This window comes from Mesocricetus auratus, unplaced genomic scaffold (genome assembly GCF_017639785.1).
Source record: "Mesocricetus auratus isolate SY011 unplaced genomic scaffold, BCM_Maur_2.0 Super-Scaffold_6730, whole genome shotgun sequence".
NCBI lineage: Eukaryota > Metazoa > Chordata > Mammalia > Rodentia > Cricetidae > Mesocricetus > Mesocricetus auratus.
Window position 1 is genome coordinate 3,097,047 of NW_024429184.1, and position 284,131 is coordinate 3,381,177.

The following is a 284,131-nucleotide window of genomic DNA, read 5'->3' on the forward strand; positions in this document are numbered from 1 at the left end:
GCAGCAGCCGGCACCGACCGCCCGCCCCATCCAGCGCGCAGAGGCGACCGCAGCGGGACGGTCCCCCGAGCCGACCGTGCGCGCTCTCTCCCGCGCGGCTACTCGCGGCGGGCGCTGGCTGGGCCGACGCGCCCCGCGGGCGGCCGGAGCGCGGCCTCGGCCTCGGCTGGGGCGGGAGCGAGCCCCGGGCCGCAGCCCGTGGGAGGCGGCGCGGCGCGGCGGGCACTGACGGCGTCGCCGGGCGCTCCCGGGCGGCGGCGCAGCGGTAGCGCAGGGGGCGGAGGCAGGGGGCGCCCCCGGCCAGGATGCTGCGGTTCCTGCGCCGGACCTTTGGCCGCCGCTCCATGCAGCGCTACGCGCGGGGCGCGGCGGGGCGCGGGGCCGCCGGGCTGGGGGACGAGCGCGACGGGGGGCCGCGAGGGGGCCCGGCCGCCGCCGCCAGCTCCTCGGTGCTGCCCGCCGCGCCTGGGGGCAGCGTGTTCCCGGCCGGCGGCGGGCCCCTGCTCACCGGCGGCGCGGCTGTGCACATCTCCGCCTCCGGAGCGGCCAAGGCCACTCTCTACTGCCGGGTCTTCCTGCTCGACGGAACCGAAGTGAGCGTGGACCTGCCGGTGAGTGACTCGGCGGGGCACTGGCAGCCTGCACCCCTTGGGGCAGAGCCCTCTGCCTCAGTGTTTACTCCTGTGAAGCTTCCCGGGCCACTCTTCGGGGACCCCTCCCACATCTTCCGCCAGTCCTCCCCAGCATTGAACCCTCCCGGACCACCAAGCTCGCATATGCTGCGGTGGGGGGGGGGGAGGCTTTGGCACCTTGCACCGCAGGGTCGCGTCTTCTTTGGCGCCCGCCTAGGTTCTTGGGCCTCACCCCTACCCCACGGCACACTGTCCCTACGTCCGGCGTACCCTCCCCTTGGCGCAGGTGGCCGGCATTCCCTGCCAATGTTGGCTTTCCGATGCTGGGTTAAATAGATTTTTTTTTTAAAGCGATGCTGGACTGCTCCAGGGTGTCTCGCTTTTGGTGTCGGGCCTTGATGAGACACTGGAGAAGAAACCCTTGCCTGCTGCCCAGAAGGTGCCCCAAGTTTGGGAAGAGGGTTAGGGAACAGTTTTGCCTCTCTGCCCCCTGCCGATCCCCTGTGGATGGCCCCCACCCCTATCCCAGCGAGTCCCCTGGCTCACAACCTCGCAGGGGGTGGAGCGACTTGGGAGGCCACTCTCAGGCCAGGTCAACTTTGAACCGGCAGAGGCCTTGGGGTGCTGGGAGTTGGCCCCAGCCCCCTCTGGACTAATTTACCGACTCCCTCCCACACCTGGCAGTGTGTGTGGGTCGTGCAGGGCATCCCGGGGTGGCAGCGCCGGGCCCTGTGTCCCGGCCACAATACCCACAGGTGGTGGTTGCACCCGGGCCCGGTTCCAGTGGCAAGCTAGGCCAGCACCTGTATCCCCGGCAGGGAGTCCAGCCACTAAAAGAGCCTTTCTGGCCGAAGAGGCCAGTCAGAGCCAATCAAACCGATGCCTAACGGGGCGCCCACTGTACAGTCGGCGCTGCGGCAGACGGTGCCTTTGGGAATCTTTGGGCATGACTGAAACAGACGCCGCAGTAATTGAGCTTTAGATGAGTTACAGATTGTCCGGAGCGTTTAGGCCTTCCTGGACGATAGGATTTTTTTTTTTTTTGGACGTAAAGAGAGATGGGAAAAAATCAGCCTACTTGACCTGGCTCTAATGCTTCTTCGTGTGGGCTTAATTTGGAGACAGTTTCAATTTGTGGCAGTTTAATTTTTGTGGTCCTTGTACTCCACGGGAGAGCATTTTGTCATGAAAATACCTTTGCCGGGCCCTTTCATAGAGGAGGTGCCAACATTCCCCAGCCCAGAGCTGTTGTCTTTTAAAAAGCATTCATGTCCCAGCTCCCCAAGAATGAGGCTCCCCAGCTCTGTCGCAGCCGGGAGAGGCAGCCTGAGATCGGGGAGCCAGGCGAGTTGAGTGGGCAGCTTGGGTTGGGAGAGGATGTGGCGCAGTTTGCATCTGGCAAAGGAATGCTGTCCCTGGGAACTTCTTCGTGCTCCTTGCCGGGTGGTTTTCTCGTCTGTTCCCCAGGGATAATTGGCTTACAAAATGTATTGCTACTGTCAGGTTTGTGCGACAGGCTGTAAGTGGTGTTTCTGAGATGAAAAATTGCAAACGGAGTAAAGTGCCCGTGTACTAAAGAGATCCACACAGGCACAGCAAATGAACAGGTTGGGATGCTGACTTACTGCGGCTGGTGGGGCTGCGGGGGATGGGAACACAGGCGTCCTGAAAGGTTCCCCCCCCCTTTTATAAAAGGACACGGAGGAAGAATTCCTCCATCTCCAGTTTCCTTTTGATGGCAGATATTCCGATGCCTTTTTAAAGACGTGCGATTTAGTGAGCTCCCGAGCTTTATTTATTCATACAGAGGTAAGACTGTGCGACATGTCCGTAGACAAAAAATAAAAAGCCAATGCTGGCTTCATCGTGTTGAGCTTTCAGGGAGAAGAGATGAGGAAAAATCACCAGTGAACATGGTTCATTGATTTAAAGATTTATTAGGTATTAGACTTGTCACTCAGTCCCCTCCACCAGTCTTCCCAGAGCTGAGTGTTAGTTCCTGCCATTAATTCTCCCAGTTGCGAGGTTTAGTGCTGGGCTAAATTCTCAGGCTCCCCTGTGAATTTGTAGCATTTGTGCTGCTCCTTAGACCCCAGTCTACCCAGCTCTACCCAGTCCCCTTTCTGTGCTTCCTTCTAGGCATTTGACCCCCCCCCCTCATGCTTCTTGTGCAGTTTCTGGGTTTTTACTGCTTCCTGGGCTCTGGCCTTGCCTGGCTGCTTGTCACACACAGACAGAATTTACCTTTGACCCGATAGCCCTGAGCTCCCTTCTGTACTGGATCATTTCCAGAGACCTGGGGACCTGGCCAGTCTATGACTCCTTTGTAATTAAAACCCTCGGGTGGCCTTAGCTTCAAGAATTCCTTTGCTCGGTGTACAAAAGTGGTAATGTCTTGTCATAAACCTTTTTATTAGCCCCTCTTAGGACAGACGCATGTGTTCTCAAATGGCCTCAAACACAGTAACACCCTCAGTATGACCAGGCTGTGGCACCTCAGTGCGGTTACTCATCATTTATGGGGTATCTCGAATGTGCTGGGCTTCTTGCTGTAAACACAAAGGTCAGTGAGGTATGGCCTGGAGGCTCTTGGGAGACAACGTTTGGGAAGACAGTTTTGTATTCTGAGTGATGCTAATAGGAGGGACACTCCCTAGTGGAACACTACAGAAGGTTGAGGTGGGGTGTGTGAAGTGTGGGGTCAGATGGACTTCCTGGAAATTTTTTTTGATGCTTAAAACGATAGAATCTTAAATCACGGTCACTTGGCAAAGCCATGGCCCAGTAGTCATAATTAATAAAGGAAGACACTGCCATCATTTTCCTAGTGCGTCCCCTCCAACAGACTTGGAGTTGGGTGGTCTGGTTTGGTTGAATCCGCCAGGCGTCCCTGAATGCTCTGAATCCTTCATGTAGACAGTGCTTTCTCGGTTATGGATAAAACATCGGAACAGGAAGATCTTTTTAAACCCCCCCGCCCCCCACCTATAATGTGCATTCCAAACCAGGCTTGGTGTACAAGTCCAGCTTCCAGGTGGCATTCGGAGAGTGCCGCCACCTAGAGCCATTTCTTTTCAGAAACCTGGCCGTGCCACGGAGGGCACCTCCCTCCTGTTAGTCCAGGCATGTGCAGCCTTCAGGTGTGGTCTGGTCTGAGGGAGCCAGGCACTTTCCTTCTATGAATGTGGCTGCAGATCCCACTGGCTACTGTGCTTGGCAGTGGCACCCACTGTTGATTTGTATTAGCTCTCTGTTGACTAAACCCCTGGCATGGCTTGTGCTTGGGCCTCTTCTGCTCAGCCCCGCCCCTGTTGCCTGCCTCTCCCTCCCTCCCTCCCTCTCTCTCTCTCTCTCTCTCTCTCTCTCTCTCTCTCTCTCTCTCTCTGTGTGTGTGTGTGTGTGTGTGTGTCTGTGCATGCCCGGTGCACACGCTGTCTTCCAGCAGCCCTGTGTGCAAAGCTGTTGGGGCAGTGGCTTGCCCAGCTAGCACTCCCGCCATGCCTTCCAGGGGAAGGGGAAGGGTGGTTGGCCAGTGTAGCATCTGGCACAGCGGCTCTCACTGTATCTGGAACTACTTGGCATGGGCTCACTAGGGTACAGTGTAAACGTGGAGAATTTCAGTGTTGCCTTATAACCTCATAGCTTGACTGTGCCACCTTGGGCAGCTTCAGCTCTGAGCGTTGGTTTCGCTGTTTTGTTTTCTGTTTTGGTTTTTTTTTTAAATGGGAAGGTGAAGTGATTAAAAGCAAATTGCAATGCCTCAGTCAACAGCAAGAAACTGGAGGATTGCTAGAAAGTTACAATTTTATAAACTGCCCATCTTTTTTCTTTGGAATGTGGAGAAGTTGTTTCAAAAATTGTAGTAGGGACTTTAGGGGAAAAAAAAGTGAGCTTTACCAGGCAGGCTTCCCATTGCTTGGCTCTTGTTGAGTGGAATTGGAAGCCGGGTGCTATATGAGGGGTGGGTTTTTTTTTTTTTTTGAGCTTCACTCTGGAAGAGAAAAGAAGCCTCCGTACAGGTTCTTGGGGACGACATCAGATGCCGGATTTCCGAGTTGAAAGCCATCCCCATTCAATGTATGACTGAATTCACAGGGTGTAAAGTGACTTCCCTTTAGTCGCCCCCGAAGAGCTGGAATGGGCTGCTCCGGGAAGGCATAGAGCAAGCTAGGTTGTAGTATGTTGGCGTTATTGCCACTTGTCTCACCCATGCAGAAAGGGGTGAGATGTGTTTCTGACAGTCGGATGTAAGGCAGGGTTTCTCATTCCATGTAAAAATTCTAGCAAAATGAATCTCTAACTTCAACATATGTGAAGGGAAGTTCATCTTGGTCTTATTTATTTATTTATTTTTTCACTTAAGATGGGTTCACTGGGGGCTGGAGAGATGGCTCAGAGGTTAAGAGCACTGGCTGTTCTTCCAGAGGTCCTGAGTTCAATTCCCAGCAACCACATGGTGGCTCACAGCCATCTGTAATGAGATCTGGTGTCGTCTTCTGGCATGCAGACAGACATGGAGGCAGGATGTTGTATTCATAATAAATAAATAAATAAATCTTTAAAAAAAAGATGGGTTCACTGTGTTACCTAGTTCGCCTGCCTCAGCCTTCCTTGGTGCTGGGACTGCAGGTAGTTCATCTGAAGGGAGTGGGCCATGTTTGTGTTCGAGTGCCTACCTTTATTCCTTCCTTCCTTCCTTTCCCCTCCCTGTCTCTCTATCTCTCTGTCTCTGTCTCTCTGTCTCTCTCTCTGTCTCTCTCTCTGTCTCTCTCTCTGTCTCTGTCTCTGTCTCTCTCTCTCTCTCTCTCTCTCTCTCTCTCTCTCTCTCCTCCTCCTCCTCCTCCTCCTCAAATAAAATTTGCAGAGCCCTTGGGGCTGGAGGTGCTTTGGCAGAGGACCCAGGTTTGATTCCCAGTGTCTACCCGGCAGCTCACAAACACCTGTAACTCTGGTTCCAGGGGACCCACAGCACTCAACTTGGCATGCAGGCAAAACACCTATACTAATAAAATTAGAAATTAGGAAAAAAACAAAAACCCTCCGCAAGGGTTTACTGCTAGCATTCCGGGTTCAGTATTTCAGGGAACAGAGAGCTCCTGGCTATTCACAGTCCTCCACGGCAGGTGATGCTGATAGCTGCTGTCCCCTCACACCTCCCAGTACACTCTGACTCTGGTGACAGCCAGGGGCCACTGCACTGTGTATCCGACCCACTCTGGGTGTGCGTGCATGCGTGCGTGCATATGTGCGTGGAGGCTCGGCTGGAGCCTGGGCTTGACGCCAGCTGTGCTGTGGCTATACTACAGGTGAAGGTTGGTGAGGGCATGACTGGGAGAGGGGGCGGGGGTGGGGGTGGAGTGTAGTTTTTTGCTTGCCAGCCACCTGGGCCCTGCCACAGTTGCAATCCCCAAATGAACGCACAGGACGCTATATTATATTAATTATGAAGCTGTTGGCTGTTTGCTTGGTTTCTTACTGGCTAGCTCTGACTTAAGTATTTACCCCATAATTATTAATCTAAGTGTTTCTCTTACCGGAGAAAAGGGGTCTGGACCTCTTACTCCTCTGGCAGCCTACATCGTGACCCTCAGTGTCTCTCTTTCCCAGAATCCTCCTCGACTCCTAGTCCCACCTATCTTGCTTCCCTATTGGCCAACAGGGCTTTATTCAAACCAACCAGACACATTTTTACAGCATGACATCTCCCAACCGGGGGGGGGGGGGGGGCAGTTAACAGGGAGAGTCAGGTCAGTATGTGGGGAAGGGGTTAGACGCCAATGTGGAGCATATGCGGGGGATAGGCCTCCCCTCGCCCTCCAAGTGTGACGAATGAGGTAGCACAAAGGAAGCCCCCAAGGTCTGGCTTGCCCTGGTCCAGGTCTTTTCTTAAAAATAGATGTTGGTGAATGATAGCCCCGTGGTGCTTGCCCATCCTCTGCCACACCTTCAGGGGGGCCCTCTGGGGGAGTCCTTGGTGTCTGTCCACATGGGTCACGAGCTTATGTCGTTTCTGTAGAGGGTGCCTTGATTATGAACAGTGAGTTGAGTTGGGAGGTGAGAGGGATGAGCAGCAGACATCTTTCCTAGTAGGGATGTCACAGAGAATAGATCCCTGAAGCCGGTTCCACAGCGTTAATGTGAGGAAGGGAGGAGGTGTGTCTGGCGAGTTGGGGGAGCTCCCCTGGTCTCTTCCAGGGCCAGTAACATAACCCTCCAGAGGTACAAGGCTCTGAACAAACATTAACTCGCTAAGCGTTTCCATGTGTATAAACTCACTGAATTCTGTCCCTCATTTTGAAATAGCAGGCCATGGGGGTGAGCTTTCCCCTTTCATTCTTGTGTGGAAACTTAGAAAATTTCTATCCTGGTAACCACAGAGATCCTCCTCTGATATGTGTTCTTCCCACTACTGGACCTCTTTGGCTGGCTGGCTGGCTGGCTGGCTGGGTGGCTGGCTGCAGATGTCCCCTTCTGCTACTCTCCTCTATCCAGAGGAAAACCCTCTTCAAGAGGGGTCTACACTCTCTGCCCATCACTCTACTGGATGGCTTTTCTACTGCCGGGATCACCTGCTGATTCATCAGCCCGTTTCCTCAGGCTGGTGTGTAGGTCGAACCCCCTTCTTCCAATCTCACATTTAGACCAGGCTGCCAGCAGAAGGATTAGAAAATATGAAGAATCCAGAGATGTGAAAAGAGATTCTCAGATTTCATGAGAGATTGGAACTGCTGGTGCCAGGGCGCTGTGTCTCCATCTTTTACTCTTTAAGCTATGTATTTACGTGAAAGTGTGTGTCGTTTGGATAATGAGCTTCAGTGGTCCAGTTGGGAAGGCTCTGTTGACCCTGCTCTTACAGTGACACTGTGGGTCATATTCCAGGGACGCACTGCAGCTGTGGTTGGTCCTCTGAACTCACTCACTACCTGGGTGAGAAGTGAGCTGTCTCCCACCCTTCCTCCTATTGGTGGGGTAAAGGTTTTAGTGATACTGTCTCCAGTTCCCGGCCTCAGGGATCAGCTGGGGAGAGGCTGATGGTTACTTTTAATTGTTAACTGACACAATGTAGAACAACTAGGAGGAGCTCTCAGTGAGGGGATTGTCTGGATCAGGCTGGCCTGTGGGCTTGACTGAGGGTTGGATGGGTTGGGGCGGACAGAGACCTTGCTTATGTTAATTGGATGCAGGAAGACTAGCCTAAATGTGGACAGCACCTTTCCCTTGGCTTGAGTCCTGAGTTGTGGAAGAGTAGAGAAGCAGGAGTCGTGCTTGGATCGGATCCGTTCTCTCTGCTCTTGACTGTGTATGCATGGGATGAGTTGCTTCAAGTTCCTATAACCTGGAATTGTGAATTAGAGTAAACCCCTTCTCTTCCTAAGCTGTTTTTTGTTGTTTCTTACCTACTCTCCCCTGTAAGACACAAGGATAACCACGGCCATGCTTCTGTGAGCGTTCTGGATGATAATCCCAGGACCCCTGAGCACAGAGCCAGGCAACAGAAATGAAACTAGGATAGGGAGGTAGCCGTCTTCGCCTGTCAGGAATGCCTGTAAGAGCTCCAGCTGGTCTGTTGGCTGTGGGCTGGAGCCTTGCCTGCACCCCCCTGCACCCGGGTGTCTCTAATCTCTCTATCTTCTGCAGCCTCTGCGCTTCCCCTACAGCTACCTGTACCATCTCACCTGGTTACTTGATTTTAAATGCTCGTTTATGGAAATCATTTTCCAGTGTGCTTCTACTTTTGTAAGGCGAATTTTCTATAGTCAGCAAAGGCCTAAGGAGCTCTTCCATCGTGTTGGGTGGTGGTGGTGGTGCTGTTTCTTGAGTTCCTATTCAGTACCCACATAGGAACCAGCACGAGGGAGGAGCCACTGAAGCTGTGCGGTAGAGTTGGAAAAGCTTTGATGCCCGCAGTGACTGGGGCTGTCCCAGAGGATGTATGGGAGTACAGCTGTTGTATTTCGCCAGAAGGTATCTGGGCAGCAGGTGCAAATTCGTGCAGAATGGGAGGGGGAAGGGAGAACTCACTTGCTCCTTGGGGGGGGGCAGGTATGGAGGACTGCGAACTCTGGATTGTGTCCCTGGGTCTTAAAGGAGTGTGTGAGGGACTTTTAAAGTACACGAGAGCCTGGATCTGTGTTCAGGGCTTCTAGGTTCTGGGATGATCCTTCTGGAAGCTCACAAAGGCTGTCTTCCCCCAGAGTTTTACAGGAGAGTCAGGCTTAGCTGGGAAAGGTCCAGTTTCAGGCACAAGAATGTTTGGAGGAAATGTTGGTCTGAGAACTCTGGCAGCTCACCTGGGCGTGGGATGGGTGAATGGCTCCGAGCCTGTCCCAGTGGTCCACAGATGTGTGGGTAACCTCAGAGTCTCATGTGAAGGCCACTGGGCACCTCCAGAACTTGGGCTCACGTGTTTGGCCGATGGTTGAGTTTCTTAAAGATGCAGTCTTACTCGAATGCCGTTCTTCAACACCTGGGTCAAAAGCGTCTTCATAAAGAAGTGTCTAGTAGAACAACGTTAACACTATCATCAAGAAAACCATTTCCATCTCCCCATCCTGCTGTGTAGCAACTGCTAGGCTGTACTTTGTTCCTTTTTAGTCTTTGTGCTTTTGTATACATGTCGATAAGCATGGCAGGTTTTGTTTTGATTTGTTTTGTAGCCTGGGAGTTGAACCCACGGCCCTGTACATGGCTAGGCAGGTATTCTCCAGCAGCCCTGCCCTTTTCTTAGCAAAATATTTCCCAGCAGTGCAGGTTTCCTGAGCGTCTCACCCTCTGCGTGCTGCTCTGGCTGACTTAGATCCACCCTGCCTCTCCGTGTGTGGCAAGTGAGTAATGTTTGCCTCTGCCTTCTCAGTCTCCGGGGGCTGGAGGTTGATATGCAGAGCATCTGCTCCCGCACCTATTAGGTACTCTGCCTCCCAGGCTCACGGAATTTGTGTTGTTTCTTTAATGGCCTCGTCTGGCAAGGTATTACCTTCTTCCAGGGGGTCTCTGGAGAGCAGATGGCCACAGGCCATGTGCCTGGTAAGCGTGGTCCATCCAGATTCAATCTAGGTTTCCGGACTCCCCTTCCATTGTTTCTCCCAGCTCAGGTGCACAAGCGGAGCTCCTGTTTCCTCACCTGTTCCTGCTTAGCAAACGCCCCTGGCTCTGTCTTGCCACTCTGTCTCTCTAGCTCTGGAGTTTGGGTTCAGCATGCTGCTGCTGAGCAGTTTTTTTTTTTTTCTGGATCTTTCCCTTGGTCCTAGCTGACGGTGTGGTGTGCAGCTTTTCCTTGTTATAGTGAAGGACTGGAAGAGTCCTCGGGGTTCTGTCTTACCATGGGGGCATCCAGAGCTTGGTACCCAAAGCTGAGCTTGGTCCTAGTGTGAGGTCGTCCACCTTGCTGGCCTCTCTGAGTGTACCATCAGCAAGTGCCTGCAGAGGTGACATCCCTGGGCTCTGTGATGGGCTCCGGGATGCTCTTCCATGCCCAGACCCTCAGCTGAATGCTGCCATCGTGACCTTACTTTTGAGAGGCCTGATTGTGCCCATTCACTCTCTGCTTCTTTGTTTTGGCTGCACCTACCCTAAAGTAGAACTTTTCATAAGGTTAACAGAGAGCTAGATGTCTGAACACCTTTTTAAAATGTATAGATAGCCATTATACATCCATCTCTAGAACTTTTTTTAAATCTTCTTAAAATGGAAACCCCAACCCCCCCCAAAAAAATCTGGAAAAAGCCGGGCAGTGGTGGCGGCTCATGCCTTTAATCCCAGCACTCAGGAGGCAGAGGCAGGCGGATCTCTGTGAGTTCAAGACCGGCCTGGTCTACAAGAGCTAGTTCCAGGACAGCCTCCAAAGCCACAGAGAAACCCTGTCTCAAAAACAAAAACAAACAAACAAACAAAAAAAGGAGACTCCAGCCCCATTTGTTTGAACACTGACTCTCCATCCCCCATCCCTCCTCCTCTCCCCTCCTTCCTCTTCTCCCCTACCTGTCCCCCTGCTTACTGGGGCTGTTAGGATGCTAGGAAACCACTTAGCCTAGCAGTAAAAGGCCAGGCTTCCAGGTACATGCTCCACCTCCTTTCGGCTTTTTGTCCATTTGAAGCTGACCGCTCTCCTTTCCCGAGCATAGAACCCTGCGGCATTTGCCCCTCTGTGTAAGGCCTGGCTCATTTAGCAGGGACCCTCCCAGTTGTAGTCTGTCCCCTGCATATTGTCTGTCTATCTTTCCAAATGAGAGAATTTGGTGGGTTTTGGACCTCTCAGTTCTCCCCAGCCAACAGTGCCACGGTCTTTGGAGCTGTAGATGCCCTTAGCGCCTTGTTTTTATTTGGCTTTAATTAACTAACTAACTAGTGTGCGCTTGGGGATGAAAGGGCATGCACACGCCACGGCGCATGCACGTCTGGTGGGCAGAAGACAGCCTGCAGGGATTGCTTCTCCCCTTCTGTCATGTGGGTCCTGGGGAATCAAACTCCGGGTCTTGGGAGATTTGGCATCAGGTGCCTTTGCTGTGCTGTATTCCCCCCCCCCCCCCATTGCTGGGATTTTGGCATCTCCCTGGGGACTTGGTCTGTTCTTGTCATCATCATCTTCTGGCACTGTCTTAGGTCTGGTGGTGGGATCTACTTAGGAAATGAGAGTGGTCAACTGCTTCCTTTCTCCCTTATGGTTTTGTCAGAGTTGCTCAGGACAGGCAAGTCTTCTGCCCAGAATATTAAAAAAGAAAGAAAGAAATATAGCCAGGTGTTGGTGGTGCACGCCTCTAATCCCAGCACTCGGGAGGCAGAGGCAGGCGGATCTCTGTGAGTTCGAGGACAGCCTGGTCTACAGAGCGAGTTCCTGGACAGCCTCTAAAACAATAGAGAAACCCTGTCTCGAAAAACCAAAATATATATAATTATAATTCCAAAGTTGTTTTTTTTTTCCATTAAGACAGGGGTCTCACTCTAGCCCGGGATTGACCTGGAGCTCACCATGTAGCCCTAGCCTCCCCCATGCTAGGATTATAGGTATGAGGCACCATGCCTGGTCGGACATTCCGTATTGGGAAGGATCCCAATAGACACAATACAGTGAAGACCCTTGTACTACCACCCAGCTTCAGCGCAGACCAGCCCCGGGTGCACGTGGCTCAGACATGCTCTTCCGGCTGCCTTCCTTCTCTCCCTCCTGAAGCTCACCTTTCATCCTTCTTTTTGTTTAAGGACTTTCGCTAAGCAGCACATTGTTAGTTTCTTGTGCTCTGAGCTGAGGTGGTTATTCACTTAGCCTAGCGCATGAGACCCGTCCGTGATCACGACGAGGTACCTGGAGTGCCGACTGCTCTACAGTTACTCTGTTGCATAACTACAATGGGATCTGTTTATCCTTTGGAGGCGCTGGGGTGTTTTCAGTGTAGAGCTGTACAGGGGAAAAAACAGCACAACACTTGTCAGAACTTCTTGACTCCCTTACCCAGGTGCGCATGCGCAAATGTTTCTTCCCAGAGGCATGCCTAGTGGGGAGAGTGGGCTGGACCTCTTTTTTTGTTTGTTTTTGTTTTTTGAGACAGGGTTTCTCTGTGGCTTTGGAGGCTGTCCTGGAACTCACTATGTAGACCAGGCTGGGCTCGAACTCACAGAGATCCACCTTTGGCTGGATCTCTTAATACTGTGTCAAATTGTCTCCGAGCATTCCAAGAGCATCTAAAGGCATCTGTGACAGTTCTTCCCTATTGTCAGGCATTCTGCAGCTGTTTTATGTCTGCAGTCTAGGGGGAGTGACAGCAACGTTCAAGGTCTTCCTTTGGTAGGGATTGAACCAGGTCCTCAGGAATGCTGGCCAGGTAGCCTGCTTCTGAGCCGGGCCCCTGACCTCCACCCCTGGGCCTTCACTTTCCCCCAGCTATTGGTGGGATTGAGTTTCAAATGTTTGTTCATCAGCTGGAGTCCTGCGGGAATGCCCCGCCTCCGTGATTCCTGCCAGCTGTGGGCTATCAGTGTTCTTTCCCGTTGTGTTGTGGTCTTGCACCTTCGCACCTGCTCCGTAGTAAGCTTGTCCTCTAATCCCCTCCCTCAGACAACACACCTTCACAGGCTTCCTTGGCAGCCTCTCCTCACAGAGGAGGAGTTGTTACTGTTTGATTCAACTGTCACTCAGAATGAGCTCTATTAGGAGCTGCTGGGGGCTTTGGGTGCACAGTGGCAAGGGTGAGTCATGGCTTTATCCTGCGTGCGTGCGTGCATGCGTGTGTGTGTGTGTGTGTGTGTGTGTATGTATGTATGTGTGTGTGTGTGCACATGAGTGCACCTGCACATGGAGGCCAGAGGACCATTAAAGGTGCTATTTCTCACATGCCCTCCCTTTTGTTCTTTAAAAAAAAATATTATCCCCCTCCCCCTCCTCCTTTTCCCTCGTGTGTATACCTGTGAATGCACATGGCATAGTAAGTGTGTGGTGTATGGAGGTCAGAGGACATCTTTGTGGAGTCAGTTCTCCCTTTCTACCTTTACGTGGTCTCTGGGGAATCAAACTTGCAAGCAGGTCCCTAGCTTGTATAGCAAGCACCTTTACACAACTGGTCAGTCTCAGGCCACACCTGGTTTTTTTTTTTTGACAGTCTTTTTATTGGCCTAGATTCTGTTAACCTGGCTGTCCAGGGAGCCCCCAGGACTCATTCTTGGCTTTTTGTTCATGGGTTCTGGAGATTTAGTTTAGATCCTCATGCTTTTAATGTGCGCACCTTGCTGACTGACCTGTCACCCCGGAAGTGTATAATGGACTCTTAAGTGTGTGTTATGAGAATTCGGTCTTCGCCCAGGCATACTGTTACTTGTTTATACCTGCTTCTCCAGCCATCTCCAGTGACTCTAAAATAAGCTTCACGTACGCCATTTCCAGTGTATTCGGTGTCTCCGGAAGAGAAGGCTATACTTTACAATGTATCCAACGAACATCTCAATGTAACAGTTGCTTTTTAGTGCCGACTGTCAATATAGTTTACAATGTATCCAACGAACATCTCAATGTAACAGTTGCTTTTTAGTGCCGTGTATTTAGGGACTGTCAATATAGTTTACAATGTATCCAACGAACATCTCAATGTAACAGTTGCTTTTTAGTGTCCTGTATTTAGGGACTGTCAAATGTCAAGACTTTGTGTTTTGTTGACAAGTCTCCTTGAGGCAGTTGTCTGGACTTCTCTCCTCTTTCAGTTTTCGTTGTTTTAGCATGTATCTGTTGAAGAAGCTGAGACATCTGTCCCGTGTGTGTCCCTTGTTTTCTGGATTTTGCTACATTTGGTCACCCTGGCAACTGGTTGGATTTGAAACACCTAACCGAGGTCTTACACGGGTGGATGGAGATAGGTAATTACACCTGATGTAGATGCTCAGTGGGCAGGCCTAAGGTAGGACTTCAGGGTGAGAGAAGACTCCTGGATCCATGGAAAATACCACCAAGGAACTTTGGGCCCTGAAGCAAGCGATCAGCTTTCCTGGTGGCTGGAACAGCATATATGCAAAAGCTTTGAGGCTTGAAAGAACACGCCCTGCTCCCTACCCTGTGTCTGCCAGTAAACTTAACCGTATCCTACTCATCTTGCCTCATGGAAGAGGTCCAGATTCCTCTCAGTAGATGTGAGGAAGGAATGCTCTCTTCTGTCTACTTTCTGTCTCATCACCAGCTCTTTGATACAAGACGCTTCTTTATCCCATTCCCTCCAGTTGGGGTACCCTTTACCCCGACAGGAGGCCCCCCTGCAAGCCCTCTCCACCTCCCTCAGCTGGATATGCCAGCGTGTTTCCGGGGGAACTCAGAGCGAAAGAATACTCCGGAGAGAACAAAGCCAGCTAACTATGGGACAGTTGCAATAGATGAGGGTTAGGCTTCATGGAACCATTGGCGACCACTTGGTCCAAAGCCTGGTTCTGGGGTTGGGTTCACTTCTCCAACCACCTGGGAATGCTCACTGCCCTCTGCAGCCCATGATGAGAATGTCAACAGAGCAGCTTCTGGTGAGTCCCTCAGATTTTCTCGGTGACACCCACTCACTTAGCCGGCTTTATTCTCTCCTAGGCTCTGCCGTCAGCCTCTTCTAAAGCAGGCAGGGTTCTTCCCAGCCATGCAAGAGTTCTCTGGCCTATGATATGGACAGGGGCTTTCTCCAGGCGCCTGATATTGTAAAGGCCCAGGAGGGTTAGTTATTAACCTGCCATGCACTCTCAGATGCCCATCCCTGGCGTTTCATCGGCCGCAAGCTTTTATTGCTGCTGACCTGAGCAACCTGCTCTGTATCTGTTAGTCAGCACCAGTGCCTCTTTGATGCCAGCCAGGGTGCCAGGTCAGAGTGCAGGGAGGGGCCCAGGCTGGCTTGGGACTGGGGTCTAGGTCAAGCTTCTGAGCCATCAGTGGCAGATCCAGTAGGATGAGGAGACTGTGGGATCAGGAGGGTCTTCATGGGAACAGGAGGAATCTAAGATTTGGAAGTGTTTTCCCAGGATGCACTACTATTCAAGAGCTAGAGATTTATTTAGGTCTGAATCGGGAAAGCCTCAGCATTGTGGAGAAGGGCAAGGCCCTTTGCCCCCTCTTATTTATTATTATTATTATTTTTGAGACAGGGTTTCTCTCTCTGTATTGTTTTGGAGGCTATTTTGAAACTCACTCTGTAGACCAGGCCAGCCTCGAACTCACAGAAATCTGCCTGCCTCTGCCTCCTGTGTGCTGGGATTAAAGGCGTGTGCCACCACCGCCCGGCGGCTCCCCCTTATTTTAATGCAGAGCAAAACGAGTTGGTAGCCTTAGCCAGGTGTGTGGGTGTTTGCCCGTGATCTCAGCCCTCAGGAGGCTGAGGCAGGAGGGTCATTACATATCCTAGGGTAGCCTGGATGACATCATGAGACCTCCGTCTCTAAAAGCAACACTATCTAAAGTAAAATCCGTAGTCCCTTCATTAAAGAAACTGCTAAAGGAAAATGGAAAACGTGTGTGGTGTGTGGTGTGTGGTGTGTGTGTGTGTGTGTGGTGCCCGTGCAGGTCAGAGGACAGCCTGGGGTACTGGTCCATGCCTTTCACCTTGTTTGAAGCAGGCACTCTTTACTGTGGGTCCGTCAGGCTAGCTGGCCTGTGAGCTTCCAGGGATTCTGGCTGTCTCTGTGGGAGTGCTGAAATAGTAGACGTGTACTCTTCTGCCTCTGGCCTTTTAATGTGTATTCTGAGTATCTGAACTCGGGTCCTGACACTTGCACAGTTAGAACATTACCCACCGAGCCCTCTCCCTGCCCTTGTGTTCTCTTTTAAAAGAAAAAAGGATTGGGTGAGCTAGAATTGCTGTAAGGTGCCATTTGGTTTATTCACTGACAGAGAGATGAGCCTTTTCCCCATTCAGGAGCTGCGCAGATGGCTAGTGTATTCCATTTACCAAAGAGACCTGCTCTGTTTTAGCTATTTCATTTATCAAAAGAAACAAGCCGCAGAGCCCCTCGCTTATGTAAGACCTTCTGTGGGGATGGCAGATGCTCAGAAACGGGGCTCCAGGAGCTCATGTAGGGCAGGGTCCGGGATTGTCCTTGACATGCTTTAAACATTAGCCCTGCCCCTCCTAAAAAGGAGACTGGATGACTTGCCTTGATGTCCTAGGTGAACCTGCTACAGGCTTGTTCCCCGCCCAGACTCCAGGACTCTGGGTTCCTCACTGAAAGGGTGAAGCTCAGTGGTGGGTCTCCCCTTCCCAGTTGTCACAGACTTCAAATGGTCTGGGCTCTTGGGTCATCTCTGTACAGTGTGGAAGCCTTTGGAGCATCGTGGCCTCAGTCCTTGCTTTTACTGGGGCCGATGGGCTATATTGATGTTGCTTAAAAATGTATGTATTTATTATCTGTGTGTGGGTATTTTGCCTACGTTCTGTGTCTGTGCATGATGGGCCTGCCTGGTGCCTGTGGAGAGGCCAGAAGGTGTGGAACCCTCTGGGACTGGAGTTACATACAGACAGTAGTGAGCTGCCATGTGGGTGCTGGGAATTGAACCTGGGCTCTCTGGAAGAGCTACCAGCGGCTCTAACCACTGAGCCACCCCTCCAGGCCCTGTGATTTTTAAAAGTTTTCTTACATTCTAAGAGGCTCCTGGGGGGAGCTCCTTGGAGTCCACATTCTGGGACACACCCCAGGTTCTTGATAACCCACCAGGGTTACTGGGCGTGGGTGGGACAGCATGCTGTCCTCAGAATGTTCCAAGGCTTCCGGGCAATTTCTTGGGCATTGTTAAAATGGAGAACTAGTGTTTGACAACGTCCACCTCCCTTACAGTTGTGGGGTGTGTGTGTGTGTGTGTGTGTGTGTGTGTCAGGCTCTTGCCTTTCCTAGTTTTGTTTGGTGCTGCGGTAACTCTGGCAGAGTTGTGGATGCTCTGATTTTAGGGTGCACTCCACGGTAAGAATTTGGCACCATTTACCCCCCTTCCCCCCAAACACATCGAGAACCAGCAGAACCAGACTGGAACCATTTTCCCATGTAACATCAGCAGCCCCACGGTCTCTGTGACTGTCACATGCAGCCATAAAGCGAGTCTCCATTTCTCACCCAGCCTGGTTGTTCACCCTCCTTTGGTTGTCTACCGGGTTTTTGTTTGTTTGCTTTTCTTTTTGACAGGGTTTTGCTATGTGGTTTAAGGCTGGCCTGGAATGAACTGTGTGTCTCAGGCTGGCCCTGAACTCATGGCAGTCTTCCTGCCTCAGCCTCCTGGGTGCTGGGAATCGGGTGTGTATCCCCACGACTGGTACTGACTTCTTTCCAGTTGACTCCGGGCCCAGCTGAGGTGCTGCTGTGTTGGTGGAGCCTGTCACTTGTCATCACCTCATGCTGTCACCCTTTCCTGCCTGCGAACTCCGCGGGACAGGACGGCTTTCGCTCCAGACAGGCCTAACACTTTTCTTACGATAGCTGTTCTTCATGTAGTAATTAGGAATAACACATAGCGTCACTGGCCTTTTATTTTTGCAAATGGTTTTTCAATTGTGGTAAAACTGGCATGGCAAACAGTTTGCTGTGAATGATGAATGACGCCTGTTATACTCGGTGTTGTGCACCTTGTACCCATTTAAGCAGGCACTCCCCGCTGCTCCTTTGCTCTAGGCAGCCTAATCTTTGCTTTGTGGGTTTGCTGACACCGGGCATAGTCAAGTAGAATCCTACAGTGGGTAGCAGTTTCTGCCTGCCTGCCTTGAGTTAGCATAACGTCTTTAAGGTGCACCGGCCATTTTCCTTGCTCAACCCCTCCCTCACTCTTTTCTTTTTCTGGCTTAGCATAGTCCTGTGCCACAGATCATCTCACTGGCACCCTTACTGCTAAGCGACTCCTAGAACGTGCACACACAGCACATAGTAGGTAAGGGTCCCCCGGTCCCTCACCCATCTGCTGGCATCTCCTCCTAACCTGGACCCTTTGAGCCTGTGCTGGCTTTGGTGCTGTAAGCTCAGCCTTTGAAGTTGAAGGGTAAGAAGGAAACTCTGAGAGAGAGACTCTCTGTAGCCTACCTGTGGCCTGTGAGATGCAGCTCTGGGTGCAGAGGACTGTTGGTTCAAGTTCTTGTCTTCATCGGAATGGGTCGGGTTTGTTATAAGCCCCCCCCCCAAATGTTTGTTGTTGCTGAGCGTTGAGCTGTGCGCATAGTGTGGTGAGCCAACCCGGTTTGGGAGAGCATCTGGAGTGTGTTGAAAATGAGCGATTGGGGGGGGCTCCTGAGAGGCAGAGGCTAACCCCCCAATAGAGGATGTCTCCTGAAAGCCGTGTTTGCTCTGTACCGGCGGATCTCCAGGCAGTGGGCGCATCCACTCTGGAGTCCCTCCGTGCCCTCTGGGGCTTCGTGGGGCAGTGGACCCCTGTTTTGTGGGATGAGGCAGCAGAGGCGTCAAGCATCGAAGGTTCTCATCTGGGACCCCGCCTCTAGAACGGCATGGCACACACCCAGGAGCCCCGGCTCCAGATTTTTGTGCTTCGTCTTTTCCTATTGCCTTTAAAATTCCAGCGGGGAGTTTGGTGAGGTAACCCAGTCTGTAAGGCAGTGGTTTCAACCTGTGGGTTGTGACCCCACCCCTAGGAGGGGTCGCATAGCAGATATTTATATTAGGGTTCATAACCGTAGCAAAATTAGAGCTACGGAGCAGCGATGAAAATAGTTTTATGGCTGGGGTATCACCACAGCATGAGGAACTGTATTAAAGGGGCCACAGTGTTAAGAAAGTTGAGAAAGAGGAAACGGGGAAGGGCTATGAAGGGAGATCAGGGAGAGTGATGTATGGCTGGGGAGAGATGAAGGGGAGAGATGGTCTACCAAGACATATTTGTTAAAGAAATTCTGTAATGTTGGGGCTAGAGAGATGGCTCAGCTGTTGTTCTCCCAGAGGACCCAGGCTCTGTTCCCACCCAGCACCCACATCATGGTGGCTCACATCCGTCTGTAACTCTAGCACTGCTGACCTCAGTGGGTTCCGGGCATGTACTTGGCGCACATGCATGCATGCATGCAGGCAGGTGAAATGCTCATGCACATACAACAAGTAATTCTAAAGTATTAAAAAAAATGCCATCATTGTGTCTCATACTCTGTGTGCTGATTTTAAAGTCGTGAAACAAAGTTGGGGAAGTGTTTTCGGAAGACACCTGGTGTCACAGTCTGGTCTCCACTCCCTACATTTCCTACACACACCTACACACACACACACACACACACACACACACACACGGCCACCCCTTCACCCCCTTAGACCACGGGAACGGAACACTCTGGCTGCTTAATAGAAAAAGGAGGAAAACACTGTTTCCTATTAAAAGAGATGTTTATCCCATCATGACAGTTCTGTGCTTTTAAGTCAAGAGGGAGAACTTTTTCCCTCAGGACCACAAAAAAAAAAAATGCAACCAGTCGTCCTGTTTATATCTTTAAGAAGTTAACTCATGGCAGCACACGCTGTCTGTCTTCTTGTATCTTTGGAAGGGCTGAGGGAGTCTGGTTATTGTCACGGGGAAGGGACCCTTAGCGTGTCTCTAGTGATGCGAGAGTCCAGAGTGGCCCTGTAGAGAAAGACACCAGGTTTGCATGGCTCACAGCAGGACAGAGGGTTGGCCTGGAGGCTGTGAGTTTCTAGGATCTTCCTATGTTCTTGCAGCCTTCCTCATGAGAATCCAGTGAGGCACAGGGCACTCGCTGTTACTCCCGTTTGGCCGAGGAGGTTGCTGTCTTGAGCTGAATCAAGCCCCTTCCTCCTCCTGTCTTACATTCACACACTGACATTCTAGTCCTTATTCCCTAGGGGATGAGGTCTTTAAGGAGGTCAGTTAGTTAAAATGGGGGTGTGGACACAGTCCTCGGTCTACCGTGACTGTTGTCCTCATTCAAAGAGGGGATCAGGACACAGACACGCGGGGATTACTATACGAGCATTTAGGAAGGGGGTGGGCTTCTGTAAGCCAAGACAAGAGGCCCTGAAACTAGCCCTGTCTCCATCTCGAGTAGGGAGGAGTCACACATCTGTTGTTATCGCCACAAATCCATGGTATTCTGTTCTGACAGCTTGAACACACCAACCCAGAGGCTGAGACCTGTGTTCTGTCACTCTTTTGACTTGTCAGCTGGTTCTCTGCTGCGTCACCATTGCTTTTCCAGTGACCACAGGGTGGAATGGGATGACGAGTACTGTCCCTGCTGGACAAACGAAGCCTTGCGGAATTCACTGGAAGATGAAGAGGCTTTGGTTGGAGATAATTTCCAGGGGGAGGTGACAGAGCCGACGGTGTGGGAACCACCTCTCTCAGGAGAGCGTGTAGCAGGGGCTTCTGGACTCCTGAGGCTGGAGAGACCGGAAGGGACAGCAGTGACCGTGGGGTGTTCCAGAGCACAGCGTTGGGGGTTAGGAGCTTCAGGGTTCTAGGAAGCTGGCAATCACAGTTGAGCTGAACCCCAGTTGTCAGTGAGTCTGGGTGCCGGGCCTGGGCAGAAGAGTGGGTGCTTAGGGGTTATGACCTTGGGAGCCAGAGAGTTCGGTGGCTGGAGTTGGGGGTGGAACTTAGAGCAAAGGAGAGATGTCACTCCATGGTTTTTGTGCATGGTAAGTTGCTGAGATTGAGAGCCCAGAGAGGGAACACCTCAATGAAGGGTGTGTGGGTGTGTGGTTACACACACACACATATTAATTTAAGGTGCCACAAACCCTGGGTTTATTCCTGGTTGGTTTACATGAGGCCAGCACAAGGGGCCAATAGGACAGACTCCCCCTAAGGAGAGAGACCCAGGACGATTTGAATGGAACCTGTGGCCAGGAGGACCAGTGGAGGAAATGAAAAACAGCACAGCCATAGTCGATACTGTGAGACACTTGCTCCCTGCCAGGCGCCAGATAGCTGCCTCAGGTGAACTCTGAGCCCAGAGTACCTGAGCTCAGGTGGAGCCGTCATTGTCACCAACTGGCCCAGGTGATCAAAGAGAGGCAGTTTCTATGCTCTGCTCTGTTGCCTCAAACATGGACGTTGTCAACACTGTCCAGAGAGAGAGAGAGAGAGAGAGAGAGAGAGAAAGAGAAGAAAGAAAACCAGACAGATACTTCCTGAGTGGTATTGTGTGCATAGAATCAAGCCAGGTACCAAACCGAGTCGAGGCTAACTGTGAGGTGTGTCTTTTCCCCCAAGTGACTTTCAATTTATGAGAAACAGTGACTTCTACAATTGTAGCAAACACCTTCTACAATTGTAGCAAACGCTTTGGGCTTTATATGGTTTTTACCTGTGAATTGGCTCAGACAGAGCATCAGAGGGAAAGACACTGTAACAGTCCCACCTTGCTCTTCTGAGGGTGGCAGGAGTCAGTTTTGTCAGAGCACTGGGACAGATGCTCATGGCTGCTGCAGGTGCAGGAGCTGGAGTCTGTGATGTAGACATAGGGAAGACATCTCGCTCTAGTGGTTCATTAAGAACCGTGCTTCTAAGCCCCAGCAGGGATTAATCCTACCTGAAACATGGAGTTCAAAGCCTTACAGGTATTTATAGAGGTTAGAACAAGGAAGGTGATAGGGATTTGTTGATGCTAGCCTGGCTTAAACGCAATCTTGCCTTCCTTCCTTCTTTCTTTCTTTCTTTCTTTCTTTCTTTCTTTCTTTCTTTCTTTCTTTCTTTCTTTCTTTCTTTCTTTCAAAGACGTGTAGCCAGGCGGTGGTGGCAAATGCCTTTAATCTCAGTACTTGGGAGTCAGAGGCAGGCCAGCCTGGTCTACAAAGCTACACAGAGAAATCTTGTCTAGAAAAACGGAGAAAAAAAAAAAAGAAAAGACATGTTTCATTTTGTTGCCCAGGCTGAGCCCAAGTGGTCTTCCTGCTGCAGCCTGTGTGCCTGGTGAACGCCACTGTGCCTAGCTCAAAATGAATTTGAAAACTGAATTTGGTATTCATAACCATTGTACTGAGTGAAGTTGACCTTACTGGAAAGCGCCGCTTATGATTCCGTTTATGTGCGGTTCTGAATGGACAGGCTCATCTGTGGAGGAAGCAAATCAGAATAGCTGTTGCCTCTGGGTGGATCAGGGAGTGAGGGTTACACAGATGTTTCCATTTGTCAGACAGCTCAGATGTGTGCACTTCTATAGAAACACTGCTCAGTGCCTGTCCCAAAAAAGAAATGTTTAAAAAAAAATCAATGGCGGGCCAGGGGAGGAAAAGATGGCGTGGAATGGTACAGCCAATGGACAGGTGTTTGCTATTCCATTGACCTCTTGTCTGACATTGTCCGAGACATAAATTTTTTTTAGTGCCGTAAACAGGCAGTTTATTGGGAAAGGGAAAAACGCAGCATCCCCAGGGGTGGCCGTGGGCTAGTGGGCAGGGAATGCCAACACAGAAAAGTCAGTGGGCAGCACTCTCTCTAGAAGGAAGCAGCATATCCAGTCCTCTGTGGGTTCCTTCCTGGAAACCTGCCTGCTGTCCCCAGAGAAGGTCACAGGGATCATCCCAGTCTGCCTGGCGATAGATAGTTTGCTTGCTTTCAGCTTTCCTGGGCGCACTGTGAACTTTGGTTTCTTCCCTCTGTCACCTGCCACTGCCCGGTCCTCTTTCTGTCCCTTTGATCAGGAAACAGACCCTCCCCTTCCGTTTTGACTTTGACCACTGCCGCCACCCATCATCATCTCTTTCTCCTTATCTCCTCCCTGCTCTCTGGTTCCAGGTCTCTCTGTTCTGCAGGCGAGCACACAAAGGTGGACTCACCGAGGATCTCATTTCTCTTCCTCTTAGGGTTGTAAAGTGTCACCTGTGCCTTTTGTTCAAGGATGCGGGCTGGGCTGGAAATCCAAGGGTGCTCTCTCTGCCCTCCGGTGAAAGATAACCGCCCTGGGATCCCATGGATACTCATTTCAAAACAAATACAGTGACTCTGTGGTGAAGGGAGGGAGGGGTGGGACCCCAGAGGCACACGGAAGCCTCCTGGCAGGTTGAAGTTAAGTTGGGGAGGGTTTTGGTTCCTGTCCTAGAGGGTGAACTACCCACCCGGGGCGCTCACACTGATGAAGGTTCTGAATGTAGGTGCGCATATTCTGTGCACGCCACACTTCAGTGTTTTCAGAAAAGTCAGCTAGAGGTCTAAGCAAAGTTTTTTTTTTTGTTGTTGTTGTTTTTGGTTTTTGGTTTTTCGAGACAGGGTTTCTCTGTGGCTTTGGAGGCTGTCCTGGAACTTGCTCTGTAGACCAGGCTGGCCTCGAACTCACAGAGATCCACCTGCTTCTGCCTCCCAAGTGCTGGCATTAAAGGCGTGCGCCACCAACGCCCGGCGAGGTCTAAGCAAAGTTTAAAGCACAACAACAACAACAACAAAAAGCCTACCCATTTTATATAAAAATTCTTATTTCTAGATTTTTCTTTAGATGCTGGGAAAATGTGACAGGCAGTGTGGCAGTTGCTTAGGTCTGCGTGGTGACACCCCCTCCCCCCCAATCCCTTATTATGGTGACTTTCCGTCTCTTTACCATCCACTGTAAGTTGTTCAGGATGTGTGGCCAGCCTTATTATTGATGGTTTCCCTCCCAACCCCCTGAATTCTCGAGGCTTCTTAGAAGGCATGGGGGTTGGGGGTGGTTCACGTCTGGTTCTGTGCCAGGGCCTTGGGGCCCCATGCCATTCCAGGTCTGTTCCACCCCAACTGGTGGAAGTTGAGGTTAGTTTATGACCAACCCAGGCAGTTACTATATTTGTTCTTATGCGTTTAGCTCTGTCAATAATTTCCAACATGTGCATTCTATTTTAAAGTTACATTTCACAAATAGTCCTAGTTCAGGCTCGTGCCCTGCCTGGCATTCCATTGTCCCTTACCAAAAAATGCATATGTAATTGGGATGTGCCCCCCCCCAATGGCTGGCCAAGACTGACTTTGTATGGTGAACTTACAGCCGAGATTTTAATCAAGCTGCTCACGTTAATTGTGAACTGCGTGCCTCGGGGAGACATTTTGGTGCCCTCCTTGGAGACCCAGACCTGAGTGGAGACTGTGAATCTCACGCCTTCCTTTTCTCCACGTGGCCGCGTGACTCTCTGTGCTCTGTCTGCCACTGAGCTGCACCACCTCTGCCTTCTCACAGACGGGCAGTACCTTTTGCTCTTTTTTGTTTGTTTTTGTTGAAACAAGCTGTCCCCCGTGTATCCCTGGCTGGCCTGAAACTTGCTATGTAGACCAAATGGATTCACAGAGATCCTCCAGTTCATGCCTGCCGAGTGCTGGGGTTAAAGCTGTGTGCCCCTGAATCTGGCTCCTTTTTTTTTTTTTTTTTTTTTTTTTTTTTTGAGGTAGGGTTTCTCTGCGTAGTCCTGGTTGTCCTAGAATGCGCTCTGTAGCTCGGGCTGGCCTCGGACTCACAGAGATCCACCTGCTTCTGTCTCTCTGAGCGCTGGGATTATGCCTGCGTGCGTGCATGTGCGCACGCGCCAACGCTGCGTGACTTTTTTTTTTAGTTTTTAAAGCATTATTTATTGTTATAAGTATGCACATTTGACTGCTTGTATGTAAGTATACCACGTGCATGACTGGTGACATTTGAGGCCTGAGGTAGTGGGTGTAGGTCCTCTGGAACCGGAGTCACAGGTAGATGTCAGCCGCTGTATGGGTGCTGGGAACTGAATTTGGGTCCCTCTGCTAGAGTACCAAGAGTTCTTAACAGCTGAGCCACCTCTGGTCCCTGCATTAAACAGAGCAACAGAAGCAAAAACTCCAAACTACAGATTCACCACCACCCACCCAAGAAAGGAAGGAAGGAAGGAAGGAAGGAAGGAAGGAAGGAAGGAAGGAAGGAAGGAAAGAAAGATGAAAAGTCACCTATAAAAGCAGCTTCATGGTCTCTCTTTTCCATCTTCCTCTCTCGGGCTGGGTGGCCGCTGTCACCATGAAGGGTCGGGCTGTGCAGTTTCAGCGGGTACAAGATCTACCCAGGGTACGGGCGGCGCTACGCCAGGACCCACGGGAAGGTTTTCCAGCTACTTGATGCGAAATGCGAGTCCGCATTCCTTTCCAGAAGGAATCCTCGGCAGATAAACCGGACTGTCCTCTGTAGAAGAAAACACACACACAAAAGGACCGTCGGAAGAAATTCGAAAGAAAAGAACTCGTCGGGCAGTCAGATTCCAGTGTGCTGTCACTGGTGCAGCCCCTTACTGATGCCATGGCCAAGAGGAGTCCGAAACCAGACGTCAGGAAAGCTCAGCGAGAGCAGGCTACCTGTGCTGCCAAAGAAGCAAACAAGGCTAAGCAGGCATCCAAGCAGACAGCAATGGCTGCTGCCAGGGCCCCTACAGAAGCAGCACCGAAACAAAAAGACTGTGAAGCCTGTGAACGTCTCTGCTCCCCGAGTTGGTGGAAAACACTAACTTGGTAGATCAGAGTTTCAAATAAAGTTCTATCTAACGCTTAAAGAAAACAAAAACAAAAACAGGGCTGGAGAGATGGCTCAGAGGTTAAGAGCACTGACTGCTCTTCCAGAGGACCCGAGTTCAATTCCCAGCAACCCCATGGTGGCTCACAACCATCTGTAATGACATATGGCGCCCTCTTCTGCCATGCAGATATGAATGCAGGCAGAATACTGTATATATAATAAATAAAGCTTAGAAAAACAAATAAAATAAAAAACAGCTTCATGTTGCATGTGCCCCCCTTGGGTGAATGGGTAGGGACGCCCCTGTTAGTTTTAGGTCCATTTTTAACAAGTCAAGCTCACCACAGATGGTGTTAAATGAAAAGAACTCATGGACTTTCCACCCATTAACCTTTTTGAAACGTTTACACACACATTCCGTGCTGAGTAAACCACTCTAGAGTCTGTGTATAATAATTGGTGTGAGCCGGGCGTTGGTGGCGCACGCCTCTAATCCCAGCACTCGGGAGGCAGAGGCAGGCGCATCTCTGTGAGTTCCAGGACAGCCTCCAAAACAACACAGAGAAACCCTGTCTTGAAAAACCAGGGGGGAAAAAATTGGTGTGATCCAGGAAGTACTAAACACAGGCTAGTTTGACCACCGCGTCTCTTAGTCTCTTTTCTAGAATGTCAGAGGCCCAAGGAGCATGTGTCCCTTGCAGGCCTGCCCCCCCACCCCCCTCTTCCACAAGATACCCCAAGGTCCACCCGATGTTTGGCTGTTTCCATCAGTTGCTGGGTGAAGCCTCTTGATAACAATTGGGTGAGGCAGTGCTCCATGAGTATAGCAGAAGACCACTAGGAGTCGCTTCATTGACTTTATTTGGTTCTATACTAGGTCCCTGGGCCGTCCACCCTCTGGGTCCTGGCCCTCCAGGCTCTTATAAAGTAAGGGTCTCAAGTTGGATCGGTCATCGGTTGGCCAGCCCCATTAATTCCTGTGCCACCTTTGTCCCAGCCTATCTTGTAGGCAGGGCCAAATGTAGACCAGATGTTACGTGGCTGGGCTGGTGTCCTAGTCCCCTCCACTAGGAAGTCTTGTCTGGTTACAGGAGATGACCAGTTCAGGTTACATATCCACTAGCCGACTAGGGCAGCCGTACAGTGTGCCCACCTCCTGGGAACTCTTCAGCCACAGGAGTCCACCCTCTTACAATTCTGGGGCCCTGGAGTTAAGACCTTGCGGGTCGGCAGCTTTGGCTTCAGAAGCTACTCTCCCTCGTTGGGAATGGCTACCCCCGGCTGCCCGTCTTTCCCTGGGTTGTGTATGTCCGTCCCTGTGAGTGTCTGGGTGTGTGTCCCGTCTGTCCAGCCCTGTCCTCTCTTCTCTCCTCTTCCATGGGTGAACTCACAGCGTACGTGTGGGAGGTCGGAGGACGATGTGAGGAGTCAGCTCTCCCCTTCTACCATGTGGGCTCGGGGGGACTGGACTCAGGTCGCCTGGTTTGGTAGCAAGGACCGCCGCCCGTTGAGCCGTCCCACCAGCCCACCCCCTCTTTCTACAGACACACCAGTCAGGTGGAGTAGGGCTCCTCCTGATAGCCTTCTTCTAAAACTTGGCTTCTTTCAACACCCTGCTTCCAAACACCTCGACACCCCGAGATCAAGGCTTCAGCACTGAGAATTCAACGGGGGGGGAAGTACGTCGTGCAGTCTGACCAAAGGCGCTGCTCAGTCGCCTAACTCAAGACGCGTGTCTCCACCCTCTGCTGATAGGCGTGCTACCAAGGCTGAGGCTGCTGCCATTACTAGGTGTGTCCTGTGGGTAAACTCTGGGCGAGGCCCTGCTAAATTAATCACCTGGCTTCATACGGTTGTTAGAAACATCTTTACTGGCTAGGGAACTCTTGGACATCAGACCCCACCCAAGCTGAACCAGAGTCAGGACTCAAAACCCAAGCCTGGTTGCCCCGTGTTACTACGTGTGCAGTCAGATCCGAAAATCTTCCTTCACAGTTAAAAAGTTGTGATTGGATTCAGGGGTGGGGGTTCCGGTGGGACTGGGCTTAGGGAGGGCTGGGTGTGGGGTGGCATTATTCTAGACAGGGTCTCTCACTGAACCTTAAACTCAACAATTTCCGTAGGCTGCCCAGTGAGCTCCGGGACCTGCCTGGCTCTAATCCACATTCCACACCCTGACCCCAGTGCTAGAGTGTGTGGATGTACCACCATGCCTGGCTTCTCTCTCTCTGTCTCTCTCTCTGTCTCTGTCTCTCTCTATGTCTCTGTCTCTGTCTCTCTCTCTCTCTCTCTCAGTGTGGGTTCTGGACACCTAATCCCAGGTCTGTGTGCTTGCAAGACAGGTACTTTACTGGTCAAATCATCTCCAGAGCCCTCACAGCGCATTCTATTAGGCCTGAGTTGCAGGACAGTTTGGGGAGACATCTACATCCACCAAAATCTGTTCTTTCCGCTCAACGTTTCTTGGCTGGCTTCGGTGGGATATGCTACATATTTATTGATGTGGGGATATTTGCTTGCACAATAGCCTGGGGAGGGAGGCGTCTGCAATCTGGCAGCAAAAAGTATGTCTACATTTTATTCCAGGGACTGCCCCTCTCCTAGAAGCTTGTTCCTCTCCCCCCCCACCCCCAAAAGGATATCCATCATTTTAATTGCATGTTACTCTTTCTTTGGGCACAAGTTTATTTCGTTTTGCTTTTGCTTTTTCCTGTGGTGGTCGGTTGGGTGCCTCCCCTTGCCCCGCCCCCTGCTTGGCAGAGAGAGGGGGAGAGAGAAAGGGGGGGATAGTTTTCTAAATGGATCACTTCTTATAGTGATAGGGTTTTTAGCACCTAAGTATCTGGTTTTCCAGTGTTCTATATGTTAGGCTCTTAACCTTTTGGGAGCAGAAGGCGAAGTGTGCCCCTTGTCTGGCTGGCCTAGGTAGCACGGTGCAGACTGTTCAAGACCCATTGTAAGACAGGCTGTTGGTGTTCACAGAAGGCCTGCCTTCTATTCTTGGCCCAAAGTAGCCTCCTGAAAACTGTAACCTACGTACCTCATGCTTTGTTTGTCCCATCTGTCAAGTGCAAGTTTCTAGATCACGCCTGGGTTCTTAACCTGGGAACTTGGCTGCTGGACCCAGGCCCGGCTACTGGGGCCTCCAAAGCTGTCCTCATTGGGAGCTTGTCTGACTGGGCTGCATGAAGGAGGGTTGTACTTTAGTTCTGGGGTGTTTTGTTTGTTTGGTTTTTGTTTTTCGAGACAGGGTTTCCTTGTGGCTTTGGAGGCTGTCCTGGAACTCACTTTATAGACCAGGCTGGCCTCAAACTCACAGAGATCCGCCTGCCTCTGCCTCCCTCCCGAGTGCTGGGATTAAAGGCGTGCGCCACCACCAACTCCCGACTCTAGGATATTTTAAAGCTATCTCATAATTTGTTTAGCCGCTAACTTCTTAATTGGTCACTTCTAACAAATATGTATATGCGTTAGGTGTATCCATATGTCATTATCACGTTCATTACAAAATGGTGATTTCTCAATGTCACGCACAAATGTCTGGTTTGTCTACAAGAACCTTCTGTTTTTTTTTTCCTCACTTGATTGAGAAGCCACTGTAGGTGTGTTTGGTAGATCTCTCTGTCAGCTGGTGTACCCCTTCTGCGCTTGCATTCCAACGTATCAAGCCCCTTTCCTGGAGCTGGCTAACTCAGAGAGTTAAGCATCTCCTCCTAAACAGTTAGTGGCCTTCCAGCCTGGTCTACAGAGTGAATTCCAGGACAGGCTTCAAAGCTACACAGAGAAACCCCATCTTGAAAACCACCTAAAAAAAAAAGAGAGAGAATAAGGAATAAGTTTGTTTATCCTGCTCTCCTTTGTTTCCAAGCAGGTGATACTCAAGTTAACATCACCGTATGGTGTTTCTTGAGAAACTTGGCTTCAATTTGAAAAAAAGTTGATACGTATGAAATCTTTTCTGTACACACATATGCTGCACACACATGCCCTGTCTGTGTCTGTGTCTGTGTCTGTGTCTGTGTCTTATCCTGCTTATCTGTTCTTACACAATAAACTTCTCAGAGTGCTCTGGGCCTTAAGTGGCCATTTCTTAGTGGATCTTTTTTGTGGATTATGTTGGTCAAGAATTGAAGCTGAGGCCAGACTCCTTTAATCCCAGCACTCGGGGGAGCAGAGGCAGGCGGATCTCTGTGAGTTCGAGGCCAGCCTGGTCTACAGAGTGAGTTCCAGGACAGCCTCCAAAGCTACACAGAGAAACCCTGTCTCGAAAAACAAACAAACAAAAACAAAACAAAAAAGAATGAGTGTCTTGACCATGGATGAATGACTGAATGAAAAATATTACATGTGCATACCTGTGCCCACATTTATACATACTATTACATAACATTAATCCCAGCACTCGGGAGGCAGAGGCAGGTGGATCTCTGTGAGTTCGAGGCCAGCCTGGTCTACAGAGCGAGTTCTAGGACAGCCTCCAAAAAAATACAGAGAAACTCTGTCTCAAAAAAACCAAAAAAAATAAAAAAAGAAAAAAGAAAAAAAAAAGAAAGAAAAAGAAGAAAAGAATTGAACTTGAGCTCAGCTGGTGTTGTCTTCTGCCCTTGGGGGTATCTGCTGAGGTTCCCCAGAGATGCTCAGTTGAATGACCAGGGTGGGGTGGAACCCTCATGTGTTTGGGTGACGGGAAGGCTGGCCCAGCTGGGGTAGTTTGAAGGCATGATAAAGGAAGTCCATGAATGCCCAAATAAAAGAATAATGGATATTTATTTGGGGGACACTCACACAGTGAAGATAAATTCTGCACCTGGAGGCACAGGATGCAGGATGCTCAGACTACAACAAGAGAGAGAGAGAGAGAGAGAGAGAGAGAGAGAGAGAGAGAGAGAGAGACAGAGAGAGAGACAGAGAGAGAGACAGAGAGAGAGAGAGAGAGAGAGAGAGAGAGAGAGAGAGAGAGAGAGAGACCCCCTCCTCTTCCTTATAAGGGATCACATCAAACACCAAAGCCATACCCTAAGGCCAGCACCTCAAATCTGTTGTCCAGAAACAAGATGCCACTATAATAGTTGCTGGTGAGCATGGCAGCCTCAGAGTAGGTAGGTAGACTTTTTACATGCTGGATGGCCCTTCCTCCAGAGCAAGCAGCCCCGAGGGGCTGCTATGCCAGTTTCTTCCAGAGTCAAGGGAAGGGAAAGGCCCTCTCTTCTCCTCCCTCTCCCTCTCCCTCTCCCTCTCCCCTTCCCTTTTCAAGTCCCCATATACTCTGTTCATCTTATTGTAGCTGTTGTTGATGTTTTGAGACAGGGTCCCTCTGGGCTGGTCCAGGCTGGTCTCAAACTCCCACTGTTACTGTTTCCAGCCTTCGGAGTGCTGGGTCTACAAGCACTGTCACACCTGCTTCTTGCTTGTGTTTTTGTTTTGGGGAATGGCATTGTGGCCTAAAACTAGGGACAGTTTTCCGGTCTCACCCTTTCTATGTTCTGACTTTTGCCTGTCTTTTGGCAGGAGACAGAAACCACTGTGTGGGAGGCATCGGCCTCCAAGGCCACCCGGCACATCTCCCGTCCCTGTCCCACCTGCTAGGGTACTTAGAGAGATTTTTGGGACAGAAGCACTATGACACAGTGTCCGGCAAATGGGATGCCCCCAGGCCATGGCGTTAGGGAGGTCTCTGTCAGTGGGGTAGTGTATCAGGCAGTGAGGAGTCCACAACAGCATGCATGAAGATCCTTCTGGAGAGTTGGAAATGTGTTTGAAGTGTTGCAGGGCATCTCCCCTCCCCAAAAATGAGCTTTGTGGTTCTTTTTTTTACCCTTTTCCAGCACCTTGAGTAATAATAAGTGGGAGGCCCCTCCCTTAGACTCTAACTCAGGAGTTGTATCTAGCGTCTCTGGGTGGAAGCATAGGCTGTCAGATGTGGAGCTCACCAGCAGGCGTTATATATCCTCACTGGAGTGAGAGAAGGCTCAAGGGGTCTGAAGTGTGGCTCAGCGGAGAACATTCGCCTTGAGTATGTGAGACCCTCGGTTTGATCCTCGACACCCTTCCACCCCCCACCCCCAAGGAAGTAAGCATAGGATCCAGGCCAGTAGAACCCTGTGGTCCTCCCTGCATCCTGCGAGGGAGGGGCAAAGGGAAGAGCCTAGGGCACTGAATCTCTGCCCAGATCTAAACACAGCTTGGCCCAAAGACAGCTTATCACCGGGAACAGGCTGGTCAATAGCTGATCGATAATACAACACAGAGCCTCCATGCTCTCTATTGATCTCTCCATTAGTTGACGCTAGGCATGGCTGTGACTCTGGGGTGGGACAGCTCTCAGGCCTTTCCCAGACTCCCTAGCTCATCCAGGGCCCTCGCAGTGGCCCAAGAGGGTCACGTGGACTTAGCAGCCACACCCCTTCCACTGACTGGCCAGCTGAGATGTAAAGCCTGCTTTTAAAAGCGTTCTCGCTTCCTTGTTTTCAAAATTAAGAGCAGTTGGTAATGTTGCTTCCTCTGATTTCCGAGAGATTGACAGCAGCCAGGCAAATCAGGAAATTAATCACATGCGCTCCGCTTTACCAGAATTCAATTTCTGGGAGCCGCCCGGACTGCTGCTGCTCAGTTCCCTACAGCGTCTCGGCTTCTGTGTCAGTGTGTGAGCACAGAACCCACTTTCCACACTGCTGTGACTTCCCAGCTGGCCAAAGGCGAGCTGCCTCTCCTACCCTGAGATCTGCAGGTAGCGTTTGGTATTCATGTGTCAAATTGGGCTCAAGAAGAATTTCTGGATCTCTTCTTTTTCTCTACTTAAAAAAAAGAAGACCACCACCACCAACAACAACAAAACTACCTTCCCTCCCTCCCTGCTTTTCCTCCATCCTTCACCTCCCTCTCCTTCCCCCTCCCCAAAGCAAGGTCTGACCATGTAGCTCTGGCTGGCCTGGAACTTGCTGTGTAGACCAGACTGGTTTTAAACTCACAGAGATTCATATCTTCCTTTGCCTCTCAAGTGCTGGGATTAAAGGCAGTTGTCACCATGCCCAGTGCTCCCGTCCTTTTTAAGACAGTCTTACTGTGTAGCCCAGATTGGCCCCAAGCGTGTGACCATCCTATGTAGGCCCCCTGTGTACTGGGATTAAAGGCATGCACTACCATTCTCATTGATAAATATTTCTTGTTTGCAGGACACTTAGCATGCATTCAGAGCCAAGGTGAATGTGGTGGGCTGGGAAGCCATGGGGTAAGACAGAAAGAACTCTGCACTAAAAGACAGGAAGCCTGGGGGTTCCAAGGCTTGTTTTGCCAGTTATACATTGTATAATCTGGCCATGTGACTTGTGTAAGGCCTAGTCTCCTTTTCTGAGGGAAGAGGCATTATTTTGAGATAGGGTGGCCTTGAACTTGGGAACTTCCTGTCTCAGCCTTCTAAGTGCAGTGATTACAAGTGTACATCCCTCAATGGCTTACAGTTCAGTTTTTAGTCACCAAATCTTGCTAATGGCTGAAATAGTGATTTTCTTCTTTTTTAAATAAAGATTTTTTATTTTATGTGTTTTCTTGCTTGTGTGTGTGCACATACACACCACATAGGCACACACGAACACACAGACACCATACATATACACATACCACACACATGCACACAGGCACACACAGACAAACATACCACACAGACACACAGACACACACACCACAGGCACACACAGACAAACATATCACATAGACACACAGATACACACCCACCACAAGCTCACACACACATACCACACACATGCACACACACAGACACACACACACATGTGCGCACACACACACAGACATACACATACATATGAACACACAGATAATACACATACACATGAACACACACGGGCACACAGACACCACACACATATACACACACTCACCCCCCCACACACACACATACACAGGTACCATGTGCCAGCTTGGTGCTTGCAGAGGCCAGAAGAGGACATTGTATTTCCTGGAACTTGTGGATGCTGGGAACTGAATCTGGGTTCTCTCTGCAAGAGCAGCCAGTGTCTTAATCTCTGAGCCATCTGTCTAGTTGCTGACGTGGTATTTCTGTTTGATAATTTCAGTCGTTTGTGTTTACGACAGCCTTGTCTTCTTTGTGTATGATGGCTTTGCTGTATTGACAGTGGGGGCTTTTCTAGTCATTATATGTTACTACCACAAAATACTCAAAAGTAATTACTTGCAGGAGAGGAAGCTTTATTCGGGCCCATGTTTGTACAGGTTACAGTCCAAGACCAGCTGGTCCCATTGCTTTGAGCCTGTAGTAAGCAGGTGCGTATCATGCATGGTAGGATCAGGTGGCGGGGAAAAAATCATTTATACCACGAGGCAGAAAACAGAAAACAGATGGGAGTGGGGTGGGGTTCTGTAAACTCCTTCAAGGGCACATCCCCAGTGACCCGAGGACTCCTGACTAGCCGGCACCCCCCCCAAAAAAAACCCCTGAAGGTAAACTTCTAACAGTGTCACTCTGGGAGCCAAGTCCTTAACACATGGGGGAACATGTGTTTGGGGGACATGCCTAGGCCTCTTGTTGTGCGTGTGTCTCTAACAGAGGGCCAGTTTCCTACAAAGGTTCGTATAAACGGGCAGGTTGGGGCTCATTGGTGGTAGAACATGTCTATTAGGTCAGACCCTGGGGCCAGGCACCACACTGAAGAGGAAAATGGGGAGTGGATATCCTGAAGAGACATTCTGGCCTCTCCTTTTGCTCATAAGACTATTGAAACAACGATTCATAGGAGTTAAAATTTCCTCCAGGGACCTCACACTGGGAGAAGGAAAAATGTTGAAGCCAGTGCCAGCCAGGGGAGCAGCTTGAGTCTAACCCAGAAGACATTTCATACCTCTCTGACAACGGCTGGCGGGAGAGACTGGGACCCCCCCCCCCTTGACCAGGACAGCTTGACTGTATGTCATTCTTACCTCCCTACCCTATTTAAACCTAAGCCTTATGCCAGGACCCTGAAGATGGGCTCGGGATGGAGGTGGGCGGTGTCACTGGTGCGCTCTGTTCTGATTAGCAGCGTGGCCACAATGAGGAACTCTCCTTTCTGAGTTGAGATGGTTAGGGTCACTTGGTGTGTGTGTGTGTGTGTGTGTGTGTGTGTGTGTGTGTGTGTGTGTGTGTGTGTGTGTGTGTGTGTGTGTGTCTCACAGAGAGCTAGTTTCTTACTCTAGCAGCTCTGCCCACAGAAGGCAGGAAGGAAAGACAAGCAAAAAGAGAAAGAAAACTGGCAAGTAAGGCAGTTTTGAGAGAGCTAGTGAGTAATCATGAAAGTAATACCTCTCAGAAACTATGGGCTCTAGCCCTGAGGCAGGGGCCGTCTGAGAACTACCCGCTCTGATGCCAGCTACGAGATCCCAGGTAGGGCTCTGAGACTGGCACATTAGAAAAGGAAACTGATCTTAGAGATCAAGGTAGGTTTTCAAAAATCCTACACGGGACTAACCTCAGTCCTTCTTTTGGTGGGATTAGTAGACCCCAGATACCTTGTGCTTCGGTAAGCATTTGACTAAAAGCACATGGCGGTATGCCTGCATCCTGGGGGGAAGGGGAGGGAGGCTTGGGTGAATCCTGTTCTGTTGGGGGAGAGGCACCAGCTGACGTGCATGCCCACCTGCTTTCCCGCTGATACAACCAAGCCGTTGAGCGAGATTGACAGAGCAGATGAGAGCATTACGGTCTTCTCGAGAGTGACAGAAGTCACGCTCCGTTTGCGGGAGGGAGTGGTAGAGCTGGGTTCCTGATGCGGCGTGTGACCCTGCAGAGGCACAGGGCGCAGGCCTTTGCAGAACCGGGTTGGAAGCCCCTCACCACATGGGTGCCCTTAATGAGGCACTGAGGGTCCAGTGCTCCAGGACTCCTCCACTCAGGCCTGCCTTTGGCATGTTGTAAAAATGAGATGGAGAACTGAGAGATGGGACGACAGGCCTGAACTCTTACAGTACTTAACGTAGAACTGATCTCAGGCCAATTTAAGGGTGAGGAAACTTAATGGTAGCAGATTCGAAAACAACAACAACAACAAAAACCCAGCTGTTCATAGGTTCAGGGATCATGAGCGTGGAGGCTGGGATCAGGGCTGGGGTGCAGCTAGTATAACACTTGTTTTGTTTGTTCAGGACCCTGGGTTTGTGATCCCCAGCACTGCAAAATCATATTTCAAACCTCTCATCTTGCCGTTTTGTTTTTAAACGCTTGCACGGGAATCCAAACTTTGTATATTTTGTGACACATGCCTGCAGTCTTGTCACTAGCGAGTGGAGGCGGGAGCACCATAGTCCCAGCCAGAACTCCATAGTACCGCCTCATCTAAATAAAGTAAAATAAAGCCCCTGACTGTTCTGGAACTGGCTGTGGAGACCAGGCTGGCCTCAGACTCTGAGATTCCCCCCTGTGCCTCTGCCTCCCGAGGGTTGGGATTAAAAGCGGTGGAATATGATTTATAAAATGTGGTGTCACGTGTGTTAGAGAAGATAGGGGGGTCTGTGTGTGGGGGGAGGGGGGTGATGCTTGTACTAGAGTTTTGCTCTCAGGTCCCAGGCGGCGATAGAAAATTCCTAACACAATCAGAATGGGGAGGTCAGACCCCTGAAACAGTGGTCGTTTGAAAGCTTTTGTGGGGACTGAGAATTTTCCATAGTCTACATCAGCGCTAATGCTTGTTTGTGTCAGCCTGCAAATCTCAGATGGCAAATGATGAACGGGGAAGGGTGCTGGCCCCAGGGTCTGACTCGATGTAGGTGAGGAGGATGGGAATGGGGTAGGAGGAGAGCTCCTAAGGCAAAGGAAGAACTCAAGTCCAGCTCTGCAGGTAGGGGCTGCTGTGGAAAGTGGCATGGACGTCGTTCTTGGAGGGTATCGGGCTTTAGAACCAGACTGGAATTCAGGGTGCTTGAAAGGCCCTAGGGTGGGGCAGAACTTGTTAGAATTTGTGCAAGGATGGTTTTGCAAAGCCCCTGTTCAGGCTGGAGGGTGCCCACACTTAGCCTCCCCGGTGGGTGCTTCGGAGCAGGGAAGGATGTCTTGAATAGCAGCTTCTATCCGAGGGGCAGAGAAAAGGTGCCGGGACCACCCGGGACTATTGCCGTCGTCTGGGAACAAGGTGATGTGCTCTGGCCTGTGCTGGAGAAGGAAGGTGGGCACACGGGCACGTACCATGCGATGGGTGGGGAGCAGGGACTCTTCCCTGGTTGCTTTCGTTGTTCAGGCCCCTTGCTTTTCCAGTTGAGCTCCCCGCGAGAACGTGCACACTCATTCGCCGAGCGGTCGGCACACAGCTCAGCTGGCTTTGAAATCTACCCCGGGAGCCTGACATTTTCTGTTTTGGAGACTGAGATCTGGACGGGGGGGGTCCCCTCATCTTTTTCTCTACAGCTAGGTTTGACCTGTCTATGTTACAGCTGGGGACAGGTTGCAAGTCAGACAACGCCAGTGGTATCTTATCTAAGGTCACGAACTTCCTTTACTTAGGGCGTGCAGTGAAGACATCAAGCCGTCCAGCAGTCTCCCTTATCAGAAGCAGGGCCGGGAACCAGTGAGTCAGCTTGGTAGCCTCCTGGCTGGCTAGCAGAGGCTCTCCCTTTCCCTGGTAGCTGTCTGTCTGCCTGCCCACCCCGACTTCGGTTGGCAACTGCGGGGCTCTTATGCAGCTTTTAATGAGCTTGTTATTTTCAGCTCCTATCAAATCAGAGGGAGCAGCTACAAAGAGGCTCACTGATCAAAGCTGCTGGTCCTTGGGGGGAAGAAACGATAATGTCGATATGGGAGGCATAAGAATTAGGGCTGTGAGAACTCAAGGCAGAACTTACTGGAGCCTGATGTATTGGGAGAGGACTCGGCATATAAGTCTGTTGGCAGGCAAGGGCATCACTGCGTTCTAGAGCCGCTGGCCAGGCCGCCTCAGAGGGCAGGGAGTACGTGCTGTGTGTGTGTGTGTGTGTGTGTGTGTGTGTGCGTGCGTGCGTGTGCTAAGCTGCTTTGCACAACTTGCTTCTCAGCAAGTGCTCATTTACCCAGGGCTTCCTGCGGTGAGCAGGGAAGAGCTGTCCCGGTGTCATACTGTTTATTTAGGCTTTGAGAGGAAGTTCCATTTTTGTTTCTTATTGTTTGTGTATGTGCGTGCCTGAGTGTAGGTTTGCACATGTGAGTGCATTACCGGTGGAGGCCAGAAGAGGGTGTTGGACCTCCAGGAGCTGGAGTTGCAGGCATGTGTAGGCATCCCAACATAGGCGCTGGGAACAAACTTGTGTCCTCTGGAAGAGCAGCAAATGCTCTTAAATTTGCTGAGCCATCTCTTTAGTTCAGGTTTAAATTTTTTTTTTAATTTTTGTTTTGTGACGTCTTACTATGTAGTCCTTGCAGGTGCGGAACTTAAGCTGTAGACCAGGCCTGTCCACAGATCTACCAACCTCTGACACACAGATATTGGAATTAATGTCATTCGCCACCGTGCAGGGCTTTTTTGTTTTGTTTTGTTTTTTGAGATATGAGCTCATGTAGCCGTGTCTAGCCTAGAACTCACAGCAGACAGAGCATGGCTCTGTCACCCAAGGTTAGGATACAGATTTGCACCACCACAGTCTCTAACTTTCTAACCCCCCCTCCCCCACTACATCTCTAGGACTTGGAAAGGTGGTCAGAAGTTGATGAACGGATCAGCAAAATGCTTGTTAAATGACTGAACGACTAAATCTGGCACAGATGGGGGAGACCTGGTTTATTTTAAAGCACCAAGGATGACTTCCACAGTAACTTATCTCCTATGGTAACCATTAGACAGCACTTCACATAATTGCGACAAAATTGTGTTTAGGTAAATGGCCTTGCAATCGCCGTTGGTTCCCTAGGTGCTGGTTCTCGGAACACAGAATTGGGAAATGTTGCAGTGAGCGTATTCTCGTGTTTAGATGTGCCTGTTGCGTGTGATACACCGACAGTCTGTGGTTGGTGCCGTAGCGCAAGCCCATCCCCTGCCATTTCCTTGACCCCGGACCCCCACCATACAGCTCCCTGGTTATCTTGCCCGTGCGTTACCTATGTAGGTGCTGATGTGTGGCAGCTAGGCTCTGTGCTTTGGAGGGACAGGGGTGTGGTTACTTGGGCGAGCGTGACTAGGCTCTCTCTTCAGGGAGTTCTCACTTGGAAGGAGGAGTGAGATGGAAGAGGGGGGCATTAGACAGCTGCACCCCACGGCGTTGCACCTACCTGCGGGATTGAGAGGAAGGAGCAATAAACCGTGCTGCTCCATGCGATGAGATGATTGACATTACAGGTCAACGGAGTTATCCGGAGCCTCTAGGGGCCTGACGGCTGGCTTTGCAGCGTAGGAGGGCTGAGAGGCAGTGAGTGGGCTCAAGTATAGTGGCCTCAGCCCCTCCTACCCTCATCCTTCTGGTGACCCTGTGAGAGTCTGCTTTGAGGGTCCCCTCCGACCCGGCCTCTGCTTCACCTCTGCCTGTGAAGCTGCCTGGGAACTCATTGTGCTAGCAGAAGGTCTAGTAGGGGACACAGGTGACTGGTGTTTGCAGATACACAGGAGGCGGGCATGAGCCCACCAAGGGAGGGGTCCGGCAAGACAGGAGGATCGCCTTCCCGTGGAAAGGTTCCCTCCCCGCCTCTGCCCAAAGGATGGAGGGGGAATAGTGTTTGGAATGAAGCAGGGTGGCGGTGTGCACATCATCAGCACATCGTCAGCGAATCCCCTGTGGATGATGAAATCACGTGTCGGAGGGTAAGTCCTTAATCCACGGAGAGAGGCCTGCATGGGTGGGGTGCAGACCGGATTCTGGGGTTGCTCGAGTTTTATGGCTCCGTGTATTTGGGGCACCATGCAGACACCTGCAGGACAAGCTTGGGTTGGGGAGGTAGGGGTCTGGGGGAACCATGAGCTGCTTCACGTCGCAGTGGGGAGTCCATCTGGGCCCCTCCGAGCGCAGTCTCTTGCTTCCTCCCAGCCTAGGCCTTCTGCCGTGGTCCTGCTGCTAAAGCCTTTCTTAACTAGTTCTGTCCCACTAGGAAACTACTTAATGAGGCATTGGCCCCACAGTAACAGGTGTTGCTTGGGGCTGGCTGTACCGGAGAGCAACAGGGAGCACATCCTGAGGATTGGTTGTTACGGGCAAGGAGGCAGAGTGCCAGGGTTGGGGCCCCTCCCCCCCGCCGCCCCCCCTCCGCCCCCAGTCGCATTTGCTGTCTGACAGCTGTCCAAAGGCCAGTTTTAAAGAGGAGCTCAGTAGTTTTCCATTTGAATATGTCTACTTTTGCCTCAGCAGATAACCTGTTTTATAAAGCTGTTCATAATATACAATGCATATGTTTTAGAATCTTATTTATTATTGTGTGTGCCTGGTGCACGGGGCAGGGGCAGGGTGTGTACGTGCCGTGGTGCGTGTGTGGAAGCGAGGGGGGGCGACCCTGTGGGGACGATTCTCTCCTTCCGTCTTCACTTGGGTTCCAGAGGTCTAATGCAGTCGTCAGGCTCGTGTGGCAGGCGCCTTGATCCGCTGAGCCGTCTTGCCAGTCTGACTACGGTGGGTGTAGTCTGAACCGAAGCTCATCTACTTCTTTACACGAGTCTCCCTCTGTCATTGCCCTCGCCGCTGGTGGGGCAGTATCTGTAGTGTTGGCCTGCCGCTGTTCTCTGCCCTCGTGCTTGGGACCTTAGCTGGCTTGCTTTATCCGGTGGGGTGCGCTGTAGAGGCCTTATCTTTTCACATTTAGCCCTCTGCGTCTGCTGTGGCCGTCTTCAGAGGAGCTTTGGCCCAGAAAGGAGAGTGTGCAGCCTGTTGTCTTGGGGGTAGATGCTGAGGATTGGAACCCGGGGCCTTGTGATATTGTTCTTGTCCTCTGTGATGAAGCTTCATCCCCCCCCCCCCGAGTTTTTACTTTGTATGTGCCCTGTAGGTAGAGATGTGCAGATAATGTGTAGTTTGATGAGTTACCAGAATGCTAGCTCCCCGTCTCCTGAGGTAGAACCCTGAGTGCTGGCCGGGCGTGTCCCCCTATCCCCACCCCCCACCCGCCCTTGCACGCCCTTCCCCTCATGAGCAGCAGCTACCCTGACTTTATTGTGGTCACTGTTTCTCACCCGGGAGCGTGCATCCTAGACGGTGTGTGAGTCTGTGTGTCTCTCCTAGGCATTGTGGTTTGACCTTGCCTTTGGGAAGACACGTCTTTTAGATCGTTGAACCTAGGGTTGCCTCTCCCTACCCCAACTCTTCTCCTTCCTATACTAGAAATGGGATAGTTTGCATTATGGGGTGTCTAGAGTATTTTTTTTCCCAAGGCTGGATCTTGTGGAGAGACTGTGAGGCAATTTGCTGACCCCGGAGGCGGGATGTTCTGTCCCAGGGACACTGTGGCCGGTCACTGGATGGGATGGGAGTTGCCATTCTGCTGTCATTCAGACTGCCGGATGTTGATGTTGCGACTTTTCTCTCGTTCCCAATTATTTGGCATGCTGGGGCTCTTCAGTCAAGAAAAGATGTGGTAGTGTGTGTGATGGTACTACTGGAATCCATATGCTGTACATCACCTTCCAAAGTATCCAGAGGCCTTTAGTGGACGCAGAATTCTGCATCTGTCAACGCAGTCACTTGTAGGATGTGTCATTGGTAAAACACCAGCCTGGCCTCAACCCTCAACTCTAAGCTACCACTAACCTAATTTCTGTCCCTGTGGTTTGCCCGCTCTGACCTTTCTTACGAGAGGGTCGTACAGGTTTCACTGCTTTGACTGAGGCAGAGGGTTTCCTGAGTCCACCCCTGTGGTAGCATACATCAGTATCCCAGTCATTTTCATGGTGAAGTAATCGTCCACCAAATGAATAATCTGCATTTTGGTCATCGACGGATGTCCCTTTCAGTCGTCCCTGCCTCTTTGGAGTCATGAATAACGTTGCGAACGTCCACGTGCAACACTTCCGTGAGCGTGCATTTTTATTTCCCTTGGATATGTACCTCGAGATGGAATTGCAAGCCGGGCGCTAATCTGAACTGCAACCGTTTTGGGAGCTGGTGGAGTGTTCTTCAGTGTGCTTGCGGCCTGTCACTCCGTCAGCAGTCTGTGAGGAGGAGTCCAGTGTGTCCAGCACTTGTGGTTAGGTCTTTTCTCTCCGGGCCATCTGAGCGGGCATGGGGTGGGGTCTGGTTGTTGCCACGGTTTTGCCTGTCCTCGTGACTGCTGGTGCTGCTCACCTTCCCAGGTGTCTACCCAACCCTTCTAGCCTGTCTTCAGAGAGCTGTATGCACCCACCTGCTGGCTCTCAATTGGACGCTTGCCTTTTCCTCATCGAATTGTAATAGTTCTTTTCATTTATTCTCTGTCAGACATGTCAGCCCTTTCCCGACCCTGACTGGAATGAAACTACTAAACACAGTTGCATCAGTACTGGGCGTGTATAGACTCTTCTATACGTTCTCTGCATTAGGTCATTCCCTAGTCAGCACAGTAAAGCAAGAAACAGCTCTTCACACGACATCTGTGGTGTCATGGGCTCTCTGGAGGACTGAAGTCACAAGAGAGGCCACGCATAGCTCACTTGCCGTGTGTATGAGGGATTTGAGCATCTGTGCCTTTGGGTCCTTCTTGAGTGGCGCTGGAGTGATGACTATGCATATCATGTACAAACGTCCCTGTGTTCGGGACTGCCTTTGCACGCTTTGGGCGTCTCAATGCCCTTGAAGCACGGACGCCTCATTCTTGCGCGCGCACACGGCTTGTGGTCCTCTGGTTGCTCGGCTCACTGCTGATGCCTTCTCTCGTCAACCACCGCCTGACCCATGCTCACGCAGGGCCTATGGACCATCAGCAGTTTTCACGGTTCTCTCTCTTCCGTCTGAGTGAACGTGTGTGCTCGCTGCCGCCTCCTCTTCCCTCCAGGGAAGGGTCCGGCGATGCCGGCTGCTGCTTTCCCGTCGATCGCCGGTGTTTGTGATAAGGAGTGGGTTCTCCCGTCGTTGTATGACGTTGCTGTTTGTTTTCTCCGTCAGTGTTTTTCTTTGGTGCCCCGTTTAAATGCACTTGCTGTGGTGTGGATTTTATCAGAGACACGTGCCTGCCTTCTGCCTCGATGAGTACTAATAAGCCTCCTCGTTAGTCGGAGGTCTGAGTCTTCTTGCCGTAGCTTTCTGTTTGAGATCTCCTCTGTCTTCCTAAACAGAGGCTGGGAAAGCATCTGCCCCCAGCCTGTTTGGAGATGTGCCTGTCTCTAGGTAGCAGGTGGGGCTGCTGCATCCGATTCTCTTCTTGTGTTTGGGCTCCTTCTGTGAACCACACAGAACCTGGCCTTTGGGTTTGAGTCTTAGCTGGACGGCTGTGCACTGTGGCAGAGCTGCTGTTTTCCCCGGGCTTTGGTTTGATAGCCCTGTCAAACGAGGAGGCTGGCCAAGGCATTGGACAAGAACTAGCAGAGTTGCTAAGGTGGCCTGACTTGACAGCCAGCCCAGGTGTGGCTGTGCTGGAGCTGAGCTCATCACACCTCTTTGCAGGGTGCCTGGTCTGGGAAAAGCTTGGGATGATCACGATGATCATGTGAAGTCTTTCATCCAGAAAGCTGCCTCCTTGTAAGGAGAGAAGGGAGAGGGATGCCAGTGTTCAGCTGGGTCTTTGACCTCGTAGGAGTGCATGCATGGCGTTTGAGTATCTGTAATTACAAATCCTTACCTCACTTAAATTAGACTAATTAAAGATGTACAGATTTGTGTGCATGCATGCAATTTATAGAGCGGGAAAGGGCTTTTAAAAATAATTTGCTTTGCCGGGCAGTGGTGGCACATGCCTTTAATCCCAGCACTCGGGAGGCAGAGGCAGGCGGATCTCTGTGAGTTCGAGGCCAGGCTGGACCGACAGCCTCCACTACAGAGAAACCCTGTCTCGTAAAAAACCAAAATAATAATAATAATAATAATAATAATAATAATAATAATAATAATAATAATAATTTGCTTCTTATCCATCTATCATACCCTTCATTTTCATGTCCCTGTTTGTCTTCCAGAAACATGCCAAAGGCCAGGATTTGTTCGACCAGATTGTGTACCACTTGGACCTGGTGGAAACAGATTATTTTGGTCTGCAGTTCCTCGACTCCGCCCAGGTCACGGTATGTCTTGCTGTGGTTCATCTATCAAGAACGATGGGCTCTTCGAGCTAATTGCAGTGCCACAGACGCCACACACTGATGGGGGGAAAGAGCAAAATTGAGATATTGTGCCAGTGATGAGCTTGGCAGGTGGTGCTGGTGCCTGACTGGAGTGCATACAGGGTGCTTGTCAGCGCCTCCCACCCTTGGGGTTGAGGTAGCCGCTGACCAGAGAGGGCTCTGTGCACAGAATGCCCTCTGGAAGCCTGGCTGATGTGGGGTGGAAGAGGAAACCACTTTGACATCTTTTCAGCGGTGGGTCGAGAGGATCCATCACCTTCTTGCAGAACCTAGGCGGGAAGACAGCACGTGCTGAGCGGGAGTTGGGGGGCGGCGCCCGCAGGGGATAGCCAGACAGGCCTTCGCTCTGGGAGGCGGTGGGAAGTCAGAGTGGACTCACCCACTACTCATCCTCTGGAGACAGGTGCTAGAGTGAGAACCCCCCCCCAAAAGCTCAGTGCCGTTCTTTCTCTTCCAGTTAATTATTTATTTAAAAGCTATGTGTTTTGCGTCGTGTGGGTGGTTTGTTTTGTTTTGTTTTGTTTTGTTTTTTGGCCTGTGTGTATGTCTGTGTAGCCTATGTGTGTGGTGCCCAAGGCCGGAGAAGGTGTTGGATCCCCCAGGGCTGGAGTTACGCAGTCCATGAGTAACCATGGAGGTGCTGGGAGTGGGACCCAGGTCCTCTGAGAGAGCAGCCACGGCTGCTGACCACTGAGCCACCCGTCCAGCCCATGTACTTCCCTCTCTAAGAGCCCTTCGTGTCACCCAAACGTCTCTCCATCCTGCCTCAGGCAGATGGTTCTTTTCCATAGGAGATCTACAGCCCTGGGGCTGGAATGGGTTCTGGACCCTGCTCCTGCTTCTGACCCATCCGGTGGGTGGCCTTCAGATAGGCTGCCTTTTCTCGCTTGGCTTCGGTCCCCTCACCTGTCAAGTGAAGTTTGTGTCCCCAAACCTAGCGTCCTCAGTCTTTACGGTCAGGGCCTAACCTACAGATGCATCTGCCCCAGGGCCTCCTTCAGCTAGGAAGCCGTTAGCTTTGTCTTTAGGACCAAGGGCCTGTGGCTTTCCGTCATGCCCTCGTGCCCAGGTGACCCCTCTGTAGCCATTTAGCTTCCTGGAAAGCTTTGGCCGGGACTCTCACGAAAGACTTTGCTCTGCAGACGTGAGAGACTTCCTGCGAGGCGGGTGTGGGGTCCCCATCTGCTTTCAAGCCCAAGGGTGTGTGTGTGTGTGTGTGTGTGTGAGGCGTGTGCCGCTGCCTGCAGGGCCCCCCCCCCATGGTCTCCAGCCTGCGTCTGTGCCATTCCACTGGGCCCCTCCCCCCGCCCCCTCCCCCCACCCACCCTGGTGATATGTCTCCCTCTGCTTAAACTTCCGGGCGTCCCTCTAGAGCATCTCCACAGACCAGCTCATGGCTCTTGAAGCAGGTCCTTAGCTCTCTTGGGTGTTTTTCCTCTATGTAAACCTCCAAAGCTTATTTGCCTTCTCTGAAACCTTATTATCTGTCCTTCCGCTTGGCATTCGTAGGCAGAAACAAATGGGGGCTGAGGGTGTGGCTCCGCAGTTCAGAACACCTCCTGCTCTTTCAGAGGGCCAGGTTGGGTCCCAGCCCCCACATCGGCGGAGGTTCATGACCCCTTGCACCTGCAAGTTCTAGAACATCCTCTTCCGGTCTGTGGTACGCCCACCCTGGGTTACCTCACGGGGCACACACAGCATATGCAGTCGCTCACTATTCGTAGAAGGAAAGCCCTTCTGACTGCCTCCTGAGACGCCACGGTGTCCTCTTCTTTACTTGGGAGGAGAGACATTGTTGTTCTTTTCATGTGGTAGGAAGCGTTTAAATCTCGGTGGATCACTTAGCCGCACAACTCAGGCTCCGACTGAAGATGTGCATTGCATGTATATGATGTTCCTGTGCTGGTACACTGTGCCCTTGAGCCCCTGGTGTTCCTGTCTGCACAGCGTGTGCGTGTGCACGTGTGTGTGTGTGTGTGTGTGTGTGTGTGTGATAATAATATGTACAGGGCAAGAGCTCAGGTGTCATGGAGGAGAAAAGGTCTAAACATCTTCTGGAACATGGCTGTGGGTCTCTGGCTTGGCCTATTTCATGTTGTAGACCCAGGGCACTTTACAAAGGAAACAGGCTTATTTATCATGAAGTTTGAAACACTGAAAGTCCAATAGGGGTGCCTGTATCTGCTTTGCTGGCTTCTGAGACAGGCCACAATACGTCAGGAAACCAGAAAGGGAAGCGGTTGTACGCCGAAGAGGACCTGGGTACGGGGTGGTCTTGCTTTGGTTTTAAAGACACAGAATTGATTCAGTCCCCAGGAACTCTTAACCCTGGTGAAGGTGGGACTCTGTAACCTAATTTCTACCCACCAGATGCCTCCCCTTAAAGGTTCTAGTACCTCAGTACCACCCTGCAGACCAGCCCCCAGCACCCAAGCCTTGGGAGCAAGCCTTATCCAGACAGACCATAGCAGCCTCTTCTCTCCAAATGGGTAGGGTTGGGGACACAAAGCCATCAAGGTGAATGCACTGAGTGATTTCCAAAGGTCTTTAGAGAGAGTTCTGAGATGACCGCTGGGCATTACTGATGTTCACGGAGTCTGGGCGGTGGCCAGATGCCATGGTGTTTCTGGGAGGGAAGGGAGGGAGCAATAGATGGGGCACTGGGAGGAGTGATTCATTGGAGAGGGCATATTGCCCTCAATTCAAGGCTCCCTCAGATATTCCCAGCCCCCAGCATAAGCACCCAAGGGCTGGCAGTGGCCAGGCTTTGGGCACAGTTCTGTGTATACCAAGCTTATCTCCCCAGCTCCTTGAAAAGAGCCAAGCCTGGTTTCCATGGTACCCTGCCCAACCCTGAAGCAACTGTCAAATCCTGTTGGCATCACCTATTTTTAGCAGTTGCTGGGACCTCCTGTCTCCCTTTCCCGTGTCACATAGGAAGGCCACCCAGGGACCCACTCTGCCGATCCACACTTGGGATCAGCTTAGAGCAGAGGGTAGCAGTGTGGGATTATGTAACAAAGCTTTCTACAGAGAGCCGGGGCCTCTGGCCTGTGCTCCTGGTCTTTCTGCTACCTGGTCATGGCAGCTGCTGTTGACTGAGTTCCCACTCTGATCTAGCATTAAGCTAAAGGCTTGCATGACTTGTGCTCAGCATTCACCATCCATCTATGAAGCTGGCCACAAAGTTTACAGGGGGATGAATCTGAGGCTCAGAGAAACTGGAAACGGTGTAGAAATAGAGTAAGGACAAAACCAGGATCCAAAATTTGGATTTTACTCCAAAGTCCAGTACTTTCCACTGGACTATATAAACATTTGTTCATCACACAGTAAATATACAAATGTGCATGCATACACACACACGCACACAAGCACACACACATACACACACACGCGCACGCACGCAAGCATGCATGCACTCACAATGCACAAACGGAAAGAGAACATTTGCCAACCTTGACTTAGGGCATACCAGGGCCAAGCTCTTTGGTTGCAGACACTAGTAAGACATGGTACGTGCCTGGTGCATCCTGGTCAGGGAGACAGATAGGTGTTTCCCATGGAGTACAGTGTGGTCAGTCCTCCAGCAGGAGGTGGCTAGGCTCACAGTGGAGAGAGAGTGCTTGAGTGTCAGATAAAGCAAGAGGAGGGAAGGGCACTGATGTCTCAACAGAACAGGAGAGGCGTTTTCCAAGCAGAGGGTGGGCAGGGATTTAGGACAGCAGTCTCCACAGGAGATGCCTTCCTTCCCATCCAAGGGGCATGTGTTACACAGGACATGCGTGGCCCTGAAGTCTCCTTCACTGGCCCCTTCCCAACAGGAATAGGGGTTTATTAATGGCAGTAGGTTTTGCAGCACGAGATCCAGGAAAGACGATTTTGGCCTTTCCTTCAAGACAGTCCACGTGTTGTTCCCCCCCACCCCCAATGGCTTTGTGATCTGGCTGGCGAGAGGCAGGTCTGTGCGGCAGTCAATGCACCGTTGTGGGGGCTGCTGGAGATGCTGCAGGTGCCCCTGGCTTCCTGCTGCCTGTGTCCCAGAAGGTCATTACATGTCCTTGTGCCGACACGGCTGCGTCTCGTGACACTTTGGAGCAGGGCTGGGGCTGTAGCCCAGGGGCAAAGAATTTGCCCCGCATGTGCAAGGCCCTTGGGTTTGAGCCCTGCTGTTGCAGAAAGTCAGAGAGAGCCTCCTCCTTCCCCCTGTTGAAACGGGCTGGTCCCACAGATGCGCTGAGGGCCGGCACACATGAGAAAGATAAGGAGCAAAGGAGAGACTGGCGGCCGCATAACACAAGGGTGCAAGTCGGGAAAGAGACTTTGGTCTTTTGCCTCCTTCTGTGGTGGGACGGAGAAGCATCATAGGGGCTGAGGAAGCACGGCAGGCTTCCGGTAGCCCGTCCCCGAGTATCAGCAGCGAGGGGCAAGTACACACGTGCAGAGAGCGGTACTTAGTGGCGTGCCGCTGGGGAGAGACTCAGGTGCAAGGAAAACCTCAGGTCACCCCTGTGAGTTTGATGGGCTCCTTTCTGGATGAAGAGGGAGGGTGGCTGGCGGGAGGGTGGCCCGAGGGAGGGTGGCTGGCGGGAGGGTGGCCCTTCCTGCCTCCCGCGTGGAGGCAGAGATGGTGCATTAGCACCAACTTGGAATGCGATGATGGATCTTGAGTTGGGAACACGGACGCCAGCAACAGTGAGTTTGAATCCCACTGTAGCCTCTTCATTCCCCCTTCCTCAGCCTCGCATCAGGTTTGGACAGTGAGTTCCAAGGGTGCTTTCCCTGCCTTCTCTCTTCATCCTGCGGATGTGATTTCCTCTTGAAATCCCCGCTGGCTGCAATATCAAGGATACTCCTTATAAGCCAACGGAATTTCTAGCTACTAGACCGTGAGTCTCCCTGCTCAGCCTTCATGGCGGGGGGTACTAGACCATGAGTCCCAGCACTCAATCCTCATGGCAAGGCCCCCGTGAACAGGGATTTTAGACTCCCTTTAACTAACCTCTGAGCCTCAGTACTTAACACGAGGGCTCGGACCATTAAATTCTACAGCCGGCCTATGCCGGCCGTATTTCCAGGATTGATGCTCTAGGAGAACAGATGGGCTCTGCCAGGATCACATCCCACATCTCGATTTATGGGAAGGCTTTGCCAGATGGACTAGCATGACGGATTCAGACGAGAAATCACCTTGCTAGCACCCGCTAGAGAGTTGAGTTCAATGTCTTGCCATCTGAACCCAGAGATGCATCAGTCTGCCTGCGATGACTGGTTTAATGGTCTGTGGAGGAGCTCAGGGGCTTCACTGATGAGTGGTCTGCTTTATTTAGCTTAAGGTACAGGTGAGCACTCCTGACAGGACCTGCTTGCTTCTGGGTACGGCTTTCAAGCTGACTCGGGATACGGTTTTCATTTATAAATGCCAGGTCTGGCTTTTGTTGCCCTGTTGTCCTAAATCCCTGCCCACCCTCTGCTTGGAAAACGCCTCTCCTGTTCTGTTGAGACATCAGTGTCCATTCCTCCTCTTGCTTTATCTGATACTCAGGTACTCTCTCTCCTGTGAGCCTAGCCACCTCCTGCTGGAGGACTGACCACACTGTACTCCATGGGAAACACCTATCTGTCTCCCTGACCAGGATGCACCAGGCACGTACCATGTCTTACTAGTGTCTGCAACCAAAGAGCCCATCACATTCCAGATGATGCTCAGCACCATCTCTACCTACATGCGCGCGCGGTGGGGGGGGGTCACCCCTCTTCATCCAGAATGGAGCCCTGGTATTGCCCTGTGGTATCCACAGGGCATGGGGTTCTTGGGGGGGACATAGTACCCATGGTGAGCAGCTGGTAAGCCTCTGCAGCTGCAAAGAAAGCCGGGTCATTTTGAGCTGGTCGGACATGAAATAAACTTTATCATCTCTGTTTCAGGATCATGAACGGGTTTCTTGTTGCCTGTGATGGAACCACCAACCCCTGTTCTGAAACCGCCCCCCCGCCTCCCCATGGGTTTTCAGAACAGTGATGCCATTTTCGATTCCTTTCTTGACTTCAAAAGCCCCAAAGAATTTGTGGCCTCTGTCTTGGCAAGTCCTGCTTCAGGTACAAGGAAGGAGTAAGCCCCATAATGATAGATAGATAGATAGACAGACAGACAGACAGATAGATGATAGATAGACAGACAGACAGATAGATGAGAGATAGATGAGAGATAGATGAGAGATAGATGAGAGATGATAGATAGATAGATAGATAGATAGATAGATAGATAGATAGATAGATAGAGGGAGCCCCCTTAGCAGTGTGGCCCCAGGGGGAGTTGGCTGCCCCCATAAGAGCGTCTGGTGTCCGTATGCCCTTATGTTAACCCCAGCTGTGGGCATTTGGCCATTTCACCTCTTGGACCAGCCCAAAAAACCCTGGAATTGCTTGAGGTTTTATAGCGCTCACGCGGCGTCTTCCTGTGGGGGAGTACGTGGAAGACCGAGTAGTAAATATTGGACAGACACACCAGGCGCATCTGTGAAATGGGTGCTTTGCGAGTGTGCGACTCCAGGGTACCAACTTCTTTAATTTAGTTCTTCCAGGCTTGTAATGTTGCAATCAGTTTCCTTCAGACCAAGGGAACCACACAAATTGGGCCTGGGTGGAGGTGAGAGTTCTTAACAGTGGAGGGAGAGGGAAGGTGGTTTTGAGCTTCGTCTACTCGGAATGATGGCAAGGAGATCTGAAAGAGGCAAGCAGAGGGAAGCTGAGTGTCTGGAGCTGCATAGACTAAAAGGCTGGGCTGCAGGAGAACCTTCTGTGCCTGGGGATGGTGAATTCACTTAAGTACAGGTTTAGTCATAGACATTAGCGTGGTACTTGGCAGGAGCATAAATATGCTTCTGTCTTCCCTTGTGCCTGTCCTTCCCAGAATGCAATTAGGGATTTTCAGCATGCTTGAGGGCAGTAGTGAGGTCTCATTCTTGCTCTGCAAAATCTCTAGTCTCAAAATTGCCTAGTACAGAGCTGAGGATGTAGCATGGGTGTTAGTGTGCGTACCTAGGATGCAGGAAGCTCTGAGTTGGATGCTCCCTGCCTGGCGGTCTGGCTGTGGTGGGGTGGTAGATGTCTGCATTCCCAGCACGCTGTCAGAAGTTCATGGTCGTCCTCGGCTACATGGGGAGCTTGAGGCCAGCCTGTCTCAGAAAGGAAAGCAAGCATACCTAGTAGGCAAACATTGAATAAATACAAAATGGACAATCAACGCGCCCCCCATAATAATCTCATTACAATAAAAGGCTGTTTAGAAAAGCAAAAGAAAATGACATGCATATTATTACTATCTCTGCCCACACCCCCTCCAGATGCCCAATAAATCTTTCTGGACATATCTTGATAGAAAATAACAGTTTTCTATAGACAGGATCCTACCTGATTTATTTTTCTGCCTTCACATTGTGCTGTGGTTCTATTGTCAGGTCAGTAAATACCAGTCTGCATCCTTTGAAAATGGCATTGCATTATACAGATGAGCCATTTTGAGTCCGTCTTTTGTGGATGGACATTTAGGTCATTGCCAATTCAAAGCCATCAACAATGAGATGTGGCATCCCAGCCATGTGCCTTTGAGATAGGCATCCTGCTGTGGTGATCCGCTTTTATTACCCAGCCTAGGCGGTGTGGAGATGACAAAGGCCGACATCCTCCTCTCCTTAACGCTGCCCGCACGCTTATTGTATTCTAATTCATCTGTTATGTCCTTTTCTTGTGTGTTTCTGCATCCCCCTCCTCCTACACAGTCCTCTCCAGCTTTGTGGTTAGGCATGGAGTACTCTGTGCTCATTCAGCCCCGCCCTTTCTCGTTAATAACGCGCACATGGTGTGGATTGCTTCTGCAAGTCCCTGGCAGTCGGCTGTGTCAGCCTCTGGTTCAGAATGGCTGGAGAGACTCCCGCTCGGCCCGCCTCATCCCAGTTCCTTTTTATAACGGCGAAGTTCCGGTGTGCATTGTGTTTACTTCACGGCGAACGTGTCTAGCGGCTCACACTCTTCGGGAAGCTGGCTTTAGCAGTTAAGAGCACCGACTGACATCCCAGAGGATTTCAAGTCCCCCACCCCACCCACATGACAGGCAGCTCACAGCCATGGGTCACCTAGGTTCTGGGGGGACCCAACGCCCTCTCCTAGCCCCCTTGTGCAACTCGGATGCAGAGCAGCCATGCCTTATGAAATAAAAGTCCTTTTCAAAGTCGTGCTTAGTATTAACCCAGTCCAACAAGGACATGCTGGGTGCCACACCTGGAACCTCCCGCAGGAAGCCCAGGAGCCATCAGCCACACGGCCCAGGGTACAGACAGCCCCCCCCGATTCACCGTAATTTGGCTTTATGATGGTATGAGAAGGATAAGCAGTCAGTAGAGACGACTCAGGTCTTGATATCTGGCCTTTCCTGGTAGTTGACTGTTAGTGCTGTTCTGTCTTGAGATCCCAGGCATAAATGGAATAACACTCCACGGTCCGCTGTGTAGCCAAGCAGGATACACAGGCCAGAGGGATAAAATGTGTTTTGTAACTCACAGGGTTTTCTCTTTAGGATGGATTTATCAGGATGTTACACTTCTGTAGAAGTTACGCCAAGGAGCATATGGCAACAATTTTGATGTAAATGCTTTATATGAGGGGAATGGCTTTGTAACCCTCCTTAGGCAGATAAAACTGAGGTAGGCTTTATGGTCAATGTGAGGAGCAGTTAAAATGCCCTCCCTGGCCGTGGCTGCACCATCTGCCTCTCTTTTTATCAGTGGTGGAGGGCAGGAGTGTAAAAATGTGTCGGGTTCAGGAGCACCCTTTTCCTGATTTCAGAGTTGAGGGAGTCAGAACCACAAGGCTGGGGTGTCGTCTTAGCATGGGTGTTTGCACTCCTGCTAGACTAGTGGAGGCCCAGAGTCACCGGGGAGACCAGCAGTATTATATCGTGAGTAACCTCAGCAAGCCAGAATTTTAAAGGGACTCTGCAGATCGAGTTTTTTAGGGGTTTTAGAGATTTCTGGGCTCTTTTTTAGAAGCTTAGGGGAAGTCTGGCTGTAAGAAAAATGCACTTACATGTACAAGCAAATTATTTGTTTTCTGTTTACATGTGGTTCATGTGTGTATGCATGTTTGCACGTGTGGGGGTTGATAGTACTTTGCCACCTCCTTCATTGAGGCAGGGTCTCCCAATCAAACCCAGAGCTCACTGCTGCTGCTAATCTCATCAGCTAGCTTACTCTGGGAATCCACTCTCTGCCTTCCTAAACTGGAAGTGTACAGGCAGCCGCTACACCTACCTGGCTTTTACATGGGTTCTGGGGATGCAAACTCCTGTCCCTATAGCGAGTGCTTTAAATGTTTGCTTTTATTTTGTGTGTATGGGTGTTTTGCCTGAATATGTATGTCATGCACCATCTGAGTACAGTGCCCACAGAGGGCATAGGAGGGTGTTGAATCCCCCAGAATTGGATTTACGGAAGGTTGGGAGCCACCATGTGGGTGCTGGGAAATCTAACCTGGGTTCTCAGGAAGAACAGCCAATGTTCTTAACTTCTGAGCCACCTCGCCAGGGTGAGCAAAGAATTCTTAATACCACACCTAGCAGTTTGCAGATCTCCAGGGAGGTATTCAAGATCTGACTCAGTCTTGGGTCTTTGTGTGTGTGGAATCGCCTAGGTGTGTAACAGAGAGGAACTCTAGGGACACATACTTAGTTCCTAAAGAAACATATATTTTTTTTTTCCTTTCAGCACTGGCTGGACCATTCAAAACCCATAAAGAAACAGATGAAAGGTAAGGTGGAAACTCCAGTAACTCATGTCTTCTTTTCTTTTCTTCTTTTTTTTTTTTTAAACCTATCAGTCAACTCCTTTGTCAAGATTTTTGAGATCCTTCGATTTGTAAGTAGATCCACCGTTAGATGGATGTTATGACTCCCTTTAAACTGGCCAGAGAGTAGAGCTTTAAAATTGGGTGGGTATTTTGGGTAGCGATCGAGTCCACCTGGGCTCTCATGTCGCACGAGACGCCCCTGCCGGCGGGACTGATGTACTTACTCTTCAGAAGCCTGACACCCACTTTGTTCGCCATTTAAAGCATATCCAGATACGGAGAGGGGGAAGCCGCAAGGCGCCCGCTGTCCCCTCACAGGTGTGGTGACCATATTTCTCTAGGGCTGCTCGCGCTTAGATCGCTTGGAAATTACATTTCCTTAAAAATGCCCTAGGGTGCTTTTGCTGTGTCTTCGCACAGCGGAGTGCTGTGGTGCTTATGCGGCACCTGCTCCCAGCCCACCTTGTGCTTTGTGAAACATGGGTGCCGGTTTGGGGTACCCCATCGGGGATAGCGAAATGTCAGCTCACTCTTTGGCCACCTGGAGACTCTCAGGAATTTGTGCCAGAGTCAAGTTCCCGGCTAAAACCATCCCGGCCAACCTAAAAGTTTGGTTCCATTTTTGTTTTTGTTTTTGTTTTTTGTTTTCTTCAAACCCCACTCGGAATCCTTGCGATGCGTTTCCTTTTGTCTGGCGGGAGGCAAACAGCTCTACCTTTCTGTCTCCGAATGTTTAGTTGGACCTGCCTATGCTTTGCACTTTCGAGTCAAATACTATTCTTCAGAACCAAACAACCTTCGAGAGGAATTTACAAGGTAGGATGGTCGCACACAGACAGTCCTGTCCTGTAGCACCCCCCCAGCCAGAGGTCGGGGGTGGGATGGTGGAGTGGGACGGGAGTAGGGGGGTGAGGGGTGGAGGTGGGGATGGGGGACTCACTTCCTGTTTGGTCCTCTGTATGTCTATGCAGACGCTACTAGCACTTTCTCCAGGCTTCTCTCCTCTGTTGAGAACCTACCAGTATACGCTTAGTTTGATATTTTGTGTAGGAATCAAATTAGATGGATTTTCTTAGACTTTGGGAAAATCACGGGTTCGCCTATGGCATTTTGTCTTTGCCTCCATTGCAAAAACCAAAAGGAGATGTTGGGAGAAGGCTTTTTAGTCAGGAACAGCATTTTTTTTCTTTTCCTTTTTCTTTTTCTTTTTCTTTCTTTCTTTCTTTCTTTTTTTTTTTTTTTTTTTTGGATGTTGCAGAACATTCCGATTGTTCCAATAGAAGGGACCCTTCACTCCATAGAAGCAGAACATTCCGATTGTTCCAATAGAAGGGACCCTTCACTCCATAGAAGCAGAACATTCCGATTGCTGCAGTGAAAGGGACTCTTCACTCCATAGAGTGATGGGCTCCCCCCTCCCCGATCCGTGGCACGCTTTACCTAGTTCTAGACATCACCAGAGTGTCCTTGTCGCTGGGTTTGTGTGTGACACAGTGTAGTGACCTGCCTGCTGATGGGTCGTCTACACTGGTGGCCAGCAACATGTCGAGGACCACCGGAGTGACATTTAGGAAGCTGTCATAGTGCCTATGGCAAGGGCCTTAGGGGCTTTTTTCTGTTGGGTTTCCCTACGAGAATCAGAACTTTTGGCCGCAGGGACACCGTGCTCTTGTTGGTTCGAATACACATGTCAGTGCCCTAAATTTCACAAGGGGAAGCTCAGCTGTAGTTAAGGGACCTGTTGGGAAGCAGAATCTTCTGGAATGAGGTAGAGCCTTCAGCCTCCTTTCCCACTTTGATTTCTGGGCCTTCCAAAGTACGTAGCCATTCTACAGAAAAGGACTGCCCACATGGCTTCCAAGGTTCAACTCATTAAGCAACTTCAGTATTTCTCTCTGGGGGTCTTTGTGAAATGTGTTGTCCCTAGCTGTCATCAAAGCTATTCACTTTTAAGCCAGGTGTGTGAATCAGAAACACTGGGAGGTTTTTGGACAAATAGGATCCCTAGGGACCGCTCTTGAGTGTGGGATTCTGACTCCATAAGCCTGAAGTAGAGTGTGGGAGGCTTTGGTTGGTACAAAGTGGTTCTGATGCCCACATCTTCCTTGAAAGAAAAGACTTTTACTTACAGCTAAGACATTTTTTTTTAGCTTGGTAAGCCCCCTGCTTATGTTTTTTGCTGCTTCTTATTTCTTATTATCCCTGTAATTATCTGTAGTGTAATTATAGGATTATGTGTGTGTGTGTGTGTGTGTGTGTTGCATGGTTTGCGTGTGTGTTTGGTTGGTTTGTTTGTTTTAAAGACAGAGTAGGGAGTTAAACTGCACCAGGAAGAAAAGCCTGGAGTGGTTTCAAGCAGTCTCTGCAGTCAGCTGCAGACTTTTGAGAGAGTTCTGGAATCTGCTAGGTAGAGCTGGCCAGGTGCCAGCTCAGTGGTTTCTTGAATGCATTGCTCGTCTGCGTGTGAGCCCTGTGTGCCTGCTGGGCTAGTTTCTCCTGCACCAAAGCCACCATGCAAGTCACATCAGACCGCTTGGTGTTGCATCCATGCTCCATCCTACAAGTATCTTGCAAACTCCCCACATGAAGCATGCATATATATATCCATCCCCCCCACCCCGTCCAGTGAGACCTGGGATGCCTTTCCTCAGGCTCGGAAGGAGGCTCCTCTCCCCCTTATCTGTTTGAACTCCCTTTGACAGTGCAGAATGCCAGGACCACATCAGGGGGGATTTGCGACGATGACGGGAGGCTGGGGATCTGAGGTGGCTGGGAGAGGCAAGGGTTCCCCTCTGTTGACTTTTGTATATGTTTGTCAGGTACCTGTTTGTTCTACAACTCAGGCATGACATTCTTTCTGGAAAGTAAGTATGCTTTTGTTCTAACTCTTAACCCAGCATAGCGCATAGTACAACTCAGTAATTTACTGTTTTCACTTTTTATCCTTTATCCTTTATCTTCTTTACCAAATTAAAAAAAAAAAGTACAACAGGCCAGGTCAAGCGAGTCAGATACTTGGGCTGCTGTCATTTTTTTTTTGGTACTGTTTTAAAAAACGATTTCTATGTGGCTTGGGGGCGTTCCCAAGAGCATTGAGAGTTTCTTGAGTGATGTGTAGTATTTGGGGACCACTTTCTCCCTGTCACATCTCCACCCCATCCATGTTGGTTTCTGCTGTATTTGCAAGCAGCTCACCCTGTCAGCATGCCTACATGTGCACAAGTATTTGTGCGGTTTCAAGAAACGTCTCACTTACCACCATCGTGGTGAAGCAATGTGCAGAGCCCCCTTTTATCTGACCCTGCTAGGAAGAGCTGTGGGCTTCCCCCTCCTCCTCCTCTCATTACCTTTCCCACCTTAGGATTTAAACTCAAGGCATTGAGCTTGGGCTGGAGAGAGGGCTCAGAGGTTAAGAGCACTGGCTGCTCTTCTGGAGGTCCTGAGTTCAATTCCCAGCAACCACATGGTGGCTCACAACCATCTGTAATGAGATCTGGTGCCCTCTCCTGGCCTGTGGGTATATATGGAAGCAGGGTGTTGTATACATAATAAATAAATAAAATCTTAAAAGAAAGAAAAAAAAAAAGACATTGGGCTTACCATGATGGTTAACAAAGCACATCGTCATGCTATCGCAAGACAACACACGGTTGGTTCCGAGTGAGCATTAGTGGAAAAAGAAGCTGACACACCCAAGCTGTAATGTGGCACGTGCAAACTGCCCTAGCATCTGAGCACATGTGCACAGGTGTACACACACACCACACACTCTTACCAATTTGAATAAATAAATATGCAGAAGATTACATGTGCACAGGTGTACACACACACCACACTTATCAATGTGAATAAATAAATATGCAGAAGATTACATGTGCACAGGTGTACACACACACCACACACTCTTACCAATGTGAATAAATAAATATGCAGAAGATTACATGTGCACAGGTGCACACACACACCACACACTCTTACCAATGTGAATAAATAAATATGCAGAAGATTACATGTGCACAGGTGTACACACACACCACACACTCTTACCAATGTGAATAAATAAATATGCAGAAGATTACATGTGCACAGGTGCACACACACACCACACACTCTTATCGATGTGAATAAATAAATATGCAGAAGATTACATGTGCACAGGTGTACACACACACCACACACTCTTATCAATGTGAATAAATAAATATGCAGAAGATTACATGTGCACAGGTGTACACACACACCACACACACTCTTATCAATGTGAATAAATAAATATGCAGAAGATTACATGTGCACAGGTGTACACACACACCACACACACTCTTATCAATGTGAATAAATAAATATGCAGAAGATTACATGTGCACAGGTGTACACACACACCACACACACTCTTATCAATGTGAATAAATAAATATGCAGAAGATTACATGTGCACAGGTGTATACACACACACCACACACACTCTTATCAATGTGAATAAATAAATATGCAGAAGATTACATGTGCACAGGTGTACACACACACACACACTCTTATCAATGTGAATAAATAAATATGCAGAAGATTACATGTGCACAGGTGTACACACACACCACACACACTCTTATCAATGTGAATAAATAAATATGCAGAAGATTACATGTGCACAGGTGTACACACACACACACTCTTATCAATGTGAATAAATAAATATGCAGAAGATTACATGTGCACAGGTGTACACACACCACACACACTCTTATCAATGTGAATAAATAAATATGCAGAAGATTACATGTGCACAGGTGTACACACACACCACACACACTCTTATCAATGTGAATAAATAAATATGCAGAAGATTACATGTGCACAGGTGTACACACACACCACACACACTCTTATCAATGTGAATAAATAAATATGCAGAAGATTACATGTGCACAGGTGTACACACACACCACACACACTCTTATCAATGTGAATAAATAAATATGCAGAAGATTTTTTAATTGGCTTTCATTTTCTAGTTTTAAGAGTTATTGAATATTTTGTGTTTACATTAAAAACAGCTGAGGCCATATCAAGATTAAGAAGCAGTGTCCTGATGTGTCCAACGGGAGTATATGTTCTGATTTGCTATAATCTGAGGGAAATTTATTGGGCTGTTTCTGCCATTTGTGGTGGTCCACATACCTAATCACAGAGCTGGGAAGGCAGAGGCTGGTGGATCTGAGGGAGTTTGAGGCCGGCCTGGTCTACCTAGTGAGTTCCAGGCCAGCCAGAGCTACTTAGTAAGAGCCTGTGCCAAATAACAAATCCAAATATAAACCAGTTATGTTAATACAAATTTAAATGTAGTAAATAAATAAGATGCAGTTCCCGTGTTTGCAAACTGTTAATAGAAAATGCAGTCTTAAAACTTGCGGTGGCAGGCAGGCAGCAGGATGAGTTGACTGTACACTGTATACACTGACCTTACTCAGCCATGCAGTACATACAGTATCTGGTTGGTGTGTGTGCTGAGTATGTGTGCATTCTTAATCTCTTGTTGGTTCTGTGCTCGTCATACTAAAGACCCTGTCAGCGTAGAACTTGTCTCCAGTTTGGAAAACACTGATGACAGCACTTCACATATGTCTAGTGCCTTGCAGTCAATCTCCATTCCCACCCGACTTGTTATCTAACCGGAACAGTATTCTGAGCCCAGCACTGCCCCCTGTGCTCTGGAAGGCCTTGAGCGGGATGCTGACTATCTTATCCTAGAAAATGAGAAATGGGGTGGAGGGCACTGGCCACACCCATCCTAAGAGTTTACAAACTACACATTAACTGTATAATATTATTTGAGTAGACCTTAAGAACTATGAAGTGCTGTGCCCATGTCCAAAACGACAGTTTTCCTAACTTCGGAATTTGAGTTATGAGTGGCATCACTGGGTCTGCGGTAGCGCTCGCCCTGTGGTTCTGCCTCAGTTGGACCTGTTAGGGTGCTGAGCGCTATCTAGTGGCCCTGGGAACAGTATACACGGTGTCAGTGTGCTTATTTTCCCCGTCCTGACTTTGTTTCCAGGGAGAGTGTGAAGGCAGCTCGAGAAGACTCGCAGACTGTCTCAAGAGAAAGCAAGCCCAAGATAACTAGACGAAAGGGCAGGCTTTCATTGATTGCTAAACATCCTGAGTTCTTTTCAAATTCAGCAGGAGCGATCAATGGTAGACTGTCTGTAGAACGTGTACTTGGACAGCCTTGTCATATGTGGAGAACTGCCCTGGGACATTTGGAGTGCATGCTAGTCAGTTTGTGCTCTAATTTAGCACGGACACCAAAAGTATAAACCACTAGCATCAGAAGTCTTACGTAGACCCTGCTGCCTTTTTTTTTTTTTTTTTTTTTTTTTTGGTTTTTACGAGACAGGGTTTCTCTGTATCGTTTCGGAGGCTGTCGGTCCAGCCCAGCCTCAAACTCACAGAGATCCACCTGCCTCTGCCTCCCGAGTGCTGGGATTAAAGGCGTGCGCCACCAATGCCCGGCCCTGCTGCCTTTTGAAGGGTGTTGTTACTAACATTTGTTACATGGTTCCAAATGTTGCGCTTCTCATCAGTGCTCATTTCCTTTCCTCTTCGTTCTTCTCCCAAGACTGAAGTGCCCCTACGAAACGGCCGTGGAACTAGCTGCTCTCTGTCTGCAAGGTACATTCATCTTTCACGTCGTCAAGTTATGGCTTGCATTTCAGTAAGAGAGGGTCTCCCGGATGCCAGGCCGTAAGTAAGATGATGGGGACCTCGGTCCCCAGAGCTTGCGGTCTGGCGAGGAAAGCGCATGGAGCATGTGGCGGTTTTTCTAACAACAGAGATACACGGGAGGCTTGGGAGAGGGGGCCGAGCGGGAACGTGGAGAGGAAGGCAAGGCGAAAGTGTCGTGGGGAGGGGAGGTCCAGCTCTTTCGAGGCATGCACACGGCACACCGCCTAGTACTTTAAGTCCGGCATGGGGTTTGTATAATAAGGGGCTAACACAGATACGGGGTGGTTGGGTCTTGCGCACCACGTGAAACCAAATGCAGTAGTGTGCACCAGTAATCCCAGCACTTGAAAGGTGGTGGTGATAGGAGAATCAGAAGTTCAAGGTCATCCTTAGCTAGATAGACGTTTGAGGCCAGCCTGGGCTACGTGAGGCCCTGTCTCAGACAAAAACAAAAAGCAGGCAGGCAGTAAAGTCACAGAGATAGTAAACACAGTGCAAAGCTCAAGAAACTGGACTGGTGAATGAATAGCCTTTGGCCCCACTCAGAGAATATGAACTTGGTGGGGTCAGGAGCAGTTTCTTTGCATCCTCTTAGGGAGGCGGACCTGCGCGGTGGGTATTTTGGAAACGCCACACTGGCTAGCTGTGTGGAACCAAGGAACTGGAATGGAGAAGGGTGAGGGCTGTTACCTTAACAAAGACAGTAAGAAACTGAGCAGGGCAGGTGGGTGTGCCCACGGTGAATGCGGCTGTGGGCGGGGCAGGTGGGTGTGTCCACAGTGAATGAGGCCATGGGCGGGGCAGGTGGGCGTGCCCACAGTGAATGCAGCCGTGGGCGGGGCAGGTAGGTGTGCCCACGGTGAATGCGGCCGTGGGCGGGGCAGGTGGGTGTGCCCACAGTGAATGCGGCCATGGGCGGGGCAGATGGGTGTGCCCACAGTGAATGCAGCTGTGGGCGGGGCAGTACCGTGGCTGGGTTCCCCAATGAGCCCTGCTGTGAGGAAAGAGTTGGGAATGACTCAGGCTGCTGCTGAGGGTAGGTGGCGGCCTCCATGAGTGAGCGGTGGAAAAGGTGGCTCCCGTGGAGTGCGTGGCCTGTTAGGACCTCAGCCAAGAGGTGCTGGAGTCACCAGCGTGCCCAGTGGGAACTGGGGTGGGGGCAGCAGGTCCTGCCTGCAGGGCCGTCCGCCTTGGCTGTTCATCTGCGGGAGGTGCTGGTGGGTCTTCATTTGAAATGCACTGGAAGCACTTGCTTAATTGTCCAGCGCCAATTAAGAAAATGGGATTTCATTATCATGAGATTATATCACAGCGCATTTTAATTTAGGGTGCATGCACGCACATGCACGCGTGTTTCTCTCTCGAAAAAGATCAGGGAGCAACTTGGAGAGGTGGGTTCGCTTCTTCCACCACGTGGGCTGGCCGTGGGGCCCCGAATTCGACTCATCAGGCTTCGTGGCAAGCACCTGTGTCTTCTGAGGCATCGCTCCAGGCCTACGTACTATGTTTTTTAGTCCTTGTATGTTGTCACGTTTATAAAGACGTTTTTGTTGGGAACGGGTGTATTCCCACTCCTAAGTACTTCCAGCCCTTAGTCCCTCCCTACAGGCGCTCAGCAGGTGCAGAGGGATGGGCTTGGGGGAACCCTCGGTGTAGACTGAAATCACTGGTGATAATGGTGACAGCAGCGCTATCTGGAGCTGACCCTGTGGGAATACTGGGCCGCCTGCTTCCTCTCCCCGTGTAGTCTGATGCGGCAGGCCTCCTGGGTGAGTGCTGTGGTGTAGGTGGAATTGGAGGACTCGGCAGAGGCTCCTGGCTCCTTGTTTTGGCCAGATGCAATTTTTTTTTTACCAGCATAGACGTTAGCCTTCCGTCTAGACTGGTTCCTGAGCTGCAAGAGGCCTAGTCAACTTGGCAGCCCTGGAGGATCTGTCAGGGTAGTGTTAATGAAGGAGAGCACCCAGGTGCCCTCTGCCCGCATCACGCATGGGGCCATCAATCACTGCCGAAGCTTCCTCCTGGGGCTATTGGCCCAGTGTTTCAAGCCTGCCCTGTTGTCCTGAGTGATTGGAGGAGGAGGCATACCCCTGCCCTCGCTGGTCCAGCTGTAGTGAGACAGACGGAGAGCAGCGTGGAGAAGGATGAACCCAGCCACCCCGTACCTGTAGAATAATTTAAGGCACAGTCATAGGTCAGGCACTAATAAATACTTGAAGACTGATGAGGGGCACACCTGGGGGAGCCCCTACCACATTGCCATCCCATTATCCGTGGTCTCCTGTTTCCCTCCGGAGCCCCACGCTGAGGTTACTCACTTCTCTGTGTGAATAGAATGAAGGGCAGACTTTCCTCTGGTGGTGGAGCCTTTAAGGCACATTTTGCTGTTGTTTTCGCATTGATAGTGCCCCCCCCCTGAGCTGCTGTGGCCTTCCATGGAGGAGGATGTGTTCTTTTGGGGAATACTCTTTGTGGTATGTTTGAAAGCCAACCCAAGTGAAAAGGTTTAAGGATTTTGAGATGGTCTGTTGTATGACAGTATTCCAGTTTTGTCTGGGCAGTAACTCCAACGTGTCAGGTGGAGATCACAGACCTGGAGCAGCTCAGTGATTTGCCCAGGGACACACAGATCGCTACGGCAGGGTTGGAGTTCAGTCTCTCTCCCTTCTTCCGCGACCTTCACGGAGCCAGAGCCTGGCTGCGGAATTGGGAGACTCTCAGAGTTCCAAGTTCATCCGGCGCCTTCTTGGAAGACACTGGTGTCCCAGGTGCTGCACAGGCCAGCTTCGGGACGTCGGGGGCTGAAAGGGACACTGCCCTCTTTCTCATTGGCATCTTTGTCATAATTAATCCTGACAATGTAGGATACCACTAAACACAGGGTCCCATTGAGTCACGTTTGCTGGTGGGTCCCTGGGATAGCCCAGGAATCTCTTTCCAGTCTATACAAAGCTTAGGTCTTGCCAGGACCTCACTCCACGGTGATTTCTAGAACTGAGGTCAGCGGTGGTCTCTGGCTGGGGAGCCCAGCCCACTCCCTTTCTGGCTATACATTGTTTCTAGAACAGAGTTTCCTGAGTGTGCCCTTGCCCGGGGTAAAAAGCTGCAGCATGTCCTGACCCAGACCTCTCCACATCTTGGTCTAAGGGTATGAAGGATGGCAATTCAGGTGGAGAGGTACTTGTCAGGTCACCTCTCTTTATCGTCTTGTAAAGGCAGAGTCTCCTTGAATAGGGTTGTGTTGCCTCCTCTGCGTGAACAAGCACTGTTGTGAGTGTTTTGAGACTAGGTCTCACTGTGTCTCACCCAGACCTTGATCGTGAGAGCCTCCTGCCATAGCTTATCACACTGGCACACCAGACTTGGCCACAAGGACATTTATCCATTCTACAAATCACGTAGAGCCCCTCTCCTGAAAGTTGGGCCATGAGACTCTGGTCCTCGGAAGTCACATGCTGGCCATGTGTGGCCTAATTGGGGTGATAAGATGGTACAGAGCACCTGTCCCTGAGGGAACCCTGGGCATGTGTGACTCCACCCACTGGTAGTGTTGATGTCTGAGATGTCAAGTCAGGTGGGAATTTGTTAGAAGTGCAAATCTGATTGGGTGGGAATTTGTTAGAAGTGCAAATTTGATTGGGTGGGAATTTGTTAGAAGTGCAAATCTGATTGGGTGGGAGTTTGTTGGAAGTGCAAATTTGATTGGGTTGGGAATGCAGAGTGCTTGCCTAGCATGTATGATGTCCTGAGTTTCATACCCAGCCCCACGTAAAATCAGGCATAGTTCTGCACTCAAAAGGTGCGGGTAGGAGGATCAGAAGTAGAAGGTCACCCACAGGTACCTTCAATTCTGGGCCTGGGTCCTTATCAATATCAATAAATCTGGGCTTGGGGCCCAGTGATGTGATGCTTTAATGAGCCCACCAAGCGATGCTTTTGCATTCCAAGTTCAAAAAGTAACTGTTGTGGATCAGGACCTTTCCAAGGAAAGTGCACCAGTCCCCAAGGGTCTTGTGTGAAATGGCAGTGACTGGCCTGTCCCTGGATGGGCGAGCAAGTCTGCGTGGTGGCATCTACACTCGCTAGCCTGAAGCCCACACTTATAGTAACCAGGTTTATAGGGGAAACATGGAGGACTCCCTTTTGTTCTAGAGTCTGCAGGGGCCGGGTGCATTTTCTCATTCACCATCCAGAGGCATAGGGCCACCCACCGTGCCCTTGGGTCCTCTGTTTTGTGGCTTGACAAGAGCCAGAACTGTGCCGCATACATTGGACTTTTTTGCTGGGAAGTTTCCTGCCGCTGCCCCTGTTTTGAGCAGCCCTCTTCCTTCTCCCCTTCTCTGGTCTGCCTGGCTTGCCACACCGGCTCCTGTAGCCTGCTCGGCGCCCTCCCTGCTCCTTTATCCCTCACTCAGATTCTCCATACACCAAGTGCTTGATCCGTCCTGCCCAGCCCTGCAGACTCTAAAGTGCCCCCTCTGACCCGTGCTTCAGGAGAGCCCAAGATGTCCTCATTGGTTGCAATCACCTTTTTTTTTTTTAATTGCCAATTTCCACTTCCCAGGGAAATGTGAGCCAGGCCTCCCCGGGTGGGGGAATCAGTGAGGAGAAAGATAGGAATGACTAAGATGACGGCATACTTCTCTATTGGGGAGGGGGGTTAGGATGACTCCCAGGGATTCTGAGGGAAGCTGGTAAGGAGAGGGCTTTACCGCAGGGGCACCTGTACCTTCCGATAGAGAACGCCCCTGGACTCAGTTGCAGCAATAACCCAAAGCGTCCTCTGTCTTCTGCTTTCCTCCCTTTTGTGGACTGCGCAGCGGAGCTGGGGGAGTGCGAGCTCCCAGAGCACACGCCGGAGCTCGTGTCTGAGTTTCGGTTCATCCCAAATCAGACAGAAGCCATGGAGTTCGATATCTTCCAGAGGTGGAAAGAGTACAGGTACGGCGCTGCACCCCTCTCGTGGTCTCTGCTGCCTCTCTGCTTGTCCTGCGTGCTCATCGGACCCTTCTGAAGACCGTTGCATGGTCTTCCGCGACACAGTGTGCCTTTTGTCTCACGGGGAGGTGCCCCCGCTAATGACCGGGTTGTAACCTCTCTCCTGTGCCGCACACCTGTTTCCCAAAGGCCCGCATGTCACCTCTCTTCTGAGAAGCGTGCAAAGGTCAAGCCACGCGGTTTTCTGTCTCCGGAACACGTAGCTTCTGTCTGGTTTGATTGTTTCCGACTAGTGATACCCCAGGTGTGGATAAAATACCACGCTCCCAAGATCCTGTCCGTCCTGGGCAGTGGTTCTCAACCTTTGTGACCCTTTAATACAGTTACTTCCTCACGTTGTGGTGACTCCCCCCAGCCATAAAATTATTTAGTTGCTGCATCGTAGCTGTAATTTTGTTACTGTTACGATTTATAAATATCTGACATGCAGGATGTCTGCTGTGTGACACCCCCCCCCCCCCCCGCAAAGGGTCCTTGCCCCGCAGGCTGAGGACCATTATTCTAAGAGCAAACGTTTTTAGAAAATATAGGTGGAGCATCCCTACCTCCCAAATTCTGAATCCAAAATGTGAAACTTGAGCACCGGCAGGCTGAAGTCTAATCATAGGAACGATTGTTTAAATACATCTGAAACCAGCTCCAGGACCTCCCAGTTTTATGAGTCACATGAATATGACATGCATCACTTTGATGTTCAGAGTCGGGTCTCACCCTTCAGAGTATCTCATTGTTTTCACGCTAGTGTTTGAACATCTGAAAAAAAAAGGGCCACCGATGCTTCTGGTCTCACACATTCTGGGTCAGGCAGGCATACTTGGCTTGTCGCCCCTATGGTGAGATGATGAGACCATGTGACATACAAGTTTCATTATATGTCTGAGAGCGTGCTGATTACACTGAGGGCCAGCATGGTGTTTATGTCTTCCATGTTTCCCTGCTGCTACCTCCCTAAGCTAACGTGCTAACGTACTTGTTTTTGTTATGCCTGGGCCAATAAGGCAGTTTGCCAGTGATGCGCGCACACACACACACACACACACACACACACACACACACACACACACACACACATTCCTAGTTAGTTACTCTTGGACCTGACTTTGTCTGGCCTTCTATTGTCCCTCCGGCCTTTGGTGACTTTTAAAATTAAAGGTGGCATGGATTTTTTCATCAGATGATAGGGAAATGTGCAGATGTGCAGAGACCGCCCACTCTCCCACACGCAGCCTCCTTTCTCCCAGAGGGAGGCCAGGAAGAACAGTTTTTCCCTTTGCCTTAGACCACACTCTTTTTTTTTTCCTTTTTCTTCTTTTGGTTTTTTGAGACAGGGCTTTTCTGGGTAGCCCCGAATACCCCAAAACTCACTCTTGTAGACCAGGCTGGCCTCGAACTTTAGAGATCTGCCTGCCCCTGCCTCCTCAGTGGTAGGACTGAAGGTGTGCACCCCACCGCTGCCTGGCACCGCCTGGCATACGCCCTTGTTTTCTTCGGTTATCCTAAGAAGCGCCATCCTGTGGTCTTCCTATTCGGGTTAACATGGGGGGGGGGGCTTGGAGATTGCCTCCCATCCTTAAATATACACTTGCGCCCTCCGTTGCTTGTAACAGTTGTGTGACTTTTCCGGAGCACAGTGGGCTCTTCAGACCCTGCGGGTGTGGGGGTGGTGCCCAGTTCACGTGTGTCTCCATTGCTTGTTTCTGTTTCCCCTAAGGGGAAAGAGCCCTGCCCAGGCGGAACTCTCCTATCTCAACAAAGCGAAGTGGCTGGAAATGTATGGGGTGGACATGCATGTCGTCAGGGTAAGGACCCTGTGTGTTTGCGTGGTTTTGTCTTGCTGTTTCTGAAATGAGAAAAAAAAAAGAAAATGCAAATAGTGTGCCAACAAAGTAAACTTTGGTGAGGAAATTGTTTGCGTTCTTCTCTGTGACGACCCTGTTAGAACCCTCTACCGACTGTCACTTCGTTTGTTTGTAGGGAAGAGATGGCTGTGAATATTCTCTTGGACTGACCCCGACAGGCATATTAATCTTTGAAGGAGCTAACAAAATAGGCTTATTCTTTTGGTAATTTAGTTTTGTCTAATATTAAAAATGTCTTTTCCTATTTTGTGTTGGAAAGTCTATGTGATGGATGATTTTTCTGGAGGGGTATTTGCAACACCCAGATTCGCTTTAAAAAAAAAAATCACACCATCCTGTTGTCACTGTGGGTGTGTGGCCGGTGCGCTGAGCCTATAGATGATCATACTTAAATGAATGAGTGATGATTTTTTTTCTTTTCTTTTCTTTTCTTAACCAATCTAAACTCTGATAAGTAGAAAGGAAACTGTCTTGATGTGCAGACAGGCGGTTCGTCTGTAGACGTCTGCCCCCTTTTAAAACTCTCTCTCTCTGACCAGGCCTAAGATCACCAAAATGGACTTTAAAAAGAGCAAGCTGACCCTCATAGTAGTGGAGGATGATGACCAGGTATGCCTTGCTCCCCAGCGCCCCCCCCCCGCCCCGCCCCTTGTCGCCTCCTGCCCGCGTCCCCCTGGCATACGCGCCCACGTCCCCGTGGCGTGCGCCCCCACAAGGACCTTTTGCTTCTTTCTCTCTCAGGGGCGCGAGCAGGAGCACACCTTCGTGTTCAGGCTGGACAGTGCGCGCACCTGCAAACACCTGTGGAAGTGCGCCGTGGAGCACCACGCCTTCTTCCGACTGCGCGCACCCAGCAACAGCAAGTCCGCGCGATCGGACTTCATCCGGCTAGGTTCCCGATTCCGGTTCAGGTTGGCAACTGCTTTATGGCGCCGGCTGTGCGTTTCAGGGAATGGCGACTCCTTTTTTCTTTTTCCTGTGTGCGACTGTAGCAGCGGGTTTGTGTCATTCCGTTGGGTTGTTTGACACCCCCCCCCCCATTTCCTTCTTAAGGCCTGCGGGTTTAAATCCAGTCATAACCTCTTTCCGGCTGATACAATGGAACTGGTTTGGGGTGAAATGCTTGGCGCGTGGGGCGTGGGCGGGGGGGGGGCGACGGTTGTTTGAGATGTTGGCTTTTTTTCTCTGTTTGGAACTGTTTGTGTGTTTTGATACTTGATACTACAAATATTTGAGCTTGGGAGCACCCCCCCCCCCCTTTTGCATTTGGAGGTGAAGTGTGCTCAACATGTAGTAACAAAATTGCCAGGACTATACCTATAGCTAGAATGGTGCTGTCCGGTGCAGTGGCCACTAGCAACTATAGTTGAAAACCGATCGATCCTTGGTGTCAACGGCCTCATTTCCAGTGATCGGTGACCACACGGTGGTAACTGCCCGTGAGTAGGGCGGACACCTCACTGTAGGAGGTTCTGTTGGACGGTGCTGCGCTGGAGCCCACGACCCAATCTTAATCCTGGAGGCAGCCTTGACAAGGCAGATGGAGCGGCCCCTGGTGTACAGACTACACTAGGCTCGAGCTCTCTGCCTGCCGGGTGGGTTAGGAGTGTGTCCCACACACCTGGCCTCGGGGCTTGCGTCTGTTTGTTCCTGTATACGTGTATGTGCGGTGCTGTTTGCATGTCTTCCAGTGGGCACACATGCTTGTGCACATGCGTGATCTCACAGAGGCCCTGAGAGTGACACGTGTCTTCCTCAAAGGCTCTCCATCTCGGTTTTTTTTTTTTTTGAGACTCTGAGTCTCCCTGGTGAACCTGGAGCTCACCCACTGAGCTAGGCCGCTGACCTCCACTTGTCTCCACCCCCACCCCTACCCCCCAGTGCTAGGGTTACAGATTGCAGAACAACCCCCACCCCCACCCCCCTACCCCCACCCCCCCACCCCTGCTGTTGACACGGTGCTGGGAATCTAAACTCGGATCTTCATGCTGTGTCAGGGACTTCACTGCCTAAACATCTTCCCGGCCCTGGTTCTTAAACTTCTCACCATTGCAATGTTTCCTTTTACATGACAGTGGCAAGAGACTGGGTGATGATTAAGGATGAGCGTAGCGTGTGTGTGTGTGTGTGTGTGTGTGTGTGTGTGTGTGTGTCTGCCATCTGTCTGTGTGTCTGTATTTGAATCTGAAGAGAGCCTGAATAAATAGCTTATTCTCACATGTCTTCACTTTTGAGTTTAAGACCAGGGCGTGAAAACTCCTGGGGCATCTACAAAAATGAAAATACGCAGCTTCCTAATCAGTCTGCGGATGTGCGCATCTGGGTGTCAGCCCTTGGAATGTGAATTTCATTTTTCAATTTTATGTATTTATGGTGTATGGATGTTTTGTCTACATGTATGCTTGTGCACCGTGTGAGTGCCTGGTGTCTGAAGAGGCCAGAGAAGGTGTCAGATGTCCTAAGACCAGAGTGACAGACGGTTGTGAGCTGCTCTGTGGGTGCTGGAAATTGAACCTGGGTCCCCTGGAAAAGCAGCCCACACAGAGCCATCTCTCCAGCCTGGAACGCATGTTTTAAATACACTCCTGAGTCTGAGAATCTCGGGTACACGGTAGAGAACTTCACTTGGTTTCGTAACCTCTGCCCACACGTGGCATGTCGCTGAACTCTGTTTAAAATGCCAGCCGTGTCGCTCACTTCAGATTTATGCACCGCAAGCACTTCTGTTTAAAAAGTAGTTTTTGTCTGAAGGTAATTTTTGAATGCTCTAAGGAAGTGGGAAAGAGGACCAAATCCTTGAGGAAAAAGATCACCAGGCCCTTGAAGGATGGGCGTGTCAGCATGGCAGAGGTTCACAGAGGCTGCGGTCGACCCACATCCGCGTGGGTTTGGAGTTGGGCGGGGCGGTCAGTTGAGGAGATTGCCAAAATAAGTAGGCCTTTCCTCTGCTGGGAGGATGCTCCAAGGATTGGCTCAGACCTGGTGACCCTTGTTCCTCAAGGAGAAATGAAGAAGGAGGGGGAGTTTGGAGGTGAGGTCACCCCTGGGAGGAGGCATCTGGAGCAGGTAGCATTTGGCTCCTTTCATCTGAAAAACCGGCCAAGAGCAAAAACGGACACTGGAGCAGCGGTGGGTGGGTCAGCAAAACACAGCTCCCCTCCTGGAAGCTGCAGCTGGCCTCACAGTGGTCGAGTCTGGAAAGCCCTTATGAAGTCAGGAACAGTTACTGTGGTACGTAGCACGGGAAACCAAGGTTCAGTGTAGGGGCCCACTACAACAGCCTCGGAGAAGATGTGAAATGCTAAATATCTCTATGTTGCTCCGTGAAAGGTTATTGTATCTAATCAGTGTTTTCTTCTTTAAGTTGATCCAAGTACTCAGGCCTCCTTGGTTTGAACAACCAAGTGGTTGGTACTTGGCAGGTTTTATCCTTTGGCAGAAAGAGATGCTTGCCCCTGTGCCTGGCTTGACGAAGGAGATTGCATTTCCAAATGCAAGCTTTAAACCACGAGAGTTCAGGCTAAGTTGAAATGCACACTGGAGCTCTTGGAAAATAAAAGTATTCACTTGCAATAGCTGTGGTATGCTGAGGGCTGTTACTGACGTTAATGTGCAACCAAATATTTCCTTCCCAGCGGGCGAACAGAGTACCAAGCTACACACGGCTCCAGATTGCGAAGGACCAGCACCTTCGAGAGGAAGCCGAGCAAACGCTACCCATCCCGGCGACATTCCACCTTCAAAGGTTTACTCGGTGTTCCTTCCTTGCTGCCATTTTTCAGGAGGGCTTTGGTGGGTGGCTTAGCTGGGGAGGCGCTTTTACCGCCATCGCCCTCTGGCGTTTGAAAGCTGTTGGGAAAGAATGGAACTCATGCCCTCCAGTCTTAACCTTTCTCCCACTCAGTGTGCTCCTCTGCCTGCCTCTCTTGTCCGTCTTCCTTCGAATGTGCCTCTCCACTCCTTTTAGGCTTGGACCCCCGACTGTGTCACGTGTGCCCGTAGAAGGTCCTGCATCCATTGCCTCCGCTCCCTTGCCCTCCCTGGTGGGGACATCAGGCACAGGCTCACCAGAATTGTGACCACGGAAGAGTGGGTGCAGAACCTGCGGGCACATAGTTCAGGTGCCCCCGCCCCCCCCCGTGGTCAGTCCAGACACGGCCACCCCTGAATACAGCTGCACCCTGCTGTGCTGCTACCCTCCTGCTCAGAATTTCCCCAGAACCTCGTGTTTCTTACTGACTCCCATCCGCGTGAGGCCTGAGACCACTATGTGCCAGGCAGAGCATGAGGCCCCGCCCCGCCCCCAGCCCCGCCCCTCCCCCCACCCACCCCGCCCCGCCCCCGGGCTCAATTCTGTTTCAGTTAGGTTTCAGAAGCTCCATGTAGCTAATTTCTCTGCACCGGTTGGTCCTCTAGCCAGCACACTCCAGTTAGCACTAAATCGTTTGTCCCTTTTTTTTTTTTTAACAGCAGGGCGGCCGTGGCACCCAGCACTGCCACCTTCCTAAGCCTGTTAGGACTGTTCTGTACTTTTTCCTTGCACCGCCGCCTGGGGCTTAACGGGGCCTCTGTGGAACTCCACTCACGTGCCCTTGCCTTCTAGAACCTCCAAGCTTTGCCTCCCTCTGCCGGTTTCCTGTGTTGCGAGTCAACAGCACAGTCAGCAGGTTTTCAGCTGCTTTAGTGGAGAAAGAAAAAAAAATCAAGAGCCCCCAAAATACAGCCTTAACTTTTAATAAAGACCAGGGAGCCAGGCTGTGGTGGCGCACACACCTTTAACCCCAGCCCTCGGGAGGCAGAGGCAGGCGGATCTCTGTGAGTTCAGTCTACAAGAACGAGTTCCAGGACAGCCGGGGCTGCTATGCAGAGAAAACCCTGTCTCTAAAAAAACCAGACCGACAAACAAACAAACAAAAAGTACAAACAGGGGGGATGGGAGGAGGCGGGGGAGGGAGAGCTACGGATGGGGTATGAAATAAGTGAGAAGTGTTAATGAATAAACAGCAAAGGAAAAGCCACAAACATAAAGAAAGGCCAGGGACGTGTTCAAGAGACTCATGCAGGACCATTGTCCCCACTAACTGAGCCATGCTTGGGTGTGACGGGGTGGGTGGGGTGTATGTTGTCCATTGAGTCACAGGTGTCCAAAGCAGACCAGTCTGGGGAGCAGCTTTCTAAAGACAAAGCGCTGTTTTGATGCAGTTGTAAGCGCGCAGCCCCCCACAAAGGGCACGCTAGCACGAAGAGAGGAAATGCCCATCAGTCCCTTGTAGCTGACCTAGAAGTGGAGCACTTGGCCAGACCCTGCTGCTTCAGACCTCTGCCTCTGAGGACCCTTTTCTCCATTTATTTTACTGACGTGCTTTCCAGCTAGGGGCCTCTAGGATCTTTGTGAAGCTCTGAGCGATTTCCCATGTTGTGCCCTTCTTGAGAGGAAGTAAGGGTCCCTGGGTATTGCCTGGTTGGGAGAGTGCCTGCCTAGCTCCATTGAAACACCCCGGATTTGATCTCTCAGTTCTATAAACCAATAATCTCAGCACAGGGGAGGTAGAGGCCGGAAGGTCAGAGGTTCAGTGTGGTCCTCAGCCGCATTGAATTTGAGGCCGGCCGGAGCAATATAACACCCTGCCCCCCCCCACTCAAAAGAACAGTAGGGGGAGGGGGGCAAGTTGGGGAATACATTATCTCAGGGGTAGCAAGGCTGTGGGTTCCAATTCCCAGCATCACACATAAAGGAAGGAAGTATGGTTGAATGAGGGCAAGCCTCTTATTCAGGCTCTGCCTCTGCCCGTCAAAAGTACCTGCCCCAAGTTCTTTCAGAGATGCCTGCTGGCATTTCATCCTCCATCATGTTATATTGCTTTTCCCGTCCCCACCCATCGCCACCAGCTCCCCAGGAGCAAGCACCGTCCTGCGGTTGTCTCCTGGTGCTTTGTCGGCACACGGGCACACCCAGCCCTGGGAGCCTGCTCTAGAGTTGCCTAGAGAACTTAGGGAGGGGCTGCTCAAATCCTCGGTGGTAGGTAGAGTTCAGGCTGCCTGGTTTGCGGTGAGGACCGTGGTCTGACAGAGAGCTCTGTCCACTCACTCTCGGTCTGTCGTCGTGCAGTGAATGTTTTAAAGTTCTGCATAACTTTCCCTCCCTTTCCTTACAGCAAGCAACCCGGTGATTGCTGCTCAGCTCTGGTAAGTACCACTCACCCCTCCCCCGCCCCCGACTCCTCAGCACAGCTCTCCCCTCTAATTACACGTGTGCTTGCCGTGTTGATTTCTCCTTAATACAATTGAATCCGAGTGACTGGCGTCGATAACTTTTTTTTCCTCCCCCCTTTTTCTGCTGCCTGCCTGTACCATCCTCCCAGCTTTCAAAAAAAAAAAAAAAAGCATATGACAGAATGTTCCAGGACTTTCTTGTTGCAAGACAGCTATTCTGTTTGAGTGGCATAGTTGCTCTGTTTGTTGTCGCAATGGCGAGGTGGCGGCCGCACACGTGCAAGCAGGCAGGTGCAGCGGGCCAGGGAGGGGACCGAGGGCCCCCGCTGCTGCTGAGCGGAAAGGCTCCGCAGCAGCAGCTACAGGTGCTGCTCTGGTCCAGTGACAGACACGGGTGCTGGGAGGCGTTAAACGGGGCTCTGGAAGGTGGAGAGGTGGCCCAGTGGGCAAAGGTGCCTGCTGCGCATGCCTGGAAATCCGCGTGCGAGCCCGTGGAAAGGTGGAAAGAGAGAACCCACTCCGCAGCGCTGTCCCCTGACCCGACCCGCACACACGCACCATGCCATGCCCACGCACCGCGCACACAGACGTACAACGGTAACGAAAGCAAGCAGATGAATAAGCCGCCCCGGGAGTTCCCGCAGGAAAGTAATGTGTACCACCAGACCGAGAATCTCCTGTGGGGGGCTTTGCAAGCGTCTCGTCAGGGGACACACAGGAAATATTTTGAGTTCTGGGCTGTGACATCTCCTTCAGAGCTAGCCGGCGCTGCCCATAGCAGCCCTGAAGCAGCTGTGGACAATATGCAAGGGAATGAGCGTGGCCGCGGTTTAATAAAACTTTATCCGTGAAGTACCGTTCGGCCGCGGTCGGCCCATGGGGCGAGCTAGCTGCCTCTTCCCTAGCTTGACCCTGCCTGTGTCTGGAACTACCTGATGAGCTGTGGAGACGTCATCCCCTTTGGGCAGGACAGCCCCGGGCCACATGATTACTTGTACACGTGTAGGGACTTGGGGGTTCGTTCTTCAAAGCCTCCCTGGTCAGGTTAGCGTGGCCTCCGGGTGAGATCACTGCCCTGCCTGCTCTCTGACCTTCTCCCTCTTGGATCTGAAGCCACCGCTCTTCCTCAGCAAGCATGGCGCGCTAGGATCCACTGTCGTGGGAGTTTAGATAGGCCGTTGGTTCTAAACTGCAGGCTGAGGCCTCAAGGCTGATGGGGCAAAGGCGGTGGCGGCCATTGAGATGGATACAGATGGGCCGCCGCGCTTTGTGAGATCAGATGCCCCGGCTGGCATCCAAGCTCCAGCCTCAGGAGCCCTCTCCGTAACAGCTTTTTTTCAAATGCCTCCTGCAGACTTTACCTTCTGCTTTCTACTTTCCTATGCTTCCTTCTCTCTCTCTCTCTCTCTCTCTCTCTCTCTCTCTCTCTCTCTCTCTCTCTCTCTCTCTCTCTCTCTCTCTCTCTCTCTCTCTCTCTCTCTCTCTCTCTCTCTCTCTCTCTCTCTCTCTCTCTGTCTCTCTCGTTTACAGGCAAGGAGCTTGGACTAGGTCTCAGTGTTCTCCCCAGATAGCTTGTGATTCTTTTTTTACACGTTCTCCTTCCATCCCCAAGAAGCCTGACTTAAAAGCAGACAAAACAGGCAGAAACCAGAGAGCTACTTGCGGATAGGGAAGGGCCAAGGCCCACCTGTTTTCTGGCTTCCTCCCCACTTCAGGAAGCACTGAGATCCTTTCAAGAAAGCTTGGGTTCTGGAGAGCAGATTCAGCATAGCCCCAGGTTCCAGGGTGTGTTTGCAAGGACATGCTGGTCTGGTCATGCTATCTGCCTTCTGCGTCTAGGGAAGGGAGGGAGGACCCTCTTGAACTGCTACCCATTGCCTCCTGTGGTCGGGGAGTACGGGGTATGCACAGTGTTCCCGGGTTGGGTAGTTGTAGGTCTGCAGGTGTGCACTCTGTCTTGGGGGGGGGTCTCTGGCAGTCAGGGTCTCAGCAGGTAGTGGGGCTGAAAACTGGAGGTCTTTTCAGCTTGGGGGGTGGTAAGCTACAGTATTCCTTGCTTTCTTGGGAGATGATTGTTTTGTTTGTTTGTATTTCCCTGATAAAGTGGCATTTCCCTCTTAGAGTGTAGGGGAGATTATATATCGGGAATGAAAACAAACATTAAAAAAAAATCGCCATACACACACACACCAAAAAAAAAGTGTCAGTAAATATACCTTTTAGGAACAAAATGAGCTAATAACCGCTGTTCGCAGCTGTTCAATTGCTCTTCCCAGCCCGTGGGATCCAGGGTGAGAGACCATGGATGGAGTTTAGCTGGGTACCGCAGAGGTACTTCTGGAAAAACCAGCACCTTGTGGAACACTTTACCCACCTGCTGAGATTCAGCCTAAGTGGTCTGGCTCAGAGCCTGGTTTCACAACCAGTCCTCTCTGACTAAATGCAACCCCAGTGTAAGACTCAGAACAAAGATGCCCCCCTCCCCTTGTTAGAGTGGCAATAAACCTTGATTCCAGGCACCCTAGCAACAGTGACTGCCCAGTGATTGTTCTGGGGTTGTGAGGTTTCTGGCAGGCACTGAGCTTGCGTCTTATACAGCAAACGTTTTCTCTCTGTCCTCTCTCTCTCTCTCTCTCTCTCTCTCTCTCTCTCTCTCTCTCTCTCTCTCCCTCCCTCCCTCCCTCCCTCCCTCTTCCCCCCTCTCTGTATGCATGTGTGTATGTGCATACATATGTACATACATTATATATATATGTACATACATACGTATGTTCCACACATATTTATGTGTGCGTATGTGTGTATACATTTGCCAAGCTAGCTCTCACTAAGATTCTAATCCAATTAGATGGCACTTGAGCTCTGAACTTTTCCACAGAGACCCTCTGAGAGCCAGCTAGATTTGGTGGAAAGAAAATAGGTTTGGGGTCTGAGCAGATGTTGAGTCAACCCTGGCTCAGCCATTGACTGGCCAGTGAGTCTTAAGACTCCTAACTCTGTCTGAAGCAACCGTTCCTTTGCCTGTGAATTGAGGTGGATTCAGGTGGTAGGAAACATCACGGGCTTTGTCACCCTGCTGTGTAGGTTAGTAGCAGGGCAGAGGCTTGACTTGAATGAACACTCACCGCCATGTCCAGATCAGCAGCAGTGAGTGTCATCATGTGCCGGGGACTCGTGCGATTCCTACCACGGGCACCGCGGTAGGTGTCTCGAAGAAGCTGCTACCTCTCCCTCCAGCAGCAAGAAGCTCTGTGCCATCACTAGAGATGTATAGCCTACGGGACAATGCCGGGGAGGGCACGGCGTGTGGCAATGGGAACCCAAGGTGCTTGTTTGCACTCCTGAAAGGCAACCCAACCATGTCACAGCTTCACTTAACTGGCGAGGGGAAAGCTGGGGCTTGTGGTTTCCCCGATTATATATATGGGTATATACGTTCATGGAAGCCCTAGCAACCAATGCGCAGCCACTCCTAATGGAGCAGGGAGTTTGTAGGATTGGTTATGGCTGTTAAAATCGGTCCACCATCATGCCTCCTAACAACTGGTAAAATGATGTTTTCTCTTCTTCCTTTTAGCTCTAAAACAAATCCCGACGTCCATAATTACCAGGTGAGATGCTGTGTTCGAGACGTTTCTTTAAAGTTTCTGAATTTTGTGCGATGAACAGTATGTAGTGACATGCACTTGTTGGTTTTTGTTTTTGTTTTGTTTTGTTTTTGTTCGTTCCTCTTATTGTCTTCCAGAAAAATCTGAAGGACAAATCCTCCCACCCTGACCTCTGTTCTCTCTTAGTCATATGAAGTGCCCATTTTTAACCTTGTTAACCTGCAAGTGCCAGGGACATGTAGCGATGTTTCTGTTGGTCAGGCACAGACTCTCAGTGCCACTCACGCGCGGGCTTTTCTGAAAGCATGGTGCCGTGGGTCTGGTGAACGCAAATGCTCGTGTGGGCCTGGTGAACACAGGCCCTTGAGACAGGCATCCGGATGGCAGGTTCCTCCTCTTCTTTGTCGGTCTTCTTGGGCTTGGCTGTGCCTGCTGGGGTGCCAGAGGACCAAGGAGACTTGCAGGAAGGACATTTTGTTTGTTGTTTGCCTTCTTTTGAGACAGGGTCTGGCTCTGGCTGTCCTGGAACTCACTGGTGTAGAGCAGTGGGCCCCAGTCTTTAACTCACTGAGATCCATCCACCTGCCTCTGCCTTCGAGCAGAAACAAGTGGCTGCCTGGGAAGCGAGGCCCAGGGCGTCACCCCAGAGAAAAGCCAACAAAAAACAAAGCAAAACAAACAGAATCTGCTGGGTGTGGTGGTGCACACCTTTAATCCCAGCTTGGAGGCAGAGCGCCCCACGTCTGCTGACTTCTAACTTGGAACCCTAGGATAGTCTTCCGGCCCCCGCCCCCGTTGCTATGACTGAGTACCCATCCCTGTGCACCTTATAAAGTAAAACAAGGTCACTTAATGACTTTGAGAGTTCAAAAGTATAGTACTGGCCTCCAGTCAGCTCTGGTTGAGGGGTTTGAGGTGTAAGTGCAGGGGAGTATGTGTGGAGGAGGAGATTACATGGTGAGTTGGGGACCAGGGAAGGGGGGGAGGAGCATGCCGCTTTTCACAGGAGACTGAACCAGGGTCCCTCTGAAGACCCCCAAAGACCCAGTCACCCCCCCCATAGCATCGCGTTGTTGACCAACCGTGTCCCGGGCAAGCGCCTGAAGCTCACTGTCCTCCCGGTGTCCGTCCCCTGATGTCTGGCTATGGGTGTCACGAGTGACAATGCCATTCCACAGACGATTTCCATCTGAAGCTTTGTTCTAACTGTCCCCTTCCCTGGTCTCTCACTTCTGTGGTTGACCAAGATGCCGGGGGGGTCTGTTACCCTCAAGGAGGTTCCCAGATGGCTTCTGAACGCGCGCATGAAGTCACACTTCTAGCATGCAGAGTGAGGAAGAGGGACTTTGGGAGTTGTTGAAGGGACTTAGAGCCTGCTGGAAGGAAAATCATTTCCCCTGTCATCTTCCTTACAGTCTCGGGCTTCTTATTCACAAACGGCTCTTTTTCTGGTTGTTGTTGTTCAGGGATGTCAGGTGCAACTGGATTGTTGTAGGGAGGGAGGGGGAAATCTGCTGCCGGGCAACCAGGGCCTGGAGGAGAGAGAACGAAAACAAAGGACGAGAAGTCCCCCACCCACCCGCCCACCGTGTCCCTTGCCCTCCTCTGCCTCCCCAGAGCCCGGGCTGTGTCTGTTCAGAGCAGAACCTGCCCGCACCCCAGACGTGGGTCTCTCTCCACGTTGTCACTGGGAGCCCCTTGTACTTGACCAGTCTTAGTGGCCCTGTGGATTGCCCCATCCACGTTTGGATATAAAGTGGCCCTTGTGAGTGGCCCGATGGCATCACGGTGTCGTGCAGGACTGCCGGGAAGGTGGCCTGGCAGCGTTAGCTCCTCCTGCAGAGTCAGCCAGCTGCAGAGGATGGGTGGCCATGTTCTCAGTGAGGACACTTGTCATTTGAGGTGGCACGGTTCTCCATTGTCCCTGGAATTCCAGTAAATTTGTGTGTCACCCCCCCCATTATTGTGACAAGCAAAGAGGTACTCATACATCCCTCATTGTTGACGGAGCGCCTGAGCTCACGTACTTGAGACTGTAGAGCGTGAATTAGTTACCAGAGGGGATATACCAAGGAAGGTTATGGAATCTCCCCCTGTTTTTTTCAAGTCTGTGGACGAGGTCTCTACCTCTTTGGTGAATCTGGGTATATTTTAAAAAACAGAAAAAGACTAGAGGGTCCGTTTGAAGGGTAATCTTTCTTCTTTGTTGGAGACTCAGTGCAGGGAGCCTGGGAGTGACGGGCTTTGGGGAAAATCACCTGAACCCCGTGGGCTTCAGTATCCTCTAAAAGAGACCAGGCCGAGGGAGGAGATGGCACCACGCCAGTGCTCCGATCCTAACCCCTACAGATTCTGCTCCCCACACCATGTCCTCTGGGTGCAGCCTCGGCTGGCTGACAGGCGCTTTGAAGGATGAAAGAAAGGCTACTGGAATACAGAATAGGCAGCAGGAGAGCATCTCTGGGCCAGGGAAATTGGATGAGCAGGGAATTGTTGAGAATTTCTGTAACAGAAAGCAGGCCACTGCTTTATTAGCCACGACAGCAGGGGTAAAGAGGAGGAAGGGAAGGAATAATTAAAAGATTAATGGTGGTGCGATTGCAGTGACTTTCAGGTCAGGGGTGGTCGAGGGGAGGGGTCAAACTTGCCCCATAGCCAGTTTAGCCTGGAGAAGTGGCTTCTGGCAGCGTCCGGGGCTGCTGCCCTCTGCAGGTGAGAAGTGGGATAGCAGCTGACTACCCTGCCAGGCCCATCCTGGCTTCACATGGTCTTCCTTCCTTCCTTCCTTCCTTCCTTCCTTCCTTCCTTCCTTCCTTCCTTCCTTCCTTCCTTCCTTCCTTCCCTCCCTCCCTCCCTCCCTCCCTCCCTCCCTTCCTCCCTTCCTTTTTGGATTTATGGAACTGGCATTACAGACAGCTGTAAGCTGCTATGTGGGGGCTGGGAATTGAACCGGGGTCCTCTGAAGAGCAGCCAGTACTCTTAGCCATGCCCCAGCCCCAAAAATGTGTAGCCCAGGCTGACCTGGAGCCCTTGATCCTCCTGCCTCTGCCTCCTTCAGCAAATTCTGCCAGCATGCGCCACCACAACCGGCTCCTCTCTTCCTATGAACAGCTTCCCACCCTCCTTCCTTCAGTCCACCAGCCTCAGCCTCGTGGAAACAAACGGTCTTCCCGGGGATGCTGCCATTTATACACCCGCCGGGCGCTTTCATTACCCTGCCCTTGTCTGTGTGCCAGCCTAACTCAGCTGTTACTGTCATGTTAAAACCAGCATAGGGGGCTTCCGAAGAGCGAAGCCACCTGCCCCGTTCTTCCTGACTCATGCTTCCTTGGGAGAGAGGTGTTGTCTGACCAGGGCATGCTGGGTAGCCTCCTTGGGAGTCAGATGAGTCCCCTTGCCTCCCAGCCTCTTCTCTGGGGATGCTATTTGGTGAGCCAGACGCTGGGCTCCAGCCCCCACCCCAACTCCCAGCCTTTGTTAGTGGGAGAAACAAGATCGCCCTGGGAAATGCCCAGACGTCCCTTCCCCCCCCCCCAACACACACACACCAGGGCTCCGTTCCACAGCTCTCCTATTCACAGCCCCCTCCCCTCCCCAGGTGGGGGCCGTTGTTAAGAGCAGGCCAGTGACACGGCAGCCATTGAAATCCGAAGGTCACTGAGTAACCAAGTCTGGTGTTCCCTTCGCAGCCTCAGAACCATCCTAACGTTCACCCCAGCCAGCCCCGGTGGCGCCCTCACTCTCCAAACGTCAGGTGAGTTTGTGAGCGTGTGGAGCACTGTTTCAGGAGGGTATCCTGTCCCCTTGCAAGTCCCCCCACGCCCGCCCCCACTCTAGACTGCAGCAGGAACAACTCCCCTTGGGCTGGTATGACCAAGGCAGAAACCAATGCTTTCCAAAGCAAAGGAAGCAAGTGACCGCCAGTCTCTGTGAAATAACAGACTTTAAAAAGAATAATAAACTTTTCTCCTAACCTTAAAATATTTTATTTTGGTTTTTGTACCAGAGACAGTGCTTACGATTCGCAAGTTAACATTTTCTTATTCTGAGAATTTATTTTCTTGGAGTGTGATTAAAGCGTGGAAACTGCGGTCCTTTCTAAAAAAGGGTTTTTAACCCCCTTAGGAATGAAGGCACTGCTTGCTTTGGTGGCAGTGGGCCTTTTTTTCTCCTACTTGGGGCTTATTAAACTTTTTCAGCAAAGGAGAGTCTGAATTTTCAGCCTGTGGTCATTGTCTGAAGACAGCAGCAGGCGGTGAGGACTTGTATAGGAACACGTGACCGTATGCCAGTGAAATGTACTTTACAAAAAAGTGGGGTTCGGCCAGAAGGCCCTCAGTGTCCCCTGACCTGGCACCTGACGTGCTATTTGGAGTCAGGTGACCCCTGGGGGGGGCAGGCATGTCCTTAAGATTTGCCTTTTTGGTGAGTCTTAATTGGCATTTATGTGTCCAGCTATTTCAGAAGCAGGGTTGGTGAATTCAGGTTGACCAAGGGGGAGTTGTGGGCCTTGCTCCTTGAAGGAGCTGGGAGAATCGAATGGTAGGAACAAATGTGCCTTGAGCAAATTAGGTAAACATTTGTCAGGGCCCTTGTAACATAGCAATGCAGCCTAACGCTGTTAACACTTTGATATTCATGTAGCATTTTAGGGCAAGCCGGGTCAGTGGGATGATAATGCTAAATCTTCACATGGTTCAAATGTAGCTTATTTTTCAGACGTGACACGTAGCTGAGGCTTAGAAGGGCCACTGTCCTGTGAACAGTGGTTTAAGCAGACGTCGTATCTAGGATTGCCTGTTTTGTCAGAATGTTTTCCCTCCGTAGCATACATGCCCTAGCCTCGTCTTCACCCAAAGGCAACACTTTCCCTCTGAGGTGACCCTGCTGGTGCCAGGCTTTAGTGTCCCCTGAGAACCATGGGCCAGCTGCGTCCCAGATCCGTAGCTGAACCCAGGTGGCACCCAGTGCTCTCTAGGGTTGCATCCTGAGGAGAGCTCACTGGTCCACATTGGGGCAGATGCCATCCAAAGCCATCACCGTGCGCATGTGGTTTAAGGAGGCTCTCCCCCCTCAGCTAGCTTCCCTTGGACTGTCAGGATTTACTGTGGACCACCCCTTCAAAAAACCGTGACCTGGCCAGAAACCCAGCTTTTATCAGCATCAAAGTTGGCCGGCAACCACCCAGGAGTTTTTTTGTTGGTTTTACGAGACAGGGTTTCTCTGTTTTGGAGGCTGTCGGTCCAGCCTGGCCTCGAACTCACAGAGATCCGCCTGCCTCTGCCTCCCGAGTGCTGGGATTAAAGGCGTGTGCCACCAACACCCGGCTCCACCCAGGAGTTTTTAAAATCCTGACGTCACCCGGCCACTCACGTGCCAGCCACCCCACTCACTCTCTTCCCCCCCCCCACCATTTCCTCTGTGGGTGCGTGGTTGGCCTCGCCCCTTTCTGAATTGTCTTCCATTCTCCCAGTAACCAGCCCATCTGCAAACAAAACAGGCCATCTTTTCAGGATGACAGGCCACTCTGGAAAGCGCCAGCCAGTGGAGATGACGGCCACTTTGACTATGTCCACGACCAGAACCAGAGGAACTTAGGAGGGGCCTACAGTGTCACGTACCGGGACAAACTCATGACAGCACTTTGAGAGACTTGACACGCCTTACTTCCAGTCACCACCACGGTGTCACCGCATTCAGTGAGAAGCATCCTGGTGTCACACGGATGTGCTTGCCCAAGGGTCGTTAACAGCGCTCTTAGCGTCCGTGTCAGCATTTGGAGATGACTGACGTAGATAGTGGACTGCATTCTCAATGAAATGAAGGTAGCTAAAGGCTCAGGAATCATTTTGACATTCTGATTTTAAGACTGAAGTGAAAGTTTCTGTCATTTATGCTATATGTACCTGATAATCTTGTCTAACCAGTGGGGCCACAAAACAAACCAACAAACAGAAAGTTCGGGGAAGTAGCTTGTCACATAGTCCCGTTGTAGGTTTGGAGATTGCCTGGGTCCCGGCCTCCATTGCAGTGTGGCCCTGGCTAGGTTATTCCCCTTTCTTTGGTTTCATTTCCTTCCTGAAAATAATGGACTGGACTAAGGGATCTCCAAGGTCCTCTCTATTCTGTGATTGGTTAAAATTTAACTTCTCATCTGCGCTGAAAACATGCATTCAGACTAACTTCCCATAAAGGCAACCGTAATAACCCCTTCTGTAACAAAAGCTCAATAAAGATTATAGGAACTCATCAGATACGATGTCTATAACAGGGAGACTTGGAAATTTACACTTTTTCAGTGGGTTTGAGCCTAGGTGCTAACCAGCAGCTGCATGGCACATTTCACCAGAGTTGACTTCTCAAACGTAAGTGTGATCTGCCATGCCGTAATGATTGGTGCCGCTAAGCTGTGTGATTTCAGAAGACATCGCTGTGACTACTGTCAGGGTTGAGGCTGCGTTTCACTGAGATTTAACTTCTTCGAGAAGCAGCGTGTGGTCACGATGAAGTGAGGGTAATACTCATGAGAGCCTGCCAGGTTTCTGGAGGCTGTGCCAAAGCCTTCGTTGCACAGAGGGATGCATGTGGCCCCTCCCTTTCTGTAGAAGCCCAAAGCAACGTGTTGTCTTTTAGGGTGAAACTTGTACCAAAATATTTATTTACGCCATTTCAAGTCATGCACCAAACCTCTTTTTTCTTAATAGGCAGCCCCAGGATGCTCTTTCATTTGTGTTTTTTTTTTGTTTGTTTGTTTGCAATTCAGTTAATTTTGTGTCACTTGGATATGTGTGATTATAAATCTGGTTCCTTTTAAACCCTTGGACATGTGTTAACATCTTCTCTTGCTAAAAATCTGGCCTTTTTGGTTCTGCAAAAGTCTCTTGAGGAAGGAGTCCTCTGCACGCTTGCACAGGGGAGTGGACCGCCTTCTCATCAACGCCCCCAGATGCTTGTTTACGGGTGTGTTCCGATCCCCAGGGTATGTGCTGCATCTGAATAAATGTGTTCTGGTCTCTTCATCTTAACGACCAAGCATTTTTTTTTTACAATGTGTCTCCAAGTAATAAAGATTATTCTTTTCTTTTTCCTTTCTTGGACTCCATCTTCATTGCATTGATTCTCTCCCACAGAAGCCTTCCTTGGATGTCACTCATGGTGCCCTTGACCCCGGGGCTGTCTGAAGGAGAACCTTCAGCTAGGTGGTATGGGACGAGACCGTCCCGTGCTGAGGCTGTTCTGGGCACCGTGGCTGAGGTGTTTTCTTCACCTGGGGGCGACTCTGGCAGAGGTTTCCATGCCTGGCCCCAGGTGGTAGCCAGGTATCCCCTGATAACAGTCCCACGGTGAAGGGCGCCTGTCCTCATGGTCGCTTACCTCTTCCCGGCTGTGTCTGTGGCCTCTTAAGGAGATGATTCGGTACCCTCAGTCAGCCTCTCTGTTTAACCAGGCGAGGGGACTTAGTTAGCTGCTTGCACGGGACGTTCTGACTGAGGCAAGGTGGGGGGCCCTTTGTCTTCTGTGCAGTGACTTTGCTCCCGCCACCCCCCCTCCTGTCCCTGTTGGACATCTGTTTCTCTGGGATGTCTTCTCCGCTCGCTCGTATTTCTCCTTCGCCGGTCTGGAACCACCTAGGCCCTGTCACGTTTTATAGCGCCCTTGTGACCCTGGAAGCCATCATCTTCAGCTTAAGACTGTGTGCACGGGCTTCTGCACCGCCCCTTCAACGTGGGCTGTCCCGAGTGTCGTCCAAACTCCCCCTGACCCAAAATAAAAAAAAGTCAAGCTCGTCTTGGGCCGCCTCCCCTGAGATGCACAGCTTCCTCCCCCCAACCCCCAAGTTGTCTTTTGCCGCAGCTCCTCCTTCTCTTGCCTCCTGTATCCAGGCGGTCCGCAGTTCTGCTCCTTCACGACTCCGCCCGCTTTCCCCCTTGCCAGGGGTGCCCTCTCTGATCTCTGCAACCCTTGGCACGCTTACTCTTGTCTTTCCGCGGCCGCATAATCTGACCGCACCGTCAGCTCTGCCTCTGTCTCTTTGCCCTAGCGTATCCCATCCCAGACCCCTCACGTGTCTGGGAGAACAGTCACGCCAAACCGCGTACGCCAGGCCTCATGACTGCGCCTTCGAAGATGCTACTCCTTCCTCCTAGATGTCTGTCACCCCCGGCTCCTGCTTAGCCTCTAAGCCTCCGTGCTCACACGTCATCCCTCCTCGGGGGACTCTCTTGACGGCCCTCCCCACCTCTGCAAATTGGGCTGATTTCTGTGTTCTGTGTTCTGCTATTACCTCCTTCCACCCCCAGACACGCGAACGTTGTACTCACGAGCTTGTGTCGAAACAGCCTCCTCCGTTCATCTCGTCTTGGAGCCTTAGGTCCCTCAGTACGAGCTGTGCCTTTGTTCTCCAGTGCCTGACAGATAGTAGGCGCTCGCCGGATGCCTACTCGGGAGAGTGGATTCATTCCGCAGGGGATTCCCAGCCAGGTAACGGGCAGTGGTGCCATCATCTCCGTTCCTGCCCGGAAGGGTTCTGATATACCACGTCCAGGGCCGCCGTGTCATCTGTGGACCCCACTTCAGGGCAAGCACACTGTTCACCGAGTCCCATCTGAAGCACTGGTGTAATTGTTTGAGCGGGGCGGACGTCTGACGTTGAAAACCCCTTGTAGGTAGATAGTGACCTGCAATCACGTAGAGGGGCTAATGGCCAGTTTCATGCTCCGTGTGTGTCTCTGTGTGTGTGTGTTGCTGTAGTTTATGTTCCTGGTCACCCTGCAAGGTAGTATTGTGTTGTGGCTCAGGACCAGGGTTCAGTCAAGCAGGCCACACAAGAGGTGAGTGCCAGCCTCCGGGCTCTGGCGACTGGTCCCACTGTCATCCATCGCCCTGTCGACCCGCATCCCCGGTGAGGCTGTTAGACACAGCGGAGTTCGCTGCGTTGAAGGTCTAGCTGCTGACTGGACAGCCGCCCTATGCCAACAGCCCCTTTCTCACCATCCATCCCTACCATTAGTGGGCTAGTAACTGTCCACACCCACCAGGGGCTAAAGACTCCATTCATAACCAGGGCCAAAATAACCTCCAGCATCTGCGGGCCCCCCCCCGTTGTCTAGCAACCCTCCCCGTGCCTCATCCCACTCTGGTCCAGCGGCGTATCCATAACTACCACACCCAACTCACTCATCCTTCATCTTCAAAGGAGCAGAGGTGGAACGTCATTTCTAATGGGGCGTCCCTGTGTAGGATGTCCTACACGTTTCTTCCCAATATATACGTGTGTGTGCGTGCGTGTGTGTGTGTGTGCACGCGTGCGTGTGTGTGTACATGCGTGCGTGCGTGTGTGGGCGTGCCTGTGTGTGTACATGCGTGCCTGTGTGTGTACATGCGTGCGTGTGTGTGTGTGTGGTGTGTGCACGCGTGCGTGTGTGTGACCATCGCAGGTGCCAGCGGCATCATACTCGCTGTTCCACAGCTAATTAACTTTCCCTGGTTTTGGGATTGACCTTTGGTGTTTGGTGTCAGTGAGTTGGCGTGGCTCGTGGCTGTAACACATCTTGGAAGCCTGCCGGGTGGTTCCATGCTGCATTCAGAACCATCTCATGCCCTTCAGTGCGTGCCTAGCCGTTCCCAGAGAAGAGGGCGCTCTTTGGCAGCAGAGACGGGATCAGGACAGGGGGGGGGTTAGCAGCAGAGACGGGATCAGGACAGTGGGGGGTTAGCAGCAGAGACGGGATCAGGACAGTGGGGGGGTTAGCAGCAGAGACGGGATCAGGACAGTGGGGGGTTAGCAGCAGAGACGGGATCAGGACGGGGGGGGTTAGCAGCAGAGACGGGATCAGGACGGGGGGGGGTTAGCAGCAGCAGAGACGGGATCAGGACAGTGGGGGGGTTAGCAGCAGAGACGGGATCAGGACAGTGGGGGGTTAGCAGCAGAGACGGGATCAGGACGGGGGGGTTAGCAGCAGAGACGGGATCAGGACAGTGGGGGGGTTAGCAGCAGAGACGGGATCAGGACAGTGGGGGGGTTAGCAGCAGAGACGGGATCAGGACGGGGGGGGGGGTTAGCAGCAGAGACGGGATCAGGACGGGGGGGGGTTAGCAGCAGAGACGGGATCAGGACAGTGGGGGGGGTTAGCAGCAGAGACGGGATCAGGACAGGGTTAGGGTTAGCAGCAGAGACGGGATCAGGACGGGGGGGGGGGTTAGCAGCAGAGACAGGATCAGGACGGGGGGGGGGGGTTGTCCCTTCTGACTCTTTACCCTGTTAAAAGCATCCAGCATCCTTCCGGGTCGGTGACTCCAGCCTCCTGGGTCCAGCTTGAGACACGCAAATGCCAGCGCCTTTTTGGTACACTTGACTTTGCAGGTCCTTAAAAAAAAAACCCGAGTTCATCAAAGAACTCTCTGGACGGCCACATTGATCTTTTCAGATCAATATTTCCCAAACCAGGCTCTGAGTCAATTCCCTGACCGGCCATGTTTCTCAAGTGCCCCAGGTAAATACCACAAATTGGCACAGGGTGTCTGGCTTCTGCTTCTCCCACCAGGAAGCCACGGGCAAACACAAGCTGGGCCTGGAGGGGGGGCGGGGATCTGAGAGAAGCCAACTGTTAGGGAAAACCGACATATTTTAAGAAACCCTGGGGTACCTAAAAAAAGCAAGCACAACCTGAAACGCACTCAGTTGAGCCTGGGCAAAAGAAATCAATAGTTCTGTAAATAGGTCCACCTGTCTCCAAATTAGGAACCCAATGGTAGCTCAGACAGTTCATTTAAAAGCATCGCGTTTTGGGCCTGGAGGGGAGACGGCTCAGCAGTTGAGAGTCCTTGCTGCTTTTTTTCAGAGGACATAGACTTGGTTCCCAGCACTGAGAGCGAGCAGCTCACAACCGGCTTCTGACACCGCGTGCTCCCCTGTCTTCTTCGTGACACCTGCATGCGCATGGCTGCACAACAAAGCCAATCCGAGCTCACACATGTTAAAGCGTTGGGCTCTATCTAAATGGTTGGTGGTGAAACTGTAGGGCTTTTTTTTTTTTTTTAATTTAAGCCAGTCCCTCTACATAGTACTGGAACTCTATAGACCAGACTGGCTTCAAATTTACAGAGCTCCCCCCTGCCCCTGCCTCTGTCCCCCTTATGCTAGTATTAAAGGCGTGCAACGCTGCACTGGGCTTAGGACTTTTACATTTTAACCATCACCACAAAGGAGTGGGGGTAAGCAGGAGTGAGAGCTTCCTTCTCTTGGATAACACCATTTCTTGGTCTGATGCTTTGATTTTTAACCTTCATTGGTGGTGATAGGAGTAGATATAATTTATGTAGACACGACGCTAATGACGCTAAAAAGGAAAACGGATGGATCCCTGGGGTGTGGGTCAGCATTAGAGCACTTGTCTGGTATGGACAAGGCTCTTGGCGGAGTCCTTGGCACTGGAAACAGTAGCTAGGCCTGCCTAGTTAATGTTCATTTCCACTTCCTGGGTGCACGTGGGGGGTTGGGGGTAGAAGAATTTGGATTCTAATTGTTCCTGTTGTGGCTTTCACGTCACCCTCGCCCCCCTCGTCCGTCCAGCCATTTGCTGGCCATTGTTCTGCCTTCCTCCAGAGTCAGAGCGCTAGTCACAGGTGGGCCGTGCGACCATGCCTTTCTAAGGACCTGCCTCTGGGTGAAAGCCCATTCGTGGAAACAGGTGCCAGAGTACAGCCGCCTCGAGCCAGACGAGACACAGACAGGAGGCCCGCAGTGTGGCGTTCGTTCCTTCTCGTGGTTCTGGGGAGACAGGCTCACGGGTCCCTGGTGAGGTAGAATGTGTGGGGACTCTGGGGTCCCTCATGCTGTGAACCACTCAACTTTGTGGCCAGCCAGTGGGACCCTTCCCCAACTTGTCTCATTCTCCTCCCTCCAGAAAGAAGTTAAACAACATCTTTTTATTAAGGAACTTGGAGCTCAGGTGCCTGTTGCATGAACTAGGAGGCCTGAGTTGGGATCCCTGGCAGCCCCACAGGTTCACGGGCTCAAGAATGGTCTATGGTAGCCATACTTTTGGTTTCTAGTGAGTGACTTTATTAAGCATGTAGCAAGCAAAAAGTAAGAGAATAAATAGCAAGCAACAGGTAGGTAGGAAAGCAGATAGAGGGCAAAACAGGAACTCCGATGCTAAAAACATCAAGCAGAAACTGACCAGAGAAGACTCACGGAGGGCACCCAGCTGCAGTTCCTAGTGCAGCGTGCTCCAGTGGGGGCTTCCAGAAAGAACCGGTAAGGGCAGAAGAACAGCATCGTCTCATCACAGGTTTATAAACATCCAGTGAAGCCAACTGGGAAAGCCCCTAAGGCAGCCAGCTGGAGGTCCCAGAACAGGCAGTCCCTGGCAAGGGTCGCCTCCAGATCTAGGTAACATCAAACAGATGCTTGGGGAAGCTAGTTACTGATGGAGCTTTCCCAGGGCGAGCTTCCTACCGCAGAACTCCTGGCTTTTCTTTTTCCACCGTAGGCATTTTTTATATCATGGGGCCAAAAATAGTAACGTCTTTTTGGAAGTGATTTGCCTTCTAGCATTTCTCAAGGACACCGTGCTTTTTTTTTTTTACTCTTGGGACCTTTTTTTTTTTTTTTTTTTCCTGTCCCTGTTAAAAGAGTCGAGGGAGATGCGGCCCATTCCTGGGCAAGGTGCCTCGGAGGAGGACACTTTAAGACCAACATGCTCAGGTCGGGAATGATGGCAGGAGGAACCCCTGTTTCCAGGGCCAGCTTCTTGGTGAACTCAAGTGGCCCATGACAGTTTGTCAGTGTGGCGTACATGGCACCATGTAAAGACCTGAATGTTGTGTCACACGTCTGTAGCTCCAGTGTTGGGGGTCGGGGGGCATGGCAGACACAAACAGGTCTTCGGGGCTCATTGGCCGGTCAGCCAGCTACCTGGTGAGTTCAGGTTTGGCGAGAGACCCTGTCTTACTAAGGTAAAAGACGACGGAGGACCTCAGTCTTTGACCAACACCTTGTACCAAATAATACTATGTCGTTAGGGTGTTGTGTGCAGCGTTTAAGGCTACCTGGTAGCAATTCTCAGTGGGTTTTGAACAGTAGAACACATTGGCAGCCAGTGTAGGCAGGAAAAGGACAAAGGGTAGTGTCTAGCTCAAGAACCGGTGTATCTGTCTCCTGGGCCAATGGGGAGCTGCATGTTCTAAGTTTAGCAGCAGAGAGGGATGCCTGGTTCCCGGGGTGTGGTGGGGGAGATAAAATGGAAGAGGGTTCACAGTGAAGAAAGACAACCTCTCCTTTGAAACAGCCTAAGAGCAGAAATGCCGTGGGGATCTTTTGAGAAGGGATAAAAGGAGACACAGGGATGGTATTTCTGGCTGAGACTCCCAGGGGGTAACGGCCCAGGCAAGGTGTATGACAACAGTGCCGCCCTCTTGTGAATGGCAGAGCTGATAGACGGTGAAGGGTAGCTGAGAATGCATCTGCCGGTCCAGCAGGTCTTGAAAGTTCGGGGAACTGAAGATGTCTGTCTGGTTCCCAAGTCGTCTAATTTAGGGGTGGGATTCATCTCAGAAAAGTAGAGGAAGTGTTGCCCTGTTGGTATACCGGACAGACAGTCACAAGCAAGCTGAGGGAATGGATCAGCTGAAGAGCCTGCCGTGCAACACGACGAGCCGTGTTAGCATCCCAGGTACCCGTGTAAAAGCAGAGTTCCGCGGGGTCTGTCTGTAACCCCAGTGCCGGGGAGCAGGGGCGGGGGGTTCCCTGGAGCAGAGTCACCGTCCGGCCAGCCCGGCTGTATCAGTGAACTCCAGGCTCAGTGAAACACTCAAAAAGAGGGTGGAGAGGAACCGAGGCAGATGCCCAACATTGACCTCTGGGTTTCACATACATGTACACACAGTACACATGCAGGCACACACACATACGCATGTATAAATTTAATAATAAAGGGAGCTGTTGCGCTGTTTTGTTTTTTAAACAGTCAATGTACACAGTGGTTAAAAACTCAAATGGTGGCTGGGGAGATGGTTCCGTGAGTGAAGTGCACGCCCCGTAACCATAAGGACTTCAGTTTTGATCCCCCAGAAATCTGTGAAGTCAAATACAGTAGCACGCACATAATCCCCGTGCTCGCAGGACAAGATGGGAGGCAGAGACAGGAGAATACCAGAAGCTTGCAGACCAAGGAAGCGGTCGCATGTCACAGAAGCAAGTGAGACCCCCATCTCACAGTGGAACGCCTGACACCCGAGGCTGCCCCCTAACCTCCACACGCGTGCCACACAACACTCACGCCTGCACTCAAGACACACGCAGAAAATTTCAAGCCTCAAAAAATATCTACGTCACTCCTTTTGGTTCCCTGGTTCTGAGCTGCAAGCATCGCTGGTATTTCTTGTCAACCTCAAGCCAGTCTTCATGTGAAGAAGCACATGGGTTCACTTACCCAGTCAATACTGGTAGACGTACAAGCCTCATCCACTGTCTGCCATAACTGTCCGCCGTGCTTGGCATTCTGTTTGTGCGCTTGAACAAACGAACCCCGTAGGATAAGTCCCCAGGGAGTACGCCTGCTGAGCCAAGAGGCATGTGCATTATAATCTGAGCATTCTTTATGCTGCCCAAATGCTCAGCATTTTATACACACACACAAACACACACACACACACACACACACACAAGGAGATGTCATGTGTTTGCACCCTGTACACACAGGTATGACGAGGGAAGGACACAGCTCACAGCCTTTGCTGACTTTAACCATTTTTGTTAGTCCAGTGGGTAAAGGGCAGAACTTCCGTCTTTACTGTATTTCTCGGTGAGCAAGGTTGTGCCTGTTTCACTGCTTATAGTATTTATTTTATTGAGGTTTGGTCTTACCGCATAGCCCGTGATAGCCTCAAGCTTCACTGTGTAGCTTAGGCTGGCCTTGAACTTGTGAAGCTGATTTTCTGTGATCCTCTGGATCCTCTGTTCTTCAAGAATGCTCAAGAGATGGCTGGGCAAGCATGAGGAACCTGAGTTTGGCTCCCCAGAATCCATTATGGAAGAAGCCGGGCGTAGTGGCACTTGTTTGTAATCCAAGTGTTGGGCAGGTGAATACACGCAGCCCCCTGAGGCTTGCTGACTCCGTGTGCATGCCTGCAGATGCATTTCTGACTATGAGAAAGAGAAAGCTGGGGTTTGTTGATCGACACCAGACCTTTCTGGAAATTGATTTCAGACACTGAGTTGGACCACCGGCATGCTGCCACCCTGGAGGACTGAACAGGGGGACACAGACAACATAAAAATAGCTGAGATGAGGGAATCGATCTCAAGCATCCGTGCTTCCTTTCCTGCTGGGGGTTCTGTTGAGAGTGTTCCACTCGGGTGTGGTGACCTAACTGTGCATTTGACCGAGGAAGGACCTGCGTACAGTTATGACGACATTTCTGATAGATCCGACCCAAGGTTGCAGGTGCATCCCCAGGCTGTGAGTGGTTTTAATGGAATGAAGACTGCAGCTCTTTAAAAAAAACACAATTGTCGTCTAGGCAACCGACTAAAAGGGGTTAGAATAATTAGAAGGACATCCCCACCCCCCACAGAAACCCACCTAATCACTCCCTGCCTGAAGGGATGGCTCGAACGTCCTTTTTGGTGGCTAAGACCTCATCGGCAAGAGTTGCTGTGCTAATGACCCAGCCAGCCTCCTTCCTGGACTGCACGGTGAACATTGTGCCTGTAATAAAGGCAATTAAGTCCAAAGCTCTGAAACGCAGCCAGTGTCTGGTCTCAGAGGCTATGGATGCTGAGGACAGACGCTTCTAAAGAGCTTATGAGAACTGGAGAAGGGACAGAGACTCCTAATGAACACCAAAGCACATCTATCCTTTCTGTCATCTCAGAAACACCCCCCTCACCACGCCAGGTTTCAGCCCCAGTTCCAACTCACACTAGTACATCTGATAATTACAGTGTCTAAACCCTGCCCCCCGCCCCGCGTGCCCGACCATTATATATTTTATTCATCTAACCTGAGCGTTAATTCAGAGTGAGTCAGGCTTTAATTTCATCCATTTGGTGAACTGGATGTTTTCCGAGGATTGGAAGAATATCACTCTCAGCTCATGGCCCAGTGTCCTGTGGCTCAGGTAGCCAGGATGGTGGGGAATGGCTGTTGAGAAGGCTTTCTACACTCTAGTGACCCAGACAATGATTAGTTGTATTAGGGCCCCTCTTTGAGAGTTGCTGTGTTATGGGGGCTTTTAAAGCAGTCCCTGGGGGCAAGTGCGTTCGTGCGGCTGCCCTCCGAAAGGAATGTTCCACTGAAAGCCAAGCGCAAAGGCAGTTTGAAAGAGGGGGAAAAACTAAAGAAACCAAAAAGGGAAAAAACAGTGTTAGGTGCTTTAGAAATAATGCTGTATGCAGAGCAACTCCCGCTGTAGCCTTTGTTTTAAGGACGAGAAAAGATTGAGTCAACCCTCAGTCATGCCCCCCCCCCCAGCAGAGAAGGAAGTCATGAAAGGACCGTCCCCTGGACTGGATCTGAAATAGCCAATACCTCTAGACTTCCTCACGAAGTCACATGCAGCCCGCCTTAGTGGCTCGTGTGTACTTGCACAGATACACATACGCATGCAAACACACACACTCAGACACACAGACAATAAAAAAAAAGACATCAGGGAGGATAATGCCAGGACAAAATGCATTTTTCTGAGAGAAAAATGTCGAGGACCAAGTGCTTGCACTACTCATTGAAATCACTTGAAATGATGGATGTCATCAATTGAAAGGTGAACGTACCTCTCCTATCCCACCTCACAGGACCTTGGAATCTTCTATGCTGTCCCTGAGATGAGCAGTATTTTTCTCTACAATTTGCAGAAGTAAATTAATGTAGTTACAAGCAACTAGGGAACTCAAAAGCTAAGTGAGGCCTTTACGATAGATACTTGAAAATTACCTAGAGAAAATTAAAATCTAATGCATTGGAACAAGTTCATTGAGCAAGCATTTACCAGACATCTACACTCTCCTTCTGTGCTGTGTTGAAAAAAGACACTATCTTTAAATCTTTAAATTCAGCTAAGATAACTGGCTGAATTAAGAGTCCCCTGCGTAATTTGGAGTCACACATCACCCATGCTAATAGAACTAATTTGGAAAGTTGATTATTTGGAAATTTTCTTGAAATAATTACAATTTGAGAGCCCCCCCCCGCGCTAGTGAGGGGTCTATATAAAGGGATTTTAGCTACATTTAAAAATGTAATGGGAAACTGGGTGTGGTGGCTCACCCCTTTAATTCCAGAATTTGAAAGGCAGAGGCAAATGGACCTCTGTGAGGCCAACCTGATCTATATAGCAAGTTCTACGCAGCTTGGTTTACATAATGAGATTCGTCTCAAAAATAACTAACTAACTAAATAAATAAAAGGTCATAATGATGAGAATGGAGAGGAGGCTCAGTTGTTAATAGCATTGATTGCTCTTGGAGTGGTCCTAAGTTCAGTTCCCAACACCCACATGGTAGCTCACTGTTCTAAGGGTATCCAGCCCTCTATTCCAGACTCAGCAGACACCAGCACACATGATATACATGTAGACAAGTAGTCATACACACACACACACACAAATAAAAAAATTAAATGTAACGTGCGGGAGAGAGGTGCCAGGAATAGAACCCACAGTTTTGTGGACAGTAAACTAACTCTTTCTGTCTCTGTCTCTGTCTCTCTGTCTCTCTGTCTCTGTCTCTCTATCTGTCTCTCTGTCTCTGTCTCTGTCTGTCTCTCTGTCTCTCTCTGTCTCTGTCTCTGTTTCTCTCTGTCTCTCTCTCTTTCCCCACTATGCAAATAGTACAATGTTGCAAATGTGCATTTTGCCACGCCAAAGTATGCTTACTCTGAATTTAGTAAGAACTTTGTAACCCTGTGTTGGTCAGCTTAGTCTCTGCTCAGTTAAAACTGAAATAAGTGACTGGTATCTTGGAACCAAGGTGGCCACCTGTCTCTTCTGCCCTCTTAAGTGGACGCGGCAGTGTGCACACAAGTTCAGGATTTTCCGATGCAGTTGGTGGTATGAAATGCCTAGTAAATGGCCGGGAAGAGGCGTGTCTGAGACCCTGATGAGTGACATGAGTTCCATGAACTCACATCACACAGCAAACCCACAGTGGGGTGCCAGGTCACTCTCCTTTGTTACCCTTAGGCCTCTCTGTCATCCACAAGGCCAGGCAGTGCCACTTACCCCTAAAGAGAGTGTAGCACTTAAGAGTCAAGTTGCCTCTGTCCGAATCCCAGCTCTGATACTCTGTAGCTGTGCTACCATGGCAAAGTTGCATAGTCTTTCTGTTCCTGCTTCCATAACTAGAAAATAAGGATTAAGAGTCTTTTAAGTGATTGTTGGAGGTTAAATAAGTTGGCAAATGGTACGGTGCTGGGCATTCAAAAGGTATTTATTAATTTGGAGGGATCCCTTCATATTTAAGGAGCAGGACCAGTGTCCGACTTTTTGTGAGATGTGCTTCTGACTGACATCTGCCCCATAAATACCGTGCTTGAGTGCGGCACAGTTATGGGTGAGGAGAGTGAACATGGGGTAGGAATGGCATTTCCCAGCATCCGTTCCATTACACGTATAGAAAATGGCGTATTTATAGTACATGCAGGACATGGTAGGTGAGGTAGCTGGAAGCTTGAGACCCCTGGGGGTTCATCCACTTAGCCCAGGGATTAGGAGGATAAATGATTCCACTCACTGCAGCCCTTATGAGACCCGTCCATTGACAGCTCTCCTGAGGTGTCCAGCAGCACCCCCCCTACCCCCTTACCCCCATACCTCTGTGTTGTTCGTTCTGATGTGAGATCTGCAATTGTGCCCACATCAGCTCGGAACTAAAACAGGAACCAGTTTGTCCCAGCCAGGCTTCTCCAGAAAGGGTATAGAGAATTTGTTGCTGTCAGGAGTACTGTGTAGACGCTGACCCTACATGCAGCCCTGGCTGATGGAGACACAGCTGTGAATATAGGTGGGCTGTGTGGTACCCGGATCCAGATGCACTGTGGGGATGGGGCTTGAATAGAGCATGGTCTTTGTGTTTGTCTGAGAGAGCTGTCGGGCTGGCGCAGCACATTTGGTGGGGAGGCTATTAAAAAAAAAAAAGAGCATCTGTTGATTCCCTGGCCTGCATGCTTGTGATAGGAGGGTGCTTGGAAGAAGGAAGAAATGCCACAAGGATTGCCGTTCCTTCTGTCAGCAGGGGAGACGGGTTAGAATGCAGGACAAGGCTCTTGGAAGAAGTCAGTCCTAAAGTCTTGGAATGATTTGCATAAGAGAGTAGGATGGGGATTTAGTCCTCTGTGTATTCCATGCTTTCCCAAAGATGTGTCGAAGAATAGTCTGGGAAGGAATTCTGCTCACACAGGCTGTGAACGTAACCCAGAGAACCTGAAAGGGGAGGGCATCAGTGGCCTCTCAGGTAGACTCGGGATTTGAAAGAGAAAGTAAGAGGTATGTGGCTTCAAACAAAAGATCTTTTGTCTTTTCTTTTCTTTCTTTTTTTTTTTTTTGATGGTTGTCATTTTTATTTGTTTTGTTTTAAAACTGGATCTCGCTGCATACCTCTGACCAGCCTAGAGCTTGCTAGATAGATCAGACTAACCTTAGACTTATGATGATCCTCCTGCCTCAGTCTCTCTAGAGCATACCCCACCATCAGACCTTTAAAGAACTTCATGGCTTCATAGATAATTACTCTGGAGCAAAAAGATGAAGGTTTTCACAGCTGTTCTCGAGGGTGACCTGAAGGGTGAAAAGGGCAGAGCTGCCCGACGTTGGCTTTCCTTTTTTAGTGAGAATGTACTGACAGCCGAAGGTAGGAGAGCAAAGAGAGGGAAATGGAAATGCAAGCCAAAGAAAGAGAATGGCCAGGAAGTGGTTGACTGCTCCGTGATTAGTTTGAATCTTCAAGCTAAAAAAAAATGTCCCCCGGAATACTGGGGAAATCTGCTAAGTCAGTGTCCAGCATCCTCTGAGAAGTCATGGGGCCATGGAGAGATGCTGGAAGAGGAAAAGGGCACTGAGGTGTGGCTTTTTGGAAAATCAATCCCCAAATGAAAAGCTGGATGGTGATGCAATGGGGAGTTTGGATGCCATCTTTTTTTTTTTAACGCTAGCAGAGGGAACGGTGCCGATGGAGGGACCGTGCAGATATCCCGCAAGCGGGCAGCAGTCACTGCTCAAGGTTTTTAGCAACCTTAAAGTGGAAGGAATGAGTCTAACCTGAGGAGTGAGGTTTGGCACAAGCTGCACTTGATGTTGAAACATTAGCCTGTGGACTCCAGAACAGAGACAAGGGTGACAGATGGCCTTCAGCGTCCTCCTGATACATACTATTGACCAACGCAATAAGGCAAGAAAACAAGATATGGAATACTAGACAGGATGAGCACAATTCGCCTGGCTCTTTTAAATTCCAGGTGAATCTCAGCTAATAAGAGAGCCAGGTGAAGAGGCCAGAAGCAGAATATTCTGAACTCAGTAGCTCTGTGTGTGTGTGTGTGTGTGTGTCCCCGTGTATCCATATAGAAAGAGACGGGAAGATGATTCAGTGTGTAAGCATTCACTTGAGTCCATATCCCCAGAATCAATGTAAAAAGCATGACTGCATGTGCCTGTAACCCCAACATTTGAAATGGCAGAGACTGGAGGATCCTAGACCTTGCTGGGCAACCAGCCTAGCTGAAAAAAAAAAAAAAAACAAGCAGAATTCCAGTTCAGTAAGTTGGAGAGTGATGGAGAAGGACACTCACTCTCCAGGCCTGAACTCTACAAGGCTGTGCATGGGTGCATATACCTCACTCTCATGTGCAAAGCATCATACATACAGCACACATGCACGCACGCGCACACACACGCACACACAGGAGTAGAGGGAATGGGAGAGAAGGGACGGGTAGGATAATAGGAGATATAATGACTAATGTTATTTTAAATCGTAATGAAACTGAAAAATAACCTGGGATTGTGGCTAACAGCATTTGTTCTGTACCATAAAGAAAAGAAACAAAACTCTGGCCAAAGACCATTTTGAACCATCTTAATAAGTGGAGAGAAGTATGCGCAGTATGTCTGTGCTCTTCCAAACCAGTCTTAATGCTCCAAACTGGAAAGCCAGTGGGTGTTCTGGGTAACCAACTTCAACTCTGAAACAATACCCGGATGCAAAGCACAGAAGCTAGCCAACTTCTGGTTTGTTTGGTTGTTTTTTTTTTTTTTCCTTTTCAACCAGAATAGACTGACTACAGATGGTAAGGAGAACAAAGAGAAAGAAATTGAAATTCAAGCTAAAGAGAGGGAGCTCTCAGGACGCATTTGACTGCTCTGAAAAAGAACGACGTGAGAAAGGAAGTTAGATTTGGGGTATCACGCACAGTGACACTGAAATAAAAGTTACTGTCCAACCCACCGCTAGTTCAGAGGGAAAGCTTGAGTGACGCCGAGAAGGCAGGTCAACACTGTGGGTTTGGCACGAGCAGCCAGGAAAATGGAGACGAATCTAGGTATTCCCTACGGAGGGAATTTAACACGGGGGACCTGATTATGCAAAGGATGGAGGGGCTGAGGACTCCACTGAATTATCACTGAAGTCACCCCCAAAGTGAGAGTAATTGGAAAGTGCTTACCACCCCAGAACAGAGGGATAAGGGGACAGAGGGAGGTGGGACACAGGGAGGCCAGCCTGGGCGCGGAGCCCTGGGGCACACTCTGTGGAGCCCTGGAGCGCACTCCGTGGAGCGAGGGAAAGTGGGCGGTGAGCCCGCAGTCTCCAGCACAGTAGCTAGCAGAGCAAAGAGGGCACCTCAAGGTCCCAAACTGAGAGCGGATCGTTCCTTTCGGGGGACTGAAGCGGATTCTTCGTATCGGAAAAGTCTGTTGGTTTCCCATCAGTCACCACAAGTTTGCCACCCAAATGGGAGGCATGAAGAGTAACACCAAGGTGCCCAGTATTAAGCCCACACGGAGGCTATGCAGGCTCCCAGCCCAGCACCTAGTATGACATGCCAGTTCCAGGTCTTAGCAGTTGGAGAACCCTCCACCTGGAATGCGTAATGGCCCCTTCCCCTTGTTCACTCATAACCCCCAGGATTCCCTTGCTTCAAGCATCCCTACCCCTCTCCCCCAGGAAGTCTCCTCTAACAATGCCCAGGCTGGACTGAGGTCCCCTCCCTGCCAACCATCCTGCCCGGCACCATGCCAGACACAGGAACTGGCCCTGGACCACCTATTCAGTGCCCTGAGCAACTCTGACCTCCTAAGCTCCAGCCTCCAGCAGAGCAGGGGCGCAAACACGTACGGTGGTTCCTGTGCCTGCGGAGCTTACTGGACAGCTGAGAACGTGAGGGATCTCAGCCAGCCGCTTCCCAGAGGACTTGGGTTTTCCTGATAAGTACAAGGGCAGCCTTAAGTGGAGGCTGAGCAGATGGCGAGGCAGAGCAGATGGGCTGCCCTTTGGACTCCGGGGCCAAAGGCAGGAGGTCTGGCTTCTGTCCCGGACTCCGCTGCTGGTCTCCGGCTGTGTGACCTGCTCACCCCGCTTCCCATGGTGAGCCCATGTGCAAAATGAGCTGGCTGCAGGTTGGAGAGAGGTTTTGGTTCCCTGCCAGCTGCAGGGTTTAGAGATAGGGGACCGTGTCTAGAGGAGGGCTACCGTCGACATTTCTCCAGATCTCCACCTTTGCTGGGATCTGTCTCGTGTGGTGAACAGTTCAGCAAAGTGTGCAGTCAGTTCATTTTGATGAAATTGTATGGCCACCAGCTTCACTATTTTAAGTCTATTTCATTCCTCCCCAAGAAACTGAGTGACAATAGTCTTCCACTCCTGATTTCTCCCACGCTTCCCACTCCTAAATAACCGCTAACACTCCTTCCTCTTTCTTCTCAGCATGGAACCACATATGCGACTTGCAACTTTTGGTGACCTTCCTCTTTCAGATGGCTTAATGTTTCCCAGGCTCATCTACATTGTAACATGGGTGTGTAGTTCACTTCTTTTTCGTGGCTTAGTAAGTTTCCATTGTAGCAATATAGCATATTTTAATTATTTTTCATCAATCGATGAACTTGGTTGCTTGTACCTTTGGGTGATTATGAATAACGCCATTGATGATCACTCGGGTGCAGGTTTTACATGGATCTTCCCTTTCCTTGGATACTTATCATGGTGCGAATTTCTGGATCATACAATAACTGCATCTTTAACTCTCTGAGGGCCCACCAGGTTGTTTTTTTCCAAGCTGAATGAACCATCTTGCGTTCCCTCCAGTAGAATGTAAGGGTTTCCTAGTGATCTTACCACCCAGCCAGAGGTTAAAGCCCGAGAACCAGAGGATATCTGAGGGACTCCATTATAAAAATTGTGATTTCTTATCCCAGCTTAGATCACAGAGCCCATGTCACCCATAACTTGACTGCACTGCAAAGGTTATGGTTGACTTCTCAATAGCTCCCTCACTGGCCCTGTTTTAAGAAGACAACCCTGAATCCAGCCCCCCCAATTTCTTTTCCCTGCCCTGGTAGCAATTCTGGTGGTGGATTCTAGAAGTGCTTGTGACCCCCTTTCCAGAATCTCAAACACCCCATGAACCTCAGTCTCTAATAGCAGTGACCTTGGAGCTAGCCTAGTATCCTGAGTCTTGGCCGGCATCCCTAAGGCTGCTGTGTTGCTGCATACCCTTGGTCCTTTTCCTGTCTGACTTCCTGGGGTCACAAGGCAGGTGCACATCCTCATGGATACCATTCACCCCAAAGTCAATATTAATGTTGCCTCCAAGAATCCTGCACGGCTGACCCATAAGCGCAGGGCCTTGAGAAATCTCCCTAACAGATCTATAAGCCAACAAAACCCGTGTTTGGATCGTCAGGATGGTCCCTGTGTGTGAGCAGACAAGGCTCCCAACTCATTCCACTGTGACACTGTCCTGGAGAGATGTGAACAAATGTCTGCTCACCCAGATAGAGGCCCAACAACAGGCCAAAGTGACAATACCACCGAATTCCAACTTAGCGAACCAATTCATTGGTGTTACTTATAGGAACATGGATGACTCAGAGGCAGCTCACCCCAGCAGGGGTGACAGCTCAGAAAAACTGGAACCCTGGTGCTCTCTGCATGACTTCCAGGAAGCTCAGCAAGTTGGAGTGTCTCCTCTTCTCAACCCTTAATGTTTGTATAACCTTGGGGAGGGAGGAACTTGTGAACCAATTAAGTTTCAGGAACTTCCTGAGGCTGGTAAATTGTTTTCTTCCTGAGTCTTAATATCAGAGGGAATTGCCCCACGGTAAAAGCAGGCATTCTCCCTGACCCTCGGCTGCACCAGATTTCTTGTTCTAGCCCAGGCGGTTTCTCCCACCCTTGCCCACTCTCTTCCTGTTTGTCTTCTACTTCCTCAGCTCCTCCGCTTAGGTAACTGTTAGAGGAAAATCAAGAACACATATTTTACTTGACATGTTATTATGCGATTTCTCACTCCCGGCATCTAGACAGGTTTTATTTTTGTTTGTTTATTTGTTTTCACTGCTTCACTCTTCATTCTGAGTTTCCTTGAAATATTCAAAAAAGAAAGAAAAGAAAAGTGCACCTTTCCACTTGTAAAGACAAGTTCATGATAGCGCTGTGGCCTTCCAAGCCTGGGACGGGCATCACTCGCCAATCCCAGCTCTTTCTCCCTGAGCTCAGAATCCTGCTCACACTCTGCGCAGAGGTGAAGATGGGTCTGGCATCTGAGGTTGTATCTGTTTGCCGCCTTTCAGGAACTCCTCCTCAGAGCTCTCCAGCTCCTCTTCCAGGCCTGACTGACTGTGTGCCAGCCCCTTCTCTTGGCCGTGTTTCCCTGCGGGCGCTCATTCCCACATTTACTGTGGGCACTTGAAGTTCATCAGAGCCTCCCTCCCCCCCACCCCTCTTTTACTGATGGGGTGCCATTTCCTCACACCCTCCCTGTCTCCATGATCTCTTCTTATGTCCAACCGATTGCCCTCTCTTGTCTCTCTGTTCCTTATGACTGGACAACCCCAATGCTACCCACACTCTGAACAGGCCAGAAGTGGTGAGTATTTGGGCAGGAGAAGGCCAGCCGTAGACTGGGAAGCCCTCTCCAGCACCCATAAAGGACATCTGCTCTCAGAGGGCCCCGCGGCACCCCCAGTGGGCAGATATCTTCAATACGCTTGAAGCGTGGGGAAATAATAATATCAGTGGGCTTTGCAGTCCACAGTGTTGTTACCATGGGAAAATAATATCGCAGTCCACAGCGTTGTTTCCGAATCCTAGCGGTACAGGTTCTCAGCTATGGAATTCCAGCAACTGCTACCCAACATGTTCTGTAGAACCGTGGCCAAGGGTCCCCTGCAGGGCAGAGGAGAGATAGGGGGGACTTGGTGTGCTTTTTTTTACTGCCCCCCACTAGTAAGGCGGGTACCCAGAACTGTTTCTAAGGGGAAGAGGTGAGGGCGGAGCTCTCCAGAGGTCAGAACCATGGCCGCCTCCCACTTCCCCCAGGCGCGCACCCTATAGGAGTGCCCTTGAGCGAGTCTCCTCAAGACAGCCAGGGTGGCTGAAGAAACCCGGCAGCTGTACCAGTGGTGACAAGCACACCTGTTCTTCTGGACTCTGCCGTGCCTCTTCTAATGAGTCCATCGCCACCTCCTGCTCCTCCAGTGTTCCCCAAGCTCTGCTCACACTATGAGGAGCATCCCAGAGGGGCAGCTCATACCCTTCCCTGTTGAGTGTACTTTTCCCCCGCCAGTCACCTGGGCCCTGCCACGCTGTCTGAACCCCCAAATAATACACATGACACTCTATATTAATTATGAAGCTGTTGGCCGTTGCTCGGTTTCTTACTGGCTAGCTCTGACTTAAGTATTTAACCCATAATTGTTAACCTAAGTGTTTCTCTTACCAGAGAAAAGGGTCTGGACCTCTTACTCTGGCGGCCTACATGGTGTCTAACTCTGTTTCTCTTTCCCAGAATCCTCCTCGACTCCTAGTCCCACCTATCCTGCTTCCCTATTGGCCGGCAGTGCTTTATCCAACAACCAATAAGAGAGACAGGTTTACAGAATGGCATCTCCCATCACTTCCCCGTGGTCCCTTGCTGCTGATAACCCGCATGCATCACCCTTCAAACTAGTCCAACTTGTAATTTGAAGTGCACTGCCTACCGGCTCCCTCCACACACCCTTCTCTCCATGTACTCGGCCCTTCCTGCTCATATCACCCTGGCCTGCACTGTTTCTCAAGGCTCCTTCCACCCTTCTTTAAATTCCACAGCTGTCTGCCCTCTGCCACAAAATAAAAAAAAACAATAAATGAGCCCTGGTTTAGGTCATGTGACACAGATTAGAGGAAACCCGACTACCTCCATCAGTCAACCATTCGACGCATTTTGTGAAACCTTATAGGAAGAGCTGGCAGTAGGACCAGCTTCAGATATAGCTGGATCTAGGTACGTCAATTATACCACTAAAGTTTCTCCCCGCCCCCCACTCCACCGGCATTTAGCTTCTGCTCATCTTCTCTCCCTCCGCGCTCTAGCCTCTTTTCAGGGACGCGACTACTTTATGTGTGGGAAAGATGGCCACGAGAACCTTTCAGTTTACATCCCGATGGCTGGAACTGACTTGACTTGCTCGTTGTACGCTTTGAACGCGGTGCCCTGGCATGACAGTAATTTATGAACCCACAAAAATGTTTTAGTTTCTCTTACAGTCAGGAAAAAAATATTTAGTTGAAGAAAGTATGATAAGATATTATGTTAATACACTTGCTTTAATGTGAGCACTGCCAAGAAATATACTTTTAAAGGCTTTATGTTTAATTACGTGGGTATGTGTGTGGACTTGTGCCCACGAAGGCGGTGCCTGAGGAGCCCAGAAGAAGGCACTGGGTCTACTGAGCCGGATTAGAGGCAATTCTGAGCCTCCGGAAAGACAGCTGCTCTCCTTTTAGCTTTCAGCTGTTAAAAGTTAGGAACAAGTGAGTGTGTCTGGGTCAAGTCCTTCTAAACAGAGTTGTTGGAGGTTCTGGCTAGCCCTGCTTGAGTTACAGACCGCCCCTGAGAAGAAGTGTAACAGCAGGGACATAAGGAGGACTCTCTGAATGTGGGGCTTGAGAGAGAAGAGGCTCTCTGGTTTATAGCACAGGATCATTTAAGCATTGTTGATTGTTTTTCCTTCTTTTCTCTTGCATTTAGAAGATGCCTTTTTGTGTATATGAGTGTTTTGCCTCTGTGTGTGTGCATGTGTGTGTGCGCGTGTGTGCGCGCGTGTGTGCACGCGCGTGTGCAGGGCTTATAATGGCCAGAAGAGGGCATCAGATCCTCTGGAAATGGAGTTAGAAATGCTTGTGAGCTGCCATGTGGGCGCTAGGAACTGAACCCAGGTCCTCTGCAAGACTAGCCAGTGCTCTCATCTCCAGTCCTGAAAATGGCTGTTTAAAAATGCAAGCTGTTTTATCCCGTTTCAAAGTGGGGACATTCTTAATGTTGAAGATGTCAGATTGCTAATGCATACAAGTTCTCACTTTGTTCATCTTCTTGGCACATGTGTTGGCCCGATGGTCTATCTAGGTAGGGATCTGTTAGTTGAGCCTCGTGGTCTTGGGGTTTAAGGTGCTGGCACAACGCTGTGACGTTCTAAATCCTGACTTTGTCCCCGCCCCAGCTACCCGCTCTCCTCCCCGGCGCTCAGTCCCACAGAAAGGCTGCCTTTCGGCCTCGAGGAGAATGGGGGCACACCATTCGCCCCCAAAGCTTCGGGGAGGCACCACCACCAGCACCAGCACCAGCACCAGCACCACTCCAACTATGGCCTTTCGCTGCCCCTGGAGAATAAGGAGGGGCCATTGAGGTCCCCAAACTCCAGCAAGGCCCTCAACAGTGAGTATGTGGAGGGAGCAGGGTGGACTGGGTTGGGCCAGTGGGGGACGGGAATGGGTGGTGTTGTCTGGGCTATGGGGTTTGGGCAGCTGGACTATAGAGCCTCGTCCCTGGAGGCAGAGTCAACTAGAGTCGGTGGTTTCCTGCTCGCACCTTGTACAGATGGGCACTCCTCCCTGCTTCCTAGCTTAAGACTCCCACCCATGCCGTGCTCGGCGCCTGGTGCTCTGCGCCAGCTCCCGGGCTCCAGAAGCCGAAAAGAGAGAAGGGGTAGGGGGAGTCAGACAGTGGCTGGGTTTCCTACTGGCCCTGATCACAGTAAAATCTCCTCTGCCCTTTTTGTGACACCTGCCTCCAACGGCAAAGTGGTGTCCGGTAGTGGGATTCCCGCCTGGGTCCCGTCACCACTTCAGCCCCCAAACAACACACGAGACACCTATATTAATTATGAAGCTGTTGACCGTTTGCTTGGCTTCCTATCCGCTAGCTCTGACTTTATTATTGACCCCTAACTGCTAATATATATTTTTATAAGGTCTTATCTTACCGAGAACGCCAGACTTAACGTTCTCTCCTCCCAGGACCCCATCGTGACGACCCTCCTCACTACGTTTCCCAGAATCCACCTAGACTCCTAGTCCCACCTATCTTGCTTCCCCATCGGCCAACAGTGCTTTATTGACGTATGCACAGAAGGACTCCCCCATCAGGGTTCTGTGGCGTAGTCCATCCATGTAGATGTTAATAATAAGCAAGCAGTTGGGCCCGTGGTTGGCAATATGACCGATCGGTCTCTGCTAATGCTAGTAAGAATGGGCCTGCATCTTTGTGTGTGGTACTGTTTTCTAGAAACTGGATTTTACTCTCCTTTATCTAGGAATTGGTCTCTGATGGACTGAGGCAAAGAAATAGCTCTTTTCCTCTCTTTCCTTTGCTTTTTCTTACTATGTAGAACCAGGCTGGCCTTACACTCACAGAGATCCGCCTGCCTCTGCCTCCCAAGTGCTGGGATTAAAGGCGTGAGCCCCCACCATACATGGCCCTTACTTTTAATTTTTATTACTATGTTACTGCTTGTCTAAATCTGTGTTTTTTTTAAACTAGCATTCGGCATTGAGTTTCACTGTGACCTTTATCAAATACAGTTTCTATTTGCTGGTCTCTCCACCCCCCGCCCCCTCCTGCCCCTCCCCCAGGAGCCCCTTTTCCACTTTTATGCAACACAGTCCTCTTCCCCGCCCCCCCCCAGCCCTCGGGAGCGCTAAGGCAAGACCTGGGGAGGAGCGTGGGTGCTGACTCTTGTTGTGCAGCCCGGGATGCTCTCGGGGTTTCCTCCCCTCTGAGAACAGAAGAGGGTGTACAGTAAACACCAAGGAACCTTCCAGCCCGATGTGTCATGAGGCTGTGAGCGGTTGAGATAGGCTGAGCTCCTCAGCCCTCATCTTCAGACCACATCTGAGTTTAGCTGAATGGAAGGTGGGAATGCCTGGCCCACTTGGGGGTGAAGAATCCAAGCGCACAGCCCAGGCTGCCCCTTGCCCGCGTCCACCTCATCCCTTTGCATGGAAGCAATGACCATGGCCTCCTAGCAGGATCCCTCCTCCAAAGCAGTCCCCATCTAGAAGCTGCCGATGTCAGCATTAAGTCCTTCCCGTCCTCACTGCCCCGGGAGAAGTCCACGCTTTGAGCATGGTCACTTGCAGACCTCCAAAGCCGCACCCTGCCGCCCCAGCCTCCCCAACTCTCCATGCACTCCAGCTGCGTGGGACTTCTGTCCTTTAACCAAAGCCTGTCCTTTGTGCCTGCTCTTCCCTCTGCCTGCAATGCTTTCTCCTCCGCCCTAGTGAGCCTCTCCATCCCTCAGGAGCCGGCTCACGTGTTGAGCACAGCATCCCCTGCATGCTCCCGCCTCCCGCCGTCGGAACGTGGTGGTGGGCATCTTCTCTCTTGTGCCTATAGCAATGAGGAAAGCTCCTGGAGCTTTTATGTGTACTGTCCCCACCACCACCACTTACACGAGAATCATGCCTTATTTGTTTATTTCAACTCCCCAGATGCCAGTTGCTAACAAGTAATAAAGCACAAGCTTTATTTCATGATGAATATTTAATGCTTAGTGAATGTTTAATGCATTAATGAGTAAATCCAAGCTAGGGGGAGGTGAGTTAGCAAACAGATGCAATATAATACCAAGAGCCAATGGCTTCGATTTCAGAGGCATAGCATGATTCTCCAAGGTGCCTCGTTATGCCTGTCAGCCCGGACACCCATCTTTTCGGCGTGTAAAGGGCCTTTGCACGCTTAGGGCTTTTCATGAGAATAGTCGCACAGCAATCCTGTGAGAGAAGTGATTTCTATTTCCATTTATAAATGGCTCAGCGGCTCAGAGGTCAAACAGCATGCCCAGGGCCTCCAAGCTCCCGTGTGAGGTTGTGAGTCATTGACATCGGGCGTTCTTGCGCCTTGTCAAGCTGGGGGAGCAGAAATGGATCCGGGAGCCAGGCTCCTGCATGTGTCTCTGCCCCCCCTCGTATCTGGCTGCCGTTTCAACCCCCACTGTTTTCTTTTCCATGGCTGTGTCGTAGAACTGAGTCCAGGAGCACCTGCCCTGTACAGCGAAGCAGCTGCCCATCTGAAGAAGCTGGAGCTGGAAACTGTGAAGACTGCCGGACCCTGGCCTGCCCTGCACATCAACATAAACAAGGTGCCAGGCCGGCTCTGTGTAGAGGGCACTGCCCTGCAGTAGGGACCTGAACCTTGGGTGTTCCCATCCCGTGCATGTGTGTGTGTGTGTGTGTGCGTGTGTGTGCGTGTTCCTGTTTGTAAAAGTACACGTGTGTGTGCATGTTCATGTTTGTGCAGGTGTATGTGTGTGTGTACATACTCATGTGTGCATGCACTCATATGCAGGTATGTGTGTGTACATACAAATACTCATGTGTGCATATAATCACATGCAGGTACATGTGTGTGTGTACATACAAATACTCATGTGTGCATATACTCACATGCAAGTACGTGTGTGTGTACGTTCACATACTCGTGTGTGCATGCACTCATATGCAGGTACATGTGTGGTACGTACACATACGTATATGTATGCATACACTCGTGTGGGCAGGTACATGTGTATGTGTGCATGTGTGTGCACACTCACGTGTAGAGGGCAGAGGACAACCTCAGGTTTTGCTCCTCAGGTGCTGCCCACCTTTATTTTGCAGGCACATGACCTCTTACTGGCTCCAAGACTCACCAAGTAGTCTAAGCTGGACTCGCAAGCCCCACCCCTGGGGCACCTACCTGTCTCTGACGCATCAGGCACCAACATGCCCAGCTTTAAAAAAAAAAGATTTTTTAATCTATGTGTATGTGTGTGCCTATGCTGATGTATGCACACATGTGTGTGCCTGTGGAGGCTGGAAGAAGGTGTTAGGTCCCCTAGGACTGGAGTTCCAGAGTTAACGTGGGAACCCAATTTTGATTCTCTGCAAGAGCAGCAAGCTCTCACTGCTGAGCCATCTCTCCAGCTCTGTGCCTGGCCTTTTCCCGTGGGTTCTGGACCATGAACTCAGGTTCTCATGCATGCACAAGTGCCTTACCTACTGCACCAGCCCCCCCCCAAGCTTTCTTGCCCTTCCTGCTTCGTCCGCTTCAGGAGCAGAGCCCCACTTGCCTTTTTGATGGGTGAGCCATGGGCAGCACCAGGTGGCACCCAGCATATCCTGTTCCCTTTGGATAGTTCTGCTGCTCTTTGTGCTTTGTTTTGGTTTGGTTTGGCTTTTTCAAGACAGGGTTTCTCTGTATTGTTTTGGAGCCTGTCCTGGAACTCGCTCTGTAGACCAGGCTGGCCTCGAACTCGCAGAGATCCGCCTGCCTCTGCCTCCCGAGTGCTGGGATTAAAGGCGTGCGCCACCAATGCCCCTTTGTGTTTTAACCCTCTTCCACAGTGCACACAGTCACTGCTTTTGACAGGGAGCCTACCCAGAATTCCACAGCATCTAAACTCATTTGCAAAAGATGTCGCCTGGCAGAGAACTCACAAGCATTCAGTAGTCGGGACATGGAGGAGAGCGCCTGTCTTTTCTCTGACAGCTCAAGCTATTCCTTCCCACCTTTCTGTCCCATTCAGAGAAGCTCACTGTGGGGGCGGGGCTCAGTGGGAGAGCATATGCTTAGCATGCACAAGACCCTGCCTTCCGTCCTCAGCACCAGGGAAAATCTGTAGTAGCGCTACAGGCGCCTAAGCTGCAGGGGTACAGTTATACAGGTGACTCTGACCCTGTCCCCACACAGTGGGAGTGTGCCACTCCATGTGTTTCTTTGATCTTTAATTTTAATTTTAGTATATCTATATTGTGTACATACATGTGTATAAGTGTGCGTGTGTGTGTGTGTGTGTGTGTGTGTGTGTGTGTGTGTGTGTGCAGGCCAGAGAACAACCTTGGGTGGTGGTAATCAGGGCCTATCCAGTTTATTTTGAGGTAGGGCGTCTCCCTGGCCTGACACTTGCCTATTAGACTAGGCTGACTGACAGGCAAACCCCAGGGATCTCCTCGTCTCCACTCACCAGTCCTGGGTGTAACAGCCCCCCCCCATCCCCCACAACTGGCTTACAAAAGGGAAATTTTGAGACAAGTGTATCGTGTTACCAAGGTGTTGACCTTGAACTTGCTCTCTACTCCAGGATGGTCTCGAACCCTGATCCTCCTTTCCTGTGCCTCCCCATTGCTGGTTTTGCAGACATGCACCACCATGTCCAATTTGTGTGGTGTTGGGGGATAACACCCAAGGGTGTGTGCACACCGGGCAAACATTCTACCAAGTGAGCCCCAGCTCCAATCCCGATGTGATTCGTTAGCATTAAGGAAGCATTTCACGGGCCGGCGAGCTCATGGATGTATCGGGTAAAGGCACTTGCACCCAAGCCTGGTGACTTGAGTTCTATCCCTGTAGCTGTGAAAGGAGAGAACTGACTCCCCCAAGTCTCCCACTCTGACCTCTGTACACACAGCTCTGCATATACTCAAGAATAAATAAATACATGTAGTAAAATATTTTATTGTAAAAGAAAACTATTTCTCACACGTGACACCTTCCCAATGACTTGAATGACTTAACTTTTTTCCCCACGTGTAGGATGGAATCACCTCTGGTTCTGCTATGGTTTTTGTAACTTCCTATTTTATTTTTTAACAATTTTAAAAATACTTATTTTTTTATGGACATTGGTGTTTCGCCTATGTATATGCCTGTGTTCAAGACCGTCCGTCAGGTTCCCTGGAACTGGAGTTTCAGATAGTTGTGAGCCACCATGTGGGTGGTGTTGGGAATTGGACCCAGTTCCTCTGGAAGAGTAATCAGTGCTCTTAACTGCTGAGCCAACTCTCCAGCCCCCCAGTAACTTCTTATTCTTTTTTTTTCCCCTTTTTTTGGAGACAGGGTTTCCTTTTTATAGCTCTGGCTGTCCTGGAACTTACTTTGTAGACCAGGCTGGCCTTGAACTCACAGAGATCTGCTTGCCTCTGCCTCCCCACTTGCTGGGGTTAAAGGCGTGCGCCACCACCACCCGGCTTGTAACTTCTCATTTTTAATTAAATGATTTCCCCTACCTATTTCCAAGTGACAGCAGGAATTTCAGTCTCACCAGATCTCCCATGTGTTAATTATTTGTGCCAACAGCTTAAATACACATCTTATTGTTTCCTTGTCCCTAGTGACACCCACAAACAGATGGCCTGTTCCCAGCTAATAACAGCAACACCCCATTGCCATTTATTTGTATGTTTTGAAATCTTGAATGCCACAGTGGACAATATAGTCTCTTTCTGCAGTTCAGAACTGAACATGAAATATGGTGATTCAAAAGCACCAGACAACACAAAAGTGTTGGTGCCGTGCTTGTAATCTCTTGTGTAGCCAGTCACCTCTGTATATATGCAGGCACGTGGGATGCGTGTGTGTATGTGTGAGTGAGTGTGAATGTGAGTGTGAGTGTGTGAGTGTGTGGTGGCCAGCAGACAACCTCTGTGTTGGTCCTCAGGCAGCTAGCTTCCACCTTGGTTGGAGACTGGGTCTCTCGATGACCTGGGACTTCACCACACAGGCCAGGCTAGCTGGTCCTGCAGGCTCCCAGGGATCTGCTGGTTTCCGACCCCTTGTCTCGTCATCGGTGAGATAACAGAATGTCCCCACCCTGCCCAGCTTTTCACATGGCTCCTGGGGATTCAGATTCAGGCCCTCACACTTGCCAGGCCAGTACTTTACGGATGGATCAATCCATCCCCCGCTCCCCCAGCACCAGAGATGCCTTTTAAGAAAAACGGTTCACGCAAAGATGCACAAACTTGGCAGATTTCATGTTGGTCCTCAACGGAGGTGATTCACTTAACCGAGCAGTACCGCTCTCGGCTCTGTCCAGCTGGGGCAGAAGCCAGCTAGCTTGACATGTGTGTCCCAAGCAGCTGTTTAGGTTGGCTAAATTTAAGGGGGAAAAATCCATGCTGAATTCTTTTCTTATTTTAGCAGCATCCTATTATTTTAAGTAGGTCTTCATTGCTGTCTGTGTAACCACTTCCCCGTAAGTCATTGTCAAAACCCTCCAATGGGCTCCTAACTAATTAAATTCCTGTTTGCCAACATGCCACCCTCCCCCCCCAATTAAAATCAACTCCAAATGTACCTATGAAAAATCCATTCAAGTATGAAATAAATATCCTAACGTAGCTGGATTTAATTAAAATAAATTACCCTAAACCCACACTGTAAACCTTCAAGATAATAAGTTATATGTAAGCTACTTATGTCCCTAAAGGAGGACGCTCTATCCCTTGGGGTAGTGAATCCCGTGTCATGTGACATGTCCATAGGCCTGGCACGATAGTTTAGTGTCATTACTGTCCTCACTTCGCAGGCATACCTTGCTGTACTTTATAGAATCTAGCATTTAAAAACAGCCATTCATACTTTTTTTTCTCATTTGAGCATCTTAGAGTTCTTATGCAGGGAGATGGCTGCAGAGAGCTAGGGGAGCTAGCATCTTTGCAAAGTTGAGAGCTCTGGCTTTGGACTTCATCAGAACCTTCGTCCCTGGCCATTGGGCCTTCTGCTTCCCTCTGTACGATCCCAAGCAAGTGGCTGTCCGTGGCCCAGCTTTTGTGTGTGTGTGTGTGTGTGTGTGTGTGTGTGTGTGTATTTGGTTTTTTTTTTTTGTCATCTACAAAACGGGGAACATGTTTTCCATTTTCTCTTCTGATCATGTAAATCTTTCCCTTTTGATGGAGGAGAGCCTGGCATTGAACCTTGTGCCCTACCAGACTGCATAGCCAGCCTCCTGCCAAAGTAGAGACGATGAAGGGACCCCCAAGAGAAGCCAGCAAAAGTGGCTTAGCAAGATAGCTGAGCATGGGAGGCGCTGCTGCCTACATTCAATATCTGTACCCCATGTGGTGGTGGAAGGAGAGACCTGACTCCCCAAAGCTGTCTCTGGCTGCCCCTCACCCCCACACACTAAGTGAATGAATAAAGACTCAAAAAAAAAACATTTAAGAGATGCTTACCTCCAAATAGGATGGACAAATGAGACTCCAGTGAGTCATGCACTTGAAATACGTGGCCAGTGGCTGGCTCATGATACGTTCTTAGTACATATCTGCCACTGACATCTTTCTTTATCATCACCATTATTACCGTCATTATCATCCTTGTGGTCATCACTATCATCACCGTCAATGTCATCGGCGTCATCATCATGGTTGTCACCATCGTGGCCATTACCATGGTTGTCATCATATTCTATTTTGGATGGTACCCTGCAGAGAGACACCACTGAGACTTTATTACATAGTGCCTGCCTTTGTTTGGTACTAAATAGCATTGCTGAAGTCTCTTTTCTCCAAAGCTCTCCTCTTGCTTATTGGAGGTTCCTTTGGCTCCTTCCTGGATTCCATGCCCCATTTCTTTGTTAAATACATTAGCTACCTTCTTGCCCTGTGCTACCTCTATGGATTTCATAATATTCCTACCATGGGTACGAAGGTGACCAATGGTTTTCCGAAGCAAGGGTCTCAGTATATAGCCCAAGGCTCATCTTGAACTCATGCTCTTCCTGTGTCCACCCCCTGAGTCTGGGGTCATAGACAAGTGCCACTATGCCTAACCTCAGTGGGGCTTTTGATTTAGAGAACAGTAGTTTCAGGACTTGAGGAACATTTCCCTCTTGCCTTGGTGTGTGGTAGCTGACCTGCCACCGTACCTCCTGAGACAGCATTAGCAATCATGAGGTCTTGTGCATCTCTTATTAAAATAATACCTCTTTTGATAATAAATGGGTGTCACCATAGTTGTCTGTAGAAGGTATTTGTTGGGCACTGAGTCTGGGTCAAGCATCGTATTGTGCTGAGACATGCAATGACCATGGCCTTCTACAGTATGGTGAACAATTAGATATTATCTCCCCAAAGTGGCACGCATACCATCCAAGATATTTCAGGGCTACTCACAGGGATGAGTAAATTTTATTTTATCACCGTGTAAATAGCATGTCTACCGCAACAATACTTATAAAGCCTTTGATTTAAAAAAAAAACCATTATTCTTTGAGCATGATTCAATTATAAATATAGTCCCAGCTAATCCACCTTAACTGAGTCACATGAACTTTAGGGACATACTCACTTTACGCTTGGGAGATGGCAGAAGTTGTGAGATAAGTAGCAAACAAATTTCTGAAGTCCAGTAATGTGATGCAGGGGCCAGGAGTGTGACTCCACGATAGAGCACGAGGCCCCGGTCGCACCTGCTGCATATAAATTAATTAATGAAGTAACAGAGATCCAGATTTCTAATTGAGAGCCATGGTTTCCAGGAAGATTTACTGAACAAATGCCAGCAAACATTTTGTTGCTCTTTTCCTTGAACCTGCAAATTACAGACCTGTGTCTCACTATCTCAGAGGTAGCAGTTTGAGGGGAAATAGCCCTAGGCTGGGCTGGGCGGAAGATGCTGTGGGCTTGTCCTGTCACTGGTTCTTGCTGCCTGAAACTGTCTTGAACCCTCGCCGTGATGCCTGGTATGCCCATCACCCTGCTCACTATAGACAGTGGGGTAGTGTGTGGGAAGCCAGCAGCACAAATGGAAGTGTGTCGGGACACACACACACACACACACACACACACACACTCAGATCCCTGTGTTATCTGCCGTCATGCTCGCTGGGGGAAAGTTAAGAGTGGGTGTCCTCCTCTGTGTGTTCACAATCTGCCCCCTCTTTGTCTCAGGCGGAGGAAAAGAAAGTCTCGGAGAAGACCCTCCAGACGCCGCTGCTGCCGTCTCCCGTGGCAGATCACGTCAAGTGTAACATTCTGAAAGCACAGCTGGAGAATGCCTCCCGCGTGAACGCCCAGGTACGCGCGGGGTGACTGCTCCTGTGGTTTCAGGTGTCATGTTGTGTGCCCTGGGTGCCACTCAGGAGGGCAGTGACCCAGCACCAGCCGAGGGCCAGTATGGAGACAGGGCCACCTCTTGGTGTGGGAGCCTGGATTTTATTATGTCTTTAGTTTCTCTGTGAGGAGAGGTGCAGGGGCCCATTCCAAGGAGAGCAGGCGGAGGTCAGAGGACCACTTGCGAGAGTCAGTTCTCCTCTTCCACCGCTTGGGTCCCGAGTTTTGAACTCTGGCTGCTGGGCTTTTCACAGCAGTTACTTTTTTACCTGCTGAGCTGTCTCACCGGCTCTAGGAAGCCTGGGTTTTTGTGCAAAGAATTCCCAGCCAGTGTAGTTATTACTTAATGCAAGCAAATGGAAGATGGAGGGATGGGAAACAGCAGTTCTTCATGCTGGTTGCCTAAAGGCCCTCAGCAGAGCTGCACCCCTTCCCCGAGGGCTCAGTCGGTCACTGTGTGGGGGGGGCACTCAGCAGAGCTGCACCCCTTCCCCGAGGGCTCAGTCGGTCACTGTGTGTGGGGGGGCACTCAGCAGAGCTGCACCCCTTCCCCGAGGGCTCAGTCGGTCACTGTGGGGGGGGGCACTCAGCAGAGCTGCACCCCTTCCCCGAGGGCTCAGTCGGTCACTGTGTGGGGGGGGCACTCAGCAGAGCTGCACCCCTTCCCCGAGGGCTCAGTTGGTCACTGTGTGGGGGGGGCCCTCAGCAGAGCTGCACCCCTTCCCCGAGGGCTCAGTCGGTCACTGTGTGGGGGGGGGCCTCAGCAGAGCTGCACCCCTTCCCCGAGGGCTCAGTCGGTCACTGTGTGGGGGGGGGCACTCAGCAGAGCTGCACCCCTTCCCCGAGGGCTCAGTCGGTCACTGTGTGTGGGGGGCACTCAGCAGAGCTGCACCCCTTCCCCGAGGGCTCAGTCGGTCACTGTGTGGGGGGCACTCAGCAGAGCTGCACCCCTTCCCCGAGGGCTCAGTCGGTCACTGTGTGGGGGGGGCACTCAGCAGAGCTGCACCCCTTCCCCGAGGGCTCAGTCGGTCACTGTGGGGGGGGCACTCAGCAGAGCTGCACCCCTTCCCCGAGGGCTCAGTCGGTCACTGTGTGTGTGGCGGGGGAGCTAGTGATCTGCATCTTGTGGAAGCAGCTCTCCGAACTGCACTTTGAGTCACACTGCTCCAAGGTTACATGAGGTAGCTACTTCAGGAAGCGCTTTCCATCCCGACAGCTCGGTGAGCACATGCTCTACGGATGTGCCCAGGGGAATCGTCCCACGCAGGTGAAACTTAAGACTCCTGAGCTCAGGTCCCCGCAGCCGCTCTGGTATCTAACTTTGTGAGCTACTGTGCCGATTCTGTGTCCGTGATGGACAGGGTGACACTGGATCCCCTGGTGCTGCAGTACTGTAACCATGGTTTAGGTGTTCCTGTGGAGGAGTGGGCCACCAGCATTGACGTGACCAGGTTGAGGTAACCCAGAACAAGAAGCCTTGAGTTCCTCCTCTCTAGCATTCCCTCCCCCCCCCCCACCCCGGCTGGCAAAGAAAAATTAGTTTGCTGGTTCTCAGCCCAGATCCAAGAAGGAATGGGTGGATTTGGAGAGGAGAGAATAGTGTAATAAACGCCGTAAACTCATAGCACGGACCACTAACCCCACGGTGACTGCTGATTACACTTTTTCTGCCGCCCTAAATGACGGTTCTAAGGCAGTGGCACTGGCCACAGACAACGTTCAAGGAGAAATCCATTGGCTGTCAGTACACTCCTCCAAGTTGTCCTCTGACCCCTACATGTGAACCATAACATGAACCATACGTTCCTGCGTATCACACACATGTGCACACACATACACAAACACACGCACACAGCAGAGACTATTTTTTAAAAAGCTAAGTTGTCTAAGAGCCCATGAGAACAACATGTCAGAATAGACAGGCCTAAAGAACCTACTATCTGTACTTACGTAAGCACTCAGCAATATCTCCGTTTGCTGTCTACACAGTTAACAGTCTGTATGACTTAAATCCTCCCAGAAAACGCCGTGAGAAACAAGAGCAAGTTTACAAGCTTTCTTCCACTTGGAGGCTGTGATGTAAACAGGAAGCAGGACATGTAGACGTCCTGTTGGAAAGCCAGGTGGTCTGGTGCAGGGATTCTCGACCTTCCTAACACTGAGACCCTTCAATACAGTTCCTCATGGCGTGGTGACCCCCAGCCATGCCGTTGCTTCATAACTGGAATTTTGCTACTCTTATGAATCCTAATGTAAATATCCGTGTTTTCTGATGATCTTTGTTTTCTGATGGTCTTAAGTGACCCCTGTGAAAGATCATTCCGGCCCCTAAGGGGTCACGACCCACAGGTTGAGAATTGCTGACTCTGGTTTGAGCCCTGATCTATTTCTTCGTAATGTTACCTTAAACTTGTTTCTAACTTCTGTGAACCTCAGTTGTTTTGTGTGGAAAGTAGGGACTAGCTGGGTCTGGGGGGACTAGCTGGGTCTGTAGGGGACTATCTGGGTCTGGAAGGGACTAGCTGGGTCTGGAGGGGACTAGCTGGGTCTGTAGGGGACTAGCTGGGTCTGGAGGGGACTAGCTGGGTCTGTAGGGGACTAGCTGGGTCTGGAGGGGACTAGCTGGGTCTGTAGGGGACTAGCTGGGTCTGGAGGGGACTAGCTGGGTCTCGGGGGGACTAGCTGGGTCTGGAGGGGACTAGCTGGGTCTGGAGGGGACTAGCTGGGTCTGTAGGGGACTATCTGGGTCTGGAGGGGACTAGCTGGGTCTCAGGGGGACTAGCTGGGTCTGGAGGGGACTATCTGGGTCTGGAGGGGACTATCTGGGTCTGGAGGTATACATCTATAGTCGTAGTCCCAGGTACAGGGAAGACAGAGACAAGGTCTCTAAAGCCCAGGAGCTAGAGACCAGCTTGGAACAGTGTAGTAAGATTTCTTCTCATGGGGCTGAAGAGACAGCTCAGAGGTTAAAAGCATTTTCTCTCCAAGCTTGAGGACTGGGATTTGTATCCCAGCTTGCATATACATGCCAAGTGTGATCCCGTCCGTGCTTGTAGCCCCAGCACTTACTGGGGTAGACAACACTTACAGGGTTGCTGGGGCTTGCTTGGTGCCAGCCTGGCTGTAAAGCCACTAGCGTGAAGTTCAGCAAGGGACCTTCAGAGGTGGACAGTAACTGAGGAGGGCCCGACTCCTTTCTCTGGCCTCTGCACAGCTGTACACGCTCATGCACATACACCACACGCCAGTACACCTCACACACTCACAAGTCAAAGAAACGCAACCAAAGCAAAGCAAGCTAAAAGCCACCGCCCTGGGCAACCATGAAGGTTAAAGGATACCGTGTAGCTCTGACGCAGCATCTTGCATTATCCTGTGGAGACACAGGTAAGAGCAGCAAACAGACTGACTGCCGTAAGGGGATGGCAGTGACACTCTTTACAGGGTCGTCAGGTTGACCTCTCAACTCAAACTGAGCGGTGGTTTCAGGGCTGTCAGGGTGACTCACGTGCTAAAGCCGCTTGGTGGCAGCCCCGATGACGCTAGCATCTAACGTGGTAGAAGAAGAGCATTAGCTCCTCCCCGCCCCCAAGTTGTCCTTTGGCCTCTGGGTGTGTACCGGGCAGGTGCTAACATGAGCAGACACACGCGCGCACACACACACACACACGTAAGCGTAACAAAAGACATTCTTAAAAACTCAGCTGTTTCAAGTTACAGTCGCAACCGATCGCCGTTACCCGTACCTCCACTGCCGTTTTTCCCCATGCGCCGTTCTGTGCTGTCACCAAGCGAGTGAAACTGGTGTGTGCTTCGTGGCCTACGGAGTTGGCGGTCTGTGTGTCAGGTCGCTCTGCCGTGTTCCGGGGGGGTCTCATGCTGCGCTTAGTCCCCTGTGGAGGATCCAGGTTTCTGCAACGGTAAAGACGCCCTGTGTGTCGAAAGTAATTCATTTTGTAGCGTGTGGGAGAGGAGAGAAGCAGACCCAGAGGGAAGAAAAACCTCACTGCCTGGATAGACAGAGGAAGGGGAGAAAGCAGAGGAGAGGCAGGTGTGAGATCAGGGGCCCCAGCAACGCTGGCCCTGCAGGATGCTTCCTGATGCTCTAGATACGATGCCAGGTCCCACCCCCTAACCCCCACCCCTTCACAGCCGTGTATGAGCCTCTTATAGATTCCAAGAATGCGAGAAAGGAGCCTGCGTTATTTCCTAGTGCCCTAAGGGCATGGACCGCCTTGTAAATGGCTCCCCCCCCCCCCGACCTCCGCAGAACTGGTGTTCTCAGGAACTCTATTGGATCCCTGCCAATAGAGACCCTGGGTTTGTGTGGTTTTGAGAGTTTGTGGCGCAAGGGGGGCTAAGCACCAGTTGCTCCCACCCCTAGGGTCAGTGCAGGGCACAAGTACAGGGAAAGGAAGCCAGTGGTGCTGACTCTGCAAAAGACTCTGTGGGGAGACGGGACTGTATCCACGCGTGGACTGCTGTGCCGCCCTCCAAGCCAGCACCCTGGGCGTTTTTGCTCATCACCTAATCAGAGCAGAGGCTGAGCATGAGGGCTGTGGGCTGGGCATCTCCCCCACTGACTGCCGGTGTACATTACTGTTCGGCTGGCTGTGTGGGTGTCCCTTCCTCCCTTGTCACTCTCAGGGACTCACCAGAGGGAGGAAGATAAGATGTGTACCATAGTCAAATGACACTGTTCCTTCCGGGTTTGTCCCTTGAATGTACAGGGTTCCAAGTTCCTTTTGAAGCTGTGGCTGCCAATGCTACCCCTGCCTGTGTCACCCATTCTTGCTCTCGGGGCTTTTTCCCACACCGTCCCTTTCTCATTCCGGCAGGGACTGACACATAGCAAGTGCCCGGTAAAAGTGTGACCGAAAGGATGGCGGTGGCATTTGAAAGATCACGCGTCTCACTCCTTAGCACGGGTGACCCCTGGGAAACTTTTTTTGTTGCCGTTTGTCGCTTCCTGAGTAAACAGCGAGAGCGTGCTGTTGATGATGGGACACTTGGCAAATTACGTCCACGACTCTTCCCAGCTCCGCAATCCTTTGAATGCGTGAGACTTGAAAGCATTTTTTTTTACACATGCCGAGCTAAGTTAACGTTTGCCTGGCTTGTTTTCTTTAACAGATTGGAAAGGAGGAGTCCACGTTTGTAAATGTCAATAAGAAACCGAATCTTCAGGATACTAATGTAAGGTCTGTTGCTTCTTGTTTGAACGGGGGGGGGTGATGATGATGATACCGTGTCTTCCCATCACGCTCCTGGGGAAACAGGGAGGCAAAAGCAGAGAAGGAAAACAAGGCAGAGGAAATACGGGCCCAAAGGTACCAGTTTAGAGACTTCCTTTAAGCCTGGAGGGCGTTGCTTGGTCCCAGACTGACATTGCTGCCTGCTGTGTTAGCGAAGAACTCAGCCTCCTTGGGTGGTTTCTGCAGAGCTGACCTTGCAGTCCTCCGGGAGAGACGCTTGCTCAGAAAAGCTGTGCCCGGAGAGGGGAGCCATCCTTGGTAACACAGGAAAGAGGACCCTTCTCCTCGCCACTCTTCCCTGAGCCTGTTGTTTCTGTGCTTCCTCATGGACCCACATGGGTTGGTTCACTGATGCCCTCGGCCATGTCTCCCCCATCTCAGTCCTAGTGACGGGTGACCTGTCATCACTTTCTTCATCTGGGGGCTTTCTCCTTCAGGGGGCTCCCTTGGGTGCTCCACAAATGCACAGCAGTCTCTTACTGGGAAAATCCCAGGGCTGGCTGCGGGGAGGCTAACTCAGTAGAGAGCCTGCCTAGCGTGCTGGAGGTCCTGGTTTCCATCCTCAACGACACAGAACAGATGAACAGAACAACATTGGACTCCTGGGCCCCACCCCAGTTCTTGAGATCCATGTGTCGGGGGATGGGAGTAGGAGTGGGGGGGGCAGGAGACAGGGAAAATTTTAGTGAATGCCTGGGAGTCGTGGGGACTTGCGATACTTGATGCTCAAGGCAAAAACTAACATTTCTCTATGTTGTCTTATGACTGTATTCTTATCCAAGTTTTGTCATCCTCCAGGGATACATTCCTTCCTGGACTTTTAGGGGATTTACTTCAGGCTCAGGGGTCAGCTGAGTTGGATAATTCTTTTCTATCATATTCAAGGGCCCGAGTTCCATCCCCTGCACTGGAAAAAGCAAACAAACCAAACAAAAGACTTTTCCCACCCTGTCCACCGTCTTTCCTTCACCTGTCTTCAGGCTTGAAGAACAACATTGTCATCTGTTTCCTACCCAAGCTTGAAACTCAGGAGTCCTCGTCCCCACCCACCCACCTCAGCCCCATGTCCAACTAGTCATCGCGAGGCATCGATTTGAGTTTTGTATTATCTCCAAAGCGTAATCCCTGCCCTTCCCTATAGCAAGCTCTCTTGTCTGACTGTCTTTGGATGCCAGCCCTCCAAATAATGGACTCGAGGACTTATTACTAATTATGAAAGCTTGGCCTTAGCTTAGCTGCTTCCCTGCTAGCTCCTGTAACTCGAATTAACCCATATGTTTATTAACCTGCTTTCTGCCTCGTGGCTTTTACCCCTCTCCCATTCTGTGTGCCCAACTTGTCCCACAGCTTGGTGTCCCCTCTTCCTGTCTTTGCCAGGAAGTCCCGCCTGTCTCTCCTGCCTAGCTTTTTATTGTATAGATCACAGCAACACGTCTTCACACACTCCGCAACACTTCCCTACCCTCGTCGTCTCTTGTTCTAGGTCAGTCATACCCTGGCTGTCTCCCACCAGCGTCCCCTTCATGGCTCTGAGGACATTTTCCGCAGTGCCAACCTGATAAGGCCACTCCTCAGACTGAAACCTTTAGGGACCGCGGCGGCCTTCATAGTGAACTCAGCCTGAGCTTCCTCCTGGCAGGTCCCTCCCTGCTTTCCTTCTGGCCCCTACCCCTTACCCTGCCACTGGCAACTCTTCCGGGTTGGGGAGGTGGGGATGGTGCCCTGCATCCAGCCAGGCCTTGGCTCTGTCTCTTACGTTAGCGGCCTTCCCTGCATCTTGCTGAGAACCCAGGAGATAGGGTCGTTTCAGAGACCGTGCGCAGCTACTCTGCAGTTCTAGCCTAGGGAACCACAAATTCAGCACACTGACTCAAACTCCTTTTTCTTTTTTCCTGTGTTTATTCGATGGTCATTTATCAGGCACTGGCTGCATACTTAATAATAGAAGAGAGAATGGAAGTGTACGGTGTTGCTGGAGTTTCTTGCCAGCGTGGTCCTGCAGCTGATTTGCCCCCAAATAAGCACACAGAGTTGTAGTAATTGTAAAATTGTTGGCTGATAGCTAGGGCTTCTTATTGGCTAGCTCTGTCGTAACTATTAACCTATTTCTATACATCTATGTCTTTCCACGTGGTTGTGGCTTGCTGGAGAATGCCCAGACCTATTACTCCTTTTACCTGGCATCTCCTTGCAGTGTCTCTCTGCCTACCTTTCCCAGAATTCTCCTTGTCTCCTAGTCCCACATGTCTTCCTGCCTCTATTGGGCCAAACAGTGTTTTATTCATCAACCAATAAGAGAAACGTATATACAGAAGGACGTCCCCATCACACAAGTGTCCGTTGATTTGTCAGGGTCCCTTGCTCAGGGCCTCAACTTGTTTCCATGCCTCTTTGGTGTTAGGAGGTAATTACTGTTTTCTTTTTAAATATGAAGTTTAGTTATTACCCTAGGAGTATATTAAAGACTTTTCTTAAAATCACTGTTTGGGGCCTAGGGAGATGGTTTAAATGACTAAAAGGCCACTGTCAAGCCTTACAACCTCAGTTTAATCCTCAGACCCACATGATAGAGGAGGAATAACTCTTACATGCTGTTTGCTCTCCAGCTTCTGAGCGTATATAGGCTTGTACATATGCAGAGAATAAATCAATAAAATATGATAAAAGTCAGTTTTGAAAAGATCTGTTAGGTTGTCATAAATGATTGAGGAAAAGTTAAAAGGGAGCTTGAATGTGCTCTTACTTTTACTTGTGTGTGTGTGTGTGTGTGTGTGTGTGTGCACCTGTGTATAGGTGTCCTGAGAGGCTGGAAGAGATGTCATATCTTCTGGAGGCATTATGGGTCATGAGACACCCAGCAAGGGACGCTGGGAGTCGAACTCAGGTCCTTTGGAAGAGCAGTAAGCATGCTCAACCACTGAGCTGTCTCTTTTTTAAAAAATCTCATATCCATAGTATTAAAATATTTAGAAACAGTCCTAAGGTTCTTCTGGTTATACATTTTCACTTATTATATACTGTGGATATAGTATTTGCTTTTCACTGTAGCTTCCTTGTGTATTACAGTTACAGCCCTTGTGGGGTATTGAACTAAGTATCATGGCTACCAGACATTGGGAGCTAAAGCTGCGTCAGCCACGGGTTTTTCTTCTTCTTCTTCTTCTTCTTCTTCTTCTTCTTCTTCTTCTTCTTCTTCTTCTTCTTCTTCTTCTTCTTCTTCTTCTTCTTCTTCATTTCATAGCAAGACCTGGCTATGAACCAGACGCTCACACTGAGGGAGGGAGCAAGCTTTTGAGACAAGGTGACTTGACTGGGTCCCCACCCAGTTAAATACCGAGTTCCCCGCTTGCTGCAGACTCGCCTCTATCGTTCTTTGCTTGCTAATTTGATTTTGGGCTTTTCTGCATTTGTAATATAAAAATCAGTTATTAAGTAGAACAGAAGAGCCCAGAGCAATAGGATTTCTGGGCCACGAGAGTCAGTAAGCTGTGTATTAACTGAGAAGCAGCCCAGAAGGATGACACAAGAACACTAACCCTTTTGTTGTTGTTTGGTTTTGCTGTGTCTCTAGAAGCCCCATTCCTATACGTGTGGAAACAGCTCAGCCAGCCGTGGAGAAGCCAGAAATCAAGCCTCCCCGAGTGAGGAAGTTAACAAGACAATACAGTTTGTGAGTTCTGCGCTCGTCCACCCTCCCCCATTATACACGGACGTTTAGTGACGACCCTGCCCCAGATGCCCGTCCCCCAGACTCCATCTGATTCCCACTTAGGTTATGATGGCACCCGAGTTTTCTCCATGAAAGCATCACACAGTGGGCACGCTTGTCCTCACTGACCGTGGCATAGGAAACTGTGCCCAGAATTCCAGGGTTGTTACCCCACTCACAGAGGATTGGGAGTCTGGCACAGCCTCTCTGGGCTTCCCTGTTGGGGGTCTCCCACAAGACCACAAGTTGTCTTCCAGGGCCTTGGTCACCTCTAAAGGCTTCTTTATGTGGTTGATATGAGAACCCACAACCAAGGAGGTTGCTGGATCCAGAGAATAAATCAATAAAATATGATAGAAGTCAGCTTTTAAAAGATCCATTAGGTTGTCGTAAATGAGGAAAAGCAGAAGGGAGACCCAATATGTCTTTACTTTTACTTATGTGTATGATTGCGTACACACATGTAAGCTTATAGTCTTGTAAGGTTTCTCTGTCTGAGAGCTTGTGAGAAAGAAAAGCCAGCAAGATATAGGTTAGTCGTGTATCGCCTCATGGCAGAAAAGACGTTGTTTTTGCCATGTTCTGTTTATTGGAAACATGTTGCTAGGCCCAGCTCACGCTCTAGAGGAGGGTTACGTGGGCGAATGATTACTGAGACAGGAACCACCAGAGGCCATAGGAGCAGCTGCCCCCCCCCTCACCCCTTGGCTTGATAGGAAAGAGCTTAGCGTGATCAGGCAACAGAGCCAGAGAGAAGCGTGTATCTACGTGACGTCAGGGCCCACCCGGTTTTCTTCCACTTCATCCAACAAAAATCTCTTGGCTGCTGTTCCAGGCACAGCAAAGTGGCTGTGACAACCCCATCTACCGACTCACCTTGTAGTCTCCAAATGTGCTGGAGGCTGGAGACAGACTTGTGAGTGACAGCCCAAACAAGACGGGTGAGGCCTGTAAGGCCGGCAGGCGGACTCAGCCGCAGGTTGGAATACTGATGACAATGGCTTGCCCACTTTTGGCCCCAGCTGTGACTCAGGCACTGCACCTGGGTGTGACGTTTGCCAGAGAGCTGCAGAGGGATCCCCAGGTGCTATGGGAAAAGTGGGCGGTCTAGGACCTCAAAGGTCTCGGATAGCACTCGGGGCCCATTTGTGGCTCTGAGATTCTAAGAAATGAACACTTGGGACACTTTCTTTCTTTTTTCCGTTTTCATGTATGTAGCATGCACATGTGCCTGTTTGCATGTCTGTGGGCACACGGGTGTGCGTGTGCACCTGTGTGCGTGCACTTAGGGGACAGAGGTTGATATTAGGAATCCACGTTATTCACTGAGGCAAGTCTCTCTGTCAAAGCCAAAGCTCACTGCCATGGTTAGTTGCTAACCGGCATACTCGGGGAGCCCCTGCCTCTGCTTTTGGAGGCTGGAAACATAGGCCAAAAAAAAGAACCAACCACTTGTGTGGGTTCTAGAGATCCAGAATCTGGCCCTCAGTTTAGCGCTACAAATGCTTCCACACTGAGCTCCCTTCAGTCCCTTTTCTCACTTTTTCTGTTACTTTCTTCCATGGTGTTGGAGACCTCGCCAGTGCCAAGCTGGCGCTTACCGCGGAGCGGTATCTCTAGGCCATTTTCCACATTTTGTTTTGTCTCCCTACATTTCCCAGGCAGACTTTGAACCTCTGGTCTTCCTGCCCCGAGTAGCTGGGATTACAGGCCTGTGACACCAGGCCAGACCTCAAGTGCTTTTCCTTCACCTATAAAGTAGCTCATACCCATCTCTGAGGGGTTTCGAGAGAAAACCTGTAGGGATCCAGGAGGCAGAGCAAAGTTGGAGCACAGTGCCAGAGGTGGTCCCCAGAGAGCCAGAGAAGATGTGCCGTTAGCTGCCCATGGGAACGTAAAGGGGGGGGGTCTTAAGAGCGGCCACATGCCTGGTGGTGGTGGTGCACGCCTTTAATCCCAGCATGCAGGAGGCAAAGGCAGGCGGATCTCTGTGAGTTCGAGACCAGCCTGGTCTACAAGAGCTAGTTCCAGGACAGTCTCCAAAGCCACAGAGAAACCCTGTCTCGAAAGAAAAAAAAGAAAGAAAGAAAAGAAAAGAGTGGCCACACCTCACCAGCCCTGATGGGAACTTGGGAGCATGTGGCAGCAATGTTTCTAGGAGAGCCAGAGTGGCTAGAACTCAGGTAATTAACAGCTCTAATGATCTCTGGGGAGCAAATGAAACCACAAAAATCTTCCCCCAGGACAAGGTTGGCAGAGTTTGCCTTTCCTTTTACATTTCAAAATTCAAAATGTTCTTATCACCCATTTGGGATAGGTAATCACATTAAATAATGACTAACTGTTGGTAGCCCGGAAGGAAAGAAAGAAAGCGTCACTTAATCACCAAGTTGGCTGTTGAAAAAAAAAAAAAAGAAGCAAAACAAAAAAAACAAAACCAACCTTTTCACTTCAAGGCAAAGATCTTCTCCACAAAAACTTGTTAAAATGATTTGAAAGCCAGGTGTGGTGGCTCGTGACTGTAATCCTGGTACTTCGGAGGCAGCAGTGGGAGTATTAGGAGTTTGAGCTAGCCTGGGCTGCGCTCATAAAGCAACAGCAATGTTTTATGAATGTATCATGAAATTACCTCAGAAACTGAAGTAATGTTGGAGACCTACTGAATTTTAAGTATATTTCTTTGCTATAAGTTCTAAGACAAAAGCTTACACACACACACACACACACACACACACACACACACACACACGGGTGGGGGGTGCTGGAGAGATGGTTCAGTGATTGAAAGGGCTTGCTACTTTCTCAGTGGACTCCCATTCAGATGTCTCAAAACAGCCCATCATTCCAGCTCCAGGGGGATCTGATGCCCTCTGCTGGCCACTGTGGGTATCTGCATACATGCCGTGCACATACACACAGAAATAAAAATAAGAAATACATCTTTTGGAAAGAATTTGGAGCCTTTCCTATTTTAGGCATTCTGGGTTGGCTCCCTACTATAAGAAATGAGGTGTGCTTCTTTAAAATGGTTTTTTTTACGTTCTGCTTTTAGGGTTAAAATGCTTTTGCATAAGGTTAAAAAAATGTTCACCCTACTCCTCTGTATCACTCTCTGTATGACTTTTGAAAAATAAGATAAAAACTGGGCTAAACCACTGGCCCATTCATTTAAAGTACATACTGTTCTTGCAGAGGGTTGGATACCAGTATCCGTATCATGTAGCTCATAACTGCTTGTGGTTCCAGCTGTCAGGGGATCTGATACTTCAGGCTTCCATGGGCACATGCACATATCCACACACATACACACAAATAAAAACAAATAATAATGGACCCGTTGGGATGTGCCTGAAAAGACGAGTGAGGATTGAGAAAAGAAAGACCAGAAACAGAAGACAGAGTCGGGGGTGGGGGGATCTCGGTGAGTGCTGTAGATGCCCCAAGTTTATTACTCGTAGCCCTTAAAAATACCCCCAAGCAAGAGAGGAGGGCAAAATACTTCCTTACAGAGATACAAGGAGCAAGCAAATGTAATTCCCTCCATAACACTCAGAACATCTAGTAACCACGACCTACGTCAAACAAACATCCTATTATTTGGTCTTGAGGGTCAAGACATCCAGTAGCCACACCTCTGGCCGAACGTCTTGTTGTTTAACCTTGAGGAACAAGAACGGGTTTGCACTCTGTGGCCTTAAGTCAAGATGGAATAGAATCAATAACAATGGGCCCCAACAACTAATAAAAAAATCTTAAAAGAAAAAAAGGGGTGAAAGAGAGGTTTCCTGAGCCTGGTTCCTGCTGCCTCGAAGAAGTGGGGTCTACGGTGCACACCCTCTGCATGTACTTGAATTTACTGTGGCATGAGTGTCCAGCCAAGTGTGTTCTAGCAGATACACAGCTAAGAAAATATGGTATTGCCGTGCAATGGAACACTTCTCGGCATAAAAGGCCAGGCATTTTGACACACGCCACAGTGCTGTTGGACTTTGAGAGCATCACATGCTTCTGTGAGGCTTCAGGAATAGCAAGCTCATGGAGACAGGGACAAGGGGTGGAGCTACGCAGCTGTGAATGTGTGTCACGCCACAGATGTGTTTGCTTGTAAGTGGTTCAATTGATAAATATCATGTTAGGTGTGGTTTGCCACAGTTACACACACACACACACACGCACGCACGCACGCACGCACACACACACACGCTTTTGGTTTTGGATCTTGTAAGCCGCACATTGAGTGGGCGTTGATTTGGAGAGCCGTGTCCTCCTGCTCTGGTCACCCCGCCCCGCCCCGCCCCGCCCCGAACCCCTCACAGCCTGTGTATTATTGTAATGAGCAGAGCTTCATGTGCTTTTAGTAACCGCAGTGATGAAGATGACCTCCCTCCAGACCTGGCCGAGGCAGTGGGAGCCACCACAGTCGCAACCACAAACAACGCGGTGTCGTCGGCCACTCAAGTCTCAGTGCCGCTGGCATCCCCCAAAATCCAGAAAATCACCTCGCCTCAGGAGTCAGAAGTCAAGAGCCCACTGTCCCCAGGGGCCAAGGTATGGGAAAGAGCCTGAGGCATAAGACACACTCAGTAAATGGCAGCCGGAGCATGTAAATTGTGCCTCCTCAGTTGCGTGCATGCATGCAGGCATGTGTTCAAAAACAGTAAAGCCAGACTGATGGATGGGCAGGATCAGAAAGAAGCTCCTGGTCCAGCTCCCCCATGTAGTGAGTGCGAGGCTAACGTGACACCTGTCTTTAAAAAGAGCAAAGCCAGTTCAAAATGATGAGATTAAGGCTGGTTCCAAGGCAAAAGAGTTGATAATTAAAAATAAAAGGAGCAGCTGGGCAGTGATGGGGAGGCAGAGGCAGGTGGATCTCTGTGAGTTCTGAGGCCAGCCTGGTCTATAGAGTGAGTTCCGGGACAGCCAAGGCTACTCAGTAAAACCCTGTCTTAAAAAAATAAGCTAATTAGCCAGGCGTTGGTGGCACACGCCTTTAATCCCAGCACTCTGGAGGCAGAGGCAGGTGGATCTCTGTGAGTTCGAGGCCAGCCTGGTGTACAGAGTGAGTTCCAGGACAGGCTCCAATGCAATTCAGAGAAACCTTGTCTTGGAAAAAAAAAAAGACAAAAAAGCCTAATTAATTAATTAATTTTAAAGAAGAACAAAATATCGGACAACCATTTTATGAGAGACATTTTATGGTATAAAACGAAAGGTATGCACTCTAGGGAATATCTAAGAGGTTCTTGGGGGCAATGTTGTTCTGTATCACTGTGTGGTCCTGGATGGCTTCAGAGCCAGGTACAGAGGCAAACATCTTTAGTCTCAGCACTTGGCGAGCGGAAGCAGGTGGATCCCCACGAGTTAGTTCAAGGCTAACCTGATCACCTTCGTGAGTTCCAGGACAGCCATCCAGGGCTGCATAGTGAGGCACTGTCCTGAAAACAAAGAAACAAACAACAAACAAATAACCTTTCATTTTAAGGGCTGGTAAGATAGCTCAGGAGCTAAAGGTACTTGACACCAAGTCTGGTGATCTGGTGTAAGGAGAGATCTGACTCCCCAAAGTTGTCCTCTTACCTACACACCTGCGCTGTGGCATATGTTCGTGTGTGTGCGCGCGTGCGTGCGCGCGCGCGCGCGCAGTACAACAAACAAATGTAACTTTAAAGATAAAAATTGTTTTAAACCATTTTAACTATCATACAACGTGCACACACACACATGCGTGCACAGTACAACAAACAAATGTAACTTTAAAGATAAAAAATGTTTTAAACCATCTTAACTATCATAAAAGTCAAGAGAAGAGCGGTGCCCCCAGCCCACTCTGTAATGGGCAATCTGGAGAAATAAAAAAACATAGTTGCATTCCTATCCCATACCTTAGGTTGCATAAGGTGTGTTAATAGCCTGAAAATGAGAAGTTTTAGGAAATTGTGAACGCTGGTGATAAGCCTTTTGTGAAATGTTCTCCGTGTGACTCTAATCATCGGTCGCTTGTTGGCGCTTGGTTCAAGGACAGCTGAACCTGTTCCTGTTCAAGTGCATGCTGAGCCAAAGATGGCTGTGGTCCAGGCGACTTCCCAAGAAAAGAAGGGAGCTCCGGTGGACTCCAGCTCCCCAATTCACACGCCAGTGATAGCTCCCCAAAGGGCATCGTCTTCGAAAGCCCATATTCCTTGACCTTCTGCTTCCCCTCCTCCTGAAGATGAGATTGGCACCAGTGCTTGGATGGGCACGGAAACGTCACTGGGCCTGGTGACAGCCTCTGGATCCCTGAGGCTTGTGCTGCCTCCAGGGTCGTGAGTCTTGGTAACACCTAAACAGCAATGTTCCAGGCCCACGTACTGCATAAACGAGTCCCTTTACTCACATGTCTAAAATAGACCCAAGAATGTGACTGGACCCCTCAGTCCTGGCGGGTGCAGACCCAGGCTCTCTGGCATTCTACGGAAGGAATCCTGGCATCTTTGCTGAGTTTTGCTTTGTTTGAGGTAGTTTGGCTTACACATCTGACTGGCTTGGTACTTATCCTGTAGCTCAGGATGGCCTTGAATCCATGGGAAGTCTTCTGCCCTAGCCTCCCAAGTGCTAGGATTAGAGATATGAGCCACCATACCGGCCTCACTACCTGGAATCAGGACTCTTCTTAGTTTGTCAAGTGGGAGACATGTATCCCACAGCTGGTTAAAAACCAGGCTGCAGGATTTGTTACAGGGAAGAGCATGGCTTGGGGAACAACCACACCCTCCCAGAAGCTCCAGGGCTCCCTCTCCTGGCCATCTCTGTTATAGAGCCCTTATATCAAATCCACTGGCTATGGGTCGTGTTTTGCACACCTCAAACGGCCTGGGATCTACCTGTGTAGCTAAGACCCCATAGCAGGGCAAAGCATTGTCCTGGGCAGCCTTCAGAGGCTGCAGTGGCTCCCCTCACGATTCCTCCCTGTGAGTGCTGCTGGTCAATTTCGCCCCCACCCCCCAGGCTGCCGGACTGACTCCCTGAGGAATGGCTTCTTTGTCCTATTTATATATTCTACAGACTGTTGAAAGCATTTCCCCAAAAACCAGTTCTTTAAAAAAAAAAAGACTCTAAGCATCTGAGGAACGTGGTTTGTAGCTTTAAAAGGGCCGGGTCCACACCTTACCCTGTTTCTATCCATGCAGATTTGGGGAAAGTTGGGGTGCAGCCTGGCTGTTTTGTACTCTGCTGAGGGAGGGGCATGTTGCGGGGAGAAGTTGCACACCGAGCCGCTCACCGTTAGAGAGGTGTGGCCTCTTCCCTTTTTGAGAGCCCCATCACCTGCTCTGGGTATCACTAACGGGGGATGTTTCTGCCTGCCTTTGCAGAGCCCCTCTGACCATGGAGGCACCTTTACCTTGGGGCCAGGTGACCTGCTGATGGACTTCACAGAAGCCACTCCTCTGGTAAACTTCTTACTTTTCTAAAAGCAGAAAAGCCACAGGTCCTAGACGCATCCGGCCGTGGGAGGATGGAGAGGTGGGCGCTGCGGCTGGAGGCTCCCACTTACCCTGGAAGCTCTCAACAAGGGTCAGGCACCGGGGCCCCATCAACTTTTGGGGCCCGTGATGAAGGGGTGCTCCTTCTCAGAGGGTGGCTATAGGGGTCCTTCCTGTGTCTGTCTGCTGCCCCTCGAGTGTAACAGGGCTCCCCCATGCTTGGGTCTCAGCTTCCTGGCTTCCCAGGCTCTGCCCTGCATGCCCACCCATCTCTTGCTGTTGCTTTTGGCAATCCATCTGGTCTGAAACGCTGGCTCAAGGCTCCTCTCTGGCTTGCCAGACCCCTTATGCCTCCTACCATCATCTTCACTGCACACGGTTCTTCTGTTAGGGACGGTGGCCCTTGTGGGACTCCAGCAGGTGAGAAACCCTTTTTAGGGGACAGAGCACTAGAGGAGCCAGGCAGGCAAGTTCTCACCCTAGTATCTGGCCACTCTTCACACACACACACACACACACACACACACAATCATTTTGTGTTGTGTTTTTGTGTGTGTGTGTTTTTTTTGAGACAAGGTCTCATGTAGCCCAGGCTGACTTTCAACTTGCTATGTAGCCAGGGATAGCCTTGAACTCCTAATCCTTCTACCTTTAATTCCAGAGTTCTGGAATGCCAGGCGTCTTACTTAGCTAGGGTTTCTGTTGCTGTGAAGGGACACCATGACCACGGCAACTCTTACAAAGGGAAACGTTTCGTTCGGGGGTTGGGGGGCTGGCTTACAGTTTCAGAAGCTTAATCCCTTATCATGGCAGGAAGCATGGCAGCACACAGTCAGACACGGTGCTGGAGAAGGAGCTGAAGGTTCTTACGTCTTGACTCACAGGCAACAGGAAGTGGTCTGAGACACTGGGTGTGGCTTGAGCATATAAGACCTCAAAGCCTGCCTCCCCAGTGACACATTTCCTCCAACAAGACCACATCTATTCCAACAAAGCCACGCCTCCTAATAGTGCTACTCTCTTTTGGGCCATTTTCTGTGAGACCACCACACCACAGGGCCTGGTCTGTTGCAGTGCTGGGGATTGAACCCAGGGTTTCCCGAACACTGTGCAAGCATCTGCCAGATGAACTGCATCTTCAGCTTCTGCTCTCCTTTTAAGAATCTTGCACTGGAGCTGGGCGTTGGTGACGCACGCCTTTAAATCCCAGCACTCGGGAGGTAGAGGCAGGTAGATCTCTGTGAGTTTGAGACCAGCCTGGTCTACAGAGGGAGTTCCAGGACAGCCTCCTAAACAATACAGAGAAACCCTGTCTCAAAAAACAAACAAACAAAACAAAACAAAACAAAAAGAATCTTGCCATTGGATAGAATCCTGTCTTCCCTAAAGCAGGGCTATCAGGACGTCACTGTTTGTCTCAGAAGAAGAAAAGGAGGAAGGGAAAGGGAGGGAAGCACACACAGACACACATGCTCACACACACTCATACTCACTCATACACTCGCACTCACTCTCACTCACACACACATTCACACACTCACATACACACTCACAGAGAGAGAGAGAGAGAGAGAGAGAGAGAGAGAGAGAGAGAGAGAGAGAGGCCGCACATTGAGAGCAGAAGGCAACACCACTATATGTAAAGTATTAGTAGATAATATGAGCAAACTTGGAAGCAGCTTTAGGCTAGGCTCAGTCTGATACCTCAAGAAAGTTGACCATAAATCATGGATCACTTTGGGCTGGGCATTATTCGCCATTTGGGCTGAGATAAAAATATGAATGATGTTAGAACCTAGCCCCTGGGAACTACTTTGCACTTGTTATAGGAAAGCTCCAGGTTCGAGGGCAGCTCAAGGGTGTCCAGGTGGGTAATGGCAAACCACCATGTGAGAACGGTTACAGAAGATGCCCAGGGAGGGGCCCGGAGGAGGTCATCGGGCATCAGCTTGCAGAGAAAGGACTCTTCAGAAGGCTCTTAGGAGAGTCTGGGTAGACACAGTGCTCGTCGTTTCTACGGCCACCTTTTTAGCCTAGCAAGTTGGAGCAGTCTAAGAGCAGCCGAGAGCTGCCAAGGAAGACCCTGCTCAGGGACCATCACAGTGGAGCATACGTCATGGTTCATATGTGGTCTTCTTGAGGAGTTGCCAAGGCCAAAGTACCCTTTTCCCTGCCTTTCCAACAGAGTTGACCACAGCTGATGACCTTTCAGCATGATCTCATCAGCCTTCTGTCCAGATGCAGAAACTCAGTCCTGGCGTAGGCAAACCACACAGGACTACATGGGATCTGGACTTTGGTATCCAGCCCCTCCTCCTATGCTCTCTGCGTTGGATTGGGAAAAAAAAAAAACATCTGGCCTCCTCTTTGGGAGAATTTTGCCACTTTGAGAAGAAGTGATTTCCAGTATGGGGAGGAGAAGAGGGCCGGGCATGGGGGACTCAGAAAGTGACGTCCTGGGTCAGGAGCTGCCGGATACTTCCCAGATGAAGCCTCTTGTCCAGGAGGGCCTTTGGAGATGGAATCCCTGACAGCCACCTGAGAACATCCCGTCCAGCTGCTGGGCAGGTAGCCGGAGAGATCTGGGAATGCGTAGGGTACGTCCTGAAAGCCTATGAAGGAGAACAGAGGAGACAGCTAAGTTCTGAGGACCATGTGGAAGGAAGTACGTGTAGCAGGAATTTGGAGCCAGGGGAAGCTATCCCTCTGAGTCGGGCTGATGGGCAACTTCCAAGCTGTTCAGTTCTGTTGCAGTGGATAAAACCATATGTGTCTTTGTACACTGCTGTCCCCTGTCTGGGACCACTGTATCTCACGGTGTGAAGAGGAGTTTGTTGGACAACTAAAATAGTCTCACCGGAGCATAGCAGCACACACCTGTAATCCCAGCGCTTGGGAGGCCGAGGGAGGAAGATATTGCCATGAATTCCAGGATGACTTGGACTATAGTGTGAGATGCTGCTTTAAAAAGAAAAAGCCTGCACTACTCTATATCAAGAGCCAACATGAATAAAGTATCGCTTTACTAAAGGGCTCGGTAGATCTAAGAACTGTGGTCAATTTATTGACCGTAATTAAGAACTATGGTTCAAGTGCATCATGATGTTTCACAAGAGTAATGGGATTCCTCTCAAAAACTTGTGTCCGTTCATATTAGATACAATTACTTGTGGGATCAAGACATCTTGGCTTGGATGTTGCAGACAGGCGTTGGAAAAGAAACAGCACATAGTAGGGACGCCTAGAGGTGTGCCTGGCGACTGTCCCGTTTCAGGGACTGTCACCCTCCCACACGCCCCTTTTGGAATGCCTGTCTACATCTTTGGACAGCTCTGACTTAGCTGTGAGATGGGGTCCAGGATGCTGCACCGTATGTGCAGCCGAGGTCCTTGGGCCACAGCCACCCAGCGAGGCTCACGGCGACTGCCTGTCCTTGGGGTGTCTTGAGGTCCGAGTATGCAGCATATGTAGGTTCTGCAGAGGATGTGTCTGGGACCGTTCACTGGCACCACAGACTCTGACCTCCCCTTGTCCCGCGTGAGTCTTGTCTCCCTGAGTCGAGAGAATGGAAGGGAGGGAAGGAAGGCTTGGCGACCCGCTTTTCCCTTTGTCTGGTCCCCTTTCATGCCCCCTCCTGTCCCACTCTCCCATTGGACAGTTCAGGAAGGAGTGGACTCGGCACTGGGAGACCAACCCCCCAGGGACCGCTATATGAGCAACTGTGTCCGCTGCGTTGTCCTAGACTTGAGGTTGGGGTGCAGCCACGAAAAGCGCAGCTCCGTGCCTGGCTTGTACCCAGCTGGTCAGTGGGAGAGGAGCTTTGGGGCCACCCCATCCGGTTTTTCCCCTACAGACATAGAAACCAAGGCTCAGAAAGGGATGTGCACTTGTTCAGACTCACATAGCAGGTTGCATCAGGCCTAAGATGAGATAGAACCCAAGCCTTATGGCAGGTGACAGAGTCAGGATGTGTCTCCCCCCCCTGCCCCGCCCACCTGAGTCCCTCTTCCTTGAAGCTTGCCAGAGCCTAGACTTGGGGGAAGCTCTGGGATGGTCTCGAAGCCTCAGCCCAAGCTGGGTCCTGCAGTTCCCTTTCGAGATAGGAATGGAGAAGGTTGTGTCTGCCGTCTAAGAGACTCAGCAAGGGTGAGGCATGCTTATTGGCTGCCAGATCTGAACTCTTGGTCCCTGGTCTCTCTCTCTCTCTCTCTCTCTCTCTCTCTCTCTCTCTCTCTCTCTCTCTCTCTCTCTCTCTCTCTCTCTCTGTCCCTCTCCCTCTCTCTCTCCCTCTCTCTCTCTGGATCTTCCCCTCAAAAGAGGAAGCTACACTTTGCTAGACAAGAATGATAAAATTCTATTCCAACACTCATCACACAGCAGGTGGCCTCCCTCCTGAAGTCACCTTTGAAGCCCAGCCTCTGTCCAGTCTCCTCTCTTTTCCTGACTGAGATATCTGCAGTGCCCTGTAACCCTCAGGCCAGCACTAGAAGGGGACTGGAGAGGGAGAAGAATAGGACCAGATGTTCTGGCATCCATTCAGGAATGTTCCACCGAGATTCTGTGAGGACTAATATCACGTTATGGGCCCAGTGTCTGTGAAGTAGAGTATTTCTAAGTATCCAGATCCAGAAAAAAAGAAAGGAAGAAAGAAAAAGGAGTCAGAGGGGGAGCCGTAGGCACACATAACCCTGCCTCGTATTGGGTCAGCCGGTCCGCCTACCTCCTGCTAGTAAGGGACAAAAATATCTGCCCCCTCTCTGTTCTTGACTCTTGCCCTGCAGGGCTTGGCCCTCTCTGAGTTCTGTATCTTATAAACCACTCAGCCATGAGGCTACAAAGTAGAGCAGTGCACCCTGGAACTTGGCATGTTAGTGAAGTGTGTAGGTGACCAGGAGACATTGGTCTGGTCCGAGGAAGGCCACATGGGATATGGGATCATACCCCGGCTGTATGTCAGGGCTGGGTTTCCAGTTGACTCAACAACTTAGTACTTGTTTGGGGTTCCATTCTTGGCTCCATTCTCCCAGGTAGGCTGAAACTTAACCTCAAGTCCAGGTGTCCATCTGTCTTCCCATGACTTCTTTGCTCCCCAGGTTCCGGGTGGGGGTATAGAGAAGTCTGGTCAGTTCACTGTGTTATCATTTGTAGATATATCTAAGATGCTCTCTGCATGTCCAGTGGGGCTTCTGGAACAAACCGCTGTTTGTTTTCACTTACAGACCATCGTTCTGTCCTGAGGTCATTCTGTCCCGGAACCTGCTGCCTCCGTATCTCTACTTGACTCTGGTCTTCCTTGTTCTTTAATTCCTGATGCAGTAGAGACAGAGCTAGCTCACTGTGGCCTCATTACTCAATATTCTAGACTTTCTTCCTTTCTCTATCTGCCTGACTTTCTCTTCTCTACTCAGACTCCCAGTGTCCTATGAAAAAGAAACACCCACAATCCATTATTATCCATTGATGCCAAGAATCTTCCCATTCTCCCAAAGAGTCACATTTTAGAACTCAAAAGGCTAATTATCTGTACAAAGACATGGTGTAATAAATGCAGAAATTACCCAAGCAAGTCTAGCCAGGAGAAAAAGCAAATTGGCATATAGAAGTATCCTGTTAGAAATGTTATTGATACTTTGTTTCCTGACTATTGAGTAAGAGTCAAGGTTGTGAATTTACTAGCAGTCCAGGAACATTTGTTTGCTTACACCTACTAAGGTGTTTATTTAGGAAGGTCAGGATTATTGGAGTGATTACTAGCATTTACCATAAAAGTCCATCACTGGTCGAAATCTTGAGTCATTTCTAATGATCACCTGTCCATATTCTGACCATTAGATGATACAATGTGTCTTGGTTATTTTGTGACAGATTTTATTTCCTTCACTAAACATATTGAGTTCCCATCTCTATTAGCAGGAGCAAGGGCCCAGGGGCTTACATGGGGAGGATCCCTGGTGTGGCTGGTCCTAGCTGGAGCAGGGACACCCTTGTCGGGTCCAGTCTGTATTAGCCCCACGTTGCAGGGGCCATTTACCATGACTGATGTCTTTGGGGCTGCTGTCGGAACCAGCCAAACAACCCCGGGTCCAACCCTGAGTGGGGGAGTGTGGACGCAGGATAGACTAACTATCCAGTGGTGTCAGAGAAGAGACAGAGACATCTGGTCATATCAGGAGGGCAATCCATTAACGTTGAAGGCACCCAGTTTATTGTTCCATCATCTTAAGTAACCATCCAAAGGTGGGGGCAATGGCAGAAGGCATCTATTGTCATGAATAAAGGATTGATAGCAATTATTTCCCCTAATCCTAGAGAAACTCCTTTACTCAAGCGCTCAGGCACCTCCACACTGGCACATCCCACTAGCCTTCAGGGTGGGTGTAGACTCGCTCTGGCCCAAAGCTATTGCTGTTTAGAATAGGAGCCATTCCCCACCGAGGCTAAGCCATCCAATGGCTATCAGCTGGCATCTAAAAGACAATAGAAATTCTGAGCTGTCTGGAACTCGTGGCTGGGTGGAATATATTTCTAAAATATTATAGAGGGGGCGGACACACCCTGTGGTCATGATGCCTGCCAGGCTCCTGCAGGTATCGTCCTGTAACTTCTTAAGCAGGTAGGATTTCTCCTGAGGACCAAAAAGAACAGGAGGGGGATTTTAAGTAGGCTGGTAAACTTAAACTACAGGTGACTAATGTGGATTCGCTTAGCTCCGAAGAGAGGACTTAGAAACAATCAACAAAGAGTGGGTGGAACCCGGGATTTCGACTCGGCAGAAGAAACAGTTCCTGCGTCTCCCCAAGCGCGCATGTGAAGCAGGGTTGTCGGGGCGGTGATTGCTGTGAAAGCCTCTGGCAGCTGCTCAGCTCTGCAGTTGTCGGAGGGCAGAATCAGAAGGATTTAGAGAAGGAAGGTGGCCTGTAATTTCCTTGATCATTCTTTTTAGTGAGAGCTACCCAGAGGCTGTGTTTTAATCCTCACTGTGGGATGCTGCCAAGTTTCCCCCGAGCTAGATGATGCCTGTTTGTTCTCTGGAGTGAGTGGTCCCTCCCTCAAAATCCCACACTAACCCTATCTTCCTAACCCTGAACATCTGTTTCCATCCTCATCCTCACTCAAACAAGCTCTGTTGCTTTGCTGGGCACATGGCATTCCACAGAGCCCTACCCCTGGGGGGAGGGAGGTGGTGGGAGCGCTGGCATCCCAAAAGTGTGGCACTTTCTTCCCAATGCTTGGTATGTCTTCCATCTGAGCAGAAGTACCCCCCCCCCCTACTTCCAGTAGGAGATGCCTAACCCGGGACTCATCACGGCTGAGAAAGTTGGGAGATCCCTGCCTGAGTTCTGAACCCGCATGGCAGAGAACCAGAAGTATGAGACCGTGAACTCTGGGCTTCTTAGGGGTGTGACTGTTCCTGGGCATCCTCTGCTGGACACTCATCAGCTTCACACCACAGGCAGTGCCCTCCCTTGGCTGAGGGTGGGAAGGCGCTGGGCGTAGAAAGCAAATTGCTCTCAAGTGTGTGGCCAGCCCGCATATCGCTCCCATGCCTGCCATTGCTAACTCATGGTGCTGTTCGTGACTTGGCCTGGGCAATGCTTCAGAACCCTAGTGACACTCTCAGATCGGGGGACTGCGGGTGGGGGACTACCCCCAGTCCTATGCTCCTGACACAAGGAAGACAGTTTGGCTCTGCCATCCCTGGGAAGGGGCTTGGTTTGCCCTTCTGCTCATGGATTGGAGAAGAGAGACAGGGAGGAGGATAATGGCGGGACTGGCAGTTAGCATGCCAGAGGCTCACGTTGTCTAGAGAGCAGCTATGGTGATGCTGGCTCGAGGGTAGTCTGGGTTGCCAGATCTGTCTTGCAGTGTGCTGTCTTTCTCTCCTTCCCCTCCCTTGTCTCCTCTCTCTCTCCTCCCGTCTCACCACCTCTTCCTCCCTGTCTCTCCTCCTCTCCCCGCGAGCAGGCAGAGCCCGCCAGCAGCCCCCACTGTGCCCGCTCTCGCTGCTCTCCTCCACTCTCTCTCCCAATGAAGGAAGAGACCACTGGAGTTTGCATGTATCCTCCAATCAAAACAAGGCTGGTAGGTACCCCTGGCAGGGTGGGGGCCTGCTGGGACGCGCGAGGTGGCAGGAGCCCCAGGTGAGGCAGTAGCTGGATGGATGGATGGATGATGGATGGGTGGATGGATGGATGATGGATAATGGATGGAGATGGAGATGGATGTATGGATGATGGATGGATGGATGGATGATGGATGATGGATAATAGATGGATGGATGGAGATGGATGGATGGGTGGAGATAGATGGATGGATGGAGATGGATGGATGGATGGAGATGGATGGATGGATGATGGATGGATGGATGGATGGATGGATGGATGGATGGATGGATGATGGATGATGGATAATGGATGGATGGATGGAGATGGATGGATGGGTGGGTGAGTGGAGATGGATGGATAGATGGATGATGGATGGATGGAGATAAAGATGGATGGATGGATGGGTGGGTGGGTGGAGATGGATGGATGGATGGATGATGGATGGATGTACAGAGGCGCCAGACCTCTCAGGAGCCCTGCTATTGGGGTACTCTTATCCCTGGATGGATGGGGGAGTTTGGGGATCTGGCTGGGATTGGCCAAACCAAGACACATTCCCTACTCCTACCCCCCTTCCTCCATAGCTCTCAAGAACCAAGAGCCATTTGCTTTCTCATTAAAGCTAATGAGAAAAAGATACTTAGCTAGAAAGGAATACACACTCCGGTTAGTCACCTTCCTGGGGTCCTAAGTGTCTGTCCTGTGGCAAATAAAGTTTAAATTCATCCTCCCCCCTTTTATTTACTGACATCATGACACACCAGGAGCGCTACACGATGACCTGGAAGGAACCATCTTACCCATAACTGAGCATATCTTTAACCTCTGTCTGTTTTCCTCCGTTTAGTCACGCTCATTCATAAAGTCACCCGTTAAGTAGCCGTCACCACGCTGTCTCCTGTTTTCCTCCTTTCCTGTAACGCTGTTTCTGTCTTGCTGTCGTCCTCCATGGCCATTCATAATCCGTCAGGCAAAGGTTCATCGTGGGCCTCAGCCCCTCGTGTTAGGAGTTTGTCACTGTTCCAGGGGACATGAAGCATTTCTGTGTCTGGGGTTTCGTCTCCTTAGTCTAGACCCTTCTGCGTGATGTAGGATGACTTCTGCCTTTGCTTCCTTCTGAAATGGAATGTTCCACAAGGATGCAGTGGGCTCTGCCGTGCCAGTGAGCACTTTGGAGGGTATCGTGGGAATGTAGCTTCTCACACGGCAATGTGGAGCCGCTGTTTGAAGCTGCCAGCGACCACGTTTCATTAATAGCTGTAAGGAAGCACTTTCCTGCCTGCCCTGGTTGGCCTGAGAACTTACCTGCAGGTTTCCTTTTTGCTGTGGTATTTGTTTCCAGACGCCGTGCCAGCCTGTTAGGCCAGGCAGAGAGAATGGGAGAATGTACTGCGCGGTTTTGGCTCAAGAGTCTTTGGGAGCTTGGGGCTCTTTCTGGGAATTTAGGGATATTTATCTGAACAGATTGGACTGAAAGGAAAGTTGGGTCAGGGTAAACATCATCACTTGAATATTGCCAAGGTACTGTTAGCCCCATATTGACTGACACCTGCTCTGCCTGTTCAGAAAACGGCTCCTGGTTTGAGTCTGTGGTGTCCCTGTGCCTCCCCTCCCTTTAGAACAGTGTGAAAGTTCCACAGTGCTGTCCTAGAGTCCACAGGCAAGATCAAGCTGCTGCCCCTGGGCAGGGATGGCCTCTGCCTTGTCAACAGCCCCTGCCTGCACAGGAGGGGTGTCTGTGGGCTACAGACAAAGCTTGTACCAAAGTCACCAGGCCTCTGGCTCTCCTGGTGTATGCTGGTTCAAAGAAATAATTTTCCAAGGCCTCCAAGAAGCCAAAGACAGAACGAGCAAAAGGAAGCAAAGAGAGGCCGCCCTTACCTGCTGGCCGGCGCATTGGCCTCCTGAAACTACTGTCTGTATGTCACCATCGCTCACTTCCAAGTACATTGCCTTCTGTCCCCAAGGGCCATAGCGGCAAGATATTTTGCACGGCTGTGTGCTCTTTCCAGGGGTTCTGCTGCTCAAGCTGTACAGGGGTTGAACCATGCAAGGCATTTGTCAGGGGCTGCCTTCTGGTTTAATTGACCCGCTAGCCTTAAGATATGCTGTGTCCCCAACAGACCAGAAGCCTCTTGTCATGTCCCACAACTGTGGCAAAGCCCTCAGAGGCCTCCCCAGGTACATTAGGGATGGCATCCTCATCTACCTTGAGCGTAGCCTTTTCTGGAGCAGGCTTGGGGCACAGGCCCGAAAGTCCCCGTAAAGGGAGTTAGTTCTAGGAAAGGCAAACAGGCCTTATCCTGTAAACCCAGGCAGAGAGGCCCGCCTCCTCCGCCGCAGACAGACGAAGGCTCCTAAACTTCCCAGGATCCTTCCTCTCAGTTCTAAAGGTGTACTGCTAAAGACTTCAGAAAGTTTTGTGGCATAAAGGTAACCATCTTCTCTCTCTTTTTTTTTTTTTTAAGATAAAAACATTCCCGGCAGAACCAGTGTTGAACCCGTTTCCTGATCCCTTCGCCACAGGGCCACAGTTCATTGTGAGTAGCCTCAGATGGTAAGGCCACATGGTAAGCCTTCGCTTTCCCATGGAGAAGGCTGTGGGGGGAAGAGGTACTGTGATCTGGGTCTGTTTTACTCTACGCAGGTGAGATTCACAGAAAATTGAGCATATTAAGAATCTTCAGGCCGGGTGTTGGTGGCCCATGGCACACCTTTAATCCCAGCACTCGGGAGGCAGAGGCAGGCAGATCTCTGTGAGTTCGAGGCCAGCCTGGTCTACAGAGCGAGTTCCAGGACAGCTTCCAAAACAATACAGAGAAACCCTGTCTCCCCCCACCCAAAAAAAGACTCTTCAGTAGCATTTACTGTATTTATTGAACAATGGCCATCTCCCTCTCCTTCCAACAGTGCTTTCTGTGAGAAAGAAAGACCCAGTATTTTCAATATTTCCTTTCCACTGCACCCCTGGTGCATTCGGTACTCATGAAATTCGCTGGGTGTCTGGGTAGTTTTAAAGATTCAATGAGGCTTAGGCCTCCTTTTTTTTTTTCTTCAGTGTGGGTGTATGTGTGGTGTGTGGACACTTACTTGTGTGCAGGTGCACATGAGTGCATGTTGGTGTGGAGACCAGAGGTTGATGTTAGGGGTCTTTTTTTTTTTTTTGATAATTACCCACATCATTTACCGAGGCAAAGACTTGCCAAACCCACAATGCACCAGTAATTCCCCTAGTCTAGCTGGCCAACTGGCCCCAAGGGTCCCTGCCTTTGCCTTTAGAGCTAGGATTACTAGGCAGGGCCACCATGATGGTCCAGTCCAGCTCTTCTGTGGGTGCTGGGGCTCCGAACTCCAGTCTCCACGCTTACATGGCAAATGCCCTGTCCCCCGAACCGTTTCTCCAGATCGCTTGGGCTTTTTAAAAATTGCATTTTTGTCTTAAAAAGGCTCGTACGAGCATATATTGTACGTCGAGTGCACTCCCCTCCCTGTTCCCACTAACCGTCTGTATTCCCTCAGTTTCCACAAGTACTTTTAGGGTACTAGTCTGGGGTCCAGGCTAGCCTCTGCCTCCTAAGTGCCAGGACTAAAGGCATGTGCCGCCATGGCCCAGCCACGTTTTTTTTTTATTTTCATGTAACATCATGTTTCCACATCCATCTACTTTAGAGCATGAGTCTGTGTTCCTTTTCCTTTTTGTGGAGAGTAATATTCTGCAGGGTGTTTTTTTTTGGGTTTTTTTTTTTTTGTTTTTTACTGCAGTCTGTTTATCCGTGGGGATCTGGGTGGTACCCACTCCTGGCAGTTGGAAATGGTGCTGTCATGTGTGCTTGTTTTTAACACCTGGTGTCACTTGTCTTTTGAGTTGGATCTGCATCTTGATAATGGTGTGTGGCCTTGGGTAAGTCATTTTACCACATAGACCATCTGCTGTCATGGCTGTGTGTATGCGCACGTGCATGCGTTTGTGTGCATGTATGCAGTAAGTATGTGTGTGTATGTGTGTGTGAGAGAGAGAGACAGACAGAGACAGAGAAAGCACTTTATCATTCCTGTGGTGCCATCTGCCTTGTTCTTGACCCAGGGTCTCTCATAGACCCAGGGATTACTGGCTTACCTATGCTGACTGGTCGCTAAGCTGAGGGAATCCTCCTGCCTCCACCTCCCCGGCACTGGGATCACAAGCACGCACAGCCACCTATGCCCTACTTAACATAGGTTCTGAGGACAGAACTTGTTTGTAGCAAGCGCTTTACCTACTGAGCCATCTCCCAGGAACGGTGATAAGAAATAGCCAGTTGAAACATGCATCAGAAGGGACTGAGATCCAAATGTCCTTTTTGTAATACAGATCTCTCTTAAATGTCTGTGATGACTGCTGACTTCCCAGGCCGCAGAGATGGGTGATACAAAGACCTGGACCATGCTTAAGTCCTGACCTTGGTCTCCTCATGACCACTTCTTTCCCTGTCTTCATGAGACAGCTTATTTAAATTCGGAAAATGTGTTTAGACACCTTTGAGATGTATTTATTCTGCTTTATGTGCATGAGCATTTCACATGCGTGTACAGATGTGTACCATGTGTGCCTGGTGCCCATAGAGGTAAGAAGAGGGCATTGGATCCCCCTGGAACTGGAGTTACAGATGATTGTGAGCCACCATATGGGTGCTGGGAGCCAAACCCAGGTGTTCTGTGAGAACAGCAAGTACTCTTCGCTGCTGAGCCATCTCTCCTTTTCAAACATTTTGAATGTCATGTCTCCTTCCTCCCCAGAATGACAGCAATGATTACTTCCACCCTTCTTTTTTAGATGCCCAATCCGTTCTTTCCTGGGAGTTTCTGCAGAATCGCATTTTATAGTGGGCCGCTACCTATAACAGAAGTGAGAGACTTCAGTCCTCCCCCACTTCCTCTCCCTGTCAGCCCCTCCCGGCGGTCAGTTGTGATCTCTGAACTCACGTGGTCCATGAGACTCTCAAAGGTTTCTGTCTTCCCTGGAGGATCCCCAAGGGGCCTGAGGTAGCTGATGGTTGCTACCTAAGGAGACTTCAGCCCACGGCATGAGAGGGGGAGCAGTGGTTATTTTAGGTTTCACAGGATGAACAGACGTAAGAAGGTTGTTGGCCACCTCTATGCGGAGGGAAACTAGATGTCTAGAACATTTATTTTTGGGTCAAGAGCTACCTGGGCTATGCCAAGATGCCTGCTACTTTTGTCCTGGTGCTTGTACAGCCAACCTACCCTGCAGGTTTTGCTGGGATCTCTGCTCCAGTTCCTTCAGTTGGCCAGAATGGGGGAACTCTGGTCTCCTTCCCAGCCTTGGCAGTGATGGGAAACACCCAGGGAAGCCCTTCTTGAAAGCTGGGAGCGCAGATGGCACTGGAAGCCAATGTCTGCAGTCACGCTAGGACTTTTAAGAACCGGGCAAGAGCGTCTCGAAGGCAGCTGGAGTGTGGAGAGTGGGGACAGCAGGAACTGGAGTCCTGAGGAGGGACAGGCCACCACACTTTCAAGGGACAGCAAAGGAGGCCAGGGAACTGGAATACAGAGAGCAGGAGCCTGGGGTGTGAGAGGAGAAGGAGGAACAAACGCCATAGGAACCAAGCCAAGCCTGGCCCTTTCCCAACAGCGATAGGAAGCCTTTGGAAGGCGTTAGAACGGGGCAGTGATGGGGCAGCTGTTTTTAGAAAGTGGCTTTGTGGGAGGACATTTGGGTCCAGACAGAACAGGTTTAGAACAATAGCCTAGAAATAAATCTAGGTCAGTAGCTTAAGAGAGAGAGCCTACAGAGCGCTTGCCCCTGAGTGATTTTGATGGGAGGATCAGGGAGAAGTATACAGTTGGGGAGACATTTAGGAGGCTGGCATGACACTAGATAGCAGGGGGAGGGACAAATGTGGTTGCCGGATTTCTGCCGTCCAGAACATAGACAGACAGTGAGTCCGTGTGCTGAGATTCCTGTCACTGTGGGGAAGTCCTGAGGAAAACAACTTGAGAGGGAAAAGAGTCACTGGGGCTCACTGCTCCCGAGGTCTCAACCAAAGACCGGCTGACTCCCGAGGTCTCAACCAAAGACTGGCTGACTCCCGAGGTCTCAACCAAAGACTGGCTGACTCCCGAGGTCTCAACCAAAGACTGGCTGACTCCCGAGGTCTCAACCAAAGACCCACTAACTCCCGAGGTCTCAACCAAAGACCGGCTGACTCCCGAGGTCTCAACCAAAGACCAGCTGACTTCACTGCCTTTTTTTCCTGATACAGTGCAGAGACAGAGACAGCGTAGTGCAAAGGCGTGGCAGAGGAAAACTGCCCCTGTGGCAGCCAGAAGCAGGTAGTGACCAAGGAAGGGTCCCCGGGCATAAGACATACCTGCCAAAGCAACACCTCCAGTGTCCCACTTCCTCCCGCTAGCCCCCACTTCCCAATAGCCCACTCAGCGATGGGATTTTTAACAGATTGGGGCCTCCTCTCATGTCACAGTCACCTGTCTTTATATATGGGGACCAAGCCTTTTAATACGGGAGCCATTCTGGCGAGCCTTCCACGTCAAAATCGTGAGAGCTAAGTGCCCGGGAGAAGCCTATGAGAAAGGACAAACCTGCATGATGTGCTGGCCTTTGAAAGGCTTGGCTGTGAACGAGGAAGCTCCTGCTGGAGAGTAACTCTGGGGTGGGGAGTAGACGAGAGTGAGGACAGGTGGAATAGACATCTGGTTGGCACGGAAGAGAAACTCATATCCCCGGGGTTCTAATTTTCTCATCCCCCATAGAAGGTCATTTCTTCTATCCAAGGGCAAGACGCTTAAACACTCGACAAGCCTCCAGAACGGTCCTGGTTGGAGCCACAAGGCCTCTAACCGTGTTCTAAAAGACCCTGCACAAAGTCAAGCTGGCCATCGGTCCGGTCCCTGTTTGGCCCTGAGTTTTCTTAGTTGATTCTAAAAAGAGAATGTTGGTCCATATCAACCAGGCGACTGCTGCTTTCAAGCCATGGTATTAGATTTCCATACCCATAGCCTCAAGTACTCCCTGTAGACTCCACAGGTCCTCCCAGCGAGATCACTGTCTGAATCCGGCCCTCGTGCCTCTTCCTGGAACCTGCCTGTGTTCTTCTGTTGCCCTGCTTACTTCTGCTGCAAGTGGACAAGTGGATACATTTTATTCGCGGTGCCATGTAACATATTTTAAAAGATACGGGTTAGGGCTCAACAAGAAAATGCATTGCTTCTTCAAGATGGCTCTTGAGTGCAGATAGCGTCACTCTCCACCCCATACATGGGTACACACCCATGATGAGTGTCATGACCGCTGACACAGTTGGTGTTTTTTTTCCCCCCTGGGACCTCAGCCCTTTATATCCACCCGTGCCCTTGCACCATCGGTGCAAATGTGGCCTCAGAAGCCCACCTGTCACCCACTCGTGGAAGCCGCGCAACCTCCCATCAGCCAGATGCTACACACCTTGCAGGCCAGGCTTTTAAACAACACGTACGTAAGTAAATGGCCTTCCCTGAGCACGCAGCCCGTCTCTCATAGGCACGCTGAAGACTCTCTGCTCTGCATCGCCCAGGCTTAGGGACCAGCCGCCTGCCGTGTGGAGCCCCCACCAGCCGGCAGGGGCAGAAAGGAAACAGGAAGCCAGCCACACGCACACTTGGTCCTCCGGTTTTTCTGTGGAAGGAAAACACAGCACCAGTCCCTATTTCACGGAACGAAGCAAGGCACCCAGTTAACCCCGAACTCAAGAGAGAGAGAGGGGCGGTGAGGTCTGATACGACTGTTGTACCCGGAAAGTGGTGAGCCAGAGTGACCTGATGAGCAGCAGTCACATGCACGCACGCAGTTCTCTGTAGCAAACCTCGCACGTTAGGCAAGCGTCGGCGCGCCTGCGAACTTGGCACACCAGCATGTAGAGCTGCTTCTCCAGAGTGACGCTTCGACGGAGACCCGGCAGTAGCTTCTCCTGGGTGTTTCTCTGCTTCAGACAAGTTAGCCTCTCCCTTCTAGGGGCAGATGTAAGACACAAACAGGGCTTTGTGCTTTAAAAGAAGGCAATTGATTATGCACTCGAAGATCCAAGCCTCTTTTAAAAAGATGGTGGTAAATTTCTTCAAAGTCAGAGCCAGGAACCACCATTTAAAAAAAAAGTCAAGTATGTATACATGCACACGTTTAATCTTTTTGATAATACCATATATATATATAGTATTGTTGAAAGAATTTTTTAAAAAAGATATATATATATACATAGTATTGTTGAAAGAATTAAAAAAAAAAAGAAAAGAGGGTCTGGAAAGATAACTCTGGTTAAGAACACTGACCTGGGTTTGGTCCTTGCACTGACATGGTGACTCACAGCCGTCTGTAACTCCAGTTCCATAGGATCCAACACTGATCTCCTGGGTACCGTCTGTGCACGTACATCCATAGAAGCAAAGCACATATGCACATAAAAGAATCAAAAAAAATCTTTAAGGATATGAAGCAAAAACTAAGCATGATAAACTACTGATGACTAGTATATTAATGACAACAATAAGGGATTATAAAATTTCTTCATTTACATTATTTTGTTGTTGTTTATTTTGGTTTTAGTTTTATTGAGAGTCTCACTATGTAGTCCACACCCCCACCACCCTCAGCCTCCCGACAGCTGCTGCTTTTCTTATGCTAGTAATAAGCGTATTTTGCTTTGTAATGAGAATGGCAACCGACTTCCCTTTCTGGACCAGGCAGTGTGCTGTGGGTCAGTGGTTCTGGAAACGCTGTGTATCAGAACCATCTGGAAGTCTTGTGACAGCCTGCCATGTTGGGCTGTCTGGCACCAGCATCTTGAGTGGAGCCTGAGCGTTTTAACCAAATATCAAACTAATAATAGCGTTGCTGGTCTGGGGGACCATACTCTAGATGCACTGTGGCGCCGTCTCAGTGAAGGAAAGCATTAATGCACTCACAAACTCTGCCTCTGAACACTGTTAGTGTGCCTGTCTGTGTTATGTATCTATGTGGATATGAGTAATTGTGTGCAAATGTGTATGCCTGCGCATGTGTGCATGTAGGAGTGTAAAGGCCAGAGATCAACATCGGGCGTCTTTCTTAATCCCTTTCTACCATTTGTTTTTAAGACTTATTTTACTTCTGTTTATATGTGTACGTGTGTGTGACTGCATGAGTGTATGCCATTCACATGTGGGTGTTTGCAGAGGCAAGAATAGTAGTGCCCACAGAGGCCAGATGATGGATCAGATACCCTAGGACTGGAGTTTCCAGCCACATGCCATAGATGCTGGGGAATGAACTCAGGTCCTCTGGATGAACATCAAGCCCTTTGAACCACTAAGGCCCACATCTCCGGATCCCTCCACCTCATTTTTTTGAGGCTTAGTCTCTCCCTGAGAACCTATAACAGGTCCTAAGGGGTCCTCTCGTCTCTGCCTTTCCAGTGTCGGGATGTGTGCTCCTGGGTCTGGCTTTGCACATGGGTGCTAGGGATCTGAACTGAGTCCCACGCACTTGTGTGTGGCAAGCACTTTTCTGACACAGCCATCACCCCTGAGTAATGTTCTTAATTATTTCTTGGAGCCTTCGAGATGACTCAGTACGTAAAGGAGCTAATGACCTAAGTTTGTTCAACTCCTGGGATCCACATGGTAGAAGAGCACTGTCTCCTACAAGTTGCCCACTGGCCTCCACATGCATGCCATGTCACACCACACACACACTCACCACACACTCACACACACACACACACACACACAGTCATTTTTTAAATTCTTTTATTTTCCCCTTTGGTTTGGTTTTTTTGAGACAGGGTTTCTCTTTGTAGCTTTGGAGTCTGTCCTGGAACTCACAGAGTTCTGCCTGCCTCTGCCTCCAGAGTGCTGAGATTAAAGGCATGCGCCACAACCTCCGGGCCCATTTTTTAAATTCTTAAAACTAACAAATAATTTCTTACTGGGTGACCTTAATCGGAGGACTTAAACTCTCTGAGGTTTCCTTTTCTTTCCCATAAAAGCAGTTCTAAGGTGTAGATTTTTTTCATCTTTGAATCTTATGAAGTCAGATGTCTGTTTTCATGCTCATGTGTCTATGTGAGTTCATGTGCACTGTGTGCATGCAGTGCCCACTGAGGCCAGAAGAGGGTATCAGATCCCCTGGAAACTGGAGCTACTGGTGGTTGTTAGTCACCGCCTTGGTGCTGGGAACTGAACCCGGGTCCTCCACTAGGGGGCAGCAAGTGTTCTTAACCACTAAGCCATCACTGTGACCCTGAAATCACATTTACTACAAAAATATAACACAACAATGTCCGAGTGCCGTGGTTTGCTTTCCCCGTGATACATGCAGGAATGATGGCATCTTCCAAAGGGTAGTTTCTAAGATGCGGTGATAGATGGTCTCTGTCTTCACAGGCTGTCAGGAGATAATGAGTGGAGGGTGCTTAGCACAGCATCTGACAAAGAGTAAGGCCGTCTAAGATGACTTGAAAATGTGTGATGACTTCAGCTGTCGCTAAAGTAACAGGCGCCGCACAGTGAAGCCCGGAGAGCAGCAGACAGCGTGAGGGCTGACCTGGAGACTGATCCTCCCTGTCTGTTTCCTCTCCAGGCAGACTTTAGAGAGAACAAACTGAAGTGCTGTCCTGGCCAGTCGTCCCCGTTGATTCCAACAGTGACCCTGCGGCCCCTGACGGAGACGGTGTCCACAGTGCAGACCATCTACACCTCCCGGAAGCCTGTCTCTCTGGCAGCCAGGTGAGTCACACAAGTTGGCACCTACAGGTATCCCCTGGGTAACGGGGAGCCCAGACCTGGACTCTAGCTCACCTTGTGTGGGACTCAGAGCCTCGTTCATTCTTTTCTTCCTAGTGTGCTTGAATGTGTGGGGTGTGTGTACGTACATGTTCACGTGAGTGCATGTGTGCACACGTATGTGAGAGTGCACGTGTGTGTGTGTGTGTGTGTGTGTGTGTGTGTGTGTGTGTAGGCCAAAGGTCACCATTGGGTGGTATCGAGATCAGTTGCTTTCCATCTTATTTTTTGGGGACAGAGTCTCTCATTAAAACTAAAGTTCATGAATTCGTTTAGGCTGGCTGGCCAATGATCTTTAGGGATCTGCTTGTCTCTACTTCCCCAGCCTGAGATTACAGATGCACACACATCACCAAGCCAGGCTTTACTTGGTTGCTGGGGAGCTGAACTCAGGTCCTCACTCACCCTGCCAAGGCAAGCACTTCACTGACTGAGCCAACTTCCTAGCCCCTCCCATCCATTCCTCCATCCACTTGGCCCATAAGGAAAGGTCTCCAAGTGGTACGCTGTGTTCTAGGTGCTACGACTGGACAGTGAACCAAACAGATAAAGTCCTACCCTTCTGGAGCTTGCAGTTTTATACATGAGGGGGTAAGGGAAGCAGACAACCGTGTGTGTGTGTGTGTGTGTGTGTGCACGCGCCCACACGCGCGTGTGAACTCGGGGACAAGGAGTGAATTGAGACGGTGAAAGGCATTGGGACAGGTTGGGATGACAGTCTCAAATTGACACTTGGAGGCGGTGGGGAGCAGCTTGCAGATAGTTGGGGAAGAGTAAGCTTGGCAGAGAGACTGGGTTCCCAGACTTGGTCACACCTGGCATGACGAAGAGAGATTAGGAGCCAGTGTGGTCATGAGAAAAGCTTAGATTCATTCTGCTGTGACTTGAAGAGATGAAAGTAACTCGGGAGACAGGGGAAGAAAGAACGGAGGAAAAGGGGAATTGACACAAAGTAGCCTCTTGGCTCTGGAGAACTGAGGAGTCAGAGACTCGGGGCATCAGTGAGCAGAGAGACCTGTAGATATTAGAGAGAGACAGCCTTGTCTTTTCTGGGAACAGGCAGGGGGTTCCCACATGTTTGTGCTCCCTTTGTGATCTGTATTTCCAGCCATGGGGGCAAGCAAGTATTTTTAGCCTTAAAGTCAGGGAAAGACTAGGCAAATCTGGGTCAAGCCGACCCTTTATTATTAGTTCTGGATAACACACATCTTAAATGATCAGTATGGAGAGCAGAACATTTGCTGACCCAAAGATAGGGCCGCAAAGGAGACAGAGATAACGAGCCTTCCTACCCGTGACAGGTCCCATCACGTGCCTTCATGACCGAGTGAAGCCAGTGTTTCCACACAAAAGGAGTGTGCATGTGTGCGTGCGTGTGCATGGGTGTATGTGTGGGCATGTGCATGTGTGTGCCACGCACACATGCATATGCATGGGAAGGTGTGAGTATGTGCACATGTGTGTGTGGAAGTCACTGGACAAGTTCAGTTGTCATCCTCAGGAACGTTATCCACCCCTTCAAGACGAGGCCTCTCGCTGACCTGGTGCTCACTCATAATTAGGCCAGGCTGGCTGGCTAGCAAGCTCCAGGGATCATGCTGTCCCTACCTCCTCAGTGCCATGTGCCACATCTGCCATTTTTACTTGGGGATGGGACTAGGGTCATTGCGTTCACACAGTGACATGAGACAGACACTTCACACACACACACACACACACACACACACACACACACACACACACACAGCCCCAAACGGGTCCTCTTGTCCTTGAAAGGTAGCCTACGCTACCGCCATCACCATAGCCCACTTGTCAGATACGTTATCCGCAGTCAAGGTGGAGGGACACTGGTAAATATCGCTCAGCGATGGGACCTCCAAAATCAAGTCTCTAAACAACCAAGAGCTCGTGAGGCTAGAAGGTTGATCTAGGGTTTTCCTTGGTAAGTTACAGGGTCGATGACAGCAACCCACTAATGCTGTATGATGGGGAAGTCCTGTGCATATGTCAATAAAGCACTGTTGGCCGATAGGGAAGCAAGATAGGTGGGGCTAGGAGTCGAGGAGGATTCTGGGAAAGAGGAACACAGGGAGTCACAATGCAGCCTCCAGAGGAGTAAAAGGTCCAGATCCTTTCTCCGGTAAGAGAAATACTCAGATTAACAATTATGGGGTAAATACTTAAGTCAGAGATAGCCAGTAAGAAACCCAGCAAATGGCCAACAGCTTCATAATTAATATAGCCTCCTGTGTGTTCATTTGGGACTGATGCGGCTCTGGAACCAGGCTGGCGGGAAGGCTTCACTCAACAGCTGTACATTGGGGCCAGATTGTGTGGGGCCTTGTTGACCATGGTAGAGTGAGATTATTGTTATTAAACTCCCTGAGTGAAATTACTGAAGTTACTCTTTGCCTTTACGAATACACATTTTAGTGACTAACGGGATGGCTCAGCAGCTGACAGTGCTTGCTGTCCTGTCACAGAACCCGAGTTCTGTTCTTAGCACTCACCCTGGGTGGCTCACAACCACCTTTAACCCCCAGCTCCAGGGGATCTAATACCTTCTACTGGCCTCCTTGGACACTTGTACACATGTGGCATGCACACACACGACACACACACACAGACACACACATACACTCAAAAATAAATCTTTAAAAAGCATATACCTTGCAGGTCCCATGCAGTGAGGTACACCTGTAGTTCCAGCTACTTGGGAGTCAGAGCTGGGGGAATTGTCGGAGGCTACAAGTTTGAGACTAGCCTAGGCAACCCTGTCTTTTTGTTGTTGTTTCCAGATGGGATTTCTTTGTGTAGCCTTGGCTGTCCTCGAGCTCGAGCTGTACACCAGACTGGCCTCGAACTCACAGAGATCCTCCTGAGTTAAAGGCATGCACCCTCACTGCCCAACTGGTAGCCCCATCTTAAAAGGGGGAGCAAGAGAGATGCAGAGAGGGAGAAATACTCATCACTTTGAAGAGGTAGATAACTAGACCACACACCGAGGGCTGGGAAGCAAATCTGTGGCAGAATGTTTGTCTAAGAGGTATGAGACCCTGGGCTCCCACCAAGCAAAGCACACACCACACACACACACACACACACACACACACACACACACCACTTTTACACAACTTCCCCTATATTTATTTAAAAACAGTAGAATCAAGATCTATAGGTGGCTTAGTTACTTTTCAGTTGCTGTGATAAAACACCACGGCTGAAGGAAGAGAGAGTTTGTTTTGGCTGACGGTTCCAGAGGGATAAGAGTCCTCGTGGCAGGGCAGAGACAGGGCAGCAAACAACCAGCACATCAGCAGAAGCGGGACTTGGAGAGCTCACATCTTTGTCTTGAACTGTGAGCCCGAAGCTGAGAGAGTGAACGGACGGTAGCAGGCAGGCAAGCTTAGCCGACGCCAGGCATCCCTGCATAGCCTAAGGAGGAAAGTCTAATGATGTCTGTAAGACAGCGTTGAGGTCCTGCACACGCCTGCAGATCTTGAGTCTTTATCTTGCCACCTGATCCTTTGCTGTTCTCTCAGTGCAGAGACGCTCCGGCAAGAACTGGAGAGAGAGAAGATGATGAAAAGACTGTTGATGACCGAGCTGTGAAACTCTGCCCTTGCTGCCTGGAGATGGCAGGGTGCCTTCGTCCGCTTCCTTTCCTCGGGCTCAGTGTGCTCGCTGCGGCACAGTGGACAGCCGTGCGCTCTGTGCGCCCAGGTCTCCAGCGTAGCGGAAGCCAGATTCCGGCTTGACCTCGATAGAAAAGTTATTTTATGTCTCCTGAGCACAAGAGGGTTTTTTTTTTTTCTGCTGCTCAGCACAGGGGAGACAAGGTTTGGTAGACAAGGTTTGGTAGGAAGTTTCTAGAAGGAAGGGAATTTCTGTTCGGGCGGCACCTGTGTGTGTCTGTTAGTAACCCCAGGGGCTAACGCAGCACAGAATCCTCGGCACATGTGTGACTTTTTATGATCGAAACTTGTACCAAGCTTTGGCTGTTTGTTAAATGGATCGTTTTTAATGAGAGAATAATTCTTTACAGCTGGTTTTTCCATTTACACTGATAAATACGCAGATCTTATAAAAAATCATTTATTTTTATCCAGACATGAATAGATGGATGGGAAAAAAAGGGTTACATATTACTATAACTGAAAATACTTCAGCTTAACCTGAAATACAACTGAATGTGTGAACTCGTTGGATACAACATAACCTGAGGAAAAACGAATTTATCTTTGAGCCCCATGTAGAAAATTCTAAGTTACATCATCTAAAAATCTGGACAAGGTCAAGATGGTTCAGTATCAGGGAGACTCATTTGGCTTTCCCATAAATGCAAATTATTTCTAAATTCTATCCACTCTAACCATGTTGACAGAACCTTGCCCAGAAGAAACTTAACTCCCTTTTTATATAGTTTCAAGAAATGCATTTTTAATTTTTTATTGTTCACTTGAATACCTTTGCAGGAATTAAGGAGGCCCTACCCACAGCTTCCTGCTTCTCATTGGTACGCTCCGTTTTTACATGGCTGTGCTCATCGAAGACATTCCTTTTGTTATCTTTCTACCTAACACATCTCCTTATTAAACAGATCCTATTCTCACTAATTTAAATGTCTTTATATCCATGGTTAGCCTCACCTCTCCCCATTATTAAATATTTCAGTCACATGCAAATTTTCACTCTTATAAATAGTGCTGCTATGAATGTCTTTGTAAAAAAATATACGTAAATAAATAAATATATATATATATAATCCTTCTCTTGGATTGTTCCCTTTGGAACATCTCCAGAGAGGGATTACAAGGTCAGAGAGCATGAAGTATTTTATAGCTCTTGTTTTATATTGCCAGATTGCTTTCTAGAAAGATCCAGTCTTTGGATTGGAAGGACCTTAAAGGTCGTCTCACTTAAACTTTCCCTCCTCTGAATGCTTGAATCCCCTCTACAATTTATGATGCCACCAGCAATGTGTAAGCATTTCTATTTACCAGTAGCTCCGCCAGTGCTGGGTTTTGCCACTCTAATTTATTTTTGCTAGTTTCATAGACGTGTATAGCTATTCCTGAGAAGCTGTCTTATTTGAACTGCTGGCAAAGCTGAACACTTCTGTGTGATGAGCTACTAGCTGCTTTTCCTTGTGTGTAAACTGTCCACCTCCGTTTCTTATGACTGCTTGTTCAATGGGCCTGACCTTGTATCTTTGTATCAGAACTGTATTTTTATGTTGTATTGGAGTTTGCTCTCTCCCTATCCCTACAACTGAATGGTGCCAACAATTTGATACTAATGACTATAAAAATTGCCTCATTGACTAGCTTTGACGCAAACGAGGTATGTGAACAGGTGTTCAGATGACCAAGGGGTAGCTCCTTTAAGTACTGACTCTTTACAATTTTAATATTTTTTTGGAGGGAATTCTTTCTAAGATGAATGGCACATTTCCCTTCCTAAGTGCACAAAGTATCCTGGAGGGGTCTTCAGCTCCTTCCTCGTGACTCCTGGCTGTCAGTACACACAGCAGCCCCTTCTGTACCTTGATGATGGTACAAAAGAGGTCACCAGGAGCTATCAATATGTGTAGGACTTGGTGTGGCCTATATAGGCTATGACCCTCTTCTCACTGATGGCTCTCTATTGCCGTCTGCTCTGTCAGTGCAGCTGTCGAAAGCAAGCGTAGTTTTGGGTGGGATGGCTGTTCTCCATCACGGGCACGTGACACAAACCAGGTTCTCTATAGAACCTGGGGTTGTCACCTCCTGCAGCCTCTTCTCCTTTGCTGCTTTCTGAGGTGCGCACTCCTCCCCACCTTGCTCTCTGATGGAAACTTCCAGAACACAGTAGAAGGTTTCTGGCGAGGTCAGGACACACGTATTCCCTATATACATGGTTTGCTTTGTTTCTAAGGAGGGGTGCATGGAGGTTTTTGGCTGTTGTTCTCAGGAGACTTACAGGGTCCTGCATTGACTCCCAACTTCTCCTGGGTTCACAGGTGTCTCAGTGGGTTGACACCACTGCAAGTCTGAGCGCAGTGTGTTGGTTGTTATTGTGTATGGAGACCCAGTACCGCTGGTAGTTTACTCCAACCAGTAAAGTCCAGACGAGTGCACTGCTGCAGTGGCCATTGTCTTTTGCTACTTCAGTGTATGGTGGGTGCCTGGCATTGGGACCTGAGGCTGTGAAGTTGCCCTGAGACAACTCACAATGACTATAAGGAGCTGTGCAGCTGCTTTTACCCCTTTCTGTCTACTTAAGACCCGAACAACAGCACTGGAAGATCATAGGATACCCACTGTGGATTCAAGAGGGGACAGGAGAGTCCGCTAACATAATCATTCCAGGGCTGGGGCTCCACACTGTGGCCTCTAGATGCCTAGTTGGGAAGGTATGGTGAGTCACTGCAGAGATCTGGCAGCCCTCTATGCACAGAGTTGGTGGATTTTGGACAAGCACAGATTTTTGGGTGTGAAAAAGGAAGTCACTTAGCACTCAGAAATTCCCACCAGTATATACCTGGAATTTGATTTCCCAACGAGCACAGGGAAATTCTGATGCCATTGTTATGCTTCACCATTTCAAAGATCGCAGACCTTTAAAGTCCTTGAATAAAACTCACCATTTTGATCAGTTTGATGTGTACAGCTCAGTGTCTCCATGATGCTGGGCAAACGTCAGCATCTGACCCTGACTCAGCCTCTGCCCCTCCCCTGGCAACCGCTAACCACCTCCTGCCTGGTCTGTGGGTTTCTGCCAATGAATTTGCTTATAGAATCCTATAGTCTGTGGGCTTTTGTAATCAGCTGCTTTCGTTTAAACCATGTTCTCAAGGTTCACCTATGTTATACCATGTATCAGAGCTTCATTCTGTCTTTGTGAACCGATAATCGAGTGTCTGGAGATGCCAAGCTTTGTTTATCTATTTGCTCAATTGAATAGATATTTGGGTTGGGTTGCTCCTAATTTGTGGCTATTATGAATGACGATTTTATGAACATTCATGCACCAGCTTTTGTCTGAACATATGTTTTGGGCTCTCTTGGAATTGCCAGATCATATGGCAACTCTATGTTTAACTTTGTGAGGGGCTTCCAAGATGACAGCTTTTATATCTTATGCAATCCAAAGTGAAAAATGACATACACCAGGCAGTCAGAGACAGGCCACATCTGTTCCTGGTCGGATACTGAGTGGTAGCACTAATTTGGAGATGTTTTTTATAAGAGGGAGGGGGGGAAATGGTCATTTTGCGAAACTATTTTGATGAGAAGAGAAATAAAGGTTCTGTCTGTCTTTTTAAAATGAAAATGGAATGCCTATCCATTTAAAAGTGGCTAACAGGGGCTGGGAAATGGGCTAACGGGTTATATATTTGCTGCATGAACATGAGGTTTGGACCCTGGGCCACCTGCATAAAAGCCTGGCACATCGGCTTTGTCCATAACCCCGGTTTTGGGGCGGGGAGCAGAGAAAGGTGGATCCCAGGGATCCAGGCTCCGGAGATTGCTCAGTCAGTAAAGTGGTGGCCAGGAAAGCATGAGCACCTCAGTTCAAACCCCTGGCACCCACATAAAAAGCAGCACTTGGCAGCAAGTCTCTATAATACCAGTGCTGGGAAGACAGAAGGATCCCAAGTTCACTGGCCAGCCTTTCAGTGAAAGACACTGGCAGGATTAAATATTTAAATTCTAGTTGGACAAGCTGACCTGTCAACTATATCAGATAGTAAACAGCTGGCCTTTTGGAATTACCAAGGTCCCTTTCCTTCCAACAGCAGCTCCCATGTCTCCCAGCCACTGGGCAAAAAAAAAAAAAAAAAAGGTTGAAATGACTGATTTCTCTGTATTTCCTAATTTTGTGCAATGTCATGGCACTGGTGACATTGAGCCCTGCAAACCTTTCCCTGCAGGGTCTTGTTTAATATGCATCACATCATGGGAATTATTGATCACCAGTCATTACCCAGGCAGTCTGACTTCCAGGTCTACATTTGAAATCTGTGTCTCTGCCTCAGTAGCAATTTCCTTACTTCATACAATAATTATTGTAACAGCCATAGCTGTCCTGACACTCGTTCTGTAGACCAGGCTGGCCTCAAACTCAGAGATCCACCTGCTTCTGCTTTGCCAGTGCTGGAATTAAAGGCGAGGACCACCACTGCCTGGGTACAAAATAGATAGATAGATAGATAGATAGATAGATAGATAGATAGATAGATAGATAGACACAGACAGAGACAGACAGAGAGAGAGAGAGAGAGAGAGAGAGAGAGAGAGAGAGAGAGAGAGAGAGAGAGAGAGAGAAAACCTGAAGAATCCCTTCCACGTCACCATCCCAACAGGTTAAGTAAGTAAATGAATGCCCAGCTAAATAAATAACGCAAGTGTCAGTGGTGCGGACACACGAGAAGACATGGAGAATTTAGTGTACCACACATGGCTGATTTGCTTGACATCTGCACACCTTGCTCCTGGGGGAAAAAAGGGGGGGGATAAACCCCGTTAACCTAATTTCAAAAGCTCAGGTTTTACTCCAGCGCCCATGGCTTTTGCCGAGGCCTTAGTGACGCTTTCCTGGCTGTCTCTGACTTCTATTTGGCTGTGTAGTGGTATTTCGTGGTTTTTCATCTTCCTTCATGTTCCTGAGAAACTTAAGAGTTTAGTGGTTGTTTTCCTCGAACGAGAAGTTGCAGGAACAAGGTGTTGGTCGGGTCAGTCCTTCTAATAAGATGTGGTGGAGACTGAATGCTGGGGGGAAGGGGGAGGGTTAAAGAGCAAATCGCGCTCTGTGTGTCTGGAGTGGGGCCTAAAGAGATGCTTGCAAGCTCCCAGGTGGTTCTGGTGCTATAATAGGTCGGCGGGCCACACTGAGAACCTAGGGACCAGGAGGTCAAATCTGCAGGGGTCCTGGGCGGTGGGGAGAAAGGGAGGAGCTAAGCTGGGAAGCAGCGTCGGGGGAGGAGGAGAGGGGGCGATGCCGAGAGGACTGGGGCAAGCTGCGGGGCTGGAGCGAGGATGCGCAGAGCGAGGCAGGGAGGCGGCGGGTGCGGGGCGCTCGGCGGCTGCGCGGCGCGTGCTGGCGGCGCCTCGGTCCCGGCCCGCGCCCGCGGCGCCCCCGCTGCGGCCGGAGCGGCCTGGCTGCGGGATCTGTGCGCAGCGATGGCGGGACAGCCCCGGCAGCGCCCGGCCTGGGCTCCGCTGCTCCTGCGGTTGCTGCTGGCGGGGATCGCTGCCTGCGCTGCCAGCCCCGCGGACGACGGCGCGGGCCCCGGTGGCCGGGGACCCCGGGGGCGCGCGCGAGGGGACGCGGGCGCCGACGAGGCAGTGCCGCGCCACGACTCCTCCTACGGCACCTTCGCGGGCGAGTTCTACGACCTGCGCTACCTGTCGGAGGAGGGTGAGGCTGCCGGAGGGTGAGGGGCGACCTGGGGGACCGAGGAGTGCGGGAGGGGTCCGCAAGGATGTCGGTGCTGGCTGAGGAGCCGAGCTGATGTGCACAGCGGAGGCGAAGCTGGGGAGCCGTGTGCTCAGACCCCGCCTGCAGGAGGGAAGTCTGGAGGAGCTGTCAGCGCCCGCTCCCCTCTTTTACACGTGGGGAGACCAGGGCCGGGAGACTCGGACTCAAGTCCTGCGAAGCTGTGAACAGGAGGTGCTACGCCTGTGCTCTCCCGGTTCTCAGCGTCTGGCCTCCTCCATCCTCCCTGCCGCGGAGGAGGCGCCATCTGGCCTGGGGTACCCGAGCCCAGCGCAGCAGGCAAGAAGCAGAAAGCCCAACTTAAATTGACCCGTTGCCCAGTTACCTCCCGGTCTGTAGGTCGGTCGGTGTGTATTGACCTAAATTTTGCAGGTACTGGTGCCCCATCTTTCTGTTGCTCTCACTGCCCAGGCGCCAAAGCTGGGTCACAGCTCTCTCCTCAGTCCAACCCACGTCTGCTGCCACCACACTTATGGTCTCCTAGTGTGAGCCACCATTGTTGGGACCATCTGGGCCCAGAGACTGGGGTTTCTTAGCCAGCTTCCCTGAAGAGCTGTTTCAAAGAGTACAAAAGGCAAACCCATCCTGACAAAAGGATTGGGAACTGGTCTCTTACTTCCACGGCTTTGGGGAGAGTGATTTTTTTCCCTTTACTTTTGCAAAGAGGAGCCTAGAAGCAAGCTGGGGGTTGAAATGAGGATATCTTTTCGTGGGTGTATGTCTTAATTAGGATGAGGCTCAGCTACATGCAGCATTGAAATGTTAAAATCTTCGGTGAGGTAGAATTTTCTCTCTCATACATGGAAATCTAGAAGCCCACAATCCAGAAATGGCATGAAAAGTCCCCAATCTTCAGGGACCCCGGAGTTGGATCTTGTACTCAGGAGTAATTCTTAGCTTGAACCCTACTCATTACCTTCCCATTCCAGACGGCAAGAAAGACAACATGGGTAAGGAATGCTGACTGCCTACTTACTAAGGACTCTACTCCTATAGAAGTTCTGTCTACCGATTTTAGTTCCTTAGTCATTTGGTCACACATAGCCTTAAAGGAGTCTGGGGAGGGTAACCTTTTAGCTAGAAAAGACACACTATGTCCACTTCAAAAACATAGTTATTACATTAAGGAAGGTGGGGGAAAATGGATCGAGGAAATATATTTATTAGATGCAGATGGTTGAAACACCCCCCAACACACACACACACACACACACACACACACACACACACACACTTAGTGACCTGGAGTCTGGCTATTCAGTTGTTGGTGAGGCAGCTCTGTTCCGAGTTGTCACTCAAGGACCTATGTTCCTTCCATCTTCTTGCTCTACCGTCCTTTAAGACCTTGTCCTCATCTCTGTAGTAGAAGATTGGCGGCTTTGTTCAACACTGAGGGGAGAGTGCCGGAGGGATGGCTCAGTAGGCAGTGCACTTGCTGCACAAATGTGAGGTACCTGAGTTCAGAGAGTCAGACCCCATGTAACCTTACATGCGGTAGCTCATCTGCTCCTAGGGAGAGATGGGAAATGCATCAGTAAAATCCCTGGAAGCTTGTGGGCCAGCTAGTACGCAGCAGCAAACAATAAAAGACCCTATCTCAGGATCTCCACATGCACAATGTGGCATATGGCCATAAACGTGCATATACACACACACACACACACACACACACACACGCACGCACACACACACGCACGCACACACACGCACGCACACACGCACACACACACGCACACACGCACACACACACACACACGCACGCACGCACGCACGCACTCAGAAAAGTGAGGGAAAGGAAAAGAAAAGTAGTTTAGAATAAGTAATTATCTTTTTAGCTACTGTGTAAATCACTGATTCTCACAGTCTTTGGCGGCTACAAGTGTAATTAAGTAACAACCTAGCTGCAAGGGAGGCGGGGCAGTCCTGAGCCCTGGACAATGGGGCAAAGGATGGGGAAACAACAAGCAAAAAGACAGAACGGCTCACTCTGGGAAAGGACAAATACTCCTAAGCATATTTTTCTGAAAACATGTAGTGCATATTTATTCTGTACATAACCAGCCTATAGTCCAAAACGACTTAAAGGTGGCATGTGAACGCCTATGTTCTCATTTAACTGATGAAGAACAAGGCAGACTCTGCGTCCATTTGTAACACGGAGAGAATGAACTGTCAGTCGCATAATCTGGTTTATGAAGGCCAACATCAGGTGGACGGTAGCTACCAAGAAAAACTTCACAGTCACTCTGAGAAGTCGGCTTCCAGCTCAGAACACGAATGTTACAGACAACAGGAGAATATAAAACGTTGGATTATGGGTCACTACTCTATTCTGGGGATCCTTCAAGGGAGAAGAGCAACAAGAAATGGAGTGTTGCTTTAGCGTTAGACTTTCAGTGAAGCCTTCTGTTCCCTTCTGCTGTCAACTGGCCAGGACCAGGGGTGGTGAGTCTGGGGACAGGAGTAGCTGCCTCCCCTTTGACGGATAGGGAAAAGAGTCGTTCATGGTTGGTTATCTGCAAATGATCATACCATCGCCAGAGCATGCCAACCCCTGAGCCACTCACCACTGAATTCAAGACCAGATTTTCCTGTTGTGGGAAAGAGCTGGGTAGGAAGCAGGGAGCTGGGCAGAAGCATGGGTTAGACCATCTTTCCTCAGCCTGCATCCCTCTTGTGTCAGTGGGATGCTGTGTGTAACTATGTAGCCAATCTCTCTGTGAGTCTGGAAATTCTTTAAAGCCACCACCAATACATGGCTAATTCTTCTCTGTGTCCTTTGTGGACAAAGTCTTCCAAGAACATTTACGGGGGCATCTTTCAGACATTTATTCATTTATTTCTCTGAGTGTTCACATTCATCTTCATGTGTGTGGAGGCCATAGGACAATCTTAGGTGTTGTTGACATCATCCACCTCTATCTGTCTGTCTATCATCCATCCATCCATCCATCCATCCATCCATCTGTCAAGACAGGATCCCTCACTGGCCTGCAGCTCGTCCATCCCTAAGATCTCAGGGATCTGCCTGCCTCTGCTCCTCAGTATGAGTGAGGTTATAAACACATGTTGCCAACAAGCTCTGATATTTCCATGTGAGCTCTGGGGATCAAACGCAAGTCCTCATGCTTTGGTGGCAAGTACTTCACCAACGGCCTTGTCTCCCCAGCCTTCACTGTCTTTTAATAAGTTCCTGCTGTGTGCCTAAGGGACTTTACCTATATTAATTTTCATCTGTGCGGTGCTCCTGTGAGTTAGATGCTACTGTTTCCCCACACTTGGAGAGTTAAGGGAAATGACTCACTTTAAAAAAAATAATCTTGGCTAAACTCACACAGCTAGAAAGTAGCAGGAACTGTTGGATCTGTGGGTGGATTCTGTGGCGTAGGTGGTGCCAGGTGTCCAGCCTGCCTGAATGAAGGCCCAAATTTGCAAGCGCTAGGAATGGACTTGGACAGGAAGGAATGATGGGCTTTGAGAAGGCCCTTGAGATGCGGGGTTTCGGGGTGATAGTTAGAAGTTGCATGGTCTTTTACCCTGGTGTAGGACTTGACAACCCACCACTCTCTCTCTCTAAACATCTCTGACAATCTACCCACCCCTCTCTCAACATCTGTCCATTATATGACTGGCTGATCAGTAGATGTGACAGTTCAGGCAGCCTCAGAAGGAGGCTGCTGCTGTGGTTACCAGCTGTAAAGCTGAATCGTATGGCCAGCTGACCTGTGGTTTAAACTTCGCGGAATCAAGGGCAATAAACAGCAAAGCCGAAGCCGCTAACCACTCAGGAGAGTGCGGCAAAATGGGCTCAAGGAATCACAGGAAAAAAGACACACAGTCTACAGATTAGATCAGAAATGGAAACCACGGCATCTCAAGCAACAACTGAGGGGCCAGAGCTCCGTGACAAGGAGCTTGCTCAGCTCGTGTGTGGCTGCGGGTTCAGCCTCCAGCGCTGAAAAAAATTAAAAAATGAAACCAGAAAAATAAAAATGAGAAAGCCAACTTCATATAGGAATATCTTGACAGATTGAAATGGTAAAATAGAAAAAGTTGCTGTAATTAGTCTCTCAAGCGGAGTTACTAGGAAAATTGAGTCCATGTAAGAAGGAAGGAGGAGAATTTTTGCAATTTTTAAAAAACGCCAATGTATCCAGGCGGTGGTGGTGCACACCTTCAACCCCAGCACTTGGGAGGCAGAGGCAGGTGGCTCTCTGTGAGTTCAAGGCCAGCCTGGTCTACAAGAGCTAGTTCCAGTACAGCCAGAGCTGTTACACAGAGAAACTCTGTCTTGAAGAATCAAAAAACAAAACAAAAAAACAAAAAAACCCACAAAAACAAAAACCCAAAAACAAAAATACCCAACTCCAATGTCGTGTTATTCATTTAGGTTTTGTATATATATCCATGTCTCTGTGTGTGTGCAGATGTGTGTTTATGTGTGTGTGTGTGTACATACATGCACATGCCATGACCAGAGGTCAACCTTGGGTGTTGTTCCTCAGGAGTCACCCACCTTATGTTTTAGTTTTGCTTTGTGTGTATGTGTCTGGAGAGATTTATGTATGGAGAGGCTACAAGAAGACGGTAGGTGTTATGCCTGATCATCCCCTGCCTTGTCCCCTTGAGGATGGAGAGCTAGGAGGGTAGCCAGTAAATCCAGTGCCCCGTTGCTGGGTTACAAGCATGCACAGCCTCACTTGTCCTCTTACATGGCTGCTGGGGTTTACCTCAGGTCCTTCCTCAGGCTTGCACAGCAATTGCCTTTACTTGCTGAGCTGTCTTCCCAGCCCCACATTGTTGGTTTTTTGATGTTGTTTTGTTTGTTTTGTTTTTTTTTAAGACAAGCTTTCTCACAGGGATGTGGGACCATCCAATTAGGCTAATCTGGGTGGCCAGCAAGCTACAGGGATCTACCTGTCCCCATCTTCCCAATGCTGGGATTACAAGCATACACCATGACTCCCAGCTTTATAACATGGATGTTGGGGGTCAAACTCAGGTCCTTAGTTTACTGACTGGGCCCCTTTCCCCAGTTCCTGATTTAGGATTTTATTTTAGAAAAAAAAATAATAAAACATTGAAATGATGTAGGGAGAGATCTTAACCCCACTTCTGACGCCAGATAAAGAGGAATATTAAGCTACACAAAGTATTCAGGGAAGGGATGTCATATGATCCTTTACTAGGGAGATGTCACTTACATGAGAACCTGAGGTCAGCGCTCTGCTGGTCTCCGAGACTCCACCAGAACCCCAAGAGAGGGCATGTCTCCTTCCCCCCCCCCTCTTATCTCCCATCCCTACCATGTACCTGTGACCACACCCAAATGAGCGTGGTCAGCGGTACAGGTAGGTAAGATCTCTCCCTACAAAACGAAAAGTGGGAGAAAGGAAATAAGACAAGCAAACAAACTGATGAAAACGAGGAAACAGACATGGCTAATTATAAGAGGCAAGAGAGTCATATCTAGATGGTTCAACCCGTGTGTCTCAAGACTGAGGAGGACAGGTCAGTATACACAGACAGTATACACAGAGAGATAGAATTCAGGGAAGGCAAAGAGGTACATGCAAATGAAAAGTCTACTGATATATATATATATATACATATATATGTGTGTGTGTATGTGTATACTATATATATATACATATATATGTGTGTGTAGTTTCCATATATATATATATATATGGCAAATAACAAGTGAAGAAGTTGTGCAGTGTTGATGAGGATGTAAAATGTTACAGCTCTTTGGAAACATATCCATACAAGGCCTTCCACACAGCCGCATGGTTCACAATAGTCCCAAAGTGGGAACAACCCAAAAGCCTACCAGCTGATGAACAGATAAACAATAATGTCTGCCCATACAATGGGGATGGTATGCTGTCATAAAAAGGAATAAAGTTTTAATGCACGCTGCCTGATAATAGATGATCCTTGAAAACATTCTGCTAAATGAAAGGAACCAGACACCAAAGGCCACATCTGGGTGCGATAACAATGGAAGCAGATAAAACTGGTTAATAAGAAGTTGGTTCCAGGCTGGAGAGATGGCTCAGAGCTTGAGAACACTGCCTGGTCTTCCAGAGGTCCTGAGTTCAATTCCCAGCAACCACATGGTGGATCACAATCATCTCTAGTAAGATGTGGCGACCTCTTCTGGCCTGCAGGAATAGATTCAGAGAGAACATTGTATACATAATAAGTAAATCTAGAAGAAGAGGAAGAAGAAGAAGCAGCAGAAGCAGTTGGTTTTTCCAGTACTTGGGAAGTTGAGGCAGGAGGATTGTAAATTTGAAGTCAGACTCCACATATAAAATAGACGCAATACAGGAAGACACATGACGTTGGCCTCTGGCTTGCACATTTACAGTCCTCCAACTAAGAAGCTCTGGGCTCTGTGAAAGGCTCACTCTAAACATATCCATACTTAAAAGTGTGTGGCTCTGGAGAGGTAGCTCAGCAGTTAAGAGCATTGCCTGCTCTTCCAGAGGACCTGAGTTCGATTCCCAGCACCCACATGGTGGCTCACAACCATCTGTAACTCCAGATCTCTTCTGGCTTCCACAGGCGAGGCATTGCACAGGATACACAGACATGCATGGGGACAGAACACCTTTACTTCCCTTATGTATGTACAAAAAAAGGTTAATTTTTAAAACGAATATAGTGTGTGTGTGCATAATTGGGATGTGTGTGAGAACAGATGTGCCGTGGTACATGTGTGGAAGTCAGAGGACAGTCTAAGGGGTCAGTTTCCTCTTTCCATCTTACACGGGTTACACGGATCAAACTCAGGTTACACAAAAAGGCACCTTCAGTCATTAAGCCTCTCACCAGCGCCCTTAACATAATCCAGAGGGCAGGAAAAGGAAGATAACCCCTACTCATTTGGTGTGACAGAAAAAGATACTACCGCAGAATTTTGATCATGTACATAAACACATGTTGGCATTAGACTGGTGAGATGTCTCACCAGGTAAAGGCACCTGCTACTGAGCCTTACAACCCCAGTTTGATACCAAGAGCTGACTCCCAGAGGTTTCCCTCTGATCTCCACAGGGGCATGGTGGTGTGTGTGTGTGTGTGTGTGTGTGTGTGTGTGTGTGTGTGTGTGTGTGTTCATGCACCTCTTTAAGGCACGCTATGGCATAGTTCTAAAGTGTGTCCACAGGGCTTATGCAGCTATTACCACAGCCATACTACTTAGGATACTTTGATAACCCTGAAAAGAAACCATGTTTCCCTAGAGCCAACCCCATACAGGTGTTTCGTGTTTTCCCTTGTCTCAGCTCTCGGCAACCACGAACAGAGCCTTCTGTTTCAGTATTTGTCTATTGCACACATTTCATGTACAGAGGATGACTCACTACCTGGACCTTATCATTTTGTTATGTATCTGGACTTTTTAGGAAAGCGTTTAGAAGGTTAAAATAGCTCAGGAACCCAAAGCCCTTCCTCACCAGCAACAGTGAGCCAGAGAATGTAAAACAAAGCAAGATAACAGCTCAAAGTAGCAACAGAGCTCTACAAATGTCTGATTTTATCTATATAGAGAAAAAATTTGGACTATTAAGAAATATAAGGAATATGAATAAACAGATAAATCATGACCTTGGAAAGAATAGCCTGATGTTATGAATATGCCAGTTCTCCACCCATTCATAATTTATCTCAAATTTAAGACAACTCCAGACAGAAGTCTGGTGCAATTCTGGAAGGGGGACTTCACAGAAGGCGTCTATACTTTGTATGGAAGACTCAAATCTCACCAATTGATGAGATAGCTTTTCCTTGCTGTGTAATTAAGATATATTACAAAGTGAGATAATTAAAATAGCATCATCCTAGCTTACAAACAAACAAAAAACAAAACAGAAAATCTAGAATAGACCCAGTTTCATGAAACAACTGATGACTTGGAAAGGAGTTTGAGAAGTATTTTGAATCCCCACTGATGCAATTAAGCCAAATTAATAAGACCGGGCTTAAGAGACAGAGCAAAGCAACTTCTGGTGACTTGAGAAAGGCAGGAGAGAAATCACTTGGCAGGTCTAAGGACTGGGTCTTAAATACTCTGTAGGCAGTAGGCTCCTTCTTGAGCTTTGGGGCAGGAGCTGTCTCTTGGTGGGCTTTCTGAGAAGGGGCCAGGTTTGGAATGCGGGAGAGCGAGGCTGAAGTGGAGTTCCCAGCTAAACAGAGTTATCATGAATTACTAGAAAAAGCATGAATTGTTTCACAAATTATGTTGAGAAAAAAATTAATTCAACTTAAGTAGAGCTGAACATGATGCCACATAACTTTGATCTTAGTACTCTGAAGGTAGAAGCAGGTGGGTCTCTGAGTTCAGGTCAGGTCAGCTAATATCAGAAAGAAAGAAAGAAAGGAAGGAAGGAAGGAAGGAAGGAAGGAAGGAAGAAAGAAAGAAAGAAGAAACCCAAACAAATCAATAAGTAGAAAAATACAATCTGCTTCTTACCTCACATTAGATAATAAGTAAATTCCCAGTGGGTCAAAGCTCTCCCTGTGCTATTGATACAGTGCTGCAACATTAGTAAGTCCACAAGAGAGGAGGTCTCATGCTGATGGGGTAGGAAACTTTAAAACCCTGAAAAGCACAGGGTGGTGGTTCACACCTTTAATCTCAGCACTTGGGAGGCAGAGGCTGCTGAGCCTGGTCTACAGAGTGAGTTCCAGGACAACCAGACTTACACAGAGAAACTCTGTCTTGAAGAGAGAGAGAGACAGAGACAGAGACAGGGAGAAAGAGAGACACACACAGAGAGAAGCAAAAACCAAAAGAAGAGAAATACTTAGGTTAACCTCATCAATGTTAAATATTTGGGTCTAAAAAAGAAAAGAGCATCTTAAAAAAAAACAAATAAATAGAAAAACAAAATTGGTAGGAAGGTAGTAAGAAAAAAATAGCAACATCTGAAATCAACAATTTTACGAAATATATACAACCTTCTGTGAAAAGGCTTGAATTCCAAATAATGAAGAAAACAAAGGTTACAGAAATAGACGTCACAGAAACAGGAACCCAAGTGCTTAATACAGATATAAAGAGACATTTGTGTCTATGAGTGCTTAGGGAAAATCCAAATTAAAATAATAATGACATCACGTCGAGCTGGGGAGAAACTGGGACAGTCAATCATGTGGTGTCCAGGGGATTGCAAGCCAGCGATGTTCGGAATAGTAATCTGCTCAAACTTTGCATAGTCAGAGAGGCAGTCTGGCCGTGCTTCTCCTGGGTTACACAATAAAAATGTCCTAAATAAAACAAAAAACCCACAGGAAATGTGGGTAAAGACACGGTCATGTTTTCACAGTTGGTAAAAGCAAGCAGGGAGAGGTGTGTCATTCCCTTTTCTGTGTCTACCAGAAACCATGTAAGGGTGGGAAGATTTTATTAAGTTTATGGCTTCAACCCATCATGGGGGGGGGAGTAGATCTGGTGGGGCAGCTTGACTCATGGCATCCGGGGTGGCAGAGTCTGTTCATATCCCGGTGAACCCAGAAGTAGAGGAGGGAGGACTCTTCAAAGGCCGGTTCCTGGTGACCAGCTAGGCCTCACTGCCCTGAAGGTCCCACAGCCTCCAGAAACAGCGCCCACCAGCGGGAACCAGGTGTTCAACAACAGCCAGGAAAAGAGCCTGAGGGGACATTCAAATATAAGCCACACCAGGAGACAATTTACATGACCCAACCTGGGAGGACTTTTAGGCAAATGGGTTTCTATGCATCTTATCTCTTAGCACAAACCCAGGTGTTCCCCTAAGGGGCTCATGATGAGCAAAGCACCTAACTACTGGAAGCCCAAGGTTCTAGAGCAGTGGTTCGAAACCTTCCTGATGCTGGGACCCCCTTCATACAGTTGTGGTGACCTTCAGCCATAAAATTATTTTCACTGCTACTCTGTAACTGTAAGTTTGCTACTGTTGTGAATTCTGATGGTCTTGGGTGACCTCCGTTTGACCCCCCAAAGGGGTTGTGACCTGGGTGTCTTTTCCAGGAACCAGGGACAAAGCTCAAATTGTTTGGGTTTTTTTTTTTTGACAATTACAAAGCAATAAAACAAACAAATAAATAGAAGTAACTAGATCTAGTGGTATAATCCGGTGGTGAAATATATGCCAGTTAATTCAATCCACAAAACTCGGGGCAGAGGCCTGACATTTAAATGGAGTGTAAGCACAGCTCACAGAACACAAATTCTTATTTTGTTTTATTTTAAAACATCCAAAATGACAGAAAATCAGTGTTAGCAAAGGCTTGCCAGCATAGTGAACTAGTTCAGAACATTTGCATAAGCTCTGTCCTAAAACTTGCTTTTGTTGGCTGTTTTAGAAACCCATATTTCTTAAAAACAAACAGCAAACAAATAATGCTACCCAAGGGTTAAGTTTATAACATTTCAGTAGCCGTAATGACCTAGGTAGGGATAATGACAGCTGGTATTAATTGACCTGGAATTCTATCACAGTCAATAGTACTCCGGGAATGACTAAAGATTCTGTGATTGAAAAATGGAAGAGGAAGCTGGGTGTTCGCCCATGCACGTCTTTGATCCCAGCACTCGGGAGGCAGAGGCAGGTGGATAGGCTCCAAAGCCACAGAGAAACCCTGTCTTGAGCAAAAAGAAAAAAGAAAAAAAAAGAAAGAAAGAAAATGGAAGAGGAAATCTGGGCGTGGTGCTCAGTGATAGAGTTTTTCCAGCTTTTGTGAAGTCCCCAGTTTAATTCTACACACACACATACACACACACACATACACACACACACACACACATTGAGAGATCAAAGGAAGAAGATGCAGAACTTGAGTGAGAAGTAACATTGAAGAGACTGTCATCTTTAGAATCTTAGTGACATATGAGGAAATAGTCATTGCACCCCTGGATGAATGTTCTGGGGGGAAATAGCCTTGGAACTTCATGACAAATAATAGTAAGGGTGTTAAGTGAAGATACTTAATATAATCTGTAGCATTGATAAACTGCTCAATAAATACAAAGAAAATAAGCCTGTCCAAGGCAGGATGTGGTCAATAGTAGTGAAAATAATGTAGGTTTTGGCACAAAATAGGATAAATCTAGAAGTAAAGCATTCGACCCAGTTCTTTAGGAGTGATAAAAAAAGAGGGCTGTTGTTTGATCCAGTGCTCAGACTCTGGTAATAGAGACAGACTTGTGCCAGGAAAGCATAGCCGGGGATGTTTGTGAAAAAGTATAAAGTTAGTGTAACTAAATAAAACTGAACAAACGTACCACAAATAAAACAGACATGGTTTACACTACCTTGGTCTATCTGTGGAAGCTTGCATCTCATCAATGACTATCATTTACTCCGTGTCCAGTGCCAAACATCGTGCTGGGCAGAGAACCCAGGATGAGGCCCACGTGGCTCCTGCGTGCATGTAAAAATGGTTTCCCCTGTAAGCTGGAGGCCACTGAGGCCTTACTCTCCAGTGTTGCCTAAATGCATTATGGTGTAAGTAATCTCAAGTGGACAATGCTAGAAACTATGCCTGGGAAGGACTTAGCATTCGGGTGAGTGGCAGTTCAGAGAGATAAAATGGAAATACCTGTTCTGTGTATGAGTTGAATCGCCCTAGTGCCCAAGTTAGAAGATGGGCCTCTGTGAACTGTCTTTCTTCCAGAATGTATGCACTGTACTCACGTTGAGATCTTGTAACTCCTAGGGGAACAGTGGCAAGCAGTGGTTATGTGAAACAAGGTCCCCCACTTAAGGCACCTGGCTGCTTGCTTGAACATGAAATAAGAGCACACTCATTCCCCCGATCCCGCCTAAGGGGAAGTAAAAAGGTCCCTCAGAAAGGGGATACTCCAACTTCACTAGAGATCTTTGTTAAGTCCCCAAACATCGATAACAGTCGGTGCATTTAGGATTCTCAGTGTAAAGGCTGCTGCCGGATTTCTGTAACCACTGTTTATTTTCACTGCCCAGGCTACCCTTTTCCCACTGCTCCTCCCGTGGACCCATTTGCCAAAATCAAAGTGGAAGACTGCGGAAGGACCAAAGGGTGCTTTAGGTAGGTAGAGCCAGGAGTCTGGCCCTGAAGGCTCAGAAGTGCACTGACTTCTCAGGGGAGGGCTTAACCTTCCTGCATCGCTATGTGAGCATGTGGGTCTGTCCCCCTTCGTAACTTCAGCAAGGTTATGGAGGACCCAAATAAGAAACCCTGTGTTCAGGATTTTGTTTGTTTGTTGGCCCAGGGTCTTGCTGGCCCTGGGTTCTGGACGGTCTTCTCACCGTTCCTCCGTAATGCTGGCGGGACAAGTGTGCACCACCATTCGCGGCTGGTGTTCAGTTTGGGCACTTCCTTCTTCAAAGACACTGTCCTAGTCACCTTCTATCACTGAGATAGAGACATAAAGGTTGTTGTCACAGTCCACCGTTGGAGAGAGGCCAATGCACGGACTCAAGCAAGGCAGAAACCTGGACTCCCTGGAACTGAAGCAGAGGCCATGGAGCTGTTTCCCTGGCTTGCTCTCATGACTTGCTCGGCCTGCTTTCTTATACCACCCGGGGCTGGTTGTTAGTATTCAGGTGTCTGTCCTGTCCTGTCCCTGGGGTTCTGGCAGGATACGCCCTCAGCTGCAGCCACTAAGAGCACCACCCGTGCACATTCACTATGTTCCCTTTTAAAAGGGCCCTGCCCACCTCCCGTATCTCTGTCTCTTTCTCTCTGTTTCTCCTCTCTCTGCTTCTCTGCCTATCTCTCTGTCTCTTCCCCCACACTTTTCTCTTCTGCTGCTTCTGTCCCAGAGGCCGGTCTCCCACCTTCCTCCTCCCCCCTTTTTTTTCTAATTCCCTTTCCCCTAGTAAAAACCCCCTCCACCTGAGCTCTGCCACACAGCATCTTTCTCTCTCCCGCCGCTTTTTAAATCACAGCGCTGGTTCCACACAGAGTGAGCTGCACCCTTCCCCATCGGTTCTACCGAGACCACGATGCCCTCCCGACTTGCCTGTTGGCAGACTGACGGAGGCATTTTCTCCACGGAGGTTTCTCTTCCCAGGTGGCTGTGGCTTGTGCCAAAGTGGCAGAAATAGAACCAGGACAGGCAGGTTCTCTCTAGAGCCCAGGCTGGCCCTAAATTCGTTATGCAAACAAGCTTGACCTTGAATTTCTGGTCCTCCTTGCATGGACCTCCCGAGTTTCTGGAATCACAGGTGTACTGCCTCGTTTCTGTGGCGCTGAGGACCGAACCCATGACTTTGGTGCATACTGGGGTAAGCGTGCTACCTACTGATCTACGGTCTCAGCCCCAACGATTCCTTTTTGAATGAATAGTCATGACTTGTGGATTTTACATGATGCTAAGCATTGATTATGGTAGCTTATTAGTTTGCTGGAGTCCCTATGGTTATTGGTAGCATTTCCATCAAGACAAAGGTAGGTTCCAGATTAACGTAATGGCAGATACCTGTAATCTCCCACTCAGATGGCTGCAGCAAGAGGATGACAGGTTTCCGGCCAATTTAGTTTGGAAAAAAAAACTTTTCTCAAAGAAAAGAAGACAGATGGAGGGAGAGAGGGAAGACAGAGTGAGGAAGAAAATGAGAGGGAATGAATGAGAACTGGCTTGGTAGGAACTTCCCAAATAGCGGTTATGGTGAACATGATGTTGTAATTTTAAAAAGTGGCACACAAGAGAAAGACAGAGCTTGGGTGGGGGATTTTTTTTAATTGGGGGAAAAGTGAATGGGAAAGGGGGGAGGGGAGAAGGGAGACGAGCATCTGGGGACAGGAGCAGCGAAAAGAGGAGAGAGAGAGAGAGAGAGGTGGAGAGAGAGAGGTGGAGAGAGAGAGGTGGAGAGAGAAGGAGAGACAGAGAAGGAGGGAGGGAGAGGGGAAGGAGAGGGGAGGGGGAAGACAGGGAGGAAGAGAAAGATCAAGCAAGAGAGAGGGGAGGAGGCGGGCAGGGCCCTTTTAGAAGGGAACTCGGCGAATGTGCACAGGTTGGTGCTCTCAGTGGCTGCAGCTGAGGGCGTATCCTGCCAGAACCCCAGGGACAGACCAGTGCAGACGCCCGAATTCTAACGCCTGGTACTATAGGCGCTGATATTGTTGACTGTTCAGGGCTCAAAGGTCAAGGAGCCAAGTGTTGCCCACTACGGGGGCTTCAAGCTCTATTGGCTTACAAGTCTTTTCTTTTTTTTTAATTTCAAAAGCTTTAGAAGTTCCAATACTCCTTATCACTGAGCAGACTGGTCAGCACTGTTTAATTCTGGTGGTGACGAGACACAATGAGAAAAGAAGGGATTTTTTAGTAGCCCTAAGGGCCTGACCTTTCCGACTCCCCTGCTCTTTTTGTTTTCAATCATTTTGTTTTTTTTATTTTGAACAGTCATCTCTTCTCGTTTTATGCAACAGTCCCACCTCCCACCCGCTCCCTGCCTCCTGCTCCATCGCTTCTCTGCTCTCCTTATCCTCCCCCACCCTTCCACTGGCTGCATCCCAGTCCCAGGTGCCTTCACCGTTCATCTCTTCCCTGCTACTCGGGGTATCCCTGCTGACACACATCTACGATTTTATCCCCTCACCCGCTGCTGCCTTCACCGTACATCTCTTCCATGCTACTCGGGGTATCCCTGCTGACGCCCGCCTGTGTTAGCATGATCTCCTTGCTGGTTCACGCTTCAGCAAGCACAGGGGCGGGGCCTCATTCTTACCGACACACATTCTTACCGTGTGTGGTGACACACGTGTGGAGGTCACGAGGCAACTTGCGGGAGTCTTTTTCTCTTCTAGCTCGTTGAGGTTTCAGGGAACAAACTCAGGTCACCATGCTTGGTGGCCGTTCTTATCTACTGAGCCATCTCACCTGTTCCTCTGCAAGGGATTTGAAATTTCTGTTTTTCTGCTCGGAGGTTTTCTTTAAAAACCTTCCTATCTAGACGAAGACCTTACACTGTTATGTTTTCATGTCTGCCTTTGTGATTATATTTACTCCAAGTAAATTTTGTAAATAAATCACATACTTGTGCTCAGTGGATACTGGATGAGGTTTTCACATGATGCATCTGTACATGTGTGGCTTTTGCAATGGACCAAGAGATCAAGTTGCAGAAGTTGGGCCATCACTCCATGTCAACAATAAGGATGCACTCAACTTGAAAGATCCTACGGTATAATCAGACACACCACCAAACCGCCGCAGAAAAGCACTTTCTGGGGCTGGGCGTTGGTGCCATTGGTGGCATTGGTGGCCTTTAATCCGAGCACTCGGGAGGCAGACGCAGGTGGATCTCTGTGAGCCTTGGTCTACAAGAGCTAGTTCCAGGACAGCCTCCAAAGCCACAGAGAAACCCTGTCTCAAAAAAACAAAAAGCAAGCAAACAAACACTTCCTGGGAAGTTATCATCACACAATTGCTGTGAATTTCAGGATTTCTGTTTTTATTTCTAAACCTATGACATTTTAACTATGAAGAGTTACAAGGAGAAACAGTTGTTACACATTTTAATTAAGAAAAAAAAACAGACACATTTTTATCTTGAGAACAGACCCAGGTGAAGGCCCTTTGTAGGCACTGACTTTATTATACAACGTGGTTGAGCCCCTTCCCCTCCCTCTCTGGACTTCAGTTTACATATGAAGTGGGGCGGTTCCCATCCTTGGTCCCTCCTTTCTGAGACTCTGGGAAGCAACAATCTAGTGCGGTTAACAGCATTGCTCAGTGCCCTTGGGTTGCACAGTAGGTGCTCTCTCTTCTTAACTGAATTACACAGAAGTAACAATGTCTCTTTTTGGCACGTCCTCCAGATACGGCAAGCCGGGCTGTAACGCGGAGACCTGTGACTACTTCCTTAGCTACCGGATGATAGGGGCTGACGTGGAGTTTGAGCTGAGCGCAGACACGGACGGCTGGGTCGCCGTCGGATTCTCTTCTGACAAAAAGATGGTGAGACACAAGTCATGGCAGAAGCTTGCTTTTTCTCTTGGCTTCGGCTTTATTCTCTCTGCTTCGTTGTTCAGATTTTGGAAGCAAGTGGATTAATCAAAGAAGCGGAAGCATTGGGTTAGTCACAGCTCTCTAATAGAAAGTTTACAAAAATTCAGAGGCTCACAACTGCTTGACATCGAGTTCCAGGGGATCTGACACCCTCAGGCCTCTGTGGGCACCCGTACACAGTGCACATCATGCATGTGCCGTATAAACTCATCCAGGCACACCACACAAGTACACACATGAATAAGAATAGGTAAATCTTTCCTTTTTTTTTTAATTCAAGCAAGCTTTAGTGGGGAGATTGGTTATTAGAACACAGGGTGCCCTGTGCCACACGTCGCGGACAGCTCTGTCCACATTATGCTGCAAACTACATGTCTTGTGCTAGTGGTCATATGTCTCTTTCTCACATGCATGTGGGTTGGCTGGGGTTCGGCTTACTTACTGCCAGCTCAGCTGGGCTCGGCTGAGGTCCCCAGGCTGGGTTTGATTCCCTGTGTGTGCTTTAGTCAGTCTGGAAGGGGTGGCTACAAGGCCTGTTCCCCTTATAGCAGAGGCAGTGAAGAGCCATTGTAAGAGAGTCGGAGGGCTTTTCTCTTATGCTCACACACTCAACACAGAACACGTCTATGACCAGATAGTTCTCTCTCATGCACCGAACAAGTTTCCAATGGACACAAGCTGGGTGTCCTCTACCTCAATCGGCTCTGACACAGTCTATGTGGAGAGAGTGTCGGATGTCACAAAGTGAGGGTTTAGCTCAAGACTACTCCATTGTAGATGTCTGCTTCAAGTCCTAGGTTGTAATCTGATGAGTCATCAGAGTCTCCATGACTTCCTGTTGAGTTTTGTTAATTCACAGAACTCGGAGGCACACTTATTTTTTTGGCATTTGCCCATTGTGTTGGTCAGCTTCACATTACTACCAATAACTCATTTTTCAAAAGGCTAAAGGCAGAAGATACAGCTCTCAGCACTGGAGAACTTGCTTAGCTTAGTATGCACACAGCCCTGGATTCCTTCCCCCAAACACCGTCACCAAGGGAACAAATAAGCAAAAAACCAAACAGGTAGACAGACAGACACTCCACAGCAACAACATCAAGGTTTAGTCCCACTCTTGATTTCAGAGGTTTCCTTCCATGGTTGCTTGGCCCATTGCTTTGGACCAGTACTAAGACGGTAGGTTGTGATGGGAAGTCTATGGGAGAAGAAACCCTCTAACCTTCAGGTGGAGAGGAGCCACAGTGTCCATACCTGTTTCTAGGAGCACACCGCCAGCTACTTAACTTACTTCTGCTAGGTCCCCTCTCTGACATTTCCTGCTCTTCTCCAAAAGTGCCACAGTCTGGGAGCAAACCATTAACACAAAGGCCTTGGAGAGACATCTGAGATGCAAATTCCAGCACTTATTCATAATATTAGACGTTAGAAAAGTAAATGAACAGCCAAATGCAGAGATGCGTGGAGGAGGGAAGAGCATCCATGTCTGCTTTGGGCATGTCACCCTCCACACTCCTCTGTGTGTGTGTGTGTGTGTGTGTGTGTGTGTGTGCAGCAGCAGTAGCCATAGTAAGGAGGGTTCAGTTCCACGGTGATTAGAAAGCATCACATGGGGCTAGAGAGATGGCTCAGTGGTTAAGAGCACTGGATGCTCTTCCAGAGGACCCGGGTTCAATTCCCAGCATCCACATGGCGGCTCACAACTGTCTGTAACTCCAGTTCTAGCAGATCTGGCATCCTCACACAGACATATATGCAGTCCAAACATCAATGCACAAAAAATAAAAACAAATAAATTATTAAAAAAATAAAGAAAGCATCACTGGGGGATGGAGAGAATGTTCAGTGGTTCACAGTGCTTGCTGCTCTCCCTGGGGACTTGAATTTGGTTCCCGGAGCCCAGGTCAGGTGACCTCCTTTAACTCTAGCTCCAGGGGATCGGATGCCCCTTCTGGGTTCCATGTGTAGGTACCTGCATGCACCTGACACCACACACACACACACACACACACACACACACACACACACACACACACACACACACACACACACACACGTTATAATGATAACAGACTAGACCCCTGACACTAAGCCAGTGGCACCAGCGTCCCTGACAAACCAGCTGCCCACACTGTATATGATGAAGGACTATTTTTCCACAGACGCCTGGGAAGAAAGCCTGAAGTCCCTAACTGCTACCACCTCAGAATGTGCAGCGACTGCACAGAGGAGCCCCGGGGTTTCTCTTGTTTTCCCTGTCATGCATTCACTTTGGGTTTTTTCTTCCCGTGGTGTGGAAGCAGCTGTGGGGTCCAAAGGAGCAGCTCCTGAGATCAGCCTGCAATTCTCTCTGGCGGCCAGTGTGTGGAGCTGTGCTGGGGGGGGTGCTGCAGGCCAACCCCAGGCCCTGACCTGTCAATCAACCCAATAAAAGGGTATCCCAACAAAGGAGAAAACAGGAAAAGGAATAAGAAAACGAATGTGAGTTCAAAACCATAGTGAGACCCTGTTGGAAGGAAGGAAGGAAGGAAGGAAGGAAGGAAGGAAGGAAGGAAGGAAGGAAGGAAGGAAGGAAGGAAGGAAGGGAAGAGTGGGCTGGTTAGGGCTCAGATAACAGAGGCAGACTAGGGAGCCTTTCAAATATCAAATATCACTGTAATATCTACAAAGTAGAGGCCCCTTCTTTCCTCTCTCCTCTCTCCACTGAATCATGGATTAAATTAAAAAACAAAACTTTGACGATGTGATGTATACTGAGAGCAATGTAGATTCCCTTTTTAATAACCTTACATTTTTATGGACTGGTTTTCAATTTAGATTTAATCTTTTTAACAGCAGCTTTGCTTTCCCATCTAAATGGCATGCCTCATGGGCGCCAAGCATTGCCTCCCCCGTCATCCATAGCCCCCACGAAACAGCACAATCGGCCAGTCTTTAATGATTCTAACTTGTTCTAAAAAAAAAAAAAGCAATTAAATCCCCAGGTAAGCTATAGAGACTGTTTTACAAACTCCTCTGTCTTACCCCGTCTCTCTATCTCCATATCTTATACCAGATGCACCAACAGATAGCTTCTTTATTACAGTAGTGTACACCTAAAACGTATCATTTTTGCCTATTTTCCAGTGGATAACTCAGTGGCATCGGTCACAATCGCTGCTATGAGGCCACCGCTGTTTCCTAGTTCCAGAACACCTTCTCAAGTGACATATTTTTTTGTCTGTGTGGTGTTCTCTGCCAATGCTTCTTCTGCTGGTGATTAACTGCTTACAACTAATATTTTCTGGAAACTTCAAGGGTATATCACAGATATCATGACCTTTTAGCCCTAAATTGTTTAAGAGGTTTCTCTTAAATTTAAATCAAGGGCCTTGTCTTTCATTATGTGGTTTGCTTACATCAATTTAGAGTTTGAAACCCATAGGCTAGTATCGTCAAATATATTGCTTCCAAATGTCATTAATCAGCATGGTTCTGCCTAGAAATGTTGCATTTGGTGGTCACGTGACTTCGATCTTCACTTTGTAATAGCTTCTGGACCTTTTAAATTAATGTTAACTACTTTTTTTTCGTTTTTCTTGTTTGTTTGTTTGTTTTTCAAGACAGGGTTTCTCTGTATGGCTTCAGAGCCTGTTATGGATGTATTCTGTAGACCAGGCCGCCTGCCTCTGCCTCCCGAATGCTGGGATTAAAGGCTTGTGCCACCAATGCCCAGCTGAAGGTTTGTTTAAATGGCATTTTAAAGTAATTTTTATGATATTTCTAATTTCAGAGGCTACGGGATATATATTTTTTTGAGTGAAGTTGTGAGTGAAGGCAAACATTTAACATTTTGTCTTCTCAACTTTTTTCTCCGCTAGGGCGGTGATGATGTCATGGCCTGTGTCCATGATGACAATGGCAGAGTCCGCATACAGCACTTCTACAACGTGGGACAGTGGGCTAAGGAGGTTCAGAGAAACCCTGCCAGAGACGAAGAAGGAGTTTTTGAGAACAATCGTGTCACCTGCAGGTTTAAGCGGCCCGTCAACGTCCCCAGAGACGAAACGATCGTGGACCTGCACTTGAGTTGGTATTACCTGTTTGCTTGGGGTCCAGCCATTCAGGGTAAGCCTACGTTTTAGCCTCTGCATTGAACACCAGTCCACCACCAAGCTCACGATCATTGTCAAGCGGGGTCACGCTGCGGGTGCACGAGAGTCGCAAGCGCTCTGTACTCTGCAAGGAAAAGGAGACATGAGGCCCTTCCTCCAGAAGATTCTAAAGACACCTGACAGAGAGCACACGTGCATAGGGAGCATGTGAGACAGCATACTATGAGCGTGCATTTCATGAAGCAATCACGTGTCTGCTGTGGGAGTGCAGGTGTTTGTGTTAGCTCCTCACCCCTTCCTGCAGAGGTCTAGATAGATCACCCTCCTGTTTACAGAGAATAAGAAACTTGACTTGCTCATGGTGGACAACTCATTAATGGTAGAAATAACACCCAATTCTGAGTCTCTCAGATCTAAAGTCAGTGAACTCTTTTAACCATCATCGTTTTAAATTAGGAAGTACTGACGAGGAAAGGGTCTCTAGAGATTTCTCTAGAGCTTGACAGCAAGCATTAATCCTTACCTTATGACTATTCCCATGGTCACGAATCAAACAGAATACCCTATATTTTAGCCCATTGATCCTCAAATATTAAGGTGCATAATAATCCCCCAGCTAGCCGGACGGTGGTGGCGCACACCTTTAATCCCAGCACTTGGGAGGCAGAGGCAGGTGGATCTCTGTGAGTTCGAGGCCAGGCAGGACCAACAGCCTCCAAGACAACACAGAGAAACCCTGTCTCGTAAAAACAAACAAAAATAATCCCCCAGCTATATTGGCAAATGAAGTCTTCTGCATGTTAGAGGTGGGGCCCCCGAGATTCTGTATTTCTAACCAGTCCCCTGATGATGCTGGGCTGTGGATGATGTCACTTCCTGCGGCAAAGCTCTCCAGTAGCTTCCTATCAAAATCCAGAGGGCATGAAAGAGACCTTTCAGAGGTTGCCCAAATCCAAGTCATCTCGTGAGCCTTCTACACGGCCAATGGGCCTAGCGGCCTGACCAAGAGTGCAGGTTAAGTTTGGTTTGCAGTCCTGTGTAGAGAAGTCAGTTCTCTCAGTCTGGCTGCTAGGAATTTTACCTTCCCCCAAGTCTGCTTTTTCTTTCCCTTGAGCTGGGTGTCTGTATGTTGCTCGGGCTAGGGTTACGGGTGTTTGCCACTGCAGCCAGCCTGACACCTGTTTTTATTGTGTGTTCAGCAGCTTTTTTGTTGCCTCAGCTAACCTGCCCCCCCATTTCTCTCCATTGCTTTAGAGACTACACAATCCCCCCATTCTCCTCTTCCCCTTCTCACCCATTGCCTATTGGGAAAAAAGGAGTTGGATGCCTCCAGGTTGGTGGCACCTTCCCATTGGCTGATGTCCCGGGGTGACCCCTCTGGATCTGCAATGGTACCTTCAAGTCCTCTTAGTAGCCTGGGAAATAAATGGTATTTTAGCTTGGAGAGATGAATTCATTTCGAACGATGAGATTGGCATCTGGAAGCGTGAGCTCTTAGAACTGGTTCTGCCCCCTTGGTAACCTGTTATCTAAAATCTTTATTTCCTTATACCTAGAGTGGGGGGCAATAATAATACCTACTTCACAAGCTTATTGACTAGCGGGTGAAAATAATTACATAGAATTGCTTTGGCAAATTGAAAAATGCTGTGCAGGGGTCCCATTTCATCTGCTGGAGATATTCACTGGGAATTCTGGCGTCTCCCTGAAATTCCATTCGGCCCTAGACATGATGTGTATTAGAATTCGGTATGAGATTTACAGTGATGCCAATAATATTACAGTGATGATAATATACTAATGAAACAGTCATAACAGTACACAGTCATATTAAAATCATATAAAATGCAGTCCTTTGCACTTTCTCAAAATACCTTGCTATCCCGTGTTATTTTTGAACTGCAGGTGACTGTGGTCATTGGATTCGGAGAGAGGAACCTTGGATAATGGGGACTCTCTCTGAGATATGGAGGGTTCCATATTTATCTGGCTTTGCCTGATGGTATAAGCTCCTCCGGGTTTCTCTTCTCATTGTTTTCAGGCAAAACAGACCTATCCCTCCACCCCCACCCCCGACTCCAAGTGCTGGCCTGGGCTGCATTTGTCCCCTTTAACATCTGTGGGTCGGGGGTCCTATACCAGTCTCTTAGCGTAAACTTTGGGCTAAGGTTTGAAGGACTGGAGATTCTATTTCCCTCGAGAAAGCAGTGAGCTGGAGGCGTGTGGCATAGCCCACGCAGCCAGGCAAGGCTCAGGGAGTAAGTGTTGTTAGGTACAGAGTGAGCGGGACCCTGTGGGAGAGGGTATCTCCCTGCCTGCTGGAGACTTTGGGTAGCAGGCAGGAGCTGGGGCAGATGCTTACTGTGCTGTGTCTGGGCATGGCTTCCTGAGAGAAAGCCTGTAAAAACCCCACTCAGGGCAAACCAGGCCTGGTGACACAGGCCTGTGATTTCGTCTACTCTGGAGGCCAAGGCAGAAAGATCACAAGTCCAAGGCTTGTTTGGACTTCAGAGTGAGTTCACGGCCAGCCTGGTGAGCCTATTGAGGCCCTGTCTCAAAGAAAAAAAGGGGAAATAAAAGCAAGCTGGGCTGTAGCTCAATGGTAGACACACGCCTAGCGCATTCATGGGCCTAGGTTCAGTGTCTAGTGCCGTACACTCCGAAACCCCTAGCTGAGCTCAGGTCATCGGACTGTCCTCACTTTCCCTAACCCAGCTTTAGTATTTTTCTTCTCCCCAGGTAGATAGACTTGCCTTTACCTCATTAAGCATTTTACAACTTATTATTATTTATTTAATTTTTTTTTTAAGAATAGAAAACCTTGCTGGGCACGGTGGTGCTCACCTTTTATCTCAGCTCTCAGGAGTCAGAGGCAAGTGGATCTCTATGAGTCCAAGGCCAGCCTGGTCTACAGAATGAGTTGAGGGCAGCCAGGGCTCCACAGAAAAATCCTGTCTTAAAAAGAAAAGAAAAGAAAACTCTTGGTTCAAGCAGCTCTCTTGCCTTAGTCTTGCTGGAAGCCCCAACTGCAGATGTGCATCATAGCACGTAGTTTGAAGGAAAAAAAAAAAAGATCTACTACCGTTTCTTTTCGTCATTTTATTCTTCAGTGCTGAGGGTTAAGCCAGAGGTCCTGGGACAGAGGCAGACTCTCTGCTCCTGATGTTGTCATCAGCCCTTAGGCATTTAACACACAGGGCTTCCTCCCTTTCTCTGGTGGCCAGAGAGAGAAAAGCTCCGTCCAAGAGCTCCTTACCTTAGTCAGTCTCCTTTGCAGACTCCCCCTCCCTTCCCCCCCCCCCTCTTCTGGAAAGCTGGAAAGTCACCGATATCCTCCACGTCAATCTCTTTTGGCTAGGGAAGTCTGCCATAGTCCCTCCCCTCCCCTCCCTTCCCTTCCCCTTCCTTTCTCTCCCCTTCCCTCCCCTCCTTTCGTCTCCCCTCCCCTCCCTACTCTCCCCTCCTCTTCTCTCCCCCCCTTTCTTCTTCTCCCCACCCCTGTGGGACATTCATGTGGATGCACAGGTGTGTGATTAGAGTAAGATACTGAATGTCTTCCTTTGTTACCCTGTGCGGATTTTTGTTTGTTTTTTTGTTTTTTTAAAGTCAGGGTCTCTCTACACAGTCTTACCTATCCTGGAACTCACTATGATCCACTTACCTCTCAAATTCTGGGATAAAAGTGCCAGGCTTGCTTTATTTCTTGAGTCTCACTGAACTGGAAAGTGGCCTTTTGGGCTATGCTGGCCTGCTGGCCTGCTGCCTGCCTTGGATGTCTCAGTGCTCAGGTACAGACAGACACCTTTGCTCCCAGTGCTCAGGTTACACACACGCACACACACACACACACACACACACACACACACACACACACACACACACATACAGCCGTGCCTGGCCTTTTACATGGCTGTTGGGGAATCAAATTTAGGGTCTCATGTCCTCATGCTTGCAGAATAAGGACTCTTAGCTACTGGGCCATCTTCCCAGCCAAAGGCTGGCTAGCTCTTACTAGCTCACAGTCAGCAAAGGCTTGCGTGGGAGATTTTGCTCGGGACTAGAGTTCCTGACCCGTGTCTATGAGGTTTGGGGCTACGGAGAGATAGCTCAGTGATGGAGCGTTTGCTTAGCACACACGCACGAAGCCCTGCGTTTACTGCTCCCCCAAAGATTTGAGGAGGAGAAATTAGTAACATTTACTGTTTGTATTAAAAATATAGTTTTTTTTAAACCCCTGTTGACGATGGAAATAATGCCGCCTGAAAAGGAGGTCTAAGATATTTTATTGAATGTAGCAATTGCTTACTGAGAAGAGCTCTAATGTCCCCGGCAGCAGCCAGCATCCGAGAGAGAGATCTGCTTTCCCTTCTCCTTATATTCCTCCCCTGTCCCACTTACCCCTGTCCACGACCCCAAAGTATCTTGAGTACGTGATCTTTCCCCTACACCCTATAACTGGAGAGATTATTGGGTGGTTAAGAGCACACACTACTCTTGTGGAGGACACACGCTCGGTTCCCAGAGCTCATATCAGGTGACTCACGACAACCTGTAACTTCATCTCCAGAGGATGGATTTATTGTCTCTGCACATGCCCAGAATTAAAAATTATTTTTAAGATTAATCATCTAAAAAGTTTTAAAGGTTACACACTATTCGATATTGGGGAGTTTAAATTTATTAGAGGCAAATAGAAGTCCATACAGTCTGTGCAAATGTAAATATTAGCACTGGCAGCCACAGAACAGAGAGAACAGTAAGCTGTCCTGGTTTGGGGAGGGGACGACTGCAGATTCCTGAGACTCATCTACGGGAGTAAAGTGGACGATTATCTCTGCGTTCCCTGTCATGTGTGCTCCACAGCAGAGAGTCCTGCCAGTGACCCCAGCACCCGAGACGACTCCACGTCTTAAGCAACTGTGTGTGTGTGCGTGCGTGTGTGTGTGTGTGTGTGTGCGTGCGTGTGTGTGTGTGTGTGTGTGTGTGTGTGTGTCCGTGGAGACCTGTCTGTAGTACTTCTGCCTGTGTAACTCTGCTGTGCTGCTTTTGATGGGCCCTCCCTCTGCTTCTGTGTTGAAGGCTCCATCACCCGGCACGACATAGACTCCCCACCCGCCTCAGAGCGTGTAGTCAGCATTTACAAGTACGAAGACATCTTCATGCCGTCGGCTGCCTACCAGACCTTCTCCTCTCCGTTTTGTTTGCTTCTCATTGTCGCCCTGACCTTCTACTTGCTGATGGGAACCCCTTAGCCACAGCCGAGAGGCCAACAGACCAGATGGTGTGGAAAGCCTTCCGTATATACTTTTCCTATAATCGCCTGTATCGTTCTAGCTTCTATTGTTCAAAAACAAGTCACAATTTCACTTTTTTTAGGGGGGGTGGGGGAGAGAGAGAGCGAAAAAAAAAAAACCAACCTTTTCTCCTAGCCAAGCAGGATTGTCAAGGCAACCCTGCTTAAACATTTGCAAACGCTTCAAATGCTTCCTGTTTGAGCTATACAGTGCCTGTGCGTTCGTTAGCTTGGTAAAACTGGGAGAGTCATCATACTGGCTTGGGATTTGAACCTAGGCAAAGGCAACCTTTTGTTGGCCTGCATGCCTCACAGTCCCGGCTGACATGATCAGATAACACATAGCAAGGTAAAGAGAGAGCTAGACACGGAACGCTACCTCAGAACAGTCTTTGTTTTGAGCGGTTCTGCACAAGAGGGCTACTTTGCATGTTGCCGTGGAGGACTTTACAGGATGTCACGAGTGTATCATCAGCCTCTCCAGAGCATTTCTGTGGAGCCTAAATGCTTTTAGATCACCACACAGTGGATTGGGAGTATGGGAGAGATTATAGCGCCAAGCGAGTGGTTGTGTTTATCTAAAGTATCTTCTCAATTAGCGAGCAGTTATGAGGAAACAGTCTTACATTGCTGTGAGGAAAGATGAAAAGATAGAACTGTGAATATTCCTGAAGTTGTTAAATTGCTTTAATGATAAAAAAATAGTTGAATTCTTAGTAGTTTGAATTTGCTCTCTTCTGCCTCTGTGTTCTACCAACTAAGGTGTTCATGGGTGGCTCTGCCAGTGGTGTCTTTCAAGTTAGCATACATTAAGTATAATACGATATGCATTATGACAGACAAGTCATCTTAAGGAAAACACACACCAGCGTTTTTAAATGCTGTAGACATCAGGATCAAAACTGGGGAGGAGGGGCCCTAAGGTGAGTTCACCAAGAGCATACATTAAAAATGTTCAGTTCTGTGTTTCCTTTTTTCAAAAGAGCCAGATACTCCTTTAGTCCAAATAGCGCACGCTAGCAGCTTCTATAGGAGAGTAACTGTGGGCACTTACACTGTGGGCGCATCCACCCGTAGCATACCAGAATTCTCTGATATGTCCCCATCGCTTCCAGGCTGGCTCCAACTTTATAGTTGAGCAACACCAGACGATGGTTTCTAAACCCATCCCCGAGATTGGTGTCAGAGGTGAATGTCTGCCTGTGGGGAGAATGCTCAGACTCTTCTGAAGGGGAACCACAGAGCCACTTTGCGACACTGCCCATACCCAGTTTCAAACTCAAGGGTCAAGCTGATGGTTCCACCGGGTGACGACATCAGCCTCTTCCCTAAGCCCTCCGATCCCGGCGAAGCTTGGCTCAAGCATGGCCGGTATATACCAGCTTCTCGGCATTCGCAGTTGGCTTAGGAGCGAGGGTCGGGAGTATACAGAGACGCCCGTGTTGTAAATAAGGAGCCCAGTATTTTTATACCCTCTGTGTGCACAGTAGTTGATCTGTAAATAGCAGAGTCAATGTAGACTTCAGTTCACCGTAGGAATGAGTGGTGTTTTCCTTCCACTTATTGTTCCAAGTCAAGCAACTGTTTCATCGTCTTTCGACTTTAGTGGCCGGCTCTGTGTATTTCCGCTTGGAACTTTCAGAGTTTTCCTGGCCCTTACAGTAACATGCGAGCAGCTCTCCTAGGCTCCAGTGTCTTCTCCAGTGTCGCCGGGACAGGCAGTGGCCCCGAAGGGCCCCGAGTTCCTTCCAGCCTGCTCTCTCGCACCTGTCCAGTCTTCCCTCCTGTGGATGATGTGAGCTCGTCTGTGAGGCTCTAACTTAGTTATCTCTCCCTCCATCTTCTGGACTGTGTAGTTTTAGGTCCGACTCAGCACTCCTGTAGCCTACTGGGCTTCTTCATCATACATGTCAGAATTTACTGAAATTTCTGATTTCTTCCTTGGTTGCTAACCCCCTCCTTAGCCGTTTCTTTCTACTTGTGACTGATGCTACTTCTTAGTAAGTAATCAGCAACCTGATGGACCGAGTTACAGACCTTTTTTGAGTTTACTTGGGCCAGAGGAATCTCTTTTATATACTTTACCCTGCTAGCCTATGTTTTTTATATGTTTTTTATCCCACTCATGATCAAACCAGGTCTTCCAAAACATAAACGACAGAACCTTAGTGAAAGTGTGGTTTTTGCCTCTCAGCAGACATCAGTTGGTGGGCACTTTAAACAATAATTGCTGTCCTGAAATAAGGATCTACAGGCAAGGGATGTGTCACCACAGCTGACCGTCATCTCAGAAAAGAATCCATTGATAGACGTGTTGGAGTTAAAGCCCTATAGACCTGGGATTCATCCATTCTTACCTCATCTAAGGAACTTCTACTTTTTTTAATTTTTAGAAACACTCTTATTTGCATATCCATCCCCCCATTCCCTCACTCTCCCATCCTCCCATGCTTCCCACCACCCCCCCCAACCCACCCACCACCCACTCCCCAAGGATAGTGAGACCCTGGAACTTCTACTTGTATCTCTCTATTCATTCTCTCTCTTTCCACAGGGCCTCTCAATCCTTCTCCAGACTCCTGGCTGTGCTAGCTCAAGCGTGCACCACCAGGTCTGACAATTCGGTTTTCTTTTCTAATACAGTGTTTGTCCCGAGGGGAGAAGCCTATCAGTGCTTTTTGGTAAAATGCCCAAGTGAATGGAATGTGAGTGGCGGAAAAATGTATGTAGTGCTGTTTTAAGTGCTCCGTGTGGATTCACTCATCTGAATCCAGAGGGAGCGTCTATTAGTAGTCCAGCCTTACAGAAGGAAAAACTGAGGTCCACCGTTTGGCAAACTTACCAGTTCTGGCAAGACCTTAGAGATGCTGGTTCAGCGCGCTTTCAAGAGGGTGGAGGAAGCCCACAGGACTCCCTGCACCTCATGCAAAATCTTTAAAACTCCCACAACTAAAAGAACCTGCTATTCATATTAAAATCTGCTAGGTCAATCCCAGTACTCAGGAGGCAGAGGCAGGCGGATCTCTGAGTTCGAGGTCAGTCTAGTCTACAGAGCTAGTTCCAGGACAGCCTCCAGGACAGCCTCCAAAACAATAGAGAAACCCTGTCTCAAAAAACAAACAAAACAAAACAAAACAAAAAATCAGGTAGGTGCCTTCCTGTCCCTTAGTACTTCACAGTGACTATGAGGACTGTCTTAAGCGGTATTTGAGGACCTGGACACATTTATTTTGTACCACTTTTTTTTTCTGCTTAAAACCTTTTGACTATTTTTATCAGCTGTTTCGGTACTTTTTTCTTTTTCTTTTCTTCCCTTCTTTCCTTCCCTCCTCCTTCCCTCCCTCCCTCCCTCCCTTCTTTTCTTTCTTTTATTTTTTGCAGTAGTGATGGTCATACCCAAGGCCCTGTATACATTATCGAGGTGTTCCACCACCCACCTACACCCCCAGCTCACGCACGTTTTCAGTACTATTAATGTTTTTTATAACTAATGTGTCGATTGGACATGACTGGAGGAATGCCTTTGTCTTAGGTAACTTTAAAGCATGACTTTCTTAAACCATGGTCTGTCTTACAACACGGAACTCTCCATTGCTTAAATTGTCCCACTATGGTGAAACGTGCATTCAGACAGAATCCAGAAGCTTCATTCAGTTACTTTGGGTTGGTTTTTGTCCTCAAAGAAACCAGAAAGTTGGACAACCGAGGGCTGGCTTTCCATTGCAATACACTTACACTATTTTTACAACCCAAGCTTGCTGTCTGTATTCAGGATTCTGTCTTAAGTGATACTAGCACTGAAGTTGAATGCCAAGCTTAGCTCTGCCCCAGGATTTCTTAAATTTTCCTTGTAAAAGGGCCAGGATGTAAACATTTCTAACTCTGTTTTTCTGTCCCAGATGCTCTACTTTGCCACACACAGTTCATAAATGAAAGAGCATGGCTGTACGTTAATAAAACAACTGAAATTTGAACTCTGTATACTTTGCAGATGCCACAATGTTACATTGAACTTTCAAAAAAGCTTTTAGAAAATGAAAAACTCATTCTTAGTTTGCAGGCTGAATAAAAACAGGAAGTAGACTGGGCTGGGCTTGTAGACTCTGGTTTTCCCACAGTAGCTTTAGTCATGGGTATACTATCTATCCAGTCGGTTGTAAACCATATCGCCAGTAACGTATTATTAGCTAGTCGTAAAAATTAGTGAATACTTGGTTTAAACGTGATTCATAGTTGGTTTGCTGTTGTAAATGAATAGCACAGTGGCATCCTTACACATGTTTCCTGGAGTTGGCACTCGAGAGGCAACAGTAAGGAACCAATTTGGGTAAGTCACAACTTTGTGTGGCAGTCATGAACATGTTTCACTGTCGAGATGCTCTTTTGGTGAATATTTCTATGCTTTAGAGTAGTTTATTTCTGTATAGGGAATTTTAAAATTATCATAAGGGCATGGGGGTGTTTTATACAAGTGACACATGACACATCTATCTCATATAATGAAACAGTGTGTGAGAAACAGCATATAGACCATGTACTGAGGTGACTGGAGTTGATCTGTTGTACATCTTTACTCTCTAAACAGAACCGCTTTCTTGGTTAACAGTTGGTTATTTCCAGTGTGTTTATATGTATATATACTTGGTACATATGTGACAGATGGGGTTTATTTATACATAAACACAGACACAGACACAGACACACACACACACACACACACACACACACACACACACCCTGAGCACTAAAGGTTATTGTTAGGATTGGTTCTTTTTCTGACCTCTTATATACTTTAACACCCAGAGATTAAACATGGTATGTATTATAAGCATACTTACCCTTGAATTTTAACAATTTAGTTTGTAGAAAGGATTCTTGGATCTTTTATTAAGCCTTGCCTCCTCTATCCAACATGATATGAATTGTCAAGAACGTAAAAGCATTGTGGTTTAACTTTTCCATACCATTAAGAAGCCAAGACTCATATATAATTAAGTAACTGGCACGTTACATGGCAGCCCAGACATGTTTTCAGTTGCATACAATTTCCTTTTCATGAAAATAGCCGCTAAGGAAATTTGAGCCTAGATGTGCTGGCAATGGGAACATGTATGTAAATCTCCTAGTCTTTGGGGTGTGTTCTTAAATGTTTAAGAACACACACCAACGACCGGGTCGTATTTTCAGTTTTCTCTCAAATATTTGCTATGAGGCGAATAACCACTCAATCTGATTCTTCTGGAATGTAATCATGCTCTAAGGTCGCTGAGTGCTCAGTGGGTGTGGCATTCACCCAGGTCACTAGACTCTTCCCTGCTTCACCACCTAGAATGCCCTGACCCCTGCACCCTGAAGAGTGAACACAGCTTCTCCTCACGCCTTATTTCCACTGACACACTGACACGCTGGAACGTAATTCTGGCTCCGTTTTTTTGAGACTGTCTACAAAATACTATTTTGTTAAAACTATGCCTTTAAATAGACACGGACGGGTTATATTTGTTTTATAAAAAGTTGTGTACCTAATGTTCAACCATGATTGATTTTGAGATTATATATGTATATATATATAAATGTATATTTATAAGCCTGTCCGATGTGGATTTTTTAACTCTAAGATGTATCACACAATACTAATAAAGATACGGGTTTCTATTTATGTACAGTAACTGTAGCAACACTCCTAACTGCTACCTAAATGATTATTCTGTTCTCTGGTCATCACATGTACTTTTATCTTTAGAGGATTAAGTTATACTCGGAATATATTAATCAGGATTAAACTTTAGAAACATAAACTCTCGACATACTTTGAAGCCCTTCCTGTTGATGTCATTAAATCTAGTTTGTAATTCCTTATTGCTTTGCTCTGGTGCCCTTTGATTCCCCATTTCATTTCTCTGTGTGTCATTTAATTCTGACATGTGTCTCCATTCTCCCTGAATCGTTACAGGCCTCGGGAAAGTTGGCAACCTGTCCTGTCTGACAAATAGGAAAATGGTGTCGCTTTAGTCACCTAAGTCCTTGGAGAGAAGCAATATGAAAAACTCAGTGTGTGGAAGCTTCAGTTTGGTACCTTATCAAGCAGTGAGTGGTGATCTATAATCCCATTTCAAGTGAATCAGCTACTTCATTGAAGATACCTGGCTTAAGAACTTCGATGAGTCGGAAGGTGGTGATTCATGACTTTAGCCCCATTAGAGGCAGGTAGCAGGCGGATCTCTGTGGGGTCGAGGTTCAAGACCAGCCTTGTCTACAGAGCAAGTGACAGAACAGGCTTCAAAGCTACACAAAGAAGCTCTATCTTGAAAAGTTTGAAAAAAAGAAAGAATTTCAATGAAAGCCCTTATTGGTGACTAAACTATCACTTAATAAGTAGAGGGGCTTAGTGGGGGAAGGCACTCACTGCCAAGCCTGATTGATGACCTGAGTTTGATCCTCAGAGGCCACAGGGTAGAGGGAGAGAACCAACTTCTATAAGTTGTCCTCTGGCTTCCATACACTTGCATGTGCACACACACACTGAGTAATTAATTAAATGTGGGGTTTTTGTTATTTGGTTTTGTTTCTTTTCTTTTCTTTTTGTTTTGTTTTTGTTTTTCAAGACAGGGTTTCTCTGTGTAGCTTTGGAGCCTGTCCTGGCACTCTCTCTGTAGACCAGGCTGGCCTCCTACTCACAGAGATCCGCCTGCCTCTGCTTCCCGAGTGCTGGGATTAAAAGCGTGCACCACCACCACCCGGCTAAATGTGGCTTTAAAAGAAAAACTAAGTCGAGTCTACCGAGTCATGAGGAAGGAGGGAAATTGCAGTAGCTGAGCTGCTGATTCTGCTGGGACTGGTTTGAGAGGATGCAGAGGCTGCACTGTTAAGGAGAAGCTCTTGTGTAGTTGAAACCTAGAGCCAGGGTTTTTCCACCAGCATGAGGACAACCAGGAGTGCAGGCAAGGATGCTGAGGTTGTGTTTAGATACAAGCTGTAAAGGTTGGAGAGATAGCTCAATGGTTAAGAGCACTGGCTGCTATTCCAGAGGTACCTGGGTTCAATTCCCAGCACCCACTGTCTGTACTTCCAGTTTCAGGGAATCCGACACACAAACAGGAAAAACATCAATGCACATAAAATAGATAAAAATAAATTATTGTTAAAAAGATGTAAGCTGTGTGCTGAATGTGTTCCCTTAGTATTTCTACGCTGAAGCCATAATTTCCACCATGATAGCTACTGGGAATTCAGCGTGTGTGTGTGTGTGTGTGTGTGTGTGTGTGTGTGTGTGTGTGTGTGTGTAGGGGATGGGATCAGTATACTTATATGAAGAGACAAGAGAACCCTCACCACAACTTGATCATGCTGGTTCCTTGGTCTCAGACCTCTTAATCTTCAACTATTTGAACCCATCTAGTCTAAAGTAATTTGGGATAGCAGCCCAAACTGACAAAGACAAAAGAGATGGACCAAAATAGGCGGAGCAGACAGAAGCATCTCCATCAAAGGGGAAGGCAGTGCAAGGAGAAAGATGGACAGGATGCATGCTGGCCCCAACTGCATTTGACAAGGCTATTATGTGTGCAACAGATTTCCACAAAGTCAGTCACTTAAAACAACACGGATGTATTGCCTCACTGTTCCGGGGGCCGGAGATCTCGGTGGAATCATGACGGCAGCAGGAGATGCTTCTTCTGGAGGTGTCACAGAAGACGGACTCATGTTTTGGTTTCTCCCAGTTGTTGATAGCTGCCAGCATCCCGTAATCTGTCATTCAAGGGACACTCTGAGCTCTGGCTCTAGGGTATGTGGTATACCAACTACTTTCCTGTAGTTTTAATCTCCCTCTCTTCCTTTGGTAGACATACCTGAGATTCTATTTAGCCCCTCTCTACCATAACCTAGAAATGATCTCTTCGCCTCAAGAACCCCTTAGCTTAGTTACAATCGCCAAGTGCCTTTTGCCATAGTGGGCTACACATTCTACCAGGTTGGAGGCATTAGGGTCAGGGAGTCTCTGGAGGACTGTTCTCCATTCCTTCCTAAAACTGGAAGATTAGGAGAGCAGAGGGATGAGGCACAGTGAGCCAGCCCCTGATCACCTAAGACCTTGCAAGTTGTAGAGAGTCGCTCAGAGGCCCTTGCGTGGTGGGATGAAGAGGCTCGGAAGAGGCCAGCTTGCGTCTTTTTTTTTTGTTTGTTTGTTTGTTTTGTTTTTTCGAGACAGGGTTTCTCTGTGGCTTTGGAGACTGTCCTGGAACTTGCTCTGTAGACCAGGCTGGTCTCGAACTCACAGAGATCCGCCTGCCTCTGCCTCCCGAGTGCTGGGATTAAAGGCGTGCGCCACCAACGCCCGGCTGCCAGCTTGCGTCTTAAAGAGGTCACGCTGATGGCAGTGTGATGATCAGCGTGCATGGGATGACAGCTAGGTCACGAGACCTGCTGGAGGCTGAGGCGACCTCATCGAAGTGCCAGGATGTTTTACTCCTTCGGCTCTTTTGTGTTTTTACTCTTGGAGGGGCCCTGCCCCCCAGCTCCCAAATAAGTCACACACAGAGTCTTATTCTTATGCCCAGCCTTAGCTTGGCTTGTTTCTTGCCAGCTCTTCTTATCTTAAATTAACCTGTCTACCTTTTCCCTCTGGGCTTTTATTCTTTTCTTACTTCTGCATATCTTACTTTCCTTCTTAGTCTGTGGTTGGCTGGGTGGCTGGGTGGGTGGCTGGGTGGGTGGCTGGCTGGGTGGCTGGCTGGGTGGCTGGATGGGTGTCTGGGTGTCTGGGTGTCTGGGTGGCTGGCTGGGTGGCTGGGTGGGTGGGTGGCTGGGTGGGTGTCTGGGTATCTGGGTGTCTGGGTGGGTGTCTGGGTGTCTGGGTGGGTGTCTGGGTGGGTGTCTGGGTGTCTGGGTGGGTGTCTGGGTGGGTGTCTGGGTGGCTGAGTGGCTGGGTGTCTGGGTGTCTGGGTGGGTGGCTGGCTGGGTGTCTGGGTGTCTGGGTGTCTGGGTGGCTGAGTGTCTGGGTGTCTGGGTGTCTGGGTGTCTGGGTATCTGGGTGGCTGGGTGGCTGGCCCCTGATGTCCTCCTCTCCTTGCTCTCTCATTGCTCCCGTCTTCCTCAGTTCTCCTTCTACTTATACTCCCTGCCTGCCAGCCCCGCCCATTCTTGCTCTGGCCTCTCGATTGGCCGTTCAGCTCTTTATTAGACCATCAGGTGTTTTTAGACAGGCAAAGAATCACAACTTCACAGAGTTAAACAAATGCAGTATAAACAAAAGTCACACACCTAAAAATAATATTCTGCCACACCAGGCGTACGACTAACTGTGCAACACATAGGATTCAGAGCATCAAGACTTCATCTATAAACGAACAGTTCTGCTTAGATAACACCTATAATCTCAGCACCCAGGAGGCCAAAGCAGAAGGATCCTGAGTTCGAGGGTAGCTGAGCCGTTTGCAAGATGCTATCTAGGCAAGCAAACACATTACCCCCCCCCAGTGAACAAACTAGCAAGATAGTTTAGTCTGGGCAATTTGGAATGCGCCCACCACCTTCTGTTTTCAGTCTTACTCAGAATCACAGTGGAAGTCTGGGTATCTACGCCATGGGGTGGCCTCAGTCTTTGTGTGTTGTAAAGACACAGCCAAGGAAGGGATGGCCCAGCGGTCCAAATCCTGACCCCTAACTCCCAACAGTCATCCATTTCAGAGGAAATGTCAGTTACTCCTCTGAAACTGGGGGAGCCACCAGGAAAGGCGGTCTAAGGTTTGGTGGAGACAGATGCAGTCTGGAGGACCGTCTGAGGTTTGGTGGAGAGCGTTGCAGTCTGCAGTCACTCTGAGGACAGGATCGCCCGCCCCCTTTTTAGTCTGAGCCTTGGTGGAGGTAAGAACTCTCTAGTGACCAGCTGCTTTTCTTTTCTGATCTTCAGCTTGAACCCCAATATCTGTCTCTGGGTTTTCATTATTTTTTTAAATTTATTTATTTATTTATTTATTATGTATACAGTGTTCTGACTGCATGCATGCCTGAGTGCCAGAAGAGGGCGCCAGATCTCATTACAGATGGTTGTGAACCAGCGTGTGGTTGCTGGGAATTGAACTCAGAACCTCTGGAAGAGAAGTCAGTATTCTCAACCTCTGAGCCATCTCTCCAGCCTGGGTTTTTATTATTTGTGCTATACCTGGTCTCAGGGTCCTCCACTGTATCAAGGGTGTCTAGGAGGGCTGGTCTCCCCTGAGGGCTTTGTACTGAGTCCTCTGGTGCCACCAAAGAGAATCTAAGAAGCATGTCATTTCGGAAGAGCTACCCTAGAGCTGATGCCCCATGAGCTTGAGATTTGAGTGGCCTCGGGTCTCTTTTTCAAACTTAGTTCTCTAGGTCCTATCAACCCCATCTCAAAAGGAATAAGACATATTGTTTTCTTAAGCAAAATGTGAGTGACTATGGCCTAGGAACATGTATTCGGGTTGCCCCAAGGGACACATTCTAGCATGGAAGTGGTTACAAGAGAGATTTTATTCATTAAATAACAAAGAATGTCATAAATTAAGGCATTCACTAAATACATTAATAGGGCCACAGGTAGGTAAGCTGTATCAAAGAAGGGAAAATTCAGCTATGTACTTAGTCTCTGGTGACATTCTCAGTTTTTGGATGGGTGAACGCTAGTAGGCTACTAAAAATACATTTTATCTTAGGTTAGGCAGGAGTGGACAATGAATGGCTGGGGAGGGAACGCTAAAAATAGCCCAAGATAAGTTGGTTCTCAGTCTGCAGTTCTAACTCTCTGCAGTCAAGAAGTTCTAGTCGGAGTTTTCAGCCTTGTACACCCTCAGCCCTGGTGTGGCCTTTTCTTGCTGCGTCTCTCTGCCCTGACAACTTTAGAGTTCTGCATTTCGGTAGTTTAGCTCTGCATGCAACCAAAAGAATGCTCTAAGGCTGCGGTCCTCAACCTGTAGGTTGCAAAAACTTGGGGGTGGGGGTGGGGTTAGGATGGGGTGGGGTGTCACACATCAGATATTTACATCACGATTCGTAGCAGTAGTAAGGTTACAGTTATAAAGTAGCAATGAAATAATTTTATGGTTGGGGTCACCACGACATGAGGAACCGTATTCAAGGGTCACAGGCAGCTTGAGGAAGGTTGAGAACCACTGCGCTTAGGTTTCAGTACCGTGCAGTAAGAACAAATGGGCTGTTGGGAAAGGGTCCCACCTGTTCACTCTCTGGTTCGGTACGCGCTGAGCTCCTAATATTCTGACTGTGAATATCTCTTGCTGTGTCAGGTCCTAGATACACCGCCTTGAAACGAGCCCTCTCTCTAGGAGCTCTGTAAATCAACCAGCGACTTTTGGGAGGTGAAGGAAACCCCAGTGTCCAGGAGGCTGCGCGAACACTTCTCAGCTTACACTGCTTTGGTTTCTTTTCTGTTAGAGTTCACTCCTTCACTAGAAATCCTGACTGACGCCTGTGAGCTCTGTTGGCCATTGGAACCATTTTGAAAGGCTCAGCAAGTTTGCTTTCCATTGAGACTTGGTACAGTTCCACAGGCCCCAACACAATTCAGGCGACACCCACAGGCCTTTCATTCATTGGTTAAGAGTTTGTCATGTGACTTCATTTTCATGGGAACTTGATTTTTGTTTGCAGGCTTGAGGAGTCAGTTGGATGCGTTTTTGAACCCCTTTTGTCAGAAGGTTAGGCACGAGGGAGCCACTCACGGAGGAGGCTTCACCGTTGGGTACGATCGTCTGGTTCAGGGCTTGAGTGAAAAAGAGACACAGATTCTCTGAACTGTGTAGGAAGGCTTCATCTTCTACTCCGAATGGGACCCAGATCTGCTTTGGCTGTGCAGGGGTTAGAAATCTGGGGGGTGGGGTGACTGAGTCACTGGGTGCTCTTGTGACAGTGGACACTAGTTTCTGTGAGTTTTGAGCATCAGGGTGGCATTTTGATCCACGGTTGACTTTGACTCATGGCTCTGAACAAATGTGAAGTGTCCCCCTGTTCCCCCACCCCCCTTTTTTTTATTTAGGCATGCAGGTGACGCCTTGTTATGTAGAGAGCAGCTCAAGTCAACGAATGTGCACCCCGACAGCAAATGTGACTATAATTTGCGGTGGTGACCTCAGGAGGCTGGACAAAGCAGTTAAGCAGCTCAGCAAAACGTGAACACAACTGGAGAAACTTTTACTGGGGGAAACCCAGACACTGAGAACCAGTGGCCCAGAACCTATAAGCAAGATAGAAAGGAGTTGTTTTTCCTCCACTTAACTGACTCCTTTTACAACCATGACCTAGTTTAGCAAGGCTTCTTCACGTGAAAACTACCTCATTTACATCAGAACAGGAAGAGAAACAGAAATTTCATGCTGAAATTCACAAGGAAAATTTGTTGAAAACATTGGAAGGGGTTACTAATTCTTATGGTGGGATCCTCCCAATATCGAGTATTCAGCTAAGGAGCAAAGACCAGCGCTCCGCTGCTCTCCGTTTCCCCCTCTCTCCCTTCTGTCTCTTTCTCAGATAAACATGCTGTTTGAAGTATCTTACCAGAAGCGGGCTCGGATTCCAAAACGTTTTCCTCAGGGCAGAAGCACCTGCACCCTGCCCTGAGGGCTTACTCCCTCAGCCCCCTCACTCTCCCCTCCAATGCCCCACCACAACAGCCCTGTAGTAAGAAGTATAATTCCCATTATCCCTTGCCAGAGAGAACACTTCTGCGAGGAGCAAACAGTGGAACTTGAACACTGATATACTTAACTCCGAGGCGTTCAGATCGCTCCCACACCGACTCTCCCGCCCTGGATTAGGAACAAACGGTTAATAGGGGCTGCTGAGCATTACGGTTCTCCAAGGAGCTTTATGGAGAAGCTGAAGGTTCCCCTGTTCAGATCACTTAGCATAGAACACAAGGGCTGCAGAGCAAGGGTCCACAGCGCGAATCCTGCCTCAAGCACTTGGCAGCTGTGTGAGGCCAGGGGCTTCATTTCCCCGCGCCCCCTGGTTTCCTGTTTGCAAACAAGACAACTCAATAGGGTTGTTTCAAGGATAAAACGAGTTGCTAGGAGCCAACCTCTGAGGCTAGAGACTGTCACACTTGCAATAGCTACTTAAAATCCTGTCGTACGCACGAGCGAGGACTTTCGACTGTTTAAGAGCGTGTATTATTATATTACTCTTGCAGAGCACACGAGTTCTAGTCCCAGCGCCCAAGTCAAGTTGCTCACGACCACCTGTAACTCCAGCTGCGGGGGCCCGATCTGGCTTCTTTGGCCACCCACGCACGCTGCATACTCACGCTTAAAAATAAGTATTTATTAAATGTCCGTAAAACCAAGTCTGTGCGTCCGTGTCTTTAGAGACATTCTGCAAGCTGAAGCACAACTAGTGTCTTAACGTCTCTGGAAGTGTCTCTTTCGGGATCCCGCCTCCGGAAAAGCTGACGCCCATCAATCAAAGAAGGGAGTCTGTAGTGTGCGTCCCCCGACTTGGTTTTTCTCGCGGGCTCCCCTTCCCCGCCCCCACGAAAACTTGTCACCTAGTCCCCCGAGGGACCATTGGGGCCGGAGGGCGGAGGCGTGTGAGCTCGCACCCTCTTGGGAGTTGTAGTTTCTCTGTGAGTCCCAGCGCAGGCTCTGCCCGCGGTCCTGGGACTACAAACCCCACAAGCCCTCGCGGCACCGCCCGCCGCTCCTCTTCCTTCTCCTCCTCCGCCGTCTCGGCGTCCCGCCCCGCCCTGCCCCGCCCCGCCCCGCCCCGCCCCGCCCCTCGGTCCTGGCAGAGGCGCGATGGCCGACCGCGGCGGCGGCGGTCCTTGCGAAGCGCCGGGCCCGCGGGGCTCTCCGCGGTCGGAGCCCCGGGTCTCTCGCGCGCCGGGGCCGGGCGAGACCCCGCGCAGCGCGGCGCTGGCGCTGCGGTTCGACAAGCCCATCAAGCAGGCCTTCTACAACACGGGTGCGGTGCTGTTCGTGTGCCTGTGCTGCGGCGCGGCGGTGCTCGTCTACTTCATCCTCGAGGCCTTCCTGCGGCCGCTGCTCTGGGCCGTGCTGTGCGGCACCTTCCTGCACCCGTTCAAGAGCTCGCTCACGCGCCTGGGCCGCCGCTGGCTGCGCCGCCTGCACCGCGCGCACACGCCCATCGTGCTGGCCGCGCTGCTGCTGCCCCTCTGCTTCGCCGACTACGGCGTCGAGGCCCTGGGCGAGCAGGCGCTGCGCCGACGCCGCCTGCTGCTGCTGCTGGGCGCCGGCGGCCCGCTGCTCTACGGCCTCTACTGCCTGGGCAGCTACCTGGGCGTCCAGGTGCTGCTGGCGCACGCGGGCGCGCTCATCTGCAGCGGCCTCGACTACTTCAGCAGCCTGTGGGTGAGTCCCCGACCCCCCAAGTTCCTCTCACCCGGGCTCCGGGGGCTGACCCACTGCCCTCCTTCCCGGGGGAACGAACGCTTGGCGCGCTTCCTTCTAAGAGAATCAGGGGTGGGAGGTGGTGGTGACTTGAAGCCCAGCCCCCTTGGAGAGGGGGGAAAGGTCCTTTGGCAGGGATGTGCCTCTGAGTCACCTGGCACATCTGGCTGGCACATCTGGGTGTCAACATTCCGAGTCCCGCTTGCCTGTCTGTGTACCGTTTAAGGGAAGCAGACTTCTTAACCAGGTTAGGGGTGAGTGAGGGCTCGTGCACCCGGATTTCTCCAGCTCTCCAAAACTTAAGAGCTTTCGTTCCATGCCGGCGATGCCCCCAGAGTTCAGTTCTTTGGTTATGTATAGTTCATGCGTGACTCTGGGTGCTTTTCGATAACTGAATTTATTAGGTGTGGGCCTTTGCACATTCCCTCCGGTCTAGGTGATCAGTGGACCACTGGTCAAGCTAGAGGTAAGTTATGGTTGAATCGCCCAAGTGGAATTTCAAAGATAAATCTTAGAGATACGCTTCCTGACCCAGACTACATCGCAGGCCAATTTGTCCGCATATTTATTGGACAATGCTAAAACAAAGCGGGCATTTAATGCTTAAGAATGTTAAGAATGTTGGTCGATAAACTACCACACGGGCTAGAATGTATCTCAGGGATAAGAGAACATTCTGGAGTGCGTGAAGCCGGGCGCGCACACCCCTCTTATGCCCTGACACTATAAAGTTACAACATAGTTGCCTTTTTTTTTTGCTATGCAGGTTTCAGCTTGCCAAAGGGTGTTGGCAGAATGCTAATTGATCCCAGGACCTCTTGGTTCAAGTGTAAAGTTAATTGAGCACAGGGTTAGGGTTAGATACCCTGTCTTTGGGGTGCATAGCATTGCATAAGCACTTTGGTTGTCTGTTTGTCTGTCTGTTTGGTGCTGGGAGTTTGAACCCAGGGCTTCCTGTGTGCTACTGAGTTACACCTTCAGCTTCACCAATTAGCATTTCCCGTTGGAACAGACATACACAGAAGTGAACATTCTCACAGCCCTGGGTCACAGGTTCAGACAGCATGACCGCCTTCCAAGATAGACAGTGGACAGATGCATGGTACACTTTTTAAAAGTTGTGCTGGGGAACAAACCCAAGTGTTAGCGGGCCCTAGGCGAGACCCAGGTACTGAGCTATACTATACTGCAGCTCCATGGTTCACTCTTGAGTTAAATGCGGGGTTGGAGAGATGGCTCAGAGGCTGACTGACCATTTGCTGCTCTTTCACTTGACGGGAAATTCCTTCTCAGCATCCATGTTGGCTCACTGACAACCTCCTGTAACTTTTTATTTATTCATTTTGGAGAAAGGGTTTCATTAAAAAAAAAAAAGAGTCTTGTTTGTTAGTTTTCTGAGACAAGATTTCTCTATATAATAGTACTGGCTATCCTGAAACTCTTTGTAGACTAGGCTGGTCTGGAACTCACAGAGATCCGCCTGCCTCTGCCTCCTGAGTGCTGGGATTAAAGGCGTGCGCCACCAACGCTTAGCGTTGCATTACCACTGCCTGGCTTCCTGTATCTCATAACTCCAAAGATTCCAACATCATCCTCTTCTGGTTTCCGTAAGCACATGCACGCACTCTACTGTCTCTTATGTACACACGATACAAATAATAAAAATAAATCTTTAAAAATAGCTTTAGGGCTGGAGAGGTGGCTCAGAGGTTAAGAGCACTGACTGCTCTTCCAGAGGTCCTGAGTTCAATTCCCGGCAATCACGACCATCTACAATTCAATCTGGTGCCTTCTGCGGGTATGTGGGCAGAGCACTGTATATGTAATAAATAAATAAATCTTTTAAAAAAATATTAAAAAAATAAAAAAAGCTTTAAAAAGCGGGGTGTGGTGGTGCATGCCTATAATCCTGGCACTCGAGAGGCAGAATTCGAGACCAGTTTGGTCTACAGAGTGAGTTCCAGGACAGCCAAGGCTATATATGGAGAAACCCTGTCTCAGAAAGCAAAGCAAAACAAAATAGCTTAAAAAAAAAAAGGAGCTAAAATTATTGCCCCTTCATTGTTAAACAAGTTAGTCACATGGATTAAATTCCTCGCATAAAAGACCATTGTGTACCTATTAGAAAAGTCCTCAAGAAATTCAGACACAATTACAGATTCTGTGTTACTTCAACTGTTGGCAGGTGTCATCCATTGGACTCTAGGAAACAAGAAAGGCAGGGCCTGCCTTGTATGGCTAGTGTGCATTTTTACCTAGGGCATTTCCGCATGTCCCTTAGAGACGGGGAGGGAGGGATAGAGGGATTGAGCCCTTGGGAAGTGTGTGTGAGAGTCGGTGTTTGTATCGTTTTACTGATGATACTCTTCATGCTTGTGTTTACGTGTGTTGAATGGGGGTTGCTTTTTGTTTTTTTTTTTTTAGGGGTTCTGAGAGTTGGACTCAGGCTTTTGTATGTGCCGATAACAGGGTTTACTACTGACCAACACCCACAGCCTTTAATAGATGCAGCTGAAAGTCTCCTAACTCAGCTGGTTGGTCACAGAGAAAAAGGGAGATGAGAAGAGGTTAAAAAACCACAGCAAACCCATTACAAAAGAAATTTGTGAATGACTTGGAGGAGAGTGGTGCGTGGTGAGAGTTGCCGAGGTGGAGATGGATGCTTCCAGGCTAATCCCACTTGGAGAAAAGCAAGAGTCAGCTGAGTTTTGCCAGAGCCGTATCAGTTAGGGGGTAGGAAGTGAAGTGAGGCGTGTTAGCCTGGTTTGGGCTTAACATGTGCCTGGGGCGGGGGCCCTGCTGTGAGTTTTCCGTCTCTTAGACCACAGTGTTTGGTTTTGTGAGCCCAAGCAGGGCTGCCTGACCCAAAACAGCTTTTAGACAACTTGTAAATGTGAGCCCGCATGAGGGAGGCAGAGAGAGAAAAGTACCATGTAAGGAGACACACATTCGGTGACCTCGTGAGTCATACATCCAGGATCCAACTTTGTATGGGTACTGTGTGCTAGGCAGGCCCTGAACTAGTTTCGGACACACGTACAGTTGCATTGTTAGAGCAGTCCCGTCCAGCAGGAGGAAGAGATTGCAGACCTGAAAAGCTAGAGAGTGATCGGTTCGTACTATCGACCTGTTGCTGCGGTCGGAGCTCCCTGGTACCCTTCAGTAAGGGTGGAGAAACTTTCTTCAAGCACGTGTGTTCGAATCTTTAATTAGGAAAGGTAAACCGGCTTCATTTAAAAGGTAAAATCCAAAGGCCATCAAAATTGGTCTAGTCACAGCTCTCCCCCTGGACTCTGGTTATGTAGAAACCTGTGTCGTCTCTGTTCATCCTCCCTGCGGCGTTTTCAGTCCTGTCCCGTCTCCATTCTGTTGGTGCCTCTGTTCCTTTTCCTGCTACCGGTTTACCCCATGGTTCCTTCCTCTCTGCCCCACTTCAGGTTACTTCAGGTTACTCTCTGCCCTGGTTCCCTCCCAGCACTGTGTCCCAGTTACAGGCGAAAGGTGACTCCTTCACGGTGCCACGGGCCGTTCTGTTTCAAGTGCGTTAGGATATTGACTTAGTCATTTCAGAAGACTTAAGAAGGAGATTCATCTGACGCTCCATGCTCACTCCGTGTACCTTTTCTGGAAATGTGGGGCCGTGCAGGATAAGTCTGAGAGCCTAATAGTGCCCCCTGCTTCACCCGCATTTCTATGCTGGGAATGGCTTCGTCTCCTCTTCCCTTTCGTGTAGACCTGTTGGGGGAGGCGGGAAGGCCATTTCTAGTGTTTGCAGCAGTGGTAGGTTTGGTTTCCCCAATGGCCTGCCTCCCATTTTGGTAAAGAAGAAGGAGTAGTGTTGGAAACAGTGAGGGCTGAAGGATTCGAGTTACAAACTTTACAGTAGTAGTAGCTTGCTTTGTGACATGTGACCAAGGCCTTAACTCTGGACCGCTCAGCCCTCCCTGGCGTGCAAAATGATGCCTCAGTGTCCTTGAGGTCTTGGTTCTAGGGTCACAAAAGACCTTAGTGAATGCACCCTGGCCAGCCCTGCAGGTCTACACCATTCCACTTGCCAGCCCGCGTGAGGCTTTGTCACCGCTCACCTGGCAGCAGCCCAGAGGAAGTTCTTTCACAATTAAAGATTTGGCTGTAGGGACTCCTGACTCTAAGGACCATGTGACAAAGAGAAGTGGAAGAAAGGTTAAAGGAGAAGGAAGTACTGCGGCTCCCGTGGTGATTAGGGGAGTCTGAGAGAGACTTAGCAAAGGGGCCGGGGAGATGGCTCAGTGAGCGGGGAGAGGGTGCTTGAGAACCTGAGTTTGCAAGCCAGGTGTGGTGGTGCATGAGGATGGAGCCCGTGGAACCTGCTGGTTAGGCTAGGTGAAATGGCGATCTTAGGTTCTGTGAAAGACCTGTCTCAGAAAAAGAAAAGGGGGAAGAAGAAAGAAAAATTGGGGAAATGATTGAGGCAGACATCCCAGAGTCAGCCTTTGTCCTCACATGGGCAGATGAGCCTGCACGCACACACGCACGCACGCACACACTCGGGCACCTTAAACCCACTGAGCACTTACCGTGTTATTTAACGGGAAAGTATGCCATGTGTGGTTAATTGTGTCTCGTGAAAGGAAAATGTGATTGCCTTCCTCGGAGAGCTAAATGAATGCTGCTAAATTTTATGCGGTCTTATATAACGTCTAGCACACGGGTGCTAGACGGCGATTGGATTATGTATTTCGGAAAGGACACAGAATATTTAAGAGGATAAATGTGGTAAGTATGCCCTCAGGTCAGCTGTGGTTCAGTGACTTATGCCTGGAAGGAAAATCCCACACAAGCAGGCTCATATGCTAAGTGGAGCTGAAGTTGACTTCTGGGTCAGGGAATAAAACGCTGTTGCCAGGCATGGTGGCTCTGTAATCCTGGTGCTTGGGAAGCCAAGACAGGAGGACTGTGAATCTGAGGCCTGCGTGAGCCACACAGTGAGATCTGTTTGGAACAGAACAACACTGGAAAAGCATCTGGCACTAGAAATCGAAGGCTGAAGTCACGCTCAATGATGGAGCCTCTGCTTGCCGCATGTGTGAGGCCCTGGGGTTAACCCCCAGGCCGTAGCACAAGCCTTTCTCCTCCAAACAACACAGGCACACATGGATGTAAACACTTCTACAGGTCGAATGTAGATACTTCTCATTAAGTTATTTTAAAGAATGCTTTGGGATGTGAGGGGTCATCAGGGAAAACATGCTTGCTGTGTAAAGTTAAGCAGCAGAGAGATTTATCTGGTAGAAGTAAACTGTCCCCTTTTCTGCCATCCCTCCCACCACCCAGGTGCTGTTGTCAACTTAGCCTTCTGAAGTTGTTTCTGAACCCGAGTGAGCACGTCAGATAGTTTTTGTCTTAGTTTCATGTGTACGTACATACACCCTACTACAGAAGCCTTTTTCTGTCATCTGTGTCTGATGTGTGGCTCCTCATGTTCAGACACCAGCCCTGATAGTCGCTTCCTCTGTTTCTAGACGGCTTACTGGTTGCTGGAAAAAAATTACTCTCCTATCAAACTGAAACGTGTTGCTTCGTAATTCCGCAGCTTCTTCTGAACCAGCACCACAGACAATGAAGCTGCTTGCTTGTTCCCAGAAGACCGTCCCCCCGCCCTGGCTGCTTTGCTTATTTCCTTGACAAGCTAGAGTTGTCTGGGAAGATGAGCCTGAGCTGAGAAAGTGCTTCCGTCAGATTGCCTGTAGACAAAGTCTGCACTTATTTATTGATGGCCTGGGAGGGCCAGCCCACTATGGGTGGTGTCACCCCTGGGCATGTGGTCCTGCGGTGCATAAAAAAGTAAACGGAGAGAGCCAGTGAGCAGCAGTCCCTCATGGCTCCTGCTTTGGTTCCTGCCTCCTGGTTCCTGTCTTGAGGTCCTGCCCCGACTTCTTCTTCTTCTTCTTCTTCTTCTTCTTCTTCTTCTTCTTCTTCTTCTTCTTCTTCTTCTTCTTCTTCTTCTTCTTCTTCTTCTTCTTCTTCTTCTTCTTCTTCTTCTTCTTCTTCTTCTTCTTCTTCTTCTTCTTCTTCTTCTTCCTCTTCCTCTTCCTCTTCCTCTTCCTCTTCCCCTTCTTCTCCTCCTCCTCCTCCTCCTCCTTCTTCTCCTTCTCCTCCTCCTCCTCCTTCTTCCTCTTCCTCCTCCTCCTCCTCTTCCCCTTCTTCTCCTCCTCCTCCTCCTTCTTCTTTTCCTTCTCCTTCTCCTCCTCCTTCTTCCTCTTCCTCTTCCTCCTCCTCCTCTTCTCTTCTTCTCCTTCTTCTTCTCCTTCTCCTTCTCCTCCTCCTCCTCCTTCTCCTCCTCCTCCTTCTTCTTCTCCTCCTCCTCCTCCTCCTTCTTCTTCTCCTTCTTCTCCTCCTCCTCCTCCTCCTCCTCCTCTTCCTCCTCTTCCTCCTCTTCCTCCTCTTCCTCCTCCTCCTCCTCCTCCTCCTCCTCCTCCTCCTTCTTCTCAGGGTTTCCCTGTGGCTTTGGAGGCTGTCCTGGAACTCGCTTTTTATACCAGGCTGGCCTCGAACTCACAGAGATCCACCTGCCTCTGCCTCCCGAGTGCTGGGATTAAAGGTGTGTATCACCACCGCCCGGCAGTGCCCCGACTTCTTGTAGTGATGAACTGTGATGTGGAAGTGTAAGCCAAATAAACCCTTCACCCCCAAGTGGCTTTTAGTAATCGTGTTTTATAACAGTGATGGAAACCTCAACTAAGACACCCATTGTCTAAGAATAGCTATCAAATGTTGGTATTCTCTACTTGGTAAGCCGGAGAGACCACCCGTCTAACTGCCATCTATATCTTACTACATTTTTCTTTTGCTTTCTTAGCCTGTGTTTTATTGCTCACGTAGTGTGTTGGTGCTGACTTGCATTTTTAGAAGCAGACATTTACACAGTAGCTACTGAATTTAGGTGCTCTCTCTCCCCAGTCTCTGTTTGGTACATTTGGGATCTTGATTCTGAAAGCACAGCTCTGCATTTCTCTTCATTAAATGTAATCTTCCTTGAATTAGCATGTTGTAGCTGTGGGTTCCCTTAGGTCTGTAGGTTGGCAGGTCTCTGTTCTTGCAATTCCCACGTTTGTGTAAGATGTGGGTTTAATTAGTACCTTCCCAGAGCTTTGTAAACTTTTTTCACTCATGAGCCCTTTTATCCTGAGAAAATTTTATGTGACCTTAGTTAGCTCTTGTAGCTATATAAAATAGGTTTATAATCAAATATTTACTGTTAATAAATCATAAGTATATTTAAAAGTTTTAAAACTTGTTTTTATTTCATAAGTATGGATGTTTTCCCTGTATATATGTCTGAGTACCACATGTGTGTAGGCAGAAGACGGCATCAGATCCCCTAGTACTGGAGTTACAGATGGTTTTGAGCTGCTATGTGGGTGCTGGGAATTGAACCAAGGTCTCTGGAAGAGCAGCCAGTGCTCTTAACCACTGAGCCATCTCTCTGGCCCCATAATCATAACTTAAGAATTCTTTGGTGTACTTATAACCTTAGTAATTTATTAAAGATAAAAGCAAGCTTTTATACTAGTGAGATGCATGTGCTTATTTTACTTTTTACACAGAAATTTAAATCTTGGCCAAATGTTTCGTTGTGCCCAAATTCTGAACCCCAAAATCACCAAGAGGCCCATTTCGATACAAAAGCAAAGAGTCTTTTATTATAGATGTTTAACGAGCTAACCCCATTAACTCGGGCCCTTCACCCTGCCACCATGGCAAATGGCTAGAGAAAGACCCCAAGCAACCTTGAGGCAGGGATCTTAAAGGGCAGCGTAAGGGGAGTGTTTAGGGGTATGAAACAGTCTCAGGATTGGTGCGCTTCCAGGTTTGGGTGACCTTCCCTGTGTTGATTGGTCAACTGGTTGTTATGGCCCATAGGCCCTCCCAGGGCGGTTGCTATGCTCTGAACATCACTGTTGTGCACTATCTGTAAAGCGCACCCAGAGCTGTAAAGCACAGCCCTGCCAGCTAACTTCTGATTGGCTCCTTGCCACGAGGAGGGCATCTGACCTTAGTGACCAGGACAGGAGCAGCAAGGTCATACAAGCACATGTTAGCCTGTCATGGCTGCTCAAATGGGGGACTGACCACTACAGTTTAACCTGCAGGCACAGCAACTTCAGTGTTTTTAAGAGTTGATTGATATTTCTACTTTATAACCTGTGTTGAGAATGTCACTTTGCGTAAGTACACAGTGCAAATGTCAAGGCTAGTTTTCCGGGCCACACTTGAAAAACTGCTGGAAAGTCTGTCACAGGCTCAAGCCAAAAATCACCTGAATTTATTTAATTTGTTTTAGGAATTAGTCAGCAACTCAAATAACAGTGCACCCCGCAGATATAATTGGTACCTATGGGCTGTGGGAGTCGTTCGTTTTCCAGAGTTAGAGGCAGCTTTGCGTAAGAGCGGTGAGTGAAGGGAGAGTGCACACTTGGGGCTAGAACCAAGGCTGTGGGGAGATCACGTGACTTCCCTTCAGGGACCTCGAAGACTTGTATGCATCAGATTTTGGATTAAGCTTTCGTGGTTTGCATGTTCAGAAGCTGTGCTGTTGACAGCTTTTCACAACTCTCACATTCATTTATGAACCACAGCCACAAGCTGGTCCTAGGCTTGCTGTTGAGCAACTCACTAACTCCTCTGGGAACTGATCACCATTGTGTGCAGTAGGGCTGACCACCCTCCCTTTCCTAAGGGTCTCTGTCCCCTTTGGAGAACTGGAGCAGACTCTGCTTTCATTTTCCAGCACTGAGCCATGGTGTGGCTCAGCGGTTAGGAGTGTTGACTGCGCTTCCTGAGAACTTGGGTTTGACCACCCCACATGGCAGCTCACAACAGTTGGCTGTGATCCAGCATCTTCTGGCCTCTGAGGGTACCAGGCATGCACGTGGTGCATAGACATGCATGGAGGCCAAATACCCATATACACAAAATAAAAAATAAAACTTAAAAAAAAAAAAAAGGAAACGCAGACTTTGGGCTGGAGAGGTGGCTCAGGAGTTGGGAATGCTCACTGGTCTTCTTGAGGACCCAGGGTTGGATCCCAGTACTTAGCTCACAGACACCTGTACCTCCAGCTTCAGGGAATCCGAGACCCTCTTCCGACCCCCAAGGGCTCCTGCACACATGTGGTCCACAAAATCTGTACAGGTATGCATGTGTGTGCACGCACATAAACACACACACACACACACACACACACACACACACACACAAATAGCAAGTATAAAGAAAACAGAAAGACTTCGGTGTCAAAATTCTAATTCAACTTCAGACCGTAGACAAGTCATTTCCCTAGCGGAACGCTCATCTAAAATGCGTGGGGCCCTCATTTCAAATCCCAGCATGGCAAGCAACAACCCTCCCTGTCCCCCGAAATTTCACCATTGGGCAGGTATAGGCGGGAGGATCAGGAGTTCAAGGCCGCCCTCCACTTCCTAGCAAGTTCCAGGCTACGTGAGACTCTGCGTGTTGGAAAACAAGAACAGCATGGGAATGGGAAGACATTTTCCGTCTGATAACCATTATCTTACGAGCCCGTTCCTGCTTTCCTCACCAAGTTGTAGATTATTATATGTGCGTCTCTCTATCTCATTTTTAACTTAAGGAATGTAAAGACCGCGTGATGATTGTTTGAAAGCGGTGCTCAGTGTAAATCTGGGGAATGGCTCAGTTAAAGTGTGCCAGCCTGAGGGGCCTGAGTCGGGGTCCCCAGCAGGGTCCCCACGTAGAAAGAAGGGCGTGGCAGTGCATTCCCGTAACTCCAGCACTAAGACACAGATTGTCCAGCCTCCTGTGAGCGTCACCGGGAGACCCTGCTGTGCAGGACAGATACCTGGCCCCCACAGGTGCCCGTGTCTGTACACCACACCCACAAACCCTCCATTCCCAATCTGAAGCTGGAATAGCCCTGCATTTGTGAATCACCCATAGTTAATCTTGTCTCCATCAGCCTTTTAGGTCATCACTTTCCCTCGCCAATTCCGAGGGGTTTCTTTATGCCAAAGCCTTTTCAAGAATCTGTCGTTACTTTGTAAGGGTTAGTTCCAGATATAGAACCTCAAGTTCAAGGCTGTGCATGGTTTAAAAATTGGATTACTTTTATTGATAGCTGGTACGGAAATAACACGGAGGGTCTGACCAATCCTTTCCCGTCTTCTGTGCTAATTCTGTTTTTGATTTTTTTTTCTTTGTGCTCTTAATTGGATCACTACGTTTTGTTTTTCTTTGTGGTCTTAATTGGATCACTACGTCCTTTTTTGTTTTAACTTTACTCCCCAGAGTCAAGCCATAATTGAGTTTTACATTCACAAACTTTGCAAGTGTTTTCTTGGACATTGGCAGCTTGTGATGCTAATTTAGTGATGGTCATTTAGCTGTAGAGTAGAGAAATGGAGGAGGGGACCCTGACTAGTTCTGCTGTCAAGTTTGCTATTTTTTCTTGTAATATTTTTTTTCAGACACCTTTTTAACTGGAGTATATAGATTATCAACAGGATCAGCTAGCTCTTTTAGTTTTAAAAATGATTCTCATACTAACATTTTATAGGTTAAAATATGGGATCTTTTTTATCTGTTTCTTTTTAGTCTCCTCCCACATTAATTTTATTCCCCCCCCACATTAATCAACAAAATCCTGTAGGAATTCCATAAGATCAGCTTTAATTTAAAGATACTGCTACTTACATACTATCTTTAAAAAAAATGTTTAGTGGATTCTGAACCTTAGTATGCCTTTTTTCAAAAAATAATTTGTTTAAATTTATTTTATGTGCGTGGTGTGATGGTGTCAGATCCCCTGGAACTGAAATTCCGGGTCCCCTGCAAGAACAGCCAGTGCTCTTAACCGCTGAGCCATCTCTTGTACCCAGAGTATGTCTTAAATGATGTATTTATTAGGTATCACTGCCTGGGTTTCAAATGCCTGTTTAAACGTGTGCAGAGAGGGGGAGACCCAGGCACGCCGCCCATAGTGCCTATGTGTGCCCTGTCCAGAGTGCTTGCGCTGTACAGATACTGTAGATGTCGTGGAGCACGTGCTCTTTGCTGTATGGATTTTACAACCGTGTCTTGTTTCATTTGTTTAAGATCTGGACGTTGGTACTTGGCTATGTGCTGATGGTTTCATTCAAGTGGAATGCAAACACTGAACGCTACTTGAGAGCGGTTTCGATTCCTGTCTGGATGATACTGCTTTTTCACATAGGTGGGTCCTTTTCTTCTTCTTCGTAGAACAGTCGCCCAATAACTGTGGTTTTCACCAATGAAAGCGAGTTGCACTTAAAGTTCTTCAACATAATGTATTGAAAATGTTGAAGTTTGAGATTTCACCAATCTGTTTTTAAGTTCCTTACTCATTCCCTTGGAAAGTCCTTGGAGAGTAAGGGCTTCAAACCGCAGCTGTGTGGCCCTCTGGCTCATTTTGCTTGTAGCAGACTTGGGGAGGAGAGAGATAAACGCCTAAGGATAAGAGGCGCTTGGGTCTTGTGGAAGAACTAGAGAAAGTTTTTCTCTCTGGCTAAGAGGAAGGGCCTGGGACAGGAATGGGGGAGGACATTGGGCAAGAGGAGTACATGAAATATGAAAACCACTTCCATCCTGTGGAAGAGGGGCTTGAGCACATCTGTGGTCCTGAGGGAGAGATGCCAGAACACGTGGAGGCATCAGAAAGACAGTTCAGTGCTCAGCAGAGATGCTCGATGTCAGGGCAGCTCAGAGTCATGAGTTTCCTGTTCTGTGAAGCAGCTCCCTGTTAGCGGGGTGTGGGGGGTGCGGGGGTGGTGATGGTGATGGTGGTGATGGTGATGGTGGTGATCCTGCTGCGTAATGCTCTTGAATGGCTTTGTAGCACGATGCACAGGATTGAGCAAGACGTGTCTGAGTTGATGGGGATAATACGTTCTGATTTAAACACAAAATAATTGGGCAACCTAGAGCAGCAGCAGGTAGCTGAAAGTAGCTTTTAGAATTAACCCCTTTTTGTAAGTTACCCGCCCCCTCCCCACCAAGAAAGCAGCGGTGAAGTCCAGCTGACTGACGCTGTCTCGGCTCAGGGTCTGACTTTCAGAGGACAGTACTCTGTAGGTTTGCTGAGTTGTGGCCATGAGGTCTATCTGTGGGGTCCCTGGAGCAACTCAGGTTGAGTCTGCAGAAGGCAGAGGAGGGAGTCTCGTGTGAACTCAGGGAAGCCAGATGCTCGGGGACTTAACTGTGTACTGTGGGAGCGTTGGCCTTTGACTTTGTTGGGTTCCTTTTTGAGACCGAGTTCAAACCTAGTGCCACTTTCAGAAAGTTAGGCTGGCTTCTGGGGCCTGACTCTGTTGGTCCTGGTATCAGGTGCTGCATAGGTTGAACTTGAGTTTGGGGTATGTGTGTGGGTGCTTGTAATGGACAGGGGAGTGCCCTCTTAAGGGTAGGCTGGCACTTGCCTTGTTCCTTTGAGAGCAAGAATGAAACTGTCCTGGAGTTGGAGTTTCCCTGCAAGGGGCTTTTAAAAACATTTTCCCCCTATGAAATAACTTCTTAGTTAGCATGCATATCAAATTGCTCTGTTAACTAAAAATGTTAATCCTTAATAATTTTCAGCGTCCCTGGCTGGCTCATGGAGAATTCCAGTGTTCCTGGTTATTGTTTTCCTGATGTCTGTGGGCACCCTTTATGAAACACAGGACGGGAAGGAGTCTGCTGGTAAGAAACAGTCTGTTGTGGATAGACTCTCAGTCCTTTGAGAGGATGGCTATCTCTGTCGCTGCACCGAGCACCCGTGACCAAAAGCCACTGAGAAGGAGAGGGCTGATTTCATCTAAGACTCTCGGGTCAAAGGTCACACACACTCCATCACAGAGAAATCAGGATAGGGACTCAAGGCAGGAGCTGATCCAGAGACTGTTAGTGAGAGGGCTCGCTCCCCATGGCTTCCCAGCCTGCTTCCTCATATAGCACCTAGGAATCACACACCCCACAGCGAGCTGCCCCCCAACCCCCATCATCAGTCAGGAAAATATGCCACAGGCCAGTCTGGTGGGGGAGTTTTCTCAAGGTTCTGTCTTTTTAAAATTTTTTTTTTTATTTTTAGGTATGTGTATAAAACTAACCGGCATGATAACTTACAGAAAAACAAAAACAAAAACAAGCCAAGGCCAGATCTCTTTGAATATATTTAAAAACCTGAAGTAGTTTCCCCAGTGCTGTGAACCTATCATCTCTATCTAGTTTCACAATATTTTTTTATCACTCTGAAAGGAGAACCTGTACGTGGGTTCCAGCGTACAGATACCACGCATTCTGTTATGATTTCACAGGTGTCTGGGTTGGTCTCACCTCTTAGGTATTGTGAATACTGCTGCTATGAAGCACTTATGTACAAGAGGCTGTTTATTCATTTAAGAATCTCGAGGCTCTTAACAGCATTTAGACTGATGCATAAACACAGTGCACATATTACAGTGTGTCTCATAATGCTCCAGTGTATGCGTGCCATTCGGATTTTGAATACTCACCTTGGAGCAGGATTCCTGGGTCGTGGTAGTTCTGTGTTTTTACTATTTTGGGAACCCTGAGACTCCTTCCTCGGCAGCTCAGACCCTTGATAATGTTTCCTGGTCTCTCTCTCTCTTTTTTTTCTTTTAAGATTTATTTATTTATTATGTATACAGTGTTCTGCCTGCATGTATACCTGAAGGCCAGAAGAGGGCGCCAGATTTCATTATAGATGGTTGTGAGCCACCATGTGGTTGCTGGGAATTGAGCTATGACCTCTGGGGCTGCTCTTAACCTCTGAGCCATCTCTCCAGACCCTGATTGCCCTGGGTAGCACCAGAACAGTGGGTGTGAAGCAGCTTCTTTCTGTGGGTTTTCTGATGACTGGTGGTGTGGGCATCTTTTTATGCCTCTGCTGGCCATTTGTTTATCTCTTTGGGGAAGTGTCTGTTTATACTCTTTGACCTTTTAAAAATTAGGTTGTCATCGGGCGGTGGTGGCGCACGTCTTTAATCCCAGCACTCAGGAGGCAGAGGCAGGTGGATCTCTGTGAATTCGAGGCCAGGCTGGTCTACAAAGTGAGTTCCAGGACAGCCTCCAAAGCCTGTCTTGAAAAAAAAAAAAAGGTTGTCTTTTGTTGCTGTTACTGAATTCTTTAGATATTTTGGATACTGAGTAGATACACATTCTATAAATAGTTTCTTCTGTGGGTTGTCTGGTTCTTTTGGCAGCTTCCTTTTAATTTAAGTTTATACTTAACATTTTTTTTAACTTCTAGGTGTGTGTATCTGTGTGTGGGTTTGTGCCTGTGAGTTCAGGGCTCAGAGAGGCCAGAAGAGGGCATCCGATCTCTCGGAGCTGGAGTGGCAGGATGTGCCCCAGGGAGCTGACTGAACATGGATTCTAGAAGAGCAGTACATGCCCTTAACTGCAGAGCTGTCTCTCAGACACTTTTCACTTTTAAATCCCAATCTTTGTATTTTTCTTTTGTGCTGTTGTCATATCTAACACATCCTGGGTGTATCCAAGGCTGCCAGTATTTACTCCTTGTTTTTCTTTCAGGATCTTATATTTGACTCATTGATCAGTTTCCAGTTGTCTTTTGGGTGTAGCATGAAGGGTCCGCCCTCTCTCTTGCATGTTTGATATCTGGTTTCCCCCAGCCTAAGTTGCTCAAGTTTTTTCTTTACTTGAGTGGTCTTGGTACCCTCGTGAAGAGTCAATTGAACGTGGATGTGTGGGTCTATGCCTGTACTTTTGTTCCTCCCTTGGCTTTGGTGTTTTTCCTTATGTCACTGTTTTTTTGAGACAGGAGTGTGAATTCTCTAGCTTTCTTACTTTTCTAGACTGTTTCGGTTCCCTTCGTTTCCATGTGAGTTTTAGGACATTTCTTTTTCTATTTTCACATAATAGTCTGTTAGGATTTTATAAGATTGTTGATTCAGCCAGTGGTGGCGGCGCACACCTTTAATCCCAGCACTTGGGAGGTAGAGGCAGGGAGATCTCTGTGAGTTCGAGGCCAGTCTGGTCTCTGTAGAGAGAGTTCCAGGACAGCCAAGACTACACAGAGAAACCCTGTCCTAGGGGTGGGGGTGAGTGTTGAATTCATAGATACTTTGGGCAACATTGTATTTTTTCTCTCTCTTTTACACACACACACACACACACACACACGCACACACACACACACACACACACACACACACACACACACACTCACACACACCCCAGTAATCAACATCCCAGTTCATGGGTGTGGAATGCATCTCCATGTATTTATTCTTTAATTTCTTTCAGCCATAATATTGTGTTTTCAATGTTTAAGTGTTGTATCTTCTTGGTTTAATTTATTCCTTATTATAAATGAGATGTTTTCTGAGTTTCCATTTTGTATGATTCATTCTTAGAATATAGTTAGAAATACAACATTTTTTGTTTTCTGTTATACTGATGGTGTACCCTTCATCTCTGCTGAATTTGGCATCAGTTTAGCTAAGGATTCTTTAGCAATTGCTAAGTAATGCTTTCTTTTTTAAAGGTACATGTGCGTGAGCGCATGCGCGCCCGAGAGAGAGAGAGAGAGAGAGAGACAGAGAGACAGAGAGAGACAGAGAGAGAGGAAGAGAGAATATGCATGCCACAGGTGTGCCTGAGCCCATGGCCTGGAAGGGCATGTCAGATCCTGGAGCTGAAGTTCCAGGCAGGTACGAGTTGCCTGACTTGAGTGCTGGAAGGCGGGCTCTTGCCTTAGTGCTCTGGACTCCTGAGTCATCTCTCTGGCCCTTGACTAATTTTCTGTGCTGTTTTGGATGGTTTCCCTCCATTTGGGAACACAGAGTCATGATGCATATAGCTCAAGGCTGGTTCTCCAAAACACCAAATTCCCGATCACCAGAAACGTTCCCTTTTGTCACGTGTTAGGCATATTCATAGCGAGGATGTCTTTCTGTGTTTTAGCATTTACTCCAGTCACAGCTGTGTGTGGCCCTCTTGCACAGTGATCGTGTGTCGTATGAAAGACTGCTTATATTATTATATTTGGTGAGTGTATCTGGTGACTGTAAGATTTATTTTTCTTTTCTGTTTTTGAGCCAAGATCTCACAGTGTAGCTCTTACTATCTGGAACTGCATAGACTAAACTGGCTTTAAAATAACTAAAAAGGAACCATAGTTACAGATCTCCCTGCCTGTCTTCTGTTGTGATGCTTGAGCCCCAGGACTGTGAGGAAGGCTCTTGAGAGCAGCGCAGTGCCCCGTGACTTCCCGTTGTCCTGCTTGGTTTTACTTTCTTGTTCCCTTCCCCGGGGGTCAGTGAAGCAGTCAGCTCTGGGCACCCTTCTCCTTCCCGCTGCTCTGGTGCAGGGTTAGGTCCAGTCAGCCTTCTATCCTAAGGTTTCTTGTCTGTGGGTTCTACTGTCTGAAAATGAAGAATATTTTGGAAAAAGTGCCATCTGTATTGGATATGTGAGGACTTTTTTTTCTTGAAATTTTACATTACGATACAATATTACCACAATTACGTGGCATTTGCGTGATTTAGATATTCTGCATAATCCAGAGATGTAAGTGTATGTGAGGATGTGCATAGGTTATGTGCAAACATTGTCGTTTTATAAGGGACTTGAACATCCACGGATCGGTATATATAGGAAGGAGGTCAACAACTGTTCTCCTGGGGTGCTGAGGGCTTCCTGTATATGAGTAATACAGATCTCCACTGAGGGATTTCAGGCCCCCCTTCCCTGCCCAGGTATAAATTCTAGTCACCCAGTTAACAGCACTTAGAGAACTCTGAGAATAAGAACTTAGGACCAGGTTTTGAGTGTGTGGGGAAAATGAAACCAAAGTCAATTGTTATTTTGAGCCATCAACCCAGACTAGGGTGCTGGTGTGCCATTCCAACTCTGCTTAGGTTATTGACTCTCAAGAATGACGTCACAGGGACAGAGAAAGAATGAATGAAGAGAACATCTTTGGAAACAGTGATTTTTCCTGCGTTGTCCACTCTTTCCTGCATCAAAGAAGGTCGCTGCTGACTTAGAACTCTCTCCGTCACAAAATAGAGGTCTTGGCTGCTTTTCTAGAGGCCTAGCTGTTTTTTCTTCGTGTTCTTAGCATTCTCTGTAAATCAGACTGAAACCTTCTAGTCTGCAAGGGGGTAGGCCTCTCTCATGATCTGTCTGCTCCTGTAGGTGGCACTGTTATGTGGTTGTTGCAGGACCGCTTCTGTGAACAGCCCCACAGGGCCTGTTCTGATCCTTGCCTGCTCGGGAGCTTTGTGACGTCACCTGGGTGAATGGCTTGCTTTGCGTCACCTGGGCTGGCTTAGGAGCTTTGAGACCCATAATTCACTTGCTCTCATAGAATTAGGCTTCTGGATTTCATTAGAATTGAAAGCCTAGGTTTGCTTGGCTCCTGGGCCCAGAAACTGAGTTTATTTCAATAGTTCACTCTAAACGCAGGGACTCTACTTTTGGGCCTGGGGTGGTGTTTCCTGAATGCTAAATAGTATAGGGGGAAAATGTATTTTTCCACTGAATAAGAACTTTTTGGGGTCCTTTGAAATTTTATTTCTATTATTATGTATACAGGTGTTTGTCTTGCATGTATATGTGGACATCATGTTCATGCTGTGCCTAGGGAGGCCAGAAGGGTTACCAGAACCCCTGGACTGTAGTTACAGGTGGGGCTGCGATGTGGATGCTGGGAATTGAACCCAGATCTTCTGAAGAGCAGCCCATGCTCTTCATCAATGAGCCGTCACTTCAGCCTTTTGAGGGACTTTTGAGTGGGCTGTGTTTAAAATCCACAAACAGCAGCAAGACAAGCAAGCAAAACCCAAACAAATGCAGCTAAAACGACGGGGCCTCCATCTGTTGATGAGGAGGTTTCATTTTCTCCAGTCACACAGGTGGAGCTGTGACCTCAGCCAAGGTCCTTGACCTCAGCCACATTGAATAAGCAGGCATTACTCACAGTGAAAGTGTCGGCGACTCACCCTCTTGCCCCAGCTGACTCAGCCCTGGTGTTGCTTCAGCTGCTTGGGAGAGCGTATGCCGTGAGTGAACAAGCTCGGTCCGTGAGGCTCAAATAGAAAAGAGGAGAACAAAGTCAGCTTCTCACTGCCCATCCCCTGACTCCCACTTACAGTGCTCTCAGCCTCGTCGGCCTGGAGGAGCCTGTCTGTTGCTCATACCCGGGGGTTCTGTGTGTTAGGAATAAAGAATAATGGGTTGGGACGGCAGGTGGCGGGTCCCCAGTTCTCCCTGGGGCCTCGAGGATCTCGGTCCTGCGACTGGTGATGGACAGCGGGCAGATGGGGAAACAGACGTGTAGACGTGACTCATGTTGAAAGTTTTGTTGCGGGGGAGGTAGGAAAATAGGGGAAGGAAAGAGAAAAGAGATAAAGAGACACAGACAGGACGGTGTGTGTGTGTGTGTGTGTGTGTGTGTGTGTGTGTGTGTGTGTGTGTGTGTGTGTGTGTGTGTGTGTGTGTGTGTGTGGACATTCTGCCCCTTCAGGGGAGCCACAGGAAAAGAGAACAGAAGTGGGTGGACTTTTTCGTTTAAAGAGCCAGGGTTCACACACACGCAGGCGGGTGAGAGGCGACCCCAGGTCTGCCTGGATCACAACACTGTGCACTAGAACCTGCTGGGAGGAAGGGTGTGTTTCCATGTTAGTGAGGGGAACAGAAGGCTTCTTTCTTACAGGTCACTGCAGGTTAGCGGGCGACCACGTATGCAGTACCTCATGCCAGCAGCAGGCATTTCTGGTTTCTCACTGCTGCTGCTCAGGGAGAACAGAGCAGACTAAGAAGCAGCTCCTTATTCATATTCGTATCAACTTGTGTTTTCTTATCAGCGTGGAGAAATTAATCTGCTCCTCATGGGCTTTGTTGCATCAACAGATTTTAATCCCATCTCATGTTTGGTTCCTTTGTTTTGGAGTCTGCGTTTCTGTCTCGACACTGGTCTTCTTTGGACTCTTAGCTCTCCCCATACTGACCCTGACCCTTCGTAGACGGATACTTGAAACCCTGAGAATGCTTCCCCACCCCCACCCCAGTCCTTGAGCCCAAGGTCATGCTCCCTTGTTTATAGGGCCTATTTTTAGCTGGTTTTTAAATCTCGTACCATGGCATCATTACCTAGAATCTCCTTCCTGGCATTCATCTGTCCAGACCTTGGGGTTTTGAAGTGCAGAAACATAGCACATAGATAGAGCTTACTGAAATGTGTGTCTGTTTGAGAGGAGAAGTTACCAGGTCTTGGGTCCAAAATTTTTCAAGTGCCTCCTGTTGGCTTTCTCTGTGCTCCTTTGCCACTCATGGGTGACCCACAATGCTGTTGCGTCGCTTTCACTGAATATTTACTGTGCGTTTTGTCGACACTAGCAAATTGAGTAGCTTCTCGCTGTGGTTCTGCTGGTTTTAGTTTTCAGATCTGTGTCTATGGTGTGCAGAATGCGACTTAACTCTGAAAGAAGGTATAGGCGTGTCTGCTAGGGAGGAGTCAGGGCCTAGCTGTGCTATTAACAAGTGACGGGATGGAAGCCGCAGAGGTGCTCTAGAAGCACTGGGAACCCCAGTGGCTCACGGGCACAGTTTGCCGTCAGTGGCCGTGCTTGGCGTTGATGATGGCTGAGATGGGCTGAGTGCCTCCTGCATGCCAGGAAAGCACCCAGAGCTCAGTCACCTGCAGAACAGGGTTCATGCGGAGCTCACTGTGCCCGTGAGGAGGCGGGGCTTGTCACCCCAGGCCTCCCCCACCACTGCCCACGGAGTAAGGACTTGGGTTCACGCCCAGGTGCCCTTGCTGCCTCCCCGGCCCTTGAATTATCCTTCCTCCACATATACAAACTGCTTCTTTCTACTCTCTGATCTCTGTCTTCCAGTTACCTGTCCACTCCTCTCATAGGCTCGCGTCCCGGCCTTCTAGACTCCTTGAAGCCCTTCAGAGAGCTTGCGGCTTTTTCTTTGCGGCTTTTTCTTTGTGGCTTTGTCTTTGGCTCACGTCTCTGCCACCACCGTTTACACTCCGTTCTTTCTCCTTTCCCCAGGACAGACTTGTTCCCCTCCTTTATGTGGCTGCTGTTGTTTACGTGAGCTACAGAATAGCGTGATCGAGTGTTCTTGAGAGACAACTCATATGGAAACTGTCTCCTGAGCTCCCAGAATGCTTAGGGGTCCCTCTTTTGTTTGTTTGTTTGTTTGTTGTTGTTGTTTTTTGAGACAGGGTTTTTCTGTGTAACCATGGCTGCTCTGGAACTCACTCTGTAGACCAGGCTGGCCCCTGCCTGCTTCTGCTTCCCAAGGGCTGGAGTGCTGGGATTAGAGGCACACGCCACCACTGCCCTTATTTAGGTTTTCATCCTTGTGCTCCCTCAAACATTCCACAGTATTTGACTTTACTTCCTATGTTGATTGTAACTGCTGGTTTTAGCATTGTGTTGGATTGAGTTCAGGGTCTTGAGGCCCATGTTAGTTAGCAAGTGGCCCAGACTCCTCTTACATGAGTAAATATAAGTCACTGTGGAAGCTGCTTTTTAGGATATCTCAAGTGAACCTCCTCTTACTACATTGCTTATTCAGGACCACTGACTGTTGTTTAGTTTAGAGGAGAGAGTACAGGCTTATTTTGTATCTTTTTCCCTCTGCTTTACTGTCCAAGGTTATTAGGTATCCCCACACTTTTTGTTTGTTTTTGTTTGTTTGGGGGTTCTTCCTGCAATATCTCTGCTGTAGTCAGTTTGTGAAACTTCTGTCTGCAGGTCTTAGTGAAATGTCAGTCTCCAAAATCTTCACCCTGGTGTTTTGCAGTTTCCTCTCAGAGATCTGTAGTCCTTGACAATCCCTGACAGTTGGATAATCTGGAGCAGTGGCACCTTTGGCTGCGATCTGTCTATCATTGTGTGAGCTCCTCTGAATCCAGCCACCTCCTGCTTCTGCAGACCTCGTCTATGTTTCCTCTATCCATCCTCCAGAAAAGCAAGAGTGATCTTAGTACATCTCAGAACTGGTCCCTTAGGTAAGGGCAGGAGGCAGCTGGGTGGGCTCTGACAGAGCAGTGGAGGGATGCTTGTCCTGAAGACACTGTCATGTGGCTCATGTCCCTGCTGCTGTCTTGACTGGAATATCACAGGACAGTTTTGAAAATGTTGCTTTTGTGAGATACTGAGCAAAAAGCCCCCAGGGGTCACCTCTTGGAGCTACACATGGGTCTGTATATATTTTACTGTATCAGCAGGGGGAGGTGGAGAATGCTGCCCTCCTTAGGATTCCAGTGCTTTTATTTATTTGTTGGATAAAGAGTAAAGCTCTTAAGATGATCTCTTTGCCTAATGTCATTTGGTATACTGGCTATAGCTGCTTATTCGGTCATGGTGTCACACTAGCTGACTGTGTTCTCAGTGCACTGACATTCTTTTGCTGTTGTTCTCAACGCCAGCTTCTTTCCATAGCCTTCCTGCTAGGTTCCTTCTATCCCGAGATTATTCTTGGCATTTGTTTGGTTAATTCCCTTTCCTCCCTTACAACATCAATTATATTTTCATTTCAAAGAGAACCCTTTCCTTGGAGCTGGAGAGATGGCTTAGAGACTAAGAGCACTGGCTGCTCTTCCAGAGGACCTATGTCAGTCAATTCCCAGCACCCACACAGTGGCTCACAACTGTTTGTAACTTCAGTCCCAGGAGATCTGACACCCTCTTTTGGCCCATGTGGGCATTGCATACGTGTAGTAAACATTGTAGGGAAAGCACCCATACATACCCAATTAAAAAAAATTTTTTTTAAAGAGAGAACCCTTCCCTTGTAAAGAGAAGCCTTCCTTGAGAGAAGCTTTCCTGCCAGCCTGGTTCTAGAGCCGCATCAGCCCCAAATAAACACACAGGAGGCTATATTAATTATGAAGCTGTTGGCGTTGCTTGTTTCTTACTGGCTAGCTCTGACTTAATATCCCATAATTGTTAATCTAAGTATTTCTCTTACTGGAGAGGTTTCCGGGCTTCCTACCCCATCTCGACTTCCCTGTGTTTCTCCTACCCAGAGTCCTCCTCAACTCCTAGTCCCACCTATCTTGGTTCCCTATTGGCCAACAGTGATTTATTGACAAATACACAGGACTTCCCCTATCATTCCCTGATTTTTCAGATTATTTCAGGTTCTTGCCCTAGGTAATAAAACACCTATTCCATGTGTAATAGTCTTAATTTGTCACTTACATTTTTATGTGGTTCTTTAATGCAGGCGTGTCTCTTCACTAGACTTTGGGAGCTGGGTTTTTGTCTTTATCCACAGCACACAGTACTGGTCAACAATGAGGTCATGACAGACATAAAGGTACCACCTTCCTCCTTCAATTGGTGCTTGCCTTACTTAGTACACAGTATATAGACTACTGTTGAAGGACTTGGGTGTATAGGCCAGGAGACTAATGTCTCAGCATAGACATGCAGCTTATGTCTTCTTCCCAAACTGTGAGTGAGAATTTTTCTCTGAGTGCCTTAGAATAGACTTCTCTCAGGGGAATTTATTGGAGGATGTGATGGGATTAAGCTGGGTGGTTCTGCATTTCAGTGGCTGCATTGACCACAGAGCCCCTCGAGGCTCTGACTCCTTATCTCAGGCAGATGGCCAGCCTTTAATGTGTAGGGTGTGTGGTGTTAATTGGAGCTAAAAATTCTTTGACCTCCTGGAGTTGTGTTTTATTTTCCATGATCGACAGACTTCTTTGTCTTCAGGCTTTCCAAAAGTAAGGCCCTGTCTGTGTGAGTGGCTGTGACTTAGTGATTGGAATGGCCAGTGTCCTTAAGTTGTAGAATCCACTGCAGCTGGTATGAGTAGGGGTACTCATTAGCATCTGGAAATTGTGATTAAGGTTTTTTGTTTGCTTTGTTTTGTCTTTCAAGACATGGTTTCTCTGTGGCTTTCGAGTCCATTCTGGAACTCGCTCTGTAGACCAGGCTGGACTCGAACTCACAGAGATCCGCCTGCCTCTGCCTCCCGAGTGCTGGGAGTAAAGGTGTGCACCACCAACGCCCGGGTTGTGCTTAAGTATTTTTAGGAAGCCAAATGCTGACTGGTGCCTCTGGCATAGATGGAAGCAATGCAGTCAGGGGAGGTGTTCAGCAACCACAGAGTGTTTTGGACAGAAGGCCATGCCTCTGCTGCTTGCCGTTCGTTAACTTAGACATCAGGCTTGAGAAACTCTGGAGCTTTCACCAAGTTGCTGCAGAAAAATCGCAGGCCTGTAGAGTGTTTGTTGTGGGAGCTGTGCTGCTTCCAGATTACAGTGTATCACTCTGTTGCTGAATCGTGCACAGGCATACTTGCTTACTTGCTTAGTGGAAAATGCTTTGCACATGACATGCTGGCTCCTGAGGGAGTCTTGAGAAGTAAAGTATACTACACCCCAGTGCTGTATGAGCTAGTCTGCCCTGTCTGCATAGCCTGTCAAGAGACTGACCATCAAAGACATACCTCATTTGCTGGTAGATGCTTGATTTGAATCCAGTGCAACTAATATACTTTGGTATCATCCAACAGATGCTGTTTTAGATTTCCCAATGGTGGATTTTGCCTTTGTTGAATTTTGTACTCTGTAGATGTGTGTTTTTGCACAATATCCAGCCGTGTATTTACAGATTCATTTATGTTACATCATTACTGTGAACATTAAATTTTGCCTGTCCTATACTGTATTAGAACTAATAGTACAAAATGGTATAAGACATTTTAACTGGGTGTGAATGTTTTCCAGCATAGAAGTGTGCATTAGAACCATCTGGTAAAGTTATTAAAAGATGAAAGCCCAGCATTTTGAATTTATTTGTTTAGGCAAAGTGTCTGACATACTTCACCATCATTGGGATTTCAAATGAACAAGACACAGTTTTCAGGGACTTGCAGCTGACAATTTTGAAGTATTCTTTCTGAGAAATCACGATTTTGGCTTATTGCTATTGAAAATAGTTTTGGTTTAAGTTGACTTTTGTTTTTATTTCCATAAAGGATTAAAAAAATGCGTTTCTTCCTCCCCACCCCCACCCCCACCCCTTTCAGGGGCAGAATTACCAGGACAAGTGATCTCCATGGCGGCTTCTACACTTGCAAACTTGGCCATCTCCATCACAGGGTATGAGTCAAGCGGCGAAGACCAGCCCTCCCCTCAGCCTGCAGGTGACTGATGCCATGGAGCTGCTCGGAATACTCTAGAAAATGAAATGCAAGTAGGGTAGAGTGAAGGAGGAGGCCGGCAGTCCAAAATGGGGCTCGGGCTTGTGCTCCTCCACTGTGTTTACAGTGTCCTTTTCCTGTGAGTGTGTGTGTGTGTGAGAGTGAGTGTGTGCATGTGAGTATGTGTGCATGGAGTGTGTGTGAGTGTGCATACGTGTGTGTGTGTTTCTCATGCTTCTGATGGTTTACCTTTTTGGGTTTCCTATTCTGATTCTTTCCCTTGCCTCTTTAAGAGACTCTTCTTATGTCTTGTACTATACTATTTATCTCTCCGTAGTGTCCCATTGACCATCCATAGTTCTACCCCAACTCTGTGCTCTCCTTATCTTGTTTTTTTATTTTGTGTTCCTTTTCCAGCAGCCAGTTTTACGTTGCCTTCCTTCTTCCTTCCTTCCTTTCTTTCAAAAGGTTTATTTATTTATTTATTATATATACAGTGTTCTGCCTGCATGACAGAAGAGGGCACCCGATCTCATTACAAATGGTTGTGAGCCACAATGGGGTTGCTGGGAATTGAACTCAGGACCTCTGGAAGAGCGGCCAATGCTCCTAACTTCTGAGCCATCTCTCCAGCCCCTTACGTGGTTTTATTTTGTACTATTTTTTTTAATGTGTTTTCTTCCCTTCCTAACTCCCTGTCTATAGTGGGGTGTTTTTCTTTTCTACATTTTTATGCATTTTTTAACCCCCTCTGGCATTCTTTTTGTTGTCTCAGAGCACAAGTACAATTTGAATGCCTTATGTTGTATATATTTACTGGCTTCCCAAAGCAGGTCCTCTGGTTGCTCTGTAGGGCCTGGCTTCTGTGAGGTCCATCTGGTATATTCATACCAGGTTTGGAACCAAAACTTACCATACCATACCATACCATACCATACCATACCATACCATACTATTTACAGAGTTCAGGAGAGTATAAGTGATGATGGCAATAACGTTATCTGAAAAAGAGGTCTAATATTTTTATTCTATATGCTTACAAGATGAACAGGGATAGAAGCTGTTCATGGGAACATGGCTCACTTCCAGGAGAGGTTTTCCTTTTACTGTCCTTAAATATCTCACCTGTGCCCATCCCCTGTCCCCGCCCCTTTGGGCGTGGACAGTATTGTGGATCTCACCCCTACACGTAAGTGTGTTCCAGTTTGTGCTAAGACGCTTACTAGTGCCAGGGATAATTAGAGGTGGAGAATATTACAGCAACCCCCCCCTTTTGTAGTAGTGTGTGTGGTCAGTAAATGTGTGTGTGTTGTGTCTGTTCACAGTGTATGCATGTGTGTAGACCGGAGTTCCACGCCAGGGTTTTCCTCAGTCACTGTTCAGTTTTTGGAGTGAAGTCTTTCATGGCACCTGGAGCTTACCATTAGACTTGGTTTGCTTGCCAGCGAGCTCCAGAGGTCTCCCTGTCCCTACTTTCCCAGCACTGGGATTGCAGACTCGTACTGTAGCCCATCTCTGTGGGCGAGGGGGATCTGAATCCAGGTAGTTGTGCTCGTGTGCCAAGCCCTTTACTAGTTGGACCATCCTCCTGTCCCCCTGCAGAGCAAGCGCTTATTGAAAAACTAACTTAGTGCGTGTGTTAAGGAAGGCATAGTTTAGGAGAAAGCCATTCAGTAATAGAAACACACACCGCTATTCTTATCATGAAACCGTGTTTCCAAAGCAGAGGCAGTTGACGCTCAGGTTATAGAGTTACTCTTCTGCTGGCATTTATCATTACCACTGACCTGGAGTTTCCAGATCAAACAGGCAGAGCAAAGTCAAACGAAAGCAGGTTATCACCAGCGTCACTGTTAACCCTGACCCATGAGAACAGACAGACACACGCAGGCAAAACATCCATACAAACACGATAAAAAGGAACCTCAAAAAGTACTCAGCTCATGTGGAATAAAAGGAGAACATTTGCTGTCTCCCAGAAAGTCTGACTTGCCTAGATTAAAACCCTGCTGACAGTAGTCTGCACAAGTTTGTCTCAGTGCAAATCCTCAGTTTCTTGAACTGGATGTAACCCTGCTACACACACCCGTGAAGTACATTTCACGCTGTTCTTTTCTCATGTGGCCTAAGACAGGGCGTGACTTATGTCTTTGCCTTTTTCAGAGCCCACGGACAGGGGAGAGCTCCCCCCAGCACTGTCCGCTTCCTCTCCATCCTCTTCTCGGTCCTCACCTTCCTCTCCTTCGCCCACTCTGGGCAGACAGAGGTCTGAGGTGGGGACGTTTCTCCGAAAGAAGAAAGCGAGTGACATCTACTTCGTGTCTCTCGTGTGGGCCATCATTGCTGTCCAGCTCTGGCTGAACCTGTGGATCGTGCAGCTGCTGCCGGTGCCTGTTGCAGGTTGTTATTTGGTTAAGTATGGTTTTATCTCGTTGCCAAAGACGTTTTTCCTCCTTTCTTGCAGTGGGGTTTTAGTATTTGATAGAATTTTGTTGCCATCTTACTTAAAGTAGTTGTATGTTTGTATTTAGATCATGAGAAAAACACTTATTTTTATTTTATGTGTATGAGTGTCTGAATATGTGTGCCCGTAGAGGTCAAAAAAGGGTTTTAGATTCTCTGGAACCTGAGTTTCCGACAGTTTGAGCCACACATACCCAAGTCCTCTGCAAGAACCATAGAGAATTGCGGGACAGCCAGGAATACATAGAGAGACCCTGTTTCAAAACCAGTTAAAAAAGAAAAAAACCTAATGAAGGAATTTTTGAACTGTTAGGTCACACTGACTGTTTTACTTTCCTATTGCCATGACAAAACACGATGACTAAGGCAGCTTATAAAAGAGAACATTAATTAGAGGCTCATCATCGTTTCAGAGGACCTGAGTCCATGACCTTCACGGTGGGAAACGTGACAGCAGGCAGGCAGGCGTGGAGCTGGAGTAGTAGCTGAGAGCTTACATGTTGAGACAATGGCCATGAGGCAAAGCTCTCTCTAGAGAGGCAGAGACAGGCAGGGGGCAGGCACGCACACACGAACATTCAGTGTGCACTCTGGGACAAGCATGGACTTTTGAAACCTTAAAGCCTACGACTAGTGTCTGCTTCCTCCAGCAAGGCCACACCTCTTAATCCTTCCCAAACAGTTCCACTAACTTGGGCCCAAGCATCCATACATATGAACCACATTGACCCTGCAAATTACAAGGTTGGGGTTAAGAATATTGGTCCCAGGAGTTAGAGACATTATAGTGGAAAGAAACAGTTACCTAAATCCTCCCTCTCTAATGAGTAACCCTTCTTCTGGCCTCTTCCTAGTTGGGTGTAATAGTTGGTCTCTCTGTTGAAGAGAGAGGCCACTCTGTTCAGATGCACAGAGCAACAGCATGTGAGGAAACGGGTACAGCTGAAGATATACTCTGCAGTGATGCAGAGTCCTTGGGGCTCAGCTTTTCTTAGGCGGACAGGGGGAAACTATGAAAGCCCTAGTAGTTCATGATGTTTGTAGGCTGGACAGTGAGCCCTGACTCACCCTGCGATTCAGTTCCAAAGTCAGGATGATGTTTGGTTAGTGGGGCTTACTTGGAAGTATGCCTGGCGTGGTGGTTTGGATAGGAATGGCACCCATAGATTCCTGTGTTTGAATGCATGGCCCACAGGGAGTGACGCTACTGGGTGTGGCCTTGTTGGAGCGGGTGTGGCATCGTTGGAGGAAGTGTGTCACTGGGGGCGGACTTCGAGGTCTCAGGAGCTCATGCCATATCTCGTGAGTCTCGGCCTCTTCCTGTGGCTTCAAAGATGTAGAGCTCTCAGCTCCTCCTCCAGCACCGTTCCTGCCTGCACACCACCGTGCTTCCCACCAAGACAGTAATGCAGTCAGCCTCTGAAGCCCTAAGCCGAACCCAGTGAAATGTTTTCCTTTGTGAGAGTTGCTGTGGTCGTGGTGTCTCTTCCCAGTAAGAGAAAACCTAAGACACCTGTCCGGTCCCTTCTGTTTAAATACCTGGGATCCTCCCCGTTCCTTTTTTTACATGGTCTTGTTTTAGTGCTGGCTCTACTGTTTAGAATGGAGGCTAAGGAACTTTTTCATGTTCTCCCTTGACATGTGCTTGTATCTCCTCTGTAGCCTGGATAATCAAAAAGCTCGTGATTCACTTTGGAGTGGTGGGCTTCCTGGAGAAACGCTGCCTCGTGTGGTGGCAGGTTATCGAGTGCTTCCTGAAGGAGCGGCAGAAGGCCTTAGCGCCATGGCCGATTATCGGGCTTGGAAAGTTCTTGCTGAAAGTCGATACCAAGGTATTGTATGGTTGACTACGTCAGTGGATTTTATGCGTTCCATTTCACAACGTGTGGTTGATCGTGTACTTCAAAGCTAGTTCTCCATGAAAATGTGAGGCTTAGAATTGTGGTTCACATGAGGATTGGGTGGACTGAAATGGGACACAATGGTGGTTATTTTTCTTATGAAGGAGTGAGCACCTAGACTGACTTCTTTTGATGAGGACCAGAATGTAATCCAGACAGCTGACATAACTTGGTTACGATTAGGCAATGAGACAGTGGCTCAGGGTGGATTTTTTTTTTTTATGAGTGATTCTTGTATGTTAGATACTGTGCTGAGTTAAGGAAAACTTAACCAGTCATGGACCCCCAGAGACAGAGGCTCGACTGACTGCCAAGAGGTGGTGATTTCTGAGAACTTAGTGGCGAAACTGGCTAAAGGACATGGGATCTAGATCCACACTCCACCTTTGGCTCCCACTTTGGGTATTTAGTAGCCCTGTGACCTTGGACAGATGGCTGGCTTGAGTTCTCTGTGCCTTGGTTTCATTATCAATGAAATGGGTGTAACAGCACTTACCCCATAATATGGTTGTGTGTACTGAGTTCATATGGGCAAGATCTTATGTGTCTGGTGTATTGGGTGCTAGCTGTGACTACAGCTTGTATAGAGAAGTATCTGTGACACAGTGGTAGGAAGGGGAAGCCAGCAGAGCAAGCTGACAGGCACAGGCAGGTGCTTAGTAGGTAGAGGGCTGGCTGGGCATAGGCTCTGCAGGGTAGGTGTTACAGCGACACCTGTGGTTGTCATTTCAGCCACCCCGATTGTAACATTGTGTTAAGCTCTGTAATGCACTTTCTTCCTCTCCTTTCCCGACAGCTTCCTCCCTGCTCTTAGAGACTTTCTCTCCATACTGTTGTTGCCTTCTCTAATGATATCCCACTGTTCTTATCTTCTCTCTCACTTTCCCCTGTCCTCCAGCTCTGGCACTGGCTAAATAAGAAGGTAATAAGCTTGTGGGTGTGGTTTTCCACTACTGAATTTTACACCTTGTCCCAACCCCTCAGCACCTCCTTTGTCATTCTGTGTTTCTGTCCCTGTGTCACACTAAGATTTGTTTTAAAATTCTAACTATAAGCTATGGAAGGTCGTGAAATATGAATTCTGCCATATAGCCATTTACTAAATTCTCCGCAAAGCTCTCAGGATGTGAATGGGCCCCTTTGTTCAAGTATTTATGAAGTTGTGTCTTACAGCCCTTCTGTCCGTAGAATTGATTTCCCTGACGTTTCTCTTTATGTGGCGACTTTGGTCTCTTTCTTCTTCTTTTTTCTTTGAGTCAAGGTCTTGCTCTGTAGTCCAGGCTGGCTTCTATCCTCCTGCCTCAGCCTCATAAGGGTTAGTATTGTGGTCATCTACCACCATCCCAGCTCGTAGATTCCTTTGATTTGTGAAACACATTGAGGAATAGTTACAGTAGAAGAAAGAAAAACTTTATTACTACTTTTTCTATAAACGACACATAATTTTTTAAAACTGACAAATCTGTAAAACACTTGTGGAATTTGTCTTTTTTTTTTTTTTTACAAACATTAATTGCCTTAGCTTGACCTCTATCATTGTGATAAAACACAACTTGGAGAGGAAAGAGTTTACTTCAGCTTACACGTCTCAGTAACAGTCCATCATGGAGGAATACTGCTTACTGGCCTGCTTTTTTTTGTAACCCAAGACCACCTGCCCAGGAGTGGCACCACTCACAGTGGGCGGGGCCCTCCCACATCAGTAGCCAATCAAGAGAATGCTCCATAGGCCTGACCACAGGTCAGTCTGGTGGGGACATTTTCTCAGTTGAAGTTCCTTCTCAGATGACTCTTGAGTCAAGGGGACAGAAATTAACTACGACTCTAATATCCCAGAGACAGGTTATCTTTTTAAAATTGTTTTTATTTTTATTTAAGCGACCTGTATCCATGGCCTATGACATCTAATTTTGTGTTTTATGAGTCCTGACGTTTGTCTGTAGGAACTGCTTTCCATGATTGGTATGACATTGTGATAGACACATTTCATGTAAATTTCTAAGGTCTACCTACATATATGAGGAATACTGTGCCTCTGACATTTACTCAAGATAGAGCAGTGTTTGACTGACTTTCGAATCCCTAGGACAGGTTTGCAAAAGATGGCAATTATGCATGTGTGTCCTGTTTAAACACAAGCAAGACTTAGGTTCAGTAAAAACAATGTAGCAAACTTTAAAGACGTGGGAGTAGATCAAAGTCGCATTTTGATTTTCAGTGTTTACTTATTTATTCACATTTGCTAATTAATTCAGCATTTGATTTTGTGGTGCTGAGAGTCAGATTCAGGCCTTGAGCATGGCAAGCTGTCATACACTGCTAGGCCCAGATTTTTGTACTTTTAAATATGGGGATTAAAATTTGCTCCCCCATCCCATTGAAGTGAAGATATGGAAGACTTGACAACACCCAAGGTTCTTAAACTGGATTGCAAGTAAGCAGTGTAAAATACTTTGTCTACTTCATCCTACATTTATGTGGTAGAGTAACTCCCTCATTCCCTATGAACTTAGTGTCAGGAGGTAGATATAATATCTGTCTGTCTGTCTGTATTTATCTAGAATTCTAGATAGAGAGAATTTTAAGAGAGAGTATAACACACATTTTGTTAACTTTAATCAAAGTAAAGTGATTGTTTATGTTTCCCCAGTTGGTATGTATTGAAATGAATTGTCCTCATGATTAAGGTAGAGAAAAGAATTAAATTCATTAAGTTTAATTTGTTCTACACTCAGTGGACTAAATGAGTTTTGAAACCCAATTTATGAGCCTAACATATAGCTGAAAAGCAGAGTTAGTTTTAAAGGATTCCTAAGGGAGAAAGTAACTGCTGTCATTCATTTTGTGTAGCGTGTACAAAGCATTGGGGTGTTCTTGTGATTCAGTTGGTACATTTTTGCTCTAGAGAAATGCACAAGGCTTATGGTACTTTCTTGTTGTTGGTTTTTTGAGACAGGGTTTCTCTGTGTAGCTCTGGCTGTCCAGAACCTCTCTCAGTTGACTAAGCTGACCTGGAACTCACAGAGATCCGCCTGCCTCCACCTCCCAAGTTCTGGGATTAAAAGCATGAGCCACTACCACCTGGCTGTGATACTTTCTTAATAGCTTGATAAACAAAGCCAGTGGTCTCAGAAGTTTTAGAGTAGGGCTTAGTGTAATTAAGTTTTAAAAAATGCATTCCCTGTTCATATTTGAAATATTTAGCATGCCATTTTGAAACGGATCCTCTTTTAAAAACAAAACTTTAAAGGTTATTATTGGTCATCACCTAGAAAGACTGCAGCAATTCATAGAGACCCCATGTGTTCCACAGCCCAGCAGTGACGGTGACAGTTGGGTTGGCTTTGCTCATTGTGAGCATGGAAAGAAGGTGCCTGGCATTCCTTTAGAGACCCCAGCTTCCTCTGTCCCTGTTTCTCTCTGCTTTTGTTCACTCAGGCTCTCAGCAAGTTGTATCTTTTCCTCTATCCACGTTCACTGTCCTGAATGTTTGTTTGAAAAGTGTGTGGGTGTTTTACCTGTATTATGTCCGTCCGTCCGTCCATCTGTCTATATGTCTGTCTGTTTATATGTCTATATGTGCACTGTGTACATGTCTGGCTGGTGCCCCCAGAAATCAGAAGAGAGCATCAGATCCACTGACACTGGAGTCAAAGACAGTTGAGCTGCCATGGGGGTGCTGGGAACTGGGCAGGGTCCTCTTCAGAGCACCCTTTAGTATGGAGGCTGGAGAGAACAAGAGTCTCCCAAGTCTTTAGCAAGTACTTTGTACTTAATCGCTGACAGAACTGGAGTTGGGAAGATTCTACTCTATCTTAAAACCATAAAGTCTGATTTTATAATTCTGGTGGGCATATTTCTGGAGTCCCGTGGTTTGTATGTTAATGACACCTGATAGGAAGTTAGGGCTCCATGCTTTCCCAGTAGATTGTTTTCATTTAGAAGTAGGCTTTTAAGGATGCTTCTTCCTACATTACCTTCAGAAACTGTTATCCCTGGAAACAAATCTGGCTGTAACTCTGAATTACTTTGTGTTTGTTATACAAGCTGTACTCCTGGTTTCCTGGGTTTTGGAACTGTAGAAAGAGGAACAAGGCAGCCCTTTCCTTGTGGGGCAACCTCAGGAGGTCTAGAGCCCAGCTGCTTCCTGATGGCAAAAACTTCTCGGTTCATTGATTTAGAACTTACCTCAGAGTAAGACACCTGACCTTCCATACCTTAGAAACCTGTCCTTCCCTTTTTTATTTAACTTCTGCATTGTCTCTGATGCTTCGGCATGCATTGAAGCTTAACTCTCCTGTTTGAAACTCTGAGTGTCAACATTAGAGATTATTAACGTTTTGTGTCTGAGTTCACTTTGGCACACATTGAAGGGCAGCGTCCTTCGTGGAAGATGTATGAAGAGTTCAACTTTTGAAGAAAATAAACTTGTAAAACTTGAGGTGTTTTTTTAAAAAGGAAAATGTTGCTTTTCGGTATCTTAACTCACTGTGTAGAGAGCATAATTTCAATTTAAATTAGGAAAACTTAGCGGTGTTACAGCTCATGCTTGGGTTGAAGGGTGCAGTATGGCACATTAGCAGTGCTGATCTAATTAAGTCTGATTTGAATTTTAAATGGTGGCTTTGCATGGCAGGAAGTGTGGAGGTCTATCTTTGTTGCAGTCCTGAAAGCAAAAAGGGCTTAAGATGTAGGATTATTGGGGTCGTAAAAGGTGAGAGAAGTTCTAGCAGAGACGGAATATCAAATACCATTTTAAGGAGAGCATAATTTTAATTACTGGTTAAAAACAGCTGCTATGTTGAGGATGCATGTACTTCACTGAGTTAGAATCAAGCTGTAAAGCTTACGTTTTCAATAGACTAGAAACTTCTAGTGGAATAGCAGACCTTTAAAATCATTTTATTGTGAAATACCTAAAGTCAGAAAGTCCCGGGGTTGTCAGTTTGGTGCAGTGGGTAAAGGGACTTCAGTCTGTGAAAGCCACGTGACGGGAGGAGAGAACCTGCTCAGGCAGATTGTCCGCTCATCTCCAGACTCGTGCCCGGACACCTGTGTGCACCCCACCCCCCACTGAATAAACGCATGCACTTAACTTACGTTAATTTAAAAGCATTTGTGACACATTCGTTTTAAAAAAAACAAAACAAAAAACGGTTATCTACTGTCCACCCCATTAGAACTGCATCCACCTCCCCAAACCTGGTACCCGGGAGCCGTTACTCTTGAACCCGCTATTGCCTTTACATGCGTGCATCACCGGTTACCGTCGTTATCATCCTGCTGTGGTGAACGTAAAATGCATTTGGAATTTATTGCTGACTTTGCTCCTGTTTCTTGTGTAGTTTAGGAGACGACCGTTACAAGGGCACACACATTCTCTGAAGCCGTCTGTCTGTGCTGGCTAAGTGAAAATAGAGCTTCATGAGACCTAAGGTCAACTGATGGGCTGTCATCGTCGAGTTTAGAACGTAGTTACAGGTCTTGGAATTAGAGACCGAAGTGTAGGGGTAGCGCAGTAAGAGCTCGGGGTGCACCTGGGCGGTGTTCTGGCTGGCTGCCTTCTCACAGCCATGACAGTAATGAACTCTCCACATCGCAGCAGCAGCGAGCGTTGTTAGTTAATTTTCTGAAGTTACCCTGCTTATAGCTCTTACCGCTTTAACCAGTGTGCTGTAGTTTGCTTTGCAATGCTGAATATCCTGTATTTGTGATATTTGAATACGTACACGTGTTTATTAAGTAATACTTTGGAGATGAGTAATCCTATTTTTTTTCCATTTCCATGCAGATGATCATCTGGCTGGAGAAGATGTTAGATAAAATTATTAGCATCTTCATCATATTCTTGCTAGTAATAGGAACCCTTCTTTTAGCCCTTCTCCTGACTGCCAAGGTAAAGTACAGCAACCGGTTATCTTGTTACAGCAGAGGCCTTGTTGTTAGGACTGCATGCAGCAGAAGCAACTGGAAAGTGTTATTTGGCTTATCACAAGTACCTCTACCCACTAAAGCATTTCCGTTTTGTACATTGATAATTTTGCTATGAGTCTGCCTAGCATGCTTCTTTTTACATCTCTTTTGCACACACTTTATTTTGTCACCAAGTTTCCAAGAAAAAAAATGCCGTTTAAAAAAAAAAAAGAATCCTGAAAATAACCCTCCCACCCCTAGGCTGTCTGCCTTAAACCTAAGAGGCTTCTGAACTAGTCTCATGACTGTAATACAGTTAGTACAGTGTCCCCTCCTTCCTTATCTCCTGGGGGTCTGGTCTTGGTGCTCTCTCCTGGCACAGCAGGGGCAGGCCCAACTCCTGCCTCAGTCTTGAGTCTCTGCAAGTTGAGTCTCCGTGAGCGAGGGAGCGGGTGGTGTGCCTGCCTGCTTCCCTCCCTCCTGCCCCTGCCCTTCCGTCCTGTGGGGTGCTTGTGTCTGGTGCGGTTCCGCACGCCTGTTCTTGTCCTTGGCGCCTGTCCTTTTGGTGTCTGTTTTGATAATGCTGTCCTCTTCGGTGGCATGGCCACCATTGTCCTTAAGACAGACCCACAGGAGACCCCCCAGAAGTCTGTGACCACTCAGCTTCCTTCATGGGGTGGGGGAGAGGTCTTACTAGCCACACATGGCAACTCAACAGAGGGGCTCTGTGTCTTTGCCTTTCGGGTTCCTCCAGTGTAAGTTTCGTTTCCTGTTTCCGTCTTATAGAGAAAGGGATTTCCCAAAGCACAGCAGCGTTTTATCTTCCCGGGAGGCGTGCTTTGCAGAGGGGTCGTTTTTCAACCCTCTTTCAAGTGCGTTCGACCTCTGTCTGTCCGGAATCTACGCGTGATTCCACTTCCAGATTTCGGTGCTCTGTTTTCACAAGATTGTGACGCAGACCCGAGGCCGCGGGTGTCTCACAGTCCTGCAGGGACTCTTAGTGACTGTCACCAGTGGGCGACCCAGTGGCATCAGGCTGCTGAAGTGCTGCCTTGCGCTTACCGCGGGCTGTCTACTCGGGAGCTGTAGTCCTCAGTCAGATCCACTGTGTTCTGATTGCTTTTGCTTTCGCCCCTGACGACCCACTCTGTTAGCATTTCCATCTCTTCTGTGCTGTCCCTGTCCGCTCTTTAGGAGCGGTCACATGTCGTCACTTCATGTACACTGCGTAGACCTGAGCCCGTTCTGTGTCTTTGTCCCATTTTGCCTGGGTTGCTGTCATGCAGTCCTCCGGTACTTTTCAGAGAGAGAGTCCTGTCTGTTGGCTGACTCACTTCTCTGCCCCTTTGTTCTTCTCTCTCTGCGTGGGGTCTCCCCGTCTCGGATGTGCCCATCTGTCAAGTTCTTTATTCTGGGCTGCAGGGAGTTTTTGCTTCCCTCAGCTTCATTCACGGGTACCGAACCATTTCTTTCTCATCTGCTATTTAAGTGGACTGAACTTTTGAGGTATCTGGCTTATTTTCCTTTAATAAAGGAATTGTTTTTATGGATTACCAAGAGTCTCCACTTGAGTGTCTAGTAGGTGCCTCAAATGCCACATCAGAAACCGTTCTTCTCATAGCCTTTCTGTTCTAGTAAGTGTCAACTCCAGTTCTTTCAGCTCAAGGAAGGCCTTCAGGGTCAGTCTTGAGTATACCTTATGTTTTGAGTACTCATCTAGTTTGTCAGAAAATCCCTCTGGTTTTGACTTTGCCAATATATCACATGGACAACTGTAGACTGAAGGTGTCTTGTAATTTCCTGTCCACAGAGAACAGTATCAAGTTCTTATCAATGCCACTTAAAGCCTTTGGAGAATGAGCAGCTAGGTAATCCCTAGAGTCATGTTGACTTTGAATTGTTCTGCAGCGGAACTGCGTCTTCTTCTGAAGGAGTTGTTCAGTCGTTGTGAAGATACAGCATGACCAAGGCAACTCTTACAAAGGAAAGCATTTAATTGGGGGCTTGATTACAGTTTCAGAGGCGTAGTCCATTGTCGTTATGGTAGCCTGCAGGCAGACGTGGTGCTGGAGCCGTAGCTGAGAGTTTACATCCTGATCCACAGGTAGCAGGAAGACAACCTAAGTCTGCTGTGGATCTTTGAAACCCCAAAGCCCGCCCCCCAGTGATACACTTCCTTTAACAAGGCCACACCTCTTTTTAATCCTTCCCAAGCAGTGCCACTCCCTGATGACCAAGCACTTAAACGTGTGAGCCTATGGGCCCATTCTTACTCAGACCACCACAGCAAGGCAAATTCAGTGTCAGTTCTTGGTGGCTTTTCTGCTTGTAGAACCACAAAAAGCCATACCAGAGATTTGTCTGTCTGTGTATCTCACCCTGCATGGCTGCTGTATTAGCGCAGCTTTGGTATTGCGTATGAAGATGCATAAGCACGCACATAATCTGTCCATAGGTATATATGCGTGAACTAGATGTTTATGTCTATGGGTTAAGTATTTGGATTTTTTTTTAAAGGCAGATTGTTGAGCTTCTTGAAGGCATGGGAAGTATATATGTATTTCTTTCAGTTTCAGTCATAGGACATTATATATAACAGCTTGTAAGTGCCCACCTCTAAGTTAATAAAAACCACGATATATAATTACTTGATCTTAGAAGAGTAGAAAAAGACATTTTTAATTAGGTTTATTACTTACTGATTTTTTTTCTCTTTTTACCCATATTACAGGTACATCAAGAAAGTGTACACATGATTGAAGTCACAAGTAATCTGATTAATGAAACGGTAGCAAATCACCCAGAGTGGGCAAAGTAAGAATACTGTTTGGAAAAAAGATACACTTGGGTGACCAAGTTTCATTATCCTTGTGCATGGAACAGTGTTCATTGATGTAGCTGCATTGGAAGAGAAGAGAAACGGTTTGCCAAAGCTTTGATAAAGGAATAATGTAGGGAGTAGGAGCTTAAGATTAGGGACAGCACCGGGCGGTGGTGGCGCACGCCTTTAATCCCAGCACTCAGGAGGCAGAGGCAGGCGGATCTCTGTGAGTTCGAGGCTGGGCTAGACCGACAGCCTCGAAAACAATACAGAGAAACCCTGTCTCGTAAAAACCAAAAAAAAAAGAAAAAAAAGAAAAAAAGATTAGGGACAGCTTCTGATATTACTCTGAGGATCGGACTGACCTAACACTCGAGATACTCTTGCCTCAGACTCCCAAATAATGAGATTGCAGGTACATTTCCTCATGCCTGGCTTTCCCTTCTAATTTATTGACATTTCCTGTTATTTTTATTCTTCTTATGAAAGAACATTTTTTCTAGACATCTTGGCATTTGTGGCTAATGACAGCAATCATCTTTTTGGTATGATCACCTTACATACACATCCACGAAGCTGCTAAGAATTGAGGCTTTAGGGGCTGGAGAGATGACTTAGAGGTTAAGAGCACTGAGTGCTCTTCCAGAGGACCTGGGTTCAATTCCCAGCACCCACATGGTGGCTCACAACTATCTGTAGTGAGATCTGGTGCTCTCTTCTAATAAATATATATTAAAAAAAAACAGAGAATTGAAATTGAGGCTGTAGACTGTAATAGTGTGCTGACCCTTTTCCATGTGCCGGCTTGGTAGGACGCATCATATTTGAGCCTCAGGAAAATAAACTCATAGGTATTATTGCTTGGGCCTTTCAGTGTGAATCATGGATAATTGAAGCCCGAACTATTAAATTTACGAATGTCAGTATCTGGCATATAACACGGATGGGCAGTCTGCGGAATATACAACATGCTTCTGAAAGTGTTTTATATATTATATGGAAATACTTTTGGAAGGCAGTGCGTATATGAAAAGGCTTCTTGATTAAGGTGTATTGTGCAGCCTACTTAGCTGTGAGGGCCTGGGGAGGTTTTTACTGTAAAAGAAGTGACGCCTAAGACTGCAGTTCTCAGCGAGGCTGAAGCTTTGTGAGGAGACTCTGTGTCAAACGATCAGCGGGTGTAAGACGAACTTGTCCGCCCTCTTAATCCCGGGTTCTTCCTCGGTTCTGCACTCCCTTAGCCTGCCTCTGCCTCCCGAGTGCTGGGATTAAAGGCATGTGCCACCAACACTCGGCATGTTCTGAATCTTGTCAGATGCTGGAATATCTCTGTGCTTCAGAACGTGTCCTCTGGGCTGACTAGGCAGGTGTCTTAGTCAGGGTTTCTATTGCTGTGGAGAGACGCCAGGACCTCGGAAACTCGTATAAAGGGAAACATTTCTTTGGGGTGCCTTCGCCTTCTTGTAGTCTCAGAGGTTCAGTCCGTCATCATCATGACGGGGAGCATGGCGGCATAGCGCTGGAGTTGAGATAGCCGCATCGCAGGCAGCAGGAAGTCAACTGACTGTCACACTGAGAGTAGCTTGAGCAAAAGAGACCCCGAAGCCTGCCCTCATAGTGACACACTTCCTCCAACAAGGCCACGCCTCCTAATAGTGCCATTCCCTTTGGGGGCCATTTTTTTTCCCCAAATCACCACATTCTATTCCCTGGCCCCTAAAGGCTTTTGGCCATATCATTGCAAAAAAACCAAAATGCATTCAGGGGGCTGGAGAGATGGGTCAGAGGCTAAGAGTACTGTCTGCTCTCCCAGAGGTCCTGAGTTCAATTCCCAGCAGCTACAGGTGGCTCACAACAATCTGTAATGAGATCTGCTGCCCTCTTGTGGGGCCCAATCACATGCAGGCAGAACACTGCATAATAAATAAATAAATAAATAAATACTTACAAAATGCATTCAGTCCAGCTTCAAAAGTCCCCATAATTTGTTAACAGTTTCAAACTTGTTTCAAAGCCCTAAGTCTCTTCTGAGACACGTGATAATCTCTTAACTGCTTCTAAAAATCAAAATCAAAAAGCAGATTACATATTTCCAACATATAATGGCACAGGATACACATTGCAGTTCCAAAACATAGGAAAAGGGAGCACAGCAAGGAAATACTGTACAAAAGCAAGACCGAAAACCAACCGGGCAGACTCCAAACGCTGCAACTCCTTGCGTGATGTCAAAGTGATCTTCAGGTTTCTAACTGTTCAGCTCTGTTGACCGCAGCATACTTGCGTCTCTTGGGCTGGCTCCACTCACGGTTAGCAGCTCTCCTGGGCAGCGTCCCCTGGCTCTCGCGTCATCCTGGGTTCTCTGAGGCAGTCTGGACTTCAGCTTCACATTTAATGGCTTCTCTACCAGGCCTCCCTTCAGGGACACTCCTGACACATGCCTAGCCTTAGCCCCTTACTGCTTTCCACTGTCCTCGCTCCGAATCCAGAACCACGTTGCTGAAGCTGCCAAGTTCCGCTTACTGGGTCTGGAACAATCACCCCCCCCCGTTGAGTCACAGCCTCACCAGCCTTCTGTTTTCCTTCCCTGTCTGACCTTTGCTGTCCTTGAACTCACTCTGCAGACCAGGCTGGCCTCGAACTCAGGGACCCATCAGCCCCTGCCTTCCCAGGGACGGGATCAAAGGTGTGTAACACCATACCTGGCTCTAAACTCCCCCTTACTTCCTTTTTACAAGTTGGTAACCATGGGTGGGATCTTACCCTGTGGCCACCCCTCCTTTTTATTCCATTTCTTAGTCTGCATATCTCTTTGTACACAGGGTTTGGTTCTGTTCCACTTTCTGGTACTCTCTCTCTCTATCTCTTTGTTTCCTTCCTTAAGACTTTCATTTTGTAATTTACCCTGCTTGACTTGCCCCTTTCATTATAAATCTTCATTAGAGTTGCCACTAATACCCATGGGACGGAATCTTTACTAAGCTGTTTGAGATTTCTTCTGCCAAGGAAATTAATCTAGAATTCACTTTAGCCTCGGGCAGACTCTTTGGACAAGGGCAGAAGGCAGCCATTTTCTTTACCAAAGTATCACAAGGATGATCTCTAGGCAGCATACTTAAAATTCTTTTTCTCTGAAACATCTTGAGTGAGCCCCTGACAGTTGAAATAACTCTCAGCACCTCTGTCTTCCATGCTCCTGCTCGTATGGCCCATTAAGCAGTGCCTAAAGCCTTCCACTGCTCTCATAACCCTAAGTACCAAAGTCCAAATTCCTCCAAACAAACCCATGAGCAGACCTATCACAGCAATACCCCAGTTCCTAGTACCAACTTCTCTCTTAGTTAGGGTTTTTTATTGCTGTGAAGAGATACCATGACCACAGCAACTCTTATAAAGAAAACAGTTAATTGGGGTGGTTGCTTACAAGTTTCAGAGGTTCAGTATATTATTGTCATGACAGGTAGCATGGCACCATGTAGGCAGACATGGTGCTGGAGCTGAGAGTCCTACATCATTTTTTTTAGGCAACAGGAAGTCAACTGACTGTCACAATGAGGGAAGCTTGAGCAAAAGAGACCTCAAAGCCAGCCCCCGCAGTGACATACTTCCTCCAACAAGGCCCCACCTCCTAATATTGCCACTCTGTTTGTTGGCATTTTCTTTCAAACACCACAGCAGCTCACTACCACATGTGTAGGTGTAGAAACCAGGCAGAACAGAATGAAAAGGAGGCGGGGGGGCACGATAGTAGGAAGATAGGTCTGGATCCTATGGAGAGATGGAAGGGAAATCCTGAGAGTCAGGATCAGGATCCTCAGGCCTGGGCGTTAGGTGTTCTCTGTGTTAATGATTGATTAGTGATTTGTTATTGGTAGCTTTAGTTCAGAGCATTGTTAGAAGAATATACTGAGAATGGACTTTTTCCATTTTCTCTGTCTTTTCTATCCATCAGTTGGCTTCCTGAGGCTCAGGTGGTCCAAAGAGCCCTTAATTCTGCGGCTAACAATGTCTATCAGTATGGACGGGAATGGATAACTCACAAGGTAAGGGGTGACTCTTTCTCGTGCCTTTCTCCATGCAGGATTCTTTTTTTTTTTTTTTTTTTTTTTTTTGGTTTTTTCGAGACAGGGTTTCTCTGTGGCTTTGGAGGCTGTCCTGGAACTTGCTCTTGTAGACCAGGCTGGCCTCGAACTCACAAGAGATCCGCCTGCCTCTGCCTCCCAAGTGCTGGGATTAAAGGCATGCGCCACCAACGCCCGGCTCCGTGCAGGATTCTTACTGGAGCAACTTCTTCCTTTGCTAGAGGATGTGCAAGATTCTGCTTGGAGCAGTTTCCATTTATGAAACGCATTTACATCTGCAGGTAGACAGGTACCTTAAAGTGGACTCAAACTCTCGGGGTGCCGCACTGAACAGTGCTCGTGGCCTCAGCAGTCTTGAGAAGTTGACTGTTTGCTTTCTTTCAGGATAGATCTGGTCTATCTGTGCTGCAGGGTCAGATGATCACAGAACTTGAGTGGTCACGTAAGACCTTGTAGAGGAAAAAGAATTCATGCAAACATGTTGAACCCTGTATCTGTTGCTCCCTGTGTTTGGCAGTTTCCAGTTTCATTTAACATTGTAAGCTTCCTGTAGTACTCTGAACTAGTTTACGTGCCTTCCAGATGAGAGAGAGAACAGGCTGGGCAGGCTCAGCAGAACCGATGGCCGTGTGATGTGTTTGCGCCACACCAGGACTGACTCTAAATCCCTGTTTCTTTCTGTCTGTGTGTGTCTGGCCGGAACTAGAGTAAGTGCTTTCAGGTGGTACTTGAGATAAACCCAGAGGACTGGCAGGTCAAGGAAGAGTGTGTTTAAGAAAGTTACTTGTGGAGTGAAGATAATAGAGGTGTGAGGGTGCCTGTGCTTGAGATGAACTTGACTGAAGTCTTGTGAAGGGGAAGAGTGGCAGGGGAAAGGACGCAGTTGTTGGACTTAAGGACTAGCTAGCGTCCTCAGTGTGGATTTGCAGTACACCCCTCTCCCAGTATTGCCCAGATAATAAAATTAATTTTCAGTCTTAGTATGCCAAAGTAGTTAGGAACATAAAGGATTGACAAGATTGAGGGCACTGAAATTTGTGTCCCCCAAATTGCATGAGCAATTCATTCCTTGTTTAACACTCAAAAGCAGAGTGTTGCAGTGATGGCTTGAGCACTTGCTGCTCACACAGAGGACCTGGGTTGGCCTCCCAGCACCCGTTGGCTGGCTTACAGCCTTCTGTAACTCCAGTTCTGGAAGATGTCTAGCAACTGGTAGATAGATCAACCTAATATAACAAATGTATTCCATGTATGTGTGAGTGTATGTGATTGTATGACTATCTGTACATGCTTGTATAAGGGTGTGTGTGTGTGTGTGTGTGTGAGAGAGAGAGAGGGAGAGAGGGGGGGGTGTTAGGGCAGCTTTTGAGTTTTGGTCCTTGCCTTTAAGATGGTAAATTTAATGAAGAAATGAAATACTGATGAATGTTACAGCATGCATTAACACTGAACATATACTGCTGATAAAGAATACCAGTTACTGGCTGGTGAGCTGTGCAAACCTGATGACCAGAGTTTGAGTCCCTGAACCCACTTGGTGGGAGAAGAATACCACCTCCACAAGTTGTCCTCTGATGTCCTCATGTGTGTACGGTACCCTCTCAACATACACAATAGTAATACTAATAAACAGAGGATCAGCCATAAATACATGCAGATGATTCCATTAACATGACAAATCTGTAAACAGAAAAGAGAGTAGTGGGTTCTAGAAACATGGGAATCTGAGGAGAAATGGGAGTGATTACTAATGGGTGATGAAAATTAATTGTAATGGCTAAGTAACTATAAATATACATAACCCATTGACTTGTCTACTAAAATGGGTGAATTGTAACGTGCGAGTGATGCTTTATGCGGTTGTTATAAAAGCCATTGAAACCACAGGTGTCACTTTAATGAGCCTTAAATCTTAAGTAGCTCAGAATCTAAGAAGTGGATTACAAGAGGCAAAGTCTAGAAGGGAGTGAAGCTAGGGAAACTGCCATGCCCAGAAAGAGAGAAGGTTTAGTTTTTACTTTAGGTAAAAGCAGAGGCGGCTCTGAAGGTTCCAGGTTCCCCTGCCCGCTTTGTCAGGCTTGTCTCCTGTGCTCCTACATCTAGTCTGTGTTCTGCGCAAGCCTTTCTGCTGGCTGCCATCGTCACCCTTGCTTGAGCTCTCCTTCCTGTTTGGTGTGCACCCGGACAGTGCTGTTTCCTCTGTCCCTCTGCCTTGACCCTAAGTGAAGAAAGTGCCGGTCTGTCTACAGTTCAGGCCAGTGGAGAGCAGAGAACCCGCGTCAACAGCCTCCTAGAGTCTAACACTGATGAGAGGAGATGAGCGTTAAGCATTTAAACACATAGAAATGTTAGGTACTGAGCTGCTCATGGTGGTACACACCTTCAGTCCCAGCAGAGGCAGGCAGATCTCTGAGTTCCAGGCCAGCCTGGTCTACAGAGCGAGTTCCAGGACAGCCATGGCTACACAGAGAAACAAAAGAGAACAAAAGAGTTTTTTTTTTAAAGTACTCATAAGAATGTGTGGTAAAGAGTGATTCAGGGTGATGCTTTAGTTAAATGTCCAGAGAGTTCCCTGAGGCAGCTGCCTTCCTACCAAGACCCTAATGAGAAAGCAGCTGGTGAAGGTCTGGGGAAAGACAGGTCCGCTGCAGGCAGAGTCCATTCGCGGGCTCTTGAGCGAGCGGGAGGGAGTTCAGGTGGTTGAAGGGTGAGGAGGGCCTGTGGGAAGACAAGGCGGCTGTAACAGAAAGTGACACAGTGAGCCAGAGAGGGCTCTGAAGGATACTCGGGCTTCAGTGAGTGTCCTCATATCAGCGCTTAAGTCTTCTTGTGTCTCGCAGAGTATATGGTAACACAGGAGGACGGTGTTCTGAGTCTCTGGTGGATGTTCTGCTGGGCTGACAGGACTGTGGGTTTCTAGAGGGTTTTACAGCATGTTATTATACAATATTGCCATTTTTTTTCTCCTGGGCGTCAGAGTTGCAGGCAAGATGGCAGCATAAGGTTAGTGCTTCATTGCGTTGACGGCCACACCGTGGACGTTGTCTCCCAGAGGCTGACTAAGTGCTTCACCAGAGGCTGACTAAGTGCTTCAGGCCCGGTTAGGGGAATCTCGGAAGCTGACATGGAAAATTGATAGGAGGAGGCCTGTGGAGTGTCAGACAGTCATGTCCTGAGAGGAAGAAGTCACTAAAGGGAGCATGCGTGTTTGTGCTCAGCACCTGCTGTGAGGTGTTCTTTGTGTATTGGTCACAGAGGCTGCACTTGGAGGAACGCTAGAGAACTTCATTTTGTGAGACAGTCTTGTATGTGTGGCCTGGAACTTGCAATCCTCCTGCCTCAGCCTCCCTGAGGCTGGGCTTGCTGGGATACATCTTCATGCCCTCTATTAGGCAATTTTAGTACTGGCTCTGCACACCTAGCTGTGACCTTGAGTGTTCATAGACACTTCCTAAAACTTCCTAGACGGACAGAAGAACCATTCTCTTGAGTTTCTGGTCTGCGCATAGGCCATTATGAATGCACTCTGTCATCGAGCTGTATCCCAAGACCTACAAAGCCATTTTCCTTTTTCTCTTGGGTGGTTGCAGAAATCACATAATGTAGGTGAAGCCATTTAAAATTGTGAAATGCTTTTCAGAGATAAGTGGCTTTTATATTTAATATGAATAATTTGTGTCTGGTTTATGAGTAAATCATTTCAATAAAAAGTTAGATATTTGTACCAGATCTGAGCGGTGACTGGATCAGGTTTCACAAGGCTAGCGTTAGGGGACAAAGAAGTGCCTAGGTGCTATTATAAGCCAGTCTGGAGAAGCCACCGAAGGAAAGGAGAATAGACAGCTGGTTCTCATTTAATGCCTGCTAAATTATCTTGAAGGTTTTCAGTTAATTCCTAAGGCCTTGGGGAAATTGGTTTACATACAGTGCTTAAAAGTATCAACTTATACAACCCCTTAGAAAGTTGTTGGACAGTGTATAGCCAGCACCATTGTTTTCCTTGGCTCCCGCTCATTTACTTTGCGAGACTGGCGATGTGAAGAATGAGCTATGTGTGGAGACGTGGACTCCCTTAAAAACTGGGACTGTTTGTGTGTCCAACTGTGAGTCCTGACTAAGCAGCAGTGGATTTAATAAATGAGTAAGAACCATTGAATTTGTTTCTTTTCTTTTTTATTATTTATTTTTAAATTTAAATTAGAAACAAGGTTGCTTCACAAGTCAGTTCCAGGTCCCTCTCCATTTCCCTCCCCTCCTCCCATGACCTCCCCCCAACCCCCCAAGAACCATTGAATTTAAGAAGGTTACAGACACTAAAGACGAAATGCTTATGATTGAAAAAAACATACAGATTTGAAATTCCGTCTCTGTAACTTCCTCTGGAGAGGAAGTTGCCAAAAAAATGGGGAAAATGACATTAATTTAATAAAATAGAACCACAAACTAATGCTTGTCCTTTAAAATTGTTTTTTGGGGCAGGGAGTATGGTTTGGTTTGTAAAGCATTTGCCATACCTAAGGACCTGAGTTTGGTCCCTAGCACCCATGTAAATAGCACCCGATCCACACCTTTAATCTGGTTTCTGGATGCAGCAGGTGGCTCTCTCAGTTGGAGGCCAGCCTAGAGTACAAATAAGGGAGACCTTGTGTCCAGAAAACCAGAACAAAACAAAGAGCCAGTGTCAGTGAGCTCTTGTAATCTCAGTGCTGGCTGGAGGCAGGAGGATCTCTGGGCCTTCCTGACAAGCGCGTCTGGTTTAGTCAGGTGAGCTCCAGGGTTAGTGAAACTCTGAAAGAATGAAGTAAGAGTGACTGCAGGGATACCGTGTTCACCTCTGGTTTCCAGACTCTCATGCACGTGTGTCCTTGGGCCTCCCCACATGCACACATACACAGAAACAAGACATATTAAAAGATTTTTTTTTTGCCTGTGCTAAGGATTGAGCCAAGTGTTCTGTACATACGAGACGAGTGATCTCCCACTGATCTGTTCCTTCAGATCTTTAAAAATGGCTTTAATAAGGAAATAGGATGAGATATGACGGCAGTGTAATCTGTACTGCCCTGTGTCAGGTTCCTGAAGCCTGTCCTGCCAGCCCTGGCCCGTCTCAGCAGACTTGGAAGTGTTTGTGCTCTAAGTTTTACTTAAGAGTCCTATGGTAGCCCTTAATAATAGAGGAGTAATGCAACACCTAAACATAATAGATGGGCTCTAGGCTCACAGGGAAAAAGGTTTTCCTCTGGGTGGGTGAGATCAATTAGGCCAGCAAGTGTGTTTTCACTTTTTACTCTCTAAGAAGACAAGTGGAGGTGACAAAGAAGGTGGAGATTCTGCTGAAGCATGGAAGCTTCTTTTAAGAAAATGACATAATATGACTAGAGATTTTTAAATAGTTGACTGTTTTAATTTGATTTGGGACAATTAAAGACTCAGCGTGCATTAATCATATTGAATTGTTACTTAAAATATCAGATTGTATGTATTTTTTTCCCTAGCTTCACAAAATTCTAGGGGATAAGGTGAACAACACAGCTGTGATTGAGAAGCAAGTCCTAGAGCTGTGGGACAGACTGTATCACTCTTGGTTTGTAAAGGTGAGTTCTTTAAGCTGCGAGCTTCCCCAGTAACTGGTAACACTGTATCACTCTTGGTTTGTAAAGGTGAGTTCTTTTAGCTGGGAGTGTCTAGAATAACTGGTAACACTGTATCACTCTTGGTTTGTTAAGTAAGTTCTTTAAGCTGCGAGCTTCCAGAGTAACTGGTAACACTGTATCACTCTTGGTTTGTTAAGGTAAGTTCTTTCAGCTATGAGCTTCCAGAGTAACTGGTAACACTGTTTCGTTTCATAGACTAATTGAATATAGGATTTTATTAGCTTTGGACTTTCATTTACTTTAACTGCCCAGCAGCAAGAACTTAAACCTTCGTCAGCTTCCGTTGGTGGCTTACCCTGCTAGTCTCCCTGGGGTATCAGTGTTCCATCTTTGGCTCATATCATAGCGTTTCTTCCTCTGGTAGCTTGGTACAGTGCAGATGTAATGCAAGCCCTGTCTGCTCATGTGTTTATGGTGTATATGGTGTGTTAGTAAGCACAAGACTTGCCCCTGAGCTACACCCCGAGCTTCTTCTGCAAGCCACATATGTGACTCTAATCTCCCTAGTAGCTGCATTGACTAAATACAGGCAAGAATATTAAGTGATTACAAATAGATGAAATCAACTTTAATAATATATTTCATTTAATTCAGTGTCCTCACTGCCATTTCAATATATACTTAATAAAAACGTCGGGTGTTTTATGTGCCTAAAACAACTGAGTATTAGAATTCTATGGTGTGCATTTTGTACCAGCAGCACGGCTCAGGAGACTGGTGGCTACTGTTAGGGACAGGAGAATTCCAGACGTTGAAAGCCTTTCTCTTTGAGGAGACAGAAATGGACCTTAAGTGTAGAGGCTTTTGTTTCCAGTCAGCTTCGGGTGCTGTGTATACTGACGAACTCTTGCTTTAGGTTGTGGTGGAACAGGTACAGCTGCCACCGAGCGCAGACGATGGTGTGGGAAGCAGTGGGTTCTGCTGTGCCCGTTCTGTGTGTGCCAGGTCTGGCAGGCTGTCGAGGGCCCTGTTCTGTGAATAGTGGGCCAGAGCTGCTGTTTCTCCCCGGGTAAACATAGAGGGCGCAAGAAGAGGGTAGCCGAGTTGCAGTTTCTCATTTAGTGGCGTGTTTCGCCGTGTGTGGCCTGAGGTGAGCTGAGGGAATAATACTGCCTTTGGTGGTGAGGATTTGAGGGTTAAAGCTATTGCGGTGTGTGACACGGAGCATTTCCTCTTTGGGTTCTGTCTGAGGAACTGAGCAGTTAGGAAGGTCCCACTGGTTTCCCGTGTCTGCTCTGGAGCTTCTCAGCTTGTAGCTTTTCTTGTCCCCACCCTGTTTGAGCCCTTGTTGTTGGATTGCGCACAGATCTGTCTGTACAGGGGAGGTGACATGCTCTCTTCCCTGCTGAGTAGCAGACTGAGGCACTCAGAGGCGGGAAAATGGAAGGCACACAGAACACTAAGAGTGTGCTCCTCAGTCTTAGCCTCATCTTGTTTATTCATGTCCCTTCCAAATTCAGGGTTTCTTGCCTGCGAAAATTTCTTTCAGACAGACGGACAAATCTGACAGCCCCCCCCCCACACACTTGTTTGGTCCTTTGGAATAGTCTCTTCTAGACGATGGAGAAAGGAGAAAGACGCTAAGGTAGGAAGCCAGGAAGAGACGGAGGCGCGAAGGAAATGAAGACTTGTGTGAACTCTGGGTTCTGTGCACACAGTTTCAAAGCTAGGAAGGAAGCACGTGTATCATGCTAGACACAGTACCTAGAGCACGAATGCAGAGGTGCTGGGCTCCCAGTCTTTAGGCGGCACCCTTACTTGATATCTTAAATTTGTGAGGACTTTCATAGGTAGGCACTTCCTCAAGTATATATAAGCAGGTTTAAGACAAAAGAGACGTTTATCTTTTGGATGCCTTAAGATGGAAATTTCACACGTCACTGGCTTTGTTCCCTAGAACGTGACACATTCCGGAAGGCACAAAGGGCACAAGATGCATGTGAGTCGCCAGAACAGCTGGCTGGGGGACATTCTGGACTGGCAAGACATCGCCTCCTTCGTCCATGAGAACATTGAAACATTCCTCTCGGTAAGACGTCGTAGTTACTGTTGAACTTAACTTGGGAATAAAAATCAGTTGTAGCTGAAGCTTTTCTTACAGCAGTCTCTTCAGCTACCCTGCCTTGAACACTGTGAAGCAGGCAGGCTTTGGCGGCTTTAAACTAGAGAGCTACCCGGAAGCTGCGGTCCGCAGGCCGACTCCCCTGGTTATTTGCCAGGCGGGGTGAGAGCCCCTGAGAGATGCTGGATGGAACCCTGCAGCACACGAGCAGGCCTGTGGATGCTGTCTTAGATCTGGGCGTCCTCATCCCTCAGGGTCACCAGAATGTCCTCAGCTGGACCTTTAGAGATAGACCCTGACGTCTGGGAATAGGGCCCCAGTTACATCAGAGGGCTGACTCTGTCTTAGGGTTTCTGTTGCAGTGAAGACTCGCAGTGACCACAGCAATTATTGTGCAGGGAGGCATTTCCCGGGGGTTGACTAGCAGTTCAGGGCTTTAGTCCGTTGTCGTCGTGATGGGAAGCAAGGCAGTGTGCAGGCAGACATGGTCCTGGAGGAGGAGTTGAAAGTTCTACATCTTGATACACAGGCAGCAGGAGTACTAGGCGTAGCTTGAGCGTTTAAGACCTCAAAGTCCACTTCCTCAGCGACCGGCTTCTCCAACAAAGCCACACTTCCTGACAGTGCCCCCCTCTAGAGGCCACACATGAGCCTGCTGGGGGGGCCGTTTCTGTTCAGACCACTGTAAAGGCTCCTGCCATGCTCCCTGGTGCCCGTACACCCCTGCTGAGTGTTAATCACCTCCCTTCCTTTCCCAGAGCTGATTTTTGTCTTGACAATGGGCTTTTTACAGAGAAGATTTTTCTTGCAAATGAATATATGTGAGGCTTTCATCAAATAAAAATGAGGTGAGGCTCACAGTACTAAGTTTTAAGGGATCTGAGCTGGGTAAAGCAATCCATGAGCCCAGCTGAACCCAGGGCCACCTGGGTCTCCACACACTGGACTCAGGACTAGCTGTCTGCAGCAGGGCCGCCTGGGTCTCCACACACTGGACTCAGGACTAGCTGTCTGCAGCAGGGCCGCCTGGGTCTCCACACACTGGACTCAGGACTGTCTGCAGCAGGGCCGCCTGGGTCTCCACACACTGGGCTCAGGACTAGCTGTCTGCTGCAGGGCCGCCTGGGTCTCCACACACTGGGCTCAGGACTAGCTGTCTGCAGCAGGGCCGCCTGGGTCTCCACACACTGGACTCAGGACTGTCTGCAGCAGGGCCGCCTGGGTCTCCACACACTGGGCTCAGGACTAGCTGTCTGCTGCAGGGCCGCCTGGGTCTCCACACACTGGGCTCAGGACTAGCTGTCTGCAGCAGGGCCGCCTGGGTCTCCACACACTGGACTCAGGACTGTCTGCAGCAGGGCCGCCTGGGTCTCCACACACTGGGCTCAGGACTAGCTGTCTGCTGCAGGGCCGCCTGGGTCTCCACACACTGGGCTCAGGACTGTCTGCAGCAGGGCCGCCTGGGTCTCCACACACTGGGCTCAGGACTGTCTGCAGCAGGGCCGCCTGGGTCTCCACACACTGGACTCAGGACTAGCTGTCTGCAGCAGGGCCGCCTGGGTCTCCGCACACTGGGCTCAGGACTGTCTGCAGCAGGGCCGCCTGGGTCTCCACACACTGGACTCAGGACTAGCTGTCTGCAGCAGGGCCGCCTGGGTCTCCACACACTGGACTCAGGACTGTCTGCAGCAGGGCCGCCTGGGTCTCCGCACACTGGACTCAGGACTAGCTGTCTGCAGCAGGGCCGCCTGGGTCTCCGCACACTGGGCTCAGGACTAGCTGTCTGCAGCAGGGCCGCCTGGGTCTCCACACACTGGACTCAGGACTAGCTGTCTGCAGCAGGGCCGCCTGGGTCTCCACACACTGGACTCAGGACTGTCTGCAGCAGGGCCGTCTGGGTCTCCACACACTGGGCTCAGGACTAGCTGTCTGCAGCAGGGCCGCCTGGGTCTCCGCACACTGGACTCAGGACTGTCTGCGGCGGGGCAGCCGTCTTGCCAAAGTGATGTTTACGTTGCTCTTTCTTGTGTTTTGCCGTTTTAGATATTATCTTTTGGCTTCCAAATATGGAAGATGAAGGTAAAGACGCGACTTTCTCCCAAGCCCTTCAGTGCTGTCTGACCTTCTCTTGGGCTCCTCACAGCCGCCTCAGCCCCCTCCCCGCACTCACACGCTTCCTTTCCTCTCTGCTGAGGTGCTTCTCAATCTGGAATGAAATCTGGAAAATGGCGTCTGTCTTTTTTTGTGTGTGTTTTAATTAATAATTTACTTAATTAAGGAGCGGGGACTTAACCCAAGATTCCTAGGCTGTCCCTGCGCTTACGGCTTCAAGCAAACCCCCTGCTGTAGTCTCCCAGGTTCTTCAGACTACGGGCTCTGACGGTGTACTCAGCTATTTTCCCTCTACCTCTGCTAGCCCAGTGGTTCTCAAAGATTCTAGTACTGGACTTCAAAGTGCATATTTATGTATCAAATAATTTTTCATTGTAACGCGAAGAACATACTTTAGTGTGTTAAAAACACTGTCTTCTGGGGCTGAGGAGATGGCTTACTTGAAAAAGTGTTGCACCACATGAGGACCCGGATTCAGATCCTCCACACTCATGTAAAAGTCGGAGGAGGAGGAAGCACATGCCTTTAACCTCAGCACTGGGTGGGGGTGGGGTGGACAGCCAGGCTATGTGAGTCTGTGTGCTACAGGTACAGTACTACAGAGTGACACCGGAGGATACTGATGCTGACCTCTGGCCTCCCTTCTCGTGCATACACAAACACACGTGTTCACACACATACAAGTGCACGCATGCACAATACTGTTTTCCAAGGTGCATACACAAACACGTGTTCACACACATAAAAGTGCACACATAACATACACAATACTGTTTTCCAAGGTGAAGAAATGTTGGGAAGTTATCCCTGTAGAAAACCATAGGAGAGTTAATTAAGGCCTCTCAGTTTGCACAAACCAATTGAATGTCTAGGTTTCACCTTTGCTCTACAGTCAGCCTGTTGGGATCTGTGTAAAGAGAAGCTTTTTCCTTGAGTGAAGCCTTCCCGCCAGCCTGGTTCTAGAGCTGCATCAGTCCCAAATAAACACACAGGAGGCTATATTAATTATGAAGCTGTTGGCCTTGCTTGTTTCTTATTGGCTAGCTCTGACTTAAGTAATTACCCCATAATTGTTAATCTAAGTATTTCTCTTACCGGAGAAGTTTCCGGGCTTCCTACCCCATGGCATTACATCTCGACTCTCTGTGTTTCTCCTTCCCAGAGTCCTCCTGGACTCCTAGCCCCACCTATCTAGATTCCTATTGGCCCAACAGTGCTTTACTGACATAAGACTTCCCCAACAGATCTGTTAATTTTTTTGTCCAGTGCGTGGGAAGAACATCCATGCTCACACAGTGGGACAGGGAAGCTCAGCAGTGAGACCCTGAACTGAGCACCCCGCTCCCCATCCTTTTGGAAGGTCTTGTACAGATGGGTGAAAAAAAGCTTTCCCAGCTTGCAACTGTGGGAAGTGTTTGTTCCTGTCCAGAACTCAGCATGTGCGAGTTTTGAAAGGTCTGTGTGGTATGAGGTGTAACACTGTTATTACGCTTTTTATATGCTGGTTTATAAAAGTCCATTGATCAGTTATGATTAAAGACGTTTCTTTTTCCCTTGTTTGCTTTGGTAACAAACATTGGTTATTCAGGATGCTAGTTTGTTCATATCCATATACCTTCAAAATACTGAAAGTTTTGTTTTGTTTTTGTTTTTCGAGACAGGGTTTCTCTGTATTGCTTTTGAGCCTGTCCTGGCACTCGCTGTGTAGACCACACTGGCTTTAAACTCACAGAGGTCCGCCTGCCTCTGCCTCCTGAGTGCTGGGATTAAAGGCGTGCACCACCAACGTCTGGCTAAAATACTGAAAGTTTGTTGAACAGTATTATAAATCACATTCTTGAGAGATCACCACCTCTCTCTTCAGAACAAAATAACCTTTTAAAACAGCCTATTCAAATTTCTTTTAAAAAATGAGATTTTTTTTATTTAGAGGATTAATTCAGATTTTGTATTCAGTGAAAGCTTTCAGTGTTGTTCTTTACGGTGTCATTGCATTTCTGAGGAAGCGTCCACCTGGTAGCAAGTCTGTTGCGTGTCTTTTCGTAGACGTGATGAGAAGGCCCGATGCTCAAGCCTCTCTCTCACAGCCGTGCCTTTGCTCTGAGCTTGCTGTTTTCTCAGAGTCCACCTCTTCTCTCAGCTTTTACTTGGGCTCTGGGATCTAAGCTGGTCTATGCACTCTCAACCCCAAGTCCCCTCCTCACCCCTGGTTTATGAGTACCGTGCTAGACGCTGTATAAATATTTTCTCATTTACTCCCCGAGTTCCTAGGAAGCTGATGAAACTGCTCTTGTTTTAGTAACAGACTCAGTGGTAGTAAGCAGTTAACATTTATATTCAGTTTTCCTTTCTTTGCTTGAGGGGCCAGGTTCTTGTATAGCGTGCTGTGATCTTTTAGAACTTGTTTGGTCCTCAGGTCGTCTGGATCTCATGCCCCACTTTTCTGTCTGTGTCTCATCCTTTGATTTGTTTGGTTTTTGAGGCATGGTCTCTTTTGTAGCCCGGACCGGCTTCACACTCAAAGAGATCTGCCGTCCTGTGCCTACCGAGTGCTAGGATCAGAGGTTTGCTCTGCACACCCAGCTTTTGTTTCTTTCCTGATTTTTTTTTGATAAGTTCCTCACATCCTCCTAGGGTATTTCAGAACACGTGGAGGTTCCCCTACTTTCAGATTCCTCCTGGTTCATTGTTTTCACCTTTATTGGGTACTTTAGTATATTTTACCTTTTCCAGTTTTGTTGCTCAGTCATTCTGAATGAATGTAATTTTAAAGGCTTATTTATTTTTATTGTATGTGTATGAGTGTTTTCCCTGTGTGTATGTATGTGGTGCCTGTGGAAGTCTTGAGAGGGCATCAGGTCCTTTGGAACTGGAGTTACAGATGGTTATGAGTCACCATGTGGGTCGAACCTGGGTTCTCTGAAAAAGCAGCCAGTGTTCTTTGTTGTTTGTTTTTGGAGACAGGGTTTCTCTTTGTATCTCTGGCTGTCCTGGAACTCACTCTGTAGAACTCACAGAGATCCGCCTGCCTCTGCCTCCCAAGTGCTGGGGTTAAAGGTGTGCGTCACCAACGCCCTGCTTGCAGCCAATGGTCTTAATTATTGAGCCATTTCTCCAGGTCTCCTGACTAGATTTTAAGTTCTTTATTGCTGCTTTAGATAATATATTTTATATATATATATATGTATGTATGTATATATATATATTATAATCATATAAAGAGGCATATCAGTGGCAGAGCTGAAATGGTACATTGAGACCTCCTGGTACTTCCTTTCTTAAAAGCATAGAGCAGGTAGATGAACCAGAAAAGATCAGTGGATCTCATGTAGCCCCTGTCTCGGGGGTTCCTAGACTGACAGGGAGATAACTCCATCTTTGCAGGAACGAGTTTTTCTTAGAGTTTCTAGACATCAAGACCATGGCAATTCTTATAAAGGAAAACGTTTAATTGAGGCTGGCTTACAATTTCAGAGGTTCAGTGCATTATCATCATGGCGGGACATGGAGGCATGCAGGCAGACGTGGTGCTGGAGAGGTAGCTGGGAGTTCTACACCTTGATCCTCAGGGAACAGGAAGTGAACGGTATATCACACTGAATGTAGCTTGAGCAGAGGAGACCTCAAAGCCCACCTCCACAATGACGTATTTCCTCCAACAAGGCCACACCTAATTTAACAAAGCCACACCTCCTAATGGTGCCACTCCCTCTGAGGGCCATTTTCTTTCAAATCACCGCAGAGATACTCCTATTTTGACCCCTGCATCCCCGCATCCCTGCAGTACTGTGTTTTTCTGCTTTTTGAAGCTGCTTCTTTGTGCTTCTTGGGTTCCATAGCAGGAGAGCTCCAAAGTACCCAAGAAGCCAAATGAGAGCCAGGGGTGATTGGATGTCAGTAGACCTGAGGGAGGGCAAAGCAGGAGGATGCTGAGGCCCGTGTTAATTCTGACTGTCTGCTGCGACCAGTTTTCTTAACCGACTGTCAGTGTCCTCCGGCCTCAAGGCCAGGGACTTGGTTTTCGGCATCCTTTTGGTTATGTTGCCTCTGCTGATTAAATTAATGCCAGCCATGGGTCATGTTTGGCATTATTTGAGTTGGGAACGCATTTTTTGTTGCATTTTTCTGAGTTTTGTGGGCTTCTTCTGATCCTGCCTGTGCTGATACCCTCCTTTCCAAGCCCGGTGATTAAACAAAAGCTCTCCTTTGATGATCGGGTTAACATTCCACAGCTGTTCTCTCTATTTGATCTCTCTCAAGTGAAAATGGTTACTGGACTGTTGTTGGAGACTATCAGTCTACAATTGCTGTATTCAGTTTATTTCTTAAGAATTACAGGAGGGTGTTTTCTATTTCTGTGACTCAGAAACTATGTAAATTTTTTATTAAAAATTCCAGAGAGGCCCCCAGAAGGATGCTTGCCAAATCACAAATGCAGGCATTGTCTCTTAGAATCAATGGCTTTGTTCATTCATTCTTTATCCCACAAGGTCAAACAGTTAATCGTGCATATTTTTGTAGGCATAACGAAGTATTTTCAAAATCTTTTGTAAGGAGTTTTTGTAAATGAAGCTCGCCTGTTGAATTCTCTTGTGAAGACTGAACAGAGGCTTGCAAGGCATTCTGAGTGCAACAGAATGTCCTTTATAAATGGTGCGCTTGAGGTGGGAAAGGAATGGTCAGGCCTCGCATAGAAGCGAAATGCAGATGCCAGGGTTGCCATCCCAGCTGCAGCAGACCTCGGATTGAGTTCCTGTGTCTGTGAAGTTGAGAAAAAGCCCCCTCACGTTGCTTCCCTCACAGCACTGTTCACGGGAGCCCCTAACGGCGGGATTTTAAGAACCTCCTTGGGAAGAATAGAACAGCGTTATAAGGGGTTTTAGTTGAGAAGGGGCAGGAAATAAAAGCATGGGGGTGTGTTGAGACAATGACATCTTCCTTTAGTCATATGTTGCATCTAACGTGTGCACAACTTTCTTAATAACTGGTCTCATGAGTTTATAAGTAATTAGATGAGCCATTTAGTCTTGGTCTGCCCCTGCAAAGGCTCTGTCATTGAATCTGTCTGTTCGATTATTTCCTCTGTGATTTCAAGTCATTGGAATAATAATTATATTTATAGTTGAATCTGACTTGGAGATAGTAAGGGTAGAGGATAGACAGCTAATCTAATGAGTGACCTGTACTTACAACTCTCCAAAATGAGTAGAGCCATAGAGGGTGTAGTCACGTATTATTCTGTAGACGTACATGTGTGTTCTGTCTTTTACAGTTAAAAGTTGTAGAATATATAAAAATGCTGTGTTTTAAGAACAGCATAAGAGAAGCTGGGCATGGTGGTGTACTCCTTTAATCCCAGCACTCAGGAGTCAGAGGCAGGTGGATCTCTGTGAGTTCAAGGCCAGCCTGGTCTACAAAGCGAGTTCCAGGACAGCCTGGGCTGTTACACAGAGAAACCCTGTCTTGGAAAACCAAACCAAACCAAACAAAAACCAACATAATACAGTAAAATGTCTCTGATAGTTGCCTTCCTGTTTGAAATGTTGTTTGGAGTGGATTCACTGTAAGTACTTAGCCATTTTCTTTGCTACTCAATATAGACGTTTGTTGGCTTTACGGACGCTGTAACGATACGCGACACACAATTACTGAAAATAAGGCTAAGTATTTTATATAGAAAATTACTCACAAGATACCAAACCCCGAGAAGCCCAGCAGATCTCCGCTAGCGACTGGACCGGAAGCCGAACTCCAGGAAAAGAGAGCGAGACTTCCTGTGCGCTGTCTTTTATGCCTTCCCCAGTAACGCCCCTAGCCATGCCCAAAAGTGGGCTTGGCTAGTGACGTAGTTCTGCCTACATACGTATACGTCTTTATGTCCAGCCGTATACGTCTTTAGTCCTGCCTAAAGTGGGTGTGGTTAGCGGTGTGGTAAACCGCCCTTTTATTACCTCATCTGTATGCGCCTCTAGTAAGTCACATGTTTCATGGCGGCATAGACTTCCTCCTACAGACGTTTCTGGTCGCTTTTTTTTTTAAAACCTTTAAGGTAAGCATCAATTTTTTTTTTAACCTTTTCTTTTGTTGCTAATAAGACAGTGCAGTAGATGGCTGTAGCCACTTCCTTCTTGAGGACTAGTTCTGACTGCTGCTGCTCCTCTCCCTCAGATCCTGGAGTCCCTGTGGATTGTCATGAGCCGGAATGTGAGCTTACTGTTCACCACGGTCACCACGCTGCTGACCATCCTCTTCTACAGCGGCACCGCCCTTCTCAACTTCGTGCTTTCCCTGGTACGTGCATCTAGACGGCACACGCTGTATTTCCTTGTGCATTGCGGTGTTTTCCCCCTGGGCTCTGTACTTGTGCATGCATGTGTGTGTGTGTCTTCTGTGGGCTCCCAAACGTGATGTTTTAGGAGATGCTGTCCTTTGTTTTGCAGATAATTTTCCTGACCACACTGTTTTATCTGTTAAGTTCCAGTGATGAGTACTACAAGCCAGTGAAGTGGGTGATAAGCCTGACACCACTGTCCCAGCCAGGCCCTTCTTCTAATATTATTGGCCAGTCTGTGGAAGAAGCTATCAGGTAGGGACAAGGCTTATGCTGTTTCTGCTCCTTCCGTAAGCTCTCTGTGGCTACCTTCCTCGTGTTTTACAGAAATGGTCAGTGCTGAACTAGTGAAGGATGTTGGTGTTTTCAAGACCCTTGTCTCACTTTGAGGAGGTCTTAGAAACTGTGCGTGTGCTTCGAGGAAAAGTTCCAAGGGGTTTCCCACTCCACTCTGCTGCCTGTCTCCAGTTGGGCTTTTCACCAATAGGCTCTTAGTCTGGATACCATCATCATGTCACTTGCTCTTGAGAACCCTCGTCTCCCGTCACACAGTCTTCTCCTTGAGAGAATCCCCGTCTCCCGTCACACAGTCTTCTCCTCCTTGAAAGAACCCCTGTCTCCTGTCAGACAGTCTTCTCCTCCTTGAGAGAACCCCCGTCTCCTGTCACACAGTCTTCTCCTTGAGAGAACCCCTGTCTCCTGTCACACAGTCTTCTCCTTGAGAGAACCCCTGTCTCCTGTCACACAGTCTTCTCCTCCTTGAGAGAACCCCCGTCTCCTGTCACACAGTCTTCTCCTTGAGAGAACCCCCGTCTCCTGTCACACAGTCTTCTCCTTGAGAGAACCCCCGTCTCCCGTCACACAGTCTTCTCCTCCTTGAGAGAACCTTTGTCTCCTGTCACACAGTCTTCTCCTCCTTGAGAGAACCCCTGTCTCCTGTCACACAGTCTTCTCTGTTGGGGAAGTCTTATGCTAATAAAGCACTGTCTGGCCAATAGGAATCTAGATAGGTGGGGCTAGGAATCCAGGAGGATTCTGGGTAGGAGAAACACAAGAGAGTCAACATGTGACGCCATGGGGGTAGGAAGCCGGGAACTATTCTCTGGTAAGAAACATACTTAGATTAACAATTATGGGGTAATTACTTAAGGCAGAGCTAGCCAGTAAGGGACAAGCAAGGCCAACAGCTTCATAATTAATATAGCCTCCTGTGTGTTTATTTGGGACTCATGCGGATCTAGAACCAGGCTGGCGCGGCAGAGCCCAGGCGACTGGCGGGGGATAAACCAAAGCGGCTAGCAAAGAAAAAGCTTCTCTTAACACTTCTCCTCTTGGGAGAACCCCCATCTCCCGTCACACAGTCTTCTCCTTGAGAGAACCCCCGTCTCCCGTCACACAGTCTTCTCCTCTTGAGAGAACCCCCGTCTCCCGTCACACAGTCTCCTCCTTGGGAGAACCCCCGTCTCCTGTCACACAGTCTTCTCCTCTTGGGAGAACCCCCGTCTCCTGTCACACAGTCTCCTCCTTGAGAGAACCCCTGTCTCCCGTCACACAGTCTTCTCCTCCTTGAGAGAACCCCTGTCTCCTGTCACACAGTCTTCTCCTTGAGAGAACCCCCGTCTCCCGTCACACAGTCTTCTCCTCCTTGAGAGAACCCTGTCTCCTGTCACACAGTCTCCTCCTTGAGAGAACCCCTGTCTCCTGTCACACAGTCTCCTCCTTGAGAGAACCCCTGTCTCCTGTCACACAGTCTCCTCCTTGAGAGAACCCCGTCTCCTGTCACACAGTCTTCTTCTCCTTGAGAGAACCCCCGTCTCCCGTCACACAGTCTTCTCCTCCTTGAGAGAACCCCTGTCTCCTGTCACACAGTCTTCTCCTCTTGAGAGAACCCCCGTCTCCCGTCACACAGTCTTCTCCTTGAGAGAACCCCTGTCTCCCGTCACACAGTCTTCTTCTCCTTGAGAGAACCCCCGTCTCCCGTCACACAGTCTTCTTGAGAGAACCCCCGTCTCCCCTCACACAGTCTTCTTCTCCTTGAGAGAACCCCTGTCTCCCGTCACACAATCTTCTCCTTGGGACCCTTTTCTCAGGAGTTCTAACTTGGATCTAGGCTGTGGGTAGATGACCTTCCTCCTTCATCTCTCTTGTTGTTCCAAGCTCTGCCCTCTTCAGGGATAGGATGGTTATTAGAAATGCAGTGTTGAGTTATCTCTAAGTCTCTGCATTGTATCTGGCCAAAAGCTTCCATGAAGCCTCTAGAGCCCATGTATTGCAGGCTTGGTTTCTAACAGATTCTTCCGCTTTCCCCCTTAGGCTCCTTGGTCCTTCTTTTCCCTCTGTTTTTGATAAGGTTTTCCCATTTTTCCATCTAGCTCCTTCCTTGCCCTGGGTCTCATTGCCCAGTAAGAGGATGATGTAGTTTTATTTCTGTGGATACCTAACTACTTGCAGTAAATAGTTCTGCCACCCATCAGACCCTTCTTTCTTTCTACTAAAGAGTAGACAATTATGAAAAATGCAGTTTATTCGGTAATGTTCAGTGACACCAAGTCGTTAACTAAGTGGTCTTAAACTCAGTTGCATAGTGGCATCTTTATCATTTCTGTCTCCACATAGTTCCAAAGGGTGGCATTGTTTGGAACTAGTCGTCCACGGGTACCATGAGCTGACCCGGCAGTCCTGTCTGCGTTCTCCTGGCTACCTTTCCACTGTGCTCACGGAACAGCTAGGGAGACAGCCACCATGGCCTTTGGAAACCCTCAGTTATATTGCAGAAACGTGTGTTGATCCCTAAAGTGTGTCGTGCCTGGAGGTGTCATTCCTGCTTGGGAAGCTTGGGAAGGCCTTTTCCAGGGTTTTCCTTCTTTGATTGGCATGCTGTCCATCACTAGAAGTCTAGTGCACCATCTGTTGATCCACAGAGCCACGGGTCACTTGGCATTGTGAAAAAGTGCTCTCATTGCCCATCTGGGACCTTTGAGCGTCTGTGTGGACATCATGTGAAGATTCCATGTTGGGAGTGTATTGCCTGACTGCCAACTTCGAAAGTGATTGTTGCTAGAGAATTTTAACAGCCCTTCCAAGTTTTGTGTGACCTCTGGCGTCCTTATTGGATGGATAAAATGCTGAACATTGGAACAATAGGTATATATCTTTTCTTTATCCGCTTTTTTAAAACAAAAACTTTTGCAAATATTCTTCTACCAAAAGGAACAACAGAAAAACCAAAATAACCCTCCTGTCTTCCCAGTAGCGTAAGCCGTTGAGATAGCCTTTTCAGAGGCTGCCCCAGTCCCTTTGGCGGTGTGACTGAGGCCAGGCTGCGTGGGGAGACAGATGCAGTGCCCAGGACGACCAGCAGTGCTCTAGCTTCCTTCCGGAGCCTCCCTTGGCACCCTTGTTCTCACAGAAGCTTTGCCTTCCTCAGATTTCAATTCTGGAATGTTCTTATGCTGCTTTCCCAGAGAGAGCAACTTTCTGACTGGCGCTGAGTTGCTTGATTTTATGCAGGATGCTTCTGCACTCTCCCTACCCCAGCCTCTCTCCTGTCTCTTTGGAACTGGCTATTGCTTTGTCACCCAGGCTGGCTTTGAACTTGATATCCTCCCCTCTCTGTCTGTTTCCCGAGTACCATGTCAGGTTTCATTGTTTGGTGAGGGGAGGGGGGGTTAGTATCAGCACTGTTGTCGTCTTAGGTCTGGAAGGTGGCCTTAAATCTTGGGCAACCCATTTTCAGCTGTGACTAAGTGGGCTTTTGCAGGCTCCTGTGTGCTGTTTCTTTACAAGCTTATAGCAAAGACTCAAGTTCAGGCTCTGCACGGGCTGTCGGGCGTCGTCAGGAGCGAAGATGACAGTGAGCCATGTCTAAGAGCCTAAGTAACAATTTTTGTTTAAGTGGGAATATAATTCTTTGCAGATAAAGATTATGAAGAATAGCTAAACAATTACGAAAATTGCAGTGCATTCTGCAAATGCTCAGTGATATCCAATTTTATAAATAAGTTACTGCTCATCAGTGCGTATGGTCGAGGGAAACGTCATTAAATGAATTTCATATGATCCTTTAATGAATTACAAGTGGGATGAGATGGGGGGCTCACTGCATGATAGACGGAAGTGTGTCCCTGGAGCTTTGCCCTCTGACCTGTGTGATTCATTTGTCATCGCTGCCGCCTTGACATTTGGATCTTATCGTTTTAATTCTAAGTCCACGGTCTTTCAAATTGCGTCACTCGCCATTGAGTTTTCATCTCGTCTCGGGTCTCTGAGTGAGTGGCATGCATCTTGGGTCCCCAGCCATTGCCCCCCAGCAGCATGCTGTCTCCCGAATGCACACATCACACCCTCCTCCCCGATGCTCCCATTCTGCTTGCTCTGGTGGAGATATTGCACATTACTAAGTTGCATGTTGTCGCGGCCTCAGTGCAATTTAGTGTGTGTGATGTTTTCACGTGAGTGCATGCACGGGTATGGCGCTTGCTTGCTGGGATCACAGCTTTTCCGTGCTGGAGGGTGGAACTCCTGGTGGGGAATTAAATGTGAGACTCGAGTCAGGAAACGGACATCTGCCTCCCCCCTACTTCTGAAAAGTGACAGTGTTCTTTTTTAAAGTTAGTGTTGCCCCTTAAGGAAATTGATGTTTCCAGCTTCCAATTTTAGTGAATTGCCGACTGAACAAATTCTTACAGATTTAGCGTTGTAAATAACACATGTTCAGAGTAAAATGTGCAACAATGAATATGAAGTCATTTTATGTATTTGTTTATTTATATTTTGTTGTTTTTTTGGGGGGACAGAGTTTCTCTGTAAAACCTTGGCTGTTCTGGAACTAGCTCTGTAGACCAGGCTGACCTCGAACTCACAAAGATCTGCCTGCCTCAGAGTGCTGGGGTTAAAGGCCTGTGCTACTACCCTCCAGCTACAGTTAAGAAATGTTTTTAAGCTGGTTGTGGTGGCATATGCCTGTAATCCTATCATTTGGGAGACTGAGGCAGGAGAATTGTTGTTAAGTTCAGCACTGGTTTGAACTACATAGTCTCTACATAGTGAGTTTAAGATTAGGTTTAAGATTAGTTTGAGCTACATAGCAAGATCAAAGAAAATCTAAAAAAAAAAAGGAGGGTGGGATATTTTTATGTGTTTGAGGTATCATAGCATTGAAATAAAGAGACAGAATTTCTTATACATATTTGGGGAAATTAAATTATTTGGAGCAAATAATGCCTCTTAACTGAGTGATTAAAGGTTAGTGTTATATATTTAAATGTTTATTAAGTTCAAAGGAAAGTAGCCTTTCTTGTATGTGGTTTCTCATTGTGATACTTGCTACATGTGTTTCATTGAGCTTAAAATAAAAATTTTTTGGTACAGATGTCTACTATTATTTATGTAGTTGAAACCCTTTAAAAACTTTAAGCATTGATCATTCATAATCAGTAAGGATACAAAATGTATATTGTAAGTGCTAGTTATATAGAAGTGCTGAATGAATGTGTGTCATTACTGCCAGAGTCTTCAGACGGTGTCTAGAGTGGGACACTTCTGAATGAGTGTGTGTCTCTACTGCCGAGTCTTCAGACGGTGTCCAGAGTGGGACACCTCTGCCCGTGACTCAGCTGTTCCTTGTGGAGCTCTGCTTCCCCCGGCTGCTCAGCAGCCTCTGGGCCAAGTGCACGGCTGTGACCTTGACTCTCACCCTGGAAGTTGCTGGGTTTCTGTGCAGTGACCGTGGAGCCGGTCTCTGAGGCAGGTGAAGCAGGAGAGAGGGGAGGCGGGTGGTGACGTCAGAGGTCAGGTGTACAGGTGCAAACCAGGAGGTACCGGCATTTGCTTCCAGAACACCAGACTGTTGTCTTAAAGTAGATCATGCAATAAAGCAAGGCAGGAAGTTTTGGATTTCCCTCTTACTCTACAGTATATGTTTAACCTGTAGTTTATTAATTGTACTGTGGCATTGGCTCTTAAGTATAATTGTATGTTCTAATTAAAGTATTTTGTTGGAAATACTTTGGTGATTATCTGAGTTGTTGGAAAAATGGATCTGATAGACTTGCTGCATTTAGGGTTGACTCAGACCTTCAATTTGTTAAAACTGAAACTTGCGCTTCATGGTGTATGAGTTGGAAGAAATGGCGGTCCTCCAGTGGTCAAGGGCGCTGGGGCCTCCCCAGTCAGAACGATGCGCGCTGTCTCTTGCTGCCCATGGCCCTCCAGTAGCTTGCTCCCTATAGGTGCACGGTGTTGCAATGCGGGTAGAGCCCATGGGAGGGAGGATGGCGGCTTAGGTGGAGAACCCAGAGTCGATACTTCCTGAGGAGTTGTAGTCTGGCGCTCTCCCTGTTAGCTCTTTAGAGGCGGAGGGGGTAAGTGATGTAGACATTTGGAGCAGGTGGGAGTGGTTGTGAACTTGACTCATTTTCTGTTTTCTCTCTTAGACGTGTGCTTGCTGCTTGCCTGTGGTGTGTGTTGCGCCAAGTACGTGGCCCTTCTGAGCTGTGGTTGGTCGCTCTCAGTCTGCAGTTTGCTTCAGAGTTGTCTGCTTCTTCTTCACTTTAGAAAAATGACGACTTCCCGCCGGTCAGGAGTGGGAGGGCTCACAGCCAAGACTGTATGAATGAGGCATGAGACACACACCTTTCCTGTCACTCAGCGCAGATATTCTTAGCCTTGCCAGGGGGAGACATAGGGGCGAGGAGAGGAAGGCTGCCTGTGCACAGCTTTTGGAGATTTTCTTCCGCAGTGGTGTTTGTGTACGTGGAGCGTAGCTGGACCTGGGTACTGTGTCCTGCCTTCTTTGAGAAGTGAGGTTGGAAGAGGGGTCTGCGCTGTGGTGTCCGTGTGTGGGGCCAGGGGGTCACATGTCAGTCTGTAATGACAGAAAGTCTGAGCGGGGAGGTGATCTTGTTAGAAGAGACACCACTGGCTGCTGTCAGTTTCTTCTTCGCTGGTTGCTGAACTGTCAGAAGAGGGGAGAGACGCGGCCAGCATGTCCTGGGTTTGATTCTTGTCATCCACTGAGTGCTAGGAAAGCCTGGAGACGCAATTAAAGAACAAGTTCCCAGAATGCTTAAAAAAATCACTAGGGACCAAACAGTCCTAGAAGGCTGAGCACAAGCAGCAACCCTTTCCCTAAAAAAGCGGGGCCAGGGGCAGTGCTCAAGAATGAAGGGAAACTGGGGAGTACACGATTATTAGCGTGGTGGCCAGATGCAGACTTTGTTTTGGCCTTTACAGGGGGTCTTTTGTGATGGTAAGAGGGTGGAAGGGAATGCCTGTTGGCACTCGGACATCACAGAGCACAGATGTTACTCAGTTGTGGTTAAAAACTGCCACAAGTCTGAGTCTGGTGGTTTTGAAAGAGATCGGATGATGTATGTTGTGCTGTTTTTCCTTGTTAACAGTGTAGGAATGTGCACATGGCATTTGGCTGTACAAAAGAGATGTGGATTAATTTCCTCCAATGAGAGAACGAAATGATTTTTCATTTTAAACTTTGTTGTTGAAGTGATGGAATTAACTAGCCCAATTAACTGTATTGTGCACAATTGTGTGCAGTTTGTTAGTTAGTGCCAGGGAGGCTTTTCTTTGATTAGGAGAGCAAATTATTATCAGTCTTTGAGTGTGTGTGTGTGTGTGTGTGTGTGTGTGTGTGTGTGTGTGTGTGTGTTTGAGTGTCTGTGGGTGTGGGTGTGCGTGGGTGCGCCTTACACATATTCTTCACAAGCTCTGCTGTCCAGCTACATCCCCTCATGTGTATGAAGCATGCTTTATCATATAGTACGTGTCCATGTGCATCTCTAGACTGTACTTCACATTGGTGGTATCTGGTCATTGGTGGGGACTGTAGGGGCTTAACTGTAAGTGCATTGTGATTATTTTCAAGTGCTGATGTTTGAACCTAGGGCCTCATGCGGTAGGAGAGTGTTCTACCGCCGAGCTGTAGCCCCGCCTACCAGCTTCTGAATCTGGGAGATGAGTGAGGATAAGTTTAGCATTTCTTGTTCATATAACCTTTACTTTACAGTTTAAATGATAAAGTTGTATTTGCTTCGTGTTGATAGTATACCAAATTGTTATGAACTCAGTATTTAAAAAAAGAAAAACATATTTTCTATCTTGGGACACCAGAAGTCCTAAGTGGAAGATTGGGGCAGGGCGCGGTCTTTTTGGGTAGTGCAAGGAAGATTTGAGGGCATTGAGATGTTCTCTCAACCAGTAAGTTCTTAGGGTGTGCTGCTCTGCTGCCTGGTCCTGAGCACAGCAGTCCAGGCGGCGGGTTATCTTTCCCTCGGAGGGCTGGGAACTGTGAACAATGTGTAGTGCAGTGTTTAGGGCCCGCAGATTATCGAAGAGTCGCTGTAATCACCGTTCCATATAGCCCCAGTTCGGGTGGGAGGGAAGAGGCTGTGTCTGTCCCACAGGTGGTCTGTCTCAGGGGGAGCTGGTGCTGGGGCCTCAGCTGGGATACTTTACTGCATCCTTGGTGCAACTTAATTTTACTGTCCGAACTTGTAAGGGAAGGCCACAACCACACCTTTTCACACTGGCCTCTCCCTGATTCTAAACAAGTTCCACTTCCCCTCACAGTAGTAGTTGATGGGGTTGACTTGGCCTACCCAGATCCTTGTCTCGTGGTCTCTAACAATGCTACACTCTGGTGGTTTTTCTCCTACCACAAACATTGATTCCATGTCCTCCTTGGCTGATGTGTCATTGTCCTTAGGTCTACACAACCTGCCTCCTTTTCCTCTCCAGGCTTGCCCCCTTGAGGGTGTCCTGTGCCTTCCTGTAATTAGAATGCTGCGTCTCATGCCTACTAAGCCTTATTTCCGCCTCCTCCCAGAGGTTTCCATCGTTCTTCGGACTCACATTTCCAGGCCAGACGACACTCTCCCCTTCTTCCTTCTCTCCTTAACCGTGTTTCAGTTCTGTCCCCATCCTTTCTTTCTTCTTGGGCTCCTCGGTTCCTTCGTTTCCCGTATTTAAATCTGGGTCTTTGCTGTGAGTCACATGACACATTCTTGAGTGACATCGTTAGTAAGGGCGGCAGTAGTTTCTGCAGATGGGGAGCTATCCTTACCAGCGTGTCTCAGAGCCACCAGACTGCAGACGTAGCCTCTGCTCTGGGGGCCTCCCTCCTGGAGTCTTTGCAGAAAGCCTTTTGCTTTCCTCTGTGTGCAGTGTCACCTTTGCTGTCACCGTCCTCTTTTTCAGTGACAGCTTCCCCTTCTTGTGAGCGTCTGCCCCGTACAGAGCCCAGGCCTCTGTGGTTCTGTGGTAGCTGAGATTATGTGAGGCTGCTGCCCTTTCCACACAGGGCTGCTGTATTCTCTCCCAACGGAAAAGCAGAAACGAAACGCCCTCGTGCACCGAGTGAAGATCTCACCGCAGGATATATATGCCTGTTTCCACTCCATGTGTTTTCCTGCCTGGTTTTACCCTGGAGTTAGTAATTGTGCATGTCCCGGATGACTTGCATTATTTGATACCAGAAGTTACTATGTAGTCTTGGCTGCATAGAGGATATGTATGAAAATGCTGTCAAAAGAAAAATTGTCAGAGTATAAGGTAGACTATTCCTCACTCCTCCCTGGCCCCTCCCTTTCTCCTTCTGTTTCTTTCCCTTCTCTCTCTCCCCATTGCTTCTGTTCTCCCTCTGACTCTTCTTTCCCTTCTGTGCTGGGCTTTGAACCCAGGACCTGGAGTGTGCAAACATTGCTCCACCACTGAGCTATACTCCCAACCTCATCTGTTCTCTCTGAATGTGGACTGGGTGCAACCTGGATTTCTTAGGACTTAACTCTGTCTTTAGACATATGCTGTTTATACTTATGAAATATAATTGTTACCCACAAAATATCTGCTTTAGAAGTAGTTAGCCAGGCAGCCTTTAATACCAGCACTTAGGAGGCAGGGACAGGTAGATCTCTTGAGTTCAAAGCTGGCCTGATCTGATCTACAGAGTGAGTTCTAGGATAGCTAGGGCTACACAGAGAAACCATGTCTCCAAAAGAAAAAAAAAAAAAGAGTGGAAAGTTGACTTGGGTTTGTAGCTCAGTTGAGTGCTTGTATAGCATGCATAAGGCCCTGAATTTGAGTTTATCACTGGGCTAGGGCGGGGGGGTGGGGCGGGTGGGGGAGGCGGCACTCTGGGAGTAGAAAGGTGGTGAGTTACTTCAGTGAATAAACTATTTGAGGATGTGTTGCTTACATATCTTCTCATCAGAGAGATATGTAAAGAGCAGCTTAGAACTCAGGTCCAGTGTCGTAGTAAAGTAAATAGCATTCTCAGAGATGGGCTGTTGCCCGGTTTGGAGTTTGTTACCAGAAACTCAGAGGTGATCATTTTTCTGAGCCATAATATGATGCTGGGGTTGCTCACCTTTTCTTTTCTCTTTGGATGTTCTAGAGGGGTGTTCGATGCTTCCCTCAAAATGGCTGGCTTCTACGGCTTGTACACCTGGCTGACTCACACTGTGTTTGGCATCAACATTGTCTTCATACCATCAGGTAACAGCCATGTACAGAGCTCCCTGGCTTTCTCGTTAGGCAAAGTTGGACCTCACATTACAGCTGCCTTCTTCCTTAGCGTTAAGATAGCTAGCCTGGTGGCTGGAGGCCTCGTCTAGATCGGCCCGTCTGCAATGGTCTTGTCTTTTGCTGTAGCCTCAGTATCTGGGACCACACCCATCGCATAGAAAGTCCCGAGCGAGTGTTTGGATGAGTAAGTGCACTAGCACTTGGCACAACAGTGGGCACATAGTTAGCTGGCATTCAACAGATTAACTGCACTGATTGGCAGGCAGTGAGCAGTTTGTTGTCTCATAACTTTGCCCCCTGGGGGATACCATGCCGGGGACGGGATGGGTGTGTCTGGGTGAACATGAGCAGCTGTGCCTGTTGTGATCTGTTCTCAGAGCAGCGCCTTCATCGCACAAGCTCCACAGGGCAAATGGCAAGCTTGTTGCTTCCCCTCGTTGCTTCAGAGTCCCCCTTGCCCTTTCTCTTCTGTGTTTGTCCTTGTTCCTAACCCCACCTGCCTCTGCTCTCACTCTCCTTCTCCTGCTTTCGTGTACCGTCCCCCGTCCCGTGTGGCCCCCCCCACTCGTGCTTTCCCCGCCTGGCCGTCTGGTGAGCCACCCCCTGATCGCCATGTACCGAGACCACACAAAGCTGCTGTGTAATCGTCGTGAGGCAGGCAGGAAAGGTGAAAGATGGAGGGACAGCCGCTTTTTTCAAGATTACCCGATTGGTCAGTGGTTGAACCAGAAGAGGAGTCCACATCCGCATGGCTCTTAGTCTGAAGGGAGCCAAAGAGAGGAAGGAGAGTGCTTGGACTGTTTTGGAACAGGGTGGGCTTGAAGTAAAGTCCTTTACTAACAGGACTTTGTTATATGTAGTTACTTTTTTTTTTAAAGTAGCAAAGTAAAGAATAAGAATTCAACCTGAGATTTATTTAGGTTTGACTTGAGGGTCAGGATATTTTTTTTGGATGTTATAGGGGTATGTTTATAGGACTCGATTTTAGCCATAGGACAGTAAGATTTAACAGTTAAGAATAACATAAACTAGGGGCTGCAGAGATGACTCAGGGTTTAACAGCACTGGCTGCTCTTCCAGAGGACCTGGGTTCAATTCCTAGTACCCATATAGCAGTTCACAGCTGTCTGTAAGTCCAGTTTCAGGGGATCTGACACCATCACATAGACACAACAACAATGCAGAGAAAATATTAAGTCATTTAGAAAAGAACACAAGCTAGACATATTAGAAAATTTTATAATGACTTTTAAGATAATGAACTGTTAGCTTGGCAGTGGTGGCACACACATTTAATCCCAACACTCAGGAGGCAGAAGAGGCAGAGGCAGGCGGTTCTCCTGGCCTACAGAGGGAGTTTCAGGACTGCCAGGGCAACACAGAGAAACTGTCTTGATCTCTCCCCACTCACCCAAAAAACAAAAACAAAAACCCTACAAAACCCATAGTGAACAGTTACTTAACTAGAAAGTCTAGTTATAGAGGTTCTACTAGTCCTGTAAAACTGAAGCTTGTGTTCATTTACTTGTTTGGATGGATTTTTGTTCTTTGTGTTTTTTCGTTTTTCCAAAAAAGGGTTTCTCTGTGTACCCAGGCTGTCCTGAAAATCACATTGTAGATCAGGGTGGCCTGGAACTCACATAAATCCTCCTGCCTCTGCCTCCCAGGTGCTGGCATCAAAGGAGTGAGCTACCATTGCCCAGCTGTTTGGGTGTTTTTTTTGACAATGATATTTTTTTATGTTATGTGTGTGAGTGTTTGCATGCATGGGTGTATGTATTTGCATTACACGTGTGCAGTACCTGCAGAGACCAAAAAAGCATGTCAGATCCTTTGGGACTGGGGTTTACAGTGACTGTGAATGCCATGTGGATGTTGGGAACCATAGATGGGCCTCCAGTTGCAATGGGCTGCCTTCCGGGAGGGAGGGGTAGTGCGTGGGTTCTCCTGCTTTGTTACTGTTTTGTCAGTGACGTTGTTTGCTTTTCTTTGACTCCTGTGTTAGCTTTGGCAGCAATCCTTGGAGCGGTGCCATTTCTGGGGACATATTGGGCAGCAGTGCCTGCCGTTCTCGACCTGTGGCTGACACAAGGGTTAGGATGTAAGGCCATCTTGCTCCTGGTCTTTCATCTCTTGCCAACATACTTCGTAGACACTGCAATCTACTCCGACATATCAGGGTAAGTGCTCTCAAGTTCTTGCTAAGTCAGGGTACTCAGTTTGGGGAGAGATGGGGAAAGACTATAGGCAGAATTTTTTCAGCTGGGTAGCCTTTTTGATCCCCCCTGACAGTGAAATTTGGATGTAGAATAATATTGCTGTGATCGGAATATGATTGTTATTATGTAAGATCTATAAAGCCTCAAGTTAAAGATAAAATTATGCACAGTTATGTTTTGATTTTTGTGGCATTTAGCCTAGGAAAGAAACATTACCAGGCATACGTAAAATATTTTAAATACTGTAAAGAGTTATTTATTTCAGTGCTGCTTTGCCCTTGGAGACAATGATTATGCAATTGTACATCTGCAGATCCTAACGTAAGGTGAGCCTCAGTGTGCTCCAATGTCCTCGCGCTGTTGAGATACTGTGTGGTTCATGAGGGACACAGCTTCTCCCTAAAACCAGTCAAACTTTGATGGCGCGATGCGGATGCACCTCTCTAAGTTTTGATTCCTGTATAGACACTGTGTCCAGGCTTCAGGCAGGTTGTCTCTTAGACACGTGTCCAGATTCACATTGTTCATTAGACTCTCCGTCCCAACCAAGTGGATTTATACCTGTGACTTAAAATTCAGAATATGGCCTACGCAACCCACCCCAAACAGTTAATGCATGCATTGCCTTCATTATTATGGTGATTATTGTGTTGAGAAAGGATCTCACTGTGTAGCTCAGATAGACCTCCCAGTTCACAGTCCTCCAGCCTCAGCCACCTAAACTCTGTGTGACAACTGAGGCTCACCTCTGGCCTCGTTCCGTGTACTGTCAGTTGTACTGGGGTGGAGTGCCTGTGGAGTGGGCGATGGGGAGGGGGGCAGAAGAACACACCCGGGATGGTCGCACACTTTCAGTCCCATCTCTCAGGATGCAGAGGCAAATTGGTGATCCCTGTGACTTCAGAGTCAGCTTGGGTTACATAGCCGGTTCGAGGCCATCCAGGGCTACAACGGGACATTCTTGTCTCAAAAGCAAAAAAACTTAAAGGCCAGCTGGACAGGGCCTCCACGTCTAGAAACAGCTGTCTAGAGCTATTTCAAGTTTTCTAGATTTAAGTTATCTGGTGACTTATTGCCTCTCAAATAAGTTAAAGTCAGGAAATAGTGCAGAACAGTGCAGAGTCCCCACTGAACCAGAGTGAATCAAACAGGCAACCCCAATCCATCCTAGAGGGGAATTTATACGCCCCCCCCACGAGGGAAAAGTAAAATTGCCACAAGTTGTTGCCCAGGTCTGTGACCCCAGCATTCAGGCATCTGAGCCGAGAGGACTGCCAGTTGGAGACCCACTCGAGCTACGTAGCAAGACCCTGTTTCAGCATCAGAGACAGCCTGGCGCTGGAGGACTGTCTCCGTGGTTAGAGTGTGTCTTCTTCTTCCAGAGGACCTGAGTTTGGTTCCCAGCACCCACATTGGACAGCTCACAACTGTGTATCTGCAGTTCTAGGGAATCCAAGATCCTCTTCTGGCCTGTGGTCATGCAGTACATACATAGAAGTAAAAGTCTCCAGCCCAGCAAACAAACGAAATAGCTCCCTCAGAAACAAAGCCTGGCTTAGTGGTGCACACGTTGGAGCCCAGCACTTGAGGGGCCGAGGCAGGAAAGTAACCTAAATTTCAAAGCCATTTGTTTTACACTGCAAGCTGCTGGCCAGTTAGGGCCACAGGGTGAGACTCTGCTTCAAAGCAGCCCACCACAGAATCATCAGTACTGTGGTAAACTGATGTTTTAAAAATTGAGGTTTAAACAGTATATGATTTATACTTGTGTTCTGTGTATTTAAACTTTGCTGTAAATTGTTTATATTAAGGATTATAGTTTAATTTAAGGTTTATATATGTGATTTTCTCATAACAAATGCTTTATTTGAAAAGTTTGGTGTATGTTATACATTTTAATAATTTATTTTATTTTATGTGCATTGGTTTTTTGCCTGCATGTATATCTGTGTGAGGGTGTCAGATCTTGGAGTTACAAACAGTTATGAGCTTCCACGTTGGTGCTGCAATTTGAACCTGGGTCCTCTGGGAGAGCAGTCAGTACTCTTAACTGCTGAGTCATCTCTCCAGCCCTAAATTTGTGTGTGTGTGTGTGTGTGTGTGTGTGTGTGTGTGTGTGTGTGTGTGTGTGTGTGTGTGTGTTTATATACATATCGAGTGAGAAGTTTTATTAGAAAGGGGTGGGAGGGGGAAGGAAAGAGAACAGAGGTAAAGAGACACAGAGAGCAGAAGAGAAGAGGGGGGAGACAGGAGCCAGAAAGAGAGGAGGGGGGAGACAGGAGCCAGAAAGAGCAGAGAGAGCAAGAGCCCTAAATTATATTTTTAATTAAGCTTTTATATAAAAGTCCTCTCTTCCTCCACTTAAGCCTTAAGAATTTCTGATTGCAATTTTCCTCAAACATGTTGTTTAGGGAAAGTCTACCTGGCATATGTGGACCACTGCTATAAATCTCTCTTTGAAAGAAGGAAGAGGGCTAAATTATAAACATCATGTTTTTGTTTGCTGTGTGTGTTTGTAAACTGTAATCTATTATCAAACATCCTTGCTGAGTCTTTATTTACCCCCATTAAAATGTTCCACTCGTGTGTGTCATTTAAAAACTATAAACAGACAGACCGTGACCATTCTTCACCCCTCTTACGTCAGAGACCAGGCTTATCTGTGCTGTGCTGCTGTATCTGCCCGACTCCATCCCGTGAAGCCAGCGATGCCATGATAAGCCTCGGGACAGTTATGACGCCTGTGAAGTAAAAGTCCCGGCTTTGTTGACACATGCTTTCCTTATGTGGCCTTTTATTACACCTGTGGTAACCATATTTTTAGAAGGTTGCCAAAGGTCTTAACTGAGAGTAGGCATATTGCTGTTACTATTTTTCACAACTGTAATTATCGTTTTATGAAAGAAGCCATAGTTAACTGAATGCACACTAAACTGTACTCACTGTTATCCTTAAAGGAAGTAACCTAGCAGGTAGCTTAGACTACCAGCAGGAGTTGTCTTCGGGAAGCCGTGTGGAATGGGTGCAGACTGCCTGGTAACAGCTAGTCCTGTGAAGAGAGGCTGATGTCACTCATTGGAACATATGCAAGAAAGTCCTGGTGTCTCAGTGCTATTACAGTGTTCTTGATTCTGCATTGACGCAGTCTACAGAAAGCTAGTAGTGGAGTAAAGCCTGAAATACTAGAGAGCCAACGTTGTGTTAGAATGTACTTGGGGTTTACTCCACCACTGGTGCTCATTAGAAGTCCCTCAACCGGTGTGCTCTGTGTTCCAGAGGGGGCCACCCTTACCTGACTGGCTTAGCTGTGGCTGGTGGAGCGTACTACCTGGGCCTGGAAGGAGCAATCATTGGGCCCATCCTGCTCTGCATACTTGTGGTTGCTTCCAATATCTACAGTGCCATGCTAGTGAGCCCTACGAATTCTGTGCCCACACCAAACCAGACACCGTGGCCTGCTCAGCCTCAGCGGTGAGTTCAGCATCGAGACGGTACCCATGTGTACACATAGACTGCCCGGTCTGCTTTCAGTGATTTCCTGTATCTAGATTTGTCAGGGTAACAGTCTCTAAGCACTCACTATCCATGCAACATATTTCTGTTAGTCCTCAAGTTTTCTCATACGTTGTTGACATCCGACATTTCTCCTGATTGATATTCTGGCAGTAGTCACTTTCAGAATAGTTTTGAACACGTTCTAAAGTGTACTGTGCACTCTTGAGACAGACCTTGTGTGGACAGTGTTTTTGCTTGTAATACTTACCATTTGTTTGTTTGTTTTTTCCAGACAGGGTGTTTCTTTGTAGCTTTGGAGGCTGTCCTGGCGCTCACTCTGTAGACCAGGCTGGCCTAGAACTCACAGAGATCCTCCTGCCTCTGCCTCCCGAGTGCTGGCATTAAAGGCATGCACCACCACTGCCTGACAAGAACAAACTTTTTTAAACTTCTAGATTACTGTATTACATTGTTCAGTTTGTCTTCAGTGGGAAAGCACTGATTTCCCTGTGGTCGTATATTCCAGTGTATTTGAGTTCTTTTGGTTCTGACAGTCCACTTACATTTTAAGAGTGGTGCTGCTCATTCTGTTTTAAATGTCATATATTTTGAATTGAACGTAGTGGTTTCTGAGTTGGAGTTGGGTGCTCAGAAGCCCATTGGAGCTAATATTTTTTTTTCTTAAGACAGGATCTCCCTGTAGCCCTGACTGGCCTGGAATTCAGAGATCCTCCTGCCTGTGCCTCCAGATGCTGGGGTTAAAGATGTGTGCCACCACACCCTCATCTAATGCACCCTTTTAATGATGGCTAAGAAAAGTTAGTTTCCTCAAAAAGAACAGAGCACGGGACATAGGTGACTACAAAGGCCTCATCAAGTGGGGTGGCCTAGGTCTTTTTTCCATCCCCCCCTCCTGTTTTTCTCGAGGCGGTCTCACGGTGAAGCCCGGGCCTGCTGAATTCACACTGCACTCTAGCTTTCTGCGTGTGGTGTGTAGTACCACACAGGTGCCAGGGTCCGTGTAAAGGGAAACGAAGGGAAAGCCTGGTCTCTTCGGGGCACTGGAGAAAGAAAAACAAATTTTGCTAATGTTTTGCTGTTATTTGGGGGGAGGGATATGTGTCTTCTTTTGTTTGGTTGTTTTTTGGTTTGTTTTGTTTTTTTTCTTCGAGACAGGGTTTCTCTGTGGCTTTGGAGACTGTCCTGGAACTGGCTCTTGTAGACCAGGCTGGTCTGGAACTCGCAGAGATCCGCCTGCCTCTGCCTCCCGAGTGCTAGGATTCAAGGCATGTGCCACCACCGCCCGGCTAGGGTGTGTGTGTCTTCTAATGATTTTGACAAGAGTTACTTTAAGATGAAACAAAATAAATGAGTATAGAGAGACAAGAGACTTCTTTCTCTTCTCCTGGAAGTAGGGAGTTGTATCGTCAAGTCAGGGCGCTGGGAAAGGTGATATGAGGACCAATAGATAACCACCATTATTTCCTCCCGTCATTCATACTTGTGGACAGTTTTCACTGTGCCAGCTGTGAGAGACACAAAGGCTTTGACTTTTCCCTGTGCAAATGCTTTCAGACGGTGAAGGTTTTTGGGGTTTGGCCCATGGTAAACTGACATGGTCATGACTTACTTAACCTGACAAGTCCATTGCCCCGTGCAGCCCATGATGGCTGTGGGTTTTGCTCCCTTCTGTGAGGTGATTGCTTCTCCACAGATCTTCAGGTCTCCTGGTTGGAGGTAGCAAGCCCTGCTGCAGCCAGGAGCAGGGAAGGGGCGATGAGTTGAGGATGCAGAGATCTGCTGTGGCCTCCGTGCCCTGTGCTGACACTCAGCCCGCTCGCATCTCTGCCCACTGTTCCTAGTCAGAACTCCTCCTTGTCTCCAGAGAAAAGAAATTAATTACTTCCAAGGAGCGGGAGGAAGTGACAGCTGTGTGGGTAGTAGGAGGGGGCGGAGGGGGAGGCGGTGTCCTAGGCTTTCTTAGCAGAAATTCATTGCTTAGCCTCCACCCCCAGTTAGCTCGTGTTACCTACTTCTGAACCGTAGAGGGGGTTTTGCTGAGTGAATTTAGGTAGTTTTAGGCTCCTTCTACTGCTGCCTCAGAATTCCTTCTTTTCAGGGGTGGCCCAGTTGCAGTGGTTGCCTGTTGGATTTACCCTACCAACCCCCAGCTGTTTGTGGGTGCTTGTACTGGCTGTCTGTGCTTGATGCACCCCTCTTTTAATGGGCAGTCTGGGCGGTTTAAGTCGTAACAGCACGCGTGACACTTCTAACATTTATTGAGACTTGCTGTGTGTGCTGAGTCCATGATAAACATGTAGTCCCAGCTGGCCCGGAACTCACCTGAGATCCATCTGTCTCCACCTCCTGAGTTACGGGATTAAAGGCATGCATCAGGCCTGGCTCTTGAGGTGTTCTTTCTGAACCTATTAGTGTCTCCCATGATGCTTAGATGAAGATGTTTAGGACTTTGTGCATTGTAGCCTAAGGTTAGGCTTCAGGTTATTCCTGGTTTATCTAACCTTGTGCATTTGTGTGGACTGGAAATGCTTAAAACTGAAGCAGTTGAGGAGGAGGCAAGATTGTGGGATTGCTTTCGAAGCTAGATTTGCTTTGTAGGCTGTTGAGGAAAAAGCCTTGTGCTGTGTGTGGTTGGTTGACACTGCTGCCTTAACTGAGTATACTTAACCCAGTGTTGTCTTTTGGTTCTGTTTCTAATGAAAACGTTGAATACATTGTGATAACTAGTGGCTGATTTGCTATAAAAACAAAATTAACTTTACCCAACCTTGAGGAAAATGATCTAAAAAGGATCAGTGATTTAACATGCTGTGTTTATATGGTCACAAGGCCTGGAGAGATGGCTTAGTGGTTAGGTCTGCTTGTTGCTGTTGAGGACCCTCCTTTTGCTCCGTTTCTTACCCACGACCGTGTGGAACCCTAGTCCTACAGAATCGGATGCTCTCTTCTGGGCACCAGGCATGCACATGAAGCATCTACATACATGCAGTCAAAGCTCTCAGTTTTTTTTTTTTGGATTTTGAAAAATGCTAGTGTTTTCGTGTCCAATATCTTTTGTTATTCCTTCCTGGTGACTCTGTTAAAGAGAAGCAGTATGGTTTATCTCTAGACGGGTGCTAGTAAACTGTCCATATATATTTTATGTCAGGAAAGTTTGCCTCAGTAATGCTAACATTGCTGTTAACAGAAACCCTATAACCCATCACTAGCTGCAGTCAAAACAATGTAAAGAAGACAGGCCATCATTCTTTACTTGTTTAGAGGAAGTCCAGAGGGGCATCCCAGGTCTAGTGTGTTAGACGCTCAAGCCCATCCTCTCCCCATCAGAGTGCTGCTCCAGCCTCGACCTGTAGCTTTCTAAGACACTGGAGCTCATGTTCATTCAGAAGCTCTGATCTGCCCGTTTGGCTGTCTGTAAGAACCCCAGCCTTGCTGAGTGACATTGTGACTCAGGCCAGTCAGTCATATCCAGGGCTGTTTGGTCACCACTCTCTTGAGTAGAAACCTTTGTGCAACAGATCTTTCTGTCCAGTCCAGATACCAGCTGGCACGTGGCAGTGCTCGCTTAGCTCGTCTGACATAGGGCAGCCATAGTACAAGACAGGTGATGAAAATGTCTTTCTACATCTGCCTGGAACTCTGTCCTGCGGGGCTCGGGCTCTGTGCTGCTCCAGGGTTCCTACTCCCTAACAGGAGTCTAGCCACTCCGCACTTAATCTGATCTGCGAGACTTAATCTCTTTAAGATCATCATGTCTGTTCTGCAGCTAGTTAGAAGTTCTAAGAGCGAAAACACTGCCCAAAGTTGCACATTTCTCTGAACATCTCGTTAGCCAAAATTCAGTCACATAGCCATATGCGGTTTCAAGTTAGTCTGGGGAAGTCTTTTGGATAAAAAGATAATGGACTCAGACCAGAACTGGGCTTTTGTTTATAAAGAATAAGGGCTAACCAGTAGATTTTGAAACAATCTTGTGAAAATACTAAAAATAGTGACTGTAATCTCTTCTCCCTCTGGAAGGTTGTGAAATAATGTGATTCTGTATGGTAACTGGTTCTGGCCTTCCCCTCCCTCCTTCCTTCTGACTTTCTCTCTCTTTTTTTTTTTTTTTTCTTTTTTTCTGTCTCTGCCCCTTTCCAAAGCAAAACCAACCGTTCTGTCTTCTTTTTTTTAGGACTTTCCGTGACATCTCTGAGGATCTGAAATCTTCAGTAGACTGACATGGCTTTACTGCTGTGACCCCTCTGGGGAGTTCTACCTCGACAGTGAATTCTCCCAGTTGTGGCCTCTGTCCTGTCAGCTGTGTCTGGCAGGCAGAGGCTCCAGAAGAGAAGCTGAGGACTCGCTCTAGGCTGCTTTGCGTTTTAAAACACGGCTTGAGTCGGAAACGGTGTGTGCCCACAGCTCACGCTACGATGGCTTGAAAGGTTGCAGTTCGCGCACTGGTTGGCATCAAGGCTTAAACTGCCCCTCATTGTCTACTGCAATGCGTATTTATGAAGTTACCCTGAGGATCCTAGAATGACTGCCATTAAAAGTATTTGTATTTCCAGTGTAATTTTTCTCCTGCCTCAGGAGTTCTTAGCCCCCTTTCAGTGACGAGGCCTTCACTTTGGAGTCTGGTTTGATAAGCAGGGGAAATGAGTCTCACACCCTTTTAGAACCCCGCCACCCCTTCTTGGAGGAGAAAGGTGTCTGTGCCTGAGAAGAGATGGTGGGGTATGTGTGCTGTGACAGGCGTGGAGCTCTTCCCTCCTCCCTCCCCTCCGCCTTTCCTTTCAGGGTTGCCAAATTTCTACAGCCTTTCTGACCGCGTTGGATGGAGACCCTCACTGAGCTGCCATGAATGCGGCCGTGTAATAATAGCACCCGTGCCGTCAACTCTCTCCTCTTAAGTCCTTTACGAGAAGAGACTCTCGGGTGCCGTGGTCCTCTGCTTTGCTGTGTGCGTCCCCAGGTCTTTACTCGGAACTGTACCAGTAAGTTTCTTGGCAGCAGACTTTTGTGTTCTCTGCCAACTTAGCACAGTGCCTTGCACACGTGACTGTCGCTGGGCTTCACTAACTTTCTGCGCATCTCAGATACGACGCGGCCAGCATCGTGCTTTACGTGGTCAGCTTCCCACTCTGTTCGCACCCGCTCTCTCGGCTTTGCGTTCTCAACAGTGTCATCCTTGTTGGGGCCACTAAGCCTCGGGGCAGTGGCCAGTGCAGAGCCGCCAGCTGCCGTAAGACGCGGTCTCCCGTCTTCCGACTTCACATCTGCTTTCTTAGGGTACCAGCAGCTTTCCAGCCCTGTGACCCCAGGTGTTGTCGCACGTTCCCTGCAGGTGAAGGGAAGCTTGTCCTGCTTCACGGCATGATAGGAAGGAAGGCTGTCTCCTAGTTCCGCGCACCTTCCTAGCTGGCTGTTCAGTCAGCAGCCCTGCCCGTGCCCAGAGGGAATGTGAAGCAGAAGGGATTTCTGTCAAAGTTTTTTTTTTGAAAGCACTTAAGACTAAAGTTAAGTTTTGGTAAAGCATCTGGCTAAGTTTATAACGTTATTTATGTCACGAGTCATAAACCCCACACACTGCAGTGTCTTGACTTGGCTGTGTATAAGTGGAACACATGCAGGTCTCCCGGCTGTATCATGAATCCTTCAACATTTATGACTGATTATCCCGTTACCTGTTAGATTTGGCCACTAGATCCCTTACTGTGTTCTTTAATCAGTTGCTCATTAACACATTTCTTGAGTGTTAGTAAACTCTAGGCACCATGCCGGGGACTGTACAGGGTGCTGTGGGCGATAAAGGCAGCCTCTCACCTTAAACGCCGGCCAGATCATGTATCATATACTAAATCTAAAATTCTTGTATTAAAATGCCTGAGGAGAGGAACCAAGTTTGTGTTTGTTTACCATAACCTGGTAAGTTTATAGCTATAATTAGCACATGCTCATAAGAGGCAAATAGATACAGTGGTTTGTATACGTATACAAATTATGTTGCTCCAATGTGCTTTTAGCCATGTAAAAGCAAAATTGCAAAAACCTGAGTTTGAGCTGATTCGTAGCTGTTGGTAGAATAGTTCTGAATCTGAATGTGAAGTTGTTCATGGGGAACTCTGAACTTCCTAAACTAATGGCACTGACCCAAGCCTTTCCTGAAATTTTAGGAGCAGAGGTCCCCACGTTGCCACACACCACTCCATTGCTACAGTGAATTCAGGAAGGCCACCAGTTAGGTAGGTTGGAACCAAAAAGGCACCCTGGCATGTACCAGGAACAGAGAGGAGGTTTACAATATTTTCCTAGGATAGATAGAGTCTCTGCCCTACCCTGAAGTGTTTGCATGGGAATTTGAGCCAGGAAGAAGTTCCCCTAGGAACAGAGATGGTATCTATGCCTTACCTGTTTTTTTGTTTTGTTTTTGGTGTGTGTGTGTCTGTGTGTGTAGAATGCAGTATGTTATTTGTATGTGAGTATGTGTGTGTGTAGGATGCAGTGTGTTTATTTGTGTGTGAGTATAGAATGCATCCATGAAGCAAAAGTAACTTCAGTGAAACTGAGGACAGAACTCTGTCTTAGCGTCTTGGATTGTGTTAGCTTCAGATTCCCATTCTCTGACCCTTTTAAATGGAGTGGGCTCAAGAGTTGTTGGGAAGCTGTGTGTATGAGAGAATGAGTTCAGGGCTGGGAGCATCAGTCCCATGTGATGTCCCCCTGCCTGAATCCTACACTCTGGTTTTTAGACATGATCTATGGGCCTCTTTGGCTGCCAGTGTTAGGTGTTATTAAAGCTGTGAGTCTCCTAACCCTTCTTCCCTAAGAGCTGGCTGCTCCCCTTTGGACTCTGAGGTGAGTCTGGCTTGGCTCGTGACTGTGGAAAGGTACCCAGGTTGTATTATGTGCAGCCAGCCCCTGTGTCCAAACTGTGGCTTTTGCGATGGCGGCTGCTTGTCCCGTGTAGAGGCAGTAAAGAACTTGCAGGGGAGGCCTTCTGTTCGAAAGAGCTCACCTTGCTTCCTCGGGACTTGTGCATTCCTCCAGTTCCCCGCTCTGATGAGTGCCTGTTTCAGAAGTGAGGCAAGAAACGCTGGGAGCTGAAGGTCAACCGGGCTTAGACTAGAATGCTAAACTTCCCATAATCCAATCCTGACCTTCCAGTATCTTCTGAGGGTCTCCCACAGCCTTTCTAAAAGTATCACGGTGGGACTTTGAATGCCTTTTCACAGTAAAAATCGCTTGTGGCAACTTCTAAATTTCAGTTCCTGCAAAGAACAACTACTATTTATTTTCTATTTATTTTTTAATCAGTTTCTTGTCTTTGCTATTTTTGTCCTCAAATGTGTTCATATTTTTTAACTTACTAAAGCCTGTGCAAAACACCTATCTGAAGCCACCAAGCAGCTTTCTTTTCTTTTAAGTTTTTTTTTTTAATTGATAACTTAAAGAGAATTGTACATGAAGATTCTTCTTACCAGTCACAGAAGTTTGGTACTTGGATGGGCTGTTGTAATGAGATGAGGTTGTTTTAGAGAAGGAAACAGGTTTATGGGTAAAGCAGCTTATGGTACAGAGCCAGTTAGCAACAACAGAATCAGGAGTGGAATGTAGATCCTGTCCCTCTCAGCCCACCTGCGTTTCTTCCCTTCTCCTCACAGCTCAGCCACTTTTGTCACCAAAAAAAGAAGATGACGAAGATGTTCTGTAGAGCAGTTGTTTGCAGAATTAATGAAGTTGTAGGAGAAAAACCTGCTGGGGTAGGGAGATTCCATGGTCAGTTAAAATTGAGGAATGCTAAGTTATCTCCTTCCCCTGGGATGCTTTTGTTATGCCAGGACATGTTGTGAATTTAGGGAGGGCAGACTGTTTTCATTGTACCCTGTACCTCTATTCTCCCAGCTTTCCTTCCTCTGAGCATCTGGAAAGACCCGAGGTCCCTTTGCGCTCTTGATCAGGTTTACAGGTCTCATAGAAGACGTTGCTGGTGAGGATACTGGCAGTGCATGTGTTGCCGGGCTTCCGTGGGACGGCAGGAAAGCCCAGCGGTCTGGGGAGACACCAGAAAGAACACACATTGCTGCCCAGAGCTGTACCTCGCAGGAAAGATGTTCTTTCCCAGCGGTGGCAGGCAAAGCCAGTATCCCCAAGTTATCCAAGAATCACCTAAATTGCAAAATACACTGGTGATATTGGCACTGCGTCTTGGCAATGCTTTTGTGTGGCACTTTATAATTTTCAGGCACCTTTGGGCTCAACCCTGTGAGCTAAATAGATAGTATTACAGTCATTGTTCAGATAAGGCACTGGAAGCTCCGAGAAGTGTGTTTTTGTTGATGCCTCTCTCTCTCTCTCTCTCTCTTTTGTTGATGCCTCTCTCTCTCTCTCTCTCTCTCTCTCTCTCTCTCTCTCTCTCCCTCCCTCCCTCCCTCCCTCTCTCTCTCTCTCTCCCCCACCCTCCTCTCTCCCAATTATAGATCACAAAAGGATGGAGCCAGAATTTGGTTACAGTCTCTGACTCCAAGTCCAAAGCTGTTTATACTGGTCTTTCCTTCTAGCTTTATGTATACGGCGAAGGTATGGAAACGGATCTAACAGTGGCTTTGCTTATTGTGAGGGACGAAATCCTTTGTATTGGGGTGACCCAGCAGTGTAACCCTTACTGTAACTGTCCTAGAGAAAAAACCCTCCTTCGTCCTTGCAGTGCGACTTGTACTTCAAACACTGACTGTGAAACTAACACTGAACATACTGTTGTTAGTTATTTAGCTCTGCAAATGCATCTCCTATGCATTCTCAGGTGAAGGAGAGAAATGGTTTGACAGGAAAACTAGCATTCAAATGCAACCATAAATATCCTTTATTACATACGTGCTGTTTCTTAGCTTTAATTTGCTCTCACAACTTAATTGATGTCACAACATCTTTGTAAAATGTAATATATTTCTATTTTGAAATAAAGTCACAAATGTTGGATGAAATGGGTAATAAACTGTGCTTCTTTTTTTGTTTGTTTTTCTTTTTTGAGAGATTTGATCTTTATCCAGACTTTCCCTGCACATCCTACAGTTGGTGCCAGTATTGATACTGGTGCCTGTATTTTTGTGAAATTTGGTTATCTTACATGGTTGCACCTTAAGAAGCCAAAGGGTCCATAGATGAGGCAGGAGTCCTCAGTGCCTTGGAGAGAGGCAGCCTCGTAGATAAAGTGTGAGGATGGTGGTTGAAGGTAAAAATTGGAAGACAAGGGGCCTGGAGAGGTGACTCAGTAGTTAAGGGTTGTATACTTACTGCTCTTCCAGAAGACCCACGTTGGATTCCATATTGGGTGGCTGCAATTCCAGGGGATCTTATGCCTCTGTTTTTCACAAGCACTGCACATTCCAACATATAAACACAATTTAAAAGAAAAAATAATCATGAGGAGTTGAATTCAGGAGCTCTTCTTTTTAAGGAAGAAGCGAAGCCGTTGTTTTGCTACCTCCATTACCAGATACCCATGCTGCTTGGCCAATGAAGCTGGGCCCTGCAAGTTTGCTTTCAATACTATACAGGTTGAACCCATCAGTCTAACCCATTGATGGAGATAGCCAGTTTCAGATTCCTTTTTGCCTCCGTAGTTGCTTGTTAGCAGTATGGTCCTTTCAAAAATACTTTCTTAGGCTTCTCGGTCAGTTGCTTAAGTCTAGAACCTTCCTAAGGTGCGGGCTTTTGAAAGCCTTCCTTTGGCTTTGTTCCTGGAAATGGGAGGAAAAGGAGTGTTGGCACTCCCTGTCACCTCAGGGATTCTGTGTGAGCTCATGGTTGGGCCAAGAGCACGGATTCTTAGCCTTAAGTGACTTCAGTCAGAAATAGACACAATCTTTTATTTGAAGGAGCAGTTAACACGCTGCTAGTTCTTGCCTAATATTGAAAATAACTGCGGAAAGTAGTTTTTTTTTTAAAGATGGAGTATTAGTCAGTGAGTGCAACTTTTGTTTTTAATTCTCCTGAAAGTGAATTCTAAAGATGCCGCCTGTAAGATCCACTGCCTTCCTGCTATCAGGGTACTTAGGTGAATGTGTTATCAAATGTCTCAACTCCGCGTGAGAAATAATATAATCAGGAAATAGGGGTGAAGGGGAAATCGGGTGGACCTTCCTGGAAAGCCATGGAAAGATAATTAATTACAAGTATACTTGCCATTCCGGGGCGGGGGTTCCCTGCCATTTCAACCCCATCAAAGCTTGCAGGAACACTTGTGAGGATTCAGAATTGACTTTTGAGGGAAATGGATTTGGCGGGAACCTCTGCTGGGGACGGTCGTCTTCTGGTGAGAGGCGGCGTGAGCGTGGGGAGGCTCCTCAGGTGTCTCACTCCCCTTGCTTTGGGTAAAATCTGTCTTGGCTCACCTCCCAAAGAGGCAGTGGTGCGGGAGGGGCGGGACAATGGCAGCGGGTAGGTGGGGCTCCCGGGGATTAGGGTGGAGCTAGAAGGGGCGTGCCGCCCTAGGGGCGGATCTGATGAGCCACCACGGTGGCGCTTCTGACTATGGGGGTAGGTGGGAGGGGACGTGGTGGGGCATGGGTGGGGGCGGGACTAGCGAGGGTGGGGTGGGGGCGGGGCCGAGGCGGTGGTGCCCGCGAGGGGGCGGGGCTCTAGGGCCCGGGTTCGCAGGGAGGCGGGGCCTGGGCGGAGGCACAAGGCTCGCAGGGGGCGGGGCCTCGGTGCAGCGCGGCGCGGGCGGCGGGCGGCGGGCTGGCTGGCTGGCGGGCCCCGCACTGCCGGTTGCGGGCTGGGGCTGTGCCACCAGAGCCGGGTCATGGCCGCGTCTCCGGTCCCCGGCGGCGGCGGCGCGGGAGCGGGAGCTGTCCACTCCTCCAGGACGTCTGGCTTCGCCTTCGACCCGGGGCTGGAGATCCGAACGCGCTCGGTGGAGCAGACGCTGCTGCCCCTGGTTTCTCAGGTACCGCGGCCCCGAGTCCCCGTGTGCGCGGCCCGCGATGGCGGCCGCCGCTCTTAGCCGGCCCGGGCCCGGGGCATAGATGGCGGGGCGGGAGGCGGCGCCGTCCCGCGTCCCGGACTCGCGTGGGGGCCTGGGGCGGGGCGGCCGCTCCTGGCTGGGCGCGCGGTGAGGCCACCGAGCCCAGCAGGTGCGTGGTCCGGCCTAGGCGGCCGGGATCGCCCGGTGCTGCCGCCGCTGCCTCGTGAGGCCCCTGCCCGCGGGGTCCCCCGGCTCCCGGAGCCCAGCCGGCTGCCCCTGCGGCTCCGCCACCGCCGGCGTCCACATCCCACGACAGACCAGGGCCCCTGGGCAGACTCAGGCGCCACGGTTTGCCTCCCACCCCGACACGGTCTCCAAGGCCTTTGTCCCTCTCCCTTGACCGTGTGCGTGCGTGTGTGTGTGTGCTGGCCCAGCTCCCACCCACTCTGGCCACCTGTCCTGTCCCTCCTTGTCACTCGCCTGTCCGTCTTGGTCTGCTTGGTCTCTGCAGAATGACAGG

At 48.6% G+C, this 284,131-nt stretch overlaps 4 protein-coding genes, 2 long non-coding RNA genes and 1 pseudogene across 16 annotated transcripts in view; 5 read left to right on the plus strand and 2 right to left on the minus strand.

The window, feature by feature from the left end:
* The first annotated feature begins 290 nt into the window (after positions 1 to 290).
* Positions 291 to 153,369, plus strand: Epb41l4b (erythrocyte membrane protein band 4.1 like 4B). Of its 5 annotated transcripts, XM_040738108.1 has the most exons (26): positions 291 to 611; positions 43,528 to 43,632; positions 53,454 to 53,496; positions 54,273 to 54,351; positions 56,355 to 56,399; positions 60,155 to 60,207; positions 65,082 to 65,202; positions 66,971 to 67,058; positions 67,234 to 67,322; positions 67,658 to 67,727; positions 67,860 to 68,029; positions 70,754 to 70,863; positions 73,274 to 73,304; positions 76,909 to 76,942; positions 80,629 to 80,693; positions 104,639 to 104,853; positions 107,439 to 107,557; positions 114,129 to 114,254; positions 119,424 to 119,491; positions 123,117 to 123,215; positions 127,622 to 127,802; positions 130,604 to 130,681; positions 138,680 to 138,796; positions 141,288 to 141,359; positions 149,429 to 149,574; positions 153,174 to 153,369. In XM_040738108.1, the coding sequence occupies exons 1-26, from the start codon at positions 306 to 308 to the stop codon at positions 153,241 to 153,243; spliced, it is 2,700 nt and encodes an 899-aa protein (XP_040594042.1). In that variant the 5' UTR covers positions 291 to 305; the 3' UTR covers positions 153,244 to 153,369. The 5 variants fall into 5 exon arrangements, with proteins under 5 accessions (XP_040594042.1, XP_040594045.1, XP_040594048.1 ...); XM_040738111.1 differs by lacking the exon at positions 138,680 to 138,796 and having other exon boundaries at positions 127,613 to 127,802; XM_040738114.1 differs by lacking the exon at positions 138,680 to 138,796.
* Positions 23,580 to 25,618, plus strand: LOC121138900 (annotated as a pseudogene).
* On the minus strand, positions 83,637 to 87,533 carry LOC121136804. The gene is made up of 3 exons (XR_005873955.1): positions 87,197 to 87,533; positions 85,261 to 85,708; positions 83,637 to 84,696 (listed from the first exon to the last, which is right to left on the minus strand). It is a non-coding gene; the product is annotated as an uncharacterized LOC121136804 (long non-coding RNA).
* Positions 153,370 to 158,772: 5,403 nt separating the features above from the next.
* Positions 158,773 to 190,345, plus strand: Frrs1l (ferric chelate reductase 1 like). The gene is made up of 5 exons (XM_021230920.2): positions 158,773 to 159,033; positions 171,087 to 171,171; positions 174,910 to 175,048; positions 178,960 to 179,206; positions 184,273 to 190,345. The coding sequence occupies exons 1-5, from the start codon at positions 158,796 to 158,798 to the stop codon at positions 184,443 to 184,445; spliced, it is 882 nt and encodes a 293-aa protein (XP_021086579.2). The 5' UTR covers positions 158,773 to 158,795; the 3' UTR covers positions 184,446 to 190,345.
* LOC121136808 lies at positions 168,281 to 171,504 on the minus strand. Of its 2 annotated transcripts, none has more exons than XR_005873957.1 (3): positions 171,393 to 171,504; positions 170,704 to 170,816; positions 168,281 to 168,390 (listed from the first exon to the last, which is right to left on the minus strand). It is a non-coding gene; the product is annotated as an uncharacterized LOC121136808 (long non-coding RNA). The 2 variants fall into 2 exon arrangements; XR_005873956.1 differs by lacking the exon at positions 168,281 to 168,390 and adding an exon at positions 168,663 to 168,773.
* Positions 190,346 to 198,242: 7,897 nt separating the features above from the next.
* On the plus strand, positions 198,243 to 281,629 carry Tmem245 (transmembrane protein 245). 5 transcript variants are annotated; one of them, XM_040738144.1, is made up of 19 exons: positions 198,243 to 198,831; positions 209,983 to 210,100; positions 211,480 to 211,581; positions 222,937 to 223,053; positions 225,214 to 225,450; positions 227,176 to 227,345; positions 228,313 to 228,336; positions 233,206 to 233,310; positions 236,059 to 236,141; positions 240,101 to 240,191; positions 245,726 to 245,824; positions 247,782 to 247,913; positions 249,990 to 250,025; positions 256,227 to 256,349; positions 256,499 to 256,644; positions 266,798 to 266,898; positions 268,934 to 269,108; positions 272,424 to 272,618; positions 276,838 to 281,629. In XM_040738144.1, exons 1-19 carry the CDS (start codon positions 198,259 to 198,261, stop codon positions 276,881 to 276,883), a joined length of 2,673 nt encoding a protein of 890 aa, XP_040594078.1. In that variant the 5' UTR covers positions 198,243 to 198,258; the 3' UTR covers positions 276,884 to 281,629. The 5 variants fall into 5 exon arrangements, 4 of the variants coding, with proteins under 4 accessions (XP_040594078.1, XP_040594085.1, XP_040594083.1 ...); XM_040738151.1 differs by lacking the exon at positions 249,990 to 250,025; XM_040738149.1 differs by lacking the exon at positions 228,313 to 228,336.
* A 1,274-nt stretch (positions 281,630 to 282,903) lies between these two features.
* The window catches only part of Ctnnal1 (catenin alpha like 1), a 60,482-nt gene continuing 59,254 nt past the window's right edge, over positions 282,904 to 284,131 (plus strand). Inside the window, exon 1 of one of the 2 annotated variants that reach the window (XM_040738161.1) lies at positions 282,904 to 282,960. In XM_040738161.1, the coding sequence (XP_040594095.1) occupies positions 282,919 to 282,960 (42 nt within the window). In that variant the 5' untranslated portion in view covers positions 282,904 to 282,918. Of the gene's footprint in view, positions 282,961 to 283,360; positions 283,594 to 284,131 lie in introns of those variants that run through there. The other variant, XM_040738156.1, reaches the window with a different exon arrangement.

What these genes read in the sequence shown, in the direction of transcription:
- Epb41l4b (XM_040738108.1), top strand. Translation starts at nt 306, where the DNA reads ATGCTGCGGTTCCTGCGCCGGACCTTTGGCCGCCGCTCCATGCAGCGC. An exon ending in AGCTGCTCTCTGTCTGCAAG is followed by an intron (nt 60,208 to 65,081) that starts GTACATTCATCT and finishes TGGACTGCGCAG; the next exon opens with CGGAGCTGGGGGAGTGCGAG. An exon ending in TGCACATCAACATAAACAAG is followed by an intron (nt 107,558 to 114,128) that starts GTGCCAGGCCGG and finishes TCTTTGTCTCAG; the next exon opens with GCGGAGGAAAAGAAAGTCTC.
- Frrs1l (XM_021230920.2), top strand. Translation starts at nt 158,796, where the DNA reads ATGGCGGGACAGCCCCGGCAGCGCCCGGCCTGGGCTCCGCTGCTCCTG. An exon ending in GCGCTACCTGTCGGAGGAGG is followed by an intron (nt 159,034 to 171,086) that starts GTGAGGCTGCCG and finishes TTCACTGCCCAG; the next exon opens with GCTACCCTTTTCCCACTGCT. An exon ending in TCTCTTCTGACAAAAAGATG is followed by an intron (nt 175,049 to 178,959) that starts GTGAGACACAAG and finishes TTTCTCCGCTAG; the next exon opens with GGCGGTGATGATGTCATGGC.
- Tmem245 (XM_040738144.1), top strand. Translation starts at nt 198,259, where the DNA reads ATGGCCGACCGCGGCGGCGGCGGTCCTTGCGAAGCGCCGGGCCCGCGG. An exon ending in GATACTGCTTTTTCACATAG is followed by an intron (nt 210,101 to 211,479) that starts GTGGGTCCTTTT and finishes AATAATTTTCAG; the next exon opens with CGTCCCTGGCTGGCTCATGG. An exon ending in CCCTTCTCCTGACTGCCAAG is followed by an intron (nt 233,311 to 236,058) that starts GTAAAGTACAGC and finishes CCCATATTACAG; the next exon opens with GTACATCAAGAAAGTGTACA.